This window comes from Stenella coeruleoalba, assembly GCF_951394435.1.
Source record: "Stenella coeruleoalba genome assembly, chromosome: 6".
Classification (NCBI taxonomy): domain Eukaryota; kingdom Metazoa; phylum Chordata; class Mammalia; order Artiodactyla; family Delphinidae; genus Stenella; species Stenella coeruleoalba.
Window position 1 is genome coordinate 37173550 of NC_137151.1, and position 288358 is coordinate 37461907.

General features: G+C 39.2%; 1 protein-coding gene across 1 annotated transcript; it reads right to left on the minus strand.

The window, feature by feature from the left end:
• Window positions 1-9909: 9909 nt before the first annotated feature.
• LOC307188400 (uncharacterized protein) lies at window positions 9910-201976 on the minus strand (the record flags this gene model as incomplete). The annotated part of the gene is made up of 8 exons (XM_079925459.1): window positions 9910-10156; window positions 29485-29611; window positions 30040-30143; window positions 94911-95032; window positions 197912-198056; window positions 198390-199089; window positions 199453-199519; window positions 201945-201976. 4 exons carry the CDS (start codon window positions 201974-201976, stop codon window positions 198043-198045), a joined length of 813 nt encoding a protein of 270 aa, XP_079781585.1. The 3' UTR covers window positions 9910-10156; window positions 29485-29611; window positions 30040-30143; window positions 94911-95032; window positions 197912-198042.
• Window positions 201977-288358: the final 86382 nt, after the last annotated feature.

The following is a 288358-nucleotide window of genomic DNA, read 5'->3' on the forward strand; positions in this document are numbered from 1 at the left end:
GGACAGCAGCTGCTTCTAAACCCTGTTCTCAGTCAATGTGCAGGATAAAGTGCTGGACAGAGAATGAAGGAAACTCAGCGTGAGTCTAGGTTTGCGTGTGATTTGCCCTTGAATTTGGACTATCGGCTAACCTCTTAGCTTTCTGCTTCAAAGTGAGGGGGTTGAATCAGATACATAGCTTTCGACATTTCACCCTTCCCCAGCAGTCCCTCTATCTAAAGCCCAGGATCTCCAATGAAAAAGAAAAGCAGCTCTCTTTATCTGCAAAAGATATATGTTTACAGCATTCTGTATTAGGTTGAATATTTAAAATAGATCCTCAGAGACCTATTAAAAATGTTTGCTATTAGATAAAGGAGAAAGAGGATTTACTATGATAATACATGACAAGATAATTCCTCATGCCGCAAAAGGTCATGGATAAGTTACCCCTGGTAAGTAATATTTTTAATATATAGCACATCATGCTTAATGGAGGTTGAATGAAGATTAGTTTTTGGTAATTGTTATAAAATCCCACCAATCCCCATAGACAACCTCTGCATCCCAACAGCAGCATTCGTACCACTGATGGAGACTAAGTACATAGAGGGATGATGCTCTACTGTCCCAGAGTCCTGAGTGGTGGGATTATGATGGAGAGAGGCCACTCCCATATTGCTGTTAGGACTCTTCCCTGAACTCAGGGCTCGCTCAGGGTAAAATTATGAGCTAGGTGAGGTTTTATCTTTGGAACTGTATCACATGTCCCATGAATAATTCTTCTTGACCACTTTTCATGTGACAGTACTTTCTTCATCTATGAGTATAAGGAACTGATAATACTGTCCCTAGAACAGCACGGTGCACTCCAGTGCACGATTTACAACAAGGGAATGGGAAGTGAATGTAGCATGTTCTTTGAGCTTTGCATCTTATATATCACAAGAATTCTGCCTGCTTGTTACTTTGTAAAAGCGTGGTAGCAGAAAAGAGCCTACCTCTTACATTCAAATGAGAAAGGGAAGGATGTAACAAGTAATTGTGTCTGTTATTGGTCTTGGTGTAACAGAGGACAGGTCCCCAAAGAGGGGAGAAGCATTGTCCACAAGCTTGACGGCAGAAGAATCTCTTTTTGTTTCCTCTCCCTGAAACAGAAGAGACCTTGAATCTGTGCTCTGGCATTTGAAAAATTAAAGGCAAAAGAACTCATTCACACCAAGCTGAGAAACCAATGTGGGTAATATTTAATTATTAATGTCATTTTGAGCAGAAAATAAAAGGAGTTTACTGAAAACCTTTCTGTCTAAAGTTTCCCTTATATTTTCTGAATTCTCCTTATTGTCTTATAAGAAGAAGCAATTAATTCGGAGCCTGAGAAGGAGTTGGGAATCTCCCATAATATCTGCACAAAAAATTCCCTAAAATAGAAACACACCTACAATTTCTCCCTGGGATGGTTTTGTTACTGGATTTCTCATCTACACTGGCTTCCTCCACCCTGTCACAGGGTCACAAAATAGGCCAAGGATTCAATAACCTTAATACTAAACTTGTTAGACTTGACAACATTTATCACGTTTTTCTACATCAGTTGATGGGAGCAAAGTTACATCCCAGGTAACTAGACCCAAGATATTCAGGCAAACAGACAAATGATTCAGGCAAATGCTTCTATGTCTACACTCTCTCTCTAATTCATCTTTCCCTGCCACCCGGCTCTGCCCCGTCCTGGTTACAAACCCTGGTTCCTCTATTTTGTGTTCCCAGTCTCAGCTTGGGCATTTAGCTGATTTTTAGTGTGTCTTAACTTAAAAAAATTAATTCCAGCTCTTCTTGTGAGTTCAGTCTCTTCCCTCCTTCTCTCAAGATCTTTTTCAGAAATCCTTTTCTAATCTCTCTCACCTAAGACCAAGCTACTCCTTACCTACTCCAATGTTCAAAGTGCTCGGTGGCTCTGTATTTAAAATAATGTCTTAGGCAATCCCATACATAATGCAAAGCAATGGGGCAAACGTCGGAATAAATCAGGTATTCTGCTAATACCTGGAGGTGTGGCATCCTCGGAAGGCCAGAATCTCTGCTATATCTTCTTAACCCTCACCCTCTGCCACTGTTCCTCTTAAAGTGTCCAGCATATTCAGCCTTTCCACCTGCTTTACTCAAGGAGGATAGAGATCCGATAACACTGAACACACTACATGGCCGTGGCAGAGGCTTCCTATCAGAAGTCTTTGCTTTGTTAGAAAATGACTTAGTAAGAAATGCTGGAGACGGTGTGGAAAAACGGGAACCTTCCTATGCTGTCGGTGGGAATGTAAGTTGGTACAGCCACTGTGGAAAACAGTATGGAGGTTCCTCAAAAAACTAAAAATAGAATTACCACATGATCCAGCACTCCCACTCCTGGGCATATATCCAGACAAAACTTTAATCAAAAAAGATACATGCACCCCTATGTTCACAGCAGTACTATTCACAATAGCCAAGATGTGTAAACAACCTAAATGTCCATCAACAGATGAATGGATAAGGAAGATGTGGTACATATATACAATGGGATACTACTCAGTCATAAAAAAGAATGAAATAATGCCATTTGCAGCAACATGAATGCAACTAGAGATTATCATGCTAAGTGAAGTAAGTCAGAAAGAGAAAGACAAGTATCATGATATCACTTATATGTGGAATCTAAAATATGACACAAATGAACCTAGCTATGAAACAGACTCACGGACGTAGAGAACAGACTTGTGGTTGCCAAGAGGGAGGGGCTGGGGAAGGGATGGAGTGGGAGGTTGAGGTTAGCAGAAGTAAGCTACTATACATGGAATGGATTAACAACAAGGTCCTACTGTACACAGCACAGAGAACTATATTCAGTATCCTATGATAAATCATAATGGAAAAGAATATAAAAAAAGAATGCATATGTATTTATAACTGAATCACTTTGCACTCTGCTGAATCACAGCAGAAATTAACACAACGTTGTAAATCAACTATACTTCAATAAAAAAATTTTTTAAAAAGAATACTGAGGGCTTCCCTGGTGGCACAGTGGTTGAGAGTCCGCCTGCCGATGCAGGGGATACGGGGTCGTGCCCCGGTCCGGGAAGATCCCACATGCCACGGACCGGCTGGGCCCATGAGCCATGGCCGCTGAGCCTGTGCATCCCGAGCCTGTGCTCCGCAACGGGAGGGGCCACAACAGTGAGAGGCCCGCGTACCGCAAAAAAAAAGAATACTGAAAAAAAAAAAGATTTAGGAAGCTATGCTTAATTAAAAAGGAGTAAGTCCTTAACAGAATAATGCAGATAAAATATCATTGGGGAGGGCAACTTATTTCCTTTACTTATCAAATCAAATCTGCGGGCTTCCCTGGTGGTGCAGTGGTTGAGAGTCCGCCTGCCGATACAGGAGACGCGGGTTCGTGCCGCGGTCCGGGAGGATCCCGAGCGGCCGGAGCCTGTGCTCCGCAACGGGAGAGGCCACAACAGTGAGAGGCCCGCGTACCGCAAAAAAAAAAAAAAAAAAAAAAAACCTCAAATCTGCTTTATTATGAAGCCACCTGATGGTCACCTGGGCTCCCTTTACAGGGAAGCATTCAAGAAACTAGTAGAGGGTGCAGGATGGAGTAGAGGTTTTGAAGGATACATTTGTCAGCCTTTTTATCCTATTTGAAGCCTTTCCCCTTTCTGGGTCTTTTAAAATCAAAACTCCAGGGTAAGTTACCAATACAATGCAGAACTAAGCAGCCTCAAGTGGAAGCCCGGGTAGTGAATTTTGGAGGCAGTGGCAAAACGCTGTAAAGTGGTGACAAGATTCAAAGAAGAGAAATAGTTTGGAAAGTGGGTTGTATTGTTTGGTTTTGAGATTAAAGAAATATTCTCGTTGACAATCTCACTTATTTTTTTTTCTCGCTTTTCTGTTTCTTTAACAAAGGAGTAATGGCTAACAGCTTATTTGATCTTGGATTCAAGTGGTCTTGATCAGCTAGATGGATTGGCAACTTTAGCAAAGGGAAAGAGAGGAAGTTCCTTATCTGTTTATTGCTGCCTACATGCAGAGTGTTCTGGGAATGGAAAAGCCCATCGCCAGGTTGCATGGTCTACTGAAAGCAATCTGGCCTGTTGTATATAAGGAGTAGCTGATCTTCAGGTAATGACATCAAACTGCAGGCTGGAAGTCAGGAAGCAGCAGCACATATGGGATGGAGGATAAGTAAATTCCGAATTAGGATAAAATGGCCAACAGTGTAGGCTACATACATAGGTATATGGGTGATAAGTATAGAAAATCAGCTTAGGAAACTTTTACATATGATTTTTTTTTTTTTTTTTTTTTTTTTTGCAGTACACGGGCCTCTCACTGTTGTGGCCTCCCCCATTGCGGAGGACAGGCTCCGGACACGCAGGATCAGCGGCCATGGCTCACGGGCCCAGCCGCTCCGCGGCATGTGGGATCCTCCTGGACCAGGGCACAAACCCGTGTCCCCTGCATCAGCAGGTAGACTCTCAACCACTGCGCCACCAGGGAAGCTCTACATATGATTTTTAATACGGGAATGATGATGAATCTCTTAGAAGCCTGTTGTGCAACTCTAGAATTCCATTCCATCGCCTGTACCACTGCCATGGTACAAGGTTTTACCATCTTTCTCTGGACCTATAGCTACTTTAACGCTGTCCCCAACTCCAGAGTCCTTACCTTCATGTCCATGCTGTCACCAGAAGGATGTGCATGAAACGCAAACCTGATTATGATGCTCTGCTGCTTAACTTCCTCAATGGCCTGTTGTCACCTACACCCAAACTCCTTTGGAAGGACTCGGCCAACCTCACCTCCCACAAATATCCAACATGAAGATTCTATCAATGTGCTCATCCTCCCATGTGTACATTCTGTTATCTTAAACTTGAGTGTCTTTAAATTTTTTTTTAAATTCTGAACTGTAGACTTACAGAAAAAATGGAAAAGCAGTGCAGAGACTTTCCATATATCCTTCACTCCCCCTAATGTCTTACGTAACAGCAGTCCATTTATCGAGTAAAAGAAATTCACATTGGGACAATATTATTAACAAAGCTAACAGCCTTACTCAAATTTCACCAGTTTTTTCACTAACTTTGTTCCTGTTCCATATCCTAACCAGGATCCCACCTTGCATTCAGTTCTTACTTCTCCTTAGTCTCCTACAGTCTGTAACAGTTCCTCAGTCTTTCCTTATCTTTCATGACCTTGACACCTTCGAAGGGCATTGATCAGTTGTTTTGCTGAATGTCCCTCAGTTTTCTTTTGTCTGATGTCTTCTCATGATTGGACTGAAGTTATGCCTTTTGGGCAAGAACAATACAGAAGTGCTGTGTTCTCCTCAGTGCATCGTATCACTGGGTTCATAATGCTTATGGCTTTTCACTGATGATGCTGATCTCTAGCTACTAGAAGGTGGTTTCTGCTGAATTTTTCTACTGTAAAATTACTCTCTTTGTCTTTGTAGTTAATACATACCTTGGGGGAGATACTTTGAGACTGTGTAAATTTTGTTTACGCAAAAGCTTTTACCCACTAATTTTAGCATCCAACAGTGAGTCTTACGTGCAGCAATTATCACTGGTGCGTGATCTGTTTCTCTTCTGTTTCTCTTTGCCTTAAGTATCTATCCCGCTTTTTCCCCTTGGCCAATTTCTATTCATCTGCACATCCTAATTCAAGAGAGTTATTCCTCTGGGATGCCTTTCCTGACTGCCCCAGCCGGATGAAGAATTTCTTTCTCCACACTTCCTTAGCAGCTAGCTCATACCTAGCTTCACAATACGCACCACCATGTTTATTGCTTTTCTGTTTTTGTTTTTCTGTGAGTCACCCTGCATGAACTTCTTGAGGGAGGCCTGACTGTCTCAGCCTTTGTTTCCTACCAATGCCTCACAGAGTGTCTGTTCTATAATAGCCATTCAATATATGTTTGCAGAATAAATGAATGAATGAATGAATACATCTATTATATTCTTTCCAAATTCATTTCCAGGCTGAATACTTTAGAGTTTTTGTTGGTATAGTTAAAGAATAATGCTCATTTCTGAATACATGATTCTGATTTTCCGCCAAAATCTTACCCCTTTGGGAAATTTACTTCAGCATGTTCCTGGCATCAGCCTTATTTAATCCTCTAAAAAACAAACTAAAATCCTACTTGCTGCTTTTTTTTTCCTTTCTCCTCTCATCATACAATGGCCTACCTTTTCCTCCTCTGCTTGTGATTCAGTTTGCAAGTAAATTTTCAGAGGCAGAAGAAAAGAAACTGCTCCTTAATTCCTTTTGCTAAGCTTCTGTGTGTCTCCTACTCTGATTCTAACGTGAGCTTCCTTAATCCTAGGTGATACTTTTCCTCCTGTGTGTTTGCTTTATTCTGTTAATTCACGGGAGCCTTTCTAAAACTGCCTTTATTCTCCTGAGAAGCAAAACAAACAGTGAAAATTGACTCTTTGGCTAGCAATTCTCATTATTATTATTACATAATCAGTGATTTGAATCATTAATGCAGGAGACCAGGCATGCATGTGGAAGAACAGCCTTCCTGGTCATATGCCCACAGGCATGTCAGTAGTAACTCCAGTGTCATCTAATTACAGATGCTAAAAGGAACTTGTCCTCCACCATCATCATCATTATCATCACCATCATCATCACCTTCATCATTGAAACCTATACCACATTGCGTGAAGTCTGCACAAAACCACACCTACCATTCCAAATACCTAACATCACTCCTTTGAATCTTCTTAGCAATTTGAACCCTCATAATACTTCATTTTGGTAGCAGCTTTAGACTGTATCGTTGCCATTTGGAGTTGTTATCCTTCTTGATTTCCTTTTCCCTACTGACTCTAGACCAGGAATTTCATAAAGGCTGAAAATTGAGGATTATACTCTCTTTATCATTATTGACTACTGCTATGCTGAGAACATAATAGGAGCTCAATAACTATTTGTGGAGTTAAAGTGTTTATCTTCCATCTAAAACAGAAAACAAACTGAAATGTTGGGGAACAGCATGCAAGGAACAATTACAGAAATCTTAACTTGGTTTTTTTCATTGACGGAATATTATTGTTGAGCACATTTTAAGTAGAACAAGGCTGCCAGAAGTTCTGAGAAGTCAGAGAAAGAAATCAACAATTGACATTTTAACAAGAAACAGAGACTCTAGAAGACCTGAAAATACCAAAGATTCATTTGGACTTGATTTATGTAATACTTTTCTAATAGTGGGTGACATTCAACAAAAGAAACAGTCTAAATGCCATTCGTTTTGTCTCCACAGCCACATTAATTTTAAAAATCTACCTCCTCTTAATACCCACTGACAATGTTTTAGTTCTGATCCTCATTATTTTTCATCTGGATAATTGCAATGCCTTTAAATGATTTTCCTGGTCCAGTTTCTTTCCCTTCGATTCATAAAAAATGGCTCCCCATTGATCATAACACCAAGTTCTAATTCCTTTTCATGGTAGAGTAGATGCTTCAATTGTGGCCACCAAACTTTTTTTCTTTTTTTTAAATTTCTCTCTTACCATTCTCCTCATATGAGTTGTAATCTAGCCACACTGAACTTCACAAATCTCCAGGCAAAAGCGGTACACCATGCTTTTTAGCTTTCCACACATTTCCTCATGCTGTTTCTACAACCTGAAATGCCCATCACTTCGATCTGATCTTCCAAGGACAAGGTAAAAAAATATTATTCCCTCAGTGAGATATTCTTTAAGTTTACAAGGCAGAACTGATCTGTCTCCATCATTTGCCAGAGAACTTAGTTTGTACCTTTATTACAACATTTGCCATGTGTTAGAATTCTTTATTTACCAAACTGAAGTTCTCAAAGTCCATCATCTCTACATCACCAATATCTAGAGAGAGACTTAGGTGACTGGGCTTCTATAACAAACTTTGACATCTCTGTGGTCTATCATGATGACAGCTTCAAGTTCACTCATGACAGACCAGTGTGGTGGGGGGAGGGGAGGAGTTTCTGTTCCACACAGTCACTCAGGGACCCAGCCTCCTTATAGCTCATGTTGCCACCATCTTCAAGATGTAGGCAGCAAGTGGGCGATTGCGTGTGGGAGATTTTTATAGGTGAAACCTGGAAGTGGTATACACAATATTAGATCACATTCTATTGCTGTAACTTGGCCACAGACCCTACCCAACTTCAAGGGGCCTGGGAAAGGTAATTTAGCTGTGTGCCCAGAGAAAAGAAGAGAAACTTGGATATGAGCACACCGTCCTCTGCCATCATGAGCAGTAAACATGGGTGCAAAAGGAATACAATGAAAGACTGCTTTCTAATTTGAAGCCATTGTAGTGGATTAGAAGGAACAATGGAAACACTTTTCAAAGGAGAAAGTCTTGGTTTTAGTCTATAGCAATGCAAGCCACTCACCAGCTCTATGGCCACTGCAAATATTTAAAGCTCTCTGAGCTTCAAGTTCCTCATCGGTAAGTGGATTTGCTGTGGGAATTAACTGAGGTAATACACAAGAGCACCTGACACATACAAGGAGCTATTTAATTATTATCCCTTTTTTGGTCAAACTAATATTTTTTAGAATCTTCAATGGGCTAGTGCAGTGTGCTAAGTATCAGGAAAAGAAAGGTCTATTAAAAACATTCCTTACCTTTAGGGAACTCACAGACCAGTTGTGAGAACATAATTATAGACAAGCAAATAGACATTTACATTTACTGTGATAGGCAGGCTCTTCATAATAGAAGACATCGAAACACCCAATAAACATATGAAAAAAGGCTCACACCGTTACTCACCAGAAAAATGCAAATTAAAACCCAAAAGAGTTGTCATTACATACCAGGATGAGTAAAATTAAAATATGAACAATACTAAGTGTTAGTAAGTATATGGAGCAACTGTGAATTTCTTACTTAGCGGGATGAGTGTAAATTGGTCCAGTCACATAGAAAAATGTTTTAAGGTACTTACTAAATCTCAACATACACATACCCCATAACCTAGCGACCTCACTCCTGTACATATGCCCAACAGAAATGAGTGTATCTACTATAATGGACAAGAACATTCATAGTATCCTTATTCACAAAAGCCCTAAACTGGAAAGAAACCAAATGGTCTGGTAAGAAGCCTAACAGAACTTTCTGTAGTGATAGAAATGTTCTATACCTTCATATAGATGCAGATTATACAGGTTATATGGATCTGTTAAAAGTGATAGAACTGTACACTTAAAATTTGTACATTCAATGTATGTAAATTATGTCTTAATCATAATAACAATAATAAAACAATAAAGTCTAAAGCAGTTACAAGAGTCTCTTATCATACCTCAGTTTTAGTTGCTTCTGAGGATGACTCCTATATCTTTTAAGATATGCCACAGCCCCTTATGCATCCAAAGATATTATATTAATGACACAGATTATCTCAATAATTCTCTCCACATTGTTAAAATGATTATTATTAAAAAGTCATCCTCAGTTTTAGCTTCTACACAATCTAGCTCTGGAATAACCATTGTAAGTTCTGAGTGCTACCTAGACTATATTTTAAGGCAGACCACTCAAACACACCCTCCATTTTGGGTAAGAATCCAGACAACCATTTGAATTTCTTGTATATACATATAAACAAGTCTTTCTCATAAAAAAGATAATCTTTCTCACTTTGGTGATAAAAAATATCAAGTAGGAAAGAAAATATTTTGTTGCAAACCTGACCTGAAATAAGAGGCAATAAAACCAATGTTCTCGGAGTCCTCTATTGTATTGTCTTTTAAAAACTATATTCTATTCTATAATTATATATAACATATAAATATAGTAAAAAAAATATTTGGAAATATAATAAAATAAAAGGACAAAATCATCACCCAAACTTCCAATCCCCAAAACAACCACTTCACATTTGAGATTATCTTTGCTGATAGATAGATGCTCTCTTCTTAAAGCTATTTAGATTTTAAAAATTAGAAAGAAATAAATATTGGAAAATATGTCAAAATCACTCACAATTCCACCACTCAAATAAGGTAAACATCATACCTGACATCATAGAAAAACTGCTTATTTCCTTAATCGTCCAGGTCTTGGAATAGAAGAATGGAATACGGAGCATCTTCCCAGCTGGCTCCATCTGCAATATAAATAATTACAATTTTTCTTTGATTTTGACATTAGGTTATTTTCCAATTTTCGTTTCTTTATTCTGAGTTTTCATCTTCTGCTGTTTCCATATTTTTTGCTTCATATATTTACAATCATATTTTAATGAGAACTGAAGAGGCCATCATGCATATTGCTAGCCACTTGCCCTTTGAAATCAGAAATCTAATAGTTGTAGGATGAGGAAGCCCCATGAATTAGATGGCGAGTAATATCCAGCATCAAACATAACAAGAGTTTCTGTAAAGACTGAGTTACTAAGGAAACTAGAGATGAATTTTGGAAAAAGACTTCTAAAGGCAAAGAAAAACATGGAGAAGGGTTTCCCTGGTGGCGCAGTGGTTGAGAGTCCGCCTGCCGCTGCAGGGGACACGGGTTCGTGCCCTGGTCCAGGAAGATCCCACATGCCGCGGAGCGGCTGGGCCCGTGAGCCATGGCCGCTAAGCCTGCACGTCCAGAGCCTGTGCTCCGCAACAGGAGAGGCCACAACAGAGAGAGGCCCGCGTACCGCAAAAAAAAAAAAAAAAAAAAAAAAAAAGTACATGAGGAAATGGAAAAGATTCTGTCTTCTGAACGCGAAACAATGACTAAATATTTACTGTGTATTTTGATCCAGTTGCTCTTCCACAGCCTTAGGACGCCCCACAGAGGGAAGTGGTACTCCGGAAGGATGTGCTCTGTCTCTAGTCCCAGCACCCACAGCAACAAAGCACACATTGTGTGTGCCTCTATTTGGCGTGTGACATACTTTCCTCGTTCTAAATTTAGTGGTCACGTTTTTGCTAAAATGAATGTGAAGTTTGTGAGGGGATATGAGGCACGCTGACGTTCTTTAAAAGCAGTCATTATGCCCCCATTTCATTGCTGCATTCTTTACAAAGGTAAAGACATGGTGGCATCCTAAGCGTTCGTCAGTGGATGAATAGATAAAGAACACATAATATATATATGAGTATTATCCAGCATTATCAAAAAGAAGGAAATCTTGCTATTTGCAACAAATGAGTGGACCTTAAGGGCACCGTAAGTGAAATAAGTCAGAGAAAAACACTGTACGATATTACACGCACATAGAATCTAAACAAAAACAAAGTGAGCTTACAGATATAAAGAACAGATTCTGTGGTTGCCCGAAGCAGGCGGCAGCAGTAAGGGGTGGGCAAAGTGGGTGAAGGAGGTCAAAAGGTAAAAACTCCAATTTATAAAGTAAATAAGACATGAGGATGTAACGTACAGCATGGTGACTATAGTTAATAATACTGTATTATGTATTTAAAAGTTGCTGAGAATAAGAACCTACTATATAGCACAGGGAACTCTATTCAATACTCTGTAATGACCTATATGGGAATAGCATCTGAAAAAAGAGTGCATATATATTAACTGACTCACTTTGCTGTACAGCAGAAACACAACATTGTAAATCGACTACACTCCAATAAAAAAGAATTAATTACAAAAAACATTGCTGAGAGAGTAGATCTTAAAAGTGCTCATCCCAAGAAAAAAACATTGTAACTATGTATGGTGATGGCTGTTAACTATACCTTTTGTGGTGATCATTTTGCAATATATACAAATATCAAATCATTATGTTTTATACCCGAAACTAATATAGTGTTATATGTCAATTACATCTCAATTTCAGAAAACAAAATTAGGGCTTCCCTGGTGGCGCAGTGGTTGAGAGTCCACCTGCCGATGCAGGGGACACGGGTTCGTGCCCCAGTCTGGGAAGATCCCACATGCCGCGGAGCGGCTGGGCCCGTGAGCCATGGCTGCTGAGCCTGTGCGTCCGGAGCCTGTGCTCCGCAATGGGTGAGGCCACAGCAGTGAGAGGCCCGTGTACTGAAAAAAAAAAATTTAAAAATCATTGTAGAGTGCCGTGAATCAGCAAAGAAATCAAGAAACACATGCATCTTAGCCTAGGCCTCCACTGGCTTGAAGACAGTACTCATGTATATTAGAGACTTGGTAACTCTCTGCCTGAAGAAAAGAAGTCTGGAAGACCAAGACTGGAAATGTAGAAGAGGGAATGTTTCCCAATGTGCACTTTTAGAGTCAGAGCTAGAACTGATGAGTGGAAGGTACTGGGAGACAGGTTTAGTTTAATATGTGGAATCATTTTCTAAAAAATATTATTGTTTTCATGCCAATAGTTCTTCTAGGTATGTTTATACATTATTAACTCTGTGTCTTTGTATGTCTCAATGAATGTAATCTTTATAGAAATCTATTTTCCACATCACAGATCTGAAGTACAGGGATGTGATGAAATGTACTTAGCTTCCCAGTAAGGATAGTAGAAATGGTATTTGAACACACAATCTGGCTCTATAGGCTATAGGCTTAACCACAAGGATGTGATACTTCTCTGATGCTTTGAACTGTAATGGGATTCCCTGTTAGCAAGTGATTTTCTTTTTTTTAATTGTTGAACTTGTATAAATAAAAAAATAACTATCCCCTATCTGGTACATAGCAGAGGATATTTCTGCCTTAGTTAGAAGTTGTACTACATCATCGATGTCTCTTTTAACTCTTAGATTCTATCATCAAACAATCTGGATTTTATGGGCTGTCTTCATCTATTGAACTATGGATATTATTGTACTGCTACTCACTTGAGTTTGCCTATAATATAAACGATGATGCAGCAAATCAAGTTTAAACCTGCTGCTGGGATCCAAATTTATAAAGAATATAGACTGATTCCATAATATGGAAAATGATATGGCAGCTCCAGTCTTTACAATGGCTCTAGTCTATCCAAGTTGTCATGTATAATCAGAGAAACAACATTAGGGAAACCTAAAATCGTATTTATAACTAAATTACTTTGTATAATGGAGTCTGGTACCATCAAACACAATTTGACCAACAATGGAGCAATTTAAAAAGTGTAAGTGGAATAGATTTGCCAATTAGATATAGCACTTAATAAATGTGGATAACTGATCCTGAGGAACCAATAAGTATCTGGAGAACTCAATAATCACTTTAAAAAGTAATCAAGCCATGTAATTCCATCTGAGTTATCATATCATGAAGAAAATTGTCTGAATCAAGAGAAAGAACATAGAGATTTCAATTTGTCTTTGATATTACTTAATTAAGTTGGTTACCATGTTGCTATAAATATCGTACCATTTTCTATAGCCTGTTGATTATCATCATTTTGAAATGTAATCCAGGATTAGGTAAGAGATATATGAATAATTTATAGCTTTTTCTTTGAATATAATACAATTTAAGAAAATAACTGCAAATAAGATGGGGAAGTTAAACTTCTTTGCTGTTCTATATTAGGAGTATGGGAGGAGATGATGTGAGTTTGCATGGTCTTTTGTTAGTAACCTTCATCATTACTCAAGAAATCCATCCATAATCCCCACCACAATGACGTTCCTTCTGTAAGGAACGCTACACCAGTGTAAACTAATTAAAACTAAAACTGTCTATGAAAGTAGGAATTTATGGCGAATACTTAACAAAGTGTCAAGCAGTGCTAGTAATATGTCTTGGGGCTGATTCTAGAGTGAAGGGGGGCCACACTTTCAATCCAAATGATTCACAAAGTTCACATAGAATTCAACTTACGAAAACTCATTGATTTTTTGTATTCCTTCACATTTATCTTCTCTAAACTCAGAATTACCTCACAATTCCCCCCCCCCCAGCCCCCGCAGCCAGGGCAAATATTTGTATGCTACTACCACCTTTGAGAGAACTGAATACAAAAATAGGGGTCCTGAAAGAATCCATAGGGACTCATCAGAAAATCATTAAGAGATCCTGTGTGCCAAGGTTTATCTTGAAATCATATCTACTCAAGATTTCTTAAGTCCTTAAATATCAACCTGAAAACAGAAAAATCAGTTTACAGCCAATAATATAATAGTTATTGTCTTTTTTTTTGATCTTTGAACAAGTAGCATTTTGCAATATGCAAAAGATACAAAGTGGTTTTATAAAAGCTGAAGATAGGCAAAGTTAGGTGCATAAACATTGGGAACAATAAATTAGCATACACATATATGACCATATCTTCCCAAATCTGCAGCTATTAGTTTTTAGGATTCTTTTATTTTTCTGAAGTGCATGCTGTGGAACACTAGTCCTTGGAGATGCTACAGTATAAAAGAAATTTTGTGTTAAAATAGGTTCGGAAAGGACAGCAACACATACACCTCTCCTTTACATAAGTATGCATATTAACGTTCAGAGGAAACCTGTCCAGAAAGTGTTTATTACAGCATCTGCAAAATTTATTTGACCACAAACCACGCTCCTTTTTTCTTTCACATCTATTGTCATTCTGTAGAACAAGATTAAGAAGGTTTTTAGTTAAAATAATCATTTTCATCAGTTGTTACTACTTTAATTATATTTGGATAAGTAAGCAGTTCTATTCCAAGGTGGCGTGTTATATTGGAGAATCGGAAAATTTCAAATTTAGCTTCTAGAAATGATGTTAGGCTAGGTTATTTGAAGAATTCCTCCTTCAGAAACTAACTAAAAACCCTGCATAAAATATTTTTATATGCATAGAAGAGACATAAGGGAACACCAAACTTGCCTCTGACCTATATGTACATATCTCCTAAATTGAGTTTGATAGCTTTGGGGACAAATGGGAGAAAGCTTAAAGCCCAGGTCTGGCAGTACTTGGGGAGCCTTAGAGGAAACTCACCTTCCTTAGGGAGTGGTGGCAGAGTTTTCCCTAAATTCAACCCTGTTGACTCTTGAACAATGTGAGGATTAGGGACTTAGATCCTTGGAGCAGTCGAAAATCCACCTACGACTTGACAATCCTCCCACTGTACTCGTGGCGCTGCATCCAGGGGTTCAACCAACAATGGATCATGTAGTACCACAGTACATATTTATTGGAGAAACTCCATGTATAAGTGGACCCAAGCAGTTCAAACCCATATTGTCCAAGGGTCAACTGTACAAGAGAAGGGGACCTCATGGGTCAATTCCAGGACCTCAGTTTCTGTCCCTGACAGCTTAGAGGGTGAAGGAGACTGACAGCCAACTTAGGTCTCTGAAATCTGGTGGACTGAAGCTATCCCTGATGAGCTGCTCTAAAAAGAGAGCACAGTTAGTACAGCATTTTGTGCAGGATCCCAGTTTATCCGGGTCTTGATGCCTGTGTATTTACCAAGATCCATACCTGAGACTCCTGGGAAAGAAAGAACATGACTGCCTGGAAGAATGGGGTGACCAACATAAAGATAATGGACCAGCTTGTTCCCAGGAGCGGAGAAAGGGATACCAGTGTTAAGTCAGAGGAAAGACATTTATGTACTTGCATCAAGGGAAGACAAGTGAGACATCCCAAGATGGGGGTGAGATGTGTCTATGAAAGCAGACAAAAACATCCCTTGAGAGAAAGGTCACCTTTAAATTTCTCTGAAGCCCAGAGAGTGCTAATACCAAACAGCTCATGACAGCATCAATGACTCTTGTTCATTTTGATATCAACCCTGGAAGAACTAGAGTCTGCCTAGTGCATGAGGGAGGAAAAATCGAGGTACTAGGCTAGGATCTGTGGAAGCAGACACTCCCTCTCCCACCACTAATACAGGCAGCCTGCCCAAAGCAGACCCGAGCTGATGGAGGGATGAAGCATTAACCTTATATGGACCTGGATGTTTAGACTATTTGAAATCTTGAATTGAGACCGTTTTGTGGCTTGAAATGACTTGAGAACTGTTCATTTCCTAGGAGGAAGCAGAGAATCATAATTACTACTCTTATTTTCATCCAAGGGGCTGGGGCAGAATTACCTACTGTGATAGTTAATTTTATGTGTCAACTTGGCTAGGCTCTGGTGCCCAGTTGTTTGGCCAAACACCAGTCTGGATGTTGCTGTGAAGGTATTTTTTGATGGGACTAACATTGAAATCAGTGGACTCTGAGTAAAGCAGACTCTCCTTCATCATGTGTGTGGGCCTCATCCAATCAGTTAAAGGCCTTAAGAGCAAAGACAGGTTATCTGAAGAAGGAATTTGGCTCCAATGTTCCAACACAGAAATACTGCCTGTATTTTGAGCCTGTCTGGCCTGTCTGAAGGATTTCAGACTCAGGAGTCTTACCTGAATTCCAGCCTGCTGGCTTGTTCTCGATCTTGGACTTGCCAGCCGGCACAATCATGTGAGTCAGTGCCTTAAAATAAATCCACCTCCCCACCTTCCCCTCCTCCTCCAACTCTTCCTTCTCTCTATATATATATTTTCCCCTTTTTTTCATTCACATTCAGAGGGGTTTAAATGGACAGTGGGAGGAAAAAGAATTAGGCTGCTTTACGATCATACTCTTCATCTTTTAAAATATCTCCATTTTAATATCTTTTTACCCTAAAAAGTGCTTTTGACTATGTGAGTACATTTGGAATCTAGGGGCCATTAGTTTTTGTCTGAAATTTCATGTTTGTTACTCCCCCTGGTTCCTTGTTCTCTCTCTGAAATGAGTCCTGGTCACCAACTCTGCATGTGTTCTTAGCACTCACACATTCACTGACTCATTCGGAGGTCACCTGACACCTGATTCTTTGGAGCTGCCTGGCTCTGAGTTCAGTCTATGTTGGCTCAGGGGAAATAATCTCAGTCGCCTACTATTTAGATTCTTGGTTTTAGTTCACTGGGTGTGTGTGTCTGTGTGTGTGTGTTTGCTTCCAAGATCAAGTTTAATTTTGACCTGCCTCCCAGGGGCGATATGAAGCAGAACTAACCTTGGTAAAATACACATTCCAACAGGGATCATTCTGTAGGTTTACACACGCAAACTTTTTTACAGCCTGGTTGCCAAAAGAATAATGAAGCATGCAGAGCTCAGATACATTCAAAGCCAATTGCATATTAAACTAGGTTAAGTATTCTGTGATTTGAAGTTATTACAGCCAAAGGTCTTGGCTCCCCATAATTTTAGGGAAGAGAGAGAAGTTAGAGGGTAATTTTACAAACACTTGAGCTTCTGTTGGAGATGGAACATAATTTCCATTCTGGTTTCTGCCTCTGACTCTTGGTCTCTGGCAGGGAATGGTCTACTGTTCTTCCCGCACAGTGCCTAGCGCAGTGCGACGTTCAAGGTAGTGTAAGTAACAGCTTTCTGATTGGCAGTTCATTATCACGATGGATATTCTCAGATGGGAAGAATTACATACTCCTAGAGCCAAAGGAAACCTTAAAAGAGACCACTGAGTTTAGTCTCTGACTTGCGAATTACAAGGCTCTTCAGACGGCAGCTCTTATTTCATAAAATATCTGCACAAGTGGAGTCTCATTCCTGTTCCTTGGTGGCCTATTCCAGCATGTCGTTCTTTTATTATTCAACAGACAATGTATTTATACCTACAGTTCTGGGCTCTGTGAAATAACATGATGATCAAAACAGAATCTCTGATCTCACGAAGTTACAGAGTAGTGAAACACTAGAGAATCAAGTGAAAAGAAGGTCATCCCATCTTCTCCGACTCCTTCATTTCATAGGTCAGGAAACTTGACTCAGAAAAGTTCAATATTTGCTCAAGATGTAAAAAGGGGAATTTCTAGTTTCAATTGTTCTTTGTAGTATAAGAAAATGCATTAATTTTCCTACATGGGCATTGTTCCTGTGACCTTACATAATTCATTATTTCTAATAGTTTTTTCGTGTGTAGGTTCATTAGAATTTATATGATAACGTCATATGCAAATAAAGATAGTTTTACCTATTCCTTCCCAATCTAAATACCTTTTATTTTCTCCCCCTTGCCATACTGCCCTGGCTAGAGCCTTCAGTACAATGTTAAATGGAAGTGGCAAGGATAGACATCTTGTCTTACTCCTGACCTTAAGGGCAAAGTCCTCAAAAATTTTCCGTTCTAGTAAGTATTTTTTCATTCTTTTTGTATTATATTTCCATAATATGTTTATTGCATCTTACATGTTCTCTGCTAAGTATCTCACTTCATTAACTCTGAGATGAAATTTTATTTCACATTTTAAGATTTCAAAAATTAAAATGTTTCTCCTAATTGTTGGCATCTGACAATTAGTTGGCAATTTTTTATCAATTGCACAATAAATAATGGTATGACACAAAATGATTGTGTCTTAGATTAGATGAAATATGATCTTTCATTCTCTGATGTTTTTCCTGAAATAAATGACAAATAGGAATTATAGTGGATTAAAAAACGAGAAGAAGGTTGCTAGGCTTCTTTTTAGACCTCCAAATAAAAATTTAAAACATTTAACAAAAAAAAGTCAAAAGTCTTCAGTCTTTCACCCTAGTCTTCCATGTTAGCTGTAGGTTTTTGGGGTAGATACCCTTTATCAGATTGAGGTAATTCTTTTTTTTTTTTTTTAATTTTATTTATTTATTTTTGGCTGTGTTGGGTCTTCATTTCTGTGCGTGGGCTTTCTCTAGCTGCGGCAAGCAGAGGCCACTCTTCATCGTGGTGCGTGGGCGTCTCACTATCGTGGCCTCTCTTGTTGCGGAGCACAGGCTCCAGACGTGCAGGTTCAGTAGTTGTGGCTCACGGGCCTAGTTGCTCCGCAGCATGTGGGATCTTCCCAGACCAGGGCTTGAACCCGTGTCCCCTGCATTAGCAGGCAGACTCTCAACCACTGCACCACCAGGGAAGCCCGAGGTAATTCTCTTATATTCCTAGTTTCCTCAGGTTTCTATAATGTTTGCATGTTAGATTTTATCAAATTCATTTTCTGCATCTATAATTCTCCTTTTTTTGTTGTTGTTAACATGGCCACATAACACTTATTTTTTTTGAATGTTAAACTAACTTTGCGCTCCTGAGATAAACCCACTTGGTCCTGATGTGATGATTTTTATACAACTAGAATTGTTTGAAAGTTTAATATCTAGCATCTCTGGGGGTATGACTGATTGACCCAGTTCTATCTCAGGTATTCTGATAGCATTTTCTGCCGATGTCCTCGGTTCTTCTGATAACTGGGCACCCCTTGGCTCTTGCTGACTGCAGGCCCTTCTGAGTCTCTATAATGTTGATCATATTGCCTACGGTACAGGCAGCCTGTTTCTTTTTTTCTTCTTTGTTATTCTTTATTTTAGATATTTAAAACATTACACATAGAAAACCTATATTCTCACAACTCAGAATCATCAACTATTAATTTTGTCATATTTATTTCAAGCACTTAAAAATTTTTTATTGGATTATAGTTGATTTACAATGTTGTGTTAGTTTCAGGTGTACAGCAAAGTGATTCAGTCATACACAAGGATACAGTCATTCTTTTTCACATTCTTTACCCATATAGGTTATTACAGAATACTGAGTAGAGCTCCCTGCGTAGGCAGCCTGTTTCCTGACTTCAGTGTGAATATCTGCCAGCCTCTCAACTCAGATTTCACACCAAAGGAAACCAATTATCCAGAACTGGAAGACTTTCTTCTTACTTATACATTTAACAGTGCAAGTTCTCTTTTTATATACTCCTTCATCAATTCTATACAATCCCATAACCAGAGTAGACATCTCCTGCTTGATACTTATCTTTCCAGACTTTTGTCAATTTTTAAACATATCTATCTAGCCATTTATCCATCTATCCATCCATCTTTCTATTTATAGTTGCACATATTTGAAGTTATTCTTTGAAATCAGAAATGAGATGGAAAATACACTGTTTAGCAAATTGTTTATTTGTATAATTATTTTTAGTGTAAAATATGCTTTGATTACCTTTCCAAGTGAACTCATAACTTGTTGTTTGTTTTTAGTCTCTCCAATATATCCACTGCCTAGCAGTAATTGCCTGGGTACCTCAAGATTTATTTAGCCCATGTTCTTACTTGTATCAATAGTTTGTTCCTTTTGATTGTCAAGCATTATTTCATTCTACGAATGTACAACAAATGGCTTATCCATTCAGCAGATGATAGACATTTGGGTTCTTTGCATGTTTTGGCTAATATGAATCAAGTTGAAATGAACATTCACATATGTCTCTTTTTGGTGGACATATATTTATGTTTCACTTAGGTAACTGTCTTGGCAAATAATTACTCAGCTGTAGAGTAAGTGTATATTAACTTTATAATAAATTGTTAAGCATTTCACCAAAGCAAGTATACTATTGTATCCAAGTAATCCATGAGAGTTCTTGTCACTCTACATTTTCATCAGTACTTGGTATTGTCAATCTCTTAAATTTTAGCCGTTTTAGTGGGTGTGGAGTATGTTACTGTGACTTTAATTTATTGATACCTCCCCCTGAGGACTCACTATTTTATGGCCATAGACTGTGAATGTATACTGTTTAGAATTTTATCTGAGAGAATTATTGGACACCTTTGGTTTCTTTTTTCTTTTTTTTCAAAAAAGATTTTCATTTGCTTCTGCCAGTTAGCTTGGGGCCCTAATGACTTCAACCGCTTTTAATTTTCCACTTGACGCCTCTCAGATGAAACAGGTAGTGTGAATTTAAGCCATAAAATGATGTGAGCAAATAAAACATCTCAGGGAAGATGTTTTTCTTTTTCCATTAGTACCAATGTCAACTCAGGCACGTTTTCTTGCCGTCTCTTTCTGTGAGGTAAGTTGATTTCTTGATCCCAAGAGATCCATTTAGATTTTCAGCTTTATACAGAGGCCTATTGCATTCCCCACCTTTCACAAGTCTTAGGCACCAAATGCCTTCTTCGGTATCTTGTGTGACCATCAAAACAGAAGCTCAGGGTAACTACTATTCAACAGCTTCCCTTGGAGCAAAAGCTACGTTCAATACTACCAAATTCTATTTTCAGTCTTTTTTGAAGTCTTTCTTCTGATCATTTTTTAAAAACCAGGTTATTCATTTAAAAGCAAACTTTTAGAAAAAATGTTTTAAACAAGATAATCAATCTGATCTACCATATTGCCATAAATGGAAATCTTTTCCCATTTATTAAAGTATATATTGATATCCCTCACTATAATTTGAGTATTTCTTCAATATAGAATTTCTGTACATTAAATGCTGATCTTTTGTCAATGCATTTCAACTACTTTTTTGCTTTAATAATGTATACTTTTCTTTATTATATATATTATATATGTGTATATATATATATATATTTTATATGTAGGAAACCTATTGGCATTTTTGGAAATTAGTGATTATCTTGATGTTATATGTAATGAACTGTATAATCTGTATATAAACTGTATAATCTTAAAATATTCTTATTTTCTCACAAGCATTTACACTTCTCATTTCTTTGTGTCATCTAATCACTTTGGATAGAATTTCTAGATTATTGTGATGACTTTAGTGGGAATGACTCCACTACCGTATCCTAAGGCATGATGCTACTATTACCATTTACTTCTACTTTGAAAGTTTAAAATTATGGTAGGATGTTAACATTTGATAAACACAGTTTTGGCTTCAATTGAGGTACTCAGTATTTTATTGTATCCTTTGAACTAGTAATAGTGCTTTCTTGTATTTGCTTGTATTGAAACGTTCTACTATTAAAACAATTTGGACAAGGACTCTTTTTATACATGTCCTACTTTTATAGTCTCTAAAATTTTCATAAGCATTTATAAAATTATAAATTTCACAAGCATTTATATCATTGTCCTTTCTACTATTATTACTTTAATGTTAGATTATTTTTATCATAATAATTAAAAATATTTCTTCTATCTCTACCAAATTTTACTATCACATAATTCAGTTGTGGAATTAGTATCACCTGAAGGTCTAAAAATTTTAAATGTAAACTTTTCTGAACCCAACATTATGGCAAGAGGCACAGGGAGTGGGCACGTTTCTTCCATGGCTGCTGCTGTGCTAATGTTTTCAAATTTATCTCACTTGTCAAAAATACAAGCTTTGTTGTACCTACATGAGACGATGTAATCATTTCATGATGTATGTAAGTCAAGTCATTATGTTGTACACCTTAAACTTACACATGTGCTGTATGTCAGTTACAGCTCAATAAAACTGGAAATAAATAAATAAAATAAAATTTTAAATACAGGCTTTGCATTTGGGTGTAAAATGAATCTGTTAGAATGACTAATTTCTTTTTCTCAAATAGACCTCTACTAGGAAATCCAAGACAAAATATTTTAAACCTTTCTCTTAAGGAAGTAAATTTATACCACACCTATCGTGGAGAGTTACAAATAAAATGAACTGACAGATATCAAGGTAATCATTACAGTATTAGTATGAACATTACAACAGGGGTGATGTATTAGTTCCCAAGGGCTGCCGTAACAAACCACTACAAAATTAGTGGCTTGAAAAGAAAAAAAAACAATAATTCTCTCACAGTCCTGGAGCTCAGAAGTCCACAGTTAAGGTATTGACAAGGTTGTGCTCCCTCTGAAAGCTGTTAGGAGAAAAACCTTCCCTGTTCCTACAGTTTCTTGTAAGGACACTTGTCATTGAATTTAGGGCAGATAAGCCAGGATGATCTCGCCTCAGAATCTTCAATTTCACTGCACCTGTAAAGACCCTTTTTCCAACTAAGGTCACATAGACAGGTTCTGGGTGTCACAATGAGAACACATCTTTCAGGGGGACTCCATTCAACCCTACACTACAGGTGGCAACATTAAATTTCCTACAATCATCATTTTCAAAACAAATACAATTTATTCTAACAAGAAGGAAAAGAATTACAGTAATGACAGCCCCTCAGTTAAGGATCACATACTAAAGTCATGGCAATAAATTACTTTGAGTTAAAGAGCAGAATATCAAGGCCTTGCTCTTATAATAAACTAAGCTACACAGGAACTCAATCTTTTATTGCCAAGATACGGACTATGTAGAAATATAACTTAAGTAGAATGTTCCCTTTTCTTTTTCAAACACACACTCATTTTTCTCTGTGATTACTGTTGATTTTATGTGTTTATTATATTTATAATAAAAAGTAAAGACTATCCTAGACCTCATATTCTATGAAGCAACTAGGTTAGCTATTTCTTTTCCTTCCTAAGGTTTTTTACTGAATAAAACTGTGACTTCTGTCCTATGGTTTCAATTAATATTTTAATCAAGCTTGAGCAAAATTTTAAGGTTTTACATTTTCTATTTCCACATAAGATCGTTTTTGGTAATTTAAATTCTACTAGACAGCTCCTCTATTTGATCCACACATTCAAGCTTACTTGTTAAAAAAAAAAAAAAAAAAAAAAAAAGAACAAAATAGTAATCTGTGATTCCTTTATTTTCCTCTGTATTTGTGGATATTTTCCCATTATTTCTATGGTGAGGTATTTGTGTTGTTTTTTTCTTTCTTTTTTGCTTTGAATTGGTTAGCCAATAATTCATCTAATTCATTACTCTTCACAAACAACCAGTTTGTTAATTGATGTTATTATTATTGCCTTTTTCTTAACTATTTATTCCTGATTTTGCTTTAATTAGTCTTATTCTCTGAGTTTATTTGGTTTTTCGTTCTAATTAAATTAAATTTAAATAGCTCTGTGTGGCTAGTGGCTACTAGTGTTGCCAGTGCAGCTTAGATGAAAGCAACATTGCTGAGCCATTGACGGCTTGAATCTGGGGGCCTCCAGGGAGTAAGAGCATAATAAACAAATCCATGGTGTTGGAAGGAATGATGATGGTTATTCTGTTGTGGATCCGTAGTGACTAGAAGGTGGCAGGAAGTTTCTGGTGTTTTGTAATTTTTGTTTCCTGATAGGTATACTGTTACATGAATGTTTACTTTGTGAAAACTCAATCAGCTGTGCCTAATAAATTGTTCACTTTTCAATAAAAATTATATTTAAATAGAAAGAATATACCACGACTAAGTGGAAATATTTTTCGGCATGCAAGAGTAGTTCAGTGTTAGTAATACACTGTCTGATTTTGATACCTGGCATTTGACAAGCTGCAACACCCATCTTTGACAAAAACATACAGTAAATAGTAAATGATGGATCCTTTCTTAATATGTACCTCATTTTGAAAGTCAACTAATAGGGAAATAGTAAAGACAGTCCCACTAAATAACAAGTCAAATTTCCCCGTTATCTGCACTACTATGTAATAATGCAGTGAAGATATTAGCTAATGTAATTAGACAAAATAAAATATTTGGAAATTTGAATTGCAATAGAAGAGTAAAAATTCTCTATTATGACTGAATATCTGGAAAAGTCCTAAGAGTCAAAGGAAAACCACTGCAAATAATAAGTGAATTTAGTAAGATGGCAATATATTAAACTAACATTGAAAAATTGGAAACTTCATATATGTAAATAAAAGTTCGAAGACACAAAGGAAGAGAAAATTCCATTAAAATGGAAAAAGATAAAATAAATAATTTAAGCATAAATATACAAAAGTAGACTCGAACAAATTGTAAGACCGACTAAAATCCAAAGTCTTACCATATGCTGTGTTGTGAGAATAGGAAAACAGGCACTCATACATTTCAACAGCTATGGAGTAGAATTTGACAACATTTAGTAAAATTTCACATGCATGTACCCTTTCACCCAGCAATCGTACCTCTAGAAAACCATCCCCAAAGAACTGGTAAATGTATTAAATGACCTATGTGTATAGGTCACCATCTTTTCATAATCCCCCAAAGAGTCTTATTTTCTAACAAAACTAGAATTCTTTCTTGGAGTCAGATCCTTTCTGCGAGTTCATACTAAGCATATTACCTCAATTTGGTATCAGAGGTCCTTAAACAATTTCACCAACTGAAACGAGCCCATATAACACTACAGTCCGTAAGGTGTAGACTGCTGTTCAGGTCCAGATATAGATCCGTAATAGTACCTGCAGGAGCTTTTTAACTTGTTTTTTTATGAAACAACAAAAAGGATCTATTAGAAATGACTGATAATTCATAATGGAAATAAAATTAAATTACCTTAATATGAAAAAATTGTAGATGTTCAAGGTTCTTATACTAATTTTAATTTTCCTATCCTTAAGGAAATGGTAGCAACTTTTAGCTTACAGAGCTCTCTGCTCCTGTGTGCTCTATAATCCTCATCTTTTTTTTTTTTTTCTTCATTTTAACATCTGCTGATTTACTTCTTTGCGTACCATGCTGTCCTTATGCTAGGCTGCTGTTACTTGGACACTAATTCTTTGTGTCAGAGCCCTGTGACTATTTCAAATAGTCTCTCTGTGTGACTGCTCAGTTTACTGAGAATATCCAGAGTATTTCTACAAAGGTTTGCCATCTCCAAAGCTCTGCAAAATGCCTGCTGCTAATAATGTGCGAAGCTGTTAAATTATCTTCCAGCTGATGCACCAGCACGCGATTGACTGAGAATTCTCTAGTAAGGTACTCAACGAAAGCGAGTCAAGAAATCCAGAGAATGAGTTTCACATCTTTTAAAACCTATCACCCACTCTTAGAGGATATTAACACTGGAGAGTGATATGGAAGGGAAAGATTTGAGAAGAGGTTTCTTGGGTGTAGGGTGGTCAGAATTAGCAAGTGAAAATACAGGTTACTCAGTTACCTTTGAATTTCAGATAAAAAACAAATAACTTTTTCATAGAACTATGTCTGAAATACTTCATGGGACATACCTGTACTAAAACAGTATTTGTTGTTTATCTGAAATTCAAATGTAACTGGGCATCCTGTATTTTATCTGGCAATTCCACTTGGGAGAGAGCACGCCCTGTGCTTTAAGTTCTGCCACCTACCCACCCAAAGGGAAGGGAGGTACCACCTACCGTATTTCAAGTTTAAAAAGCAGAGCTTCTGCAGGGCCAAATGGAAAACTTGTTAGAAGAAGGGCAGACAGAGTGGACTGGTTGACAAGTGCCCAGGAAATCTAGGGGTCCTGAGAAACCAGAAAGCTGCTTTGGCAGCAAAGCAGTAGTTGTTTCGAGATCTGTCTCCACCCCCAGAACTTAACAAGCTAAAGGACAAGAGAGTACTTCTGTGAACTTGATGTGGGCCAAATGGGGGAGAAACTAAGACCAGAGTGGTTTTGATTTTTATCCAAGGGATTCACTTGGGAGGTCAATGGGAATCCAACAGAGCAAGTCTTAGAGGGGCTGGGCCAAGGAGGACCAAGACCAAAGGGAAAGAAAGCACTGCCAAGTGACTGAAAGCCCCAGTCAGAGAGGGGTCACTCAGGTGCGCCCCAACAAACCGAGAGAAGCACCCACAAGACAAAGAGGCTAAAACAAATATCTATATACTTGGTTCTCTGTTTCTTTTTTAAATTGCTGGTGTTATTTTTTTATTGTGGTAAAATATATGTAACAAAATTTATCATTTTCACCATTTTTAAATGTACAGGTCAGCAATATAAAAACATTCATATTGCTGTGCGACCATCACCACCACCATCCATCTCCAGAGCTCCTTCCATCTTGCAAAACTGAAACTCTACACCCATTAAATCATAACTCCCCATTTCTCTTTTCCTCCAATTCCTGGAAACCACTGTTCCTTTCTTTTCAACGTGTAATACTTCACAAATCTGCACGCCATGCTTGTGTGGGGCCCATGCTAACCTGCTCCGTGCTGCTCCAATTTCAGTATATGTGCTGCCCAAGCGACAACTGTTGTTTTTAACTTCTTCTTTTTATCTTTTGACCCCCTTCCCCCATATCTCTCACCTCACCTGGGGGCAACCACCAATCTGTTCTCTGTATATGGGAGCTTGGTATTTAGTTTTGTTTTGTTTTTTAATTTAAGAGAGGTCATATCATATTGGTTTTTCTCTGTCTGATTTGTTTCACTTAGCGTAATAATGCCCTTGAGGTCCATCCATGTGGTCTCAAATGGCAACATTTTACTCTTTTTATGGCTGAATAATATTCCTGTATATGTGTTGTGTGTGTGTGTGTGTGTGTGTGTGTGTGTGTGTGTATACCACCTCTTCTTTATCCATTCATCCACTGATGGACACTTACATTGCTTCCATGTGTTGGCGATTATAAATAATGCTGCAGTGAACATAGGGATGCCTATATTTTTTTGAACTAGTGTCTTCATTTTCTTTGGATAAATACATAGTAATGGAATTGATGGATCATGTCATAGTTCTATTTTTAATTTGGGGGGGGACTGCCATACTGTTTTCCATCGTGGCTGTATCAATTTAGATTCCCACCAACAGTGCAGGAGGGTTACCTTTTCTCCACATCCTTGCCAATACTTGCTATTTACTGTCTTTTTGATGCCATTCATTGTGATTTTGATTTGCATTTCCCTGATGATTAGTGGTGTTAAGCATCTTTTCATGTACCTGTTGGCCATCTGTATGTCTTCTTGGTGTGTGTGGGGGAGGTGTCTATTCAGGTCCTGTGCCCATTTTTTAATGGGGTTGCTGCATTTTTTGATATTGAGCTGTATGAGTTCTTTGATACTTTGGATATTAACCACTTCTCAGATATATCATTTGCAAATGAATGAATTGTGACTGTGTCTAATACTTCTACTATTAAAGAGTGATCAGAAAAGGCATGAGGCTTTCCAGAGTCTTCCAGTTGCACAGGTTAAATCTTACCCAACTGCATAAACTGTCAATGGAACATTACAGTCAATAAAAGTATTCTGATTACACACTATGAGTTGTGTTTGCTCAAAATACCAGTTATTACTGTTACTGTTCTTAATCTATAATTAGCTTTTGTTAATGTTTTCCTGACTATGCAGCTTTGTTCTTTCATCAGAGTGCCCACTGTTTTGCATTATGTGGTACTCCAAGATGATGTCGTGGGGAGAACTTATCCGACTCTGTTTTTGATGGGGAGGTTAGAAAACTTCCTGATTTGGCTTTGAGCCTAAAATTGTTCTACTTTCTTCCCACTTACTTCTGACAAAGACTTATTCCTTGATCTAGCCAGGCTCCTCTGAGCCCACTCCTCCACTAGGCCTCAAACTTGGCCTTGAACAAACATGTAAATAAACACAAACACTTGAACAAATACTAATTTAATTTCTAACAGCTCGTGACTGTATCCCTAGGATGATCCCTAGCCCTCCTTGAAATGCTTACCTGAGAAAACTCAACTACTAAACTAATTTACTTTTTGTTCCAGACAATACCTGAAGATAGGGTTCCTGTCTCCCAGTCTCTGTGGTGGGTGGGAGCCCAACTTCAATAAGCACCAGGTAGCAAACCCAGATGGGCTTCTCATGGACCAACCCCTCCCAGCATTTTGTAATTTTTCACTTCTAAACTTCACTGACTGCATGCCCACCCCCTTATTCCCTCATCTCCCCTTTAAAATGCTCGGTCACAGGACTTCCCTGGTGGTCCAGTAGTAAAGAATCTGCCTTACAATAAAGGGGACGTGTGTTCGATCCCTGGTTGGGGAACTAAGATGCCACAGGGCAACTATGCCCACACACCACAACTACTGAGCTTGTACGCCACAACTAGAGAGAAGCCCGCATGCCTCAACGAAGATCCTGCAGGCGGCAACTAAGACTACAATGGAGCCAAAAATAATAAATTAAATAAATAAATAAATAAATAATAAATCTTAAAAAAAATGCTCAGTCACCTCTGTACAAATCAAAGTTGAATTTTGTTCCTGCTGGATCCTTTCTCCTATTGCAAAACTATGTTACTGATTAAAATCTGTCCTTACCACTATAACTAGTGTCCAGCTTTGCTTATCTTTGACACTATCCAACACCAAAAAATATTTTTTCTATTTCCAACAGAACAGAATAGAATTTTACAGTTTGACGCAGCCTGTTCCAAACAAGTGTGATTGAAAAACTCTTCTGGAGAAATGTCACAAATTTTATAGAGAAAAAAAAAAAATCTCTTGTAAAAAAGTTTGTTTAACTATTAAGTAAGCTCTAAACCTTGTTTGTAAATTGAGAAATTTCTCAGGGGATTTTAGTGTTCTAATGGACTTCGTGAATCAAATTTCCAAAGGGAGGATTTAAAATGCAGCATTTTCTTAACATATGTGACCATGGAATGCTTTGTTTTTAGAGCACCAATCCCAGGACATTCCAGAACTAATGTTCTAAGAAAAATATTTTTTTGAAAATCCTGGCTCAAGCATTTCGAACCCACCATCTACTACATCTAATTACACTTACATCTTATTTCTGTGACCTATGAAAACATCAGATGATGGCCAGTTTTTCTCAAAGTGTAGACTTTTTACCATCTTATCAGAACCATCTCAGTATATTTGTTAAAAATGCAAATTACTGGGCCATGCCCCAGACTTGCTGAATTGGTATACCTTGCAAGTCTAATGGGAGGGGGGACCTGGAATCAGAATTTTGATACTGTCCAAAGTTGGATTCTTACCTACACTAAAGCCCGAGAACTCAGATGAGGAATCTTACCTGTGGCTGCCCTTTCAGGATCCATTGCTGAAATCATTCCCCAAAGTTGGCAGGTTTTTTTGGAGTCTACATTTTCCTTTCCAAGCAATAAGCTGAAGGAAGAAGCAGAAAGCTACTTAGGCTCTTTCTATAGAGAAAGAAAAAAATGAATTAAAAAAGTTCAGTGATTAACTTTTCCCACTCAGCAGGTGCTAACTTTCCATTGTGCTCTTAAAGAGGTAGCATTCCTTCCTCCCAAGTTATATTTCCAGGGGTGTTTGCTGGCTGTGTGTTACTTGAAAATTAAAGTGATTCTCTCCAGCCACTTCTCAAAAATTTGTAACAATTACAAACTGACTCTGTAAGCTGTACTAGTAAAAAGTTATTTCTATAAGAATATTTGTTAAAAAAACTCATTTGATCATGCTTTTGAAATCTAGATTTAAATTTATTTTATTCAATTTCTCCAGATTTAGAGAAAAAGCAATTGAACCATTTTAATTTTTAAAATCTAGAGTAAACATTCTGATTCCTTCAATCTTTTCAAGTAAGATGGAAGTGTTTCTCTTTTAATACCTCTTCCTCTTCTTCCTCTTCTCCTTCTTCTCTACCTCCTCTTTCTCCTTCCCCTTCCTTTCATTTCTTCTCCTTCTTTTTTGAAGCCTCTCAAGTTTAATTTTCTGTTCAAAACAGAAAATGAGATATGTATTGTTAACTATGCATACTGTAATGAGGGCTGCTTAAACCTTTGAAATCTTTTATTTCTATACTTTGCAAAATGTTCTCCTCATTAGGGATGTAGGCTATTCAAGAAAATGACTCTTGAGGCTCTAGAACAGAGGCACTTAGGGGCTGAGGCTGAATGAACAATCAATTTGAGGAGAATGGTTTTATGTGTAGCTCTGGGACTTTTAATAACTGTTAAAAGAAGAAGGATTTCCCTGGTGGCGCAGTGGTTAAGAATCCACCTGCCGATGCAGGGGACACGGGTTCGAGCCCTGGTCCGGGAAGATCCCACATGCCACAGAGCAACTAAGCCCGTGTGCCACGACTACTGAAGCCTGTGTGCCTACAGCCCGTGCTCCAGAACAAGAGAAGCCAACGCAATGAGAAGCCTGTGCACTACAATGAAGAGTAGCCCCCGCTCGCCGCAACTAGAGGAAGCCCGCACGCAGCAACAAAGACCCAATGCAGCCACCCCAAAATTAACTAAAAAAAAAAAAAAAAAAGAAGAAAAAAAATTAAGATGAGTGGAGAAGGGCCATCTTCTTTAAGAAAAGGAAAAGAAAAAGAAAAGCTAAGCATGGAATATAATTCAGCGGTTCTCAAACTCCAGTGTGCATCAAAATTCCCTGAAAAGCTTGATAACACAGATTGCTGGGGCCGCCCCCAAGGTTTTCAGCAGGTCTGGGGTGGGGCCTGAGGACTGACAGTTCTAATACGTTTCCAGGTAATGCTATGGGTCCGGAGACCATATACTCTACTTCCAAACACACACATGCTTTCTATCTCTTCTAATCTACCTGGAAGGAAAGAACATCTTTAAGTGAAAGAAGATAAAACCCAAGGGGAAGCATGGAATCAGCATCTTGCAAAAGTTGGCAGTCACACACATAATTTCTAGGAGGTATTATTTATGGTAGCTCATTAAGTGCCAAGTAGCTGGTCCCAATGTAGGACACAGTCTACCAGGATGCATTTTTTTAAATTATAAGTAGGATGCTATAACAAAGTAATAGTTATGGATTGGTGAGGAACGTAACAGAGGTTATTTAAAAGTTGCTCTAAAATATGATTTTAAATGAATTGGTAACATGTTCTTAATCTTAAATAATTGTCTATATTAATAAGGAATGGGAAATACATGTTAGAAGATCTGTGGAACGTTGAATAAAAATACTTACCTGAATTTTATTTCATGTCTTGCAGGATAGTCTCAGGATTAATTTTTTAGAGGATATATCCTATAAATTTTATGACTTCTAACTCTAAGCCCCAAATTACTAAGCAATAATAAACATCAACAAATTATTCAAAAATGTTTTATTACAAGATAATCTATATTTCTTCTAAAATCTTTCCAAAAATTTAATGTAAAGTGATAAAGCCCCCTTACTCCCCTCAACCCAAATGCTATGCTCTTTCCCAATGATAACTACTGAAGCAGTTTTCTGTAAGAAAGGGCTTATCTTACTGACTTCCTCAGTTTGTGGCCAATATAGCACCCTTCTCTTTTCATCTTGTATGTAGGTCTAAGCATTTGAATTATTCATCTTTGAGTCTGAAAAATTTATCTAGGACTTTCAAACGAAAAGAGTTAAATTCTGAACAGTAAAGTATAATGAAAAAGCCTTCAGGATAATTTAAATACATCATTAGCTGGCTAATATGACAAGAAATTCCAATCAACCTTTATCAGTTGCATCTCTCTTCAATGACCCTTCAACCCACTTTCCTTTAAACTACTTTGAGCTGCAGAACTACTTTGCAAATTCTCCTGAGGAATGTAAATGACTTGCATTTTCAGTCACCCCCTGACAATTTTCATTCACTATTTAACAGGTAATTATCTGACCATCCAGAGTTACATATAACTCTCCAGGAGAATGGAGTGTCCTTTGAGTTCAGTGAAGAGGTGAGAGTCCATATGCCAATAATAGCCACAATTTTAGTCCTGTAACTTCTCTTTTCTCCTTCAAGTCTCTTCACCCAACTTTTTCTCCTGATCTTCTGAGTGTGACAAATCTATTAATAACACATCTCCCAAGAAATGGTAAATCATAAATTGTTTAAGAAATGTATTAAATACTGTGTATCTCACTGTTATTACTTAATAAAATTATATATGCTGCACCGTATAACAGTAGAATAAATTTCTTATGCTCTGAAGGATAGCATATTCAGGGTATAAATTACTTTCTAGAAATTTAAGTCAATTAACCAAACATTTACTATGCACCTTTACTTTTCCAGCTCTGTTTTAGAAGCAAGCACCCTACAGAGGTAATAAGATGGAGATTTTAAATGCATTCAATTAAAAGGGAAAATGAGAATATTAATAGCACAATGGTGACAAGATTATAATTGTCATGATGATAGTCTAACAGAGGTTTGGACAATGTACATGGGAGAATAGAGGAGGGGGTACCGGAAAGAAATAATTTCTGAATAGCTTCCTTGTGTTCGATTTAGCTATGGTCAGCCACCACTAAATCTATACATTTTGGCTTATTCTTTCACTTGAAAGTTTTTCGGATGTTGGAATAAGAATGAAAGAAGAAAAACAAGTCAAGTAATCACTAACTTAATTCATCTTCAGTTATATATAGTTATATACATACAGATATATAATCTCTTGAATCCTCAAAAGAGTTCTATAGAATATGTATCATTTCTCTCAACTCCTGTATTTTCTCTATGCCCTCACTTGTCCTATTTGTTCTTCTCTGATTTATTTAAGTGATAAGGATTATAACCTTGCTCTTGTATCCCTATGATGCATACATACCTGTAAACCTATAATAGGAAAGAATCTGGGAACCTAGAGAGAGATTAGTAGATGACAGAGTAATAAGGATATACAAGAACAGAAATTATGTGGAAGGAAGCCTGCTCATTTCTGTTCTTTGTGGTTGTACTTCCAGGAGTCATCTGTTTCTCCCTTCTTTCTTAGCCCATGAATCAGTCAGTCAGTCAATGCTAATCTCCTCTTTTTCTGGTGTGTATACACACATAAACACACACCACCACCATCATCCCCACCATCACTTCAACACCACCTATAGCCGCCCCCCATAGATTGAATCACTACACCTATATAAAACTGTTAAGAAATGTTTTCTGCAAAATTTGAGTTCTAAAACTGGAATGCAGGGACTTCCCTGGTGGTCCAGTGGTTAAGACTTTGCCTTCCAACACAGGGGCTGCGGGTTCAGTCCCTGGTCAGGGAGCTAAGATCCCACATGCCTTTCGGCCAAAAAACCAAAACATAAAACAGAAGCAATATTGTAACAAATTCAATAAAGACTTTAAAAAGTCTTTATTGCATCGGGGCTTCCCCCCGATGCAGGAGACGTGGGTTCGTGCCCCGGTCTGGGGGGGGTCCCGCGTGCCACGGAGAGGCAGGGCCCGTGGGTCGTGGCCGCTGGGCCTGCGTGTCCGGAGCCTGTGCTCTGCGGCGGGAGAGGCCACAGCAGTGAGAGGCCCGCGTACCGCAAAAAAAAAAAAAAAAATCTTAAAAAAGAAATAAAATTGGAATGTAATTACAAATCTTCCTCAATTTACAATGGGATTATATCCTGATAAACCAATCGTTAAGTTGAAAATATCGTAAATCAAAAAAGGCATTTAAGGGACTTCCCTGGTGGCGCAGTGGTTAAGAATCCACTATTATCAAAATGGCAAGAAATAACAAGCATTGGAAAAGGGAACCCTTGTACATCGTTGATGGGAATATAAATTGGTGCAGCCTCTATGGAAAATAGTATGGTGATTCCTTAAAAAAATTAAGAATAGAGCTACCATATTATCCAGCTATTCCACTTCTGGGTATTTATCTGAAGAATATGAAAACACTAATCTGAAAAGATATATGTACTCCTTTCATCACAGCATTGTTTGCAATAGCCAAGATATAGAAACAACCTAAGTGTCCATTGATGGACGAGTAGATAAAGAAGATGTGTTTTATATAGAGAGACAATGGAATACTACTCAGCCATAAAAAGATGGAATCTTGCCATTTGTGATGACATGGATGGACCTTGAGGGTAGTATGTTAAGTGAAACAAGTCACATGAAGAAAGACAAGTACTATATGATTTTACTCATATGTGGAATATTAAAAAAAAAGTAAATGAACAAACCAAACAAAAACAAACACATAGATACAGAGAACAGAGTAGTGGTTACCAGAAAGAAAGAGGTTAGGGGGAGGGCAAACGGGGTCAACTGTATGGTGACAGATAAAAACTAAACTTTTGGTGATGAACACACTGTACTGTACACAGAAGCTGAAATACAATTTTGCACACATGAAACTTTTACAATGTTATAAACCAATGTTACATCAATAAAACTAACTTAATTAATTAATTTAAAAAGTGTCTGGCATATTATTAGTACTTAAAGAGCAGTAGTAGATTTTAGCTCTAAAAAGGGTATGTCTAGGAAAACAACAATAGAGAAGAAAAAAATGAAAAAAAAACATTTCCCTGTATTTTGGTAGTGTGCACACAGCTTCAAATGTGCCATAGGGGAAAACCAAAGGTAAATGTTTTCATAGAGCTTTGGCAGTCGGAAAAGAAGATATTCAACATTAATTTGATACATGATACGGAACATATTAATCGGTGGATGATTCCATTTGGTTATACAATGCTTCCTCTTCACATAAGACATTTTAAAACAAAAAAAGACCTCTACATTCTACTTAAAGTTTTTTGTATTTGTTTCATAACATGCCATCATGCCACCAATTTATGTTTCCTTTATAGCAATCTTCTTACTTAATCACTCCTTAACTGTCATTCTTTCCTCCTAGACCACAAGCTCCATGAGACCGGGGTTATGTTCCTCTTTTCCGTCACTACATCTTCAGTGTCAAGCAGAGTTCCTGGTATGAAGTACTAGGCTCAATAAATGTCAGTTGATTAAATTATTGAACTAATGGTGGTTTGTGAAGGGAGAGGGAATTTTTTTTTTTTTTGCAGTACACGGGCCTCTCACTGTTGTGGCCTCTCCCGTTGCGGAGCACAGGCTCTGGACACGCAGGCTCAGTGGCCATGGCTCACGGGCCCAGCCGCTCCGTGGCATGTGGGATCTTTCTGCACCGGGGCACGCACCCATGTCCCCTGCATCGGCAGGCGGACTCTCCAACCATTGCGCCACCAGGGAAGCCTGGGAATTCATTTTTATTGAATATGTTCCAGGCATTTTATCCCATTTAATCTTTGAAAAAAGTTTTGAAGTAGTTTTCTTATCCCCATTTTATGGTTCAGAAAATTGAGGCTCAGAGAGGTTAATTAACGTGTCCAAGGTCATATGGCATCAAGAGAATTTAATCCCAAGTCTTGATTCAAAACCTGTCATTTCCCCTCTACCAATCAAACTATGGCCTTGCTTGTTTTTGATGAATCAAGTTGGGCTTTACTATCTGAGGGAAATTAGCAATTATCTGTGTCTGCTGAGAAGTTGTACTTTCTGAAAATTTTCAACATTAAGTGAGGAAGTAATAAAATTTATCTTTACAGATATTCCTGCAATGGACATGACAGAACGAAAGAATGTCATGATAGTCTGTTTAACCCTCCCCACCCTGCTCCAACATCCAAAGTTAGCTATTCTGGAAAAACAACTCGACTTCAAAGACAGCTGGCGGGAAGGCATATCAAATATGCAAAATACTCCAGGAGAAAAATGACAGAAAGGAAGGAACACAACATGAAATAAACAAAATCCTAGCCTAGAAGAAAATATCCAAAGGAACAGAAGAAAATTCCTCCCACGAATTTCAATCTATAGATCATCTTACTATGGATGGGGGTCCAGTTTAAAAAAACAAACAACATGAGATTATTAAGGGGGATTGCAGTCAGAAAGAACAAATACTGATGTAGAAAAATTCATTAAAAGAGAAACAGCAAGGAACAAAATAGATGGCAATAAAAGTGAAAATAAATAAGCTCCTCTTTTAAGTATTCTTTTTTTTTTTTTTTTTTGCGGTACACGGGCCTCTCACTGTTGTGGCTTCTCCCGTTGAGGAGCACAGGCTATGGACACGCAGGCTCAGCGGCCATGGCTCACGGGCCCAGCCGCTCCACGGCATGCGGGATGTTCCCGGACCGGGGCACGAACCCGTGTCTCCTGCATCGGCAGGCGGACTCTCAACCACTGCGCCACCAGGGAAGCCCTAAGTATTCTTTTTTATTCATTGCTTTTCTTATTCTCAGAGGCTTATTCCATCATCTTAACTTTAAAATAATTTAATCTAGTTCTCCAAACAAAATGCATTAAGATTCACAGTGGAACTGCATTCCACTTAATATTACCTTATTTTGTATTTGTTTATATTTAATAATTTCCCTTATATAGGCTCTATTAAATGTATTTCTAAACAATGAAGGGGCTAGCAATTATTATTGAGCTGCCCATTTTTCCATTTCTGAGTACTAGTAATAAAGAGAAAAGCTACCGAATTTTCTATATTTATGATATATTAGTAAAATCATGTTTTTAAATCCTTATTTTATACCATATTAATGTGAATTTAAAGCATAATAAGTATCATTTCTCATTCATAAGATTGATAAAAGCCTTAAGTAATGATAACATTCAGTTCTAGGGAGTATTTAAGGAAACAGGCACTATTATATATTGTTGGAAGTATTATGAATTACTCAAGATTGCTCTGGCTTTAGTTATCGAAATTAAAAATTAAATTACGGGATGCTACTCTTATTGTTGTGTTCAAAGTCCAAGCCAGTTCAATAAAGCAAGAAAAAAGTGGCATAAAAGTTGAAAAGAAAAAAATAATCTTCATTTATAGACAGTACTTTTTTACATAGAAAATCTTAAAGAATTTACAAAAATATACTAAAACTAGTAACTATATTCAGCAAGGTCACATGACATACAGAATACACAGAATATTAACTAGCAATTAAGCACTGAAAATGAAATTTGAATTGTTAAATGGCAATACTACCCAAAGCCATCTGTAGATTTAATGCAATCCCTACCCATGACATTTTTCACAGAACTAGAACAAATAATCCTAAAATTTATATGGAACCATAAAAGAGCCAGGATTGCCAAAGCAATCCTGAGGAAAAAGAACAAAGCAGGAGGTATAACCCTCCCACACTTCAGATAATACTACAAAGCTACAATAATCAAAATGGCATGATACTGGCACAAAAACAGACATATGGATCAGTGGAACAGAGTAGACAGCCCAGAAATAAACCCACACACCTATGGTCAATTAATCTCTTTTTCCCCCCACCATTATATATGATATATATATATTTTTTTGGCCTCTCCACATGGCTTGTGGGATCTTAGTTCCCGACCCAGGATTGAACACACTCCCTCGGTCGTGAGAGTGTGGAGTCCTAACCACTGGACCACCAGGGATTTTCCCCCATTAATCTTCAACAAAGGAGGCAAGAATATACAATAGGAAAAAATATACAATAGGAAAAAGATAGTCTCTTCAGCAAGTGGTGCTGGGAAAGTTGGACAGCCACATATAAATCAATGAAGTTAGAACACACCCTCTCACCATACACAAAAATAAACTCAAAATGGCTTAAAGACTTAAACATAAGACATGACACCATAAAACTCCTAGAAGAGATGATAGGCAAAACAGTCTCTGACATAAACAGTACCAATGTCTTCTTAGGTCAGTCTCTCAAGGCAATAGAAATAAAGATAAACAAATGGGACCTGATCAGACTCAAGCTTTTGCACAGCAAAGGACACCATAACCAGAACAAAAAGACAACCTATAGAATGGGAGAAAATATTTGCAAACGATGTGATCGATAAGGGCTTAATTTCCAAAATATACAAATAGCTCATACAACTCAATAACAAGAAAACAAACCCAATCAAAAAATGGGCAGAAGATCTAAACAGATATTTCCCCAAAGAAGACATACAGTTGGCCAATAAGCACATGAAAAGATGCTCAACATCATTGGATGTTGAGAAATGCAAATCAAAACTACAATGAGGTACCACTTCACACCAGTCAGAATGGCCATCAACAAAAAATCTACAAACAATAAATACTGGAGAGGGTGTGGAGAAAACAGAACTCTCCCACACTGTTGGTGAGAACGTAAGTTGGTGCAGCCACTGTGGAAAACAGTATGGAGGTTCCTCAGAAAGCTAAAAATAGAATTACCATATGATCTAGCAATCCCACCCCTGTGCCTATATCTGGACAAAACTATAATTCAAAAAGATATGTGCACCATGTTCATAGCAGCACTATTCACAACAGCCAAGACATGGAAGCAACCTAAATGCCCATCGACAGATGAATGGATAAAGAAGATGTGGTACCTATATACAATGGAATACTACTCAGCCATAAAAAAGAATGAAATAATGCCATTTGCAGCAACAAAGATGCAACTAGAGATTATCATACTAAGTGAAGTAAGTCGGAAAGAAACATACCATATATGATATCACTTATATGTGGAATCTAAAATGTGACACAAATGAACCTAGCTACGAAACAGAAACAGACTCATGGACATAGAGAACAGACTGGTGGTTGCCAAGGGGGAGGGGGTTGGGGGAGGGATGGAGTGGGAGGCTGGGGTTAGCAGATGTAAGATTTTATATATAGAATGGATACACAACAAGGTCCTACTGTATAGCACAGGGAACTATATTCAATATCCCATGATAAACCATAATGGAAAAGAATATTTAAAAAACGCATATATATATACATATATATGTATAATTGAATCACTTTGCTGTACAGCAGAAATTAACACAACAATGTAAATCAACTATACTTCAATTTAAAAAATAAATAAGTAAATAAAGGAAAATTTAAAACTTTTTTACTAGGATAAAAATATTTCAAATGTCAAAGAATGAATCTAACGTGTGACTGCAAGAACTCTACACAGAAAACTACCAAATACTGCCTAGGAAAGTGTAATAGACTTAAATAAATGAAGAGATTCGGCCACTTGTGAACCGGAAAATTCACTATTTTTAAGGTGTCCATTCTCCCCAAATTGATCCATAGATTCAAATGTGGTCCTAGTCAAAACTCAGCAGGCTATTTATAGAAACACACAAATTGATTATGAAATTCATATGGAAATACAAAGGACCTGGAATACACAAAACAACTGGAAAAAGAGTAACAAAGTTGGAGACCTTACATTAGCTGATTTTGAGACTCATTATAAACCTAAGCTGATCAAGCTAGAGCGGTATTGTGGTAAAGGCCAACAAATAATGGAACTAGAGAGTTCACAGGTATACCGACACATACATAATCAACTGACGTTTGACAAAAGCATAAAGATAACTCAATGTGCAAAGGAGAGGCTTTGCAGTAAATGGTCTTGAACAACTTGGTATTGATATGGAAAAAAAAATAATAAACCTCGACCCTTACCTCACATGATACACAAAATTTACTTGGAGTGGGTCGTAGAAGCAAACGTAAAGATACTCTAAAACATCTGGAGGAGAACACAGGAACAGTCTTCACGGCCTTGTGATAGGTGAAGATTTCTTAACTTGGACATAAGAAGCATGCAACAGAAAAGAAAACCTGAAGTCCCCAAATTTGGACATTATCAAAATTAAACATTTTTTTGAAAGCCACCATTACAAAAATAAATACCTAAGCCACAAACTGGGAGAAAATAATTGCAATACATGTATGTGACAAAGGACTTATATCCAGAATATATAAAGGATACACACACATACACAATGCCGGGGGCTGGGGGAGGATTAAATCAAAAGAGCATAATAGAGCTTTCTAGAATAATGGAATGTAAATGTCCTGTATCTTGATTTGGGTGGTATTGTTATATGGTCGTAAAAACTGTCAAAATGTAAAAACCTGAAACTTACAATCTATATACTTTAGATCTGTGCCTTTATTGCATAAGTTATACCTTAATTAAAAATGACAAAAATAACAGGAAAAAAAGCAAACTTGTGTTCCATCTGCACATAAATTTGGAATGTAAGGTTTCTAACTGTCATTTTCCCCTTTGATAGAGAGCTTAGAACTGCGTGATACAGAAATAAGCTTTGCATGCTATCTCAGAGCTGTCTGCAAGGCTCAAACTTTTTTGATTGATCATTTTATTTGCCCTGACTGCGCTTTACTCTCGGTTTCACATTCTGTTAGTTGACCTTGGATTGTAGCAAAGCTCCCAGGTTGAATTAAGTTGAGACGTTTTGAAAACTATTACGGCAGAAATTATGAGGTCTTGATAATTACACTGTTGTAATTTTTTTATTGAACAAACTCTAATGAATAGTTGAGCTTAATCTGCAAACACTGTTGGCTTTACAATTCTCTGCTCACAGGACTCAAGAAATTTCTTTTATCTGACCTCTTGGACAGGGGTTAAGAGAGGAGAATTGGGAAGGTTTGAACCAAATCTATTCCTGAATGAGGGTAGTAGGTGGACTTCAGAGGAAGCTAAATAGCAAGACTCTGTTTAATCCATTCCTTGGCTCCCTGATTTCTTCAAAACAACAATTACATTACTTTGGGGGAAAAGTTTGTGGCTATAAACTACAAAGCTGGATTTACTTTCTTCTCTTCAAAAAGATGGACCATTCTGTAAATCATGATTCAATCTACAGAATTCCAAAGTGAAGTCGTTTGTCACTTCATTTCTGGAATCCCATAGATTGTCATCTGGAGGAACATTGAGAGCAGTAAAAGTGGCTCCTCCTGATTTAGAAATGTAGAGCCTCTAAAATTTATTTCTTGTAACCAGTGTTTCATCCCATTGGCATTCCACTCAGTTGCAGTGTCCCACCGAGCAGTGACTTAGCACAGCCCTGGAGCTGGATTAGATCATACGTTTAGAGTCATCACAGCACAACAATTCTTATGTACTTTTCCCAAATGAAACATTGGGGAAAATCAGTTCAGAAATGAACTGGATAAATCTCTTGAATTGAGATGGATGCCCCAGATCTCAAATGATCCCGGTAACAAATACCTTGGATTCAGCAGTTTGAAACCAGGGGTTTCTAAGAGAGTTGATGGATTGAAGATATTGCTATAGGACTGAATTGTCAGTTTATGCTGGATGACAAATATTCATGATCAATAAAATTGTTTAGGAACACTTTGATGTAAAGAGCAAAAAATCCCAGGATTCTACAATTCCTAACTCTTCAGATGCTCGTGGTAATTGAGATGCATTCTGTAGTGTGTATCCAACAAAACCCATCTGGACCTTATGTCTGGCTCTTTCTTGGCAGTTGTAGGTGTTACAGCTCCCCTCTAATAGGGCTAAACAGACATTAACACTAACAAAATAGAAATGCTTTACAACATCACACTGAGTTCACCAAATCTCCCTTCCTAAGTGAGTATCTGACACAAGAAAATGCACATAGGATTCTCTCGATATAACTGAATAAGTAACTGAAGCAATTAATTCACACTAGATAATTTAGTAGTTAATTGGATACTACATTTTATGATTTTCTAATGATTTCTTATACATTGATTTCATTTGCCAAGGAGGGTTTTAATCTCCTAGAGGCCAATTTTTTTTCATCCATATTTTTTCTGTGGATAGTATAATGCTATGACCATGCTAGGTGCTTAGGAGATGACGGCTGATTAATTACACATTGTTGTCAACATCAAAACATCTTTGAGTAGTTTTACAGCTTGCTTAATCCTTTAGTTGAGCTGCATCGCTAAACATTTAGTTTCTCCTGAACTTAAACTGTGTCATTACTGTTTTTAAATATTCCTTTATCTCTGGTAATGGACTTCCACCATCCCTATTCCTCCCTCTTGAACTTTCCGTCCTGTATTTTAATGTGTTTGTCTGGTTTATTCCTAAGCCTTATTCCTGGGTTTCTCTCTCCCACAACCCAGCCTCTCCCTCACCCACCTTGCAGAACAGAGAGGTAAATTTTATTTCAGTTCAGAGAACCTTTCATCACACACCATCAATATGCCAGGCACTGTGCAAAGCACAGGTGACCCAAAGAAGACACAGCTCCTCTACTCAGAGATTCTGTGTTCTGGCAGAAGACAAACACGATTTTCACAGAGAAATTATAGAAGCCTGTGCAGGCTATTATAAGAACACAGGCTACCTACTCCAGCCTAGTGCAAGGATACGTTCTATGGCAGGAAACCTGGAGCAGCATGTGAGTTCAGCAGCTCTGCAAGAGGAAGGCTAATGGAGTCTCTTCCTCAAAGCTAGAGAGACTGTTCGGATCTACAAACGTGCAGAGGTGAGGGGTAATGACGGGTGCACAGGCCAGAGGAAAAGGACTGAAATATTCGTAGGCCAGAGGAAAAGGTCTGAAAAAGTTGGCAAAGTGAGGAGGAGAATCAGAAGCAGATATAAGATGTACAAATTGAGTCACAGGCAAGATCGTGGAGCAAAAAAATGGAATGGTTACATGTTAGAGAAGTTACTGGGCAAGTTCAAGGTACAGAGACTATGGCCATTGCTGGCTTTCCAAGATGTGAGTGGAAAGGCCAGGTGAGCAGAAAGAACAATGGATAAAATTAGGGTTAGGGTTAGGGTTCTAGGGCTGGGAACTATCTTTAAGAATAGGACTTTGTAACTTTATAGACAGGGTCCTTTCCACTATATAGTATTTGTATTTTTATGCATACATTCATGCTTAGAATACCAGTGGAATAAATTGCCTACGATTTTATTTTAGGGCAAGTTTATACATTTACAATAAACCCTTTGTGTTTTTTTCTGAAAAACTAAGTTCGTTACTTGACTCCCGTACCTGATATTGTCAAAGACAGAAAGAACAGGTAAAGACAATAGAGTTTAGAGGCTAAGGGCAAGGGCTTGGATTTGCCTTCCTCGGCATCAGTTAACTTTTTTTTTTTTTGCTAGTTTCTTTAAATGTAAATGGGGCCAATAATAGTCTCGTGTGGAGCTGTCATCAAAACTAAGTGCGTTTATGTATGTAAAGCTCTAAGAACAGTGGCTCGTTGGAACTAGTCAATGCATGTTCACCATTACTATGATTGCTATTTTCTGTAATGCATGGACACAGGTGACAAGTACAACCGAGAGATTTTGGCATGCAGAGAATGAGACAAAATAGACCATTTCTCTTCAAGAGAGTGATGGTCATGAAGCTTATTTCTTATAGGTGTGTTACCTGTAAGATAAGAGGACAAAATCTAACCAAATAGTTGTTTATATGAAGAACTACCTCAAATAACACAGTAAATTTGGAAAATGAACCAAGGAAATTTATTTTATTGCCTACTATATCGAAATTTATGGGTAATCACATCAGAATTTATATATATATATATATATATATATATATATATATATATATCATGTTATTTTTGTCCCATGAAGAGTTAGAGAATTTGATAACTCTTCATTAAGTTGAGGCTCTTTTGAACTAAATTCTAAAGAAAGATCAACAAAGGGAGGCCTAATGAAATCTCTTAGATCCTATGATGGAAGCAATGTGGAATTTTATAGGCAGGGTCATAGTAAACAACTTGTTTTACTGAGCTGAATTCAAAAGAGAAGAATCTTGAGTGAAAAGAATGTTAACAAAAAGCACAAGAAACGTCGCAGCTCTGAAAAGGTAAAGTGATCCTTTTAATAGATACGAATAGAGCATAGTTTATGCAACTCTGCGAGTACTGGATCAAGGTGGGGAGGAGTGAGGTAGCTCTAGCACAGAATGACTTTTGACACATGCCATGTATTATTTACCAGAAAATTCTACCGCATGCATGAATATGACAGGCATAGTCACTCAATTAACTGAAGCCTATTGGTCACTACATATAGTGAAATTTGCTTCAGATGTTTCCTGGTAGATGTGGAGACAAAAAGACAGTAGAAAACTCAAATAGCTGCCTCCGAACAGAGGAAGTCGCCTGAGTAGAGGTGAGAGTGGGGGTAGGTGGGGAGCGAGAGGTTGAGCTCAAAGTTCTCAAGAACGTGAATCCAAAAGTGGAAGGCCTTGGACCACTCTCACCACTCAGATAACAGTCTATTTCTTAGCAACCTTATATCACTACTTAAGGCTTTTCTTGCCCTACTGATAAAATAAAGGGCTATCTCATCTGTCTCTACCACAGAAAAATTCAGCAATGATAAAAGGAGAGGAGAGAAGGGAAATGCTTTGAGACTTTAAGAAGCAAGAATTCTAGTAAAAGCCTAAGGTGTAATTATTTTTTTGCTTTCTAAGAATGATTTCTTCTCCTTACCTTTTCTGCTCTGGCTTTAGTTCAGACCCATCAACCTTATGGTTTTCTATAAGGACGAGTCAGTGCTTTGTTCTCACCTTGTGAGGCCTCTGGAAGTGGTCTCCATGTCCCCGTCTAAGAAATCAATTTGATTCTCTCCCTTTTCCTGCAGCCTCATGTCTCCCTCCCTGGGACAGCCTACTATACAAACGAAATATGAAACAAGCCTACAGTTTTTACAGTGACAGAGCCAAAGCCTTTTCTGTTATCATTCGTGTGGCCCATAGGGAAATATCAGAATGGGGATTGATTTGGGCCAAGAGATAGTCCACAGAGGTGGTTGAGTTTAATAAATCCTTGCTATAAAAGACTCATATTTAAGTTCCAGCAAGTCTCAGAGCTCATTCCACCAGGGCTATCTAATCTCTTCCCTCCTCAGTTACAAATTAAATTTCCCTTTGTCACTATTTCTTTGGAGTCTGTTTCAAATGAGATAGAAGATGAAGGCGCTCTACCAGTCCATTCCCTGCATTACAGAAAGCTGAGTTTCTTAAGCTAATTACTTTGATATGTGCTCCAGGGGAAGCCATGGTTTGGTAATAAATACTGCTTAGTCTGGGTGATGCTACTTTTCGAGGACCATGGAAGTTTTATCATTGTTTACTCTTCCCAGACTTTTCAAGAGAATTCATTTTGCTCATGGGGTTCAAGGAAGAAGAGATACAAAATTAGGTTAAGCAGCTCTTATTGGCAAATCCAAACTGTAGTTGGTTCTAATATAATACAATTGACTGATGGTTCTGAAAATAATCTGTGAACAATTGTATATCTATAGCTATATGTCTACCTATCTACTCACACATATATATGTACACATACATATACCTGCAAAATCATATGTAAGTATGCATTTCATATTATATATAAGTATATAAATATTCACAAATATATACATGTACACATATATAAGATTAATAACATGATAAATTACCCTATAACATTAAACTCTTTTACCCTTGGTTTTCACAATTTGAAAAAACCAGTTTAGACTAGATAACCATTCCAGGTCTTAAATTTTATAATCAATAACTTCAGGCCAAAAGTTCATTATACAGTGGTTGAGTAAGCTCTCCAACAAACAAATTTGGAGGACACCAAACAGCATAGCAACTCCATCACAAACATTTTCTCTGGAACCTGGAAAGAAAATTAAACAGGCCAATCTGAACTGAGCTTCTGACCTCTCCCACTGCTCCTTGTTTGTTTTGTGTTGTTCTAATTAGCTGTGTAAACACCAGGTGGATTATGATTTACTAGAAGGACAGAATCCAATCTTTTTTATTTGTGAATCCAAAAGTGGGAACTTGCACATAACTGGCATTCAACAGAACTGTGTGGCCAAACTGTTCAACAGCTTAGAAAAGTCCTCAATCATCATTACTTTAGCTTTTATTAACCGCATTGTCACCGGCCGACTTCCAACACCTACACTTACCAACATCCCTCCATATGAGCAGTGCTCTTCTTTTCCACCATGTTAATAATGTGTTGCATGGGCCAGCAGCCCCAGTCTTCTCAAATCAGCTACTGGAATGGATTGATATTTATGGTATACTAACAATGCTCCTGAGGCCGTAGACCTTGTATGTATGCATAATTCAGGCGCATTCAGCATTTTAAACTCTACCTGGGGTTTCCTTTTAAAAGTCACATTGATTTTGATTTAAAATAAGCAGAATAAGCAGAACCAAGCTGCTAGGTTGTTTTTATTCATAATATTTCATTCTTTACCACCAGTTAAGATGGTGAGGACGACAAAGCCCTTGCTAAGCTGTGAGCCCACAGTCTTAATAAAGGCCTCCCTGATAGCTGTGTTCTCAGAGCAATCCATTGGGTTGGAAGTTGAGCCAGACATCTTTTGAATTTCTTTACAATTTGAAAATAAATCGATGTTCTTTCACAGGATTAGCAACTTAGCCCCCCTCACTAATTTGGAAACTCCATCCCAGTGACCAGCCTGACACTCTCAGTGGGTATTAAAACACCTTGAATAATTGCCAGGCAGCACTGTCAGAAAACAGAGAGGCCAGGAACACAATGTCTTCTCCTTCGGTCCCCTAGATTGTTCTTCTCAGAAGCTGGGATGCAGATAAAGATATTGGTATGTTCTGTTCTCACTTTAGAAATATCCAAAAAAGAAACAAAAAGACCTAGGACGGGAGGAGGAAACTGCTCCAAGCATTGCCTAAATATGTCTTTGTTTTGAGCCCATGTCTTCATCTGTGGAAATGAGGATGATCTCAAAAATCCATTTCAACTTCAGTGTTCTTTTTGCACTTGGTTCCTAATTGAGGTAGCAAAGGAGTGGACTGGAGTCAACTCTTAGAAGGGAATTCCTGGGAAATGTTTTTTCAAATGATAAGGAGAAGGCAAGTATTAGACCCACATTTCAGCCCGCAAAGAAAAGCTTGCCAAGGGTAGTTTTACCTTAACCTAATTGCTCTAATTCAGAGCTCTCTGGTTTGCTGAAGGGATCTCCATGTTTAACAAGGACTATGGTGGGGAGTAGCTCTGCTTGGGACTGAGACATATGTAAAGATTCCAAATATCATTAGAGCCTGGCTATTTTCTAGTTTTATTGGTAGTGATGCATGTGTTTGTGCAGTGGCTGGTGGTGGTACCCCAAGCACACACACCTTGTGCTATCCCTAGGTGTTGCCACCCACAAGGAACAGTAAAGGGGGAGTTTTTGTTCTGATTACCATCTATTGCTCGACACTCTTGAATCCAGGTCTACTAGCACCTTTAGATGACATTTTAACTCAACATATCCTGAATAAAACTCCTTTTCTTTCTTCCCACACTTGCTTCTTCCTGTGTGTACCAGTCACATTCAATTGTATTGCTGGCCAATCAGATGCACAAAGTAGAATTCAAGAGATCACCCTTGACACGTTGCCCTCCTTCAGCCCCTGCATCCCATCCTTCAAGTTCCTTTAATTTTCCTCCCTACATGTCTCTCAAATCTGTCACCTTCTTTCCATCTCTGTAGATACCACTCTCACACACCCACTATCAGGTCTCACTTGGATGACTCTTGTGCCCCCCTGGCACCCCACCAGGTTCATTCTTCACTCCGCTTCTAGACTGAGCTTTTTAACAATAAAACTACTCTGATAAAAAGTCATTAAAGACCTTCCATTAATCCCAGGATAAGGAAGACAATGTCTACCATGGCCCACAAGGTCCTGCATGGTTTGGCCTAGGCCAAGCTCTCCAGATTCACCTGACAACACTCTCCTAGAGCCTCTGCTGCAGTGTCCCAGCCACAATGGGACAATTAAGCTTCTTAGTCATTCCTTGCTCCCTTTTGCTTAAGAGCCTCAACCCATGGTTGCCTCCTTGCCACAATTTTCTCTCCCACGTCTTTGCCTGGTTAATTTCCACTTATTTTTCATAAGTGGAACTCCAATGTCACTTCCATGGGGAAGCCTTCTGTTATGGACTGAATGTTTGTGTGTCCCTAAAATTCATATTTGAAGCTCTAACCTTCAACATGTCGGTAGTCAGAGGTGGGGCCTTTGGGAGGTAGTTTGGTTTAGATGAGGACATAAAGGTGAAGCCCCCATGATGGGATTTGTGTTTTTATAAGAAGAAGAAAAGACACCTGAACTTCCTCTCTCAGCCTTGTGGGGACAAAGCCAGAAGGTGGCCATCTGCAAGCCAGGAAGAGAGCTCTCACCAGGAACCAGATGTGCTGCCTCCTTGATTTTGGACTTCCCGGCCTCCAGAACTGTGAGAAATAAATGTCTGCTCTTTAAGCCACCCAGACTATGGGCATTTTGTTACAGCAGACTGAGTTGACTCAGAGCTTCCTTGAGCCCCCAAGTTGGACTAGATGTCCCTCCTCTGTTGTCTCTCGGCTTTTAGTGGATTTTCTTCATAACACCTACCACAGTTGATACTGTGTGTGACTACTCCATCAGTGGTTCCTTTCTGCAAGGTCAAGGCCTGAGGCTGTGCTTGTTCACTGTCACAATGTCTAGCACAATGACCTGTTCACAGTCAATAAATACCTGTTGAATGAATTCAACATTCTAGGTAAATCAGCTGATTCGTTAGATGTTTACAGTGAAAATTTCTGTTTTCATAGATAGTTCTCAAGTTTAGAAAATAAGCCTGCTAACAAACACTTTCAGCACATACAAGAGCCCATTACTGACTACTAGCACATTTTAAGAATCTTCTTTCAAGTAAATGGATGCCCTTTTATCTAAAAAGAGGAGATTTTCCCCCAAATATTCAAGTCAACAGTTCAATTTGGATACAGCCAAAATGCTTCCATAACCTTGGTTTTTCCTTTAATGACATAAAAACATGAAATTTTAAATTTTAACCCATAAGCATATCTCTAAAGTTATTCATGCTTCAAGAGTGAAGGGAGCTAGAAACCATGTCCTCCTGGGAAGTGGCTGAAGGACCTGAGGCGATAGGATCAATCAAAGGTATGGGGCAGTCTTCAAATGCTCATGATGCTCTGGGGTAGAAGAGGCAGTAGTTTTGTTTGACTGAAAGGCAAAACTAGGATGAAGGGGCAAAAATTATATTCATCTAGGTTTCAATCCAATAAAAAAGAGCTTTCTAACATAATGCAACGTATGCTCAGCAGTGAAAGGGGCCATGTCCTGAGTTAAGGAATATCTCGCCCAATCAGAGATACTGAGAATAGATTCCTATGTCAGGCTCTGGGCTGTCTGCAGAAAGGCTCCTCCCTGGCTTGGGATTATAGAAGGGAACAGCCATCTAGGGCTCTGGCTAATACCTCAAAGGTTGTCCTCCTATAATTCCAAATTTGTTTGCATAATTGAAAAAGTTCAGTTTTTATATGGATTGAATCCACATTTGTGGAGATAGATAACTTCTGAATGTATTTGAAAAAAAAGAAAATACAAGTTAAAAAGTCAAAAACAATTTTTTTCAATTCAACTTAAGGAACATTAGTGTATGGTAAAATGCATGACATGTTAGAAAAACTGGCTATTTTACAATTAATTGCCTATACTTCAGACAGGCACTATATTTCCTGTCTAGTTATTTTGCCAATATTTGATTATAGTGAAGCAATTTATAGACAGGTTAGCGTGCTGTTTTTAATGAGCTGGATGCTCTCTAACGGAATTGCTAAATTGGTGTTAAATTGTAGCTTGGGGACTTATTATTGTAAGATTCCATCTTCTTTTTTGCTAGTTTTCTTCTTCATAGAGAAGAGACTTGAATGGCTTCAGATAGAACAGTGAATAGTAATTGTTAGTTTTTGTAGAAATTACCCTATATATCGACTTAGTTTAACCTTTATCAGATATTTAGTCTGTGGAGGATGTAAAGAATCTTTTATTTTGTATTTTCTTAAATTGAAGTATAGTTCATTTACAATGTTTCAGGTGTACAGCAAAGTGATTCAGTTATATATATATATATATATATATATACACACACACACACACACACACACACACATATATATATATTCTTTTTCAGATTCTTTTCCATTATAGGTCATTATACGATGTTGACTATAGTTCCCTATGCTAACTATATAGTAGGTCCTTGTTTATCAATTTTATATACAGTAGTGTGCATCTGTTAATCCCCAATTCCCAATTTAACCATCTGCCCTACTTTGTATTTTCATTGAGACTAAATTATCCTAACATTTTGAATTAAGCTTATGGCCTTTATCACACATGCCTTATCTTTTAGTTTGTGGTAGAACTTAGTTATAAACTCAACATTAATAATAAGATCTATCACATTAAAAAAATTTTCTACATCATATAAGTCTCTTCTGAACCCCCAGCTATCTGCTTGGGGGGATGTTCAAATTTAGTCGAGTTTCGGGTATCCCTCCCCACTTCAATGGGACAGAAAGGAACTTCATGCAGTCTACCTGAAGACCAAAGGAGGAACCTCTTCTGTAGCATACTGGATTGGCAAGGTGCTCCTTAACTCAGGAAACCCACCATGCCACTGAGAATTTGGGGCCTTTTACAGTGCTAGAAAATCAGGAAATAGCCAGATCTTCAGTTCACAGTGGAGGCATCCTTACCACTGCTCTCTGTGTTACCCAGTGCAGCCCTTAATGTGGATCATCCACTGCCCATGCTGCTTGGGACAGATTCAGAGATACCCCTGAGGAAGTTCCAGTCCTCTGGCCATCTACTCATTTGCAGAGATCTTAGCCACTGGTTTTAAGGCCCTTGTACTCACTAACAGCCTCTACGTGCATGGTGAAGAAATCACCCACCTAGTCAATTCTCCAGTTGCAGAAACTATTCCAATACAGATCTCTCTCTTCAGGCTTAGGGAACTTTCAATACATATACCCCTCTCCACGCCTTTGAACCCCTCTTTCTCAAAGCTTTCTGCTCTATCTTGTCCTAATTCTTCCCTAAACAGACTTGAATTTTAAAAGCTCTTTATTTCTCCTCACGTGATGAGGATTAAGACAGCATAAATGGTACCCTCGTTTTCCTGTGTATGGTTAGAGAATCCTATTTTTTAAATAATTTCCCTTATCACAGCTTTTGTTTACATTTTAATAATTCATCCTATTACATTTTCGTATATGTTTATGTCTCATTTATCCATTCATATATGCAAATTAGCCACTAGGTCAGGTACAGTGCTGTGCTTTACTCTACGCTCTTACTGGATTCTAAGTTTCTTAAAAAACAAGGGTTGCCTCTAATGCATCGATGTGTCAGCCCCCAAAGCCAGTACAGGAACTTGCATGTTGTAGACTCAATAAATACTAATTGGATTAATTAATTATCTGTCCATGGGGATCCATGTCTCCTTTCTTCCAGGCGTTAGTTTGACCCCACAGTACTGAATAGAGGGCTAGACTGTCAGTGTAACCAGGAAGGCATGACTGCCTGGGCCAGTGGGATGTGCACGTATGTGAGTGTGTATATGTATGTGTGTCTGTGTTCCAAGTGGTTAAGTGTATGAATGAGTATGCAAAAATCATTACTTATATTTAAAGGATATTAAATGAATTACTAGGATCTCCATGTCCCTTCTATCTTCCACTGACTTGAACTCAATGAGTTACCCAAGTGTTAAATACCTCTGTTGAATTAGGAAAACTTAGTCCAAAAGTTGTAGTGTCCTGGATAAGTGTTGAACAACTGTGCTGGATTAAAATAGGGGAGTTGGAAGTTGGTTCTGTTTACCACCCATCCCCAAATTCAGATGGAAGGGACTTTCTCCCACCAGACTAATTAAAGGTCCTCAGCCTTAGCTCAGCTTTTCTTGTGCTCATTGCTCTTATGGGACATTGTATGTGTGTGTAAGAGTTTATTCAGATGTGTATCTGGCTGTTGGGGAAAGGTCATCTACAAGAAGTCAAATGGAATCCTAGGAGCCTTGATCACTGATTGTCCCAAGTGATGGTCACCACTTGTATTGTGTAGCTCCCTGGAGGCTAACAGGAGAGTTCTGTTCTGGACTGCTATGGGAAGAACGGCCGGTGCTCTTGCATGGAAACCAAGACAGCTGTGCACAGGAACTCAGCTTCCATTGGCAGGAACAATACCTCTTGAACTGCCCCTTTACTGAGTTGTCACTCACTCTGTTTCTCAGGGCCCTCATGCACAGAGGGAGTAGCCAAATCACCCACTTACGTCTGTTTTCGTACACATTCGCTTGGACATTTCCTATTCACCAGATGAAATCCCTTCATCTCTCCCTCTGCATGTTCCTCAGTCCTCAAGCTCTCCTTCAACTTTAAAGCTCAATTCAGAGACCCTGGGCATAATCCCTTTAACTGCCACATTCTTTTGGAAACCAAAGAGAAAATTAAGCAATATTCTGTTTTTTCTTTCTCCTTTTAGCCAACTGTAGGAGCGGGGGAAGCTACTTAGAGTTAATATCTTAAAAATATAACCTTGCCACAGAACATTGGGAATGTACATTTTTCCCATGGTCCACATTACTCTTCAGCAATTCAATCCTTTTTATTGTATAAGTTTCATTATATGTGGAAGTGTATAGTGCCTTCCAGGAAGCCCAAGGCCCCCTTCCCCAAATATTTATATGATCAGAAAGAAGTACTCACAGTCCCATTGGAAGTCATAAAATGCTGGAGGAACAGAAATAAAATGAAATTCATTACAGGTGTTCATGCTATAATCCCACTGTTCACTAGATACACTCCTCTTCTTATGCCCTCATCAACAGTAAGAAAGAGGGGCTGCCACCTGGAGTACCAGTGTTCAAAACCCATGTAGATAGCCACCCGAAGGAGCATAATCAATTCCATGTGTGTGCTTATGGTGACAGAGACTGCTTTTTGATGTACAGGGAAGTGATTCACTGCACTATAGCTTCTAACGCACAAAGGAAAATCAAACTTAGTCAAACAAAGCAACTTTGGAATGTACACTCATATACAGATAGATTTCTCATCTTGAGGAAAAGATGGATAACCTTTTGAGAAGAAGGCAGATGTGGAAGAAACCTATCTGAACCATGGAAAAAGATTTTCCTGGATAATGCTGGGAAAAAGTAGTTACTCAGATGGTAGCTTCTTTCACTATTTTTCCTTCTGTTTTCTTTTGCAGTGATCTCTTCTTCCTTGTCTTTTCTGAATTTACTTCTTTCTTTTTTCTATTATATTCTTATCCTTTTCTCCTTTAGCTTCCACATTCTCCTCTCCCCATTCTGCCTCTGCCTCTCTACCTTCTATTGCCAACCCTTAGCCTAAACACACATCGCTGGGATTCAACTGCAGTGACCACTTGTCAACTTGGTAACTCACCTCTATCCACCCATAGTCTCTAACCTTTTAAATCACTGTCCTGGAATTGATTAATTCTATGAAATCATTGGAAACCTTTTAGATGCTAAAGAATGCATCTATTTCTGAAATATCAAATGTTTTCCAAAGAATGTGACTCATTTTAATCTGTTAAGTGATTACATTATAGTATTTAAAAATACATTTTAGCACACATTTTTATAAGAACAGCAAGATACACAGAACATGTTCAGGGGCACTCACCTGGAAACACCACATTTTATTAATAGCAGGCCTTTGTGAATCTCTACGGATGTTAATCAGATCCATTTGTCTGTCCCATAGCCAATCAGGTGGCCAGTGGCCGAGGCAGCACTCATTATTTGATTTGCATATCAAATGTGCACACAGACAGGCTGGGAACAGAGTATATTACTTCCATCCATCTGGACACATTTCACAAGCGAGTTTCTCAGCCACTTGCAATCACCAAACAAGAAAGAACGTGCTCCTGGTATGTGTCCACTCCAGCAGCTACTGAGGGGCAAACAGTATACAGTCATCACCCCTAGAAGCTTATAGTTGAACTGTCAAAACTAAAATAAATGATTCCTGTAGAAGAGGGAATCACACAGAAACAACACAGTAACCTTAGCTAAAGTGTGTGTTGGGAGATAAATGCTGCCAGCATAGCCTGTGTCCAGACAAAGGAGAGATTTCCTGAAACCCTGACATTTGTCTCTTCTGAAGACAGGGAGAATTTTGGTTTGTCAATTCATTGTAAGCTTTTAATAAGTGTATTTTAACACTGCTATATATAAAATAGATAACTATAAGAACCTATTGTATAGCACAGGGAACTCTACTCAATACTCTATAATGACCTATATGGGAAAGGAATCTAAAAAAGAGTAGATACATGTATATGTATAACTGATTCACTTTGCTATACACCTGAAACTAACACAACACTGTAAACCAACTATACTCCAATAAAAAAAATTTTTTTAAGTATTTTGAAATGGTAAATAGATGAATGGATTTTATATTTCTTAAGTGATAACCTCTTACATTTATATTGTTTGTCATAAAATTTCATATGATCCTCACAATTCCTGGGTTAAAAGGGGAAGCTATTAATTTTCCCCATTCCACAAATAAAGAACAATTGATTGATTTGTCCCAAGATAAGGTTTTACTTGGTAGACAGCCAAACCAAAATCCAGAATATCGGACCCCAAATTCAATATTTTTCCACAATGAAAGCCTGTGAAGTGAGTGTCTTCACTGGGAAAGTGAAGCTATGTGCGTGCATATGCCATGAGCATAGAGTGTGTACAGTGAGATTTAGTTCAATTTAAATTCTTTAAAAAGTTAATATTTAATTAACAGAAGGCAAGTTAATATACAGGAATTACTTAAAAACATTTGCGACCTTCTTCATTCACTAAATATAAAGGTACAATAAGACTGTGTAAGCTTCATCTTTTCAAGCTAAATTTTGACTCATTCACTTGCCAGGAAATGAAAAAAAAAACCTATAAATATGTATATATATAAAATATAGATCTTGATAATCAAAGTAAACAAAAACTTTACCAATAAGAAAATATTTTTGAAAACAGAGATTGTTGACTGCTAATTTAGCATCAATTTTCTGTAATTCTTTGGCTGCATTTCAAAATTTCAACTCATAATACATTAAAAAAAATACGTTGCCATAATAAATGTCATACAACTGTCTTGTATGTGATGAAGATTCTTTGTTTCATTTTTTTCTTTAAAGAAATACATTCCTTATTTTTGTGACCTTTCTGTACTTTAATTTATACAAATTATGACCTTCTGTACTTTAATTTATACATATTAACAGCTTTTAAAGTCAGGCTTTGTTTGTTTTACAGCCCATAAATCAAAGCATAGTTTTATTTTATATAATTTACTCTTCTCCACTTTTATTGTTGTTGCATATGTTAATGTTTTGGCTTCAGAAATAAAGTACCATGTAGGTAAGCAATTAACTTCTTTCTGTCATTTTTCTTCAATATAAAGAATAATTGAGCAATTTTCATTGAGTAAAAAATATAAAGAGAAATGATATTTTTCTTTTGGATGTATAGAAGATATGATGTGATTAATAGCATCATAAACATAATATAATTTACTCTGAAGTACTGGACAGGATATGAGCTCTTAAGCGATGACCCAAATGAACTGTATTTTAGAGGTTTATATCCTCATTTTCACCTGTGGTAAAGATTCAATTGTAAGTCTCACATAGTTGCTTTATAGTCACAGCCGGTAGACAATTAAAGTAGAATCAATGTATTTTGCATGAATAATCATTTCTATCAGGATAAAAGAATGACTGCATATCTGATAGATGAATACATATTTTCACTAAGCAAATCCAATCTATATGGTTCAGGCAGTTAAGAAGCCTTTGCTGTATTAAAAAAAAAAAAAATCTTTGGGGTTTGGATTTGTTTTTTGCTTTAATCTTACAGAGGTAGAGATAAAATTGAATTCGTGTTTTCTAATCTGTTCTATATATTCCAGAGCCAAATATGAGGCTATGTACTCTGGAGCTTATATGATTATTTTCCTCCTGCTTCTCAGCAAACAACAAGTACGCTAAGCCTTTCTATAATGCTACTGAAGATTTACGAGAATGCTTTCAGAATTAGCATTTCTTTCTTTCTTTGGAGGTAAATTTCTAATAATTTGGCACAAAGAAGGTTATGAAGTTCTAGAACTCTTCTATGTCCCTGGCTAACAGTCCCCTTTTATCAGTAGTAGAGGTGTGTGCAAGGAACTATATTTTTGGAACCTGAATTTGATGTGTTTTGCCAGAAAAAGCAATGAAATACTAGTAGTTAGGAGAACTAAGTCTAGCCTTGATGCTCTTATTACTGCTAGAATCTTAATTCTTAGGGTGTAAATTCTTCACCTAAAAAGTACTCCTCTTCTCTGTACTATATAACTCACAGAAAGGTTCTGGAAAAAAATTAGCTCATAAATGTGAAAATTTTTCAAAAGGCTTTAAAATATGCTATAAATATAACATACACACTTTATAAACTTGGATCACTGAGAAAACAAGATGGATTTTCTTGTCCTAGTGGCTGAAATAATTGATCTATAGTCAATTATTAAATAGTTACTGAGTGCCTTGCTAGGGTTATTCAAAGAGGTGTAAGATATAGTCACTTCCCTCCAAGAGGTTACACTGTAGTTGAAGAGGCTAGGCATAAACACACACAAAGTTCAAGAAAAAACATGAATTAAAAATTTTAAATATTAAAAATTACATGCTTTCCTAAAACAGCTCAAGTTTGAGTACCAAATGGAAGAATATATATGCCGAGTTCAGAAAAGGGAGGCGTCTTGGATGACGGATGGGGGAGATCTCTGGATTTCTGCCATGGAGAAAGGTGGAACTGAAATGTGTGAAAAGGCAAAGAAATCAGCATGAGAGGTAAGAAAACAAAGTATGAGATTTATATTGCTAATGATCAATCAGCCTGTTTGCCTAGAGGAGACATTTATGGACAGGAGGATGAATTTATTCTTGAGCAGGGGTTAGGCACTCTGTGTCTACCACACTCTTTCCCCTTGTGTCTAGCTATGAGAGCAATCATAAAATTTTAGAGTCCTCATGGAATCCTCTCATGCCCACTGGATCAATGCTCTTCATCAGTCCCAACTCTCAGCCTTTGTCCTACCTACCAACGGTCCTGCCTTCCGACAGAGAAGTACTAGCAGTTGTTGTCTGACTGGTGACCAGAAAGTCCCTCTCCGAAGATGAAATGAGCAGAGATCCCTTGATCAAATGCTAGGGAGCATGAAAGAAAAAACAGACATTTAACCAACACTTCAATTAATTTTATTGTAAATTATAAATTTACTGGAGAGAATGAAGAGAAAGGCCATCACGAGAACATAGAAAGCAGAGGCTGAAGGAGCAGAAGTAGCTTCCTAGCCACAGTGATTCGAAATGCTGCCAATTTTGCAAATATCTCTGTCGTGCATTTATGGGGTTGGCCAAAAAGTTCGTTCGGTTTTAAGTAAAAATAAGACACGTTTTTCATTTTCACCAAGAACTTTATTGAACAACATATTCATTAACCAAGCAAACTTTCTGCCCAACCCAATATATTTTTTGGAATAATATGAATTTTGAGCTAGAAGGAATTTGGGAGTATCATCTACTTTATTTATTTATTCATTCATTCATTCATTCTTCCTTCCTTCCTTCCATCCATCCATCCATCCATCAATGCATGCATCTATCTCACATATATTTATTTAGTGCCTGTTTCCAAGCACCTCAAAGGTGAATTAGACATTGACTTGTCTCTTTAGGAGTATATATGTTAGTGGAGTAAGAGGGATATATAAATACATGCATATAAAACTAATAATGTTTTAAGTACAATGATGGAGCCATGTAGTTATTTTGTGAGGCCCGGGAAGTATCATATAATCCTTTCTGGATTGAGAGTAGGGAAACTTCTTTTAGGAAGTAATACCAGAAATAGAGCTTCAAATAATAGAAATGAGCCATAAATATGTGGCTAGGGGATGGGGAGAAGTTAGGGAGCATTTCACAGAGAGAACACATGTATAAAGTTATGATGATAGCATGGGGCTTGCTCATCCTTTTTTTCTCTGAATGGAAAATTGAGGTCCAGGAGTTATGAGCTGTCAAGGTTATAACCATTTTGGTGACACACCTAAAGCAGAAACTTGGATTCCTAACTCTAGTTGAGTACATACAGCCCACATGCATGTAATGAGGAGAAGTTTTCTACAACAGCCCCAATAAAGGCAAATATATAATAACTAGGTAGAATTATGATTCTTGTTATGGGTTAAGTACCTAGTTTTCATACAGAGAAAACAAGTTCTAAATAAATAGAACCCAGGACAGATAAGTGGGAAAGAGGAAAAGTTCAGAAAGAAAAAGAGTGCCGTTCTTTTATTTGAAACAAAGAGGATATGATAAGGAAAAGTAGAGAATAACTCTTTTCCTTTTAAAAATTTGGGTAGTTTTCAAGGTGCTAGGGGTTTGAGGACCATTATTTTCCATAAAATAAGGACATATGAAATCTAACTAGATCTCATACACACACATAAGAGTCATTGGGATAAATGCAAGAACGATTCCTAGTAGCATGAATCAGCTTGTGCTATACCTCTTTAGATATATCTTCTTTCATAAAATGAAAAAGACTTTCTTTCTTTAGAGTAGAAGTAATATGGTGTAGATTTTATGTATGTGCATCTGACAATGATATGTGCTATAATTAGATACCTCAAACAACTGGACCAGTAAAGTAAGAGTCTGATGCTTCTCAGATTGTTGAAATATAGTCCTGATGTGGAAGGAACAGACTGTGATAATCACTTTTACTGGGAGACAGAGCACTGTCTAATGTGCAAGAAATATGTATTTCCTTCCTTCAGTCATAGAGAATCCTTCTACCTGTCTACTAGTAGATCCTAATTATTATGGGAACATAATTTTTTCAAAGACTAGCAATTGGGTTAATTTCAAATACTGAAGCCAACTGACTGGAAAAAAACCGTACTCTAATAAAAAGTTATCATTTATTGAACAGTGTCTATATGCAGGAGTAGTACTAGTTGCTTGGCATTTATTAGAGGTAATTCTCACTACTGCCTGTCTGGTCATCTTTGTCTTCCAGTTCTCTTCTCCTTCCATGAACATGGAGGGACTGCACTTTGAAGTGAGGCATGGCCATGTGACTTGCTTTGGCAGAAATGACTCTCAGTTGAACTGATGCAAAAACTGATTTGTGAAGACGGGAAAATGGATGGGATTAAATATGCTTTCAGGCATCTGAGCAGGGAGAGCTCCCTTGACTGGTTTAGCCACTGTCTATAAAATTGTTTCACCTACAGCAGACCCTCAGTAAGATTTCACTGGCTTTAAGTAGACACATGTAAAAAGAATGATGAAATTGGCTTTATAAATTTTACTGAACAAAATCTTAGCAGTTCTAGGCCAAAATACTTCTAGATAGAATAAGAAAGTGCAGATTTACTGATGGAGTCTTTTTACACTTTGCTTTTCAAAGTATCCTTGCTTCAGCACTGACTACCTGTCATGTTCAAAATTCCCATTACCAAAATAAATAATAAAATAACGATCACATTATATTTCCAAGTGTTCAAAATCCAGGAAACAAAATGGTTTCTTCTAGTGGAGGAATTCATAAGTGATGTCATGTAGCAGGGATTTTGCACTTGGCCTTAGGCTGAGGGAAGTGGTCTGGTGTTTGTAGCAAGTGCAGTTAACAGTGCTAGTGAGTGATGGCTGTGCTTAGGCAGTCTGCTGATGCAGGAATACAAAACCGGAGAGGTATCAAGCAGTCTGATTTAGGGCTCAGAGACAGTGGGGAGCAGTGAGATTGATAGCCCAGAAAGGAATCTTCTGGTAGAGGTCCATGGCCTGCATCAGAGCTTTGGGGATTGATAGCACGGTATGCTATCAATCTCAGTACCGTAAATGCGACTACCATTCTCTATGAAAAATGGGTCATATTAAATACTCTGACATTGACTAGATTGAGAATTGCAGAATGACTAAGGAAAAATACATGTTTGCAGGGATACTGCTGTACCATTTTGTTTTGTAGTTTGTTGAAGAAGGGGAATGAAACCCAATACCAGTCACACATATCTGAAAAAAGTGATCATGTAGATTGTACTGTAATTTAAAAACCGGAATTAAAATTAATGAGAGCTTAACATAGCAGTGATTAAGATCTTGGATTCTTTGAAAGGATATTAATGGTAGAATTATAGTCAGTCAGTGATAATTCAGTAAAATGAAAAAAATGAACATATGGCTGGCTGTATTGATAAAGAATAAAAATTAAACCCCAACTGTGAAGTGAATGATTTAAAAGAATGGGTGTAAATAAAAATCCACTGGTGTGTAAACATTTTATAATATTTTACTCATATATCTAGGTACTATTCGGTACCTGATATGCTACCTGCTGTCATGTGGCATATTTTTTGGTGCACAAGAAATAAATGTTCACGTAATTAAATCTGTTGGGAGTGAATAACTAAGCTGGGACTTGGAGAAACTGTATTTTCATTCAAAATAATGCTTTCTTCATTCTCATTTATTTAACATTAAAGTTTACATTCCTTGAATCATAAAACACTAAGTCTAAAAAGGACTTTAAATTTCATACAGTCGAATACCTTAATTTTTAATATACACCTTAAGCTCAAGATACATAAACTTGGTACGCAGTCTAGTAGAAAAAGAAACAAGGGGTAATTAAACCCAAGTTTCCCTGAGAAAAAATGTGAATGAAATGTTTCCTAAAATGAAAGCAGTTTGGTCTAGTAAGATCTGGCATAAAACCTACTCAAATGTAAAACAGAGTTGTGTCAAGTTTTGGTCATTGCCATCTACAATCCCTTGATTGATTACCTCTGCAGTTAGTGTTGCTCAATATCATATAAAATATGACACCACCAATTAAAATTCAAAAACTTAAAATAATACGGATATCATAGTCATCATAGTATTTTGCATTTCATACATTAGGTCACTGGTGAAGTCATTTGAAGAAAACAGGTCAAATGTTATTATGTCCATCTTCTCTGTCAATAGTGTGCACGTTTCTGTCCCCTAAAAGAATTTTGGACAATATGTACTTCCCTTGTACATTTTTAAGGTAACACTTAAAATTTTCTCTCTTGAATTTAAATAATATAATTTTTGGCCTATTGTGTATAATGAAATTTAAAAACAAAGCTTTTACTTTAAGACTTTTACTTTAAAAGTGTCTAAATATGATAACAACTAGATATGCAAATCATCCATCAAAACAGACAAGTTCTTCTATGAGAGCAGAAATGTTAGGTTGTTCCTTTTTCCCTTGAACGTGTATTTTTTTTTTGGTGGTACGCGGGCCTCTCCCGTTGCGGGACGCGCAGGCTCAGCGGCCATGGCTCACGGGCCTAGTCGCTCCGCGGCATGTGGGATCTTCCCGGACCGAGGCACGAACCCGTGTCTCCTGCATCGGCAGGCGGACTCTCAACCACTGCGCCATCAGGGAAGCCCTGAACGTGTATTTTTAACCCACTTCTCTCAGATAATTTTACTGTAATTCAATATATTTTATGCTTGAAAGTTTTTTACTGGTTAACTTCTATGATTCTCTGAAATTAAATGAATTAAAAATTATTACCATTAAAAAAAATTCCCTGGGTTTTTGGGATATCAACATTTAAAATTCTGGATTGAAGTACCATAACAACTGTAATAGGTACACTGCTAATCAAAATAACAAGTATATTTATAATTTTATAAATAGTTATTTAATATAAAAAGTAAACATTTTTAGAAGTGCATATCAGTGTAATGTGTGGGATTCTTTCAATTAGTTAATGTATTCATCAATAAATATTCTTTATTGCTGGAGTTGAATAGAGTTCAGTATAAATTCTATTCCCAGTTTTTACTTTATAGGTGATGAATCCTTTCATTTTAGGTAATGATCAAACTTATTTATATAAACAGTATAAAAGATTGGATATTGTTCATTTAGGAGGCTTCTTTTCCCCCATCGACTGTGAAGACTTATGTTTTATGATTAACTGGTTTTCAGTTACATTTTTAGTGCTTTTAAAAAAGTGTAAAAGATTGACAGAAAAGAGGACACTTAAGAAATATTAAAAATAGATAAGTGATCTTATTTCATTGGTTGAGTGATGTAAAATTTATCATTTATATATTTGGTAGAATTAAAACAATATATTAACATCTGAGCAATCTTAATTAAACTTAAAGTTCAAGATATTATGTCCCCAATTGCATTTTGAGAGTGTTTTGTTCTTAAACTAGACAGAAGATACTGTTTTAAAGACTACAGTTAATTTTCTTTGGAGAAATTATAAGTCAAAAGAAAAGAATGTAAAGAACTAATATTGTTTAAATGGCCATACTACCCAAAGCAATCTACAGATTTACTGCGATTCCTATCAAATTCCCCATGACATTTTTCATAGAACTAGAACAAATAATACTAAAATTTATATGGAACCATAAAAGACCCAGAATTGCCAAAGTAATCCTGAGGAAAAAGAACAAAGCACGAAGCATAACCTGCCAGACTTCAGACAATACTACAAGGCTACAGTAATCAAAACATCCTGGTATTGGCGTAAAGACAGATGTATAGATCACTGGAACAGAATAGAGAGCCCAGAAATAAACCCACACACCTATGATCAATTATTCTTCGACAAAGGAGGCAAGATATATGGTGGGAAAAAGTCTCTTCAGCAAGTGGTGCTGGGAAAGCTGGACAGCTCCAGGTAAATCAATGAAGTTAGAACACACTCTCTCACCATACACAAAAGTAAACTCAAAATGGCTTAAAGACTTAAACATAAGACATGATACCTTAAAACTCCTAGAAGAGATCATAGGCAAAACATTCTCTGACATAAATCGTACCAATGTTTTCTTAGGTCAGTCTCCCAAGGCAAAAGAAATAGAAACAAAAATAAATACATGGGACCTAATCAAACTTACATGCTTTTGCACAGCAAAGGAAACCATAAACAAAATGAAAAGACAACCTACAGAATGGGAGAAAATATTTGCAACTGATGTGACCAGCAAGGGCTTAATTTCCAAAATATACAAACAGCTCACACAATTAAAAAAAAGAACCCAATCAAAAAATGCACAGAAGATCTAAAGAGACATTTCTCTAAAGAAGACACACAGATGGCCAACAGGCACATGAAAAGATGCTCAACATTGCTAATTATTAGAGAAATGCAAATCAAAACTACAATGAGGTATCACCTCACAATGGTCAGAATGGCCATCATTAAAAAAAGTCTACAAATAACAAATGCTGGAGAGGGTGTGGAGAAAAGGGAGCCCTCTTACACTCTTTGTGAGAATGTAAGTTGGTGCAGCCACTATGGAAAACAGTTCCTCAAAAAACTAAAAACAGAATTACCATATGATCTAGCAATCCCACTCCTGGGCGTATGTCCAGACAAAACTATAATTAGAAAAGATACATGCAACCCTATATTCATAGCAGCACTATTGACAACAGCTGAAATATGGAAACAACCTAAATGTCCATTGACAGTTGAATGGATAAAGAAGATGTGGTATGTATATGCAATGGAATACTACTCAGCCATAAAAAAAGAATGATATAATGCCATTTGCAGCAACATGGATGGAACTAGAGATGATCATACTAAGTGAAGTAAGTCAGAAAGAGAAAGACAAATACCATATGATATTACTTATATGTGGAATCTAAAGTATGACACAAATGAACCTATCTACGAAACAGAAATAGACTCACACAGAGGACAGACTTGTGGTTGCCGTCAGGGAGGGATGGCCTGGGAGTTTGGGGTTAGCAGATGCAATCTATTACATATGTAATGGATAACAACAAGGTTTTACTGTGTAACACAGGGAAATATATTCAATATCCTGAGATAAACCATAATGGAAAAGAATATTTTTAAAATGTATATACATGTATAACTGAATCACTTTGCTGTACAGCAGAAATTAGCACAACATTGTAAATTAACTATACTTCAATTTAAAAAAAGAAAAGAATGTGACTGGGCCACTAGTAAGCACAAGCTCATTGATAATGTATTAATGACAATTGTTAAATGCATTATTTAGCATTCAATCCATAATATGACCCCATTAATTTAATATAAACCAAATAACTGCAAGGTGGGGATGAATACATGAGCAGAAAAGTGGATGATGAGTGAGAGAAGGCAGGACACTCATCCCAAGATAAAATACAAACATGTATTTGTAATGTTCAATGATTATTTTGGGAAAACTAACATATTTCTCCTCCAAGGCTGAATATCTGTCCTGGAAAATATCAATCATTTACTTTGACACTGTCCCTTTTATTCAAAGATGTAATGTTGATCTAGTGTAGGTAAACAAACTTTTCACCTCTTCTCTTTGAAATGATGCCAAATGAAATCATAGACTGATACATGGGGGGAAATTGTTCACCAAGCCATTCTCATTATTAAGAATGCTAAAAATGTATAGAGGACTCATTTCTCATTTCATAGAAGATTGATGTTTTTTATTATGCTATTTCTAAATCTTGAATTCTAAACATATAGATAGATAGACAGACAGACAGACAGATGATGAATGAGCCATGGAGTCTTGCTTGGATGAAACAAGGTGCTGCTGCCCTTAGTACCTTTATCTGAGCATCTGTGCTTTGTTCGCCTGAGATCCACCTTCAGGTGTGATGCATTACTTGACAATAGTTAGGTAAGGAAAAGGTAAGGTTGTTAAAAGAATAGTATCATCATTCCCCAAACCCTTCCCTCTCTCCCGCTCTACATATACCTGACTTCAAAATATACCAACACGGACTAATATTTCTAAAGCTATGTTGCCTCTGAAGGAAATACTTTAAATGAGGAAGGATGGGAGATGGGAAACCTCCCTCTGGGTTTGCTTTCCTAAAACTGGGATTTTATATTGAAATTTGGTTCCTCGGGAGGTTTTCTACTTTCAGCATACCAAGATTGGGGGTTGGTGAAATCTGATTCTTCTCTCAGAAAAACTGGAAAACAGCAATGTGAGAGGGAAGATGGAAAGAGAACTTGCATGATGCTTTGAAAGCAGTCACTTTCCTGGGCCTGTTAACCTTAGGAACAGATGCATATGGAAACTGAGGATGAGACATTGCTTTGCTTAAAACCATCCACATTCACATGACTCTTGGAAAGTTTTCACGTACCCCAATACGCAAAGATTACTGCTCTAGATAGAGAAATTGAGGACAGGAAAGTTAAAGGACTTATCCACATTTCTAGTTATTTGTAGAGTAAGGACTATAATCAAGGCTGAAACAGTTTAATTAGGAGGTCTTGCAATTTATAAATTACACATTCCCCATGCAATCTTTTTTCAGATATGAAACTCAAATTCATGAGAAATCAAGATGATCCACATGGTTTCGTTGTGGAAAAGCTCAGGGCTTATGATTATTGTAAAGGTGGTTATACATTATCTCCAGTTTTGTACTATAAAAGCCAGGCATTTGCGAATTATTAGAGTATGAAATGAATATGTATACATAACCAATTCTTCTATCAAAAAACTCTAAGGTGTGTTTACATTTTGTTATTGCTCAAGAATTTTATATTGACATTTTCTGGAATAAGTGCACTAGGGACAGGAGTTTTTACGACTTCCCCTAGAAATATTTCTGTAATAGAGACTCCAGTGTGATGTATATAATGTGCTAATTTTTATAGGGAAGTAGAAATTGTGCAGACACAGACTGAGGTTCTCAAAATATAGAACTATTGAATTAATCGAGTTGACAGTGCAAAAAGAATTTAAATTGATACTCCTGAAAATTATTTGAAATGTTTTCTCTTGTCGTTAGCAAGCTGTGTCCCTGAAAAGCATATTAAAATTTTACCAGTAACTTGTCTTCATGGTAGTTTCGAAAACATGTAAGGAGAAATAGATATGCGTGCAATATTATGTACGTTTCCCCAAATAAACAATGAACTTGTTATAGAGAGAGGGGAAAAGTAAATTTAAGTTGAGGTTATCAAAAGTAAATTCAAATTCACCAGTAAGTCAACAATAGTGAACACTAGAATAAATAACTGAAATAAAAGATAAATGAATGACTATGGAGAACAGTATGGAGGTTCCTTAAAAAACTAGAAATAGAATTACCATATGACCCAGCAATCCCACTACTGGGCATATACCCAGAGAAAACCATAATTCAAAAAGACACATGCACCCCAATGTTCACTGCAGCACTATTTACAACAGCCAGGTCATGGAAGCAACCTAAATGCCCATCGACAGATGAATAGATAAGGAAGATGTGGTACATATACGTACAATGGAATATTACTCAGCCATAAAAAGGAACGAAATTGGGTCATTTGTAGAGATGTGGATGGACCTAGAGACTGTCATACAGAGTGAAGTAAGTCAGAAAGAGAAAAACAAATATATTAACGCATATATATGGAATCTAGAAAAATAGTACAGATGAACCAGTTTGCAAGGCAGAAATAGAGACACAGATGTAAAGAACAAACATATGGACACCAAGGGGGGAAAGCAGGGGGTGGGGTGGTGGTGGGATGAACTGAGAGATTGCGATTGACATTATATATACACTAATATATATAAAATAGATAACTGATAAGAACCTGCTATATAAAGAATAAAATAAAATTCAAAAAAAAAGGATAAATGGAAAAAGAAAGATACCCCAGAGACAATCAATGCAATTTGAGAATTATTAAGTTTTGAAAAGTCTGGAATCTTTACTCATTGTATAATGGCAATTTAAAAAAATCAAAAATCTTAGGCAGGAAATTATAGTCTATAGTTCCAGATGAGAAGTATTATCAAACTCATTCTGGGGACTTCCCTGGTGGCACAGTGGTTAAGAATCTGCCTGTCAATGCCAGGGACAAGGGTTTGAGCCCTGGTCCGGGAAGATCCCACATGCCGTGGAGCAACTAAGCCCGTGTGCCACAACTACTGAGCCTGCACTCTAGAGCCCGTGAGCCACAGCTACTGAGCCTGTATGCCACAACTACTGAAGCCTGCACGCCTAGAGCCCATCTCCGCAACGAGAAGCCCACGCACTGCAACGAAGAGTAGCCCCTGCTCACTGCAACTAGAGAAAGCCCACGTGCAGCAATGAAGACCCAATGCAGCCAAAATAAATTAATTAATTAAAAAAAACCTCTCATTCTGTAGTTTGATAGTTGACAATCTATACCAGTCATAGGTTACTTGAATAATAATATTGTACCGATATTTTAAAAATCAAATTACAGGTATAAATTCTGATGAGATGAATGTGAAACAGGGTTAATTTTTTTCTTAATAGAAAACAAATATGATGACTAAAGATCAAATTATCATTATATGCTTTGAGTGTGTGTGTGTTTGGAGATAGTTAAAAAATATACTAAATTTGAATTCTAGTTGATACCTTAGGTTGCACAGGAAAATTGTAATTGAAAGTTATTATTAAACCAAGAGATTAAAGTAGTTATTAGAAAGTATCAAAAGAGGGGCTTCCCTAGTGGTCCAGTGGTTAAGATTCTGTACTTCTACGGCAGGGGGCATGGGTTCAATCTCTGGTGGGGGAACTAAGATCCTGCAGGCTTCCAAAGAACTATACACAATTTGACATTACCATTTTCAACACATATTCAAGTGGAGAACAGTTAGTCTGGCATGTGATCAAACAGTCAGATAACACCTCCAGAGATTACTCATGAGATTACTGACCACTTCATTGCCTCCCAAAGTACCCTGGTGTTTGTGACTCTATACAGAAGCACTAGGTGAATACAAAACATTCAAGTTCTAAATTCCTCTAGTACTCTCCATGTTTTGGAGCAGAAAGAATGCAAATTACTTGACCTTCAAAAAGACTTTGAGGGACTTCCCTGGTGGCACAGTGGTTAAGAATCTGCCTGTCAATGCAGGGGACACGGGTTCAATCCCTGGTCCAGGAAGATCCCACATGCCACAGAGCCACTAAGCCCATGCGCCACAACTACTAAGCCTGCGCCCTAGAGCCTGCGAGCCACAACTACTGAGCCCGTGCACCGCAGCTACTGAAGCCCGCATGCTCTAGGGCCTGCATGCCGCAACTACTAAGCTTGCATGCTGCAGCTAAGGCCCAACACAGCCAAAAAAATAAATAAATTTTGTAAAAGCCTTTGACCAGCTCCAACAGTCATTTTTAAAAATTAAGTCAGATTTGAAAATAACGTCATCACATATCCCTGTGGACTGAGTTTCCATCCATGAAAAAATGAAAAAGAATAAGCAGGTCTAGATAGAGGAAGTGCAAACTGAGAAATCCTTTAAGGACTGGTCTCGGAGAACATTTTTAGATGTAATCTGGGAGATGGAGTGCACAGTGACATCTCCAAATTTGCTGATGACACCAGCTCTTCCTGATAGTGAAATGCCAGGGTGACATGAATAAATTGCAGGGATATCTTGAGAGACTGGAGGAGTAAGCCAAAAAGTAGTAACTGAGCTTCAGTTTCAGAAAGTGTAAGGAAGTGTGCTAGATTTGGGGAAAATACTCTAAACTTTATTATTGAATGACTCATTTATTCTCCATGCAAACAACCATAATGTTATGGACTGAATGTTTTTGTCCCTCCACACCCTCATTCAATGTTGAAGCCCTAACCTCTAATGTGATGGTATCTGGAGATGGGGCTTTAGGGAGGTGATTAGATTTAGATGAGGTCATGAGGTTGGACCCTCAAGATGGGATTAGTATTCTTAAAAGAAGCGGAAGAGAGACAAGAGCTCACTCCCTCTCTCTGCAATGAGAGGACACAGGGAGAAGGCAGCTGTCTGCAAGACAGAAAAAGAACCCCCATGGGGAACAGACTTGGCAGGCTCCTTGATCTTGGACTTTCTAGCTTCCAGATTTGTGAGAAACAAATGTCTGTTGTTTACGCCACCCAGTCTATGGTATTTTCTTACAGCAGTCTGAGCAGACTAAGGCAGTAAGCTGAAAAACAGTGACTGAGCTTCACTTTCAGAACATGTAAGGTAGTATGTTAGATTTAAGGGCAATCCTCTCAACTTTACGTATTGGATGAGTCATGCATTCTTCATGCAAATATTTGTTGAGCACCTACTGTGTAACCAGGATGGTGCTAGGCTCTGGGGATAGCAAGATAAAGAAAGCATGTTTTTTTTCCTATTGGGGGAGACAGAGCCATATAACTTATTATGTGACAAGAGCTATTTCAGGAACAGTAATAAAGAGCTCTGAGAACACAGAAAATTGATCCTGAGAGAACTAAGGAAGGCTTCTCCAAGTAGGTTACATTTGAGCTGTATCTTAAAGGCCAGGAAGAGGAAGGAGCAGTTTTCCATAAAGGCAAGAAAGGCAGGGAATGCAATGCTTGGTCTAGTCTGTTTGACTTATTTTTTGAAACTTTCCTTTAATTCTAAATAAAACGCTACCCAGAAACCTAACTTGAAAGACAGATTAAAGCAGCCTTTTGGCCTGGGCTTGCTTCAGATTCTTCACCTCTCCACCCGGCCCCCAGACACTGCCACAGATCATGGGGACTCTTGGAATACCCTGTGGAAACAAGTGACATGGCCTGGCAATCAATCAATCAATCAATCAACCAATCGCTACTAAATACAAATATCAGATTGTCAAAAATGTTCTGGAAATGACACCGAGATAAACAAATCAGTCAGGTCTCTCTATTCCAGGTTTTCTCAGTGCCTTTAGTATGCTATCAGGAATCATGACTCTCCAAGTTGGGAGCTATACAATATACCATTTCCCAAACACTGTGCCTTTATTTTTCTTAGGGAATTTCAAAAAGGTTAGCCTCTGTGCCTACACTTCAGGAGACATGGTGATGGCCAAATAAGGCTCATCTCAGACATAAGCAGATTTCACTTAGAATCCAGGTCTTCTGACACTCAGTTCAGTTGCTCTTTTTCCCAAATTATTATGATTATTTTATGGATATAAGACTATGGAGAGTGGCCATTTTCACCCACAAAACACTATTTTTTTACTTTTCTCAGACACAGTCTGGCTGGGGGTGCTAACTGTTGGGTTTTTACAGCACTAAACAAATTTGTTTGTTTGTTTTTAAAAAAAACTTTCATCCAGTTTCATTGTTTTCATGTGTACCAAGCTCATGTTTCTTTCCCAAAGCCCTCAGAGGCTATGACTCAAGTGCTATGTTAATTTTAAAATGTAAAGGAATGAAACATCTGTTATCATGACAGGCCCTCAGGACTTTCATTTTCGAATGAGAAGGGTGAGAAATAGATTTAGAAGCGAAGGAAGATAAAGACCCAGGTGATACTCATTTAGCACAATCTCCAGATACTGGGAAAAACTTCTCAGATAGGGGTCAAGCTCACAGAAATATCTTAATCCTTCTCTCTGTGTTATAAAGTAGCCTCTGGCTCATCTGTGTCTTGCCTTGACTCCCCACTGCTACATCCCCTGCACCAACTGCAATCTTTACTTCTGAGGATATATCTCTGTGCCAAGTGGAAGATGATACTTTGAGCTGGGAAATTAAGTTTTGCTTTGTGGATTTATTTTTTAATCTAAGATCTGGGTCATCATTGTCTAGTTACCTCTTGAAATTTATACTGTAGTTCAGAAAAACAGAATTTGGGGGTAAGCATACAGGAGACAGGAGAACTACTGGGCATCAGTGCGTGAAAGTGACGTCGGTAATCTGAGAAGCAACTTCCTGGAGAGAAATCCACACCAAAGCAAGTCAGAGCATCAAAAGAAGGAGGCATCCCCAAAGGGCACTAGGAATGGAGCAAAAGTCCAAGTGCAAGATAACTGGGGAGAAAACAGGAGAGAATGGGAGGGTTCAAAATGGAAGACGGTGCTTACATTCTGGAAAACGTCCATGAGACCCAAACACAGCCATGGCATATTTTTCAGAGGGTGTGATGGCTCTGACAGGCATAGAGAGACATCCAGTGAGGGTTGTTACCTAGCAGGGAAAATTAGCACCTTTTACACTGTCACCACTTTGAAACTCCATGGAAAGTTTTATTTAATTTGACTGAGTAGACAATTCTGGGAAGAGAGCAAAGGTCACAATCTAATTCTGAAGAGCGTCTGCCAGCATCATTATCTTCATCTTCCAGCTATTGAGCACCTACTACATGTTCTATGAAAAACACTTTATGCCGTGTATCTAATTTAATCTTAATAACAAGCCTGTAGAGTGGCCTCTCTGTCCTCATTTTATTGATGAGGAAACTATATTTCATAGAGTTAAGTAACTTGCCCTAGGTCATACTTGTCTTAGTTGTAAACACAGACTCATACCTTCTGGCTCTAGTGCTATTATACCAAGGAGAGCCACTCCCTGTCTTCTTTCTCCCTGTGCCCATTTCAGACATGACTGATCAGTCACAGATCTCCTTCCCACTGTACAGAGTTTCAGAATCCTTCTCAGCATATTATAGGGATCCACTACCAATCGGTCAGGGAATACTTAAGAGGTAAGACCAGTGTCCTATCCCTGTTCTACACCATTCTGCATCCCTCTCTTATGTAGGCAAGCATGTGTAGACAGAGTAGGCTTGCAAAATGGGACCAAGACCAGAGCCCAGATGACTGAGGAGATGCCTAAGAAAAAGAGAAAAAAAAACTGGCAAAACTTGAGTCCAGGAAAGTCAAATAAAACAGGGAAGTGCTGAAAGTCCTCTCAGTCCTGGCACAGTTAGGGAGTCAAAGAGTGGTACAACTGAGTGGTAGAAAAGGTGAGCTGAGATTTCAGGGATGAGGCTGTTGCACTTGGTTTATGCTACTTCTTGAGTGTGTGCAACATTGGGACTGGATATTTTTACTGTAGTTGTAGGAAAATAAGTAAGGCAGAAGTAAGAGGGCTGAGCTATTCAGGACTGGGCTTGCAAGGTAGGTTTGGTTGGCTTGTAGAAATCTGCAAGTACATGTATCTGACATGGACTGATGAGCCATTCATTAGAAACAACTAGTTCATTGATTTTTTTTCTTTCATTGAATTAACTAAATCCAGCAGTTGAAATTAACATCTTTAGTCAAACAAATATTTGATTCAGGGGGAAAATTCTGTAAAAAAAGAATCTTTTGGAAGGAAAAAAAAGTTGTTATACTTAAGGGTTCACATTTTAACCAAATGGCACACAATATGGCCATGTCAAATTAGCTGGAATTATTTTTAAGGTCCACAAAATCACAGATATTGACATATGTAATACTCTATGCTGATTACTAGAGTTTACAATGAATTTACATTCTAGGAATGTAATGATGGATCACATGGTCACTGCCCCCTGGGATCTTACATCTTATTAGAAGCAAAAGACATGTAAATACATAGATGAAATATATTTTCCTCTTTGTAGTGATACACTTATATAGAGAGATTGAGAAGTATTATGGAAAAAACATACTTCTCTCTGGGGGTAGCTGGAAAAGGCTTCACACAGGCTGAGGAGAAGCACAGGATTTGGTGAGGCAGAAAAGATGGAGAAGTGGGAAATGGAGATGAAGAAGGGATTAGGCAGAGGAAACAGAACTTGCAAAGGGACAGAGGAGAAAAAGAGCTACAGTGAGAGGAACATCACCAGTGGTACAGAATGGCTCTACTGTGAAGTGCAAGGCCATGGGAGATAAGAGGCAGGAGCTGAGGCTGGCCAGACAGACAGAGGCTGGGTTATAAGTGGCTTTGTGCCTCATGCTAAGGAGTCCCGTCCGATGATGAAAGTGTTGGAGCTTTTAGGTAGTTGTGCATTTTGGACAGATCACTGTGTATGTTGAGTGGAGGAAGTATTGGACCATGATGAGACGGGATCCAGAAAGATCTGTGAGCAGAAAAAAGTGATTAAGACATGAACTAAGGTGGAGGCAAAGGAGGTAGAAGGGTAAATTCCTGAGACACTGAACATCAACTAACTCAGCTGTGTGGGTAAGGGGGGCAAAGAAGAGGCATACATTCCAGCATGGCCCTGGGAGCAGGTACATAATGAATCGAGGGCAAAGAAGAAAGGGATTTTAGAAACAGCCAACCTGAAGTTTACAAGTGGGAACAGAGCTACTGAAGTATTATTACATGTAGTTGAAAATATTTCAATAGCACTTTTTATTAAAGGAACAAGAATAATTTTGGTAGAGAAGTTGGAATAAGTGAAAAAGGACAACAATTAAAAGAAAAGTCACTCAGAATCCCACTTCCTAGAGATAAACTATTGGTAACACTTTAGTACACCTGTAGGTGCTTCTGACACTTGAAACCACATCAATTTAAAAAAATATTGTGTCTTGCTTTTCTCACTTAATATAATGTCAAGGAAATATCTCTCATATTATTAAGAATTCTTCAAAAAACATGATGTCTAATGAATATATCACATTTGATCTCATAATGAACTATAGAGTATTTCACTATTCCCATATTTTGGGACACATAGTTCAGTATGATTAGACTGTAAGTACAAGGACGTGTTCCAAGTATCTGGGCATATAACTCTTTTTCTTAGTTTCTAATCATTTCATTAAGATAGGTTAATGCATTTACAAGTTTCCGGTCTACTTTAGGAGGTACAGATGGTTTGGTGTCAGAAGGGCATGAATTTACATGTCTTCTCAGTGTGGCTGAATTCCATCCCTCCCAGGTTCTAGCACTTTCCACATTTTATGCCTGTAATGCTTATCAGCTATTAATATTTTGTAGTTACCCTAAAAATGGTAATTTTTGTCAGAATTCAGTTGCTTATTTTCTAAAAGGTTTGCATGTGTAGGGAATTTACATGTCTGAAATTAAACACTTGAAAATATAATCTGGGGGATTTTTTTTCTTAGTGAACTTAAAGGAATTAAATGGCTTCAATATCCCACATACATAATACAATAATATAAACCAAACTCTTTCAGAATTTTTGACATATCATTTGTGAAGTTTATTTTTTTTCACTTAAAGCATATCTACATGTTTTCACACCTGACAAAAAAGGATTTAATGAACTAATTTAAATTTTAGATGACATGGTGAAAGTGTCACCAATTCCCCATGTTGACCTGCATAAGCAAATAAACTCAGCTAATATATTTGAGATATTATGTCATCGTTGGGCCATTCAGTACCTTGAGAGACCATTTTGGTTTTCTTATATTTAGCTTAAATGACTTACACCTTTTTTACAACACTAAGCAAGTAAAAAATTAAAATTCACTTAACCTTTTTTTATCATTAGATAATGGCCAAATGCTTATCTCAAAGATTATTTCACTGAATGAAATCCACTTTTATTTATTTTTTTTCACTGAAAGTGAAAGAAGATTTTGTATGTATCCCTCCTTAATCATCTTAGGTCCACTGGAATTTATCCTCTTTTGAAATGTTTAGAGGACTAGATTTCATCACTTTCCCTTGCTACTAACCTCTGTATGAAGAATTCACACTTTCAAAGCTAAGAATATCCTTAGATGTTACTAGTTATCTGCATCTAATGGATATGCAAGTGAGTGGCCAGGGTCTCCAGGACAGTTGTGAGATGTATTAAAAATATGTAAATAAAAACTCAAGTATGTGGCATGGTGAAGGGAGGTGCTTAATGGGCCCAAGGACTCCTCACTCTGATTCTTCACCCCTTCTTCCTATGAAGTTCCCTAATAGGTTCATAAAATCTCAGCACCTAATCTGATTAAATCTGGTACTTATCTAGCTAACTCTAAGAAATCAATTTTCTCTTTATACAAATTCTTATTTGATGTTCAACCATCTTCAGTTTTGCTGTGACACGGTCTGTGAGCCCAAAGGATTAAAGATGTAAGCTGCTGTGTGTGTCATTCACATGCAGATAGATCAAGGGCCCTGGCAAGAGTTAGGAAGAGCTGGTAGTGTTGTCACTTACCAGTACAAAAGTTGCTCAAAACGGACAGTGACAGAGTTGAGAGCCATTTACGGTGGTTATAGATCACTCTGCACACCAGAAAGGATAAATCACACAGAAAGAAATTAAGAGAGCAAATTAAAATGTTGTTTCTCCTAGAAAGTCTAAAGAGAGGTGCTTACAGATTAGTTTACCTTTAGTCTTTAGTACCGCCTATGAGGAAAAGATAGGGCACTTTACAAGGTTGGTTGTTTTTTTTTCCTTTTTGCCTAATTTTGATTTTTTTTTTTTTTTTTTTTTTGCGGTACGCGGGCCTCTCACTGTTGTGGTCTCTCCCGTTGCGGAGCACAGGCTCCGGACGCGCAGGTTCAGCGGCCATGGCTCACGGGCCCAGCTGCTCCGCGGCATGTGGGAACCTCTCGGACCGGGGCACGAACCCGTGTCCCCTGCATCGGCAGGCAGACTCTCAACCACTGCGCCACCAGGGAAGCCCCCTAATTTTGATTTTTAAGAGTGACTTTAACTTTTATTTTATCATAATATTCCATCACGAGAAAACAATTTGGCCCACGTTCTATTCCATTTCTCTTCTTTTCTGTTGCTGTTGGTGCTGTTGGCTTTCGTTTCGTTTCTTGCGTTCCTGAGGAAAGATCGGCCCGGCGTGGGTCCTGCTACGGTAGGGAACCCAAAACTCCCCTTGGGGCCCTTCCCTCAGAGAACAGAAAACCAAGAGGAACTAAGCTGCAGGTTAGGAAACATCCTCAAGTTCCCAGTCCCTGAGTCAGGACAGTTTTTTTTAAATTCACTCATATGGTAAACCTTTTATTAGGTTTCTACCAAAATTATAAACCCGTATTCTAATTCCGAATCAAGGGTTAGGGGACGGAGAGGGGCGGAATTCCCTTGGCAGAAGTAGTCTATTAAGGGATCCACCTTCTCCGACACATCATCATCATTCAGTAATGATGACAAAATCAGGCCCTGTCCTCCAAAGCCGTGAGCTTTGTCCTTGTATAACCACATGTAAATTGGAAATGATTACCCTGCCCATAGGTCTGGCATATTCCAGCCAGCAGTCATCATTAGGTTGTGCTCTCAGAGCCAAGCAAACAGGATGGTGAACACTGAAAACACAAACATATAGAAGGAATTTGCAAACAGCAGGTTTCCCATTAAGATGTATCATACCGACCGCACAGAGGAAAATTCTGGCCCTAATTTAGTGCAGGTTTGTATTTGGCACGTGTTACCTGTAGAGCATTTGGGTAAATTACTGATGTCACTTGTATTTCTCTCGGAGACGAGGGAAATAGGTTATTGGCACAATAAAACATCCAGAGGCATTTAAAATGTCAGTCTAATCGCAAGAACCAGTAAGGCTTTTAATTACCTTCTGTGCAATTTTTTTTAATTGCTCCGACGGCTGTAGCGCTTGGTAAGTTCCTGAGAGAGCAGCTGTAACAAACTTAAACATTTTTTTTCTGAAGCTCTCTGAATAAAAAAAATGTAATGTGAGGTGTCAGGGTAAAGTTGGGCGTCTCTTTTGTTGCAGGCTCTCTGCAGGAATTCTTGTTGCTTGGTCACTAATAGAATCCTACCTTCATGCTCATCCAACTACCTGCAGCGCTTTCATTTGCTGATGACATTCTTTGGAAAGAGTATCTGTTTGTCATCACCCTCCCTCTTAGAATATTCTAAACCAGCCGGTCTGCAGAGCTAGGCCATCGCCGAGGCCAATTCCCACATTTTCTTTGGTGCTTGCTTAATTCTAAATTTGAAAAAAGGAGGATTCACAATTCTTTTCTTGCGCTGTGCCTGACACTGTTGTGAGGGAAGCTTCTATTTTCTACAGTTTGCATCCCTTTCAGCTCTACCTTCCATTTTGATAGAGCTCTCCTTTATTTATTTGCAAACACTCTCGTCCTTCAGGCCTCAATGGGGAGAAAGAAGTAGGACCTTGGGCCATATTGACAAAAAAAAAAACAGAAAGAGATGATTAAAAGCAAAGATGCCTGAGAACTCTAACATAGTTCTCCTGGCCTGGTGGTTGGTATTTGTTACCATGTTATTGTAGATATAAGAACGTGCAATGAATGTTGCCCCCTTTCCTACGTACTGCATCTGCATCCTACATTTGCATTCACTAGAATCTCTCTGTTGTGATGCTGTTTGTGTTTGCATGGGCCCAGGGCCCTTTGATCTGAGGATCACCAAGGTCAATCATGTCTTCTTTTTTTTTTTTTTGAGGTATGCGGGCCTCTCACTGTTGTGGCCTCTCCCGATGTGGAGCACAGGCTCCGGACGCGCAGGCTCAGCGGCCATGGCTCACAGGCCCAGCCGCTCCGCGGCATGCGGGATCCCCCCCGGACTGGGGCACGAACCCATGTCCCCTGCATCGGCAGGCGGACTCCCAACCACTGCGCCACCAGGGAAGCCCCCTGTCTTCTTCAGTACAGTCAAATGTGCTGCCTCAATGGAGAGAAAGTTGCAATGGAGTATGGAGTGAGAGGAAGAATGAAGTAAAGCAAAAGGGTCCAAGACAATTTCAGAGCAGGGGCAACACGCGGCAGAGGCTCCCACACAGTGCCCTCCTTTACAGACTCCCGGGGCTGGGAAATAATCCGAGAAACTTCCTTTGGGTTGGATTAACCTTGTTCTGAGGCAGCCACTTCATACTATTGATATACTTGAAATTGTATAACATGGTTTTCCACTATTTAATGTGATTATATACTTGCCAAGCCCATAAAGCCATCCTTTTTTGAGCACTGGAGCTACAGATTGTGTTTAATACAGGAATACGCCAAGTGTGAGTTCGATTTCCTAACTGTAGTCATCTTCTCAGGTCCTGTTTTCTCTTCTTGGACTTGGTTCTCAGTTATATAACCTCCCATGTAATTGATACTTTTGTCACCAAGGTTTTTCCTTGCTTCCTATGTGTGGCTCTCAGTGACAGGCCATGGAGGTATATAACCTCCATGGAAAAGGGGCAGAGCCCTGATGTGTTGAGGAATACCAGGACTGAAAGGAGCTGTCGAAAGAGAATACTGTCCCTTCAAACTTGCCTGTATTCCAGGCTCCTTAGAATAGGAGGTAAACCTACAAGTCGCCTACCCCCTGCTTCTGCATATATACTGCTTCTGTCCCAGCAGTACTGATAGCTACCTTTCACTGATATACTGAGCACTTAAAAATCTCATTTTAAACGTATTGATACATACATGTAAAATAAATAATGCACATAACATCTCTTTATTCTTATAAAAATGCTCCAATATTCTAATTTGACACGTGAAAAATACTCCAAATGGTGACTAATTTGAGATTCAAATTCAAGTACGTAAGACTCAAAAGCCCCAGATATTTTTACTATACTTCATTTTCTTCCTTTTGCTCAGGAAAGAAAAAGGACACCAGGTGAAAACTTTAACTTTTGAAATGCTAGTCAGGAGAAGGAGAGCTTCTTGAGGAGTGATATTTAAGATAAGGGCCACGTCAGAATCTCCTGGAAAATCTCAAACATCTCTCTTTAAGACCCATTAACTCCAAAATACTTCCCCTGCACACCTGAGAAGCACGGGCACAGTGAAAGAGAATTACTCGTGGAAGGATCAACTACCCCTTAGCAGCCAAAAGACTGAGAACTCCTGATCTTGGTATCTCCTTATACAAAACCGTTTCCATGCACAGTGCACGACTCTGTGTGCCTGTGTGCGTGTGCACGAGTGTACCTAATGCAGTGAATGCAGTGCCTTGAAAAAACACTGGAATTATTTAATTAATTCACATATTAATTATAATTAATGCAAATATACATCTTTACGCACAGGTACATGCACACATTCTTATTCCCCTCTCCCCCTAACACACACCCCCATCATACCTATAAGGCCCAAGTGAGGGCATTTCCTCACTTGAAGTGAAGATCCTGGTAGGGAACAGTTGGCACACTCGAAATGGGACTAAATGAGGAGGGATTATTTACGAAGCTGTGGTTAGGAATCCAGTCGAGTATAGGGCAGTACCATAAAGCATAGCATATCACTCCCAAGTACGAAGGAACAAGGGGACTGAGAACTTATTAGCATCCAGAGAGACACTGTATGAAGAGATTATACTAAGTAAAGTAAGTCAGAAAGAGAAAGACAAATGCCATATGATATCACTTATATGTGGAATCTAAAATAGGGCACAAATGAACTTATCTACGAAACAGAAACAGACTCACAGACATAGAGAACAGACTTGTGGTTGCCAAGGGGGAGGGGGGTGGGAGAGGAAAGGACTGGGAGTTTGGGATTAGCAGATGTAAGCTATCATATATAGGATGGATAAACAACAAGGTGCTACTATACAGCACAGGGAACTATATTCAATATCCTGTGATAAGCCATAATGGAAAAGAATATTAAAAAAGAATGTCTACATGTGTATAACTGAATCACTTTGTTATACAGCAGAGATTGACACAACACTGTAAATCAACTATACTTCAATTTAAAAAAGTTAAATTAAAAAAAAAGAGAGTCACCTACCAGTCGTTGTGACCTTTAATAGAGGGATGTGGCCAACCCATGATGACCCAGAAGGGAGGTTATGGGGTGGGAAGAGGGGGTGGATAGATACCATGACCTCAATTTCTCCTGTCTTCTGATTTCCTTCCCCCTGCATCCCATTGGCCAACCCAATGGGACACAAGAGTCCACTAAAGCAGGAGATGTGGGTCAGCTTTTAAGGACACAAAGAAGAGTGAAAAAATGTAGAGGGCGAATCTAGCAGGCCACATAGAAGACGTCTAGTTAGGTATATAGATTGGCGTATCTGAGAATTGTTAGAAGGGCCTTATCAAATTCTAACTTACCTCTGAATCCTCTTGGATTACTATTTAATGAAGGCTTACTGTTTGTGAAGCACTGTGTCAAACTCTTTAAATACACCATAACTTCCTTCATCATCGTAACTCTTATGAGGTAGGTACTGTCATTCCTATTTTACAGGCAAGAAACTGAGTTGTCTAACTCTCAGAAGCTTGTCAAAGGCTGTGGATAACAAGCAGGAGAGCTTATGTTCGAAGTTCAGCCTGGCTGACTCCAAAGCTAGACTCTCCCTCATCTTACAGTTTACTGCAGGCTGAATGAAGCAACAACCTAAGAAAGTGCTTGTGGGAAATCCAGGCCTTGTATATAAGGTTAATACTCAGAGAAAGCAACGGAATTTGAGGCCGGACTGAGTTATACTATTTAGCTAAACCAAAGGAATTTAACATTTTCATCCTTCCAAGTATGAATGCAGTAGATGTTGCCTGGGCTCCCATCCACAGCCCTTAGACTCTACCACTTCAAGGTGCTCTAGCTGATTTTCAGTTCCCAGTGTCTACACCAGAAGTGCAGAAGTCCATGCTGCCCTTGTGTGTGACAAGCCATTAGTACCAGAAAATCAACATCCTTTTGAAAAAAAGCCTTCAATCAATGACTCTTAGGAATCGGTATAACAATGGCCCGGTTCCCCTACCACTCACGTGAGATGATTCTGAGGTGTGTTTTATATTTGTCCCCAAACTTTTCCCACAGGATTAAGACCCAGTTTTCCACTTCTGGTGGCAGGCTCCGTAATGCACCCTTTGGGGCTGCCTTCCTTTCTCTGTATCACTTTCCCATTTTCCTAGTGATGTTCCTTGCACTTCCTCTTACACTTAAATTTTCCTGGGACCAGCCAAATCAGGAGAACTTCTACCAGAAGTTTTTATACCAGTTTTCCTAAGAAGTTCCTTAGGAAGGGATTCTAAAATGGAATCATTTGCTGGCCAGATGCCACAAAGCAACCATTGCTGGTAGAAGTGCCCTGGTGATAACCTTGCAATGCTATAACATCACAGTTATAGCTCAGCTGTAGTGAACTGGGATGGAATGGAGGTAGAAGTGGTTGAGAAATATGGCTGCAGTCATAATTAAAAGGACCACGGATTACGCTGGTGCCGTTAATGCTATGATGACTGAAAATGACTGGCTCCAGTTAGCCAACTACCAATTCAGAAGCATGATATGAAAGCCAGAATGTATCTTTGACTGTGTTTTAAAAGACCCTTATCTCATGCAGCCACAGGGTAGAAACTCCTAGGCTTTGTGAAATCATTAACAGCAAGCAGAAAAAAATCATGATCTGTGTAGAAAGGGAAAGAGGCACAACAGACTGGAAGACAGAATTGTGAAGTCCACGTTTTCCCTAAAATATTGGACTGACTTAGAGTTGAGCAAGCACTTTTCCTGTGTGCAAATTTATCGGGAAAAGATGAAACCTGCAAAGCTATGAGGAAGAGGTACCTCGGCTGAGAAGTTTGGGAGCTACGTTTCGTTCTCTTTTCTTTAATGAGACATTGAATTATTCCAAGCAGCCAGCACTCTCTTCCTGAGAATGGCATAGGAACAGAGCATGCTGTTAGGCCACTTGAGATAAACAATTACTCTGAAAACAGGGACAGTCAATCAATTAAACAAATAAGATACTGTAGGCAAATAGCCATCTGCAAATGAAATGCAGGGTTGGGGGTAAAAGATGCTGAATACATGTGAAATTTAGTCTGTAATTACAATCCAAAACAAACCCTCTAAATATAGGGCCAGAGGTTCCAGGTACTTTGACGGAACTGGAGGACTGGCACAGAGGATCTGAAGGGGAATATTTTCCCTGGAAAAAGAAGCAGATGTGAGAAGGGAGCTGGGGGTCATTCTTAGAGATGGTCATCCTGCTAAGGATTACCTAAATCTGTCCATGCTTTGAATAGGATTGATATTATATGCCTGTCCATGGAGGATGTTTTGGGACTATAAACTGAAGTGAGGAAGATGCCAGTGAAGAAAGCATCGCTCCCCTGATGGAATTATTAGGTGCCCCCTTTCCCAGTGTTGTTGATAATTTCTACTGCTGCCCTAGTCATGCACTATTCACAATACTGTTCATTCCCTCAGAGAATAGGTAGTTTGCTCGCTATTACAATCAGCACGAGTACTGGAATATGGAGTTAAAAGATCTGGCTCTGAGTTCACTGTTCATATCCTACTGTATCAACTAGGTTTCTTCATTTATAAAATTAGCTCGGTAATATTTTCTTGGAGGTGCTATTGTGAGTATATAAGGCACCTTACCAGTGTTAGGTATTATTATTATTAACCCTTTGAATTAAAATTATTAGAATTCAGGCTGAGCCGCATGTGACCCACATTTTGCCATACGACCCAAGGTCTAATTTCAGGATTATGGCGACCAAGAGCACGTGCCTTTCAGATTTCTGACTGCGGGGAATGTGATTGTTTAAGGGCCGTGGCTGCTGCTGTGTCTGATGGAGGCCACGCCTCCTGTGGGCTGCTCCCAGACAGTCATGGAGCGCAAGGGTACACTGAGGCAGCCCTGTGCCTGGGAGACATGGGACTTCTCTGAAGCTGACCTTAGCTTGAGGGATCTTTGAGAGCCTCACCAAACTTTCCTTAGACCCGCACTGCAGCCTGCTGGGCTTTCCCCAGCTTCCTTCCCCTTCTCGCTCTCCTTCACTCAGGGTCAGATTGGATCCCAGTCTGACAGTGCTCCCAGCCTCTCTCAGCTCCCTCCCTCTTCCCTCCCAGGTATCTTCCCTAATACATTTTTTGCATGTCTAATCACATTTTAGCATCTGCTTCTCAAAGGACCCAAATGAACACAAGGATAAAATATTAGAATACTGTGAGGGTATCACTGTTTCTCAGACATGCATAGGTATTGATAGTGTTGTGGCTAAAAAACAATGCCACTTGTTTTTATTTATATTTTTCTATTTAGTACGGTAGATATAAGAACATATACCTTTCCTCTCTGGTACTCAGTGAAGCTATTTTACATTTTAAATGGTGGGAAAATTGCCTTTTTTTGCAATCGCTCCTGCATTGGACATTATAAAAGGCAGGCGGATCAGGACCCCTCTGGCCAATGTCACCAGAATGGGTTCTGCCTCTAAATTTCCCTCGTGTCATTTCAATCCTGGAAATTATTGTCCTTTTCCTTTCATTTAATTTGACTCTGCCCTACCCTCACCAACTCAGGCATCCTCTAGTAAACCTTCTCAGACAATTCCAAAACCACACTGGTTTTTCACTTCTACCATCTGCTTTAATACATTAAAGTGATCACAACTTGGCTTTGTTAAACTGAAATACCTTGGCTGTGTGAAAAAAAAATAATAACTTGATGAGAGAGGCTACAGGGCAGAGGCATTTTCAGAAATTGTGCTTAAAAATACTTCAGAAAATATTTTTCAAGCCCTTTAGCAAGAATTTGCTAACAAATGACCCTTAGCCATTTATTAAAGTAAATTTAGCAGGAATCCTACTGGGGAACATTTTTATGGTCTTGAGTGAGTTTCTGGGTATGGTAAACCAAAGAAACTGCATTTCTTTGGGAACAGTAGCATGCCGTGTATTGGCAGGTACTCAGATATCCACCAATTAGTCCTATTTGCTGTGGGACTCTACATGTTTACGCATGATGAATGTCTTTGAGGCAGATAAAGAAGACAGTGATGAAGCTTTGTAAGAGGACAACTGGGGAGAAATCAAATCTAGACTAGGACCCAGGACCTTTGGTCTAAAAGAAAAACAAGTTTCATGATTCTCTTGGGGGCCATCTGTCCAAAGCCAGCCTGACTTTTTCCCTATTAAACCATAGCCCTTGAAGAGCACGGACCCTATCTAATAAGTGTTTAAGAAACTTATTGAATGGGCCTATGGATGGATGGATAAAAGGAGCCAGCAGGCCACAAGACGGTTTGCACTGCTGTATCTATTTGTACTGCTGTATCTAAGGGATCTCTATCCCCTAGGACTGTCTGCCAACAAAACCATGGTAGTCAGTTCAACATAGTTGTCTTTCAGTGCTGCCTTTCCCGTCTTTCTGCCCCTAGGACACAGACCTGTCTGCCTGAAACTGTTCTATAGAGAGAACAGCCCAGAAGGAGTGTAGTGGGCTGGCCCTGCTTATCTCCTCTGTCCCCACTCTGCCAATGAGATACCATATGCTAATCAGCTAATGTCACTTGTCAGTCACCCAATTTATATTTATGCAGCGACTTCCAGATCAAAAGGCCCCGTGGAATCATTTGGCTCTCTCAAGGTCACAGGAGCAGTTAATACTGGGTAGGTGAAAGCCATGTTTTCTGACACCTGGTTTGTTGCACTTTCTGTTAGAGGAGGCTATTTAATATATGCTATGTTTTGAGTTACTTGGCCCTGTCTTTTCACTTAGAAGATATACATTTTCTATAAGTTATATCTGTCCTTCAATCTTCTACAGTTCCATTGTTATTTTATTTGCAGGACCTGATGAACTCAGTAAAACCACAGTAGGACAGAGCTCTCTTTCCTTGAGGAAAATGTATCCCTCCTTCCTCTTTAGTTAGAGTGTAGCTGGCATCACAGTTAGATGTAGGTGCTTCTGCCCCTGAAGCTCCAGGAGCTTTGGATCTTGAGACAAAGTGCATGGAGCTTAAAGTGGTTTGAGCTGAGATGCATAGTTCAAGGTGTCATTCCATCTAGGAATAGCCGAGTATTCCAGGAGCATTTGGGTTTGGTGGCAAAGGAATCCAGGAGTGAATTTTCAGGCAATGCATCATAATTCGTGATTAAGGTTATCAGTAATATCTAACCTTTAGTAAATGCCAGCTGCATAATGATGGCTAGCACACTTTCTACACATACTGCAGTGAGTTCAGCCAGGCCATAAGAATCTGTTTAATGGAATGCTAATGGGAAATGACCAGGATCTGACTACAGAAGATTAAAAGTGACAATGCTAATTGACTGCGGAGGTATCTACATGAAGAAGGGCCAGAAAAATCATTTAAGTCTAAATGAAATTGGACTGATTTGATACTTGCAAAAAGTATCACCTTCTTGCTGTGTTTGGCACGGTGAATTAACTGCTTCATGTTTCTTAGAGAAGAGTCTTTGTGGAACAATGCGCTACAGTTGTCGGGAAAAGAACTTTTTTCCTCAGCTGGATTAGAAAAAAAGAATTGCAGCTAAAGGTTTCTCTGCTACCGCAATCACAGTGCTTAAACATCAGTGTACAACACTGGTATCTAAGTTTGAAAGGGTCTCAGAATTGTGAAGCGTGGCCCATTCTTTACCCCCACTGAGGTCAGAACAAGAGAGAGATTCAGCTGATGTTGGGAATATAGTTTAATTCTTAATTTTGACTTTTTTAATTTAGGAAGGGTAGGTATAATGACTAATGAAGCTTCAAAGTCAACATTCTCTCTCTTTTCTGACTTGTTCAGTCATTCTTAGAAGCTTCTCTAATTTTTGTAGAACAAATAGATATGCACGGATTTCCCTGGTGACGCAGTGGTTAAGAATCCGCCTGCCACTGCAGGGGACGTGGGTTCGAGCCCTGGTCTGGGAAGATCCCGCATACCGCGGAGCAACTAAGCCCGTGCACCACAGCTACTGAGCCTGCGCTCCAGAGCCCACGAGCCACAACTACTGAGACCACGCCTAGAGCCCATGCTCCGCAACAAGAGAAGCCACCACAATGAGAAGCCCGTGCACGGCATCGAAGAGTAGCCCCCACTCACCTCAACCAGAGAAAGCCCGCGTGCAGCAATGAAGACCCAACACAGCCAAAAGTAAATAAATAAATTAAAAAAAAAAAAAGATATGCACAACTTTCTCATCCATCAACTATGCTGTGTTCCCAACCATATCAGGGGATTTGCTCACACTGTGCTCTCCCTGCTCACAGGTACGTAATACCTACCCAACTCTCAGACCTCAGCTTAAATGTTTTTTAATCTTTTTTTTTTCAGGGACATTTTCCTGAACACCCAGACCAGGTGGATATACACTATATCACTGTAGCTAAGAACACAGACTCTAGAGACAGGACACAGAATCTAGATGAAAACTGACTTGGCCAGTGGCCAGCTCTGTGACCTTCCGCAAGTTAGTAATCCTTCCATTGCCTCAAGTTCTTCAGCTATCCAATGGAAATTATAACTATTGCAATTATACTTTGTAGGGTTGTAGGAAGTAAATATAAGGAGTTTCTATTATTGTTATAAAGCTCTCATAGCCCTGTGTACTTCACTGATCTTTTCGTATTAGTACTTTTAGTACTAATTAGTTTATATGTTGCTATGACTATTTGATAGATATCGTTCTCTCCCACTACAATATAAGTCCCATGATGTTAGGGAGTTTACCACTGGATCTCCAGGACCTAGGACAGTACTAATTCATACTAGACACTAATTAAGTATTTGATTGAATAAATGAATGAATGAATAGTGGCTTCTGTAGGTGGCAGCTTACAACTTCTTATACTGTGGGCAATGACAGCCATTTCTACCCTAACTTTTCACAATTGTTCACTCAGTGCTTCTCATTACCTACACGTCTTAGATATTAGGGTCTCCAAATTACTTCTGAATGACTCTGGGCATGGCTTTCTGGTATACACCTGAGAACAGCAATTCTCAACTCTGGTATGTAGTGCGCTGAAAAGTTTTCTAAGTAATTTGTTACTGATAATGGTAGAAAGACCAAAGTTTGCAAAAGACATGCTATTTTTACTTATTAAGGTAAAGTTTATAAACAGTGAAATGCACACTTCTTGAGATCTCACAAACGCGTACCCGCTTGACTACCACGCGAATAAACAGTATATTTCCATCACCCCAGAAAACTGCCTCTTACCTATATTTGGTCAACCCACAACTCCCACAGACAATCTCTGTTCTGATTTTCTCCCCACCATCACTGAGATATAATTTACATATAACATTAAGTGTGAAGTGTACAACGTGTTGATTTGATACACTTGTATATTGCAAAATGATTATCACCACGGTGTTAGCTAATGCCATCATATCATATAATTACCATTTCTTTTTGTGATACAAATGTTTAAGATCTACTCTCTTAGCAACTTTCAAGTATATAATACAGTATTATTAACTATAATCCCCATATACTTTACATTAGATTCCCCAAACTTATTCAACTTGTAACTGGAAGTTTGCACTCTTTGAACAGCATCTCCCCATTTCCCCCATCCCCCAACCCCTGGTAACCACCATTCTACTTTCTCTTTCTATTATTTGGTTTTTTAAGATTCTACATATAAGTGATATCATCCATCATTTGTCTTTCTCTGCCTGACTTATTTCACTAAGCCTAACGCCACCAAGGTCCATCCATGTTGCCAAAAATGGAAGGATTTCCTTCTTTCTCATGGCTTAATAATATTACAGTGTGTGTGTGTTTATGTGTGTATGCCGCATCTTCTTTATCCATTCATCTACTGATGGACGCTTAGGTTGTTTCCATACCTTGGCTATTCTGAATAATGCTGCAATGAACGTGAGGCTGCAGCTATATTTTTAAGAGCCTATTTTCATTTCCTTTGTGTATCTACTGTAGGTTTTTGCTTTGTAGTTACCAGGCTGTTTACATAAAACATCTCCAGATAAAATACTCTATTTTACACTTGTAACAACTTAACTCTCATCACATACAATAACTCTGTCCTTTGACTCCACCCCCCCATGTGTTTGATTTCACCATTTACCTCTTTTAATATGGTGTATTCATCAATAAATTATTGTAGCCATAGTGATTTTTAATACACTTGTTTTTTTAGCTTTTATACTAGAGTTAAGTGGTCAACACTTCACCATATTACAGTATCAGGGTATTCTGAATTTGACTATATACTTACATTACCAGTGTGCTGTATATTTTCATGATTTCCTGTTGCGAATTAGCATCCTTTCATTTCAGCTGGAAGAACTTCCAGTGTTTCTTGCAAGGCATGTCTAGCACTGATGAATTCCCTCAGCTTTTACTTCCCTCAGCTTTTATTTGTCTGTTTCTTGTGAGGCACGTCTAGCACTGATGAATTCCCTCAGCTTCTATTTGTCTGGGAAAGTCTTTATCTCTCCATTTCTGAAGGACAGTTTTGTCAGATTGAGTGTTCTTGGTTGACAATTTTTTTCTTTCAACGCTGTGAATATATCATCCCTTTCTTTCCTGACCTGCAAAGCTTTGGCTAAGAAATCTGTTGAGAGCCTTATGGGGGGAGGGGGTTCCTTTGTAAGTTACAAGCTTTTTTTTCTCTTACAGATTTTAAGATTCTCTCTTTGTCTTTGATTTTTGACAGTTATATATAACATATAACATATATCATATAACATATCTATGATAATGTATCTTGGAGAGGATCTCTTGAAGCTGATTTTGTTTGGTGACCTATGAGCTTCATAAATTTGGATATCCAAATCTCTCCCCAGATTTGCCATTATTTCTATCATTATTTCTTTAAGTTATATTTCTGTTCCCTCTCCCAACCTTCTCCTTTTGGAACTCTAATTATTCACGCATTGGTTCTTGGGATAGTATCCCATATGTTGCATTGGTTTTCTTCACTCTTTTTTCATTTTAAAAAACGTGTTCTCCTCTGAATGGAAAATTTCAAAGTTCCTGTCTTCTAATGCACAGATTCTGTCTTCTGCTTGATCCATTCTACTCGTGATGCTCTCTATTATATTTTCCATTGTATTCATAGTATTTTTTAGTTCCAGAATTTCTGTTTGGTTCTCTTTTTTAAAATTCTGTCTCTTTGTTAAATTCATTTGGTTTGTGTATTGTTTTCCTGATTTCTTGAATTCTTGTTTTCTGGTAGCTCACTGAGTTTCATTGAAACACCTTTTTAAAATTCTTTATCGGGGAAAGGGCAGATCTGCCTGTCTTTGGGTTTGGTTACTGGGAGATTATTGTGATCCTTTGATGGTATCATGTTATCTTGATTTTTTTCATGTTCCTTGAAGTTTTGTGTTGCTCTCTTCATTTTTAAAGTAGCATTCACCTCCTCTAGGCTTCATAACTGCCTTCCACTCCAACATGTCCAAATTTGTAATTTTTTGAAGAGTGTTGCAAATTCTCCTCTGAAAACCTGGACTTCCACAAAGCCTCTTTCATCTCTGGCGATTACCTAAGACAATGTTTTCCAGGGGATCCTGGCCCATCGCCATGAGGGGCTGGAACTAGTTCATGGGCTATGGCAGTGTCCATTGCTGGGAGGTCTGTCTGCCTATCACACATGTGAGACTCCTCCTGGGTCCCTTGGCGTTTGGGGCTGGATTCCACAGCTGCCTCAATAGCACTTTTGTCTGAGGATGGATGCTGAATTCTTCTTGGCGGTAGGGATAAAATTAGGGCCATTTTATGCTTCCATGATGCTAACATGACTTCAGTTCTCATTTCTAACACCACAGATCGATTTGCCTGTTTTTGAACTGTACAGGAAGTCCCCTACATAGGAACCTTCAAGTTGTGAAATTTCAAAGATGCGAATGTGGAGCTTACAAATGAAGACCTGATGGAACTGGAGGCCCAGAGAAAGGACAAAGAGAGACAAGAGGAAGAAGAAGTAACTGAAGAACCAAAGAGATTCACGACGCAGGAAATGGCAAGGGGATTTTCTTTACTTGAGGAAGCACTGTTAGTTTCTGAGGCACAGGACTCGAACGTAGAATGGTACAGGAAGGTTGCAGCAGCCATTCAGAATGCAATCCAGTGCTACCGTGTCATCTATGATGGGGGAAAAAAAAAACTACCCAGACATCACTGGATCGTTTTTTCAAGAGGGTAGATAGAATTGAATCCAGCAAGGAACCAGAACCCGTGCCATCAGCGTCAGGCGTGAGTGAAATTGCGGCTTGCCCTCCGTCTCCTATCGCTGACGATCCTTCAGCTCTACCATCTCCCACTCCTCTCCCTCCTCCAGTCAGTAACTCTTCTCGCCTGTTTCCTCGATGCCAGCCCCTGTATGCCAGTTGTTGTACTGTACTACTGCACTTTTCAAGGTTCTGTACTGTAAGGTTAAAAATGTTTTATTTTTTTGTGTTTATTTTTTATGTATTATTTGCGTGAAAAGTATTATAAACCTATTACAGTACTATATAGCCGACTGTGTTAGTTGGGTACCTAGGCTAACTTTGTTGGACTTAGGAACAAATCGGAGTTACAAACATGCTTTCGGGATGGAACCCGAACTGTATAAAAGCACAGTGATCTTTGATATATAACTTTAACTCTTCAATGTAAAAATTTTGAGGTTTATCCACATTGAGTGTTTCAGTAGTTTATTCGTTTTTATTGCTGAATAGTATTCCACTATATGAATATAATTCATTTTGTTTACTAATTCTCTTGTAGAGGAACATTGATTGGGTTGTTTTCAATTTGGGGCAACTATGAATTAAGCTTCAATGAACATTATTTATCGAGTATTTTTGTGGACATATGTTTTCATTTCTCTCATATAAATACCTAGGAGTGGGATTTCTGAGTAATAGGGTAAGTACGTGTTTAATATCATTAACAAAGCTGCCAGATATCTGTCCATAGTAATCGTTTTTACGCTCTCATCAACACAGGTGAAAATCTTAGTTGCTCTACAGCCTTGCCAATAATTGGTATTGTCAGTTAGTAGTAGTAGCCATTCTATTGAGTGTGATATGGTATCTCATGTTCTGTTGCTTTAATTTGTGTTTTCCAGATGACTAATAATGTGAGGAATCATTTAATGCCTTTATTGGCTATGGCTACATCTTCTCTTGTGAGGTGTCTCTCTAAGTGTTTTGCCCACGTTTTATCGGGTGTTTGACTTTTAATTGTTGATTTGCATGTTGATGGGAAAATTAATAAAGTAGTCTCGCTCAGGCTTCAGAGGCAGAAGAAGCAGGCCTCTGACCGACGTGTGACTTTGCCTGGACTGCACACCTGCTTACACACCTAACAATTGCTGCTAGCAAGTCAAACGGCGCTTACGAGAAGAAAGGGAGTGGGTCTTGGAATTTCTTGAGCCCTGGGGACCTAGCCGGCTCCCCGGGGTCTGGAAAATCTTGTGACTCACATGATGAAATCAACACCATTGTTGTAATTGAACCAGAGCTGCATTTTTTGGCGCAAACTGATAATATCAGTTTGTGGCCTGGAATTATAAACAGAAGCCCCCAGAACTCCAATCAGAAGTCTCACCTGTGGGTTGGACGCACTGCCCGGGACCCTTCCCAATTTTGATTCCAGATTGCTGTTACTCGGGACTTCACAGCTGCTGTTTGCATCTGGAAGTAGGTGTCGGCCCAATTCGGTGATGTACATACCCTGTTACGTTTTTCTAATATTTGGATTCTTTTCCTTCTAATGATTCTATATTAAAATTAAGTTAAATCACCTTTCATTAAAGAATGATTAAAGCTGTTTATTTGTGTGAGACGAGTGGTTAGTTCACCAGCAAATCCAACAAACCTTAGAACAGAAAGCAGGTTTTCACCAAAACATCTGTGGATACAGAACCTTTGTCAGATATATGTAAAATAATTTTTTTTTCAGTTTATGTCTTGCGCTTATATTTTCCTAATGGGTTTTTTGGCAACAGAAGTTTTTAATTTTGATAAAGTCCAATTAATTATCTTTGTTGTTGGTACTGATTTATGATTAGTGCTTTCTGGGTCAAAAGTAATCTTTTCCTCCCCTAATATGCTTTAATATATGCTCCCATATTTTCTGCTAAATTCTTAAAAGTCTCATGTTTTAATCCTCCAAATTTATATTTTTTAAAGATTCACTATTGTAGAGTTCTGTTTTCCTACAAATTTTAAAATCATGTGGTCAATTTATACAAAATATTTGATGAGCTTTTAATTGGGACTGCATTAAGTCTACAGATTGACTTGAGGAAAATAAGGTATTTTAATACTGTTGAATTTTCATAATGTATAAAAACAGCGTTTCTCTCCATTTCATGAATTTTTCATTACTGATTATTAATTTTTCATTTTCATTAATTTCTCTCAGTAATAATTTGCAGTTTTTAGTTAAGAAGTCTTACACATCTTTCATTAAATTGATTTTAAGCATTTTTTGTTTCTTGATGTTACTAAAATGGAATATTTTTTATAGTTTTTCAATTGCTTGGTAACATTAGAAATACAAAGATTTTATATACTAATACACAAAACATACAAAAATACAACTTTTGTATATTAACCCTTTATACTGTTACAATGCTAAATTGTAACTTATTATTTGTAGTAATTTTTTTGTAGTTTCCCAATCTACGTACAAAATCTTGTTGTCCACAAATAAAGACAGTTCACCTCCTATCTTCCATTTAATTATTATGCCATTTTTTTCCTTACTTTATTGCATTGGCTAGAACGTTCAGTAAAATGTTGAATAGAAGTGGAGAGAGTGTACGTACTTGCTTGTTCACAGTCTTAAGAGAGAAGTATAAAAATTTCACAAATAAGTATTATGCTAGTTATAGAATTTTTTAAATTGTTATTAATAAGATTGAAAAAAATAAATTCTATTTCTACTCTGCCAAGAGCTTTAAAATGATTGAATATTGGATTTTGCCAAATGCTTTTTATTGTTGACACAATCCTCTTCCTTTATAATTTTGTCAATGTTGTGGATCTCACTGATTCAATTTTGAAAAACAACAAAAGTAGCATTCCTGAGATAAACCTTCTTAATAATGTATTGCTATATTTAATTTATTAACTAACTTATTTTGCTAAGTTTTGGTTCTACATTCATCAGAGTCATTGGTGTCTTCCTTTCTTTCAATATTGATGTCAGATTTTGGCATCAGGGTTAGGCTGGCTTCACAAAATGTATTGGGAAGTCTTCCCCTCTCCTCTTATTTTCTGATATATTGTACATGAGATTGGTTTATATGTTCCTTAAATATATGATAAAATTAATCAATGAAACTCTCCGGGATGGATTTTCTTTCTAGAAGATTTTGATTTTAAAATTTAATTATTTCAACAAATATCGGACAATTTAGATTTTATATTTCATCACATTTAAGTATTAGTAAGTTGTGTTTTTAAAGATATTCGAGTAGGTCATTTAAGTTTGTTGAATTTATTTGGATAAATTTGTGTATAATATTCCTTGCAATATCTATAGACTCTCTAGTGATATCCTATCTTTCATTCCTAATTCTGATAATTTTGGTAATTGGTAAGATTTTTTTAATGTTTTTATTTTTGATTATTCTTGCTAGAGTTTACATTTTTTTAAATGCAACTTTTTACTTTGTTATTTATTTTTTTGTTTTTAATTTCATTATTTTCTGCCTTTATCTTTGCTTTTTTCTTCTCATTTACTTACTTTGGTTTTAATTTACTCTTCTCTCACAAGCTTATTAAGTTGGGAGATTAAACCATTCATTTTAAGCCATTTTTTCCTTTTTAATGTATAGCATAGCATGTAAAGCTATACATCTTCTTTTAAGTATTGCTTTAACAGCACTCAACCGATATTGACATATTTTATTTTCCCTAACACCTTAACATTCAGTTTGAAATTCTTTATTTCCTTATGATTCTTCTTTGAGCCATGGTTTATGTAGAAGAATGCTGTTCAATTTCCAAATATTTGAGGATTTTTCATATATATTTTTGTTTTACTTCTAAGAATTCAGTTGTGTTCAGAGAATATATGCTCTATAATTTCCATTTTTTAGAAGGCATTGAGACTTCCGTTTATGGCCCAGCATATTATCCCTCTTAAAGATTCTTCCACATGTACTTGAAAATAAGGTCTTTTCTGCAGTTGTTGGATCTATTGTTTATAAATTTCAATTAGGTCATGTTAGTTATATATTGTTCAAATCTTCTATATTTTTATTTCTTAACTACTGAGAGAAGGGTATTGTTATCTCCAGTTACAATTATGGATCTATGTATTTTTCCCATTAGTTCTGCCAGTTTTTGTATTTTGTAGATACGTAGTAAATGTAGATATACATTTACAACTATTATGTGTTCTTGATTAATTAGCTGTTTTATCATTATGAATTAGTCTTCCCCATTTCTGCTGATACTCCTAGTCTTGAAGATTACTTTGTCTGATAGTAACACACTCCCCGTTGCTTTTATATGTACTATTTGCATGGTAAATCTTTTTTCCATTCTCTTACTTTCTTCTTCTCTGTGTCTTTATCATTAAAACGAATCTTTTGTAGCCAGCAAAGAGTTGGGTTTTCTTTTCCATCCAATCTTATAATCGGAGTGTTCACTCCATATACATGTATCATAATTTTTGACCTAGCTGTGTTTATGTCTACTATTTTGATATTTATGTTCTCATAGTCCCATCTGGCTTTTGTTCCTCTCTTTCTCTTTTTCTGATTTATTTTATGTTAAGTGAATATTCTAACCTTCCACATCAATTCATTTATTAACTTTTTATGCATCCTAATTTATTATAGTCTTCTTATAGTTAATATTTTACATAAAATTAATAGAAGGAATAAAAAGGTAGTCTTTTATTTATCTACATTTTCACCTTTTCCTATGCTTTTCTGTAGAACTGAGTTTCCTTCTGTTGCGAGACGGAGGCTGTTTGTTTTGCTCCTAGTCCCAGGGTGTATCCCTCACTTTAGAATGTGTTCTTTAGTCTAAAGGGCAGTTCTTATTTTAGTGTATGGTCTTTACTCTTAAGGCTCTGCCTGGGACAGAACTCTAGTATCTTACAGTCCTCTGAAACCTTCGGTACTTCTGTTTAGCTCTTTGACCCAAAGCAATGATTCTTGGCTTAGCCTTACAGATCTTGCTTTGTGAATGCACATCTCAGCCCCTGATGAACTACACTGAAGGCTCACACAGACTTTTGTCCTCCTCCCTTACCTCCACACCTGGCTTCCTGTTCTCTGGTAACATCCTTCACAAATTCCAGATGTTTCAGCAACCCCTATCTCCCATGTCTGCACTCTCAGTTCAGTTTCTTCACTACTCTTCTTGGCTTCTACCTCCTTAATGTGGTAGAAAGTGTGAGACAATGTGGGACAAGCCTCACGTGTTTGTTTTTTCTCAAGGATCACGGTCTCCCTCTCCTGTTGTTCAGTTCTAGACATAGTTGTCTTACATATTTTGTTCAATCTTACAGTAATTTACTGTAAGAAGGTGAGTCTAGTAACAGATACTCCACTATAGCTGGAAACACAATTCCCAGTGATTTACTTTTTTAAATTCAAAATTATCCACATAATAAGGTCACTTTTTAAAATGTGAACATGAATTTTCAGTGCATCAGATTCAGTTATAAATGGTATAATACTATGAATAACCATGGACATACCTTCGAGAGTGTGTCCTGCCGATGAGTGTCATCTGTTACATGGGTTATGAAGAGAAGGTTGAGAGCTGTTCCTCCAGAGGGAGCCAGAGTGTTCCCCTTCCCCAGAACACATCCTAAGTTACCTGTAGGAACGTTAGAGATACGCTATTTAATAATAATGTTATTATCCCCCTATTGCAGTTCCAGTGTTTCTTCTGCAATTGCTTATTTTGAGTTCTGTGTAACTTTTCAGGGATTAAGTGCTACCACAATACATGCAACTCGGGAGACAAATTTACATCTTTCCTATTTCATTTACTGCATATCAGAGAAGCTGACTCCTAGGAGACCAATAAACTAAGAACCTGCAAACTCCAGGTCTGCAGACTGGTTTTGTGTGTAGTTGGTTCTTACAGCTCTCATCATGCTTCAGCATGATCATCCTCTGCTCCTGGCTTTCTTCTTTGTTTCTGCTCCACAGAATACCATTTCTGTTTATTCCTGGGTCCACTACCCAATAGTTGATTTCACTGTCATTTTCTTATTTCATGGAGAATGATACTAAATAATTTGTTCATTCAACTAATCATATCATAAGATGGGTATCTTCCAGCCACTCACCTAAATGTTGGAGACTGAGCAGTGAACGCAAAGTCAGATTCCCTTCTGTTCTGGAATTCACAATCTACTGGAATCACCCTAACTCAGAAACCACACCGCTGTGAATTGTATCAAGTGGGAAGACTAATGATGAGTGCTAGAGAGGAATTTCTTCACTGGGGAACCTGCAGCAGAATTATTATTTACTTTCTTGCCTCCTTGAGGTGTAGGCTTCATCAGAAAACCAATGTCGGTGGTAAGTACCTTCCACTCTATGAGTCCTCTTTATGTGTTTTTATTCTAATTAACCACCTTGATAAACACATTCAGCAGCGCTCCTGGCCTGACAGAAACCTCGGTTGTTCTGTGGTCACACAGTACATGTTTTGAAATGTGCGGAGGTGTGTTACATGTCCAGCAGAGTGGACACTTGTATCTACTATTGGTAACACTCCGAGGGGATACTGTGCTCCCTCACACTCTGCTTGAATTTAAAAGTTTGGATGTTACCCAAACTGAAAACTTTCTTAAGACATGTTACGTCTTCACCCTGCTGATCAGAAATACACCTAAAATATTCTAGTGATTTGTGGCATATGTGCACATTAACACCAAAGCAATCTTGTGCTACTTCAAGACAGACAGATAAGTGTTTCATTTTTCTACTATTTTCAGAAATGAAATACTTCTCCATTAGTGTAATTTCCAAATAACTGCTATTTATCAAAATACGGATTGAAAATAATTAACTACTGTTGAAGGATATCTATCAAAATTATATTTGAATAAACAGTGCCATGAATACATCATACTTTACTGACTCATTGATTGTTTCACTGTTTTATATTAAAGATTACAACAAGACCAGCGGTTCATCAGGTATGCTTAGTTGTTGATACTTCTGCTGCCTTCTAACACCTCCTTTTTTCTACCTATAGATATATTAGTTTATAGAAGTTCCTCCCTTGGGAATTCTCTGGTGGTCCAGGGGTTGGGACTCCACTGCAGGGGACACAGGTTCAATCCCTGGTCAGGGAACTAAGATCCTGCAAGCCACGCAGTGCAGCCCAAGAAAAGAATTTCCTTCCCATACCCAACTTGTGAATAATCTCTCGGAGTTTGCTTGGCAACAATATTAGTTTGCTAAGAAAAAAAATGAATAAATACTTTGATTTTATAATCGTACAAAGATAACAGAATAGTGAAGGTACATGAGCTTTGTGACTTTTTTGTTCACTGTACAGTATAACATTTAAAACAATTATTTCTTTTTTTATTGAGGCAACATTGGTTTATAACATTATACGAGTTTCAAGTGTAAACATTATATTTTGACTTTTGTACACACCTCAGTGGGCTCACCACCAAATATTTAGTTTCCATTTGTCACCATACGGTTTATCCCTTTATCCATTTTGCCGTCACTCCTACTCCTTCGCCCCGGTAACCACTACTCTTTTCTCTGTATCTATGTGTTTGTAAAACAATTATTTCTTGATAAAGCATGTTTGTGCTTTGATTGTTTGCTATAATGCTGACCTCCAGACGCATATACTTATATATATGTATTCTATATATTATATGTAAAGAGGTTATAATTACATGACCATTTTGTTTACATCTAAGTGAAAAATAAACTAGAGTTATATTTCTCAAAAAAAAGTTACTTTTTTATAAATAGTAATAAGAATGGCAAAAGGATTAAAGAAAAAGTAGAACAGATGTTAATATACTCATGGTAAGATTGGCATCCTTACTAAAAGGAGGCTGTGGCTGCAGCAGGTAGACCTAGCAAGGGAGAAGTATTAGATGTTGTAGGAGAGGATGCGGGGGGGTCATATTAAGAATTTTGGTGTTTCTCTAAGAGCAATGGGAAGCCATTTGTTTTAGGCACTTAAAACAATATTAAAAAAAAGTGTTTTATCCTTTAAAAAAAAAGATTGGCATCCTTACCACATCATTTTTAGAAGTCTATCTTGAACTATATATTAGGTTCTAGAGAATATTTATAACTTAAATAACATAAAAATAATCATTTTTCTCATTTATGTTGTCTGTGGGGAGCTGGGAGATGGATTACAGTAATTAGTAGGAAACCAAACTTCAGTGCACATTCAAGTTGACAGTGGGTCATCTTAATTTTCACAACTTACCAAATGGAACTTATTTTGGGAAACAAAAATGTTCCTCGCCCAATCTAAGAAAAGTGTAGATTAATTGAGTGTAATTAGGTGGATATTCTCTCCTAGAATGGTGGTGACCTACAGTAAAATAGACCTATGGATGCAGAATCCAAACCTGAAAGCATTTTGGTGTGAGTCACTAGCAGATTTCCACATGGTACAGGTGACAGCATCAGGAACTCCAAAGAACACTGTGTGCTCATGTATCCACCTTACCAACCAGACCAGAAGGTGACATAGGAGTCTTTTGCTCACCAAAGCTTTAGGCATTAGGGGATGCCTTACACTCTGCCCAGCTCCCCTGGACCCCTTTTACTGGTCTTGTGTATCCTCACTGCAGCCTCTTTATGTCACCTGTTAACAGCTCATCCCAGCAACATTCTTCAGAGGATTGCTGTGGACTTCTAGAAACCACTTTCCTGGAAGAACCTTAAAGTTTGCATAGCCCCTGGGAGACTGGTAGCCAATAAGTGACTGAAGACAGGGTATAAGAGCCTTCCCTTGCCTGGAGGAGGAAAATACACTGCAGTCTTTCAACTGTAGAGTTCACGGGATCAGGCTGAGGCTAGGATAACACCTGAAATTGCTCTTTGCTTAGTTTCTTCCTTCTCCCACTCCCTTACCTGTTTCTCCTGGGAGCATTCTCCCAAATCATCTGTATACAAATCCTTGTCTAGGCATCTGCTTCCCGGAACCCTGATCTAAAATAATTGTGGTATATTCATTCCTACTCGTCTAATGCATTCTATTCAAGGATCCAAAAAATAATTTTAAATATCATGCAGGGTGCTAATTGGTATTGTGACTGTCTTCATTGACCATGGGAGGGTCTGAGGACCACTGTCAGAACCAAAAGGTAGGGAAAAGACAAAGGGGGGATGAATTAATAAAGTAGAGAAAAAGTTCAAGCCATGATTCAATAAAAAATTTGGAGTATCATCAATATGTCAGGCTTTCTTCTAGCCATGGGGAATGTGCTTCCTGTCCATGGAGTTTATATTTTACTTGGAAGAGAAAAGCAAGAACTACCAAACCATTGTCAAAGGAAGAAGAAGATATTTGCACCTGGCGGGAGCTTGTTTCCTCCGCTGCTGCTTGTTGCTTGGTCTTCCAAGCACATATTTCATGGTTTGACTCTTGATGAAATGCAGTATAAATGCTGACTATTCTTACTTCATCTAGCAAGGTTTGGATTCAGCCCAATCACAGCAAAGACAACCAACCTCCCATTCTGAATTTTTACTTTTTACACTCCCCTTGGGATACCACAGATACCAGAGTGCTTCCTCTCTTCCTTACTTTTAAAATCTGATCTCAATCACTTACTGCTTTGTATATACTCTTCCTTAGATATATTTCCTAGAGATAATCTCTTTCCTAGATATATTTCCTAGAGATATTTACATATTAAGTTTTCTCTAAAACTAGTCATGCTGTACAGAAGGGATTTCAGGAATTATTTATCCAGTAAGTGGGGACTCCTTTCTTAAATCGGCAGCCTTCTCTTCACTCACTTCAGAGCATATGCTCCGACTTCATGTGACATCGGTTTGTCAGCCAAAGGACCTCCCCTCCACTGACATTTCATAGAAGCCTGTTCCTCCGAGGTGACTGCATCAGAAGGGGCCATTTAGGTAATAATAATAAAAGATTAAATTGAGCTCTTAAAAATGTTACAAATATACTTTAAATAATTTTAAACATTTAACATATAAATGCACATCCATATGGCAATTCTTTGATGTAGGACCAATGCTTTTCTTTGACTGTGGGTCCATTAGAATTCTATTTCTTGCATAAACCATATCCATAATATATTGCCCATAATTTCCAGTTTCATTTTTTTAAAATGAAAAAAAAAACCCTAAAGAAATTTACAAAGCAATCTGATTCCAGAATTCCTTTAATTTTGGTAATTTATTTTTGCCCTATATATTCTAACTCAATTTTTTCTGACTAACAGTTATTGGGTCTGTGCAAAGCATTCAATTTGTTTTTTATAGGCTAACAAAACTCTTTTTTACTCTCATATTTGTATACTATTTCAGATATTTTTCATAGTTTGCATATGATTGAATTAAATTATAAAATTACAATAACAAGTCTAACTGTCATAAAAGGTTTGGGAACAAACAACTAAATTGATAGAAAAAAAATATATTTTGGTCATTTTAGGGATTAGCCAGGGAATTAAGTGTCCCATGGGAATCAGTTTACTTCCCAGGAGGAGTTGAGAGGGTCAGTTATTTTGGAAAATTGCTCATATGGGGATAAGTGAAGAAAGATTCTATGGAATATGCTCTTGCCTTTGGAAGATAATAAGGTGGCTAGCACTAGGAATGGTGCACAGCAGGAAGTAGAGCAGAACTGTTAGGTATAGCATCCTCTTAGAAACAGTGAATAATTACTGGGAACACACAAGCTAAAACACCCAGAAAACCAAAGCTGTGCCAGTTGATCACAAGCTCCAGCTCACACATAAAACATAAGTCCAACACTATTGTTTCTTCATAAGGTTATGGACACCATCGCAGAGAAAGACCTGTCATTTGTATCTTGATATTAAAGTTCTCCCTAAATTGTTTCTTTAAATCCCACAATTACTGACTTATGAATTGTCTTCATTATTTTTCCTCTTGGGTTCTTTTGTTAATTTCTAATTCTCCTGACCACAATAGCATATTAAATTCCTAAGCGCCTAGCCTGAAGGAATTTATCAGATTCCTCTATGAAAAGGGCTCAGACAGTATGAGTATATGGAGTGACTCTGGGGGGCGGGGGGGGGAGTGGCCAATAGGAAAGGAGATCTAGAAAAGGGCTTACAAAAGGTGGAAAACCTGGAGCATAATTTTTTTCTCTTTCCCAATTTTGCTGAGTACTAACTAACTCCCCAGCTATTTAGTCTATGTTTCAGTTAATAAATTACTAGAGGGAGACTGATGACTTTTAGATCGTTCTAATTTCAACCTTCTGTCATGGAGAATATCCAATTAAATAAGAAGTGAAACAAGTCAAGGTAAGCTTTTAAAAAAAAAATCTGTGATTTTGATGAAAAGATACATTTCTCCATTAAAGTCATATTCACTGTTTTTTCAGTTGTCAATATGGTATGTGCCCCATTTATAACCCAACACACGTGGATTACCCGTCATTGCCACCGGATACAAAAATTGCTGCAGTTCTTTTTTTCTTTTCATCAACTTACTACTTTGACATGTAAAGAAGAGTCATTTTGTAAAATTCTAAACTTTTACAAAGGTAAAAATGGTGAAATAATAACATTTGTCTTCTGTCAGGAAATATTGACACAGTATTACTATAGCAAAATTGGTTTGTGTTCTGAAGTGTGTCTCATAGATAAATCAGATTTTAGATTTTTTAAAACAATCTGAATTGTTCTTTGTGTATTAATGTCTATAAAAACATCAGGGCACATAAGCATGTAAAAGGTTCTATAAAGTAGCCATAAAATTTGGATAGGAACCATGAAATTCTTAGAACACTCATCCTCCATATTTGACATTGACACAAGGTCATTTTCAAAGTATAATATGGCATATTTCATATTTCATTAGTGTCTAAATTGTGGACTTTCTGAGCAAACAAAGCCCTTTGTAAATGGCAAAGAAATGTCTGTTTACTCTCTCAAGATTCCATCCAGAGCACTGAGGAAAGAAAGGGTGCACTGTGTGAATGAAAGCATAAGAAATCATACAGCAAATGTGTGAAATGGAAAAGAGCCCAGAAATGACTAACACGTTGGCAGCAAAAGCTCTCCACAGTGAAGGTGAACTATGGTCTACTAGTCAACAATTTCTGAGCTTGGAAATCTATCTTGCTTTCTTGTTTTTTTGTCCACGCTCATCAAGCACATGCCAGAGTCAAACAACCTAGTGCCATCTGTCTCATCCAACAAGGAAGACAACAAGGCATGGAAATGCAGACCAGGATGCCTTTTGTACTTTTAACAGCTTTATTTTGATGTTAAGGAATACAAAATGAGTCAGAGGCCAAATGTGACTTAATTTAATTGGCTTTTAAATTTTTAAGTTGAAAAATAGTAATAGTGCGACTCATGCGTGTTCAAAGTGATAACGGAAAATTCCAGTTCAACTCGTTTATTAAGCACCTACAATATTCATGGCGTGTTGCAGGCAAAATGAAGGAATACAGCTGACTAGCAGAGAAGAAGTAGTATGCGTTGCATGCTCACTGGCTGCTGTGGCTTTGTGGGTTTCTGATACTGGAAGAGCTACTGTCCTAAGAGATAAGGCTGCCAAAGTAAGTAGCGGTCAGTTAAATATACACACAACTATATATAAAATAGATAACTAATAAGGACCTACCGTATAGCACAGGGAACTCTATTCAATACTCTGTAATGACCTATAAGGGAACAGAATCTAAAAAAGAGTGGATATATGTATATGTACAACTGATTCACTTTGCTGTACTCCTGAAACTAACACAACATTGTAAATCAACTATATATCAATAAAAATTAATTAAAAATTAAAAAAAAGAAGACCTTGAATGGCAGCGTAGGCATTTGTTGTCTTTGTGCTGCAGGCAAGGAGACGTTATCAGAGGTTTTCTCATGAGGGAAATGAGCCAAATAGGGAGATTACACTTGATTCAACCTTTATAAGAACAGTTATATACAACACACATCATTTCATTCACATCTTGGTGAGTTAAGGAGGGGAGAGGTAAGAGAAAGAGGAAACAAGAAAGGGACAAAGGCATAGGAGAGAGCACTAGAGAAGTAGGGAGGGAAAAAGCAAGAACAAGATTAAATAGGAAATTTAAGCAAGTTTTGAGTTGAGAATTAGGTGCAGGATATCATGTGCTCTTTCTTGAAGCTGTTAGCTTCTGAGAACTCACCATTTCCTATACTAGGGGTTAACCTGGTAGCCTGCAGTCTATAGACACCTAAAGACTTGGGTTAATCTATTTTAAGTGTCTTCAGGAGGAATCGCCCTGCTGCGATTCACCACTCCTTATTTTCCTACATCTGTGTTTATACACCTGCCTGACTTCTGTAGATGTTGGAAGTTTGTGGTTCCAACTAGAAGACACATTACTAAAGACTTTATCACTGAAAATAAATACAGGTCTTTGCATTTACGTATGCCTTAAAGTTAAAAACAATATGAAAACACACCTGTTCAGACATTTTGAGAGATACATTGCATGCTCCCCTCCAATATTTCCAAAGAGAACAGTGGGCTACTTGGGAAAAATGTATCAGATGCTCTCAAAGTGCCTGTCATGCTTTACCAGCAGCCATTAAAAGAGCATCTGCTACAAACAGCCTCCTCCAGGAGAAAGGCATATATTTATCTATATAAGGTTTAAGGTAGAAAATAACATAAGCAAGTATGATGATTCTGCATTTCACTATTAAGTAGGGCATATCAAACATCTAAGGTCTACAAATGTTATCAAATTTTACAGTTTAAAATGGGTGGATTTTATTGTATGTAAATAATACTTTAATAAAAATATATATTTTTAAAATATAAGGTGTAAGCTGAATAAACATGACAGAGAGCCCATGCATTTATAATATCTCCTTCCACTTTAAATCCTACCAAAGTAAAGAAACAAAAGAAGTTATAAATCAATAAGAGCAAAGCAGTCAGGAGTGGAAAAAACAGTTAACGGAGAATAAATGTCAATAGAATTTAGAATGACAAAATGTAAACTAAATCCTAAATGCCTGCAGAAGGGAGCACAAACAAGTGATCAACTATAGGCCCTCAGAAAAAATGACAGAAGGTCTCAGAAATTGGGGTAACTAGAGTACAGAGCTAAAAATGGAATGATAAAGTCAGGCCAAAAAGGGTCAGCCGGGCTTTGAAGACTGGTAAGAATGACAACTCAGACTTGGTTCAAGATTGCTTTCCCACTGGTATTAATAAATTAGTAAGCATTATCAAGATAATCCCAAAACAAAGATACTGGAGAGTACCCCAGCTGCCAGTGTGTCTGTATTTCTCTCACAACAGCATCCTCAAATAGTAGTAAATTCTTCTTTCATGTGCAAGAAATCCACAAATCAGAAGGTCCTGAAGCCACAGGCTTATGCCTTTTATGCTGTTATAAAAGGTAATAGACCCTATTATTCCTTAAAGATCTGGCTAGTACCCTGAAATGGTTAATTTTAAGTGTCAACTTGACTGGGTTAAGGGATGTCCAGATATTTGGTAAAACATTTCTAGATATGTCTGTGAGGGTATCTCCAAAAGAGATTAGCATTGGAATTAGAGTAAAAAAGATCACCCTCACCAATGTGGCTGGGCATCATTCAATCCACTGAGAAGCTAAATAGACAAAAAGGCAGAGGTAGGATGCATTACTATTTTTCTGCCTGAGCTGGGAAGTCCATCTGCTCCTGAGCGCTGCTGGTTCTTGGGCCTTTGGACTCAGACTGAATTACACCACCAGCTTTCCTGGTTTTCTAGCTTGAAGATGGCAGACTGTGAGACTTCTCAGCCTTCCTAATCACATAAACCATCCTTATAATAAGTGTCTTTATATATATCTCTCTACATCTCCTATTGGTTCTGTTTCTCTGGAGGGCCATAACTAACATATACCTTATGAAGAAATTCTGGCTATGCAACAATTCTATCCTTTTGAGTTCTGTAAGAACGTACGGCAGGCTTAGTCATGACCCAGCTCAGGGTCAAAGTCTGCCCAGGGACAGCTGGACTTCGAGGATCCCAGTCCCACTCCTGAGAGCCCAGGGACTACATCTTCTCCTCCAACAGGAGAACAGAGGTTGATTCTCTGCATAAATCAAATAAACCAGGCTCTGGATATGGGACACTTGACACTGTAGAGAACAAGAGGATAGATCTGGATTAGAAACAGGGGAGTTGAGTAAAAATGTGCAGAAAATATAGAATAGTAAGATCTCAAGCTCTTTCTCAGAGGTCCAACAGCCAGGTCTATACACTGAAGAAGAAACCAAAAGCCCCTTTTCTGAACAGCGTCAGATGTTAACTGAGGCTAACATTTAGGGTTTTACCAATGAAATTGCTGTATTCACACATCATCCACTTACAATGAAGCCCACCCACCCATAAGTCATTTCCAAGCACATGGAGCATACACTTAGTTTCTAGGAGCTTCATCCTTTAATGTGGTTGTTCAGTGTAGGATCTCTAGACATTTAGGAGAACTTCTAGCATCAAAGATAGGGCTCACAGTCAATAAACACTAAAAACTCAGAGAAAACAGACAATTCAGAGAAGAGAAATGTGTGTGTATTTCTTTGTGTGTACAAAAATGTAGTACAGATAGATTGATTGAACCACATGAAGCTGCTATTTTTATAAAAGTTGACTTTTGTGTCCAGTTATTGCCACTGAATAAATATTTAGGAAAGTGATGACAAGCGCTCATTTTTAGGCAACTGAAAGTAGAGGTGTAGGAGGAAAATCCTTACTAGCCTTCTAAATTTATCTATCTTTGATTATAATCTTCCCTAGATTGCCACTCAACTACAAAGATGAGAACGCTATAGACTCTAAGAAAGAGTGGCTTGGAAGAATTGAGGAAATAAATCTGATACAACCTTTAACTAGTCTCAAACCAGTTCTCCAAAGATTGGAAGACTTGCGTCTGAGTTTTCCTGTGGTCAGTCATTATAGGTCTGGGACCTTTCTGTGGTGAAAGGGACTCCCTTCAATATGCATGATGATTGAGCTACTATGTCCTGAGTGTATCCACATTATCAAAGAGCATGAGTGAGATTAAAGGTACAGATTTCAGGAAAAAAAATCTTGCTTTCATAATGCATATTTATAAGAGTACATATATGAACAATAACCAACACTTTATCCATAATAGGACAGTAGTTAAACCATAACATGTAAGTAAGGGAAATAGAGCACAGCTAATGCTAGTGCAGGTGATGTGCTGGTCACATTGTGCATTCAACTTTGTGCCACAAGTTTTCTTAGATTGTTATGACTATGAACTGAGACACGTGTAAGAAAGCTCTTTATAAATAATAAAACTGGTATAGTGGTAATTTATGATTAACTATATGTGGGCTCTATAACTGTGCCATGGGGTCTAATGGTGAATATTCAGAATAGTACACTTCATAATAACTTTAAAGAACTTCAAAAACTTGGTCATAATCTTGACCATTGTAGCATTACTTCTGAGTTTGATTTTGATAATAAAATTTATCAGCAACATATTAAAAATGTAAATGGCTTGTTAAGTAACTCTATTATATGAGCCTTCCCTGTGTGGAAAGACTCTTAAAGGCTATTTAAAATAACAAAAAAAAAATCAGCCATCTGGACTTGATGACTTTATTGCTTTAGAGGAATAGACTGTGCTCCTCTCAAAGTCATCAGACCATGAATGGGAAACTTCCTGCCTGTCTTACAAATACTTCCTAATGAGTTCACAGGTTTTTTTTTGCCCAATCACTACAAAGCTATACAACTCAATATTTTATTACTCACAACCATTTTTCAAAACACTTTGGTACTTTGCTTAGGATTGAAGGGACCCATACTGCTTGTCTTAGTCTGTTTGAACTGCTATAACAAAATATCATAAACTGGGTGGTTTATAAACGAAAATGTATTTCTCATAGTTCTAGAGACTGAGAAGTCCAAGATCAAGTTGTTGGTAGATGCAGTGTCTGGTGAAGGCCCACTTTCTGGTTCATAACTGATGCCTTTTTTTTTTTTCCTTCTGTCCTCATGTGGTGGAAGGAAACCAGAAAGCTCTCTGGGATCCCTTTTATAAGGGCACTAATCCCATCCATGAGGGCTCCAGCCTCATCCCATAATCACCTCCTAAAGGCCTAACATCCTAATACCCTTACCTTGGGGGTTAGTATTTCAATTTATGAATCTGGAGGGAATACAAACATTCAGACCAGAGCACTGCTTGAAAAAATCTAATACAAATAAGAATTAAAACTGTGCACATGGAGATGTCTATCAGAAAGTTGACTGAATCAACATGTGGAATCAAATCTGGCTAAATGAATCATCTTCACCTTTCTCTATCAGCATCCCCTTAAAAAAACTTTACCCTCCCCTGTCACCCTCCACCACACACAAACACAGACAGATGGAAATGAAAGCTAAGAAGATTCATTATTAAACTTAATGCTTGTTCATTTTCAACAGCCATTTGTTGCACAAAGAAGAGATAAGCAGTTTCCAGAATACAGATACCTTTGATTATTACTGACATAAAAATCAATGACAAAAGATAGGAGGGGGAGCACAAAACCTCATATACCTGAATCTTCACTGGCTTTTTTTCTTTTTGGTGGGGTGTGATAGGAGGGAACGTGGGTTCTAGAAGAGGAAGTCAAGGACTTGAAAATATCATAACCTTTTCAGGTGACTGGCTATAAACATGGATTATAATATGTCAGTCTATATTAGTACTTAAAGAAAGCAGAAGTTCCAAGTCCTTACTAGCTAAACAGAAAATAAATAGTCAGGCACTGTGTTTTAACATTTATAAACAAAAACCAGAGCAATTAAAGAAATATTATTACTCATTAATTTCAAGTTATAGTCATTTTCTATTGGATTTGCTTGTAACCAACAAGCTCCAACACTACTGAGTCCTTGATGGTCTTCTGCATTTTATGTATGTTTGAAACACAGAAAAATGCTTTTATTTCACTGGTTTGGAAGGATAGGGCTAATGATAATAAGGCTGATATGGCACCTGGCATTTTACAATTAAAGTCAGTGAAGTTATAGAAAGCACGAGTGACCTACAGTACGTTCAAAACCATGTAATATGAAACTAACTCCTGAACAAAATCTTCTAAACAAGGAAAACCTCGGGTACAATGGCAGGAACATGGTGTGTGAGAGGCACTGATCATGTTGGGAGATGATGAGCATAGAATCTGAGGTCAGAACTGCTTGTTTTAAGTAGAAGCCCTGCCACTGGCTCAGTAACTGAGCAACCCGGGGCACACCTCTTGACACGCTTCTCTAGCTGAAGCCTGGGCATCAGCATGCCTGCCATGCCTTCCCAGAGATCAAATAAGATAACATGTAAAACTATCATGCTTTGTAAAGCATACAAGCATAATGCATTATTTTTTCTTTCATGGATAAAACTGAAAAAAAGCTCAATTATAGGATCATCTGGAAACTTTTAAACTCTAAGCAGGTGTAATAAGATCCTGCTGTGTTAGTCACTATGGAAAAGCAAATTGCATTTACTGTCATTGAACATTTCTTTTATAATGATGTTCTGAATAAGACCCAATCTGATTAGATTTTGTCAATGGCTATGCAGAGATCCAATTTCTAGGAGAACTGACTTTAAGATTCTATCTTCACCCTTTTGGTTTGGTGGCGAGACCAACTTTTAAAGAGTAGAGAAAGACTAAGGCCAAATAGGAGGCATTATATTACACGCATAATAGATATTTCTTCTTATTTAAGATACAATCAGTATTTTTTACACGGCTTTTAAGAATTATGCTGTAAGTACAGATCAAAGACCACCTTTGATCTACAGAGAATTACAGATCTGAGAAATGTTGAAATATCAAACAATCCTAGTTTGGAATTTTCACTGTCATATTTTTCTTGATGGCCTCAGTGTATGTGCTTTAACATAAATAATTATAATCACAAACATCCATCTAGAATTTTAGAATTAATCAAGCAATCTCTATTCCATGACTTCATTTAATATTTACACAACCCAGTGTAGCAAGTTTTACAACAATGATGACGGTACTTGCCTATGGCGCAGATTTCAAGAAAAGAACCTCTGACAGGAAGGCCTGGGACCATAGTCACTGCACCAGGCTGCTTAGCAGTGGAATGAAGGTCCAGACTGCATGCGCCCTACTGGGGCTCAATGTCAAAAACAACATTCCAGCAACCTGAGCTCCCATGTCTAACCACAGACTGATAACCCAGTTGGACACATTGGCCCAGACAGTTTCATAATCCCTTTCAAACCTCTAGTGTTATGCCTTGCCTTACATTGTAAATGGCTCCAGTTTAGAGATGATGAATTTTCTAAGAATGTACAAGGCTATCCATATAATAAGAAATTCTTTTCTACACACCGTATTACCTTAAGTCAGTAATTTGGGCCTCAGGTTCCTCATTGGAAAAATTTCTATTGAGTCCTTCCTATCTCATAAATCTATTATGTGAAGGTAGGAGTATTCTACAAATAGTAGGTAGTCTTAGTAAATTCAGTGTTAGAACTCCAGCCTCCTGACTCTCACCTGCACTCTTCTTTCAGGTAATGCTGTCTGACATAGTATTATTTCAAAGCATTCTGAGCACCCTGACATTTCATGAGATGGGCAATAGGCCCTGGACAACACATTCCTTTCCAACAGTCATTCCTTTCCAACAGTTGCACCTCATTCCCGAGGAGGGCTGTGAATCAGTTTATATTCAGACATCGTTCCACATGGTGAAGGACTTCACCTCTCTTAGCCCCTCACTGGGGACTAGTATAGGAGCCCCTCTAAGTGAGGCTGTCTTTAGATGAGAAAGAAAACAAGCAAAAGAGCTTATTCCCTCCTCTAGGTTTTCAGGGAACCATGGTGCCAACGTACCCACAGACATAATTCAAGAGTCATTATTATCTACGGTCATAATATATGAGTATATGAATATTATTAGTTGGTTCTCTCCTGAAGGAAGGCCTGAGGGTGCTCTGCCGTGTCTGCCACTGACGTTTCAGATGATCTCCAAATTCCTTTCAGGATTCTTAGCCAGGTCCTGGAATACCAGCAGAGGAAGCTGGCAAGCCCACAGGACGGTTGAAATAGTACAACCAAACTAAAAGAAAGGGAGAGGTTTTCCTTAGGCTTTCAAGTTATTGCATTCAGCTACTGGGGCCTGGGCCGCAAAGAATGGCTGAATCTCTCTTGACTGAATGCTTCGCTGGGCACCTGTCAGCAGTTGAGTTGTGCCAGAGACCCAGGTCTAATTCAGCTGCATCTGCAGACACACACATACACGTGTGCACACACACATGAAGAATAAGGCACAGGCAGTAACTGAGATTTGACAATCACTAAATATATTTTGACTGATGTGAAATACCTCATTGGACCTTACACTTATTAAAGGTATGCTCTTTAGACTCTATATCTTCTGTAATCAAAGAATATAAGATCTACTGTTTTCGTTGGACAATATTCCTGTGCTGTCTCTATGTTTATCCTTTATACATGTGTCTTCATCTCATGTTAAGATCTTTACAGTAATAATGACGTAAACTTTCATGAAGTATCTGACTACTCTGTTAATAATTTGAGAGCTAATTCAGGCCTAAATTTAGATTTTTTAAAGATCTGAATATGGATATAAACAAACATTCTTCAAATAAACAATAACAAAAGTTAACCAAGAAGAGCATGCAAGAGTTTGTTTGTTTGTTTGAAGGAACTAAAGACTGTGTAGGCAAATATATCTAAATTACTTAGGCTCCTAATAGTTTTAATAGTTTGTCCACAAGCATTATCCTATGAGTGTCATCACTTACAGCTTGTGCTATTATCAATTAAATACTCAGATCAGAAATGGATCCAATCAAACTCTACATATACTTGCTCTTGACATCACGGGAGTTACATATATAACACTGAAAGCAACTCATTCCATGCTGTCTATGAAATAAAGAATATTTTCAGTGAAATAGATGCAAAGGCTTTGGGAAGCTTCAGGAAAAAAAATGTTTTTGTGCATCACAGGAGATATGTTTTTTTCTTCTATTACCTTTTGTTGATACCATTTTCATCAATAAACGTCTTCATCTAGTTGCAAAAGGTACAAAGAAAACCCTTTTTAAATCTTGGTGAGAACAACCTTGATGTAGTTCCCCTGGCTTTGAATTATAATGTATGTCATCAGTAATGTAAGTTGTTATTATTTACTTCTGACATTAAGATGTTGCTTTAGGGCATATTGTTGCAAATGTATCCTATTCAGTTTCTTGCCTTCTAAATGCCCTTCATGTTTCAGTAAAACAATCCAATCAAAACTAAAGACCAAAAACACTGTAAAACAAATCAAGCATATAAACAGTTCCTAAGCATTCCTGTTACATTTAGCCCTTTAGCCAGAGGCTCTTAAATTTCATAAGCTGTATATAGTAGTTTAACTTAGCAAACTGACCACAGAAAATGTCATCAGTGCATATTATTTTCAGTCAGGTTCTTAAGGACTACACCCTGGAAAGACCTGGAGGGCTGTGGAATCATTTGGAACACCAGAAGTCACCCAGGTAGAGCTCTCACTGAGCATATCCAAGATCAATTAACCATGCTCCTCCCTCTTGCCAGCTTGGGGCAGGACCCTTGAGACTGTGGCCTCACCCTAGAGCCAGCCAACAACAGGCCCACTGCACCTTCTCTACTGAGATGCTCCCAACAGGATAGAGAGGGATCGCTTTGGCAGGATGTGGGTTGCTCATGGTTAGTGGCTGAAGAATTAATGTTGTCAAGGAGTCTCCCACCTGTAGAGTCTCTGGAATAAGGATCTTTATTATTATTGCTAATGGGGATAAACTGAAATTCTGCAGCAGGATGTTAATTTGCTGTAGGAGAACATTGCCAAATGCCCACTGCAAAATATCAGGGCACTAACGGGAGAAGCAGTGAAGAGGTTGTTTCTGTAGTGATGCTTTCCTTCCAGGGTCCAAGGGGGATTTTAATATCATCAAACAGGATAGTTTGAAAGTAATTCTTAAATTCCCTACTTTCAGACAATTGAGAGAATATGTATGTATATACGTATGTACGTAGGTATGTATAGATTTTCACATTACAAAATGACCTTAGAGCCTGAGTGCTTTTAAGTAACTTCTCAAACTTCTGATTATTCTATGTATTTCATAATACAAATCAAGTGCCTACTTAGTGTGAAGCATGGCACTATATCAGATACGGCTGATATACCAGTGAATGAAATAGACATGGTCCCTGGCCTCATGGAGCTAAACTTCTACTTGGGGTAGCAGATAATACATAAGTAAAGAGAAATAAATATACCTTCTGATGGTGATAAACAGTATGAAGAAAATGACAAGCTGATGTAATTCAGAGTGACTGATCTTGAATGTTGTTGCTTTACAGCATCAGAAAGACTTCTCTAGAGAAGTACTGAGATGCAAATAGTCAAAGAAATTTGTTCGGATTAAGTGCAAAGGCAGAGGGAGGGAACGACTTTGGCTGATTTGAGAAATAGGGGAAAGAGGCTATGGGAGCTGAGTTCCTGGGAACAAAAGGAAGATGATGCAATAGGTAGGCAGGGACTGACAGCTTGTGCGCTGCGTGAAAAAGTGTGGATGCTGCTCTGAAAGCAACGGGACATTGCTGATAATTTAAAAGAGGTTAATAGCATTGTCTTATGTACGTTTTTGAAAGGTCACTTTGTCTAGTCTTGGATAATGGTACAGAGAGGCAAAAGTGCAAGAAAGATCATAAAACTATTAGAACAAAGGAAAGAGATGGCAGTGTCATGGCTAGGATGGTGGCAGGGGAAATGGAGAGAAGAGGCCAGATTTGGGTGTATATTAGAAGTAGAACTCTTAGAAATTGCTGATGGTTTGTGGCAGACAGAATTCTAAGATGACCCGTAAGATTCCGCCCCCTGGTGTACATGCCCTGTATAATCTCCTTCCCTTGAGTGTGAACAGGACCTGTGAATATAATGGGATAGTCACTCCCATGATTATATTATGTTGATTGAGATTTCCTCACGGCACGCTGGAGTGAAATTTTTCTGCTGGCTTTGAAGAAGTAAGCTGCCATGCTGGGAGAGGGCCAGGTGGCTAGGGCCTGAGAGCAGCCTCTGGGTACTGAAAGTGACCCCCCAACTGACAGGGGATGTTAGCCCCACAACCACAAGGATCTGAATTCTATCAACAACCTGATAAGCTTGGAAGAGGACCCCAAGCCTTGGATGACATCACAGCCCGGCTGACACTTTGATTACAGCCTGTGAGTCCCTGAGTGGCTAACCAGTCCCTGGACTCCTGATCCATGGAAACTTAGGGAAAAATACATTGTGTTGTTTTAATCCACTAAGTTTATTGTAATTTGTTATGCAGCAATGCAAAACAAATACATGGTTTATAATGGAGAGGACAAAAGAAAGGTGTAAAACAAGAAGTTCAACATTTTTGGCTTGTTTTCCAAATACCATCCTCCACTAAAAGAACAGATTCCCTTAGAAAAATAGCTGATTCTGGGGCTAAATCAAGGAACAAACAAAAGGAGCCACAAGTATGTTTTTCTGCCAGAAAGGAAGGAAGTACTCAAAGAATGAAAGGGATGTGTCAAAAGGGACTTGGAGGACCCACCTCCTAGAGTAATGAAAATTAAAACAAAAATAAACAAATGGGACCTAATGAAACTTAAAAGCTTTTGTACAGCAAAGGAAACCATAAACAAAACAAAAAGACAACCCTCAGAATGGGAGAAAATATTTGCAAATGAAGCAACCAACAAAGGATTAACCTCCAAAATATACAACAGCTCATGCAGCTCAGTATCAAAAAAATAACCCAATCAAAAAATGGGGGGGGGAGATCTAAATGTCTATCTGACATGCAGATGGCCAAGAAACACATAAAAAGATGCTCAACATCACTAATTATTATAGAAATGCAAATCAAAACTACAATGAGGTATCACCTCACACTGGTTAGAATGGGCATCATCAGAAAATCTACAAACAACAAATGCTGGAGAGGGTGTGGAGAAAAGGGAACCCTCTTGTACTGTTGGTGGGAATGTAAATTGGTACAGCCACTATGGAGAACAGTATGGAGGTTCCTTAAAAAACTAAAAATAGAACTACCAGCAATCCCACTCCTGGGCATATATCTGGAGAAAACCATAATTCAAAAAGAAACATTCACCCCAATGTTCATTGCAGCACTATTTACAATAGCCAGGACATGGAAGCAACTTATGTCCATCAACAGAGGAATGGATAAAGAAGATGTGGTACATATATGCAATGGACTATTACTCAGTCATAAAAAGGAATGAAATACGGCCATTTGCAGAACATGGATAGACGTAGAGACTGTTATAGAGTGAAGTAAGTCAGAAAGAGAAAAACAAATATCATATAATATCGCTTATCTGTAGAATCTAGAAAAATGGTATAGATGAACTTATTTGCAAAGCAGAAATAAAGACACAGATGGAGAGAACTTACGAATACCAACGGGAAAGGGGGGATGGGATGAACTGGGAGATTGGGATTGCCATATATACACTACTATGTATAAAATGACTAATGAGAACCTACTGTATAGCACAGGGAACTCTACTCAATGCTCTGTGGTGACTTAAATGGGAAGGAAATCTAAAAATGAAGGAATATATGTATATGTATAACTGACTCACTTTGCTATACAGCCAAAAATAACACACTGTTGTAAAGCAATTGTACTCCAATAAACAATAAACAAACATCACTATCAATAGAAAAAAAAAAGCAGAACCATTAATCATTAGAGAAATGCAAATCAAAACTACAATGAGATATCATCTCACACCAGTCAGAATGGCCATCATCAAAAAATCTACAAACAATAAATGCTGGAGAGGGTGTGGAGAAAAAGGGAACCCTCTTGCACTGTTGGTGGGAATGTAAACTGATACAGCCACTGTGGAGAACAGTATGGAGGTTCCTTAAAAAACTAAAAATAGAACTACCATATGACCCAGCAATCCCACTACTGGGCATATACCCCGAGAAAACCATAATTCAAAAAGAGTCATGTACCACAATGTTCATTGCAGCTCTATTTACAATAGCCAGGACGTGGAAGCAACCTAAGTGTCCATCGACAGATGAATGGATAAAGAAGATGTGGCACATATACACAATGGAATATCACTCAGCCATAAAAATAAACAAAATTGAGTTATTTGTAGTGAGGTGGATGGACCCAGAGACTGTCATACAGAGTGAAGTAAGTCAGAAACAGAAAAACAAATACCGCATGCTAATACATATATATGGAATCTAAAAAAAGAAAAAAAAGGTCAGGAAGAACCTAGAGGCAGGATAGGAATAAAGACGCAGACCTACTAGAGAATGGACTTGAGGACACGGGGAGGGGGAAGGGTAAGCTGGGAGAAAGTGAGAGAGTGGCATGGACATATATACATTATCAAATGAAAATAGATAGCTAGTGGGAAGCAGCCGCATAGCACAGGGAGATCAGCTCGGTGCTTTGTGACCACCTAGAGGGGTGGGATAGAAGGGTGGGAGGGAGACGCAAGAGGGAAGAGATATGGGGATATATGTATATGTATAGATGATTCACTTTGTTATAAAGCAGAAACTAGCACACCACTGTAAAGCAATCACACTCCAATAAAGATTAAAAAAAAGAAAAAAAAAAAAAAGCAGGGCTGGGGACATGGGACCAGATTAAAGAGGATTCCCAGTGGCCAACTCTAAGACCCCCTGAGCATCCAAATGAATGATGAAGTAATGGTTTACAACCCATTAAAAGAAATAACAATTCATAGGTCCATGACATAAAAATAAATGAAGAGGTAAATCAGGGAGAAGGAAAAGTTCTTCCTTAGAGCATAATGCTAACTAATAAATCTAGGAGGAATTATGGATATATAAACTCAGCTCAGCATTTGATAAACATCATAATCATGATTGATTCAACTGGGAGGTATGAAAGGATGCTAAGGCTGCTGGCTGGAGGAGAACAGCTCAATCAGAATCCAGGCAGAGATTTTATATGGATATGATTTATAGATATATGATTTATATATCATTTTAATATATAATAGTTTATAATTATTCCATTATATATGATAATATATTTTATATTGTATATTTATTTACACAATAATTTATAATTAGTGTAATTATAAGAAATAATGTTGAGATACACTCTATATAAATCATACCCTTGCAGAAGAATTTGGCCTTCTGCAGTTGTGGAAGTCAGTTAAACAGGTTAAGTGGGCTGCTGTCTCAGTGTGATGCTGAAGCTTTAAGTCCAAAAAGCAGGCAGTAAGCAAGGGAAAAATGGATGGAAAATAGTTGGGGGCTGGGGGGAAGCAAGAATGAGCTGCAACACAAGCAAAAGCTGCAGACATGAAGATGGACTGAAACCTGGGTCCATTCTTATTGCTTCTGATGTTGATGATGTGTGACCTGCAGATGTCAGTGCCCTTCGACCTGGCCCAGGAGTCACAGAAGGTGAAAAGGGAACCAGAGAGAGGGGAACAATTGCAGATCTGGCCCCGCGTACCAGTGAGGTAAGCCGATAGGTAAGTGACCAGGTGTGAGACTATAGGATGGCCACTGCTTCACTTCCACCATCAAAATGGCCCATAGTGAATCTTGTGTGGCCCAGCCTAACCAGAAACATTCTGGAAAGAGTAATTCAGCCCAGCCAGACTGACACACTCCAAAGACAGTGGGATATAGGTTTAGACTTGGTGTGTCATGCCACAAAATACTCATCATTTACAAAGGGGAAAACGAAAAATCTGGCAGACACCAACTTCAAGAAGGTTGATATCACCTCTTCAGAGAAGGACCCAGCATCACTTCTCTGGTATTCCTACCAAGAACGCATGAGCCCTGTCTAGACCCAAGGAAACCAGGCTGAGTAACATCCTACAGAATGAAAGATCTGTACTCTTTAAAAATACCAAGAACATAGAAGGCTGGGAAAGGCTGAAGAACTGTTCCAGATTTAAAGAGACGTAAGAACCAAATGTAAAGCAAAATCCTGGATGGCATCTTGGACCAGAAGGGAAGAGACCTAACTGAGGTAGTCAGAAAATGTGAATGGATTTCAGGTTTAGTTGTAGTGCTCTATCAATGTAGATTTCCTGTTTGGGATGATTATACGGCAGTTGTGTTGGAGAGTGTCCTAGTTTTGGAAAACCACACTGGAGTATTTAAAGAGGAAGGGACACCATACCTGCAAGTTGCCCGTAAGTCATCCAGAAATATAATAATGATAATGGGATACATATTATAAGTATTCTCCGGGAGATGGAACAAATGTGGTAAAATATGAACAATTGGGGAAGCTAGGTGAAGGAGATTTGGGAGTTCTTTGGACTGCTTTTGCAAAATTTTTATTAGTTTAAAATTGCTTCAAAGTAAATTATAAAAGAAAGAAGGGGCTTCCCTGGTGGCACAGTGGTTGAGAGTCCGCCTGCCGATGCAAGGGACACTGGTTCGTGCCCCGGTCTGGGAGGATCCCACATGCCGCGGAGTGGCTGGGTGCGTGAGCCGTGGCCGCTGAGCCTGTGAGCCATGGCCGCTGAGCCGGCGCTTCCGGAGCCTGTGCTCCACAACGGGAGAGGCCACACAGTGAGAGGCCCGCATACCGCAAAAAAAAAAAAAAAGAAAAAAAAGAAAAAAAAAGAAGAAGGAATAGGAAATAAGTGAAGACAATAAATAAATAAATATTGACCATGATCTTTTCAACTTGTGCTACAAATTAGGGACTGAGAAATGGAGCAAGGACCAATAGAGATATTTGGTCTCAAGGAAAGATTTTTAAAAGCTGGTTGATAGAATTTGTTTGTATCTTGATGAGAACAGTACCAGTGACTAAGAAGGACAAAGAGAGAGAAAGGAACAAAACCCTTGAACAGCACCAAAGGGATGCTGTCCATGTGAAAAGATGGGGTGGTGTCTGCGAGAAGCAAAGACTTTTGCTCTTCAAAACAGAGAGAAAGCAATGAATTTAGATTCAGATTCCAGTCGGATTTACTAAATATACAATACTTAAAAGCAGAAATGTCCCTGGCCTTGATGATTAGTAATTAATGGGGGAAAAAAAGTAAAGCGAAATGAATTACATTATTTTTTTTAATGAAAAGAAGCTTATGCCAGCTCTGGGGAAATGTGTGTGATCCTACATGGTCGAACACCCAAAGATTTGCTGACTGAGGCGGCTGGCTCCACTCTGGATTTTTCAGTAAAGGTAAAAACCAATTTCCATTTGAAGCAGACAAAGGTTCTGGTTAGGCAGGGAATGTGTGACTATCCGGTTGAAAAGATAATTGAGGAGTTACACTTCAGTGTCTTTTGTACCAAATTCTTCAGGCTTTATTGTGATTTGTCACTAAATCATTATTTTTTTCACAAATACCTTAAAATTTTAGCATTTTAAAACTCTGGTACATTGGAATTAGCTGTTTTCACTTATTCATCAAAGCATGTTTTTTTAAATGTAAGTCCACAAAATTATCCTTCCAGAGTATTGATGAATTTGCCAATGTTCTTTCCCTGCTGTGTACATTTTCTCTGTTTATGTTTTAGCTTCAACATAGATGATTATTATCTATTTTATAAATATTCTGTTTCTAGACTCTTTTCCAACAAAGGAAATTTTATCTTTTTGAAATGTGTACACAATGCTACCTCCATTGGCCTTGTAAATTGCACATTGGTCATCCCAACTCCATCACTTACTACCTTCTTGACCTTGGAAAATGTACTTATCCTCTCCAGCTTTAATTTCCTCAAACATTAAATACAGGAATCTGTTGTGATTCATTTGAGTGTGCTACTTCAATAACTCATCCTTCCCCTGGGGTTACTCTAAATATTTTAATTCTTCTCTTGGGATTTCACTATATGTAATTAGTTTAAATCACATATATTAAGGTCATTGGGATTTAACGGTAAGAGAGAAAGATGTAAACTCTTTAGGAAAGCAGGGACTCTAGGAATTATCTATCCATCCCACATTTGTCTCTAGGGGTTTTCTAGTTACATTAATGATACTTACTAAATAGTTAAGGGTCAATTTTAGGACCTAGTTCTGTATAAGGTGGTCCTTGCCTGTGGAACCTACATCATTGGGATGCTGTGCTGATTAAATGAGGGTGTGCACGTGTAGCATCTAGTGAAGTTTCTGGCACATAGAATGTCCTCAGTAAATACTAAGGCTATCATTATTGGTGGTGGTGGTTATTCCTGATCCTCCCTTTTACTAAAAACCATGCTGTTCTTGAGAGCAGACAAATAATACACTTCACTTGGACAAGTGAGTTTGGAAACCGGAAAAGGTACAAAATACCATTCCTTGAATAACCTTCACAAGGACGGACACAAGGACTCCAAACAAGGAAATGTCACTGGCAACACCAAAACCCAATTCTTCTAATTTCCTTTCTAGTCCTCTCTAGTACTTTTTTTTAGTAGAAATACTTTGCTCTGTTTCCACACTGCTTCCAATCTGGTCTTTATAACAGCCTCTCACTACCTTAGCTCAATTGGTGATAAGCCTATCACATGGCTCAGATTACTGCACAGAATATCACTCAACTGACAATTCATTTGTTTCCTACTTCTTCCACTCAGTTCCATCCTCTCACTAACAGAGATGCATGTGCATTTCCTGTCCTTACCATTTCTTTCTCCAAAGAGGTTAGAAATTCTCATTTCTGTTGTTTCTATCCAGTGTTAAACACAGTTCCATTTTTGCTTTGCTAAGTTTTTTCTCATTTAATGGTGAAGTACTTTTGCTTTTAACCCATTGATTTGATTAGCTCTTCTATGCATTTCTAGAGAGGCCCTAGGAACTTTGTATGTTGTGAAAGCCTATGTTTTCACCCAGGGTTAAAGAAATCTCATTGCTATATCCAATATGGACAAAGGCATTTGTCTATGTTAGAGATCACCATGTAGATTTATGTTATTATGACTTCTGTATTAATCGCTAGAGGATATCCAGGGCTTTTAGCTACACAGACATTATGGGCCTCCTTAGAAAAGAAGTCTAAACACAGATGATTGTCAATAGCTAGCTGTTTAAACTCTATTAGGAACCATGCTAATAATGGGCAATTTAAGCACAATGAGCTCTGACGCCATTCTTTACTTAAAACCATTTGCCCAGCTTCTTAAAAACCTTAAAAAGTAAAAATCACTAAAATGACCAGGGAGGTACAGGATTCTAACACAAACAAATAGAAAGCAGGTTTGGAAAATCATTCTTGATGTTATCCTATCATAGTGTTAAATTATTAGATGAACGGAATGGGAGGTTTCACAAATACTTCATCATCCACTCAGTACCAGTCTTCTACTTCTGCTGCTGATTTGCCAACTCTTGCCATGTGAGACCAATTAGCAATTTGGGACACTGCCTCCTCAGCTTTTCCTCAAGTACCTGAGCTACACTTGGTCATTTAAAGTTGGAGGAGATTTGACAAGATTTCTGACTGGGAACAATGCCTTTAACCTTTGGGGGATCGAGAGGAGGAGGAACGAGGTACATCTTCTGTCTAGAGTGGCCACTGGACCATGGGATGATTTATGATTTCTAGGAGAAAGGGGTCAAGAACTGATTGGTTTTCCTCAGCCTCTCTTCAGATCTTCATGTTTGAATTAAACACACACAGGAGATGGGATATTGTGGGAACCAAAGGTATAGGGTGGTTTATGTGAAGCCAGAAGGCCTCAGTTCTGCATTCAGCTGTCTTTACAGGTCACCAGTGTTGAGTAGAAAAAATTCCCTTCTTCCCTTCTAAGTTCTTTGGATGGCTAATAATTAAATTGACATAAGACATTAACAGGAGAAAACCAAATTTAATTTCCTATGTAAGAGAGCCCCATAAAAACATGAGACTCAAGAAAGTGACCGAAGAAAGCAGCTTTTACACCTTTTAGGCAAAGAAACAATAAATTTTTGAAGAATTGACAAGATCAAGGCGTTTCGCCTTGGGGTAGTAAATTGGTGAAGCAACAAGGTTTGTTTATAGAGCCTCCTTGGCCCTAAATTTCCTATCTTTGGTGATAAGGATGCCTTCTACCCTCCTGGTACAGGGAGGGTACCTTTCACATGGGCGACTTACCTCCTGTTTTCAGGGAACAAAGGAGGGTCAGAGTGTACTTCTCACACTGGATGTTCTGAAGTACCTTTAATTCAAAATAATCAATATAACAAAGTGGCATATTTTAGAGTGGCATATTCTACTCCCTTTCACTAGCGGAGCTTTTTGTATGGACTTTCTATAAGTGACCAGCTATCATCAAGGCCAAGTGCATCCACAACTTACATGTATGCTGAAACTGAGTAGTTTCTTTCTAGATTTTCCAGCTTTTGTAAAAGTCTGTAAGATTTTGCTGAAGCAGAACTTTTCTCACAGTCCTGATGGCCCTACTTTGCTGATTCCCTGTACCATGTTTAATCTCCCTTCTTTTAACCTGTTGGTCAGTTTAACAACTTGCTATTTCTTCATTCATTTGTATGCATTCATTTATCATAGTATGTGAGTTTATTTTGTTTACATAATATGTTAGGAGCTATGGAAACACTGAGGATATAGCCATGAATGATAACCTATGTCTACACTCAACAAGCTAACAATTTAGTAGATGACAGTTTAAACTCAGTCTTTCATGAGCCACGGCAAACAAAGTGTGGGGAGGCATGGCAGCACAAAAGAAGAAGAAGTCATTTAACTTTAGCTTGGGAGGTCCGGAAGGCTTCTCAGTGGAGACGGCTATCTAAACCAAGATCTAAAAGCTTAGTAGGAGAATTGAGGAAAGAGCACAGAATCTTCACAATTATTTCATATTCATTTCTCTCCCCCATTCATGTTTATTGGCTAGATTGAATTACCATATTCATTCATTTATATTGGGAGATGGGTAAGCAGAGCTGATCTGCTCACCATATATTAAGGAATTTCTGAAATTGAAGAGTGAGTCAAGAGAAGAAAAATGAGTGCCAGCTTAGATGCCAGAAACTTAAAGCCTGTTCCTAGGCCATTAGCTTCAGGTCTGTGATTTTTAGGTTCCGTTTCTTACAGCAGCCAGGGTTCAGAGATGGCTTGAAATGATCAAACTGGCTTAAAAGAGACACTCAGGGGATTCACCAGCATGAAACATCACACGCGGTTATCTATACTGGTCCTTTTCATTCTGCTCCCTAATAACAGGGCTGAAAGAGCCCTGATTCCTTCAACTGGGAGCAATATATTTGATTAAGACAATCAACCTTGAGCAAATAATTTAAACCCATAGGCATCATTTCCTCTATTCATAATATGCCAAAAAGTACTCCTACTTATTGGATTATTTTAAGAAACATTTATACTTATACTAATTCTAAAGGACAGAGTAATGCATATAGTAAGTGCTCATTTATATAATTATTTTTATGTAATTACAATTTATGTAATACTATTAGCAGTATTATATAGAAAGCAATCTCAACTCACACTGCAGCAGTCTATCGACAAGTGCTCTCCAAATATTTTTGATTATACCACCAGCCGTTAAAAAAGAAAGTAAAATTTAACATACACATTAAATTTATGTACATATTACATCTATTTTTATATTAACATATTTTAATTTTATAACATACACTAAAATATATTAAAATCTAAATTAAAATGTATCCAATTAAAAAAAAGAAATGAGGGGCTTCCCTGGTGGTGCAGTGGTTAAGAGTCCACCTGCCGATGCGGGGGACACGGGTTTGTGCCCTGGTCGGGGAACTGGGCCCGTGAGCCATGGCCACTGAGCCTGAGCGTCTGGAGCCTGTGCTCTGCAACGGGAGAGGCCACAACAGTGAGAGGCCCGCGAACCACAAAAAAAAAAAAAAAAAAAAAAATCTGGGAAAAAAAAGAAATGAGGGACTTCCCTGGTGGTTCAGTGGTTAAGACTCTGCGCTTCCAATGCAGGGGGTGCAGGTTCGCTCCCTGGTCGGGGAACTAAGATCCCACATGCCCCACAGCATGGCTCCGCCAAAAAAAAAGAAATGAAAATTCTAATGTTTTCACTCTGCATACTGTATTCCTTGATGACATCCACTGAAGGGGGCTTAATTCATTTGTAGTCCTTTCAGAGAATCCAGCATATTGCTTAATATACAGTTCCTAGTTATCTAAAAATTACTCGATATTACATAGTTAATAGTCTATAAATATTTGTGAAATGCATAAATGATGCAATGAAAAATTACATCTTTCAAAGGGTTGTTGGCTCCTAGACTATACACATAAGTAAACAGATAGATACTTTTAGGTCTCATTTGTAACATATTGCAACGGTGTAGTAGGGTATTTGAAGTTATAGGGTAGCCCTTCCTTGGACTAGATTGTATTTTAATTCTTTTAATCAAATACGTGTGAATTTTAGGACACCAGATGGCAAAGGACACCAGAGACTGGCCATGGGGCTTCACAGGCTCTTTCTTCACTATGCTACGTCTGAAAGATATTTGTACGCTACCGACACTGCGGTCATTTATCTGCCTGGTGGTGGTAAACTTTAATGCATCTGAAGGATGCTGGGCTCCAGAAATGACAGTAGTCTTTGGTATTTGGACCCTGATGATGACACATTGGTTGTTCCTGCTCTAAGTTTCTCCAGGTCCCTCCAGACTGCTGATGTTGTATACCGTTTTATTCCAACCCTCTGGCAAGACTGTATCCTAGGTATAACTGGTAGTAAAAACCCAGTAGACTTCTGCCCATGTTAAGAAGTACTATGATTTTTCCTTTGTTATTTGGAAATGAAAGGGCACACACAGATGTGCAAGTGTAATTCATTCTTCTTGGAACAAAAGTGAACATATCTTAAAGGAAAAGTCACAGTGGCCTTGATCACCATACTTTGCTTACCAAAATGTCACAATATATTACTTTTCTCTATTTTCCTAAGAAAGAAGAAAAGATTGCTAAAGGGTAGCTGGGAGGATGCTCAAGTTCCATCGGAAGAGTTTCCTTAGGATCCCTGAAACACACAATAGAGTGACAGACTAGCCTTTTCCACCTTCTGTAGTGGGTGATGTGCACTCCTCTCTGTGAGAGCCAGATGTGGCTTCTCATGGTTTCAGTGATCTCTGAATTTTTAAAAAGTTATCTTCCCATAACACATCCTACACACAATGGGGGACAAGGACTAGAATAATCATAATAAGACCTGCTCCTCAGGACAAGAGAGAATGGGAATTACCCAGCAGTCACTAATCAGTAGCAAACATCGACTCCTGCTGTATGGGAACAGTAGATGCCCTGCTCTGACTGCAGAGTCAACTGGTTGGTTAGTCAATACGGTAGCTCTCTGGGAAGATCTCCTTCTTTGTCCATCGCACTCATGCTTATAAATTTGCTCTCTGGGGGGGATCATCTCGATGTTTAAATTCAGATTGATGTCCCTCCTAGGGTATGCATGACTTTTACAGCCTACCCTATTTCACTGTGAGTCTGAAGGTGCAGGATGAGGGGTGTGTGTGTGTGTGTGTGTGTGTGTGTGTGTGTGTGTGAGAGAGATAGCCTTAGATTTGAACAAAAGCTATTGTTGGCCATGTCAGGTCTAGGTCTTTGGACGTCGAGTTTCCTCAGAAACTAGGTAGGTATCCATCTATTTACTTCCAGTGAATTCCTTGAGCAAGTAACCAGAGTCAAAGATCTCACCTATACCTCACCTGTAGATTCTCATCATTTACTTTCTGGCCCATATACCCTAGCTATTCTCTAAACTTTGATTACTGACAGCTACTTAAAAGAATTTAAACCACTAGGCTTCACTAGAAAAACCACATTCCTAGCCTGCTCTTAGTCCTCTCATTTTTCTGGACACTAAGGCGGCAACTTTGCCACAGCCCATTGTAATTGCTTAATCTGGGGGAAGAGAAACTGTTGTTCTTCTAATTCTACAAAGGGACAAGTTATGTGACCTTAGGTCAACTTAATTAGAGGGTTTCACCCTTAGAAACTCCTACTCTTAGTTTAAGCAATTACACATACAGCAATCTATCCTTAAGAAAAATGTGCATACTTCCTATTTGAGTTTGGATAAAATTTGGTTATTAACACATTTCTAGAAGACAGAAAATACTTATTTTTTTAATAAAGGAGACCTGAGAAAGCCTTCAGTGGAAGTAGAGGCCAATGTACTGGGAGAGCCCTGGAGGGACTCCAAACTCAAGTAGGAAACATAGCATTTGGAGTGCACAGACAGGCATTTATCTTCTGAAGAACTGTGCCAGGTGTCCTGACTTATCCCCATGCATGTAGGTCAATGTCTTGAATTTAGCCTTAATGGCAGGGATTAAGCAGGACGGTTTTTCAAAGAAATGGAAAGATCTGCTTAAGGATAATTAGGGCTTCTAGTGGGAATATTAATGTACCAGGACAAGGTCCCATATTCTAATCTCTTCTGGAGGAGTATCATAGAATTCTAAGATTGCCCTCATGACTTCTGCCTCCTAGTGTTATGCCCATAATTAGGTTACATTATATGACAAAAGAGATTTTGCAGATGTAATTATGGTTAATCAGTTGCTTTGGAGTTAATAAAAAGAGATTATTCAGGTGGGCTTGACCTAATCACTTGAGGTGCTTAAATCTTTGTCTAAAACTCAGAGCAAGAGAAGTTAGAGAGATTCAAAGTATGAGAAGCATTTGATGTGAGAGGGATTCTCCATTTCTGGATGGATATACACACTAAGGAATGCAGGCAGCCTTTAGGAGCTGAAAGCAGCCCTAGCTGACATTGTGGAAGGAAACAGGGACCTCAGTCCTACAGCCACAAGGAACTGAATTCAACCAACAACCTGAAAGAACTCGAAAGTGGATTTTTCCTCAAAGCCTCTAAACAAGAGCTCAGTCTGGCCAATCCCTTGATTTTGGCCTGTGAGTCCTACAGCAGAGACCCCAGTCATGTCAGGACTGACTCTGATCCATGGAAACTATGAGATAATAAATTTGTGTTGCTTCAAACCGCTAAATCTGTAGTAATTTGCCATGTAGCAGTAGCAAACTAGTACAAGTATGGAAGTTTGATCTGCCATTTTCCTCGCCTATGCACCCTAGAGAGAATCCTGCCAAGCACACAGAGCTCTAAGTAACTTCCTCATTCAGTGTGGAGGCCTCTCCAAAAATGTACCCAATGTTTAAGGACAGTTCACAATCAATGGCAAAGGAAATTCATATCAGCTTCCAATAATAATCCAACTTTATGACACTAATAATGTCATTAATATTAGCAATGTTCAGATGGCCAAGGTTCAGCAGACATTTGAGGAAAACTAATGGTATAAACTAAAAGGTCTGAGATGAGCAGACACTGGCTCAAGAAGAAATATATATAATTTAGAGAATAGAGGTAACTTTCAAAAATTTCAAACTAGAAAATTCAGAGGGATTTAAAAGGAGAAAAGGCTGGTATATAAAGACAGAAAACAGGGCTTCCCTGGTGGCGCAGTGGTTGAGAGTCCGCCTGCCGATGCAGGGGACACGGGTTCGTGCTCTGGTCTGGGAAGATCCCACGGAGCGGCTAGGCCCGTGAGCCTGCATGTCCGGAGCCTGTGCTCCGCGATGGGAGAGGCCACAACAGTGAGAGGCCCGCGTACTGCGAAAAAAAAAAAAAAAAAAAAAAAAAGACAGAAAACAAAGAACAGAATGTAGTCCTTGAAAAGTAAAAATGTGATTGCTGAAATTTTTTAAAAAATCAATAGAAAAAGTAAAAATAAAACAGAGTTAAGGAACTCTCTCAGGATTTAATGAAAAAGAAATATAAAGAGACTGAAATATAAAGCATGTGGCAGGATTTTCCACTTGATGGAGTGGTTATAAAAGTTAAGTCTTTGATTTTGACAGTTGAAACATTATTCTTTGAGTACCCCCAGGTTAGGATAGATTTATATTTCCTATATAAATTTCCTATATTTCCTTCTCTACTTGTTCAATCATGCTACCAAATTTCACATAAGCACTATTGACAAAGTCACAATAATGCAAATTTGATAATTTGTCCTTTTAATTTTTAGAATCATTCTTAAAAGCACAGAAGACTTCAGTTAGAGAAGATAATGTAAGTGCTAACCATTCAGCTTTCTCATACTGGGATTAAATTTTTTCTCTCACACTCTACGTTCTTCTGATGTATGGTTCCCCTGAGAACCGCTCCTCCTCTAAAATCATAACTTCCAGTGTCTCATTCTCTGACCACATCCTTCCATATTACAGTCTTTAGTATCCTCAACACTCTGTACCAAAATTTCAAAACCACTGACTCTAGTTCATTTCTCACTGTCCCCCACAGCTGTATTCCTACCATCCATAAGCAGCTCGGCTTCCAAAGTCCATTGTCATCTTCCCCTGATGATACCTTTTTACTCTCTACTCCTCTTTCCTTCCACTGTACTCGCCTAGCAAACTCTCAGTCTTAGTAGTGATACTCAACCGTGTGCCATTTCCTGTCCTACAACCAAGAAGCTGGGAACAGAACTGTCAAACAATACTGACTCGGTTAGCAATTAAAATTCTGGGAAATCCTACTGCATTTCTCTAGTTTGTTTGCTGTCACACTCTCCAAAATGACTTCCTCATAACTTATTTCTCCTCAAATTATCAACTCGCCCCCATGACCACTTTCTCTCAACTGATGGCCTTGCTCAATACTTCTGTGATAAATGAATATAATCAGAGAGTAGCTACTTTATCATCCCTCCTCCAAATCTACTAATTTATATGCATACGTGCCCATATGTTCTGCCTTTCCTCCACTGCCATGAATAAAGGCCCTTACCTTACCTGTGCGCTCCAGGCCATTCCTGTACTTTTGTTCTGCATCTCATCCCCTCTTGTCATATCAGGTGTAAGAGCTACTTGAGTTTTGTCCTCTCTACCCTACATCCTCATTTTCTCCCCCTCCACTGAATCATTTCCCAAAAGATGCAAATATGTTCTAATATCACCTCTCCAGCGAGTATGTTACTTCTTCACTCTTCTTCCCAGCTAAACCTCCTAAAGTTGTTCTCTATAGTTCCTGTTTCCATTTACTTCCATCCCTTCTCCAGCCCACTCGGAGACAACTCCTATTTCTCACTTCTCTGAGAATGCACTTGTGAGTATTGTCAGTGACCTGAACATGGCCAGGCCAGTAGTCCCTTTTCTCACTTGACTTCTCAGCAGCTTTGGGTACTGTTCACCATATACACTTTTTCCTGAAACACTTTCTCCTTGGGTTCCCTTGTGCTCCCCCCGGGTTTTCCTCCCTTCTTATCGGCCACTTCTCGGAATCTGTTGCTGGCTCGTTCTCAGCTTGAAATCGAAATGTAAGAGCATGCCAAGCCTCCTTCTTAAATCATTTCTCTTCTTCATCCACCCAGTCTCTCCTTAGATGACCTCATTCAGTCTCAGTGCTTTACATGCAAACTATTTATGACTAATTTATAAACGTGTATCTCAGGTATGACGCCTTCTGGACTATCTTACCGCCTCCTGCATATTTTACTGCCTGCTTACCGGCAGCAGTTAGATGCCTCTTGGCATCACCATCATGCTACCACTGATTATCTCAATTTTCGTCTAAACTGGCTTCCACTGAGCTTTCCCGTCTCAGTAAAGAGCACCACCCACTGTCCAGCTTATAGGACTTATCTGTATTCTGTTATTTACATCTGGCATCCAATTCATCTGCAAGTACTGTGAGCTCTATCTTTAAAACATATCCCAAATTGGTCTAATCATCATGATTTTTCACTTTAGAGCAAAAATCTCCCAACTGGTCTCTGATGCAACGCCTGCCCCTCCCACCCCTGCCATCCATTCTCCACACAGTTGAAATCAACTCCTAGAACTGTGCATCAGACCATGTTCCTGTACATCCACACCATGCCCAAAGCCTTCCAAAGCCTTCCCATTATGCTTAGAATAAAATCTGAACTCTTTACCCTGCTTAAAATACCTGCATTATAGTCTCACTCCTGCCCACCATACTGACCTCACCTCTTATCACCCTCTCTTTCCTGTTTGCCTGTCCCTTCCTTTCTCACTCTCACCTTTGGGTCATGACACTAATCATTTCCTCTTAACTTAAAAGTCATCTCCTCAGAGGGGTCTTCCCTGACACTCGACTAGTCTGTCACTTCAGGCTTTTTTTTTTTTTTATCTGCACCACTGTTTTTTCTGAGTTTTTAAATTGTTGTTTATTTTTTGATCTTACAAGACCAAAATTCTAAACTGCAAGCTTTGTCAGTCCAGGGATCTCATCTACTCGTACCTATAATTATTCTATCCATGGATCCTGGGGAAATTCTGGGAAGAAGTACACGCTCAAAAAGTTATCAAATCAATAACTGAATGAAAGTTGAGTTGTAGAAAGCAGGGAGAGCAGAATGGAGGGAAATGAGACATGCCGGTTTCTGGAATTTAAAAGTAGAGTTTTAAGAGTGGAGGCTAACAGAAAGTGCACCCCAAGATATGCTTCTTTGGCATAAGGATTATTTTCGAGCTGATTAGACCGAGAAAAAGCAGAGACTAGAGAAGCTCTGGAAACAGTAGAAGTTACCCTTTTGTACCTTCTTTGAAGCCCCAGACCCCTATCTCTCTTCTTAGGTCTGGATAGTATATGTCTCAATTGGCTAACTGTCTTTTGAGTCTCATATCTTTGTGGGGCTCCTGTACATATATATGTACATAATCAATTGTTTTCTGTTAATCTGTCTCTTATTACAGGGGGGGTCTTAGCTGAGAACCAAGAAATGTAGAGGGAAAATTATTTTTCCTCCCTTACAAGAGATATAGTGATGATTGAAAACAATATAGTTTCTGAGTTGTGTTATTTAAAGTAAAAAATTTACCAATAAGATACTAAAAATATAATAAAACTAATATGCATTAAGACGAGGGGGAGGGTAATAGAGTACAGTGCATGCAAGCTAATTTTTTTTCTTCACAGGGACAGACAATAGATACTCTCTAAATTTGATAAATTAATTAATAAAGCTATAAGCATATTATTTAGAAATATGAAAGAAATAACCAGAAGAATTAAAAGCAGAAAAAAAATTTAAATGAACGTACCCATGATTATATAAGCTGTTAACATTAGGGGAAGCTCAGTGAAGGGTACATGAGAACTCTCTATACTACCTTTGCAACGTTTCTGTAAATATACATTTAGTCCAAATTTTTTAAATTATGTAAATAAAAAGCAGAAGTTGATGAAAGCACTAGTATCTCGGGAAGTATGGTGATAAGGTGACTGGTGATAAGGCAGGTTAATAGTTTTTATTTTATGCTTTTCTTACCATTTGATTTTTTTCATGTGTGCATGTGTTTAACTGACGGTGATGACGTCAACAAAGAGGACAATGGTGCTGATGATAACAGTGAAAGCTTTTAAAAAATAACATTTAATAACATTAAATAACATTTAAAAAATATTTTATAAGTACTACTTGTTAAGATGTTTGAGAAAAGGGCATCATCATGAGGAAGGAAGGGAAGAAGAGAGGGGGAGGAGGGGGGAGGAGGGGGAAGGGGAGGGGGGAGGAGGGGAGGAGGGGGGAGGAGGGGAGGAAGAGGGAGGGGGAGGAGGGGAGGAGGGGGGAGGAAGGAAGGAAGGGAGGGAGGGAGGGAGGGAGGGAGGGAGGAATATTTGATGAGTAGGACTAGGTCCTGGTCATGCCTGATGTTCAAATGTGTCTTACATGGTGAAACGAGAACTGTAGCAGGAATGAATCTTCAGGACTGGTTGCAGCATATGACTCATTGGAGCTGTACACCAGCTGGCTGCTGCTTTCACTGGAATAGAGTCTAGAGCCCAAATAAAAGCTACTAAGAGGCAGGCACATTGTCAGGACCTCAGTCTAAAGAGCTGGGGACAAGAGCCCAGTCCCAGGTCCAATGTGCACACAGGCACATTCAGCAGAGATACCGAAAAAGCAAAGTCATAGATCAAACACAGTAAGAACTGGGCGAACGTGCCAAGTTAATTAATAGGTTCCCTCCTGTATTTGTTTTCTATGCTGCTACAACACATACCACAAACTGAGGGTCTTAAAACAACATCCAAATTTAATATCTTACAAATTTGTGGGTCAAAAGTCTAACAAGGTCTCACTTGGCTGAAGTCAAAGTGTGGGCAAGACCACATTTGCTCCTGGAGGCTCTAGGAGAGAATCCACTTCCTCATTTTCCCAGCATCTAGAGGCTGCCCACATTCCTTTGCTCATGACCCTTCCCATCTTCAAAGCCAACGACAGCCGGCTGAGTCCTCCTCATGTTGCCATCTCTCTGGTTCTCTTCCAAGGTCACAGCAATCTCTCTGATGAGCTACAGCTGGGAAAGGTCCTCTGCTTTTATGGACCCCTGTGATTAGATTGGGCCCACATGGATAATCCAGGCTACTCTCTCTGTGGTCCATAACCTTACATCTGCAAAGTGCCTTTCGTCATGTAAGGTAGCATATTTACAGGTACCAGATGAGTAGAGTGTGGACATCTTTGGGGGCAATCATTTAGCCTACCATACCTCCCAGCCTCTGGAACTTTCTCCAGAAACCCAAGTACATATTCTTTGGGATCCTATTCCTGTACTGACCCAGATGGTTTTAGGGTCTGGGTAGATGTCCCTATAGTTATTCTGCCTCAATGCTGCAAATGAGCGTGTTGAGAAAGGTGGGTGGGCTGACACAGAACAAGCATGGTGATTAAAATGATCGTTTGCAACGTTATTCCTCTTTTATCATTTAAAAAATATAATATTTAGAAAAATCAGCTGCTACCTTTAAATTAGGTGGTTTTTTATATCTAATTCTCAAAGCAACCTGGTAATTATGAAGATGAGAAACACACAATGAAATTTAATTTCACCAGGATAATAACAAGATAAAAAAATTCTTTTCTTTAATTTCCAAGGAAGATTGGAAATTACTCCTTCCCATCTTCCTGTGCAGTTTCTAGGCTATGCTCTCATAATGGATTTTTATCTGTTTTATAAGTAATTTCCTTAATATTTCAATGGTCACAGATAGTGAGGATTGCATGTCTCTTCAGGAAACATATACTTCATCAGTGCTGTCACAGTCTAGAGTCCCAGAGCTTGTAGACTGATGTTTTTGCCCATTTTTGCTATCAGACACATAGCACAGAAATAAATGTGTTTGTCTGTTGGAAACTTTAATGAAATTGAAAACGTAATAACATTTTTCAATGTCAATAAGCTCATTTTCTTGTTTAGATGCCGGTTTTTCCTGAGGATTCCATTCTCTAATTGTGAGTCTTGACTTTTTTTCCTAGGTTCAAACACTATTTCTGAGAAGGGCATGAATTATGCCACGTGGTTTTCAGCCCCAGATAGAACTAGATATTTTTATTCGCCTCAGAATGACGGCACGGGGCAAGGGGATGAGAGTGGAAGAGTAAATGGAGCCCTCCAGCTTTACTAAAAAGTGTTCACCTTGACTTTGAGGGCTTACAAGGTGCCAGACACAGTGTTAGGTGCTGAGCACACTCTATCTGTGGTGCAAGTTTGCTGGTACTATCATTCTTTCCATTTTACTGACGAGGAAATGAACTTGAAGAGGCAAGTAATTTGCCTAAGTTTCTACAGTAAGCATGTCAGGCAGAGTTAGGGTCTCATCCACATCTGACTCCAAAGCTCTGCCTGTTTCTGCCAGCACTCAACCCTACATACTACCGCCTATACCCATCCCCCGACCAGGCCCTGGGATGAAGCACGAGGGAGGGAAAGCCTTTCTGTCGCTCACTCTCTTCCATCTCTGGTTGTTTCTATATCAAATTTGAATTCTACAGTCTGACGATCCCACAACACTTTTCACTAGGCTCAGACTAGTTTCTCTTTCCCCCCACGGTGTCAAAGGTTTGCTTTGTTTTGTTCTGGTTTGTTTTGCTTTTAAAGCCATGATACCAGATCTTGGTGAATTCATGCTCTTTGGGGCCCCTCTGCCACTCATTTTTTCCTTCCTTCCTCTCCTCCCTTGCTTATCCCTGTTACAAACATCTGTTTTATTACTGATTATTGCTGTTGCCTAACATCTTTCGAACGCCTCCCCTTTCTGAGGGACATTCCCTTCCTTATGAGTCCTGGCTGCCAGAGGGAGAACCTGAACTCTTTTCCTTCAAACTCCTTGGATCCCGGGATCGAGGCAAGGGATCTGGGCTACACATCAGACATACCCATGAAAAACTGCTTTTGAATTTGGAAAATGAGATAGAAGATTACTTTTCTCTTATGCAAAAGTGAAAAATCGACCATCCTGGACTGGTCTGATGGCTCTACTCTAAGAAGCCCACAGGACACAGGCTCCTTTCGGCTGATTACTTAACCAACCCCAGGGAGTGGCTCATCTTCTCTGTCAGAAGCTGCTAAACAGTACTTCTGACTATCGCTGCTATACGATACTTCTATCTCCCATTGGCCAAAACTTAGTCACAGGGCCACATTCAGCTTCAAAAGAGGCTGAGAAATGTAGTTTTTACTCTGAGCAGCTGGCTATGTGACTGACTAAACGTTCTATCACAATGGGAGAAGAACAGAGTATATACTGGGGTCCAAACGGCAGTGTCTCCTACAGAAGGCAGCAATGTGACGACATACATACTCACTGAGCCCATCTTCTGGCACCCGGTGGTTCCCAGCGGCTCCCAGCGCTTGGCCCCTCAGAGACATCTAACGTCCTATCTTAAGCTCGGCAGGCGCGAGCTACGGTATTTTGATGACTGAGGTGTAGGCGCCACGTACTGACAGCGGGGGCTTCTTACGAGCGATCATCACGCGCTGAGCATTGTCCCTGGCTGCGGCTCACTGGACCTCCTGATAATCCTGTGAACTACCTAACAGCCCTGGATAAATTCCACTTCTACCAAAACTAACTAGAGTGAAGTCTATGATTTTCAGCTAAGAACCATCTCCTTAGCGATTTCCTCAGAAGGACAGTTACAATCTTTTGTACTTTTCTCAAACGCAGCTAGCCAACGACCTCCTCTTCTACTTTTTGGAGTAACAGTCAATACATAACGGCTTAAGTCGTGCTTTCCATACCTTAAGATTTCTTATTTTCATCAGCCTTCCCTTCTCTGTTCTTCCGTCCTGAGGATGAAGTGTCTGCGCTCCTTCTCAGGGATAAGTTCTTCAGCCCTGAGGTGGAACTGTCTCCCTCAGAACATGATCTATAAGCGTCTCCCCACGACCCCACACACCTTATATCTTAGGTCTCTTCCTTTCCCCTGGATCTTTCTTCTCAGCACACAGACTGGCTTGAATTCCTTCTCCTAATACTCCTGTGACTCAACACAGCTACTTCTCTAAGCTGCCATTCCATTATTTCTTCCACAGTTTCTTCATTTCTTCACTCACTTCCTCCTAAGCTTCTTATCATCTGGTCTCTGCACACACCAATTTACTACAACTGCTTCCACGAAAGTCACTCACAGACCCCCATATCTCAATCTGAACATGGTTTCCTCCTCCGTATTCTCATATTCGTTGCCACACTGGCACTGATGAACATCTCCTCTTTCTTAAAACTAGGTCTTTCCCCTATACTGGTGAATAAGCACTACACTGATTCTCTTTGCCCCTAATGGCTATTTGTCCACTTCCTTTAATTTTTTTTTAACATTACCTTTAAATTCTCATCACCAACCCTCTAGACCTGCGCCACATCTTTGCTCCCAATGGCATCACCCTTCAGTGATGTGCCCAAGTCCATTAGCTGAGTGTCCTCCGTGTCTCCCTCTTCTTTAACCCAGCTGCGTAATCAGTCACCAAGTGTTGCCTGTTCTATGCCATGGATGTTTCTCAGTCCTCCTTAAAATCCCTCGATGGTTTCTCCTTGTTCTTAATTAAAATCCAACATCCATAACATGACTTATGGTCTGGCCCCATTTACCTTTCTCAGTTTGTCTTTTAAAAGCAGTCATCCCTCTACACCGGCGGTCCCCAACATTTTTGGCACCAGGGACCAGTTTCGTGGAAGACAATTTTTCCACTGAAGGGGGTGGGGTGGGGGGATGGTTCAGGAAGTAATGTGAGCGATGGGGAGCCACGGGGAGCGGCAGATGAAGCTTCACTGGCTCGCCTGCCGCTCACCTCCTGCTGCACGGCCTGGTTCCTAACAGTCCGTGGACCGGTACCAGTCCTTGGCCCGGGGTTTGGGGACCCCTGCTCTACATAGACTCATCATCTTTTCTCCTGTCCTTGAGAATCTGAAACATTCCATCCACTCTACCTGAATGATATATTTCTTACTCTTGACTTGAGTCATTCTTACTCCTCCTTTATGTACTCAGCTTAGGTGTTGCTTTCTCTGAAATCTTTCTTGTCCTCTCCCCACTTTGTCCCGTATATTTCCATATTATAACCCTTAACGTTATGTGTTAGAATCGCCTCTTACTACCTCTGTATTTCTAACCAATGGTAACCTCTCAGAGGGAAGTGACTGTATTATTTTCATTTGCCGCCACATTCACAGGACTCAGAAAATAGCTGTTAAATTAATGAACCCATTGCTTTTTTCTGTCTCATAAATGTAGGAGTTACTCAGAGACCTAGCCTTGGTTCCATGCATAACTGAATCTTAAAAACCAGTGATATCATGAGCTTTATCATCCTTTATATTTAGTGTACAAGATAGCTGCCAGAAGCTCCAGATACCCTTTCTACCTGCGTAGCCCCTTCAAACTATTTACCCCTCAGACTTACATTGTCCTTTGTACTCCATCCAGTCCCGCCTTACAACATTCCTTGTAATCTACCAAATGACCGTATCTTCCTGTTTTTAAGTTTTTGAGCATGTTATTGCCTCCACCTACAATAACGTGGATAATTCCTACTCAAACTTCATCTCTGACAAAACTTCCTTGAGTCGTCCAGACCAGTTCCAGTCCCCCTTCTAAATCACCCTGTAATAGGTGCGTATTCCTTTCAGAAACAGATCATCTTGTATTGTAATTACCTTGTTAAGTTTCCCCAGGTTGATTTTCTTCACCATCTTTCCCTAGAATGTAGCAAAGTGCCTGACACATTATAAATATTCAAAAACATATATATTTTTTGACTAATTTATTCAGTGAAGTCTTATATTTGAGGACTTCAATGTCAATATTCTTAAACATTAAACTCAGAAACTATCGCAGTCAGCTTTCTCCATAATAATGCTGCTTAACAAACCACACCAAAACTAAGTGGCTTCAAACATCAAGACCTTATTTCTCCTCGATCAGTTGGCTGGTCAGCTTCAGCTCAGCTTGGCTAGGTTGGACTCTAGGATCCAGGGTGGGTTCTGATGTTCTACACGTAATTTTCACACTCTTTGGGCCAGTGGCCACCTGGCCATTTTCTTCTCCTGATGAATGCCAGGAGTCCAAAAGCCAATCCAAACCACACAAGCAGAATTAAGGACTCTGCTTGTGTCACATCTACTAAGTTTCCAAGCCCAACATCAACAAGGCAAGGAAGTTGACTCTCCCCACAGCAGGAGTGGCAAGGGATTTAATATTTATTTGCTGAACAATAATCTAAACCATCACAAATCCTGCTAAAGAACACTGGCAAGAATAGATACTGAGCTTTCTCTACTGTAAAAATAGACAAAATCCAATGTCCCTGATATAGTAACGCTCTTGGCATTGTTTCAGTTCTCAATTTCCAGTTTTTTCATGGGGGACTACTTGGCATGCTAGTGAAGTGATGAAAAGAGAGATTTTTCTCAGAGCACACAGAGACTTAAAAAATCAAACATGTTACCTGGGTCTTCATATAATTGTGTGATCTGAAATAACATCATATATTTATTCTTTGTAGGCATGTGTTTGATCTATCTAATCAGAATATAGAAAGGAGATTAAAAAAATCAGTACTAGATTACAAAATATCAAGCCTGAACATGAACCAAAAAACCTAAATCCATCTCCTCTCACAGACTCCCCTTTGTACATATTTGTCACCTTCATGTAGCTGAATTTGTTTCTGCCCTTCTCTGTGATGAGGGTGAGTGGTAGCAGGGATGGTTTTTAATGGCTAAAAAATAAGCAGATATTATCATTGTACATGCATTCACGGTAGCTTCTGATTCAAAAGATATCTGAATATCACAGTTGGAATCCATTCTATTTGTTGATAATCATAAGATATCCATTTAGACCAATAAAATTACTCTACCCTTTGCCAAGTACTTATCAGGGTATAGAAATGAAGGAAATATTTTAAACACTATATTTAGAAAAGGTGTTGATTTTTAACTGTGCTGGTCTATGAGGAAAATATCCACATAACACACTTGCTAATTTTTAGAATAGGAATCTGTATTCGCTAAGAAAACCTATTAAGAGCACTGACTAGTCAGTTGTCGACCATGAAGAGCAGTTCCAGGCCAAGATAAATCTAACACATCAGAAGGTCAATTCTGGGACTTCCCTGGTGGTCCAGTGGCTAACATTCTGCATTCCCAATGCAGAGGAGCCAGGTTCGATCCCTGGTCAGGGAACTAGATCCCACATGCCGCATCTAAGAGTTTGCATGCTGTAACTATGAGTTTGCATGCCTCGACTAAAGACCCCACATGCCTCAACTAAAGATCCCACGTGCCGCAACGAAGACCCGGCGCAGCCAAAAAGTAAATATTTTTTTTAAAAAAGGTCAATTCTGGGCTTCCCTGATGGCGCAGTGGTTGAGAGTCCGCCTGCCGATGCAGGGGACACGGGTTCGTGCCCCGGTCCGGTAAGATCCCACATGTCGCAGAGCGGCTGGGCCCATGAGCCATGGCTGCTGAGCCTGCGCGTCCAGAGCCTGTGCTCTGCAACAGGAGAGGCCACAACAGTGAGAGGCCCGTGTACCACCAAAAAAAAAAAAAAAAGGTCAATTCTGACAAAGCAGCATTGGAATTAAAAAGAGCTTGGAGGGGATTCAAGAGGGTGGAAGAGTGAGGCGTGGAGATCACCCTCCTCCCCACAAATACATCAGAAATACATCTACATGGAACAACACCTACAGAACACATACTGAATGCTGGCAAAAGACCTCAGACCTCCCAAAAGGCAAGAAACTCCCCACATACCTGGGTAGGGCAAAAGAAAAAAGAAACAACGGACAAAAGAATAGGGACGGGACCCATACCAGTGGGAGGGAGCTGTGAAGGAGGAAAGGTTTCCACACACTAGGAAGCCCCTTCGGGGGTGGACACTGCGGGTGGCGGAGGCGGGGAGCTTCGGAGGCGCGGAGGAGAGCATAGCCACAGGGGTGCGGAGGGCAAAGCGGAGAGATTCCCGCACAGAGGATTGGTGCCGGCCAGCACTCACCAGCCCGAAAGGCTTGTCTGCTCACACGCCGGGGCGGGCAGGGCTGGGAGCTGAGGCTCGGGCTTCGGTCAGATCCCAGGGAGAGGACTGGGGTTGGCAGCGTGAACACAGCCTAAAGGGGGCTAGTGCACCACGGCTAGATGGGAGGGAGTCCGGGAAAAAGTCTGGAGCTACTGAAGAGGCAAGAGACTTTTTCTTCCCTCTTTGTTTCCTGGTGCGCGAGGAGAGAGGATTAAGAGCGCCGCTTAAAGGAGTTCCAGAAACGGGCACGAGCCACGGCTAAAAGCGTGGACCCCAGAGATGGGCATGAGACGCTAAGGCTGCTGCTGCCACCACCAGGAAGCCTGTGTGCAAGCACAGGTCACTCTCCACACCTCCCCTCCCGGGAGCCTGTGCACCCCGCCACTGCCACGGTCCCATGATCCAGGGACAAATTCCCCGGGAGAACACACGGTGCGCCTCAGGCTGGTGCAACGTCACGCCAGCCTCTGCAGCCGCAGGCTCGCCCTGCACTCCGTGCCCCTCCCTCCCCCCAGCCTGAGTGAGCCAGAGTCCCCGAAGCAGCTGCTCCTTTAACCCCATCCTGTCTGAGCTAAGAAAAGACGCCCTCAGGCGACCTACACGCAGAGGCGGAGCCAAATCCAAAGCTGAGCCCCTGGAAGCTGTGAGAACAAAGAAGAGAAAGGGAAATCTCTTCCAGCAGCCTCAGGAGCAGCGGATTAAATCTCCACAATCAACGTGATGTACCCTGCATCTGTGGAATACCTGAATAGACAACGAATCAAACCAAATTGAGGAGGTGGACCTTGGGAGCAACGATATATATATATATTTTTTCCCTTTTTCTCTTTTTGTGAGTGTGTATGTGTATGCTTCTGTGTGTGATTTTATCCGTAGAGCTTTGCTTCTCTCATTTGTCCTAGGGTACTGGTCTGTTCATTTTGGGTTTTGTTTTTTTTTTTTTTTAGTATAGTTTTTAGCGCTTGTTATCATTGGTGGATTTGTTTTTTCGTTTGGTTGCTCACTTCTTTCCTTCTTTCTTTTTTAAATTACTTTTTAAATTTTTTCAATAATTATTTTTTATTTTAATAACTTTATTTTATTTTATCTTTTTCTTTCTTTCTTTCTTTCTCCCTTGTATTCTGAGCCGTGTGGATAACAGCCTCTTGTTGCTCGGCCAGGCGTCAGCACTGTGCCTCTGAGGTGGGAGAGCCAACTTCAGGACACTGGTCCACCAGAGACCTCCCAGCTCCACGTAATACCAAATGGCGAAAATCTCCCAGAGATCTCCATCTCAACGCCAAGACCCAGCTCCACTCAATGACCAGCAACTACAGTGCTTGACACCCTATGCCAAACAACTAGCAAGACAGAAACACAACCCCACCCATTAGCAGAGAGGCTGCTTTAAATCATAATAAGGTCACTGCAAAACACACCACCGGACGCAGACCTGACCACCAGAAAGACAAGATCTAGCCTGATCCACCAGAACACAGGCACTAGTCCCCTCCACCAGGAAGCCTACACAACCCACTGAACCAACCTTAGCGACTTGGGGCAGACACGAAAAACAACGGGAACTACGAATCTGCAGCCTGTTAAAAGGAGACCCCAAACACAGTAAGATAAGCAAAATGAGAAGACGGAAAAACACACAGCAGATGAAGGAACAAGATAAAAACCCACCAGACCTAACAAATGAAGAGGAAATAGGCAGTCTACCTGAAAAAGAATTAAGAGTAATGATAGTAAAGATGATCCAAAATCTTGGAAATAGAATAGAGAAAATACAAGAAACGTTTAACAAGGACTGAGAAGAACTAAAGAGGAAACAAACACTGATTAACAACAAAATAAATGAAATTAAAAATTCTCTAGAAGGGATCAATAGCAGAATAACTGAGGCAGAAGAATGGATAAGTGACCTGGAAGATAAAACAGTGGAAATAACTACCGCACAGCAGAATAAAGAAACAAGAATGAAAAGAATTGAGGACAGTCTCAGAGACCTCTGGGACAACATTAAATGCACTAAAATTCAAATTATAGGGGTCCCAGGAGAAGCAGAGAAAAAGAAAGGGACTGAGAAAATATTTGAAGAGATTATAGTTGAAAACTTCCCTAATATGGGAAAGGAAATAGTTAATCAAGTCCAGGAAGCACACAGAGTCCCATACAGGATAAATCCAAGTAGAAACATGCCAAGACACATATTAATCAAAGTATCAAAAATTAAATACAAAGAAAAAATATTAAAAGCAGCAAGGGAAAAATAACATACAAGGAATCCCCATAAGGTTAACAGCTGATCTTTCAGCAGAACCTCTGCAAGCCAGAAGGGAGTGGCAGGACATATTTAAAGTGATGAAAGGGAAAAACCTACAACCAAGATTACTCTACCCAGCAAGGATCTCATTCAGATTTGATAGAGAAATTAAAGCCTTTACAGACAAGCAAAAGCTAAGAGAATTCAGCACCATGAAATCAGCTTTACAACAAATGCTAAAGGAACTTCTCTAGGCAGGAAACATAAGAGAAGGAAAAGACCTACAATAACAAACACAAAACAATTAAGAACACAGTAATAGGAACATACATATCGATAACTACCTTAAATGTAAATGGATTAAATGCTCCAATCAAAACACATAGACTGGCTGAATGGATACAAAAACAAGATCCATATATATGCTGTCTACAAGAGACCCACTTCAGACCTAGGGACACACACAGACTGAAAGTGAAGGGATGGAAAAAGATATTCCATGCAAATGGAAATCAAAACAAAGCTGGAGTAGCAATTCTCATATCACACAAAATAGACTTTAAAATAAGGACTATTACAAGAGACAAAGAAGGACACTACATAATGATCAAGGGATCGATCCAAGAAGAAGATATAACAATTGTAAATATTTATGCACACAACAGAGGAGCACCTCAATACATAAGGCAAATACTAACAGCCATAAAAGGGGAAATCGACAGTAACACAATCATAGTAGGGGACTTTAACACCCCACTTTCACCAATGGACAGATCATCCAAAATGAAAATGAATAAGGAAATACAAGCTTGAAATGATACATTAAACAAGATGGACTTAACTGATATTTACAGGACATTCCATCCAAAAACAACAGAATAGACTTTCTTCTCAAGTGCTCATGGATCATTCTCCAGGATAGATCATATCTTGGGTCACAAGTCAAGACAAGCCTTGGTAAATTTAAGAAAACTGAAATCATATGAAGTACCTTTTCTGACCACAATGCTATGACACTAGATATCAATTACAGGAAAAAATCTGTAAAAAATACAAACACATAGAGGCTAAACAATATACTACTTAATAACCAAGAGATCACTGAAGAAATCAAAGAGGAAATCAAAAACTACCTAGAAAAAAATGAAAATGAAAACACGATGACCCAACCTATGGGATGCAGCAAAAGCAGTTCTAAGAGGGAAGTTTATAGCAGTAAAATCCTACCTTAAGAAACCAGAAACATCTCAAATAAACAACCTAACCTTACACCTAAAACAATTAGTGAAAAGAGAACAAAAATCCCCAAAGTTAGCAGAAGGAAAGAAATCATAAATATCAGATCAGAAATAAATGAAAAAGAAATGAGGGAAGCAAGAGCAAAGATCAATAAAACTAAAAGCTGGTTCCTTGAGAAGATAAACAAAATTGATAAACCGTTAGGCAGACTCATCAAGAGAAAAAGGGAGAAGACTCAAATCAATAGAATTAGAAATGAAAAAGAAGTAACAACTGACACTGCAGAAATACAAAGGACCATGAGAGATTACTACAAGCAAATCTATGCCAATAAAATGGACAACCTGGAAGAAGCAGACAAATTCTTAGAAAAGTACAACCTTCCGAGACTGAACCAGGAAGAAATAGAAAATATGAACAGACAAATCACAGCACTGTAATTGAAACTGCGATTAAAAATCTTCCAATAAACAAAAGCCCAGGACCAGATGGCTTCACAGGCGAATTCTATCAAACATTTAGAGAAGAGCTAACACCTTATCCTTCTCAAACTCTTCCAAAATATAGCAGATGGTGGAACACTTCCAAACTCATTGTATGAGGCCACCATCACCCTGATACCAAAACTAGACAAAGATGTCACAAAGAAAGAAAACTAGAGGACAATGTCACTGATAAACATAGATACAAAAATCCTCAACAAAATACTAGCAAACAGAATCCAACAGCACATTAAAAGGATCATACACCATGTTCAAGTGGGGTCTATGCTAGGAATGCAAGGATTGATAAATATATGCAAATCAATCAATGTGATACACCATATTAACAAACTGAAGGAGAAAAACCATATGATCATTTCAATAGATGCAGAGGAAGTTTTCAACAAAATTCAACACCCGTTTATGATAAAAACCCTCCAGAAAGTAGGCATAGAGGGAGCTTAGCTCAACATAATAAAGACCATGTATGACAAGTCCACAACCAGCATCATCTTCAATGGTGAAAACCTGAAACCATTTCCATTAAGATCAGGAACAAGACAAGGTTGCCCACTCTCACCACTATTATTCAACATAGTTTTGGAAGTTTTAGCCACAGCAATCAGAGAAGAAATAAAAAGAATCCAACTCGGAAAAGAAGAAGTAAAGCTGTCACTGTTTGCAGATGACATGATACTATACATAGAGAATCCTAAAGATGCTACCAGAAAACTACTAGAGCTAATCAATGAATTTGGTAAAGTAGCAGGATACAAAATTAATGCATAGAAATCTCTTGCATTCCTATACATTAATGATGAAAGATCAGAAAGAGAAATTAAGGGAACACTCCCATTCACCACTGCCACAAAAGAATAAAATATGTAGCAATAAACCTACCTAATGAGACAAAAGACCTGTATGCAAAAAATTATAAGACACTGATGAAAGAAATTAAAGACGATACAAACAGATGGAGAGATATATCATGTTCTTGGATTGGAAGAATCAACATTGTGAAAATGACTATACTACCCAAAGCAATCTACAGATTCAGTGCAATCCCTATCAAACTACCAATGGCATTCTTCACAGAACTAAACGCAAAAATTTCACAATCTGTATGGAAACACAAAAGACCCCGAATAGCCAAAGCAATCTTGAGAAAGAAAAACAGAGCTGGAGGAATCAGGCTCCCTGACTTCTGACTATACTACAAAGCTATAGTAATCAAGACAGTATGTTACTGGCACAAAAACAGAAATATAGATCAATGGAACAGGATAGAAAGCCCAGAGATAAACCCACACACATATGGTCACCTTATCTTTGATAAAGGAAACAAGAATACAGTGGAGAAAAGACAGTCTCTTCACTAAATGGTGCTGGGGAAACTGGACAGCTACATGTAAAAGAATGAAATTAGAACACCCCCTAACACCATACACAAAAATAAACTCAAAATGGATTAAAGACCTAAATGTAAGGCCAGAAACTATCAAACTCTTAGAGGAAAACATAGGCAGAACACTCTATGACATAAATCACAGCAAGATCCTTTTTGACCCATCTCCTAGAGAAATGGAAATAAAAATAAACAAATGGGACCTAATGAAACTTCAAAGCTTTTGCATAGCAAACGAAACCATAAAGAAGACAAAAAGACAACCCTCAGAATGGGAGAAAATATTTGCAAATGAAGCAACTGACAAAGGATTAATCTCCAAAATTTACAAGCAGCTCATGCAGCTCAATATCAACAAAACAAACAACCCAATCCAAAAATGGGCAGAAGACCTAAATAGACATTTCTCCAAAGAAGATACAAATTGCCAGCAAACACATGAAAGGATGCTCAACATCATTAATCATTAGAGAAATGCAAATCAAAACTACAATGAGATTTCATCTCACACAGGTCAGAATGGCCAGCATCAAAAAGTCTACAAACAGGAAATGCTGGAGAGGGTGTGGAGAAAAGGGAACCCTCTTGCACTGTTGGTGGGAATGTAAATTGGTACAGCCACTATGGAGAACAGTATGGAGGTTCCTTAAAGAACTAAAAATAGAACTACCATATGACCCAGCAATCCCACTACTGGGCATATACGCTGAGAAAACCATAATTCAAAAAGAGTCATGTACCACAATGTTCAATGCAGCTCTACTTACAATAGCCAGGGCATGGAAGCAACCTAGTGCCCATTGACAGATGAATGGATAAAGAAGATGTGACACACATATACAATGGAATATTACTCAGCCATAAAAAGAAACAAAATTGAGTTATTTGTAGTGAGGTGGATGGACCTAGAGTCTGTCATACAGAGTGAGGTCAGTCAGAAAGAGAAAAACAAATATTGTATGCCAACACATATATATAGAATCAAAAAAAAAGGTCATGAGGAACCTAGGGGCAAGACAGGAAAAAAGATGCAGACCTATTAGCAAACGGACTTGAGGACACAGGGAGGGGGAAGGGTAAACTGTGACAAAGTGAGAGAGTGGCATGGACATATATACACTATCAAATGTAAAGTAGCTAGCTAGTGGGAAGCAGCTGCATAGCACAGGGAGACCAGCTGGTGCTTTGTGACTGCCTGGAGGGGTGAGATAGGGAGGGTGGGAGGGAGGGAGACGCAAGAGTGAAGAGATACGGGGATATATGTATATGTATAGCTGATTCACTTTGTTACAAAGCAGAAACTAACACACCATTGTAAAGCAATTATATGCCAATAAAGATGTTAAAAAAAAAGCTTAATTTCTTTAGTGATTAGAGACAGGCAAATTAAAATCACAATGAGATACCAAGTGCTATCAAAGATATGGAGTAACTGGAGTTTCCATAAATAGCTAGTATGAAGATCAATTTGGTATAACCACCTTTGAAAAGGAATTGGCAGTACCAGCTAAAGTTAACATATACACACCCTGTGACTCAGCTATTAATACTGCACATCACAGACCTAACAAAAATAAATACTTATGAGTACCAGAAACCATGTACAAAAATGTTTATAGCAACATGATTTTTACTATCCTCATGGTGAAAACAATTCATTTATCAATCAAGAGAAGAACAGATTGATCATGGTATAAAGTGGGAAGTACACAGCAGTAACACCAAAACACAAAGTATTGTTACATGCCAATAACACTGACATATCTCAGAAATATAATGTGAAATGAAAAGCAAAACACAAAAGAATGCATACGACATGACTATATGGATATAATGTTTGAAAACAGACCAAACAAATCCGGTGGATTGTCACTGAAGGGAGCCTGAAGAGACCTTCTGGGGTGCTGGTTATCTATTTCTTCACCTGAGTAGTGGTAACAGGTACCCTCACTTTATGCTAGCTCATCAACTGTGCCTTTATGATGCATGCATCTTTCTGGATGATTGTTTTACTTGAATAAAAGTGCCAATTTAGAAACAGAATAAACAAAAACAATCCCAAAATACGTACTGTGCTGGGTGCTTTCCCAGTTTCCATACCTTTTCATTCTCATATCTAATCTATGAAGCAGGTATCATTATTTCCAGGGTGTAGAATATGAATCTGACGCTCAGAGATGTTCTGAGAATGCCAAGGTTAGACAATACCTTGCCACTCTCATAAAATCTCCCCGGTAGAGGTGCCTGGATCCTCTCAGTTTTCCCTTCATGATCTGTTCAGAAAATGATTTGATAAAGCTGTAACACAATACTAAATTGTCAATGGAAAGCTCATAGTTGAAGAAGATGCCATAAAGAATGGATACAGACATTTGTTTGATGAAGAATGTTGTAAAATTGGAAATACCCGGTAAGGAAAGAGTGGGAATCCCAGGGTCCTCCAGGGAAAGAAAATAATTCCCTCTCCCCTTTGTAAAACAGTTAATATTCAGAAATATGCGGGGAGATGAGGGCTAAAACTATGCTGGATAGATGCAGGTACAGCTGGGAAACTCATGGTCTAACAGACATAAATGCAAGCCACAGATGCAATTCAAAACTTTCTAGTAGCTACACTGAAAAATAGTAAAATTAAGGTGAAATTGACTTCAAGACTATATTTTATGCAATCTCACATATCCAAAATACTATGATTTTAACATGCAAACAACTTCAAAAGTGATTAGTGAAATAGTTTGCATTCTTTTTCATGCTAAGCCTCAAAAGCCAGTGTGTCCTTTACACTTAGAACACATCTCAATTACAGTTTTTCATCCTTTAAATCTACATTTTGATCTTTATTTAGATTTCATAAAATTTACAGTAGAAAAAGTAGTTTCACATTCCTAACTTGTTCCAAATATTCTTAAAAATTTTCCCATAACTGAGTCTTTATAGTTTTATTTCAATTAACTAAAATTGAGCATACTTAAAAGTTCAGTCACTCGGTCACATTAGCTGCATTTCAAAGTTCAGTAGCTACGTGTGACTAGACGTACCATATTGGACAGCATGGGTATCGAAGAATGGGGAGCAGAGCCACCCTGGGGAGTTGTAGTGAAATTAGGAAGTGATCTACTGCATTGAAGAAGCCTAACTGGAAAACCTCCTTTACCTCATCCAGCATCAGACAGGTGAGAGATACTCCCAAAATCAAAACTTTGGTAGCATGATGAAACATGGATTATTCATTTACCTGCTACCAAATTATTGTTATTTTAAGTCTTCTCATAACTTCTAAGTTCTAAGTAAGACTATATATAAAAAAAATACCAAAATTATTTATTCAAAGTCTTTGACTTTAAATTGAAGAACACACTTTAAAGCCAAAGAATGCAAAGAAATGCAAAAATCCACTAAAGTAAACTTGTTTAGTAGAGTTGCAAACATTAAGTAGACAGAGACACATACTAAAAGCCTAACTTTCTTTAAGTACTGACTCTGCCATTATAAACTACAAATAATGCTCAGGATGTCTCGATAAGGTCTACAGTAAGAATATACTAATTGTATGTTCTACCTATATATATGTGATTAACACATACTGTGTTAAATTTATGAACAAAAGCCCTGTTATTTTCCAGTCTCAATTGGTTGAGAAACTATTCCCCAAAACTGACTGGCATGATACACATATTTTCTTACAAAAACATTTAGAATCAAGCAAGGGCTATTCAAAGAATCAAACTTATGGCATTTTTAAGCTAAATAATCAGAGCACATTTGGAATTTTATATATGTATAATGTTCAAGAGAACTTGGCCTACTGAATAACAAGTGAAATTTGTAATTTCAATATAAAATATATATTTGAATAACAGATTTAGACTTAGAATTTTAAGTTTAAATATTCCTCAATCTATAAACAATATTGAGATATATTAGGGAATCTAAGTATAACTACGTGTTTTATTGACTTGCTATATTAAAAATTACATAAGCATATGTCAGAGAGTTGAAGTACTCAAAGGAGAAACTAAAAATATTAAACTTATAAATGTGGTTTAAAATGTTTGAAGAAGTTAAACTATATTATAATTGGGACCAAAAAATAATCAAAGGCACCCTCAACAGTGATGATAAATAATTGCTATGTCTGCAGAAGGAATATTAAGTTTAGTAAATTGAACTTAAAAGCTAAAGAAAAGCTGATTTGGAGATTTACAACTTTAACAAATTTAAAATTATTCTTAAAACAATTTTTTTTCTTCTTAAACTCTCTTATCTTTATATAATTTTCCTTATACATATGTATATCTCCAGATATACATATCTGGAGAAAACTCTAATTAGAAAAGATACATGCACCCCAATGTTCACAGTAGCACTATTTACAATAGCCAAGACATGGAAGCAACCTAAATGTCCATCAACAGAGGAACGAATAAAGAAGATGTGGTACATATATATATATATATATATGGAATATTACTCAGCCATAAAAAAAGAATGAAATAATGTCATTTGCAGCAGCCTGGATGGACCTGGAGATTATCATACTAAGTGAAGTAACTGGGACCCAGAAAGACAAATATCATATGATAGCACTTATATGTGGAATCTAAAAACATGATACAAATGAACTTATTTACAAAACAGAAATAGAGTCACAGATGTAGAAATCAAACTATGGTCACCAGGGAAGAAAGGAGGTGGGAGGGATAAATTGGGAGATTGGGATTGACATATACACACTACTATATATAAAATAGATAACTAATAAGGACCTACTGTATAGCACAGCAAACTCTACTCAGTACTCTATAATGACCTATATGGGAAAAGAATCGAAAAAAGAATGGATATATGTACATGTATAACTGATTCACTTTGCTGTACACCTGAAACTAACACAACATTGTTAACCAACTATACTCCAATACAAATTAAAAACAACAAAAAAGAAAGTACCTCTCTGCTGTGATGGGAAGTCCATAGGGGGCCAGGAAAGAAGTGGAGATAGCAGGTAGGAAGGGATTTTGGTAATCCAAGTGAGACCTAATGGTGGATCTGCCCAAGGTCACTCCAGAGGACATGGTGAAAAGTGGTCTTATTCTAGATATATTTAAAATAGAGGCTAAAAAGTTTGCCCATGGATTGTCTAGTAGATATGGAAAGTGTAATAGAGAGGGATCAGGGATGACTCCAAGTTGGGGGTAGACCAGATCATACCTAAGATCTCTCCTCAACATAATCTTTTATGATTCTCTGATTATAGAGGATGCATCCTAATTGTTTGTGATCCTCAAAACTTGGTGTTTGGGATAAAATAGGTAAAGCAGTTTTCACCCTGGGTTTCAGAATTTACTGCTGCAGAGTTTTTCTCCCTTTGGAAAAGCAGAGGCCAAGGCCAGCATTGTGGGAACGTACATTGGCTCAAAATGTATGATCAACAAATATTATTGTACTAGGCATCAGACAAAGTCAGAAGCAATGCTAAGCTATTAGCCTTGCCTCACTTGGGATAATACAATATTTTAGTCAAAACTTATTAAACCATAAGCCTTTGCTTTTTAAGAAGGAATGAAGAACCACTGGAGGGAAAACGGTTCTTTCTAGTGTTATAGGCAAAAGGAATGGAGATTCTGTCTGCCATTGGAGTCTGGAAACTCTCTGAGGAGAAGTGTTGTGTCCATGTCCTTAGATGCTCTGAAACCAAATCTTCCTTCACCAGTTTTCCTCTGAAATACTGTGACCCCAAAAAGCTGAGCCACAGTCCAGGAGCAACCATTAGCATCAAGCCACCAGCTACAGCTATGCATAGAGAAAATGTTCCCAGCGGCTCATAGATCATTATTCCACACTGGGCCAGAAGAAGAGATGGGCTATAACATTCTTTCTATTTCTTTCTGGCCTTGTCCACAGTAAGTGGGCTTCTTTTATTTTTAACATTTTCACCATTAAATGTTTTATATTCAGATCAAATATGTAAAATTGCTGAAGAGAATTAGAATTTACTCTAAATTATTCAAATGAACCCACAGATATTCTACGTTGTCCTTATTTACTCTGTTTTTAAATAGATAAGTGGTCAAAAGCAGTAGGTAACACACCTGTTGGCACATTGGAAACTACCAGGAAATTCTTTTTTTTTTTTTAACATCTTTATAGGAGTATAATTGCTTTACAATGGTGTTAGTTTCTGCTTTATAACAAAGTGAATCAGTTATACATATACATATGTTTCCATATCTCTTCCCTCTTGTGTCTCCCTCCCTCCCACCCTCCCTATCCCACCCCTCTAGGTGGTCACAAAGCACGAGCTGATCTCCCTATGCTATGCGGCTGCTTCCCACTAGCTGTCTATTTTACGTTTGGTAGTGTATATATGTCCATGCCACTTTCTCACTTCGTCCCAGCTTACCCCTCCCCCTCCCCATATCCTCAAGTCCATTCTCTAGTAGGTCTGTGTCTTTATTCCTGTCTTACCCCTAGGTTCTTCATGACATTTTTTTTTCTTAGATTCCATATATATGTGTTAGCATACGGTATTTGTCTTTCTCTTTCTGACTTACTTCACTCTGTATGACAGACTCTAGGTCCATGCACCTCACTACAAATAACTCAATTTCGTTTCTTTTTATGGCTGAGTAATATTCCATTGTATATATGTGCCACATCTTCTTTATCCATTCATCCGATGATGGACACTTAGGTTGCTTCCATCTCCTGGCTATTGTAAATAGAGCTGCAATGGACATTTTGGTACATGACTCTTTTTGAATTATGGTTTTCTCAGGGTATATGCCCAGCAGTGGGATTGCTGGGTCATATGGTAGTTCTATTTGTAGTTTTCTAAGGAACCTCCATACTGTTCTCCATAGTGGCTGTACCAATTCACATTTCCACCAGCAGTGCAAGAGTGTTCCCTTTTCTCCACACCCTCTCCAGCATTTATTGTTTATAGATTTTTTGATGATGGCCATTCTGACTGGTGTGAGATGATATCTCATTGTAGTTTTGATTTGCATTTCTCTAATAATTAATGATGTTGAGGATTCTTTCATGTGTGTGTTGGCAATCTGTATATCTTCTTTGGAGAAATGTCTATTTAGGTCTTCTGCCCATTTTTGGATTGGGTTTTTTTTTGTTATTGAGCTGCATGAGCTGCTTGTAAATTTTGGAGATTAATCCTTTGTCAGTTGCTTCATTTGCAAATATTTTCTCTCATTCTGAGGGTTGTCTTTTGTTCTTGTTTATGGTTTCCTTTGCTGTGCAAAAGCTTTGAAGTTTCATTAGGTCCCATTTGTTTATTTTTGTTTTTATTTCCATTTCTCTAGGAGGTGGGTCAAAAAGGATCTTACTGTGATTTATGTCATAGAGTGTTCTGCCTATGTTTTCTTCTAAGAGTTTGATAGTTTCTGGCCTTACATTTAGGTCTTTAATCCATTTTGAGCTTATTTTTGTGTATGGTGTTAGGGAGTGTTCTAATCTCATACTTTCACATGTAGCTGTCCAGTTTTCCCAGCACCACTTATTGAAGAGGCTGGCCTTTCTCCACTGTACATTCCTGCCTCCTTTATCAAAGATAAGGTGACCATATGTGCGTGGGTTTATCTCTGGGCTTTCTATCCTGTTCTATTGATCTATATTTCTGTTTTTGTGCCAGTACCATACTGTCTTGATTACTGCAGTTTTGTAGTATAGTCTGAAGTCAGAGAGCCTGATTCCTCCAGCTCCATTTTTTGTTCTCAAGATTCCTTTGGCCACTCGGGGTCTTTTGTGTTTCCATACAAATTGTGAAATTTTTTGTTCTAGTTCTGTGAAAAATGCCACTGGTAGTTTAATAGGGATTGCACTGAATCTGTAGATTGCTTTGATACACAGATTCCCAGGTGTCACACCAGCACTACCAAATCAGGCAGCTGGGGGTTGTGTTTGGGAATTGTGTTTTTATTTTGTTTTGTTTTGTTTACTTTCCCCAGAAGATTTTGATGCAATTGACCTGGATCAGATTTCCCAGAATGGGGCTTTGGGTATTCCCACAATTGCTGTGAACATAATATTTAGAAGTGATTCCAAAGCAGTTGTCACAGAGGAGCTGAAGGCTCTAAGAAGTTACAGCCCAGATGTGATTTGGGGCAGATTTGTCATTCACGGTGAACCTGAGATGTGACCATTCGAAATAATGAGCTGAGGTCAGGGGACTTCTCCACGGGTCACTCTGAAACTATCACCTACAGCTTTGTCTCTTTAACTTTTGATTACCAAATGATCAGCTTTGCAACCTTCTTGGAGAATGTAATGTTGTTTGTTACGTTACTTTCATCATCAGCAAATTGCTGATCCCTGCCGAAGTTCGGTGAAACCGCCAACCATACAGTCTTCAAAATAATTCACATTAATAACACGAGTTTGAAAGCCCTCTCATTCCTTTCTCGGCATCTACAAACTGCTGACTCACACACCTTTCCCTGTTGAGTGTGTTTAACTTCATATTGCAGCTTAATAGTTTCATTCCAAAACAAAGACTGGAATTAGAAAGTTCAGGGAGAGAGTGCAGTAGGTGAAATGAAAGTTTCAGTATTTGTTACCATATACAGGAATCTTAAATTACCTCTAAATAATACACAAGCTATGACATGAGGCTGAAATGCATCTGTGACAGAATGCCTTATCCAGACTCAACATCCCTTCTCCTAGAAAAGATAGAACAAACTGTTCTGTGGAATGTTTTCAAATTCAGGCATTTCCATTTCAAATTCAAATTTGTCACATAAGCTTCTGGATGATCCAGTGACAAGAGCTGGCTCACCCACTGTTTCAGCCAAAATCCAGGCTTTTTATTAGTGGAGCATGAGGTTATTAAATCAGTTGCTTTTCCCAGAACGAATTTCAATATGTTACAATTTATGGCCCTGGTTTGTCGAGCATCAACAAATTAGCAAGTTAAAGAAAAGTGCAAGTCCGTTTCTGGCAACTATACAGTGAAAGTCCCCCACCTCCACCCCTACTCTGGGGCAAGACTATAAAGTCAGTAAGTGAAGTTAAGGTAAAATCACATGCATTGTGATTTTCTAAAAATGGTGAGCAATTCTTTGTAAAGTTCTGACAAAAACATAAACAATTTTTTCCCTGGACTTATTTGGGAGTCACGTTTCTGAAAATTCAGTAACAATTAAAACCATGTAACTTATTTTGTGTGTAGATGCAAAATTGAGTTTTCTTAACTTGGATAATTATACAAAAGTTTTTTACCCACATGATATCCACTGGGCTCTCAGCATCACTTGTGATGCTAGAATTCTTTACTGTGTGAGAACGTAATATGAGACTTTTACAGAATCTTTGGACCCCACCCACTAAATGCCAGTAGGGACTCATCATTGTGACAACCAAAACCCACTCCCTATAGATTTCCAAATGCATCCAAAGAAGTGGCACCATTTCCCTTAAGGACCACTGATCCAGCTGATGAGGAAACAAACAGCCTTCCCACTAATTTAATGACAGCAATCCACCCAGAGCTGCAAAGCAGGGCATTACAACCTAAACTGACCTCTGTATTTTGAGAGAATTCTCAGTCCTTTGTGACAGAGTGGTGAAGTGAAGGAAGATATACATTTGGAGTGAAACGATCCAAGCTTCAATCTTGGTTCTGCCTTGAATTCAGTACCTATGTGACCCTGGGCAAATCACTCCTCCATTCTGAGTCTAATAAAACTGAGGTAAAAATAGTAACTGTCTTGCCTACCTCACAGGATTGCCAAGAAAATCAAAATCAACATGTGATTTGATTTTGTCCTCTAGTTGGTTGTTAGAACTATGCAGTAATTCTTTTTTTTTTTTTAACATCTTTATTGGAGTATAACTGCTTTACAATGGTGTGTTAGTTTCTGCTGTATAACAAACTGAATCAGCTATACATATACATATATCCCCATATCCCCTCCCTCTTGCGTCTCCCTCCCACCCTCTGTATCCCACCCCTCTAGGTGCTGACAAAGCACTGAGCTGATCTCCCTGTACTATGCAGCTGCTTCCCACCAGCTATCCTATCCACCCTACATTTGCTAGTGTATATATGTCCATGCCACTCTCTCACTTCGTCCCAGCTTACCCTTCCCCCTCCCCATGTCCCCAAGTCCACTCTCCACGGCCACGTCCCCATTCCCATCCTATGCAGTAATTCTTGATGCTCACAGAAGCCATGAGAAGGTGGGAAGGTAGATTGTGTGGACTCTAAGGATATTTACAAGCCTAGGTGCTCCAGCTGTATGAACTAAGTGTGACTTCACCAGGTCCAGTAAGTGCTGCTCCTATCAATGGTTTACAACCAGGAGTCTAGGTTAGATTCACTCCTGTTTGCCTCCTGAGTGCATTTTCTATGTGGCCCTAGGGCACAGATTCTCTCTTTTATTCAATCTCTCCCCACCTCTCAACTGACACTTCCCCTATTAAGCTCTCACCTTCCCCACTTATTTTCTCTGCCTTGAACCTATTCTCCCTCACATCTGCCCTTCTCTCTCCAATACTATTTCCACTGAAATCTAAGAAAATATAGCAGTAGCTCTTTACCTTGACTGTACACTGAAACCACCCATTTGATTATTCCCACCATGCTAGTTTACAAGGCAATAATTCCCTGAGCAGTACTACTCATTTTTTAAAAATCTCTGGTGACATTTAGAGAGGCTGTGGGAGACCTTTGGAGTTAAGAAATTGGCTCAGGCAGGTAAGAGGCAACTGGTAACGAAGTATCCAGAGGCCTGAGAAGATTTCATATGGGAGTCAGATGTCCAAACAACAGAAGGAAAACCACAAGAAGGTCAATTAAATTTGAGGAGAGAAGCTGGACTTGGTGCAGAAGTCCAGGGTCAGTGGGTGAGCAAAGATTAACTTTGCAATGAGTATAGTGGACACTTCTGGGAAGGTGCTTCTCATGAAGTCTTAGACTTGTCCAAGGCTATTGCCTGCCACATGGAAACAGAACCCTAGTGCTGGTTTGAACAGTGGCATTGAGCAATTCCTATATTCACCAGGAAATATCTGCAATGCAGAAATCTGAGACAAAATTTGTTAAAACTCATGAGTACACCATAACATTCAAAGTTTTCCTAGGTTGACCTTTTGTGAAAGACCAAGCTAGAGCTAGGGGTTAGATTCAGCTCCTGAGAGGAGGATAAGACCACTAGATATTATCCAATGGAGCTCAGGAGCCAGAACTGACCCAGGTCTTCTCTTAGGTCAAGGTATCACGAGAATCAAAGTAATGGTTTTCATGGTTTTATGTGGTGAAGAGGTCTATTCTATTTAAGTAGATCCTAACCAATATCTGGGAGGGCTGGAAAAGGACAAGTTCTGGGGCAAAGGACATAGGAAGTCCTGGGCAGGAAACCAGCCAATTGGATTACAGTCACTAGCAATGTTCTCTTCTTCAGAGAAGTCATACCAATCGGGAAAATTAAACTGAAGAACAGTTATTCAGGCTGAGCAATGCAGCTGAGGTGAGAGGAACTTCTACACTTTGTGGCATGCTTGTTCCGGGAATAGCAGTCAGCTGCTCTGATTGCACAGCTCAGCCCAGACTCGCCTGTTTATGCTGGTCAAAACTGGCTCAAAAATTGGTTGGGCTGGAGTCTGCAAGTTAAAGCATGTTTTTGTTTATTGGTTGGTTGGTTGGTTTGGGAGTTTTGGTTAGTTTGTTTTTTAGTTGGTTGGGGCTGGCCTGTGTGTCTTTGGGGAATAAATGCGTCAATGGGCCTTGGATCTGTTTGGTCCCAAGGGCTCCCACCCCAACCTTTCCCTACAAAGAGCTGCTCTGCTCTGGTCCAAAGCTGGAGGCATGTCCACAATACTCAGTGGAACCTGCTGCCTCCCTGTAAACAGAGGCTTGGCCAGAGGTGTGTCCTCCTATGCTGTTGAACTTTGGCCACTTTCCCCCACTCACTCAGAGTTCACAATCAGCTCCTTGACTAGAGAGATCACTCCTCACTCGAGTTTTTGGATTCGTCCTCCAGGGTCTCTATGAGAGTCTGTGAGCTTGCCCAGCACCCTGAGCTGGCTCTGGCAGCCCCACCTGGGAAAGCAGTGCTGGTATCTGCAGGATTCCTGCCCAAATTCATGCTTTCTCTTTGGTTCCTGAGGACCACATTCTGTGTGTTTTCTCTCCTTTTTCTGGCTTCTGTTATGGACAGACAGCAGGAATTTGCATTTCCACTGATGACACAATAAGGCTTTGGTGTAATCGACAGTAAACTGGGATTCAGAAGGCTTGGGTTTAAGCAGGCTCTGCCATTATCAGTGTAAATTTAGATGAGCATTAAACTTCCCTGGGCATCAATTTCTTCTTCCGTAAAACGGAAACTGATACCTAGCTTATTTAGTCCTTGAGTTGCAATAAAACACCAAATGAAGCTCTAAATACAAACTATAAAAAGTACAGATAAGAACTATTAATCCAGAAATAATCATTCTGACAAATATAAGTTACAATTCTGACAAAGGCAATAAAGACATACATGGTTTATATGATATGGGGGATCTAACCTCCTTATGGTGTCACTTAACTGAACTACATAGAATGAAAAGAATTTAACCAGGTAGAGGATAAGCAAGAGAATCTCAGTGACTAAAAACAGCTTAACTCAGGAGAGAGCATGACAGATATAAAGGACCACCAACAAGCCAGCATGGCTGCAATGGAGAGAAGGACGAGGTAGTGGAAGATGAGGTTTGGAAGGCAGGGATGCACCAGATCACACGTTGCTTTGTTGATCATGATAAGGAGTCTGGCTTTAATCTTAAGAGCAGTGAAGTTTTAGGTGAGATGAGAGAGGGAGGGAGGAATGACGTATGATCAGATTTGCATTTTGAGACCTTCCCTCTTTTTAAAAAAAATTTTATTGATATATAGTTGATTTACAATGTTGTGTTAACTTCTGTTCTACAGCAAAGTGATTCAGTTATACATATATACATTCTTTTTCATATTCTCTTCCATTATGGTTTACCACAAGATATTGGGTATAGTTCCCTGTGCTATACAGAAGGACCTTGTTGTTTATCCATTCTATATATAATAGTTTACCTCTGCTAATCCCAAGCTCCCAATCCTTCCCTCCCACACTGACCTCCCCTTGGCAACCACAAGTCTGTTCTCTATATCTGTGAGACATAGATATGTTCATTTTTGTCATACTTTAGATTCCACATATAAGTGATATCATATGGTATTTGTCATTCTCTTTCTGACTTACTTCACTTAGTATGATAATCTCTAGTTCCATCCATGTTGCTGCAAATGGTATTATCTCATTCGTTTTTATGGTTGAGTAGTATTCCATTAGGTATATATACCACATCTTCCTTATCCATTCATCTGTCAGTGGACATTTAGGCTGCTTCCGTGTCTTGGCTATTGTAAATAGTGCTGCTATGAACAATGGGGCGCATGTATCTTTTTGAATTGTAGTTTTGTCCAGGCATATGCCCAGGAGTGGGAGTGCTGGATCATATGGCTACTCTATTTTTAGTTATCTAAGGAACCTCCATACTGTTTTCCATAGTGGCTGCACCAACTTACATTCTCACCAACAGTGTAGAACTGTTCCCTTTTCTCCACACCCTCTCCAGCATTTGTTATTTGTAGACTTTTTAATGATGGCCATTCTGACCAGTGTGAAGCAGTACCTCATTGTAGTTTTGATTTGCATTTCTCTAATAATTAGTGATGATGAGCATCTTTTCATGTGCCTATTGGCCATCTGGATGTCCTCTTTGGAGAAATGTCTATTTAGGTCTTCTGCCCATTTTTCGATTGGGTTGTTTCTTTGTTATTGAGTTGTATATTTTGGAAATTAAGCCCTTGTCGGTCACATCATTCACAAATATTTTCTCATAGTCTGTAGGTTGTCTTTTCATTTTGTTTGTGGTTTCCTTTGCTGGGCAAAAGCTTATAAGTTTGATTAGGTCCCATCTGTTTAGTTTTGCTTTTATTTCTATTGTCTTGGGAGACTGACCTAAGAAAACATTGGTACAATTTATGTCAGAGAATGTTTTGCCTATGATCTCTTCTAGGAGTTTTATGGTATCATGTCTTATATTTAAGTCTTTAAGCCATTTTGAGTTTATGTTTGTGTATGGTGAGAGAGCATGTTCTAACCTCATTGATTTGCATGTGGCTGAGACCATCCCTCTTATAGATATTTGACTGAATTTCTTCTTTTTTTAATTTTTATTCCTTGATTTTATCTTTCATGGCTCTCACCTCAAATCCTTCTGTATACTCTGGTGGGATGACTAATATCCTTGGAACTTAAAATATTTGGCATATTTAAACTTAAATTCAAATTCCCCCATTTCCAAATTGCATAATCTTGCAGAAGGTATTTACCCTTCTCTAAGTCTCCATTTTCTAATCTATAAAATGATGATGATAATTCGTTTCTCATAGAGTTCCTATGAATAAATGAGATATCATTTCTGGCTTTTAATTCAATAAATGCTAGTATCGATCGATCGTTTACCCTGTGATAACTTACTCCTCTTGGAATCACACTATTTGGATAGGATACATTTTTAGCTTTTTCTTCTTTTTAATAAGAAGGTGACATTATTGATCTGCTATCAGTGGAAGATTCTATTTCATTTATTTCCTAAAGAAGGGAGAAGGGATGGATTTGCATCAAGTCATTTACATTTGCGTCTCAGGACCTCTACAAATAGCGCCCATGCTCTCCAATACTTTATCCAGCAACAGTTTACCTGACATCAGCAATTAATATAATTAACCTTTTAGGATTTTGCCAAATTGAATAGATAGAATGATTCCAGACACCAAGAAAAGGGTTAAGCATGAGTAAATTTAGGTTGCATTGGTACCACCATCAGTAGCATCCAGTCAGTCCAGACAATCTTTTACTGAAGATTGTCTTCACTTAGCTTTTTCAAGTGGATACAGTGGCCTTGTCTAAAGCAGGTACAGTTAGCTTAACAGTAGTGAAAAATTGTTCACCCTACCCAATAAGCTGTAGAGTGTGTGGTGATTTCAAGTTCCAGGAACTACTTTAAATGAAAATGCCTCCTTTTGAGTAAGACACAATGGGAGATATTAGGTGGGGTTTGACCTACAAAGGGTTAAAACATCAAAATTAATTTTGGAGGAAAATTAAGATTCTCCTCACAGTCTCAAAGCTTTCTTCTCTAACCACAGTGCAGACACTATCAGTGAGCAGAGAATCTCTGTATTCTTTCCAAGTTTCTCCCATTGTCAGTCACTGTGACAAAGTGCTGGCCAATTTGACACGATGATGAATCACTCCAGACACTGAGTTTTCATATGGCTCTTGAAGCTTCTCAGGAGACTCCGGTGTCTGGAAATGCCACAGACCAGCACTGGGTGCTCTGCTCAGGAACAAAGCTGGGACTTGGCAAAAATTAAACCGACGCATTTTAGAGAAAAGAGATAGGTAATAAATATTTACTGTCTAATTTTTACCATGCCTTCAGGTAGTAATTGTTTTAAATGCCTATTAAGCAAATCCTCACTTTGCAAATCTCTTCTTGTCTATGCTCTATTGAAATGAATTAGATTTAAGAGTACATTGAAAAGTTTAAATACTAAACGAATATTTTTGTTTCTTGTGTCCGGTTCTAAAATAACTGGCCTCTCCTTGTCCTTCATCCTTGAAGTTTTAACAAACAACATGATTCTTTGCTAATAAATTTTTACTGACTAGATCTTACAAACCCAATGCTGTTGGAATTTATGATGGATTGATGCACAGCCCAATGCAAATGTACTTGTAATGTCTACCTTAGGTTTCCATTGGAGAGTTTGTCAATACACCAGTGCCTCAAATCCATTTTCTCGGTAAAAATGTTGCAGTTTTCTATTATTCACAAAGGCACCTTCCTGAGTTATTTCTGCTCCTGCACAATATTCATGATAGCAATTTGATACCTTAGCAGTTTCAAGGTTATCAGGTGATTGAAAATCCTACTGCTTACTTCAAGGTGTAACATATACAACTGTGCTGTCATCCATTATAGCAGTATAATAGTTTTTCGTAATGCCTTTCATGAACTGCTGATTTAGAAGTGTAAGCCTAACTTCTGAAGGCGCTTATCAGTCTCAGGCTGGGGAAGTATTGCTTAACTGGTAAAAATCAGTCTGGGACTCTTTGTGCTATTTAGAAAAAAGAAACCAAGTTTCATTTCTCTTTTAGATGATGCTAGCAGCCCTGCCCTGTGAAGTCTTTAAAGTACATTTGCAAGAAGAAACAAACAAACAAACAAAAAACATGATCTATCCGGTCCTCGGGAGGGCTCATGTTAATCACAATGAACCTAAGACAGAAGCACTGGATTTTGCAGACTGTGGAGATTAAGTCAGAAGCAAGGAATTACTGAGAGAGATGATGGAGATTTTGCTAAATTGAAAACAAAAGTCAAAGCAAATTCATAAAAAAGCTGGGAAGTAAAATCAATCATTATTCAAAGTCCTCCTTTTAAGCTCTATCCGCACATTGAATTTTGGTTTAGGGGTCTCTGGTTGGAGCAGAGGGTTGCTTGAGTGAGTTTAGAAGGTGGCATCTGTTTAAGTAACAGATGTCTGTGTCACTGAGGTGCTATGTTCTCACTTTTTATATATGGGGAAACTGCTGCTGAAAGAGTTTTATTGCCTTTATGCAAATTTAAATACCATATTCTTCTCCTTAAAGAGTTCCTCTCCCTGATGTGAATACACAACAACCATAAACGACCTCAACCTCATCAATTTTTTTAAAAAATATTTTGGAATACGATCGTTTCTTATGAACTATCAATGATGCATGAAATGAGGTCCGGAACTGCAGACATGCGTACTCTTATTTAAAGAGGGCTCACTGGGTTGAAGCAAACTGAGTAGGGTGAGTGATGGTGCTGACCCCTTACCGGCCGTGGCACCAACAGAGATCAAACCTGGAGAGGCACTTGTACCCACGCAGCTACTCTAAGGGTTGCAGGGAGGGATTGCCTTATGGAATGATTTTAACATCGTTCATTTGGTTGTCAGTTTATAGAAACCTCTTTGCTTTTCTTACTTTTCAGGAGAGATGAGGAAGAGTGAAGTCATCCAAAAACACCCTCCAAGTTGACACACAGAATTAACCATCACAAATAACATGGGAAGTATGCATAAAAAACTGCATTTCTGCCACGCCCTGAAGGACGGTGGTTATCCTGAAACAAAGCACTTGTGCAACTGTTTGAGTTGCAAGCTGAACTACTCATTTCATTCATGAATGCCATTTTTACTTGGAAGTATGAAAGAAAGACAAACTATGGTTATTCAGATCTGGGTATTTGGGAAACATCATGAAAATGAATTAAACCTATCACTGCAAGGATATTTTTTGCCAGTGATAAAATTCAGGCTTTCAAGTGAAAATCTGAATTTTGGAAAACCTGTATCCATCTCCATGAGCTTGCCAGCTTCCAAATATTTTTCTAATGAGTTTGGTGGTATTACAAATAAACGTCATTTTTTGATACTGTATGATGAAATTCGTGAACATTTGAAAGATCTGTGTAACTCAGTGAACCAATATTTTCCAAGTTATCAATACCTGATGTTACAGAATGATGCATAGTGAAAAGATCCATTCAAAGTACGAGATGATGAGAAAGGAAAATGGAGCTGTAGGAATCAGGCTCCCTGACTTGACTATACTACAAAGCTACAGTCATCAAAGTGCAAGATGAGTTAATGGATTGTAACAGAAGAGAATAAGAAAAGTCCATTGATATGGATTCAGCTTCCACACACAGCTAGCCTTTAAGAAACTACTACTTGTTGAGTTTTGGTGTACCATCAAAAAAAAAGAGTACGTTTTACAATAATCTAGAAAGGCAGAATTCTCCTTACTTTTCCAACTATATGTCTGTCTGAGCACAGAATTTCTTCATATATTTCTGCAAAAACAACATAAAACAGATTGAATGCAGAAGCAGATATGGAAATCCAGCCATCCTCTATGAAGCCAAACATCAACAAGATTTATACTCACAGAGATAGGTCTTCAGATAGTATTGAGTTGATTGGCTTATTAAAATAAACCTGCAAGACCTTTTGTCCAAATTATCTTCTTATGGACAATTACAGAAATTAAAGTGACTTCACCGGCTCATGGGAGTCTCATATTTTCTAAGAACAATTGATCCTACACCCACAGAAATCATGTAGCTGTGGTAAATCAAATATTCCCAGGTATCAGCAACCTAGTCCTAGGGAGGACAAATGAACTTTAAGGCACTACCAGGTTCATTTAGCCTCTCTTGCCTACTTCAGAACCTCAGCATACCTTCTTCTGGTCCTGCACTTCTCCCACCCTACCAGTGTTTCTGAAACCATCAAAGCGTTTTTCACAAATGTATGTGAATCAGTTAGTCCACTGGGAGCCTCTTGCCCTGCTCTGTGTAGCTCAAGCCAGAGCCAATATTCTGTATGCTTTCCCTCAGGCTACTTAAAATGAGAGGGGTTTAATATGTTGATGTCATCAAGTTGCATTTGTCAGCACTGCTGTGAGAAAGCTGAGAGGATGTCCTTTTTCTAGAAGATGGGAATGTAGTGAGCATCCCAACAGGGACCATGAGCTATGAAATAGGAAGAGAACTGCTGCCTATAAAGGCCATGGGGAAAAAAAGAGATGGCGTAAAAGTAGCTTCCAAGGAAAACTGGACGCTGGCGGAGACCAGGGGTGGGGTCTAGCTTAGCACTTGGTGGCAAATGAAGGATGTTAGGGGGGTGATGAGTTAAGGAGCTGAGCTGCCACAAAGGCCATAGCTACGTTAGAAGTCTAGTTTGTGAAAATGTTCTGGTAGCATAAAACTGGTCAAAGAAAAAGGTGACTCCCATGACTTCAAGACGTCCCCAAAGTGTCTATAAAGCCACTCCAGCTAGAGGGGAGGATGTGACCCAAAGGCCTAATGCTTCTGTCTTATTCAAGATCTCCAAGGCATGAGCATTCCCTCCCATCCTGCTTTACATCAAAAGATAATAAAACAATAACTGTTTCATGAGTGACTTCTCTCAGCAAGAAGAAGAGACTTGTCTTAACTCAGTGGGGTACACTTAAAGTTGGAAATTTAAGAGGCAGATTTGAGGTGGGCAAGAATTTCAGAATTCCTCACAGCTGAGAACAGCCACTAACCCCACTCACTCTGAGGCAACTGCCTGATCTGAAGGTTGAACCATTTTCCTCAATTTGGGAAGGGTAAGCTGGTACAAAGTGAGAGAGTGGCATGGACATATATACACTATCAAATGTAAGATAGTTAGCTAGTGGGAAGCAGCTGCATAGCACAGGGAGATCAGTTCAGTGCTCTGTGACCACCTAGAGGGGTGGGATAGGGAGGGTGGGAGGGAGATGCAAGAGGGAAGAGATATGGGAACATACGTATATGTATAGCTGATTCACTTTGTTATAAAGCAGAAGCTAACACACCATTGTAAAGCAATTATACTCCAATAAAGATGTTAAAAATAAAATAAAAATCACGTTTGGAAGAAAGAAGCCTCTGAAGAATGAGAATCTCAGAAAACACCTCTCAAGCTCCAGAAACACAACACTCATTATGAAGATAAGTATGACTGAAAGGTTTTATAATTAAAATAATTTTTAATCATAAATCATAAATGTTGAAATTTATCTACATGACTGTAGACAAGTATGATTCGATGGCCCTCAGAAATGAGTTTTCAGAGACTGTTACCAAACTTCAGTGATATTGTTTGAATTGAAGGAGGTAGAATGCACCAGAAAGCTTCATAAAAAGTATGCCGAAGTCAGTATTACAGCTACATTTGATATGAAAGCAGGCGTGGGAGCTTTGTCTAAAAATGATGAAGCTCAAGCGTCATCTCTGTAGTGCCTTAGCAATCTATTTGTGGGAAAATTACTTATAGGTATCATTATAATGGTCATCATTAGCCCAGTGATTTCCCAGATAACCTACAAATGAGAAAGGGGCATCATAGCAGCTGAACAGAACGCCAGTGGAGGCATCTGGAGACTCTGTTGCAGACCTCAATGAACAGAATGGAACATCTCGAGATACACTGTACATCTGAGGGTAGACAGAGATGGAGAGAAAACCTGTACCATCTCCCTCATCATCATCTTCAACTCCATTCCAGCCACATCCTCCACAAAGCAGCCCCCTGGGATCTTGCCTGGATAGTAAGGAGGCAGGAGGTAACAGGGTAGAATAGAAAGCAAAGTTAAGTGGATACGATGGTGAGAGAAATGTATTTGTAGAAGCTCATCGTGGGGCAATCATGGTGAGGGGTGTGACGGTACCTGGAGTACGAGCAGGGAGCTCAGGTTGAGGGGGCAGGTGCTTGCTAACTTAAATCAAAAGCCCAGATCACATTTCCTCCCACCGGACTTCACAGGCAGGTGTTTCAGGTCACTCCAGATCACCGATAGCAAGTAGATTCTCCTGGTATGCTGTCACCAGGAGACGGTTAATGTAGCCGACATTCTGAGTTGAGATAGATTTCGAGGCTAAATTTGGGTTGTGGGGGGAGAAGGTCTTCATTCGTTTACACTGTCGGTCATGGGCATGACAAGGGAGACTGCAACACGTGTGTGACACGCTGACCACCCCTGCTCCACATGCTTCCAAGTAGCCTGCTAAATGTGTGACTAGCTCTTCCTTCCACATTCTCAGGATCTAAGGTCACCTTGATGCTTGGTGGCATTGCCTGCTGTAAGAGAGAGTGGCATGTGTATGACAATACCTGGCAGAGTGTTTCTATCTTTTCCTGTCTTTCCATTTCTAGAAGACATGAGGAATTCGAGTCTCCATGTTCATTATTCTCACAATCCTCTTCACAGGTCCTGTTCCCAGAATAATTTCTCTAAGACTGACAGAAATGCCTTGTATCTCAGTATTCTCCCAAATGAGTGACATAGACAAAAACTAAACTGTCTGTAAGACAGAGAGGTCTCTGTGGGACTATTTCCCCAGGCCACTTAGATCCCTGTAATAGTTCAAATGAAATGACAGCCAAATAACCTCTGTTTGTTCCCTCCCCTTGACTAGCCACCAGAATGTGAACAGTTTTTTAATAAACCCAAGTTAAAAATTGCCTATTCCCTCTATTTATATTGCGTTTTAATGTCATTGGTTGCTTTCCCCCATTCGTTTCAGGGTGGTGACACAGCTCTGGGGGCCTGGCGATGATGACGTGGACAAAGAAGAAGAGAGAAAGAGAGCACAACACATGAAAAACGCCACCAGCAATACTTTCTCTTACTTATAGTGACAACACCAAGCAAAATATAAAAATATGTTTAGGGAGATGACAGCTTTGTGGCTTCTTGATCACAAACCAGCACTCAGAAGTTCACGTCTGTGAGCAGATAAAAAGGGCTGCATCTTGGTAAACCACAGTGAGGAAAAAGGAGAGAGGGAAATCATGTGATGGGCAATCTGTCTCAGACAAAACCAGTACAAGGACCAATGGAGCAGTAAGCTAAATAGGAGGGAGATTCTCAGGTTAATGTTCATGGGTACCTTGGACTGGAGGTGGATGAAGACCTCTTCCCATCCACAAATTAGAATGTCAGCAAGGCAAGAAGTCTTTAGACTTGCCTTCCAGTACTACAATTTATATTTGATAAATAAAACACTCAGTCTTCAATTTACCTCACATCAAAATAAGAGAGAAGGGAAAAGGGTGCATGAAAATGTTTGAGGCATTACTTATTCCTGTATTAAGTAGATGCAGTTTGCAACTTACAATGGGCCCATGTTTGAACAATTCAACATTAGTGTGCTCTGTGCTAAGCCCCAGGGATGCAATGATGAAGACACAGACCCTGCTCTCAAGAAACTTGCTGCAGTGGAAACCAGTTTATTTGGAAGTTGGTTTGAAATTTATAATGCCTTCTCCATAGAGATTATGTTCAATATAGCAGTTGGTTTTCAGTTCCCAATTGCTTTGTTCTTGGCATATTATTCCAACAGGGTTATTTCAACTCTTCTTTCACTAGCAGTTTTTTTTTTTTTTTCCTATGGTGGGAAACATATTTTGAGCATCAGTCTAGGATATAAGAAATACTTTTCTGAAAGAATCCATTCAAATACCTGACTTTCCTGGTGCTAAGTCATCTGAAAAGGGAGAAGAGCCCGGGAGAGTTAGAGGGCAGAAGGCTCCCTTCCCGCAGAGATGTTAAAAGTGACCCCTCACTGCTTGCATGAGCACCTGACAATGCCAGCTCGGACTCTGTCTGATGACATCTCACCGCCACTGCTATGGACAGTTTCTTTGTTCTGTCCACGCCCTACTGGTTCACCCACCCTGACCAGTTTTGAGAGCACATGGAATTTTACATAGATGTCATTTTCCATGTGGGACCACGCCCCACTCCCTCCAGCCCAGCCTGGTTTCTACACTTGACTCACCTCCCCTTGCTGTCTCAGCTCTTCCTCTCTGGCTGACTCTTACTCAGAACACCCAGTTGCTATGAACCTGCTTTTACTCACCTTAGTTTACCCTGGCTGAGGCATTTTCTTTGATATGTCCTGCCTGACAGTAATTATCCACCAACTACCCTCCTTGACGCCCATATGCACTCCTTGGTAACAAAAGTGAAGAGAAAATACTCCAATGCATAATATGAAGATGAGAAAAGGGAGCTATTTATCAACTCCAGTTAACTTTTATTAGCTCTACAATTAAGAAAGTTACCCGAGTCAGACCACCCACCCTCCCCTACCAACTCAGCCAGCTGATTTGAAATGGGATACTTTGGCTGATACTGGGATCACTGAATCCCCAGCTACCTTTCTGAATGAAGCATTTATCATCAGAGAATTAATTAGTGGGTTCGCAAACCTTGCTCCATTAGAATCATCTTGGAGCTTTCAAAAATCCCAAAGTCCAGGTTGCCTGTCACACCAATTAAATCCAAATTTCAAGGAGTAAGACTCAAGCATCAGTATTTTTAAAGCTTCCCAGATGATTTCAGGATGCAACCAAGTTTGAGGACCAGTGGCTGAGTTAAAGAAGCAGCAGAAACAAAGCAGGTTATGGAAAGGGAATTAGGTGGCCTGTCAGAGGGACTGCATTCAGGATCTCTGTACCTCACTAGCTTTGTCACTACATCTCTCACAACCTCGTTTTTATTAATTATAAATTGGAGTTAATTATAACTTCCCAGACAAGCCCTCAGGATTCTGAGGAAAATTTAGGAGACCATGGATGGGTGGTTTGGGGTGCATTTTGTAGACTATAACATACAATTTGTATGTGAAGTGTTTTTTTTGTTTTTGTTTTGCGGTATGCGGTCCTCTCACTGTTGTGGCCTCTCCCCTTGCAGAGCACAGGCTCCGGACGCACAGGCTCAGCAGCCATGGCTCACGGGCCCAGCTGCTCCACGGCATGTGGGATCTTCCCGGACTGGGGCATGAACCCGTGTCCCCTGCATCGGCAGGCGGACTCTCAACCACTGCGCCACCAGGGAAGCCCGTGAAGTGTTATTAATAGAACATCATATGATGACAGGGCAGATTTTCAGAATCTCTAATCTCTCATCTCATTCAACCACCACTGGCAAACTTGTAAGCTACACGAATATGGTGACTAGCACATTCTCCTCAACTACATTTTTGGCCACTCTCTCCTCTCTCAGTATTTATGAATTGATTTTTACTGTCTCCATGATGTTCACCAACTGTCCAGGACTGCAGCCATGGCAGCCATCTTGCTCTGCTTTCAGCATTTTCAGTTGGTGAAAGGAAAAAGGTGACTTGGGCATCCAAGGGCTAAGCTTTGAGCCAGGATTTGCTGAATAGAAAAGTATACCATGATTAACTAGGATTTCAAGGAACCAAATACGGTTATTTGGGGGAGATAAGATGTTTCCTTTCACGAGGAAACACCAAAATCACAACGAACTGCTGAAAAACTATCAACTACAAAACACAAGAACCTACCAAAAAAGATACCCTACATCCAAAGACAAAGAAGAAGCCATAACAAGATGGTAGGAGGGGCACAACTGCAATAAAATCAAATCCCATACCCACTAGGTGGGCAACCCACAAACTGAAAAATAGTTACATCGCAGAGGTTCACCCACAAGAGTGAAAGTTCTGAGTCCCATGTCAGGCTCCCCATCCTGGGATTCTGGCAATGGGAGGAGGAGCCCCCAGAGCATCTGGCTTTGAAGGCCAGCAGGGTTTGATCACAGGACTTCCACAGGACTGGGGGAAACAGAAAATCCACACTTGGAGGCCGCACACAGGGTCTTATGCATACCAGGACCCAAGGGAAAAAGCAGTGACCTCATGAGAGCCAGGTCCAGACCTACCGGCTGGCATTGGAGGGTCTCCAGTGGTGGGAGGGGGCAACTGTAGCTCATAGCAGGGACAAAAACACTGGTGGTGGTAGTTCTGGGTTCACTGGCATGAGCCCTCCTCAAGGCCACCATTTTCTCACCAAGACCTGGCTTCACCCAACAGCTTGTAGTCTCCAGTGTTGGGATACCTCAGGCCAAACAACCAAAAGGGTGGAAACACAGCCCCACCCATCTGCAGACAGGTTGTCTGAAGTCTTCGTAAGCTCACAGCTGCCTGCTAAACACACCCCTTGACACGGCCCTGCCCACCTGAGAGACAAGACCCAGCACCACCCACCAGTGGGCAGAAACCAGTCCCTCCCACCAGGAAGCCTGCACAAGCGTCTTAGACCAGCCTCATCCACCAGGGGGCAGACAGCAAAAGAAAGAAGAACTACAATCCTGCAGCCTGCAAAATGGAAACCACAACCACAGAAAGTTAGATAAAGAGAGATGGCAGAGGACTATGTCCCAGACAAAGGAACAAGATAAAACCCCAGAAGAACAACTAAGTGAGGTGGAGATAGGCAATCTACCTGAAAAAGAATTCATAGTATGATAGTAAGGATGATCCAAGATCTCAGGAAAAAAATGGAGGCACAGATCAAGAAGATACAGGAAATGTTTAACAAAGAGCCAGAGGATCTAAAGAACAAACAAACAGAGATGAACAATACAATAACTGAAATGAAAAATACACTAGAAGCAATCAATAGCAGAATAACTGAAGCAGAAGAACACATAAGTTAGCTAGAAGACAGAATGGTGGAAATCACTTCTGCGGAACAGAATAAAGAAAAAAGAATGAAAAGAAATGAAAAGTCTAAGAGGCCACTGGGACAACATTAAACACACCAACATTCACATTATAGGCATCCCAGAAGGAGAAGAGAGAGAGAAAGGACCTGAGAAAATATTTGAAGAGATTATAGCTGAAAACTTCCCTCACATGGGAAAGGAAACAGTTATCCAAGTCCAGGAAGTGCAGAGAGTCCCAGGCAGGATAAACTCAAGGAGGAACAGGCCGAGACACATAGTTATCAAAATGACAAAATTAAAGACAGAAAAAACATTAAAAGCAACAAGAAAAAAAGCAACCAATAACATACAAGGGAATTCCCATAAGGTTATCAGCTAATTCTTTAGCAGAAACTCTGCAGGCCAGAAGGGAGTGGCACGATATAGTTAAAGTGATGAAAGCGAAGAAGCTACAACCAAGAATACTCTACACAGCAATGCTCTCATTCAGATTTGACAGAGAAATCAAAGGCTTTACAGATTAGCAAAAGCTAAGAGAATTCAGCACCACCAAACCAGCTTTGAAACAAATGCTAAAGGACGTTCTCTAGGTGGAAAAGAAAAGGCCAAAACTAGATACAAGAAAACTACAAAAGGAAAAACTCACCAGTAAAGGCAAACATACAGTGAAGGTAGGAGATCATCCACACACAAATATAATATCAAAACCAGCAATCATGTGAACAGGAGAGTACAAATGCAGGATATTGGGAATGCATTTGAAATTAGAAGCCCAGAAACTTAAAACAATCTTGTGTATATATAGACTGCTATATCAAAACCTCATGGTAACTACAAACCAAACATCTACAATAGATACACAGGCAAAAAAGGAAAAGCAATCCAAACACAACACTGAAATTAGTCATCAAATCACAAGAGACGAGAACAAAAGAGGAAGGGAAGAAAAAAAGACTTACAAAAACAAATCCAAAACAATTAACAAGATGGAAATAAGAACATACATATCCATAATTACCTTAAATGTAAACGAATTAAATGCTCCAACCAAAAGACACAAACTAGCTGAATGGATACAAAGAAAAGACCCAAATATATGCTGTCTACAAGAGACCCACTTCAGATCTAGGGATACATACAGACTGAAAGTGAGGGGGTGGAAAAAGGTATTCCATGCAAATGGAAATCAAAACAAAGCTGGGGTAGCAATACTCATATCAGACAAAATAGACATTAAAATTAAGACTGTTACAAGAGACAAAGAAAGACACTACATAATATCAGGGGTCAATCCAAGAAGATATAACAATTGTAAATATATATGCACCCAACATAGGACCACCTCAATATATAAGGCAAATATTAACCATAAAAGGAGAAATAGACAGTAACACAATAGTGGGGGACTTGAACACCCCACTTTCGTCAATGGACAGATGATCCAGACCGAAAATCAAAAGGGAAACACAGGCCTTAAATGACACATTGGGCCACAGGCACATAACTGACATTTATAGAGCATTCCATCCAAAAGTAGCAGAATACACATTCTTCTCAAGTGCACGTGGAACATTCTCCAGGACTGATCACATGCTGGGCCACAAAGCAAGCCTCAGTTAAATTTAAGAAAATTGAAATCATATCAAGCATCTTTTCTGACCACAACGCTATGAGATTAGAAATCAACTATAAGGAAACAAAATGATAAAAAACACAAAAATGTGGAGGTTAAACAGCATGTTACTAAACAACCAATGGATCACTGAAGAAATCAAAAGATACCTAGAAATAAATGAAAACAAAAGCATGACAATCCAAAATCTATGGGATGCAGCAAAAGCAGTTCTAAGAGGGAAGATTATAGCAATACACTCCTACCTCAAGAAACAAGAAAAATCCCAAATAAACAACCTAACCTTACACCTAAAGCAACTAGAGAAAGAAGAATGAACAAAACACAAAGTTAGTAGAAGGAAAGAAATCATAAAGATCAGCTCAGAAATAAATGAAATAGAGACGAAGAAAACAATAGAAAACATCAATGAAACTAAAATCTGGTTCTCTGAAAAGATAAACAAGATTGATAAACCTTTGGCCAGACTCATCAAGAAAAAAGGGAGAGGGCTCAAATCAGTGAAATTAAAAATAAAAAAGGAGAAGTTACAAAGGACACCACAGAAAAACAAAGGATCATAAAAGACTACTACAAGCAACTATCTGCCAATGAATTTGACAACCAGGTAGAAATGGACAAATTCTCAGAAAGGTAAAATCTCCCAGGACTAGACCAGGAAGAAATAGAAAATATGAACAGACCAATCACAAGTAATGAAATTGAAACTGTGATTAAAAAACTCCCAACAAACAAAAGTCCAGGACCAGATGGGTTCACAGGAGAATTCTATCAAACATTTAGAGAAGAGTTAACACCTATCCTTCTGAAACTCTTCCAAAAAATTGCAGAGGAAGGAACACTCCCAAACTCATTCTATGAGGCCACCATCACCCTGATACCAAAACCAGAGAAAGGAAAGAAAGGAAAGAAAGAAAGGAAGAAAGGAAGAAAGGAAGAAAGGAAGAAAGAAAGAAAGAAAGAAAGAAAGGAAAGAAAGAAAGGAAGAAAGGAAGAAAGGAAGAAAGGAAGAAAGGAAGAAAGAAAGAAAGGAAAGAAAGGAAAGAAAGAAAGAAAGAAAGAAAGAAAAAAGAAAGGCAAGAAAGAAAAAAAAGAGAGGAAAAGAAAAGAAAAGAAAGAAGGAAGGAAGGAAGGAAAGAAAGAAAGAAAGAAAGAAAGAGAAAGAGAAATAAAGGAAGGAAGGAAGGAAGGAAGGAAGAAAAGTACAGGTCAATATCACTGATGAATATACATGCAAAAATCCTCAACAAAATACCAGCAAACCAAATGCAGGAATTATACACCATGATTAAGTGGGAGTTACCCCACAGATGCAAGGATTTTTCAATATTTGCAAATCAGTGTGATATACCACATTAACAAATTGAAGGATAAAAACCATATGATCATCTCAATAGATGTAGAAAAAGCTCTTGACAAAATTCAAAACCCATTTATGATTAAAAACAACTCCAGAAAGTGGGCAAAAAGGGAACATACCTCAAAATAATAAAGGCCATATATGACAAACCTACAGCTAACATCATACTCAAAGGTGAAAAGCTGAAACCATTTCTTCTAAGATCAGGAACAAGACGAGGATGTCCACTCTCACCACTTTTATTCAACACAGTTTTGTAAGTCCTAGCCACGCAATCAGAGAAGAAAAAGAAATAAAAAGAATACAAATTGGAAAGAAGAAGTAAAACTGTCACTGTCTGCAGATGACATGATACTATACATAGAAAGTCCTAAAGGTGCTACCAGAAAACTACTAGAGTTCATCAACATATTTGGTAAAGTTGCAGGATACAAAATTAATACACAGAAATCTGTTGCCTAGTATACACTAACAATGAAAGAGCAGAAAGAGAAATTAAAGAAACAATCCCATTTACGGCTACATCAAAAAGAATAAAATACCTAGGAATAAACCTACCTAAGGAGACAAAAGACCTGTACTCCAAAAACTATAAGAAGCTCATGAAAGAAATAGAAGATGACACAAACAGATGGAAAGATAAACCATGTTCTTGGATTAGAAGAATCAATATTGTCAAAATGACTACACCATCCAAGGCAATCTACAAATTGAATGCAACCCCTATCAAATTACAAATGACATTTTTCACAGAACTAGAACAAAAATTTTTTTTAATTTGTATGGAGACACAAAAGACGCTGAATAGCCAAAGCAATCTTGAGAAAGAAGACCGGAGCTGGAGGAACCAGGCTCCCTGACTTCAGACTATACTACAAAGCACAATAATCAAAATAGTATGGCACTGGCACAAAAACAGAAATATACATCAATGGAACAGGATAGAAAGCCCAGAGATAAACCCACACACCTCTGGTTACCTATTCTATGACAAAGGAGGCAAGAATACAAATGGAGAAAAGATAGTCTCTTTAATAATTGGTGCTGGGAAAACGGGACAGCTACACGTAAATGAATGAAATTAGAACACTCCCTAACGCCATACACAAAAATAAACTCAAAATAGATTAAAGACCTAAGTGTTAGACTGGATACTTTAAAACTCTTAGAGGAAAACACAGGCAGAACACTCTCTGACATAAATTGCAGCACTATCTTTTTCAATCCATTTCCCAGAGTAATGGAAGTAAAAAAAAAAATAAACAAATGGGACCTAATGAAACTCAAAAGCTTTTGCACAGCAAAGGAAACCATAAACAAAAACAAAAGACAACTCACAGAATGGGAGAAAATACTTGCAAATTATTCAAGTGACAAGGGGTTAATCTCCAAAATTTACAAATAGCTCATGCAGCTATATATATATATATATATATATATATATATATATATATATATATATATATATATATATAAACAATCAAAAAATGGGCAGAAAACCTAAATAGACATTTCTCCAAAGAAGACATGGCCAAGAGGCAAATGAACAGTTGCTCAACGTTGCTAATTATTAGAGAAACACAAATCAAAACTCACACCAGTCAGAATGGCCATCATCAAAAAGTCTACAAACAATAAATGCTGGAGAGGGTGTGGAGAAAAGGGAACCCTCTTGCACTGTTGATGGAAATGTAAATTGGTACAGCTGCTATGGAGAACAGTATGGAGATTCTTTAAAAACCTAAAAATAGAGCTACCATATAATTCAGCAATCCCACTCCTGGGCCTATATCTGGAGAAAAACATGGTTTGAATGGATAGGTGCAGCCCAATGTTCACTGCAGCGCTGTTTACAGTAGCCAAGACATGGAAGCAACCTAAATGTCCATCAACAGATGAATGCATAGAGAAGATGTGGTACATATATACAATGGAATATTACTCAGCCATTAAAAAGAATGAAATAATGCCATTTGCAGCAACATGGATGGACCTAGAGATTATCATACTAAGTCAGACAGAGAAAGACAAACATCATATGATATCACTTATATGAAGAATCTAAAGGAAGGGTACAAATCAACTTATTTACAAGACAGAAACAGACTTGCAGACTTAGAAAACAAACTTATGGTTATTAAAGGGGAAAGGTGGGGGGAGGGAGGGATAAACTGGGAGATTGAGATTGACATATACACACTACTATACTTAAAATAGATAACCAACAAGGACCTACTGCATAGCACAGGGAACTTTGCTCAGTAATCTGTAATAACCTAAATGGAAAAAGAATTTGAAAAAGAATAGATAAATGCACAACTGAATCACCTTGCTGTACACCTGAAACTAACACAACACTGTAAATCAACTGTACTCCAGTATAAAATAAAAAAATTTTAAAAAACAAATACTATTATTTTTCTGGGACTACTCTGTTATTTCTAGTATAGTACTTTCTTATTTTCTGACTGAAGCCTAACCTTTATGCTACCTTATCACCCCCTTTCTCTGTCTTAGATTCTTTGAAATTGCCTTAATACCTTGAATCAAGTCTTCCATGCTTGAATTCCTCTGTTTAGCCCTTTCACCCAGAAACTAATGACTACATTTCTACCTCTGGGGCCCTAGCTTCTATTTCTGACAACTATTTTGCTGGCATGTTGGTTTTGGACACACACTACTTGTAAAGCATGATCAGCACAGGGGTTATATTCATTAGCACCAGCTTGATCCTCTTCCTCTACCATATCTACATTATTTCTGCTCTGATATTGCTCAACCATTATCAACTCTTATTTTTGCTCCTTTACCTACTAAAATATTTAATGGTCTGGTACTGGAGGATAATAATGGTGTGCATTTTTACAATAAACTCCTGTATATATACTTTAAATCAAAGGAATGACTGTCTAAAAGTGAAAAATCAGGCACGATGGGAACCAAGTCAAAACTACAAACTACACGAGGAAATGGCTCCTCACCTGAATCCTCTGTCCTCTCTTTCCAATTCTTATTTCCTGGACTTGTTTCCCCTCAGCTCTTCTCTCAATGTATGAGACAAACTGAGGACACACATGAGCAACATTTACTTCCTTGGAAATATTATAATAACACTAAAGCTACCTAAATAAGAACTGAAATCAAATATACAATATTTAGTTATAATCTTAATGAAAACCTTAAGAGACCTATAAGAAAACTAGAAATCTTCACTGTAGAGCCTGAAACAATTCTTGAAATAAATGGAAAAGAACAGAGTCTTAATGCTGGGACATAACCCTGAAATTGTAAAAATATAAAATAAAATTCTACTAAATTAATTTGTACGCTTGGTATAATTCCAACAAAATATGTAAGTTTGAGTTTTCATAACTTAAAGAGTCTAAATTTTACACAGAATGGTGTCAGTGCAAAATTCAACCAATAGATCAGAACAGAACAAAGTGAACACTGACTGACATATATTATAGGGACTGATAACATGAATGAACAATGCTTGGTTACACACGGGCATGGGGAACAAGTAAAATCCCCATTTAGGTACCCCCAAATTCCAGGTGGATTAGGAGTTCAAGTAAATAATGAAATTCTATCAGAACCAGGAAAAAAAAAGAATATCAATAATTATCTGACCTAAAATTAAGGAAAAACTTTCTAAGCATGAAAGTGATGAAAGAGCTTCCCAGGTGGTACAGTGGTTAAGAATCCACCTGCCACTGCAGGGGACATGGTTTGATCCCTGGTGTCGGAAGATCCCACAGCCCGGGGAGCAACTAAGCCCGTGTACCACGACTACTGAGCCTGTGCTCTAGAGCCTGCAAGCCACAACTACTGAGCCCATGTACCACAACTACTGAAGCCTAGAGCCCGTGCTCTGCAACAAGAGAAGCCACAGCAATGTGAAGCCCGCGCACTGCAAAACGAAGAATAGCCCCCGTTTGCCACAACTAGAGAAAGCCCACGCACAGCAACGAAGACCCAACGCAGCCAAAATTAAATAACTACTTTTTTTTTAAAAAAGTGCTGAAAGAAATCATAGCCAGAAGAACTGTCAATAAATCTGACTACCTGAAAATGAAAAGTTCTGTGTCATATATAAATTTAAGACAAAGGACACATTGGGAAAAATATTTTAAACATTCATGATAAATGACAGGAGCCATCAATCTATAATATGCTGATACAAATTGATTAAATGAAAAAAATCCTTAAATTCAATAGGAAAATGGTCAAAATAACAGCAAGCAATTCTGAGAAAAAGAAATACAAATGTCCAGTATATATACAAAAATGCTCAGCTTCACCAATAACGCAATAAATATGCATTAAACAGTAGAAAACCCATGAGTGCTGGAAGTAAAAAAAAATTCTCATTCAATACTTGGAAGATGTTAAGTGTGAAAACTGGTACAATCTCTAATGGAAAACAAACTGCCATTATTCTCACAGTGCCACAAAAATTCCTTTCTTTGGCTCTATTAATTCTATGTCTGAAGTCCCATCCTGAAACTATAATCAGATATAGATTTACTATGGCATATCACAGTGTAAGTTTAATATAAATAAAAAACTCTCAAAGTCCAGCAATCAGGAGATTTACAGTTATTATACATCCGCACGAAGCATCATATAGTGTCACTAAATCATGTTTGCAAAGAATGTTTGATAACATGCAAAAGTGCTCATAAAGTGTCAAAGGGAAATCAAACACGATACAAAGTGGGATAACAAGGTATCGTAATAGTTATAGAATAGTTTAATGTTAAGCTATTATATTATGAAACTATTAAAATATATAGCTATTATATAATAGTATAAACCACAGTTTGTGTACTCAGGGCACTTCCATGTACATCACCCATTTGGTTCTTATTTGGTTGGAAGGAAGGGGAAGCATTACTTGCTTTCTTGGGTTGATGAAGATATAGATTCAAAGCTGAGGTTTTATCATCGTAGCCTGTGTTCTTACAATACTTAAAGTAATTATAGGATATTTCAATTTTCTGAAACTGTGCTTGAGTTCCTCATACCATTAAATAAGAGGTAGTATATTTTTTGAGTAGCTAATATGAGCCAGGCTTTTCCCTGGGCACAGAGATACACTGGTGAACAATAATGAGAGGTTTGCTTCTCTTGTAATGTAAAACCAAGTAAAGGAATAGGAAGACCAAAAACCACATACACATATAAGTATCATTCCAGACCTCAAAGTCATAAGAAGAAAATAAACAGAGTGTCTTGATGGAAAATCAGAGTTTGTGGAGTGATGGGAGCAGGGGTTTTATTCGAGTGTTCAGGGAAGACTTCCAGGGGGAGGTAACAACTTAAGCAGAGACCTGAATGACGAAAATTAGCCATGGAAAGATCGGCGGAAAGGAAGTTCCTGGCAAAGGGAACAGCACATAGGAGGGCCCTGAGGCAGGAAAGAGCTTAATGAGAAACCCAGTGTATTGATATGGGTTCTCCAGAGAAACAAACCAATAGGATGGATACACACACACACACACATATATCTGTATATATATTATACTTTATAAGGAACTGGCTCATGTACTTATGGGAGCTGAGAAGTCCCAAGATGTGCAGTTGGCAAGCTGGAAACCCAGGAGAGTCAGATATTAATCTCATCCAGGAACACCCTCACAGATACACCCAGAATAATGTTTGACCAAATGCCTGGGCACCCTGTGGCCCAGTCAAGTTGATGATGCATGAAATTAACCATCAGACCCAGTGAGGCTGCAGTATGATGAGCAAGGGGGAGATGGTGTGAGATAAGTTTGAAAAAGAATGCTTGGGTCAGATGATTCTGGGCTGTATAGGAACAGCATAGAATAGACCATAAATAACATGGAAACCGTGTCCCTCCACTGGAAGGCATTCAGAGGAAGCAGAACTAAAACTGACTGACTGCTTAGAATATGTAGGATTTATTAGCAAGGTGGGGAAGGGCATAGTATCAACTAGAACAATAAGATCATGGTGTAAAGCAGATTTATATTATGATTGTCTGATATGAAAGGCCTGTCATTCCTTCAGTTATTGCATTCATTGGAGAGGAAGTGGGGCTGAACTAACTTTTGCCAATAGTGCTTGTATTTTAATTAACATTTTAAGAAAGTTTAGATATAATCAATGTTAAGCTCATTTTTAGAATCCATGTTTTTCCTTTATTATACTACCTTATGTTTTATGGTATGAAGAACTCAGGAACAGTTCCAGATAATGGACACACCATCTAAATAAAAAGTATCAAAAATTGTTCACACTTTGTATAGGTTATTAAAATTAACAATCAAAAGTTTAACAATAAAAGGCAAATGGGCAATACTGTCCAATCGTATCAGTCATGTGAGGCTATGATGAATGCAACTGATCATAAGTGTAAGAAAAATAAAATATTTATTGTGAAAGAGTAAACGCACATCTTAAACCTCAGCACTGCAACATAAATGAACAAAAAAATCTGTTAGATTTCAATACTTGGTCAATTTAATTTTAGTGCAGCTAAACTCATCTCTTCCCCGTGAGCAGATTGGAACATAAACAGATATTTGTGACATTTTATAACTATTCATAGTTCAGTGTAAAGAAAACATCTGAAAATGCTTTTTATTTATTTATTTTGAGATAGGTAAAGCTGAATAACCTGCAGAAGAAAAAAGACAGGCTCTCTGTTGTGCCTTTCTTGGGTTTTGCTTTTTTGCTTTCTCTTAATGTCTCTTTATATAAGGCTGGAGGGAGAAAAAACTTTGGGAAGTTTGGAATCAGTTATTTCCTATTCAACTCACATATGTCCCACATTCAACCATCACAGCTCTTTCTACCTCTTTTCCCCTTAACATCTGGATTGACCACCTTGCAGAAATCCAGTGCTGGACCAGCTCAGTAGTTGCTCTCTCTGCATCTCTCCCAGTCTGCTATTTAAAGATACCCCAAGTAACACAAATTCAGCATCTTCAACCTCTGATACGCTTCCAGTGCTGCCCATAAACCTGAATTTCCCTCATCAGCCTCTTGCCTTTCCCATGCCTTCACTATTCCCCTCAAGACACCTGCTCAACATTCTGCCTCACACTTAGTAAACACCTTTCAACGCTACTCTGCCTTTGTCACAGAAAACAGGTGTCTTCCTAACGGTTTCCTTAATATTCTAAAAATTTCCCCTTACCTAGTCTGGTCTTGTCATTAAATTATCCCCACAGCCTCCCATTCCTGCCACACCCCAAACCCCAGTGTAGAAGGGGTTCTGGTCTCATGTGAACTGCTCTCCCCACCTCGGCCCTTGCACCTGTTACCTGCCTGCCTAGCTAGGTCTAAGCAGATGTGCTTTCCTGGTTATCTCCTTTTTCTCTTTTTCTTCAACCACTTCCCTGAACATATTTAAATCTCCTTTACTTAAGAAAAACTAGACACCACCAACAAAAACCCAAATATATACCTTCCCTCAACATTAACCAACTAAATCTCTCTTCTTCACAGCCACACTTCTTAGAAGAGAAACCCATGTTGATTATCTCCATTGCCTCTCTTTGCAGACTTCAGGCTTGTTCTACGTACTGTTGTCTGGAATTTTCCTCAAAATTTCATGAAAATTGCTCCTGCCAGGGTCATCAATGCTATCTCATTGAACAGGTCCCAATTCATTTTTAAATAAAATAAAAAAAACACCATTTTGCAGCCATGGATCCTATTGCTCGTGTTCTCTTTGCTGACACATTTTCCCCCTTGAGTTTTACATAATACTGTTCCATGGCTTGCCTCCTACCCCGGGAGATCTTTCTCTACACCTTTATAGGCTCATATTCCTCCTTAACTCTTTAAATGTCCATATATCTCAGATGTCTGCCTTTAGCCCCCTTCTCTTTACATTTTACAAACTCTCTGGGTGACTCTCTGCTTTCATGTAGCACTTGGCCTGTTCCTTCCAATTACTATTCACAGTCCTGCTGCCCTCTTCAGTTCTAGACCCTTACAACTAGGGTGATCATGGGATTTCATGCCCTGATCTGGGCTATTTTGAGAGTGAAAAGGAGCACTAACTAAAACTTCACCATGATAGCAGGCAGAGACTGGGATTCACCTTGGCAGACCAAAGTACATGGTCATGCTACTAAAAATCAACTGACATTCTTAAAAAATGACACAGAGATATATCATAGGACCCAACAATGCCACTCCCAGGTATACACCCAAGAGAATTAAAAACATACCTTCACATAAAAATTTACAGCAGCATTTTTCATAATAGTCCAAGAGTGGAAACAACCCACTTTGATGTGCATCAACTGATGAGTGAATAAACAAAATGTGGTATCCTGCAACTTTATCATAAAGTTGTAGGATACAAAATTAATACACAAAAATCTCTTGCATTTCTGTACACTAACAACCAAAGATCAGAAGAGAAATTAAGGAAACAATCCCATTTACCATCGCATCAAAAAGAGTAAAATACCTAGGAATAAACCTACCTACAGAGACAAAAGACCTATACCCTGAAAACTGTAAGACACTGATGAAAAAAATCAAAGATGACACAAACAAGTGGAAAGATATACCATGCTCTTGGATTGGAGGAATCAATATCATCAAAATAACTATACTACCCAAGGTAATCTACAGATTCAACATAATCCCTATCAAATTACCAGTGGCATTTTTCACAGAACTAGAACAAAAAATTTTTAAATTTGTATGGAGACACAAAAGACCCCAAGTAGCCAAAGCAATCCTGAGAAAGAAAAACAGAGCTGGAGGAATCAGGCTCCCCGACTTCAGACTGTACTACAAAGCTACAGTCATCAAAACAGTATGGTATTGGCAAAAAAACAGAAATATAGACCAATGGAATAGGACAGAAAGCCCAGAAATAAATCCACACACCTATGGTCAATTAGTCTATGACAAAGAAGGCAAGAATATACAATGGAGAAAAGACAGCCTCTTCAATAAGTGGTGCTGGGAAAACTGGACACCTACATGTAAAAGAATGAAATTAGAACACCCCCTAACACCATACACAAAAATAAACTCAAAATGGATTAAAGACCTATATGTAAGACCAGATACTATAAACCTCTTAGAGGAAAACATAGGCAGAATGCTCTTTGACATAAATTGCAGCAATATCTTTTTTAATCTGTCTCCTAAGTAATGGAAATAAAAACAAAACCCAACAAACGGGACCTAATTAAACTCAAAAACTTTTGCATAGTAAAGGAAACCATAAACAAAATGAAAACACAACTCACAGAAATGGGAGAAAATATTTGCAAACAATGCTACCAACAAGGGAGTAATCTCCAAAATATACAAACAGTTCATGCAGCTAAATATCAAAAACAAAAAGACCCAGTCAAAAAATGCGCAGAAGACCTAAACAGACATTTCTCCAAAGAAGACATACAGATGACCAATAGGCACATGAAAAGATGCTCAACATTGCTAATTATTAAAGAAATGCAAATCAAAACTACAATGAGATATCACCTCACACCAGTCAGAATGGCCATCATCAGAAAGTCCACAAACAATAAATGCTGCAGAGGGTGTGGAGAAAAGGGAACCCTCCTAAACTCTTGGTAGGAATGTAAATTGGTACAGCCACTATGGAGAACAGTATGGAGGTTCCTTAAAAAACTAAAAATAGAACTACCATATGATCTAGCAATCCCACTCCTGAACATATACCTGAAGAAAACCATAGTTCAAAAAGTTACTTGCACACCAATGTTCATCGTAGCATGGAAGCAACCTACATATCCATCAACAGAGGAATGGATAAAGAAGATGTGGTACATACATTCAATGGAATATTACTCAGCCATAAAAAAGAATGAAATAATGCCATTTGCAGCAACATGGATAGACCTAGAGATTATCACACTAAGCAAAGTAAGTCAGAAAGAGAAAGACAAATACCGTATGATATCAGTTATATGAGGAATCTAAGAAAATGAGACAAATGAACTTATTTACAAAACAGAGACAGACTCATAGACTTTGTGGGGGAAGGGATAAATTAGGAGTTTGGGATTAACATATACACACTACTATATATAAAACAGATAATCAACAAGAACCCACTGTATAGCACAGGGAACTCTACTCAATATTTTGTAGTAACCTACATGGGGAAAAAATTTGAATAAGAATGGATACGTGTATATGTTTAACTGAATCACTTTGCTGTATACCTGAAACTAACCCAACATTGTAAATCAACTATACTCCAATATAAAATAAAAATTAAAAAAAATAAAAAGCAATGTCTGAAAAAAATGTCGTATATTCAGACAATGGGATATTATTCAGCCATAAAAAGTAATGAAGTACTGATATATGCTGCAATATGGATGAACCTTGAAAACATTATACCAAGTGAAAGAAGCCATACACAAAGGCTATGTAATATATGATTCTATTTATTTTAAATATCCACAGTAACCGAATTCATAGAGACTGGGAGTCTATTAGTTGTTTTCCAGGGGCTCCAGGTAGGGAGGAATGGGGAGTGACTGCTAATATGTCTGAGATTTCTCTGTGGAACAACGAAAATCTTCTGGAATTGGGTGGTGGCAGTGGTTACACAGCTTTGTGAATATACTAAAAACTACTGAATTGTACACTTTAAAAGGATCAAGTTTATTAAATGGGCATTATATCTTAATAAATTTAAAAGAAAAAACCTTGACAAACAGAACTTTCTACCGTGGTGTCCCACATCCAGGTACCAAACTGAATTCCCATTTCTTATCTCACTGAATGGTACCACTCTCCACAGAGACACCTGAGCCTAAAATCTGGGAATCATCTTTTACTCGTTTCTTCTACCCCTGAATTCAAAGAGCTCTCTTTTACCTTCTTAATCTCTTGTATCTCTTCTCTTTGCTCCATAGACATTGTCTCACTTGGGTGCACATTTTTCAGTTCTTTCTTAACACATTGCTATTCATTCACTCAGCAAGTATTCATCAAATGCCTATGATAGGACAGACTCTGTTCTAGGTACATGTGATACATAACGGAACAAAACGTACAAAGATCTGGTCTGGAGAAGCCTACATTCTGGCAAGCAGAGTATGACACAAACATAAAAGATAATAAGTAAGCATATTATTAGATGGTAAATTAAAAGGTAGTGATTGCTACAGAATAAAACAGGGTAAGGAAGATCAAGAATGCTGGAGGGGTAGGGGCGTGCTATTTAAAATAGGGTGCTCAGGACTTCCCTGGTGGCCCAGTTGGTTAAGACTTCGCCTTCCAATGCAGGGGGTACGGGTTCGATCCCTGGTCGGGGAGCTAAGATCCCACATACCTCGCGGCCAAAAAACCAAAGCATAAAACAGAAGCAATATTGTGACAAACTCAATAAAGACTTTAAAAATGGTCCACATCAAAAAAATCTTTTAAAAATTAAATAAAATAGGGTGCGCACGGTGGGCCTTGTAAAAGGGTTCCATTTGGACAAAGATTTAAACGAGGTGAGGGTGTATCTAGAGCAAACCATGGGAATATCTAGAGGAAAAACATTCTCAGAAAGAGAAACAGAATTCTTTAAGAGGAAGAACGTCTGGAGAATTTAAGGACTGATCAGGAAAGAGGTCAAAATGACTGGAAGAGAGTGAGCAAAGGAGAGAAAGCATGTGAGGTTAGAGAGGTGATGGGGAGGACAAGTTATGTAGCACATTTTAGGGACTTTAGGTTCCCTGGCTGTTACTCAGGGTTTTGAGCAAAGAGTGATAAGTTTAAAGAGAACTGTTCTAGTGCTGAATGCAGACTTCTTAAAGGGCAAGAGTAAAAGCAGAGAGACCCATTAGGAGGCTTCTGAAACAGGAGATGATGACTCTGATCAAGTGGTAGCAGTGAAGCTGGCCAGAAGCGATAAGATTCTAGCCGCATCATGACCGTAGAGCTATAGGATCTACTTATGTATTGGATGCAGGGTGTGAAAGACACAGAAGCCAGGTGGTCCTCAAGATTTTTGGCCTGAACAACTAGAAACATGGAGATGCTTCCCCCTGAAAAGGAGCAGGCTTTGTAGGGGAGAATCAGTAGTTCCATTTTGGACATGCTGAGTCTGAGTGTCTATCAGTTGTCCTAGTGGAGGTCTTGAGAAGGCAGATGCATATGTGAGCCTAAAGTGTGGAGGAATGAGCTGAGGTTTATACATATTAGTGAGATGTCAGCATATAGGTGGTAAGAGTATAAAGTAAATAGAAAAGAGGATCGGGACTTCCCTGGTGGCGCAGTGGTTAAGAATCCGTCTGCCAATGCAGGGGACACAGGTTTGAGCCCCGGTCCGGGAAGATCCCACATGCCGTGGAGCAAGTAAGCCCGTGTGCCACAACTACGGGGCCTGCGCTCAAGAGCCTGCAAGCCACAACTGAGCCCACGTGTCACAACTACTGGAGCCCTTGCGCCTAGAGCCCGTGCTCCGCAACAAGAGAAGCCACCGCAATGAGAAGCCTGCGCACTGCGACGAAGAGTAGCCCCCGCTCACCGCAACTAGAGAAAGCCCGCACACAGCAACGAAGACCCAACGCTGCCAAAAATAAAATAAATAAATTTATTAAAAAAGAAAAGAGGATCAGGAGTGGTGTTCCAGGGCACCCTAACATAAACAGCTGGGGAGAAGAGGTGGAATCAGCAAAAGATACCAAAAAGTAGTGCCGGTGAAAGAGAAACCAAGAAAATGTGTGCCCTGGAGGAAAGGTTAACAGAGGAGATCTAAGAAGAGGATTTATGCCCCTGTATCAGTACCAGTGCCACTTGGGATGAGGACTGAGAACTGGATTTAGCAAAATAATTTCTGTGGAGTGGTGGGGCTTAAAGCCCAATCATAGTAGGTTTACAGAAAGAAACTGGAAGGAGAGGAATTGGGTCAGTGAGTAGAGACGACTCTTCTGAGTTGTGCTATGAACAGAAGCAGAGAAACATGGCAGTAGTTGGTGGGGAAAGTGGGCAAAAGAATTTTAAGATGGGAAGAATAACAGCATATTGTATGCTGATGGAATGATCCATGGGTGGGGGGAAAAAATGTCTTTGGAGAGCAAAAGAATTGCTTCGGGTAGGCCAGAGGGAATGGGATCTGGGAATGGGAGGGACTGGTTTTAGATGGGAGTCCAGGGACTCTGTGTGGTGCCAGGCAGGAGGTGTCAGGATGCACAGACGCCAAAGGCGGGTAGATGTGGTGTTGAGCGTCTACTGGATGGTCTCTTCTGGCGGCTTGCATCTTCTCACTGAGTGGGAAGCAAGGTCCACAATGAAGTATGAGTTTCTGGGAGGAAGTAGCAGTTTGAGGGAAGAGAAGTGATGAAATAGTGTCTAGGGAAGTGGAGGAGTGAATGGACTTAAAGCATGATTGCTGGGCAGCACAAAGGACCCAGAGGAGGTTGCTGGTCATGAATATAAAATGAGATCTATGGGTGAAACTTGGTGTCTCTCTCACTAGCCTATTGCTCCACGTTTGCCTTGTTCACAATTGGAGCCCGGGTGACTAGGACAGCGCCTGGCACGCAGCAGGGATCCCACCCCACTCTGCCAGCCCTCTAGCCTCTCCTCCCTCCCATTCATTCTCCATTTAGCTGTCGGAGAGATTACTCTAAAAACAATGTCATTCCTCTGCTTACATTTTCACACCATGGCATCCCACAGAACTCAGAGTAAGGTCTTAGCTTTTTACCACAGTGCAGAAGCTCTTCATAGTCTGGTCTCCGCTTAGATTTCAACCTCATCTGTTGTGTTTACTCTCATGGGCCACATGCTAGGGCCAGCCACAACAGATACCTGGCTGTTCCCATAATGGTCCCCTGCTAGCACTTTTGGATTATAGCCTTAAGCTGATTACCTCCTACTAAGGTTTTAGGGACTCAGTTCAGAAATCACCTCCTTCAAGGAGCATTTTCTGAAATCCTAACAGTGCCTCCTCTCAGGCTGTGTTCTATGCCCCTGTGTCCCTCAATCACAGCACTTCCCACACTGTATTGTAATTGTTTCTTCTCTTTGTTCTCAAAGTATTGTATGTAAATCTAGGACAGAGCATGATATTTATCCGTATCCTGAGCTACTACCACAGTGTCTGCCATACAACAGGTGCTCAAAAAGTGTCTGTGGAATGAAAGAAGGAAAAATTAGAGTCAATAATGGTTGCCTATCGTCTATACAGGCAGGGGCCAGTGAATGTTAACATATAATATAGATCAGGAAGCTTCAAGGCAGCCATTGTTATCCTTTTTGGATTATTTGCTTAATTCTTTGACTCTTCGCTACTCCTAAATGTACTTTATGGTATTTACAAGAAAAATTTTACAAGTAAAACAGCTGTAATTTATTTCAGATTTGATTTGCAGACAGGCCATCAACAGAACACACTCTCTGAACAGCTTTTCAGATCCTAGAGTTAGGCGGCTCTGGGTCACGCTCTCTCTTACCTACCATTACCATGGTGGAAAGGAGGGGAGAGGCACTCACTCTGGAGGCCGTTAGATCAGGCTGGATACGCACTCCCTCTCTTTACCTCTTTGAGTCTCCATTTCCTCACTTGCAATAAGCTTACCTGGAGCAATCCTGTAAGGATGGCATTTTGTAACTGAACAATAAATACCAGGTAGCTATTATCATTGGGACCTGGGACTCTCATTGTTGAGGCAGCTGCCCTGAATCAGGCGTGGTTAGAGCTGAACCAAACCAACCGTTCCACGTGACAAACGACCTCTTCCCCTACGCTCTGAAATCTGCTGCTTCTCCCCCTGAGGGTCTTAGTCTAAACGTCCTCACCTTCTCCGCTTACTCCATCTAGATGAGTTCTCGCTACACCTGCCCCACTCTCCCTCTCCAGCTCCTCTGTCATCATAATTCTCCAGTTCCTTCATGGTACTGACCACCATTTGTAACCCTGGAGTACAAGTCTTATAATTGGCTTGTTCAGAGGTATACCTCCAGTGCCTTGCCCAGAGTGTAGAGCATAATTGATAAGTAATCAATAAATATCTGATGAATGGATAAATCACACTATATTCTGATCATACTGGCCAACCAATGTGTATAGGATCTTTGGGGAGTTAACGTCAGTGAGATGCCTAGAAACTGTGTCTCTGCCTACCTAATGTGAGGAGATCATGCTTGTCATCAAATGCGGTCAGCTCCAGGTGCTAGGGGTCATGGTTTCTGAGACATCATCCCCTCTGTCTCCCCACTGGCAAAGGCTTCACCACTGAAGAATGCTGGCAGTTATGTCAAAGGCGGTTCTGTGCTTGCAGAACAATTTGTAAGCCTTCAAACGTTCTTAGCAATGGATAGACACAGAGAATATCCAGAAAAATAGGTTGTTTCTCAAATGAAGCCTCTGTCAAAGAAAGAAATGTAATGAATATAAAATCTACTGGCCATGCCTTAAGATAAGAATCGCAACTCAGGGGCTTCCCTGGTGGCGCAGTGGTTGAGAATCTGCCCGCTAATGCAGGGGACACGGGTTCGAGCCCTGGTCTGGGAAGATCCCACATGCCGTGGAGCAACTAGGCCCGTGAGCCACAACTACTGAGCCTGCACATCTGGAGCCTGTGCTCCGCAATAAGAGAGGCTGCGACAGTGAGAGGCCCGCTCGCCACAACTAGAGAAAGCCCTCACACAGAAACGAAGACCCAACACAGCCAAAAATAAATAAATAAACAAAAGTGGGTTTAAAAAAAAAAAAAAAAAGAATCGCAACCCAGCTCCCCACATTTGCTCAGAGCTGAGGGAGCGTGCCAGAATGTGTTAAAACACTGATCATGCCCTGCAGTCACTTACAAGCTGGCTGGAGAAGTCGAGACTGACATCCTTGAAATCTAGTGAGAATACAAGTTGATATAAATCATGGACTAAACTGTGCTTTACAGAGGAGTACTACTAAAGTATCGTAACTTTATTACAGAATGCCCGAGGAGAGGGAAGATCTGTGAAGGCTGAAAGCTTCCCAAAGGGGACGTGGCTTGAGGAAAGATTTGAAGTGTCGGGAACAAGGGAGCTGTGGCCAAGAGAAGGGGGTCTTATCGAAGAGTAGCACCCCCTGCTGGTGGAAGGCTTGCCCTTCGCATAAAGGGAGTACGGCAATGATGGGAAGGAGGCACTGGAAGTGGGCAGTTACTGCAGTCCCGGGACCCTGAGCCAGCCAGCCACAGTCTGGCTAACTGCACTGTATATTGAACGGCCTACCTGCAAATGTTGTGGCTTTCTAGCTACTTCTCTGCTGCTTCCTGCCTTCCCTGGAACGATGCAAAACTAAACCAACACCACCACAATAACTGCAACAAACGAAACAAAAAACTCTCTACCCCCAGGGCTGGCAGCAGGTGGAAACTGCAGGCTCCTGCCAAAGGAACCATAAGGACAAGCATTTATGAAAATGCATCTGACTAAACGGTTGTTATTTCCCATAAAGGATGAAAGATTGAAAACAAATGACAGCAGGACACACAGCATGCCTCTGTGTGTGTGTGTGTGTGTGCACCGTGTGGAGTGTTCTTGCATGATGTGTGTGGTGGATGTGACTGAGTGTGCATGTGTACGGCATATGTCCATATTGTGTGTACTACGTGTGTACGTGAGTACAGGGTGTGGTGTGTGTGCTGGTGCGTGCGTGTGTGTGTGTATGTGTGTGTGTGTGTGTGTGTGTGTAGGGCACACGTTTCCTTCCCTCCCTTGGCACCTGCTCAGTCCTCAGTTCCTGGCTCCCTAAAAGCCAGAAGGAGGTTTGGGGTGCAGTCCCCTGCTCCTTTTTCTACTTCCAGGCACACCTGGCATCGCCCTTGCGCCCACTGGCCATCTGCGGGACCCTCCCACCGGCTTCCTCCTCAGTGGCAGGAGGGGGCTCGCTCCCCTGGGAAGGCAGAGGAAGTGACTTTGATGGATCGTATTGCTCGGGGAGGCCCCAGGCTTGCAGATTAGAGTGGGAGACGGCTCCCGCACGCGCCTCCACCCGGGGATTGTTCTGATGAGATAATTTTTCTCATTAACCTTGATAACTCTCTGCTGATAAACGGATCTCTCTGCACTAACATAGAACTTTTCTTTTTCCTTCAAATCCTTCCAGTCTTCTACACTTTCCAGGGAGGAGCACTTGGAGCCTGGTGGTGGCCGGCTGCAACCTAGCTGTTTAGCAGTTTTGCCAGCTTCTGGGTGCCCAGACAGACCTGGAGGGAGCAGCTCACCAGTCCCTGTCTTCCGAATCCTGAATTTTTTAGGCAAAAAGCTCTCAACAGACCTAGACCAAATGATTTAGAGATTTAAAGAACGCCTGAGGGCAGGAGATGGGGCCCACCTGCCCACACTCCCCTTAAACTGCCTTTAGCCCACAGCAAAACCCAGAGAGTTGCTTTAGCTCTTTATAATCACACTCTTATTTCAGACACTCTAGCCTCTGCCCCAGTCGTTCCTGTGCTGGGAAGTAGTATAGCACATTCATAACCATTACTGGGGGTGTCTTCCCCAGAACACTTTCTCTTCTCCCCAGTTAAAAGGAATTTTTGTATCATGTACGTACTTCCCTCACAGTGTTTTGTGTGATGAATTGTACCCATGATTCAAGATTTTTCCCTCAGTAGGCTGCAAGCATTTTGAGAACACTGGCTGTTCTTTTCATCTTTGCGTCCTCAGTATTAATACAGTATCTGGCACACAGTAAGCACTTGATAAATGTTTGTTGACTTTTGATATAAATTAGGTAAGATATGAAATTAGGGAGTACTTTGAATGCTTCACGGAGTTCAATGTTAAGGGGAAGTTATTAGCATAGGTTGCATTGTATCCATTTGGGGCCTCATGTTAGACCCTCCTAACACCTCATCTAGACACTGAGTATCTTCCCAGAGCTTCTCATAAGGGAGAGAGAGGTCAGGGCAAGTTGATATATTGAGGCTCTTAGGCCATTATCCTGAATAATTGCAAGACTAGGGCACAAGAATTTAATATAGTGACAAATTACTTTTATGAAAACCCAATGCAACACAATTATGTTGTCTATAAGGTTAAGTACAGCATTTGTTTATAAAATAATTCACAATACACTACAGAAAGTCTTGATATAATCCAGATATGGACCACAAGTGAAATAATGACTATTTTTCAAGTGCGCCGCTGTGAGGTTACACGTAATTCAATTTAGAAATTACAACAAGAGTCTAAGTTCAAGCCCTTTCATGGGTATGATGCGCAGGCAGAAGCTCTTCTTGACTGCCAGTCCCTGATCTGATCCTCAACCACACACATACACATACAACTAACACTTTCCTTTCCTCCCTCAGCCAGGAAGAAGCCATTTTATAGCCTTTGCTCATAAACTGAAACTCAGTTTTGGAAGGATGCCATGTGTTTCTAAGGAAAGTGAAATTATCCTCGTAACTCATTAATGAAGCCAACAAAGATGTTATGTTGGGTCATCAGGGCAGGGGGAGTGGAATTTGAAGAACCCTAGCTGGTTTGCAACCTCAGGGGTTGCCCAGGTGAAATCTGAAAGTGGCCTCCCCGCCCCCCATACAGGGGTAAGAAGAGACAGAAGAAAGGGGCAGACCACTCCAGATAGGTAGGTGGCAGGATTAATATGCCAGGGAACTTACATATGAGGCATGTCTTGGGCAGCTGTGAGACCAGGAGATCTCCATACCTGCCTGCCAGAAATTTAAAAGCTGATATAGAGGCCTTAAGTGGGTTCCGCCATGTATGCCATCCATGGTCTCAACATCCATTGCTCTCTCAAGGCTCCTTCCAAATGTGGGGATGGTGGGCAGAACGTGCCTTCTAAGGACAGGAGAGGGGATGAGGAACCTCTGATTGCCCGGGTCCAGCTCGCAGGTCAACTGGAGGTCACGTCCCCTCCATAACCTCCTCCAGCCACTCTCCAGGCTGTCTCCCCTCTGCAGAACGCAGGGAGGTGTCAGCGGGCAGGTGCTGTGGAGTCGGAGCCAGCGTTGGATGTTTGAGGAAAGACTCAGACTAGATGGAGAGGGGTGCTGGTCCCCCTTTCAGCAGGGGTGGTTCTGAGACTCAGTGGACCAGTTGTTGCTGATGTTTCTGGTCTGAAGAGCCACTGCACTATAGGAACCTGATCCCAGAAAAATGCCAGGTTACCCCAAAATTATTAGAACTGGGACAGGAACCAGGGGGTGTTATTTGAATCATAGAGAAGTTAACGATGTGAAGGATCTTATAGAGCATCTAGTCCATACCTTCATTTTATAAACAAAGAAACAACAGGGATCCAGTGAGGTGGAGTGACATCATTTTAAAAATAGATGGCTCGATGTTATACCCAGAGAGATACATAATTGGTCATAAGGCCAACTGAGACCACCTAAGTGGTTGTCTCAGCTATTAAAGATGACACAAAGATCAAAGTAACATGCACGATGGTGTTAAGAGGTAAACACTTGTTCTTTATCTAAAGATTCTGGTTGCTGAATTCAATGGAAGGAAAACTATGTTCAAGTTGTGCTCCATAAAATGATCTGACTCCAGTGTTCGAGGCCCTCTGCCAGGTCCTCAGAATGGAGCTCCCAGTCCAGTGGCAGACACATATTTTTGACAATATGGTTACAGTTGGCCAAAGACAAGCTCTCAGAAAAGCCTGGCCTCCAACTTGTTATGAGGACATCAGACCTGCAGGTTATGGACGAGTAGCATAAGTGACATGGTTGCAAAGAAGTGAGCTCCAGCCTTTTGCAAATGTAGAGGTGGACCCCAGTCAATGAAACCTGTCAGCTATTGACTCATGCTTCGAGGAAGCAAATTCCAGTCACAGCTAGTGGTTCTCGTTTTCTGCTTTCATCACATGGCTTCAACCTCACTCAACCTCAGTTTCTTGTCTAGCTAATGAGGTGAAGATTTAATAAAACGAGATGATGAGGGACTTCCCGAGTGGTGCAGAGGTTAAGAATCCACTTGCCAATGCAGGGGACACAGGTTCGAGCCCTGGTCTGGGAAGATCCCACATGCTGCAGAGCAACTAAGCCCGTGTGCCACAACTACTGAGCCTGTGCTCTAGAGCCCATGCTCTGCAACAAGAGAAGCCACTGCAATGAGAAGCCCGCGCACGGCGACGAAGAGTAGCCCCTGCTCACCGCAACTAAAGAAAGCCCACGCGCAGCAACAGACCCAACACAGCCAAAATTAAATAATTAATTTAAAAAAAAAGAGATGATGGAGTACTGTACATCACACAGGGCCTGACATGTGGAAGACAATCAAGTTGTAGCTTATGCCAAAGTGAGAGAAAGAATATTTAGGCTAATTCCAGATACACTTTAATTTTTTTATGCTTTACCTCCATTCTATAAAATGGGTAACACTATTATCCCCATTTTGCTAATAAAAAACTAAGGTTCAGATATTTGGAGAAGCTTGATTAAGGTCATGCAGTTAGCATGTATAGATTATGAATTCAAACCCAAGACTGTCTAAAACTAAATTTTTCTTAACAATGCATTCTTAATGATACTTTAGCCTGTGGCAAGGAAAAAGTCTTAAAAGGGCTGTTTGTTACCTGATCCAAGGAAGGAGCTGACCTATAGGAGCTGACCTTTTCTTTTGATGCTGTGGTACATTATCACTGCAGTTTTCTTAACATTGTTTCATTATGAAACAGAATTAAACATTGGATCTGTGGCAAATCGCTACAGTCCTCACCCCCTTTTCTCTTACATTATTCTGCTTCTTTCATTTATATTACCTATTTCCTCCCTTTGGCATTTAAACTTTGGCCCTTGAATATATCTTTAATATCTCTCCTTGCAGAAGAGCTCTGATATATCCACACAAAGTCTGTACAGGTGAGTTTATAGCAGCTTTACTTGAGTAGCAAAACAAAACAGAAAAAACAGAAACAACCCATATGTCCCTTAACAAGTGAACGTGTAAAAACATTGTGGTAGATCCATAAGATGGAAATTAGTAGCACTAAAATGAACTACCAATACATGCAAGAATGTGGATGAATCTTTAAAACAATATGATGAGTGAAAGAAGCCTGACACAAAAGAACACAGTGTGTGTGGTTCAATTTGTATAATAGTCTAGAACTGTAGTTTTATAGCCAAACTAATCTATAGAGACAGAGAGTAGATCAACGGCTGCCTGAGGGCAGGATGTGGAGTGGTTGGGGAACTGACCTTAAGAGACACAGGGAGATTTTGGGGGTGATGAAAATGTTCTACATCTTGATTGTAGTGGTGAATGTTATACAAATGTATATGTTTGTCAAAATGCTTTAGACCATATACTTGATTTTTTAAATTGGCTTTGCTTTGGCCAACAAAAGGATGAATAACAGCATGAAGGCTTTGAGAAAGCAAAGTACTGGATAAAGGGATAAGGTGAAATTAGGTCCACTTTGAAAAATGCGCTGAGGGCTTGACGGTTGCAAGATTCCTCGTTTTCCCTGAACATATCAGCTATGGGATAGTTGACAAGACCCAAACCTGAAGAATTCCAATCACAGCATTCTGGATTTGTTTCTCTAAGACAGTACAAGAAAGCAACATAAGAAACGTAAAAATCTCACATCATGGTGGAAAACATTGAAAGTGACTCTCCAAAAAGACTTTAGCATGCCATAATTCTAAGGATTTTATCATGAACTTAGGTCAGTCGTGGCAAAGGACTGGATGCAGAAGTGATAGAAAAACATGAAAGAACGGACTGATTCTGAAAAGTAGCTGGTATAAATGGACAGAAAATCATATTACTCTTCACTTGAAATAAAGAAAGAAAATTCCCAATATTTTTGAATGAAGAGTTGAGATTGGGTTAAGGAATCTAGTCCACTAAACAAGCCAGAACACCACAAAAAACACCCAAACACCACAAAAGAACCCCACTAAAACCAAAATGTAAAATGGGATACTCCACCTGGGAACTTTCATTCGCGATATTTGATCTGGAACTTGACATCTCATCAACATGCAAATAATGGAGGAAACTTGAAGATTAGCTAATGTAGGCAGCTTGTGTATAAATCTGGAATTCACCAAAAATGCTTTATTTTCTTGATAATGCACACAGATCTCTCAGTGTGTTACCTGGCACAGAGTGAGAGCTAAGTAAATCTTTGCTAGAAAGAAGAGGGGGAAAGAGAGGGAAGGGAGGACCGTATTTTAAGTTTTAGCAGGATGTATTTATCTAAAGACAAAAAGAAACGTATTTGATCAAAAGTTCAATAAGTAAAAGACATTGACATTTTTCATTTACTTTACACTCTCTAACTCCCCCCAAGTAACCTATTGATTAGTGAGTTAAAATGTTTATTAAGAGTAACTTCAGAAGTCCATAATTACAAATGGCATAAATTGGGATGGCTGCTTGGAATGGATTTCTATGTCTCTATTCTTCTCTCAGCAAACTCTGGGCGAGGAAGGAGGAAACATACATAGACTCCTCAGTGCACGGCATGCTGTCACATCTAAGCATTTGACTTCAGGAGTAGGAAATGGGCCATGGTTATTGAGTAGCCATGGCAGTTCAGCTGAAGGATGATCAATGAACTTCAGCGCAGACACATAGTTTGAGTGACAGAAGATAATTCTCATTCAAGGTAATGGCGAACTTGAATTAGATTCATGGTGTTAGAAAATGAGAAAAGAGTAAGGCTTCCTAAATGAGGAAAAGAGAATCTCTTTGGTGAGCCCATCCTTTTAGCCGGAGTTCCTTTGATAGTCCATGATATTGAAGTTTGCATTTTCAAAAGATTTTTTTCAGTTTAGATTCTTATCACTGTTCTTTGTTGGTATTATTTAGTATATTTTCTCAGAAAGAGGCTAGAAATTTGCCTTCTTTCCTCCGGGAGAGAGTAACTGAGCATTGTAAAGGTTTTCTGCCAAGAGCATGGAGCCTCCGATAAGTAATCGCATCCTTCACCCATGATAAATAAGCTATTAAAAATCAAGAAAGAAAAAAGGTAACAGCTGTCATGTCTGAAATGCACAGTGTTGTGGAAACCTCATTTATAAGAGTCTTCCCCATTGTTTAGCCACAATGCTAGGGTCTTCTCTATTTATATTTTTGTTTGGGGATTTTTTTTCTTCCCCAGGCTGAAGTGCTTTGTGCATGAGACTGAAAAGCTGCTAGGACTGGTCCATCTGGCTGACCAAATGGATTGCGCTCACTGAAGCATTGCCAGATGTATATCAGTAGAAAGTTTAATTTCTGGACCGTCTAAGGCCCCAGTTCTTTTCTTAGTTTAATGGAAGCCACGTTTCTATTTTCCAGAAACTCCTTCAATTGGCCTGAGTGTCATCACCTGGTGTTGCCTCCTATAATCCTGGTCCCAGTCTCTAGAGATCACCCGGCTCAAGACTGCAACCTCTCCTCTCCAGCCCAAAGCAATGAAATGAGTTTGACGAAAACGTCTGTGCCAAGCAGAAAATCATTGTGTTACATTTGATGACATGTGTCTGACCTTGAACAACCTTAGGAGCCAGAGTAGTCACTGCAGTTAAGTAATTTAGTCTAACCTGCTTAATTAAGAAATAAAATTTCATGGAATTCCCTAGATTAATTTGCACTTATACTGAAGAGCATCAACATTTATAATCAATTTAAAGAGGAAATAGGCCTACCGTATTTCATAGTTTGCAGTGAAACCTAATTGGATTCATTTGAGCTGAAATAGGAGCTAGAGAGAGATCTGATATATTTTTAATTCCCCACAACTTAAGGGCAATAAGGGGCATTTAATCTTTGTGAGACACCGAGTTTTAGACTTAAAATTACACAAACTGTGGGTTTTGAAGATAAACTGCTTGATACCCCCATGTTCTTACCTTACAGGGAAGGCATTTGGCAGGGCTAGATTGTAACAGGCACTCAGACAGGGCTGGCCTACATACAAGTCATGAGTAGGAGACGGGCAACAGAGGAGGGGGCCTGGGACCAGCAAGGGCCTTGTCAGCCTCTGTATGTGCTTTACGTGCTTTCTACCCAAACCTTTCACTTTGTTTTTGGCCACGCCATGCGGTTTGCAGGGATCCTAGTTCTCTGACCAGGGATTAAAGCCACGCCCTCGGCAGTGAAAGTGTGGAGTCCTAACCACTGGGCTGACACGGAACTCCCTCACTCCTCATTTTTTAAATGAGAGTGTCAGGATTAGAGTGTTTAGGAAGAGTCCGTCTGAGATCTAGGGAAGGGATTTGAGGAGGAACAGACTCAGAGTTAGAACATTTTTGAGCTCCTGTCTCTATGCTAGTCAGAGATCCTGAGATATCTGGAATTAAGACAGCAGTATTAGAAATAGAAGAGATATATTCTGGGTAATATCAAAAGAACTTGATCATCTACTCGGAGAAGATAAGGGGGAAGGGAGGGACGAGGGAGTGAGAGAAGACAAGAATGACATATGTTTCTGCCTGGGGTGACAGCTAGGCATCAATACATCCATGCATCCATACACCCAAGTTTGCCTGGGGATGTGCTGGTTAATGCCTGTAGTACCATCCTTTATTCTCCATTGTGTCCTAGTTTGGCAGATAGATTTATATGATCACTCTAGCAGAAGAATGAATGGCAACCACACTGAGAATTCTAGGGAAGAGACTTGTTCAGTGGAGTTTTGGACGTATTATATTTGAGATGCCTTTCGTAAACTGTATTTATTCACTTACCTTCTTCAAACCTGTTTAAATCGCTCTTTTTCAATGAGGTTCACCTGACCACCTAATTTAATTCTTCAACCCGCTCCTTGACCCACCCCTGATCCCTCCTACCCTGGTCTACTTTTTCTTTAATCTAACTACTTAACATCATCCGTCATACTGTATAATTTATTTAGCATTTATTTGTCATTGCCAGTAATCTGCTATGATGGAATCTCCTTGCAGACAAAGACCTTGGTCTCTTCTGTTCGCTGATGTATTCCAACCACCTACAACAGTGTCTGCTATTTAGTAGGTGATCAACAAATATTGCTGAATGAATGAGTGTTCTGAATGAGCTCAACAAATATGTATTGAGTGCCTATTGCTTTTTGAGCTCATGCATCTATCTTAGTCAGAGATGTTCAATAAATTCCAGGATGTTCAATAGAAAGTGAACACACATGATTCCAAACCTCAAGAGAGGGTCTGGACTAGAGTTGTAAAAGGATGCGTCAGTAGTAAGCATATCATGTTTGAGCTATGGCATGATTAATACCCCTTAGTGAAATCATTTTAAGTGAGGTAAGAAGAGGGTTCAGGACAAAGCCTAGAGATTAAGAACAATTAGGGGAAGATGTGGGAAGAAGAATTTGGATGGAAACCAAGGTAGGTGTGGCCAATAAAATAAATGCAATAGGCAGAAACAAGAAAGAGTAGTGTCATGGAAAATAAGGGAGATTAAGCAAAAATCTTTTTAAGGAGGGAACTGTCAAAAGCATGAAGTAAACCACATTATTCAAGTAAAGCCAGAATTGCCATCAAGTTTACTAGAAAGATAGTTGTTACGAAATGCTGTGGGCCTAAGATTCATGCATCAAAGGCCTAACCCCTGACGTGACTGTATTTGGAGAAAGGACCTTTACAGAGGTAACCTAGGTTAAATAAGCTCGTGGCGGTGGGGGGAGCTAATTCAATAGGACTGGTGTCCCCGTAAAAAGAGAGAGAGACACCAAGGTTGCAACCTTACAGAGGAAAAGCCACGGGAGGACACAGAGAGAAGGCAGCCATCCTCAAGCCAAGGAGAGAGGCCTCAGGAGAAACCAACCCTGCTGACACTTTGATCTTGGACTTCCAGCCTCCAGAATTGTGAGAAATAAATTTCTGTTGTTTGAGCCACCCAGACTGTGGCATTTTGCTATGACAGCCGTACCAGATGAATGCAGTGGTCATTACTGGCACTGGAATAACAACATTTTCAGAAGTAGTAAAGGCTGATACCATAGAGCAGGAGGGTTGAGAGTGAAATGAGGTATGGAGGGTGAGTACAGTCCCATTTGTATAGAATTGTAGCTATGTGGGAGGAGAGAAATAGCCCAGGAGCCAGAGGGGCTCTCTCGAAACCCCAGGACAGCACTACTAAAATGTGGTTACCACAACTTTCCAAGAGACAAGCTGATCATCTTCATACTATAATACAGTACAGAATATAATATGTAAAATTATGCATATTGATGAGAGCATATTTTTTTGTTTTGTAACTGAAGGAAGTCTTGGGAGAGTTTTTAATTTGAAGCAGGCAGGAGAACCTTACAAGAACATTACCAATGAAGTCTGCACTCTTTTGGTGTGATTTTAGGTTCTCTAAATCAGCTGGACCTCCTAACCTAAATTATATGGTGTTGGTGCTATGCCTCTCAAGCTGTAGAAAGCTTAAGTCATCGCTCAGCTTTTTTAATGCACTTCTATGGGGGTTTTTTCCCCCTTAGCGTTTATCATTGACAATTTAAAGTCAGAACTGAGTTTTTCTTTCTAGAGGACACAGTTTACTAATAGAACTTCCCTGAATTAGTACTTTACGCTTTTCAGAGTGAGTCTGCGTTCACTGTGTCCTAATTCCTCTCTCCCTCTTGAGGAATTTGCTCCTGCAGTCACTCCACATCTTCCCTGCTTCACCAATTTCCCATCATAATACCAATGCATTGTTAGTCTCCAAGATTAAAAAATAATAAAACACACCGTTTACTCACATTACTCAAGGGTTCAGTCCTTTGACTTCTTAAGTTCTCTACGAAACCCACTTCTTAGAAGGTCTCGTGGTGATTTCGCGGAGATACACATCATCTCTAAGGTGATGACTCCTAAATCTTTCCCCTGGGCTTCAGTCTGGTAAACCTAGGCATTGACAATTAACATGTCAAAAAAAAGGAAACCTCTCGATTCTCGTCTCTAACCCAGCTGTTACCACTAATATTCTACTTAGCAATAAACAGCTTAATTCACTCAGGTGAGCAGGCCAAAACTTAGCACTCAGCCTTGAAACTTCTCTTTCCCAATCCATCACCGAAATTGTGTTTGCTTAAGCTTAAAATGAGATACAATTAAAACAAAACAAAACCAACACGGTGAGAGAGTCAACTCTGAAGGCGAATTCTCTCCCATCTTTGCCTTAAACTCCCTCCCTCTCCAAAGGGCTCAAGTTCGTCCCCACAGTTGATGTCGGCTCACCGCTTGGCCGTCTGGAGGCTTCCCGGATGGCCCCAGAGAAGTGCACCAAAGGGGTGAAAAGTCTTCGGTTACAAATTAAAAGGGAGCCAGGCCTCTCAGCTACCCAGGGACGGCTCCCGAGAGGCCGGGGGCTCGGGCCAGGCAGAGCACCCCCGGACGGCTTTTCACGCACCACGGGGTCCGCCCTTGTCCTGCCAAGACCGCCGCAGTACCCCACGCGGCCCACTGTCCTTCCGTGGACATCACTCTGGCTGCGGCCACCGAGGTGCGTCCCCACGCTTCGCAGGAGGGGCTCTGTGGCCAAAGTCTTCCCCGCATCCAGAGCCGGCCTCAGTGCCGGGCCGGGAGCGGTCCCCCAGCGCGAGCCCTCTGGAAAGGAGCGTGGCCTGGATGGGGGGCGGGGATAGGGCGTGCTCGGGGCGGGGCCGGGTCGGCTCGGACGTTTTGGAGGCTGCCGCCCTTGCTGCCGCCGTCCCCGTTCCCACTGGCCCGCGAGTAGGCGCGCCCGTGCGTCATGAACGCCGCTGGCCACGGAGAAGGACTCGGCGAGGCTTTTGATGGCGGCGGGCCGCGGGAGCTGGTCAAGGCGGTGCGCAGGGATGCGGGAGGCGGTGGCCTGGCGGCAGAAGTACTGCGGGCTGAACACTCGGTGGGGCCTCCAGCGCTTCTCCACGTGGTGCGTGAGCGCGATGCGGGACAGCTGGTGAAGGACTCAGCGCTGAGCTCGCAGCGCCCTCTGACCTCGAAGGTATGCCTTTTGGTGGGTGCGTGGCTCCTACGGCTTGTTGTGGCCAGTAGGGTGTAAGCAAAAATTACAGCTGCATCGAGTTGGAGCATGTAATTGCTGTTACAAGACCCTCCCGAGTATACTCTTCCCACTGCCACAGGGACTGGTAAGATCCAGACAGTGGTGAATCCATCAGCCTGGGTCCTTCTGTGAGGATAAGCATGGTCAACAGAAAGAGCAGGTAGAATACTACTTCTGAGAACTTTCCAGACTAATTTTGCCCTCCTCAGTAAAGTGAAATGGGGCCTCTCTCCTAAGTACTCGAAGATGAAATACTTGCTCTGTCTTGCAGGTACTCCATCCAGGCAGGGCCTCGTCCTGAGAAGGGGCCTGATCTTCCCATCTGTGTAAAAATGTTGGTTAAAATTGTTTAAGCCACAAGAGAACGTTACTTCAGCAAGTACTTATATGGTTTGCCAAACTTCAGAAAATCTCCAGGGCTTCCCTGGTGGCACAGTGGTTGAGAATCCACCTGCCAATGCACGGGACGCGGGTTTGAGCCCTGGTCGGGGAAGATCCCACATGCCACAGAGCAACTAAGCCCATGCGCCACAACTACAGAGCCCATGTGCCACAACTACTGAAGCCCACGCGCCTAGAGCCCGTGCTCTGCAACAAGAGAAGCCACTGCAATGAGAAGCCCGTGCACTGCAACGAAGAGTAGCCCCCGCTCACCGCAACTAGAGAAAGCCCACGCGCGGCAATGAAGACCCAACACAGCCAAAAATAAATAAATAAAATAAATAAATTTATAAAAAAAAAAAAAGAAAGAAAATCTCCAGAATCTGGGCCCCAGAATACTACCCCTCCAGTCACTGAATAGAAAATAAAATCTTCATCTAAGAGACACCTCTTCTTTACGAAATCTAATTGTACAAAGTGATATTTAGAGATGATCATATTAAAAGCGTGTACTCTATATTCTAAGTATTTGGACCCTCATACTCCACTTTCTCCATGGACTTTCAAGCAAGCTTTGTTCACAGAGGCTTACTTATGCTTTTTCTTTCCTCAGCAAGTGCTACCATATGAGACCACCCCGATGTACACCCTACCATCTGAATCAGAGCTACTAAATTGCACTTTGTTATCAAAGGTCTCTGTAAGCACTGTCATACGATTCTTCTGCATTTGATGTGACATAGGGGCTGAGAATTTTTACTTTTAGACCATATATGTCCCCTTTTCAATGCAGGAAATCTCTTCCCAAGTTTGATAGGAAGAAAAACTTTGTCTCCTTGAGGAACAAAATATATTAAGATCTCACCATATTTTCCTCTGCATATTGGCACCTGAGAAAGTTTGTGAGTTTTATGTTTAATTCCAGAAGCTGCGCTGATCCTTATTGTTGGAGTATTGCTTTCATCCTCTTAACTCAAACCTCTCTATGCCACCATACATTCAGACCGGGTCAACTGCATCCTCATCCCCAATGTTTATCGGTGGCCACGTGAAAGAGAACAGAGGAGAGAGAGAGTGTGTGCTGGGGCAGGGCAAACAGATGGAAGGAGGCACACCAGGAGCCAATGAAACCACATGGCATCAGACAGATTGTGGCTCAAATCCCATGTCTGCCATCTGATTGTCACAACTTACATTTACATTACATTTACAATTTACATCCTCTGTAAGCTTAGGTTTCCTCATCTGTAAATTGGTAAATGAAAATACCCACTTCCAAGAGTTATTGGGAGGATCAGTAAAAACACTGAAACAATTAGTATGATGTCTGGTTCTCAGTAAAAGCTTAATAAATGGTAGCTCTCATTGTTCTTATTATTGTTATTGAAGAAGAAAGATGAGGGGGAAATTCCAGCAAATAAGTCAACAGACTCAAAATGGAACTATTAGTGAGTTGTCTTTAATGCACTTTCTCTATGATGTGTGCAAAGCCTCAGACCTCCAAGAAAACTATGACATGGTAATGTTTTTCCTCTAAGAATTCTATTTTTTTTTCTCTTTTTGTTTCTTTTCCTTCTTCCAGGATTCATGACTAATTATGGCCACTGCTTTGCTCAAGTGTGTTTATTCGTTCATTGTTTTATTCATCCACCGTTCATTCATTCAAAAAGATATGTACCGTGAATCTGCTTTGTGCCAGATACTGAGCTAGGTGCTAGGAAATAATAGAGGCACAGCCCTACGTTTATGGAGAGTACAGCCTAGAGAAGGAAGCAGACTAAAGGCTACTACAAAAGGTAATTATGTGCCTCCTTTTGTCACAAGCAACAGTGACCCCATGAGCTATTTCACACAAAGGTCTTAATGAATCCTCCTAGGATTATTCATCCGTAATGAAAAACTCCTAAAAAGGTGAAAGCTCAATCCACGTAAGTGAATCTCTAATGGCAGAAGTTCTCTTGTGGCACCGAGAGTAAAACAGATATTTAACTCAAAAGCCAGGCGAAGAACCCCTCAAATCCCAGCACACGGTTAACTCCTATTCTGCCCGAAACCGAGACTTTGATATTCTTTGCACGTGGTAACTGTGAAACAGGGATGTTCTCAACCCCATGCTCCAAAGTGGCACTCTTCCTCCTTTCTTATAAGCTCAAGACAACTAGAGTCTGTTTTATATTTTAAAGATAAGGACTTCTTGACTAGATGAGCAAAGAAAGAACCACAACTGGAGGAGCAATAGACTTTTTTCATTCAAAGCTGAGACATTTAAACATACATAGATGGGAAATGTAATTAAATTATGAAATGGAATGTGATGATTCAAGTTGAGTGGAACTAAGTATAAGCCTGCTGCACATTAGAATCACCTGGGGACCTCTTCAAACATTCCAATGACCATGCTCCAACCTGGACCAAGGAAATAAGCGTGCTTGGGATCTGGACATGGGCATTTGTTTTTCCATTTAAATCTCCCAGGAGATTCTGTTACACAGCCAGGGGTGAGAACTACTGGAGCAGAGGAAGAGAGTCCCAGGGACTGAAGATGAACCCTGAAGCCTTGCCCCGATTTCCATACATGGGAGGAGTAAAAATGGCAACCTGGCTTGAGACTGGTGTGAGAACAAACAGCTGAACTTGAGAATGGCCCCAGATTGGGCTGTGAGGAGAGGGCCTGACCTAAGCTAGTGCCTCCTTGTTGGGAAGGTAGAGGTAGAGGCTGGGGCTGGTTTGGGAGTATAGGAATTCCTCCACCACAAACACCCTTCCTTTAAGTTCTGCTTTAGTTCATGAAGGTTTCTTTGGATAGCTTTTGGGGAACAATGAATATTTTAATTTCAGTGAGTTTTGAAGTAATTCTTTTGGTGATATCTAGAAATAAGGGAAACAGGGGATTCGGAAATTGAAAATAAAAGACAAAGTTTTGGCCAAGAGGTGTTTTTTATGTTTGTTTGTTTTCCTCACGGGTCTCTCCTAAAGGAGAGAAAGCACTAACGTAATTAAATGAGGTACGAAACCTAGGGTTACCATTCAATGCATACAGAGGCCAGGTAGGTAGCACAAGTGGTAAAACTACTTATTGGGCATGGGAAGGCCCAGAGGCTCCCCTTATGTAGGGCCCTTACCTCAGAAGCTCTGTTGGCCAAAGTGCTGACTTCCAAAAAGTACCCTATGAGAAAGTGATAGTAAGTGAAAGATTGTATGTTTCTTTTTCTGTACTTTTTTTTTTTTTTACCTAATTTAAGTAGCTTGATCATAATATACCATAATGGGTATTCTCTTTGTTGTTTCATCTGTATTGTTTTGTTTCAAAGAATATGAAAATATTTATAAGTCCTTCTATAGTTTCACTTGCATAATGTTAATGTCCCACCCTAATTTCCATAAAGGCTGGTAAATTCCCCAACCCTGAATTCTACCAAAATGAGGTCTCCAGAATCCTAAATCAAGGAATTAGAAAGAGACACGTGTATTGTTAGAAGCCGTTCCAGGTAGTATTTGCAAAAAACCTAATAGTAGTCAAGGCTACTACCCATCCTGGTTCTTTGCATTGCCAAGTTTAAAGACTCTGCTATGTAAGCATAAAAGCAGAGCTCAGTTAAGAGTACGGTCTTTTACTTGGGAGCTGATCTGTTAGACTCTGATATAATATCATTGGGAATGACAGGAAATTGAAGAGAGTTACAGGAAATTGAATTTACCAAAATTCATCTTAAGATGACGATTACTTGTAGTTAAAGAAATATTGTCATGTCTATTTGGGGATGAGAAGGCATGGAGAGCATAACTGAGTGACAACAGACGGTCAGGAGACCACCTTGTAAAGAAGATGCTGGCAGCTCAATGCAAGAATTGATGTTAATGAGTGAGTTTCCAAACTAGACTGTTGTCTTCGACATTCTTTTATCTCTTTCCCCTCCTCACAGCTCTTTATTTCTTCTCTCTATAAACACGGAGTAAATGTTTTTAAAACACGAGCTTAGAAATGTGTCAAATGTTAGTCTTCCTGGGCTGGCGACACTTTCATTTCCATCTCTGCCTTGAATCTTACCTTCTTGAAGCATGTGGGTTGCCCCTGAATGCTCCTTTAGCCCATTCCCAAGATTTTGCCTTCTTTACCTGCTGTGTTGGACAGATTCTAAGGTGGGTTCATCCTGCCATGCTTCCTGTCTCCTGGTTTTTATGCTCTTGTATAATCCCTTCTCTTGTGTGTGGGTGGGACCTGTGACTTACTTCTAACCAATACAATATGGCAAAAGTAAAGGATGTCACCCCCATGATTACATTGTTAATGCAATAACATTCACATGTAATAAGACTATGACTTGGTAGCAGACCTACTCTAGAGACTTGCCTTGCTAAACTGAGCAGCCATGTTGGGAAGTCCACATGGCGAGGAACTGCAGGAAGTGTGTAGGAGCTGAGGGCAGCCTCCAGCCTCTAACCAGTAAGAAGTTGGGGCTCTCAGCCCTACAACCACAAAGAAGTGAATTCTGCCAACCATCAGAGTGAGTTTGGAAGTGAAAGGTTTCCCAATAAAGCCTTCAGCTGAGAACTCAGCCTAGCTAACATTTTGATTGAAGCCTTGTGAGACCCTAAGCAAAGGACCCAGTAAAGAGGTGCCCAAACTAAAACTATGAGATAGTAAACGTGTGTTGTTTTAAGCTCCTAGATTTGTGATCATTTGTTACACAGCAAGAGAAAACTATTACATCTATCCAGAAACACAAATCAGAATGACGATAAAGATGAGTCAAGTTGGGACTAGGTGTAAGTTGTAACACTCCATCTTATCTGTAGCATTTGCTCTGTGGTCGGGGCTTATGGCTTTCAGCAAGTCATTTATAAAAGGTTTGGTCTGTGGGAGTTATCACTAACTTATAAGAGCCCCTCCAAGCTGAAAAACAAGTGGGATTCAGGCAATATGACGGCACCTCTAAAGAGTAAACATACTTTACTTCATTCAAGAAAAATGGGTCAGTGGAATTCATCACCTGTTCACCAGCATGAGAGAGGGTAGCTTCACCCTGTGGATGTTGGTTTGTTACTGTAGTTACTATAGTCAATATGAGACAGCATGAAAATTCAAGTGTTGGAGCCGGACTAGTTCATGTCTTTTGAAGGCAATTTTAAAATAGATTGATCGCCTGAAAAAAACAAGTGAAAAATGCCAGTTAGTCAACTCAAAATAATATCTATCATCTATGCACACTGATTAATCCCATCTAAATTTTGTTACCTACCTTTTAAATAAAGGATCAAGAGAGTCCTTGTATGTGCACACATCTTTGAAATGATGATACTGAGTCTAGCTGCGTGAGTTCCCTTTGTAGGGAATAAGTGGCAGTCCTGGATGACAGATGACATTGCTTAATAGAAATCAAATACGGGGTGTAGAAAAGAGAACTCTTAGAAAACTCACCAAATGCAAGAAGGTGTGATACTTTTACCTAGTATTCTCTATGTAGAGAACTTTAGGAACATTAACTTTTCTTCAGATAGTACTTTCTAGGACAGTCCAGAGTTGAACATAATTCATAGCCAAGGAAAGCTGGAGACATTGTGATTTAGAGTTAAATATCTGCAGTGATGATTACATAGCTAGCAATAATAACTGATGCTTATATATAGTTTTATAAGTGTGTTTGTGTTAATGACCTTTGACATGTAAGGCTAAGATATTACATTATTTTCATTTGGAGAGAGGGAGAGAAAGAGAAATAGAGAGAGAGAGAGAAGCAGGGGAGGAGAGAGAGAGAAAGAGAGAGAAAGCCAAGATGACAAGATGAAAGTGGAGGCTTTACACTTTCTTCCCTAAGGATTTATCATCATCTTGCCCCATTTTATTAACACCTGTACATATGTGGAGACCGAACTTTTGCCCATCCACCACCCACCCAGGAACACCAAGGAGAAGGAGATTCATCAGCTTTTGTTGAGAAAATCCTGATTCTTTACATCTGTCCTCCTTCCCTAAGTAAAGTATAAGCACTAAGTTTTGAATCTTGGAGCACTAGAATTGATTCTTTGAGGAAGAAACCAGGGCCCCAAAAGGTAACGCATCTTGTCCAATAAGAATGAGTTGGCCAGTGGTAGAAGCTACCTACCATTCCTGAGGTTTCACTCTCTTCTAGCCACATCACACATATCATCTTTAATGCTTCTGAGAAGCTTTATGCATTTAAGGAAACCAAAGCTCAGAGAGTTTAAGGTATTTGCTCATAGCTGCACCATTAATAAATGGAATATGAGGGATTTAAAGCCAGGTCTGTTTAACTCTAAAGCCCATAGTCCTTCCATTAAACTAGGCCACTTCTTGAGAATCCAGGATTATTTTTAAATTCCCAGTTATAGCAACTTTCTTATCAAGGAGTCTGAGCCTAGATTTCTAAGTCAAAGGGAAAGTCAAAATTGGTCTTTATCTTATGAGGATTTATCTAGAGATTGTTTCTCTTACATAGCTAGAGCTTGGGCTTGTGAGAAGATAAGACAGCTGCTCTCTTGTGGAGGAGTCTGTGTGTGTGTGTGTGTGTGTGTGTGTGCACACGCATGTGCGCCTATACTCACATGTGAACACATGGTCCTACTATAATAGGTGCAGCAAAAGTTGTATGCTCTCTCTGATGTTTCTGCATAGTGATGTATTTTTATTTTTTGGCATTTATATGAAGTTCAGCTTTTCGTTGTCTCTACATGCAGGCTTTCACAAGCAGCGTTAAAGATGCCTGTTGGAAAGTTACAGTGACCACACAATGGCAAGCGTGAGACGTTTCAGTCCTGGCTGGGCTGCTTCATTAGGGCATCAGTCTGTCATGGAGCCTCAGCTTCCTTGCTGTTTCCCCTCAGGAAAGGCAGTGGAAGTTCACAGGCACTGAAGAACCCCATCAAAGACACCAGACTTTGGGTGGAGCCAGAGTATAACGGGGCATGGTTCAATGTGACAAATGGACGCTTTCCTTGGGATTTCAAGAACAGAAGGTGCAGATAGACACAATAGTCTCTCAGCCATGCTTTATTGAGCCAGGGCCCTCGGCTGGGGATGCTCAGTAGCAGGACGTCTGTGCAGTGAGAATACCAGCAAAGGATGCTCGGGCTTTGCTTGGGCAGGTGTCTCCAAAGGGAGGGGAACATGACTCATGACACTTGAGCTAAGTTGACACTGCTGCCATCACCCTTGGAAAGCAATTTGTGGGCAAAGATCTAGGCTGTTTATAAAAAATTACATGAGCAGCAGCTTTAACCTCAGGAGGCTTCATAGGGATAGATAAAAAGGAGGATTACAGAAGCTAAAGCTTTTGTTTAAAGAGAGATTACAAAGCATTTAGTTCGGATCAAGCCGGCCTAAAGCTTAACTGCTAAAATGTGCCCCTTTTCTCTGCTCTGTCATGAGTTTTGCTCTTAAATTTAGTGCTCAAATGTGAAGATGAAGCTCAGACTTTATTTGGAATGACTGCAGATTAGGTTGTTGGTCTCTCTCCTTTCGGTTAATATGAATTCAGGAAACATGAGGATTAGAAGAGATTCTAATCACTTGCCCAACATTAGTTTTTCTAGTAACAAGGGCAAGAGATTTCTAAGTACTTGAATGTGAAAAGGAAATCACGCAGCAGATTTTCATAAAGTTATGGTTTCTGTGTTCGAAATTGTCCCAAGTATCGACTGCCCGAGTTAGGAAAGTAAAAACTATAGGTTTAAAAACAATCTATTTCCTCCTTCTGAGACTGAATTGGATTGACTGCACGGCTGATCCAGTGATTGCAAAAGCCTACACGTTCAGGAGGTGACTTTAAAAAATGAGTTGACTAAAACTCAGACAATTTGTCAACTATTTGTAGAATTGGCCTTTGTTCAGCTAGAGATCATTCCCGATCTTCTCTATGTCAGGGAGCTTTTCTGCTTCAGTGAATCTTTCCCTTCCTTTGGGAATTAAAATCTAAAGAAAAGTGATAGAATTCCAATGGAGTCATATACAAAATTAGCACCTGGTGAGTCTTCAGGAGGTTCAGCTGAAAAATTGAAAGCAGATGGCCCTACAGGAGGGGATTCTGTTGCTTCTGCTTTCAAAGCACCTTGAATGGAAGCCTAAACAGTCAACACACCTGTGTGTCATGCTGATTTCATTACCATACCTTAGTGGCTGAGAAAAAAAAAAAAAGCTTTCCTAGAAAGTGACTCCAGATGCTCTAGATTCCACAGTAGCAGAAATCCCTAAGTCAATGTTATTTTTTGAGTTTCTTTGGAAAGCATTATCCTTAACAGGCTGGATGAAATGTCCAACATTCCATAAGTGTTTTCACTATGAATAAGATGGGGCTTGGTGATCACTTTTTATTCAAACCATATTTGTTCATGCCATCTACATACTAGGCACTGGTGGTGCATGGAGAATATAAAAGCACAATACCTCTTCCCATGAAGCTCATGAAATGATAAAGGAGTAGTTCTCAAAGGATGGGGGAGGGGGTAGTTCCTGGCCCAATATCTAAGAGCATCTCATAGGAATTTGTTAGAAATGCCATTTCTCGGTCCTGACCCCAGACCTACTGAACCAGGAACTATAGTAGATGGGCACACCAGTATGGCCTTAAAAGGCTCCAGGTCATCGGATGCAGATGCCACTGAAACGGAGAAACCAGGTATTGAATTAAAATTACAATGTTGGGAATGTAACAAGCAAGAAGAAAAACCTACTGTGGGAACTTAGAAAAAGTAGAGTTAACTTACAGACAGCATATTATGCATGCTAATTTTAAAGGCATGAGGTCACTGGTAGTTGGAAGTAGAACCGATATCTTCCATAGCAGCAAAACTTCCCCATCATGTGCATTTTCTACTCTGTAAGTATAATCCGTGAATCTTATGGTCCTTCAATGCTATATGGCATTTCCTTCCACTCCGGGTTCAAGTCAAAGCTCCAGAATCACTGATAGGGATGATCCTTCTTACTGGGAAGCGATGAGGTGTTGATCCTGTCCCAGGGCCTGGTGAAAAGCTATCCTGACAGCTCTATTCCAGATTAGGGAAGTGGAACACGGGTGGAGCCCTCCTCGAGGCCCTTGTGAGAAGCAGAAGCCCTGCTACACTTACTGTCGCGTTCTGAAGCCCAAGTCCTGGGCTCTCTATGTTACACAGTCTGGGCTTTGCTAATAAATGATTTTAGAAAGATCACATGATATGAGGTGATGGAAGTACTTGCCTTTACGTCTAAAACACTGGTTCTCAGCCATGGCTCTACAAATAAAGATCACTCAGGGAGCTTTAAAAACGTACCTAAGCCAGGGATTGAATTCCAGAGATTCAGCTAATCTGAGGAAGAGCCCAGGCATCATTATTTTTAAGGAGATCTTCAGGCAAATCTCACATGCAGCTGGGTTTGAAAAGCACTCAGCCTTGCAACTCAAATTGTGGCTCATGGACCAGATGCATCACGTCATCAGGAAGTTTGTTAGAACTACAGAATCTCAGGCCCCAACCCAAGCTTGCTGAACCACAATCAGCATTTTAACAAGACCCGCAGCTGATTGCTAAGTGCATTAAAGCGTGAAGTGCTGGTCTGAAGGGTTTGTGATTGATTCCTCTCTTGTGAGGTGTCTGTTCTCCTAATGTGAAATCATAGCACATACATTATCCAGCACAGCCTGAGTGTGATTTGGTATGCCTCAGGTATCTGTAGTTTGTCCTGAAACATGTACTTTTATGTGGATTAATGCCCGAGAAGAGTTCTTTGAGCATACGGAAACATTCACATCAGAAGATGCTTGTTTGGTTTAGGGGGCATATACTGATATGGTCTCATGGCCATTCTGGGGGTGATTTTAAGAGCAAATTGGAAGTTTTCTTTACAGACCTCACACGCAACTTGTAATTCGAGGAACACTATACCTGGTAGTATGCTCTGTTGTATAAGCAACAAGGTACTGTCTAAGGTTAAGTTATTGATTTTAATGACTCTTACAGTCATGTTTATCTTTACAATAACTATGTAAGTAAAGTATTATTATGACCATTTTTGCAGAAGGCAACTGAAGTCCAGAAGGGTTAAATCGCCTAAAGTCACTCAACTAATAAACGGCTAAGTGATAATTCAAACCAAGCCACGGAGACAGCGAAAATGAAGATCTTTTCATTATTCCAATTTGATTTCTTTAATCCTGAAAGCTTTAGTAAAGCATCATTCTTCTCCTTTATACAGCGTCTCGAATGTACAAATCATTCACTTCTCTTAGTATGAATATCTTTTCAAAACTGTCCATCACCTGCCGAAATGCCAAATCATCTGTATTTAGTCCCAACATGGCCTTCATCTAATCAAAGTGCTTCTTTTGGGAGCAGGCACTTTTGAATGTTAATAAACTATAGGCAAATTTGATGGGATTTGGCATATTTTGGAATTAGATAAAAAGCACCTGTATGCCATTTCTGGTTCTTTCCTTAGTGCTACCAAATTAATTCAGTGATAGCCTTTGTCAGGCAGCAGAACACTGAACTGTGGGTGCATGCATCTTTTTATAAATTAAAGGTACGATTTTAGAGTCTGCTCACTACTCTGGACTCGATGTATACATGAAGAAAGCAGCAAAATTAAAGTAATAAAGCCTGTCTTAAAAAGGCATTTAGTCACCGTAGTTCTCTTTGGTGGAAATGACCTTGGCTGCATCTTTCATGCACCCTTGCATTCGGTTTAGGATGCATAATTCATACAGCAATCAATTAGCTGACTGTAGAGCCTGCAACAAGAGGGAATATTTCATATAAATCACTGCTTGCTAAATTGCTGGGACAATTAACGAAGTAGGAAATCTGTGGACATCAGTTTGGAGGCAACACAGGTTCATCAAAAGCAAATCAGTTTCCTCCACCTCTTGGAAAGGAATTGCACACAAAGAAAACACCAGATATCATTCAATCACTATTTCTTAGGAAGGGCTTGATGAAGATAATATTATTTGCTGTTTTTATGAATGTGAACAAGTGCCTAACATAAGTGGCTCATTTATTTGGCTCAGGGTACTCAATCAACAATGCCATTCTATGAATTAAAATACAGCAATCAAGTAAGTACTCCTGCAAGTGAAGCATCTATAATCTAGCACAGGGGGCCTCAAAATGAGACTTCTGGTAGGTCGTGTGGGTCCATAAGGTGGCCTGTAGACTCTTTTAAAATGCAGATCATCTCAGCATTCATTAGAGCTTCAAATGCTATTTTCATTCATTATTTCCATGTGTGTCACGTGTACTCTAGAGCACTTCAATTTGCCTGTGTCTCTTACAAGTAAAGCAAGCCTGCTTTTGGCATGTGTGCTAGATAAGGCTATCCTTTTTTGTTTTTTAAATATATATTGTTCAAAATAATTTGAAACGATGCCAAGAGTACAGAAACACCTTTTTTATATCTATTACAGATTTTTGGTTTGCAGTTACCTTGAGGTTTTTGTATAGCAGTCTATATGCATACGTGATTGTTTTAAGTTGCTGATCTCTTAATTTCAAACGCATTTTAAATACCCTGCATCTGTACTCTCCTCCCCTCGTGGTTACTGTTTTTGATATCATATTTTACATCTAATTGTTTGTTTCGTGTATCCCCTAACTGCTTATTGTGGATATAGATGATTTTTACTACTTTTGTCTTTTAACCTACTAGCTTTGTTTGTGGATGATTACCTACTTTTGCTATATGTTTGCCTTTTCTGCTTTTTCATTCTGCAATTTTCTTAATTCTAGTTGTGGTCTTTTCTTTGTTGCCTAGAGAAGTTCCTTTAACATTTCTTGCAAAGAAGGTTTGGTGGTGCTGAATTCTTTTAGCTTTTGCTTGTCTGTAAAGCTTTTGATTTCTCCATTAAATCTGAATGAGAGTCTCGCTGGGTAGAGTATTTTTGGTTGTAGCTTTTTCCCTTTCATCACTTTAGATATGTTGTGCCACTCCCTTCTGGCCTGCAGAGTTTCTGCTGAGAAATCAACTGATAGTCTCATGGGAGTTCCCTTGTACGTTATTTGTTGTTTTCACTTGCTGCTTTTAGTATTTCTTCTTTAATTTTTGTCATTTTGATTACAGCGTGTCTTGGTGTGTTCCTCTTTGGGTTGAGCCTGTATGGGACTCTCCCTGCTTCCCAGACTCGGGTGATTATTTCCTTTCTCAGGTTAGGGAGGTTTACAGCTATCGTCTCTTCAAATATTTTTCTCGGGCCCTTTCTCTCTCTTTTTCTGGGACCCTTATAATGCAAGTATTAGTGCACTTGATGTCGTCCCAGAGGTCTCATGCTGTCCTCATTTCTTTTCATTCTTTTTTCTGTTCTGCAGCAGTGATTTCCACTACTCTGTCTTCCTGCTCACTGATCCATTCTTCTGAATCATTTAGTCTACTATTTATTCCTTCCAGAGTATTTTTTATTTCAGTTATTGTATTCTTCATTTCTGTTAGGCTGTTCTTTATATCTTCTCTTTATTCAAAACTTCTAACTTCTCGCTCTGTATCCATTCTCCTCCCACTTTCCTTGATCATCTTTATGACCAGCACTCTGAACTCTTTCTCTGGTAGACTGCTTCTCTCCACTTCACTGAGTTCTTCTGAGGTTTTATCTTGTTCCTTTGGCTGAAACATATTCCTCTGAGGCCTCATTCTGTCTAGATTTCTATCTGTATTTTTAGGTATGTGGTAGGTCAGTTACGTTTCTCCACCTTGGAGGAGTGGCCCTCTGGAGGAGGCATCCTCTGCATCCCAGCAGTGCACTCCCCTTTCGTTCCCCAAGTTACATGCTCTGGGGGTTCCCCCTAAGAGAGCTACGTGGGTCCTTCTGTTGTAGCGGGCTAACTGGTCAGGCTGGTAAGCCCCTGGCCTGGTTGGCTGCCAGGCCCTGACTTGTACGGATGCTTCTGGCTGATGTTTAGTGGGGCCTGGTCACGAGGTGGCTGGTTGCAGAATCCTAGGGGACCCAGGGGCCGGTGCCGGCTCACTGGTGAGCAGAGTCAGGGCCCCGAAGAGTCTGGGGCTGTCGCCCACTCACTAGCTGGTGAAGGCAGATCCTGGGGTTAGTGGAGACTGCTGGTTCCTAGAGTCTGGCTGCAGGGCCCAGGGATCCAGAGCTCACTTCAGCTTGTTGCAGGGGGGATGGGGGGAGGGGCCGGTTCCTGATATAGCTGGGTCTGGGGTCTGGGGTGTCCCACAGGCTGCCTTGGCCTGTTAGTGGGCTGGGCCAGGGCCCAACTGGTCCTAGGCTAGGGTCTGGCCTGCATTGTGGGATTGTAGTTTTCTTGCTTCTGGTGTCTGCTCCCTGGTGGATGAGGCTGGTCTAGAGTCTGGCTTCCTGGTGGGAGGGGCCGGTGCCTGTCTACTGGTGAGTGGAGCTGGGTCTTGGCCCTCTGGTGGGCTGGGCTGTGTCTGGGGTAGAGCCCAGAGGTGGTTACGGGGTCTTTAGTCTTTAGGCAGCCTGTCTGCTGATGGGTGGGGCTGTGTCCCTGCCCAGGTAGTTGTTGGGCCTGAGGCGTCCCAGCACTATCATTTGCAGGCTGTTGGGTAGGGCCAGGTCTTGGAGCTAACGATCCAAGATGTCAGCAGCAGTGTTCACGTGGCTGAATACTCCCCAATATGTCCAACACCAGTGTCTTCATCCCCAGAGTGAGCTGCAGCCTCCCTCACCCCCTCACCTTCCCAGGAGACCCTCCAAGACCAGCAGGTAGGCCCAGCCCAGGCTCCCATCAAATTACTCCTTTTGCCCTGGGTCCCAGTGCACGTGAGATTTTGTGTGCACCCTTTAAGAGTGAAGTCTCTGTTCTTCCCAGGCCTGTGGGGCTCCTGCAGTTAAGCCCTGCTGGCCTTCAAAGCCACGTGCTCTGGGGGCTCCTCTTCCTGGTGCTGTGCCCCCAGGCTGGAGAGCCTGACGTGGGGCTCAGAACTTGCGCTCCTGTGGGAGAAATTCTGCAATAGAATTTTTCTCCCATTTGTGGGTCAGCCACCTGGAGGGGTATGGGATTTGAGGATATCACGAGTCTACCCCTCCTACCTGTCTCATTTTGGTTCCTTCTTTATGTCTTTAGCTGTAGAAGATCTCTTCTGGTATGTTCCAGTCTTTTTCATCAACGGCCGTTCTGCAGATAGTTGTGCTTTTGGTGTGCTCATGAGAGGAGGTGCGCTCTCTTGGCTGCAGTCTCCAGAAACACCTATTTTAATGACTGTGCAGACAAGAGTCACATACATGTTACTTTTATTAAATGATAAATGACATCAAACGTGGTAGCCTTAATACATAGGTCCACGGGTATAATTTGGCTTCACCTCATAATCACCTGAAGAATTTTTTTAAAAATATTTTATGCCTACGGCCCGTCTCCTGAAGGTACTGATCCAATTAATCTAGTCTAAGGCCTTGCAACAGCATTTTTAAAAACTCCTGAATTGAGTGGAATGTTCAGGCAAGTTTGGGAACACATTTATTGATAGTATTGTATGTGGCAGTGTGCCTCAAACTTGAAGGTGCATACAAATCACCTGGTGCATCTTATTCACGCTCAGATTTTGATTCCATAGGTCTGGGGTTGGGACTCAGATGTTATACATCTAACAGGCTCATAGGTGATGCCGATTTTACTGGTCCTTGGACAACCATTTGAGTTGCAAGAGGTGGGCAGCAGTTCTCACACCTGGCTGCCCATTGGGATCAACTGGAGATTTTTTAAAATCCTGCTGCCTAGGACCCACCCCAAAAATTCTAAACTAATTTTTGTGGTGTGCAGTGTGTGCATCTGTTTTGTTATTGCTGTTGTTGTTTCGTTGCTTTTTTAAAAGCTTTTCAGATGATTCTAATGTATGCAAAGTTTGAGAGTTACTGGTACAGAGGAGTGATTCTCAAGCTTGTTCAAACATTAGACATTGCAAGGGAGTTTTAAAAATATACTAATACTCCAGACCCAGACTAGGCTAATCAAATCAGAACTTCAAGGGAGTGGGACTAGGTATAAAGGTATTTTAAAAGCATGCCTTATGATTTTTATGAAGAGTCAAGTTTGAGAAACCCCAGTATAGACGAGGCTGGGAAGTATGTTAGAGCCCAGGCTTTGAAGAAAAGTCAAAGCAAGGTTCTGTCTCCTTCTATGCCATATTCTGGCATGTTCACAATAGCAATGAAAGTATAAAATAAACAAAAAGAAATAGAGGGTCTTATACAGCCAAACAAGACATGAAAGGAGATTACAATAAATAGAGAAAACTCACAATACTTCTGGATTATTAATTTCCTTGTTTGACCAAATAATCTTTGATTTCAAAGACAGTATAGCATGACTTTTTAAATAATGGAAATACATAACTATGCAACTAATGGAAATAAGCAAGACCAAATAAATTTTTTGAAAAAGGAAAATGTGGGGAATAATCTTTCAGATGTCAAAATATGTCATAAGACCATAATAATTCAAAATATTCCAGGCAATTCCCTGGTGGTTAGGACTGGTGGTTAGTGGTTAGGACTCCGCATTTACACTGCAAGGGCCCGGGTTTGATCCCTGGTTGGGAAACAAACATCCTGCAAGATGTGGCGAGGCCAAAAAAAAAAAAAAAAAAAAAAAAATCCAATTTGGGCAGAAGAAGAGAAAGTGAAAGAGAAAAAGCAAAAACTGGATCTGTAAACTGTATAAAAATTTTCTAAAGGTAAAGATGTCATTATATATCAGTTGGGAAATTATTAGCTGCTTGAAAAACAGAATTGAGACATTTTGAAAATAATAAAATTGGATTCTACCTCATTTCATAGACGAAAATAAGCTCCAGAAGGAGTAAAAGCTTAAGAAAAGAGTTGTTTTAACCTCGATATAAGGAAGCCCTTCTCAAAAAAAATTCAGAAACATATTGAAAAAAATGGACAGATTCGGATGCACACACACACTTTTGTTCCCTGAAAGACAACAAAAACAAGGATTTTAAAAACAAGCAAGGTTCCAAATAGTCAGGAGATTGAATACATACATATATAAATGCACTATCTCCTGAAACGTCAACAGAGTACCATAAAGATATATTTTAACATGTTTAATTTCATAAGGATGAGGAGGGTGACAGAGAAGGGGAACTGGCAATACACGTCTTCAGTCTAGAAATCAGAAGAATGAGCGTGAGAACGGAAGCAGAAAACAAACATGCCAAAACAAAAAACTGGTTGCTAAATTTGAAAGCTAAAAATTAAGGCAATGTTTTAAATGACACGACCTCCAAAGTCTCAGGAATTAGTGGCATCAGGTACTTCCAATTGTGGAAGTGAATGAGCGGGAACTAAAATAAGGAGAACTGTTCCAAAATTCCATAAGAAGCAGAAGCTGATCCCCTCTTCCACTTGGCCTCATCCCTACCCCGGCAGAGGGCTGGAAGTTTGCTTTTGCCTTGAACAGAGGGTCTCTGTGTCACCATGCATTCTAAGGTAGAGTACTGGAAACGGATATTAAAGGGATGAATTTTTACTGAAGGCTGACATCCCCTTAGCTCTCTTCTTTTTTCATCAGCTCCTGGAACGTTGGCAGCCATGACTTTATCCTGTAGGCAGGAGACTGGATGGATCTTCCCTGGGGAATGTGACCAGCACAAGAAAAAAGTCCTAAAGAGATGAATATAAGGGGCTCCTCAATACAGTAGCCAAACCATGGGGAATTCCCTGGCGGTCCAGTGGTTAGGACTTCGCACTTCCACTGCAGAGGGCATAGGTTTGATCCCTGGTCGGGAAACTAACATCCTGCCTGCCGGACGGCAGGGCCAAAAAAAAAAAAAAAAAAAGAAAGCAGCCAAACCACATTCTCCTGTAGCGAGAGACAATCAAGGGTTACAAAACAGTGGAGGAAGACTTTGAGAGGAAAAAGAAAGACTGAAATGAAAGAACTGAACAAAAACAAGTTGGAAGCAGTAGACCATGCAAAGAACTAAAAATGTAAACAAACACATACTACTATCAATATTCTCAGAGATGGATACAACATCAAAAGCACAGGCAACGAACGCAAAAATATGTAAGTGGGGCTATATCAAACTTTGCTGTGTGGCAAAGGCAACAATCGAACAGAGAGAAAAGACAGCCTATGGAATGGGAGAAAAATTTTGCAAACCATACATCTGATAAGGGGTTGTTATCCTTATTTATAAGGAACTCCTACAACTCAATAGTAAAAAAAAAAAAAAAATAACCCATTTAAAAAATGGGCAAAGGATCTGAATAGACATTTCTCCAAAAAAGGCAAACCAATACGTGGCCTATACGCATTTGAAAGGATGCTCAACATCACTAATCATACGGGAAATGCAAATCAAAACTACAGTGAGATGCAGTGTTCCACAATAAGAATCAGAATGAATGAAAGGTCCACCTTCTTTTGTTTGTTTGTAAAGCAAAAGAGTGACTGTGAAAGTGAGAATGGAGGGGGGAAGCAGCTGGACGCCTCACCTGCAGATGTTCTTGAGGCAGATGGTTCATAGGAGAAAAATACATGTGGATGTTGTGGACCTGGAAACCGACTCTTTTAAAACTACCAGTGTGGGGTCTTCCCTGGGGGCCCAGTGGTTAAGAATCCGCCTGCCAGTGCAGGGGACACGGGTTCGAGCCCTGGTCCGGGAAGATCCCACATGCAATGGAGTAACTAAGCCCATGTGCCACAACTACTGAGCCTGCGCTCTAGAGCCCACGAGCCACAACTACTGAGCCTGCGTGCCACAACTACTGAAGCCCACGTGCCTAGAGCCCATGCTCCGCAACAAGAGAAGCCACTGCGGTGAGAAGCCCGCGCACCACAGCGAAGAGTAGCCCCCGCTCGCCACAACTAGAGAAAGCCCGCGTGCAGCAACAAAGACCCAATGCAGCCAAAATTAAAAATAAATAAAATAAATACATTTATTTAAAAAATAAAAATAAAAAATAAAACTACCATTGTGCATGGTACACCTTCATGCACATCCAAGGTTGCATGAATTTCAACTGAAGTACTGCTGGCAGGGGGGAAGTTCCTAATTTTGAAAAATAATAATAAAGGCTTTCAGATCCTAGAAATGTAGAAGAGGACTGGAGACTGCAGAGAGCCAGGGGAGATGCAGCTGAGAGTCGGCTGTTTCAAAGCCAACTCAGTGCTTGTGGGCCCTACTGAGAATGTTGGTCTCCGTTCTAAGATCAGTGGGAATTCCTTGAAGTAAATATAGGTAGAACAAGGTCAGATTTACATTTTGAAACATTATGGAAAATGAATTTGCTTTAGAAATGTAGATGCAGGGAGAATAAGATATGTTTCCATCGTTCCAGGCAGAGTAGTACAAGTGGTAACAGAGAAAAGCAGACAGATTTAATGGATACTAGAAGATAAAAATTGATAGAAGTTAGTGATTTGGGGATGGGGGGAAGATGGAGGTAAAGGTATCCAAGAATGACTTCTAGGTTTCTAGTTTGCAGATCTAGAATTTTTTTTCATTATTTTCTCAATAAAAAGGTTTTTCTGAAAAAAAAAAGATATAATGGGAAATTTTAAAATAAACCTTTTAAAAGAGGGAACATAAATCTTCAAAAGTAGACAGTTTAGGGTTTTGTTTTTTTTAGGGGATCTGGAATTTAAAATCATGTTTACAATGTGAACATAGGTAAGATAGCAAAAGGATTTTTTTAAAAGAAGACGACTAATATTTAATAACCTGTAAAATGTGTTTTTAAAAAATGAGATGTTGCACCCCCAGTATCTTGCCTCTGAAATATAACATTGGCCATTTCTCCAAAGTCACCAAAGCCAATACATTTCCATTGCAATCCTCAAAGCAAAACCATTTCTCCTGTGGACAATAGGGCTCCTATCTTAAAAAGTCAGCTCTGAACACCACAGAGAAAGTAATTGAATTCAACACCAGTGTTATTTTTTGCCCTGTGCATCTCCTACCATATGAAAACTGAAAGTAATACTGTATCATCAAATTCTCCACTTTCTCACATAGTTCATCTGGTCAAAGAGAATCAAATACCACATCGCTGAAGCACCATCAATTCTCCTGTGGTTATTTTACAAATAAATTTCTTTTTCTCTACTTTTATATAGCACATAAAATTTTCATATAGTTGAAATGAACTGTGCAGAGAAAAAGGTAAATGCCAGCAGGCATCTAAATATTGTAGCATCTGTTATATTTTACACTCTGTAATCACAAATCTTATAAAGCTTCATTGCATTTGACGCTAGATTTTTCACAAATTATTGAAGATTGATAGCTATAGTAATTGTTATTACACTTTTATTTTTATTATATTGAATTATACAAACTCTCTTCTATCTTTTTTCTTTGTTGTAATGTCTTTTTCTGAAATACAATTTCCAATGTCTGCTTTATATTTTGTTGTAAAAGTCTAAAGTTTATATGATAGAAATTACCATTTTAAAATTCAGTATCCAAAATCTATAGGGGGTGTGTGTGCACTTATTTGTGTGTGTGCATGCATACACATGTGTGTAGCATTGCTAATAAAGTCTTTGCTAAAGCACTTAGAAAAAATGGGTTGGAACAGAAATAGTGAAATGAATTACTTTGAAAGAATTTTAAAACTGAGATGGAAAGCACCACCAACTCTCTGATTTAGTTTTGCTGTTTGTCATGATACATAAGCAGGGCTACTTTTAAATATTTGAAGGTTTCAAACTTCTGATAATATGCATATATCCATTCTGTGTCACCTGCCCTCTTAAGGCCTGCATTCAGTACAAGGAGCAAACCTCAGGTGCCACATAAAGGCTTAGGCCGCCTTTCCAGACTGATTTCATTTTTCCTTTCTTTTAAGTTGTAGACCCTAAGTGAATATCATCTTTTCCCCTCTTTTAATCAACTTGTCAGATTTCATCTCATTTACCTACTTTCAGGGCTAAGTTATTAAGCACTTACCATGTGCTTGGTACTATGTTAAGTGCTGTTATGGAAATAAACCCTTGTAAAACCCCATCTTCACAAAAGAACCACATCTGGTAGGTAAAATCATCTGCAGTTTATAGACAAGGAAACGAAGGTGCAAAGAGAGTCAAGAATTTTGCCCAACACTATTTAATCAAGTCTCCAACATTATTCTACCACAAGGCCACTGTGTATGGTGAGCCATGGTGTATACTGCACAACTCCAGGAATGCCATTCACAGAGCCTATTATATGAATGGTACCCCTTGGAGCTATCCAGTGCCACAGCCCTGTATCTAGCTCAAAAGTCTAATCTCTCTTTACTGCGCTGTATTTCCATCTCACTAACTCATTCATATTAAAATAACAAGATTAAACAGGAGTTGGGGAAAGAAAAAACAGTGAGAGTTGAGTTTTGCACTGCACTTCTTGAAAACACCACTAATATTTCTACAGAATTATTTTAAGTAATTTGATCCTTAAAGCAACAACTCTTTCATATTTCCATTCTTACAGAAAAAGTAATTTATGATCATTTGTAAATAACCTAAGTACAAGCTAAACTATCATTATGGGCTGCCTTTGTAAACATTATACTGTGTAATTTTTTATTATCACTGCATGAACTAACTAGGGAGCCTGAAATGATCTTTTGACACTCAGAATTAATCATATGTTGATGTGCAGGTTGGCACTCATTTGAAGGGGAAGTATGTCTCTTTAGCATTTTAATCTACTTATAAACTTCTCCATTTATTCAGAATTGTACATCTCTAATTGATTACACAAATAGTGCACTTTCCAAATAAAAGACATATTAAAATAGTGAACATCTGCAGAGACATGGTTAAATGAACAAAGACAATTCAAAGGCATTTCCTGTCCTAATTTCTTGCAAGTTGACAGACAATGCCTCAAAACTCTCTATCAGATCCAGAATGAACTAATAAACTAATCAGAGCATAACAAGTCTTTGCCAATTGTCTTCATAAGAGAACTATAAGTACGTTTAAGCAGCACTCAGGGGTATTTCTTGTTAAACACGTGAACTTGCTTTGAGAAATATTGTTAAATATTGATAAATTCATGGAATATACTATTTTCACCAGTGATTAGGGCTCCGGGAACAGTGAAATGAAGAGATATATTCATTTCCCCTTGGAACTGCAAACTCTCAGACAATAAAGCCCTCACTGAGTCTGCTCAGAACTTCTTACCCTTAAGTTGTACCACTGAGATTCCCATTTACCTAGTTATTGACAGAAACTCTTTGGGGTCTTTGATCACGTACCGTGTGCTCATGCTTCTGTTAGGCTGTTGTAAGTTCTCTTCTCAGGAAAATCCTTTCCTTCAGTTCATGACTTTGTAGAATGCCAAGTTGCTAAGGTAAATCCAGAAAACGGTAAGAATAGTAAAATTTGTTAACCAAAGTCATTACCTCATGCCTAAGGGAGCACCTAAACCATAAAGCTGTAAGGATTAATGACGATTGGTAAACAGAGAATTACGCTCATAAATAAATATCGATAATTAAGAAATAGAAGCAGCGTTTTTCAAACTGTTCCACTTGTGACTGTGTAAGCGTTCGTTAAGTTACTTCCACCCCATTTAATATGAGGGTACTTTTTTCTTTTATGGTAATTATTAGCTATACCAACATAATGTCTAAATATGGAAAAGAAAGCCTTCTAGATCATATTAACAATAATTGATATGGTGTACGCAAAATCAGGATAAATTGTGCCTGTTTCTCTAAACAAACAAACAAAAAGTCTTCAAAAGAATTTTTAAAATCTATCAAAATATTCCCCTTTCCCTTTTCTCCTCTTCCTCTTCTGTTTCTTCTTTTTTCATTTTAAATTCAAGTTATAAACCAAAAGAAATAAAAATATTTCTACTTCTCTGTAATCACATAGAACTTGATTTCGTGGCTCTATTCTATTTTTTATTATTCAATACTCAAAATGGTATAAGGTATGAAGACATTTTGCTATTAGTAAATTATTAAATATTACAGTTTTCAAATTTTTCCTTGATGTTTATGCTTCCTTACTTGAGGGAAGAAGAAAAGAAGTAGATTGTATCACGTGAGCATATAAAAAACCCAAGACCTCTTCCTCAACATAAAAATTTTCTTTAACAGCTAGAAAAATCTCTCAGAAGTATATTCAAGCAGTCACATTCAGAGCTGTGTCCACTTCCATCCACAGGTACTTTGTTCAATGTGTCTCTTTAAATTCTCTGAAGTGATTATAATTTTATTATTTCTCAATGTTCTGTCTTTGAATCGTCACAGAGTATTTTCATCTAAACTTTTCTGAGTCCAAGTATTTAGAGAGTACATTCATTTTAAACCTATGGATATCAGTTTTCATGCTGCAAATCATCCAAAGTATGTCCAAGTTAATTCATTTTCCTGTTCCCAACGCAAGGTAGGGCAAAGGCACGCTGCCCATCTCTGTGAAGAAACCTGGCTAAGAGCCAATTTACAGAGTATAGGCTGCAAACAGCTAATACTGCCTTTGTGCTTTGTCTCTTTCCAAAGGATAGAAGAATCTAAAAAAATAACCCACCCTGGAGGCAAGACACACTTTACAGAAGAAAGATATATCTCAGTAATGATAAGAAAAATCACATCAAAAACCTGCAACTTTGTTCTATCTGGTAAAACAACCTCATATTCTTTTCCACAAGCCAGAGGTCGCATTGCTACAAACTCAGGAAGGGTATTTTTAACGGATGTGATAAACCTTCTCCTCACTATTTACACTTCTCTCCCTTATCCCAAGAGACACCTAGGGAAGGTTTGCTTAACCTACACATATACATAAATAAATACGTCCATGTATTTTGCAGGGAGAATGAGGCAATTTGTATGTACATGAAATGTAGACATCAAATCCAGCATGCCCCAAACTAACGTACATTAAAATAACTCATCACATCCCCATCACTGCATCAGCCTCCCATCCTGAACCTTCTCTGGCAAAAGTATCACTGTGTTATCAACCAGACAGTGAGTTAAATGGGGAGCAGGTAACATATTTATTCACCATTCTAATCCCAGCCCTTAGCACAGTGCCCATTGCTCAACATGTAGATGATCTTAAACAAAATACTGAATGGCAGACCCATTTTCTCAATACCTGGAAACATGTGTGACTCATGGTTTGGTGGCAAGACTATTGGCCTTAGTGCCTAAAGGTTTGGTCTCTATTCAAAGTTTGTCACTATGTAGATGTGTGACCTTGGGCAAATCGCTTATTCTCAACGGGCCTACAAATTGGGAGGTGGGAGGGTGGGAGAGGAATGGGCAACTAGATAGTTTATTGGGAGAAATAATTCTTTAAAATGTGAACTCTGGGCTTCCCTGGTGGCACAGTGGTTAAGAATCCACCTGCCAATGCAGGGGACAGGGGTTTGAGCCGTGGTCTGGGAAGATCCCACATGCCGTGGAGCAATTAAGACTGTGTGCCACAACTACTGAGCCCGCGTGCCACAACTACTGAAGCCCACGTGCCTAGAGCCTGTGCTCCAAAACGAGAGAAGCCACTGCAATGAGAAGCCCACGCACCACAACAAAGAGTAGTCCCCGCTTGCCACAACTAGAGAAAACCCGTGCACAGCAACAAAGATGCAACGCAGCCAAAAATAAAATTAATTAATTTAGAAAATGTGAAATCTAAGATTTATTCTCTTCCTAAACTCCCTATATCTAGACAATAAAGTTTATATAATTTACCTTCAAGATGTTCTTCGGGTCCATACTTTCTTCCCTGTTCCCACTGCCACTCCCCTTAGAGCTGGCTTTCACCATCTAAGTTTTGCGGGCCTCTCACTGTTTTGGCCTCCCCCGTTGCGGAGCACAGGCTCCGGACGCGCAGGCTCAGCGGCCATGGCTCACGGGCCCAGCCGCTCCGCAGCATGTGGGATCTTCCCGGACCGGGGCACGAACCCGTGTCCCCTGCATCGGCAGGCGGACTCTCAACCACTGCGCCACCAGGGAAGCCCATCACCATCTAAGTTTTGAATTAATAAACTGCAGTAGGAAGAGGGGTAAATTGGGAGTCTGGGATTAACATATACACACTACTATGTATAAAATAGATAACCAACAAGGACCTAATGTATAGCACAGCGACTATATTCAATATCTGGTAATAGCCTATAAGGGAAAAGAATCAGAAAAAGAACAGATATATATATATATAACTAAATCACATTGCTGTACACCTGAAACACAGCTTTGTAATCAACTATACTTCAATTTTTTTAAAATGTGAAAAAAAATTTTAAAAATAAAACCACAGTACCTGTTCTTAACTTCACTTTCTTGACCCTCTTTTCCTTTCTCCACAGTGCAGCAGGACAGTCTTCCTTAGCCCTTATGCACAATGGTTTTCCAACACTAGTGTGCACAAGAACTCGGCAGCTTGTTACAGAAAAACTCCCAAGACACACCTTCACACACTGCTGCGGCATGCCCTAGGACCTCCATTCGGCACCAGGTGGTCTGTAGGCCACATACTGACACACTGCCTCACTGCAGTGATTTCCAAACTCTTTTAATTTTACAACCGGAGAGGTAAAATATGCTTAAGGAGACACCTTCAAAAATATGAATATTTATAATTGAAACATGTCTATATACATATAGATATATTTCACTTTATTATTTTATTATTGAATCATAACTGATTGATCTTTCGTCCTCTTTGGTGCAAGGCCATCACAGGATTCAGGACCCACAACCCATAATCTAGAAGTTCACTTAAAAACTTCAAGGCACAACAGGGAGGCTGTCCTTAAACTGCCTGTGTATGGAGTGTTCACCACTTCGACTCCTCTGTGCTCCGGGGGAATATTGTTCACACCTTTATCCAGGTGTGGTAAGGTAGTGTTTGTAAATAGTAACCCTTCTTAAAAACAACTTTGTAGTTCTATATTCTTCCTGTTCCTTTCCTCTCTATTCAAGCAGATGTTGGTCTCTGTGCCCACAGCCTCAGCAGAGGAGTGTAATGGGGGGAAAACAGTGTAGCGGCGGGGGGGCAGGGAGCAGTCTTATGGAATTTTCTTTTCAAAGCCCCTGGGGTGGGAGAATCTGGTGCACAACAAATTGTCAGCCAGTGGGAAAGAATAGGGTTTAGTTCTGCCCATAACACTCAGGGAGCCCAGGACAGAGTAGAAATGGAAGCCTCCATACCATACGTAGAAATATACAAACATTATAACTAAAGCTATCAAACTGTTCAACAAACATTTTATTGTCCTGCTTTGAAAATGTACCTTTACGATGACAACTGTGTGTAAAGTCATCTTTTTTTTTTTTTTTTGGCCACACTGCACAGTATGAGAGTTCCCCGACCAGGGATCGAACCTGTATCCCCTGCATTGGAAGCTCGCAGTCTTAACCACTGGACCACCAGGGAACTCCCTAAAGTTATCATTTTTAAGTGACTGAATATTTGCAAAATATCAAAGACAATTGCATAGTTTTTGTGCACATCTGGTTGTTCTATTCATGTACCACTGATATTTGGATTAATAATAAAATACGGGTTCACATAACTTATAAACTATTACATATTTTTTCATAAAATTTATTTTACTTGCCTTTAGTTTAGTAAAATCATTAATTATTTTAATCAAGACTTTTCACAAACACTCTGTTCTGTTGACAGTAATTTAAAAGTGAAATGTAACTGTATTCAGTCTATAAAATTTAAATATATTTTCATAAAAATGTAAATTTAAGTAACTGTGGAAAATGAAAAAATAAATTATTTTTATTAAAAAAATGGCCAAAAGACCTGAATAGTCACCTCATCAAAGAAGATATACAGATGGCAAGAAAGCATGTGAACAGTTGTTCATCAGCACATGTCATTAGGGAATTGAAAATTGGAGGGGGTGAAATTTTTTTATTGAAGTGTAGTTGATTTACACTGTCATGTTAGTTTCTGTTGTACAGCAAAGTGATTCAGTTATATATATATATTCTTTTTCATATTCTTTTCCATTATGGTTTATCACAGGATACTGAATATAGTTCCCTGTGCTATACAGTAGGACCTTGTTGTGTATCCATTCTATATATAATAGTTTGCATCTGCTAATCCCAAACTCTCAATCCAACCCTTCCCCACCCCCTCCCACTGGGCACCACAAGTCTGTTCTCTGTGTCTGTGAGTCTGTTTGTTTCATAGATATGTTCATTTATGTCACATTTTAGATTCCACATATAAGTGATATCATATGGTATTTGTCTTTCTCTTTCTGACTTACTTCACTTAGTATGATAATCTCTAGGTCCATACATGTAACTGCAAATGGCATTATTTCATTCTTTTTAGGCTGAGTAATATTCCATTGCTTATATATACTACATCTTCTTTATCCATTCATCTGTTGAGGGACATTTAGGTTATTTCCATGTCTTGACTATTGTAAACAGTGCTACTATGAACATATGAGTGAATGTATCTTTTCAAATTATAGTTCTGTCCAGATATATGCCCAGGAGTGGAATTGCTGGATCATATGACAACTCTATTTTTAGTTTTTTGAGGAACCTCCATACTGTTGTCCATTGTGGCTGCACCAATTTACATTCTTACCAAAAGTGTAGGAGGGTTCCCTTTTCTCCACACCCTTTCCAGCATTTGTTATTTATAGAATTTTTATTTTTTAAAATATTTATTTATTTATTTTGGCTGCACCGGGTCTTAGTTGCAGCATGCGGGATCTTTAGTTGAGGCATGCAGCCTTCTTAGTTGTGGCATACAGTCTTCTTAGTTGTTGCATGCAGACTTCTTAGTTGTGGCATGCATATGGGACCTAGTTCCCTGACCAGGGATCAAGCCTGGGCCCCCTGCATTGGGAGCATGGAGTCTTACCCACTGGACTACCAGGGAAGTCCCTATAGATTTTTTAATGATGGGCATTCTGACTGGTGTGAGGTGATCCCTCCTTGTAGTTTTGATTTGCATTTCTCTAATAATTAGCAATGTTGAGCATTTTTCATGTGCCTATTGGCCATCTGTATGTCTTCTTTGGAGAAATGTCTATTTAGGTCTTCTTCCATTTTTTGATTGGGTTGTTTGTTTTTTGAGAGTGAGTTGTATGAGTTATTTGTATATTTTGGAAATTAATCCCTTATTTGTCACATTGTTTTCAAATATTTTCTCCCATTCTGTAGGTTGTCTTTTCACTTTGTTTATGGTTTTCTTTGCTGTGCAAAAGCTTTTGAGTTTAATTAGGTCCCATTTGCTTATCTTTTTATATTCATTACTCTAGCAGGTGGATCCAAAAAGACATTCCTGTGATTTATGTCAAAGAGTGTTCTGCCTATGTTTTCCCCTAAGAGTTTTATAGTATTCTGTCTTACATTTAGGTCTTTAATCCATTTTGAGTTTATTTTTGTATATGGTGTTAGAGAATGTTCTAGTTTCTTTTACATGTAGCTGTCCAGTTTCCCCAGCACCACGTACTGAAGAGACTATCTTTTCTCCATTGTATATTCTTGCCTCCTTTGCTGTCGATTAGTTGACCACAGGTGTGTGGTTTTATTTCTGAGCTTTCTATCATGTTCCATTGATCTATATATTTGTTTTTGTGCCAGTACTATACTGTCTTGATTACTGCAGCTTTGTAGTATAGTCTAAAGTCAGGGAGCCTGATTCCTCCAGCTCTGTTTTTCTCTCTCAATTGCTTTGGCTATTCAGGGTCTTTTGTGTTTCCATACAAATTTAAAATTTTTTGTTCTAGTTCTGTGAAAAATGCCATTGATAATTTGATAGGGATTGCATTGAATCTGTAGATTGCCTTGGGTAGTATAGTCATTCTAACAGTATTGATTCTTCCAGTCCAAGAACACAGTATATCTTTCCATCTGTTTGTGTCATCTTCAATTTCTTTCATCAGCGTCTTATAGTTTTTGTAGTACAGGTCTTTTGCCTCCTTAGGTAGGTTTATTCCTAGGTATTTTATTCTTTTTGATATGATGGTAAATGGAATTGTGGGAATTGCAAATTAAAACAACAATGAGATACCACTACACATCTATTAGGATGGTGAAAATCAGAAACACGGAAAGCTGGTGAGGATTAGAGGAATAGGAACTCTCATTCATCGCTCCCTTTGGAAGACAGTTTGGTAGTTTCTTACAAAATCAAGCATACTCTTACCATATAATTCAGCAGTTGTGCTCTTTGGTATTTATCCAATTGAATGGAAAACTTATGTCTACACAAAAACCTGCATAATAGTAATTATAGGTGGTTTATTCATAGTTGCCAAAACCTGAAAGCAACCAAGATGTCCTCCAATAAGTGAATAGATAAATTAACTTTGGCACATTCAGACAAGGGAATATTATTTATCTCTAAGAAAAAATGAGCTATCAAGCCATGACAACACATGGAGGAATCTTAAATGCATATTACAAAGTGAAAGAAGCCATTCTAAAAAGTCTATATACTGTGTGATTCCAAGTATATGACATTCTGGAAAAGACAAAACTATGGAGAGAGTAAGAAGGTCAGTTGTTGCTAGTGGTTAGGAAGGAGAAAGGGATGAATATGTCTTGTTGAGGGAGCAATTTTTCTTTCTTGTTTTTCATGTCTCACTTTTTCTTAAAGATTTTTTTTGATGTGGACCATTTTTAAAGTGTTTATTGCTACAATATTGCTTCTGTTTTATGGGGTGTTTTTTGGTTTTTTTGGCCATTAGGCATGTGGGATCTTAGCTCCCTGACCAGGGATTGAACCCGCACCCCCAGCATTGGAAGGCAAAGTCTTAACCACTGGACCACCAGGGAAGCCCCTTCATGTCTCTTTAAGGACTGAATTAAAGGCAAAGGCAAAGTAATGTTGGCGGTGGTGATGTTAGTTTTAATTACACTTGCTTTACTTCTAAATAGCAGAAACCAACACACATTTCGAGTTCATTTTCCAATGGGGCTTCGGTCAGCCATTCCCGGACAGAAGGAAGGCTCAATATCCTGCATAGAGCATCTCTCTAGCTTCTGGCCTGTTGCAGACCCTGACAACACAAGCAGCGCTGGGCAAGGACCATTTCAAGGAGGAGATGAGGTCCCTAGGTACATTCTGTTAAATAGCTCTTTAAACAAGAGCCTCAACTTCATTTCCTTTTCTCATATGAACTCTGCACAAGCTAAATCCAGGAGCCTCCACCATGAAGAACAACTTCCTCCTCAACTGAGAATTTTCTCATGTGCCTGCTGTCAATAGCGGTTCTCTCCTCTGTGATTCATCTGTCAATATGGTTCTACACACCTTCTGTCTTCCAAAAGTTTATCAAAATCTTTGGTATACTTTGTCACTACCTCCCTTTAGTTTCAGCATTTTTATGAGTGAGTTTCTCATTCTCTCTCTGCCATTTTGAACAGAAATTGTACCGAGAGCTTTCACTATTTTATTTAGCTCAGGAGACACTGTAGTACATCCTAAAGATAAATTCTGTTTTCAGCTTTGTTTTACTACCCACTAAAGTGCCCAACTATATCATCATCCTCTCCAAAAGCCTCACCTTACTTTCAAACTTACTTCAGAAATCTGAGTAAAAATTACAGATTGAGGTATCAATAATGGGGCAAGTCTCAAGGCATGGTATGACTTTATAATTGGATAAGCTGGGGATTAGGGTAAGTCTGTCTGCTTATTTTTAAAATATTTTTAAACTAATGATTTCTTTGGGAGAGGACACTAAATACGTGAGACTATCAACTTTTTCATAGTGTTAAAATGGGTACATCAAAAAGTTGAGCTGCCATAAATTCAATAAAGACTTTAAAAATGGTCCACATCAAAAAAAAATCTTAAAAATAAAGTTGACCCACAGAGTGTAAACTTTCCACATTAACATTATTATTTAATTCCCACAAAAACTATATCAACAAAATGTCATTTTCTTTACATTAGAAGTGATAACGCTGAGCTGGAGAAGCTAAATGACTTGCCCAAGGTCACACAGCTAATAACTGGCTCAGGCAGGATTTGACTCTGTGCAAGCCCGGCTGCCTAACTTTTCTGCTTCATTACATGGCACCAACTACTCGAATGACCACTGCTGGAACAGAGAGAGGAAGCACAGAAGTAAAACATGCAGGACATAGTAGAAAAATGAAAGTCAGAGTGTGTGGGGGGGTGACGGATAAGAGGTCTGTGAGAGAAACAGTCCACAATTTTTTTTCTCATGTTCCAAAAATAATTGAAACTCTTATTATGAGAAAATTTACTAGAGCCTAAATGTATCACTACACAACAAAGCTGCAGAAGTGCTACAAAACACCTAGCACAGGAAATATCCTCTCGCCAGCAAAATGCAAAATAAACTGGCAACAACATATAAGGGGGTGAGAATATTTATTTTATAAGGATGATAGCAGATACAGCAGTTTCAACACATCTGGGGCAATCGCTTAAGGATGGATCCAAGGAAGCCATATTCTGCAGAATTCCAACTTTTTGGTTCTATTAATCAAAAGAGTGAAATATTACTGAGTGCCTAATATTTGCAACATTATGGGTCAAGCGTCATGGAGAAAGTTGAACCAGAGAATCTACCTTGCGGGAGTTTATTAGCTGAAGAAGGTGTTAGAAAAAATCACTGCATACTTTAATGGTAAGCAATATACAAAAATACACAGCACTGTGTCGTGATCTACAACAGCACTGGATTGATTTGGGTCGCTCTTGGTCATAGTTCACGCTCTCTCTTTCCCACATGAACCCTAAGGTACTGATTTATTGTGGTTTCTTCAATTAATTTTTAAAATATATATAAGATTAATCATATTTTTCAATTCATCATACTTTTATCATCATGTTAAAGATCATTTTTGGTTCTATTTCATATCATTCTTATTTTATTTTCCCTTTTATCACTCCTTCCCCTTTTCCATCCTTCCAACCTTCCATCCAAGTGGTTATTTAGATACATTGCATCCTTGGAAATTGAAGAATGTTTTTCACATGTGCTATTTTCTTTTTTTTAATTGGAGTAAAATTGCTTTACAGTGTTGTGTTAGTTTCTGCTGTACAATGAAGTGAGTCAGCTATATGTATACCTATATCCCCTCCCTCTTGGACCTCCCTCCCCCGCCATATCCCACCCATCTAGGTCATCACAGAGCACCAAGCTGAGCTCCCTGTGCTATACAGCAGGTTCCCACTAGCTAGCTATTTTACACATGGTAGTGTATTTATGTCAAACCTAATCTCCCAATTCGTCCCACCCTCCCCTTCCCCCCCCATGTCCACATGTCCATTCTCTACATCTACGTCTTTATTCCTACCCTGCAAATAGGTCATCTGTACCATTTTTCTGGATTCCACATGTATGTGAAATGTTTTTCTCTTTCTGGCTTACTTCACTCTGTATGACAGACTCTAGGTCCATCCACATCTCTACAAATGACCCAATTTCATTCCTTTTTATGGCTAAGTAATATTCCATTGTATATATGTACCACCTCTTCTTTATCCATTCGTCTATCATTGGACATTTAGGTTGTTTCCATGTCCTGGCTATTGTAAATAGTGCTGCAATGAACATTGGGATACATGTGTCCTTTTGAATTACGGTTTTAGTGGGATCGCTGGGTCATATGGTAGTTCTATTTTTAGTTTTTTAAGGAACCTCCATACTGTTCTCCATAGTGGCTGTATCAATTTATATTCCTACCAACAGTGCAAGAGGGTTCCCTTTTCTCCACATGCTCTCCAGCATTTGTTGTTTGTAGATTTTTTGATGATGGGCCATTCTGACCGGTATGAGGCGATACCTCATTGTAGTTTTGATTTGCATTTCTCTAATAACACGTGCTTTTAATTTGCATAAATACTGTTGTTACATATCACATTTCTTGCCATTTTCTTCTCACTATTTGTGAGATCATTCCATGTAGTCCAGTGTAAATCTAGCTCATGGTTGCTGACTGTTTTCCCACATATGCATAAGCCTCATTTTACTTGGCTATTTTCTCAGGTTGCCTATCATTCCCTGTTAATACAGCAGTGATGCTATGAAACTACTCCACCATGCCTTGTGATTTTCATAAGCTGGGCCATAGGGTCCAGTAACACTTATTTCACTAGGTACTATCAGCTTCTCTCCAGTATTGGAACATTTCACCTTCCCATTAGCTGTCCATGCAGAAAGATGTCTCTACCACCTATCCTCACCTCTACCTGCCTTCTAACTTGGGCTAATTTGGTGATTATAAAGTAGTATTTTATTGTTGTTTTAATTTTCATTTCTGTAATTAGTAGTGGGTTTGAGAATCAATTCACATGTTTATTATACACTTATGTGAACTGTTCTTTCAAATACTATATTCGTCTTCATAGTTGTCACTTATTTTGCTGAATAGCTTGTATTTTTTTAAATGTTTTAAATATTAAAGTTCTCACTGTTGTAAATTCCATATGCTAAAATTTCCTATAATATGTCTAACTGAGCATAAAACTTTTATTTTGATTGTAGCTAAAAATTCTAGTTTTTGTTATTTTGTTTCTCTGTTGCTGTTGTTCTTATTATTTTTATGCCTGTCCTTTTATGGATTTTTAAAAATAGATATCTTTCCCTAAATCAAGATAGAACATGACATTCTCCTACATTCCTTCATCTTCATCTTTCTCCTTTTTTTTTTAATATCCAAACTTGTTAAGTATCTGTTTTACCAAACAAGGACAATTAAAAATTCAACTTCATCACTGACTGTCACCATTGCATAAATAAATAGGTATTTTAACACCAAATTACAAAGAGGTAATTTCACAATAATGAATAGTCACTTACAATTGAATAAACTTAGCACTTTGAAAAACTTCCCACCTGTCTGATTTTTTTTTTTCCTCATTTCATAGCACACTAGTTCATGGACCAAGAGTTGGGACCCACTGAATTAGAACATTACCCATTTTATAGCAGAGACGTGGGTGAAGGGAGAAACTGCCCCAAAATTAATGGAAACCTAACAGCTTTGGTCAAGCTCATCTCTGGTGTCCCACTGTACCATCAGGGGTTGGCTCAGAGTAAGCCCCAGACAACCAATGATGTGCTCTCTGACACTGCAAATTAGGTTTGTCTCTTCTAGAGTTTCATATAAATGGAAACACACTCTGTATACTCTGTAGCGTTTGGCTTCTTCTGCACAGGATATTTTAGAGACATCCGTGTTGCTGTGTGTATCAGTAGTTTGTTTTTTATCACTGAGTAGTGTATCACTGAATGAATACACCGTAGCGATCATCAACTCACCCACTGACAAGCATTCAGATTTCTTCCCCTCTGGGGGCTTTAACAGATAAAGCTGCCATGAGCATTTGTGTACGAGTTTTGGTTTTCGTTTTCCTTGGGTAAATACCTCAAAGTAGACTTTCTGGATTACATGGTTAAAGGTATATTTTACCTTTTAAGAATCTGCCAGTTTTGGGTTTCCCTGGTGGCGCAGTGGTTAAGAATCCACCTGCCAATGCAGGGGACACGGGTTCAAGCCCTGGTCCGGAAAGATCCCACATGCCATGGAGCAACTAAGCCCGTGCGCCACAACTACTGAGCCTGTGCTCTAGAGCCCGCGAGCCAGAACTACTGAGCCCACGTGCCACAACTACTGAAGCCCATGTGCCTAGAGCCCGTGCTCTGCAACAAGACAAGCCACCACAATGAGAAGACCACACACCGCAACGAAGAGTAGCCCTCGCTCACCACAACTAGAGAAAGCACGTGTGCAGCAAGAAAGACCCAATGCAGCCAAAAATAAATAAATTAAAAAAAAAAAAAAGAATCTGCCAGTTTTACAAAGTGCTCTTACCATTTTATGTTCTAACCAGTGATGCATCCATGGTCCAGCTGCTGGGCGTTCTTGCCAGCACTTGAGATTTCAAATATTTTTAACTTTAGTTAAAAATAACTAGTTACTTCACTATGGTTTTACCTTGCACTTTCCTAAGGACCAATCATGTGACACGTTTTCACATGCGTATTGGCTATTTGTGTGTCTTTTGGAAAGTTTTTGTTCGGATCTTTTGACCATGTTTTTAACTGAGTTGCTTGTCTTTTTACTGAGTTTTAAGAGTTCTTTATAACCTGGTTACAAATCTTTCTGAGACAGATGCATGGAGAGTATTTTCTTTTCCAATCAGTGGTTTGACTTTTCAAATTCTTAATTGTGTCTTTGGAAGAACAGGCTTTTTATATTTTGATGAAGTCCGATTTATCATTTTTTTCTTTTAGAGCCGAAGTTTTTAAAAATTATAATTGACATCCATATTATATTAGTTTCAGGTGTAAACTGTAGATTCAATATTTTTATACAGCAGAAATGATTACCACAATAAGTCTACTTACCATCTGTCTCCATACAAACATATTACAGTATTATTGACTATCTTCCTAGGCTGTACAGGATGGTTGCTGCCACAGCAGCCATTTAGAGTACGATATAGAACTCCCTTATATGGCCACTCCTAGCTGCAAGAGAGGTTGGTAGGGTGAATATTTTGCTTTGCCGAATTCTGTAATATATATAGTTTGCTACTGACAAGAGGGAGGAAAGGGATAAATTTAGCCAATCAAAACACGTGCCAAGAGTACTTCCTCCAAATATTTCACTATGATGTGTCCAGATTTGTTTTTTCTTGGTGTCTCAATAAGCCCCTTCAATAAGCTCTTACATCTCTTGATGATTTAAGGAAAAGTTCAGGCATTCTTTCCTTTTAACTACTTTTTCTTCATTCTGGGGCTTTTTTAGAAAGATAGTGACACATTTCACTCCTTTGTATCTCCTCCCTCTCATTTTTTCCAAATCTTTATTTCTTCCCTGTATCTTCCAGGAGAGATACCGAACTTGATATTCCAATTTGCTATATCTTTCAGCTGTATTTGATCTAGGATTCAATCCATGCACTGACTTCTTTATTTTAATAATTATAGGTTTTATACCCATTTTCTCCTAATGGTTCCTCTTCACAAAATCTTCATACTCTTTCTCTTTACAATAATCATCAGTTTTTTCTCCCTGAGAAGAGTCTTGTTTGCTCTGGCTTACTAGTTCTGTGCTCTCCTGCATAGATTAATATCTTGTTTTCTTCTTCTCATAGTTTGTACCCTCTTCATTATTGTCCTCAAGAGTTTATAGACAAAGGGGTTACAAGCTAGTTTTGCTTTACATGATGAAGAAGGGCAAAGTCTAGGCCCCAGTTAATGCTCTTCTAGGTGAATTTATGGCGTCAGGCGTGGTGTTGTGCCTGTCAGAGAGCCTCTTTTTTTTTTTGGCCATGCCCCGCAGCATGTAGGATCTTAGTTCCCTGACCGGGGATCGAACCTGTGTCCCCTGCTTTGGAAGTGGGGAGTCTTAACCACTGGACCGCCAGGGAAGTCCCAGAGAGAGCCTCTTATGTTACAGTCTTGGGTGAGTCTTCATTTGCCCAATACTTCAGATGACCTTGACCCTTAAGGCACCTCCCAATACCTCTGCCCTGGAACCGCTCATTTTGAAGAGTTCCTACCTGTGTCATATTCACTGGCTCAAAGAATTGATGGGGGGGAGAAGAGGCAGCCCCGAGGCCCATCCAGCCCACCACCATTTGCTGTGATGGGCTCCGCATTTAACCTAGGTTCCAGGATTGCTCTGCTGCTCTACGACACCTCTGATGCTGTAGGCACTGCCCTTTTCATGCCCTTCCAGAGTGGTAGGGCTGACGATGTTGTACTTGGGATAGTACGGAGAAAGTAGGGGGCCATAACTAGAAAGCTCTCCCACCCCCAACCTACCTCCTATCTGTGGTGTCTGCCTTTCTCCCATTCTAAATTAAGCATTTATTCTTCATCAGGACTGTAATAAGCTGAATTGTGTCCTCTAAAAGATAATGTCCACCCAGGGCATTAGAATATGAACTTATTGGGAAACAGATTCTTTGCAGAGGGCCTTAATTTAATGAGTAAGTTAATATGAAATCATATGGAATAGGATGGGTGACTGGTGTCCACCAAGTGGACACCAATCCTTTGTCCTTTTATAAGGACACCAATCCAATGACTGGTATCCTTATAAAAGAGGAAAGAACAGAGCAACACAGAGTCACAGGAGACACAGGGAAGAAGGCCATGTGAAGACCCAGGCAGAGATTAGAGTGACGCAGCTACAAGCCAAACACATGCCAAGGACAGCTGGGTGCTATCAAGCTAGAAAGAGGTAAGAAAGAATTCTTTCCTAGAGCCTTTCAGTGGGAGCACGGTCCTTCCCATACCAGTTTCCAGAACACTGAGAGAATGAATATCTGTTGTTTTAAGCCACCAAGTTTGTGGAAATTTTTTATGGCAGCCCTAACACAGGTACCCAGCCCCTTTTCTTTTGTTAAAGTCTAAAATTCTTCAACTCCTTTAGTATCTCCAGAGTTATATTTGGAGGAGATAACCAGAAACTTGTATTGACTGAATATACTATCTTCCACTCTGGCATAACAGTTAGCGGCAAGCTACTGAATCCTTACTTAGTTTTCTCATGTAACATGAAGCATTGCGGGCTTCCCTGGTGGCACAGTGATTGAGAGTCCGCCGGCCGATGCAGGGGACACGGGTTCGTGCCCCGGTCTGGGAAGATCCCACATGCCGCGGAGCGGCTGGGCCCGTGAGCCATGGCCGCTGAGCCTGCGCGTCCGGAGCCTGTGCTCTGCAACGGGAGAGGCCACAACAGTGAGAGGCCCGCGTACCACAAAAACAAAACAAAAACAAAAACAAAAACATGAAGCATTGCAGTTGGTAGTTCAAGGCTGGGACAGAGGTTTCACAACGCTGCTAACGATCTAAATCTCTATCACTCTGTACTGTAATTCTCGGCATGTGGCTTTTGTCACCATGCGTACAGTATGTCTGCTCTACCTCTAGGTAATATCTGAATTTCAAGTAGTAAGAGGTATAAAGTACAAATCACAAAAAGAATATTCGAGGTGAATTCATCCCTGTGGAAAATAATTGCTTTCCCAGACATTCCAACTAGTATACATCCACTTAGAGCACACTGGGGAAAATGTGCCAGGCGGCCACCCCTAGCTACAAGTGAGCCTAGGGAATCATATATTATTAACTTGGCATATTTACTTCCTCTAGTAAAACAGAAAGAGAGAACAGATATTGAAGAAGCAACTAACACTGTCCGCCACAGATGGAAATTTCGACAAAACTTCATTTTGGTGAGAAACCTTCCCTAGCTAAGAGTTAATTTGCAAAAGCAATGCAAATACAAAACCAAATTTCTAGGATCTGCTTATATAACAAACCCTCACCTGGTCTCCTTAATGGGGTGCACAGGAAAGAGCAAAGGATTTAGTGTGTGACTGTCCTGGCTCCAATCCTTATTTCTCTAACTCAACTGGAGATACTGGTTTCTTCTCTTGTCTACAAAAATGGTGCTTAAGCTACCTCTTGACATCGTGATATTTGTATAAGCACCTGCTACACAGAAGGAAACCTACTAGTTTCTTGTTCTTCCACCCAACCAAAACCCTACCCAAATCAAATATTATCTCTTCACGGAAGACTTCCCCTATCGTTCCAATCTTCACTGTCTCCTCCTACCTGAGAAATCTTGGATATTTCAGAACGTATTTTTATGAAATCAAAAAATATTACAACTTGAAAATATCTTAGAAATCTGTTAGGCGTCACATATTTTAGTAACATCCACGGTCACTGAATAAGTCAAGACAGAGTAGGAATGGAACCCAAGTATTAGCTCAGTCCACCACACTATGCATAATTCACTACTAAATTGCATTCTCTCTTCTCTAAAGACTGCTGCTCTTTTTCATTTGTGTTGTCTCCACAACGAGGGTATGATTCATCCATTTGTTCACTCACTAACTTATCCATCAATTAGTTACTGATCATGTACATAAATCAGGCACTATTCTGGATTCTGGGTATACAAAAACCAAGAACAAATGGAGTAGCTAGCTATCACGTTTTACACATACCCAATTACAGCACTAATTACATACTGAGCACGTAATTATGCAATAAATACTTGTTTGACTGATTGACCTTTAGAAACAATTTTATCTAGCACTAATTAAATAAGCAATGATTTATAATTTGGGTTTCAAAGTGGAAAAACAGCCAGTCCTTTCCCCCAGTGTCTAGTACTTTTGTCCCTGAATCATGCTACTTTCTTTTTTTTTCAGGATAAATTTTCTCCCAGGAAACATCTTCAAGATTTAAGCAAATAATATGATTTGTACTTCTCAACCTATTTGCAAGACATGTGCAGACATCTAAATCCCAGAAATGTGTATAAGTTGGGCTAAAGCTTGGGATCCTTGATAAGAAAAACAGAAAAGTGGGCTTCCCTGGTGGCGCAGCGGTTGGGAGTCCGCCTGCCGATGCAGGGGACACGGGTTCGTGTCCCGGTCCGGGAGGATCCCACGTGCCGCGGAGCGGCTGGGCCCGTGGGCCATGGCCGCTGGGCCTGCGCGTCCGGAGCCTGTGCTCCGCGGCGGGAGGGGCCACGGCAGTGAGAGGCCCGCGTACCGCAAAAAAAAAAAAAAAAATAAAGAAAAAAAGAAAAACAGAGAAGTACTTTAAAAAGGGAAGAATATGTAAAAGGGGTTCCATACCTCATATCATATGAGAAATATACTGAAAGTGATTAATATTATTCAGTAAAAATTATTATAACCAAAAATGCTCTTAGGCACACTGACTTTTTATTGTATTTGTTTTAGACAAATTAGCTTGGGTTATATGAATCTCTAGAGAATTGACCTGGTAGAGGCAGTAAGAAGCTTCTCATTGAAAGGATCCCCACTGAACTCCTAATATTTGGGAAACTGAAGTAGCAGGAAAATCCAGTGTTTGTGTCCTGCATAAGTGAAAAGTTTCTGGTAAGAAACCTGCATGCCCTCTAAGATCAAAGTAATCTGATCCTCATTGCCCCATTCCCCTGCTCTCATGCACTTGACAGCAGAACAATCTACCAAATTCTGAGGACCATAAAACCAACTACTTTTTTAACCTGCAGGGAAGAAAAGAGAGACAGAGTGCTATGGCAGAAAGATCCAAGGACTGGAAGCACACAGGCACACGTGTACATCCATTGTGTGGTATCTCCAGAGGCCGTCTAATTCCTGGTTTTCCCATCTGATATTTAATGTCTTCGCCTGTAAAATGTGGTGTGTGGCTCAACATAGAGGCTCAGTAACTGACAGCTACTACTGCTATCACCACCATCATCACCAACATCACCATCACCCACCACCAGTGAAGATGAGCTTACAGTGTGGAGCTACTGAGAATCGTGGCTACGTGATTAACAATCATCTTGCACAGCTGAAGAGGTATGCGTCGCTGCAAGAATACGTCCCACTTACTTCAAAATAACTTGGTGTAGCCATCTGGCTAATGTTTAGCTGGTTAACACCCTCCCTCCAAATTCTGCCCTTTGACTTATTTAAGGTAGGTGTCAGCTACCCAAGGACCTGATACAACTTCAATGGCGTTGATATTTCTCTTTTTGTTTCTGTCCTTTCCTCCCCATAGCTCTCCTCTCACTTCCTCCTTCTACCTTGCTTTGCCTCTCTCTAGGTTTGTTTCTTTTTTCCTACAGCATTTAACTGAGGCTGGAAATGTCCACTGAAACACAGCTGAGACAGTAAAACTAGATCCCCTTCTCTGGGGTGATCATCATGATAATGATGACGGTTGTGATAATAAAAGGAATTCACATTTTGAGCACTTAAGATATGCTGGTCACTTTTTTTGAAAGTTTCTTTTTCCTAGTCACGTTTAAGCACATTTCAAACATGATAGAATTTATTCCTCACAACAACCCTATGAGATGGCTACTGATAGTTTCCCTTTTTTACAGATGGGAAAACAAGGCTCAGAGAGGTTAAGGTACTTACTCAAGATAAAAAGTTATCAATTATCAAAACCAAAATTCTCTAGGTCCAGAGTTCACACTCTGGAAGGAAATTTGTGCCTCTTTTTCTGGAGCACATAGTATAGGAGTTCTGGAATGTGTTGGTACGGGTTCCTGACATTACAGCATCCTACAGTGAAATACTGCAGCCCAAGCATCTTACTACTTTCTGAGCAGAAGCTTACTTGAATACAGCAGCAGCTAAACTTACAGTTGCTCACAGGGAAGATTGGAACACAGATAGCTGGCAATGTTTATTTTGTGTTCATATCACTTACCAAGAGGAACCATGCTCAGTTGTCCCAAAAGAAGATGGTGACAACAAGTTCTTACACTCAGCATTTAATGAATAAATCCATAGTCTATGTGAATCCCATTGTCTCAGAAGTGAAGGAAATAAAACCACCAAGGGCCTCATTGACTTCAGAATTATGGGAAGTTCCTGACTATATTACAGGCTATTTATCCAAATAAATTCCCAGTCATTCCACAGTGTGTCAATTCTAAGTGCCTACACACACGCTTCAGTTGCTCCTTGGGGGCCATTTTTCTCTACAGAAATGTTCCTGGAAAATACGATATGTGACAAGGGAGCCCTGCCAAGCTGAGCACGATGGGGTTTGCAGGTGAGCAGTTATTCTTTAGGCATTCAGGAAATTCTGAGCATAGACTCTGAGCTACTTAAAAATGACAGTCAATAATACAAGCCTGGCTGTCGGTGGGGGCCTGGTACGGGTAGAATTCCACAGCAGCCCTGAGGAAACAAGGAATGAGATGTGAGCATCTTCATTTAAACATTAGAGGCACCTCAGACCAAGTGGGTTAAATGGTGATTATTGCTTTGCTAGGAAATGATTTTAACTGAGCAACTGTGTTCTTATTTATTTTTTAAAAATTTATTTATTTATTTTTGGCTGCATTGGGTCTTCGTTGCTGCGCATGGGCTTTCTCTAATTGCGGCAAGTGGGAGCTACTCTTCGTTGTGGTGCGCGGGCTTCGTATTGCGGTGGCTTCTCTTGTTGCGGAGCACGGGCTCTAGGTGTGCAGGCTTCAGTAGTTGTGGCATGCGGGCTCAGTAGTTGTGGTTCACGGGCTCTAGAGCACAGGCTCAGTAGTTGTGGTGCACAGGCTTTGTTGCTCCATTTCATGTGGATCTTCCCGGACCAGGGCTCGAACCCATGTCCCTTGCATTGGCAGGTGGATTCTTAACCACTGCACCACCAGGGAAGTCCCTGGTTTTATTACTAAAAGAAAAAAAAAATCTTGGGCTTCCCTGGTGGCGCAGTGGTTGAGAGTCCGCCTGCCGATGCAGGGGACATGAGTTCGTGCCCCGGTCCGGGAAGATCCCACATGCCACGGAGCGGCTAGGCCCGTGAGCCATGGCCGCTGAGCCTGCGCGTCCAGAGCCTGTGCTCCGCAACAGGAGAGGCCACAACAGTGAGAGGCCCGCGTACCGCAAAAAAAAAAAAAAAAAATCTTATTACAAAGCTTACGTGCGTTTATTTTATAAAAGAAATATAAAAAACAAACAAAGAAAAACATGATCTGTCACACCACCAATCAATCAGTGTTACCATTTTGCCGTATGTACTTCCAGATTTGTTTCAATGTATTCATTCAATGTTATTTAAATATTGCCTATAAGCTAAGTATAGATCTAAGCTGGGAATACACATTGTATTTGTAGTTTGTTTGACCTGAGGTCAAAGTATGCTTCTTTTTGCCTTTTAGCTATTTTCCAATTTACTCCATTAAAAATACCCTGATGAATATCTGTGTGATACTATTTGTTCACATTACACTGGGTAAATAATCAAATATAAGTTTTAGGTATCAACAGAATGGGTCAAAAACACGTCAGGCAGGGTTTTAAGGTTTTAGACAGGCTCCTAATTTCCATACAAAAATATTTTCCAAGCTGCATAATTCCTAGGATAAATACGAAAGTGCCTGTTTCACCTCAGTCTTGACAATCTTGGATAACAATAAAAAATTCTTTTGACAAATGTTATGAAAAGATACTATCTGGTTTGGTTATATTTTACCTTTCTTTGCTTATTAATTGAATTAAATAGTTTCCTAAGTATATTCACTATTTGTATTTTTTTTTTCTATTTGCTAATGATTTTCTCTATGTTCTCATGTAAATTGTTAGTGGCCACTTCTTAGGAAACTTTTAGTTGTTTCCATCAGAATGCTTCAGATAGGGACTTCCCTGGTGGTCCAATGGTTAAGACTCCATGCTTCCAATGCAGGGGGTGCGGGTTCGATCCCTGGTGGGGGAACTAAGTAAGATTCCCACATGCTGCACGGCGTGGCCAAAAAAAAAAAAAAAAAAAATGCTTCAGATAAGGAATTGAAAATTATTTCCTTTGAGAAACTAGTACCTGATCGGGGAATTAAAAAATCACTGTAGAGTTTAAGAAACAAACATGCAAACAAAGCAAAGATTACTCATACCCAAGTTAATACTGTAAACGTTCAGGACATACATAAGTTGACATACAGCTGAAGTGCATTGAGTGCTGAGGCAGTTCACTGGGCATGGAGAGGGAGGGACTGGATACACTGGAACATGGTGAGACTGGTAGACAAGCAACCAGGCTCCTTCATGTACCAGGCTCATTAGCATTAAGCAAGCCAGTGAAGGTGTCTGGAACTCCATCTTCTCATTTCTAATACAAAGGTAGACAAGATGGTAACTTTCATCTCTGCAGTTCTATGCAGCTGTATTTAGAAGAGTTGAAAAACATATGGAAGAAAGGGGTGCAGTGTCAGAGTTGGAGAAATTAGAATGATGGTAAATGTTGAGCCCATGGCTTCTACACTTAAATGTCTTGATACTGAATAGTGTTTCCTAACACGTGTTCCATAGGACAGTCTTTCCACAAAATGTTGAAGAAAGTTATGAAACACAAGAGTCCTGTGGTCATGTAAGTCTAGGAAATTATTAGTTAAGCAAAGTTAAATGCACTTCTGCATTGCATGACTTTTCAGATACTTTAAGATGTTTTTGTGCATGTGGAGCCTTAAGAGGGAGACAGAGTTTGTGGCATTTGTCAAGTTTATGAACAAGTTTATATACTTTTTTTGAAGTATAATGTAGGACTAGGATTCAACAGAATATACTTAGGGAAACAGGCATAAAGAAATGTCAGACTGAACAGGATGGGCAGATAGCCCTTTGGCTTATCTAAACTTTCACCTTGGTTAAGCAACAACTAGTCCTACTCATGTAGTCATGTCTCCTTCATGGGCCAAGACACAGTGTCAGTGAGCACATCACCTAACTGTCTTTAATGGCAAACCTCTCTGCTAGGTTCATTCAATGTTATTTAAATATTGCTTATAAGCTAAGTACAGATCTAGGCTGGGAATACACATGAGATTTTTATCCATATATGTAGATATATATATATATTTTTTTAACAAAAATTGGAGTCATAGGGTACATACATTTTAACCTTGTTTTCAGTCAACAATGTGTTATTAACATCTTTCCTTGTAAGTAAATAATCTTACGTATGTAATTTTAATGGCTATTAATCATTACACTGGCCATGCAATGGCCATTTTAGCACAAGATGATAAGAGCTATAATTGAGATATGGAAACGTTGTTATGGGAACCCAAAATAAGAATCATCTAGCCTAGACCACAGATGCTTATGTAAGCCTCACGGAGAAGGCAAGATGGATGAGTAGAAGATCACCAAATAGACAACGTAGGGGGAGGCATTCCACATAGAGAGATAGCATGTCAACCAGATAGAAATGAGAACGAGATTAGGACATAGCAAAAAGTTGGGTGTTAGCTGAACCGAGTTTTTTGCTGAGGTGTAGTAGGAGATGAGACTGGAGAAAAGCAGGATCAGATCATAAAGGACCAAATGCAGACGATAAAGGTTTGGGCTCTCTTCTGAGATTATGGGAGAATTATTGAAGAGTTTTAAGTGAATGAGTCATAGGAACAGATTTGAGTTTTATTTTTAAAACAACAACTTTGGCAGTGATAAAGGATCTGATTGGAAGTTTGGATGAAGAGCCCCAAAGGCAGAAGCTGTTTTTTCCAAATTTAGTTAAGAAATAATTAGGGCCTGAGCAAGGCAGTGGCATGACCTGCAAATCATTACCAAGACAAAGGCTTCCCTCTAAGTGAACTTTTCCAGAAGGATGATGTTAGTAACAATAATCGACCAAAACTTTAATAGATATGTTAATTCCTTAAAGTTGCCATTGATCACAATTAACAAAGTGTGATAACAGTTCATTTTAGTTATATGCTCAACAAATTTTATTTAAGCTAACCATAGCTGAGATTATCGGGGGCAGTATTTTTAACTGTCATATTTTGGGGTATTTTCACAGTACATAAGGTACTAATTTGAGTGCTATATAAACACTGACTACTGTGAAGTTCTTCCAATCAAGATCACTGTCTCTGGTTCTGGAAGAAACTGAGTTAAGAAGAAAGATTAATATGGTGGGAAGAATCTGAGTATTCCTCTAACCCAGGGTCCAGAGTCCACGGAAACCTTAAGGGAAAACAAAACCTGTGCTCACCTCTTATTAGCAGACATGGCTCCTAAGAGGTCTTGGTGGGTGAAAACTCTTTTTCCCTCTAGACATTGGAGCAGATCCACACTCTTTTTGGGTCCAGAGGGTCAAATGTCTGAGCTATGACTAGTTGCCTTTGGCCTATTTCTAAAAAAGGCCCACGGGGAGTCATTGCCGGTGCTGGCTTGGAGTTGGCTCGAAAATCTTCCCTGAATTCTCTGCCTTCACACTTGACTTCCTGACCAAGCTTTCTTCTTAGATTATGCCTGTGGAGAGATTACTTTGATCCTATCTTCCAATAAAGTCATGAAAAAAGAGTCCCAAACAATCTCAGTAATAATAAGCAGTTAATGTAATTTAACTAATTTAGGCATCACTACCACCTATGAAGTGGGTACTATTATTATCCTCATTTTACAGATGAGAAAACTGAGGTCCAAAGAAGCTCATTCAGTTGCTTAAGGCAACACATCTAATAAATAGCAAAACATGGGTGTGAGCCCACGAAGTCTGGTTCCACAGCCTGTGTGCTTAAACGTGCGTCCTCCACCCACTAAGCACTAAGCACCCACTATTGCTGTTCTGCCATGCAGAGAGAGGATGGTCCATTTCAAATGGTCCATAACTATCAGCTCAACATTTCAGTTCAACTGATAATTTAAAAACAGGAATCTGCCGAGATGAATTGTAAAATACTATTTCAGAAGTGGTAACTTTCAACTTCCCAGAATATTCATGGCCCAGATGGTCTCAGGTGCCCAACAAACTATGGAAAGACCTTTTCTGAGAACTCAAGAGCACTGACCTTCTCAGGGATACTGGCTTTCAAGAAAGGGAGCAGTGCTTATCTTTGTAAGGAGATCTTGAATCCAGATATATATTAGATTTTATTCTAAATGGAATAATTGTATAATGTTCTAAGACACACGACTTTTCCATTGATTTAAGCATTAAGACAACAGTTATTTACTGAGCTCCACCGGATAAAAGTCTGTTTGCTTTTATATTTTTTTCTCAAGCGTGTTAAAACCAATAAAGGCACAAAATCAGAACTCAGAAAAGAATTGTGAGTCAGACAAGTATTGGGGGAAGGATCTTTATGGTCAGGGGAAGGAAGAAAGCCTTTAACATACACATACACTCCTCAGGACTTTCTGGTGAGACACAGTATTCTGTCACACATAACACCTAAGATACACACACACACACACACACACACACACACTTCTAGCAGTACAATAACCCATCTGCCTGTCACCCATGAGGACAACTGAACTCTTCCACTGCAGCTTATTATGGTAGAACAGGTCTAAAAGACAACCCTAAATATAAAAACTTACACAACATGTGGGTTCAGTGACTATTGAATGTTTACTTCAGGATGTGAATAAGACATGGAATCTGTGAAAAATAAAAGTACTGTGATTACAAGAATGATGGTATATGGGATATAAAAAAAGGCAAAAAGTTTCTTTTGATGAACCATTTCTAGTGTATATACAGCTTTCACAGAGAGGAACTATTTGCTCAAAAAGTGGTAATTTCCATTGTAAATGCATCTGAGATTTCAACTATTTTTAGTGGCATAAAATTTTTACAACCTTTGACTTGGTACCTCCTACTAAACACATCCTTTCAAAAGCATGAAATGTTGAAGGTCTGTCTGTATTATTCAAACCAGCAATTAGAACCAGATGTTACTGCTCTTTATATTTAGACACTACATTTCAATATCTAAAAAAGAAAGAATGCTCATGAAGTACAGAGAGAATAATTTATAAACGCAATTAAAGCATATTGTTTAGATTCCTTCTCACTAATTTACCTGATTGCAAAGTAAAATTAAATGAATTCATATTTAAATGCAGAATTGGGCCAATGAGTAATGAAATTTTTTAAACTGTGTGTATAAGAAGATACTACTGTTGCATCAGATGTATTTCTTTATCAATTTTATACCTTTACTATAAAGTCTTCCATCTTCTTTATGATGCATTCGAATTACAGGTAGCATAATGTCTAAATTTATGTTAACTTTAAAGGAAATATATGGACCGGTTAGAAAAGAGCAACTTGAAACTAACTGTATGCTCTATATAGTAGCAAAGCTTTTCATAGGAATCTATAAATATTGCAGATATCACATGCTTTCCCTGAAGTTTGGCATGTTCTTCACTTAGGGAAATAATAGAATGGAAATCATATGTCCCTTTCAACACTACTTGAAAAAGTATGTCATACATATGGAGTATAAACATAGGCAGAGCTAACAAAATAGAACTCATTCTTAAAGTTTGGCTGACCCCAAATTATTGGTGCTTGGAAAGATATAGGATGGCTAAGCAGCCTTTTCCTCAATTATTGAATAATCCAGTAAGTACTTCTTTTAATTCAGTACACTATGGCATTTTCTTGGAGGTGGGCTTTCTTCCTAACCGTGGTCTTTGTTTGGGTAATATTAAATAGATTGGTCTTTTCTGAGTGTATGCCAATGGCTGGCGGCACATGGATAGCCTGCCATACATGCCAGTAGCAGAGGAGCCTGCAATGGGTTAATAGCCTGATGCTGTGACAGATGCAGAGGACTGAGAACTGAAAGCAGTGACCCTCTGGAGAAGTTGATGAACTAGAGAGTGGTGAATGACTATTGAGTCCTGGGGCTGTATACCAAAAGGACACTATTGTATCTAGATGTCACCAGAACACAAGGTTAATAATCCTCTTTAATCTCTAATTGCTTTGCTCATAATTCAAGGGTGAATGAAAGCTGCAGTGTTCTTAAGGTCACTTTTCAGGTTATTATAGTATGTGAACTTAAAGGTAAATAGAAATAGTTCACTCATTCATTCAAAATATCAATTAAGCACCCACTTTTTACCAGGCACTATTTATATGTACCAAACATTTGCATTCACTAGTATTAGCTTATTCTGTGATCTCAAAACTGTGAAAATAATGGTGGCTCAAATAATAATAACAGTTATTATGTATATAGTGCAATCCATGTGCCAGACACTGTTCTAAGCATTTTATATACACTATTTCATTGAATTCTTATAGCAATCTTATGGGTTAAGTGTTATCAGTAGCCCATTTTATAAATGAGGATATAGAGGCACAATTCATTCCTTTAATTTGCTCAAAGTCACATAGCTAGTAAAAAATAGACCCAAAACTCAATCAAACCCAATCTGGTCTCTCAGCCTTTATTCTTTACCATGATGCTAAATTTCCCTCAACTAAATAAGAGTGTAGTCTGTTCCACGTACAATTCCAGGTATGTAGGACCAGCCAAACTGACATGTGAATACACAATTACCAAGTCCAAAGATTCCTTTGTCTTGTTGTTCCACTATTTTCTATATACAACTTCTAATCATATTCCAAAATGGCTGCTTTAGCACCAACCACTCCGGTCAGCCAGAAGATGGGAAAAAAAAAAAAAGGAGACAAGCTCTTTTCTTTGAAGGACTCTTCTCAGAAGCTTCACAAGTAACTCTGCATATACCCCACTGGCCAGAACTTAGTCACATGATCATAATGGAGTCTGGGATGTGTAGACTTTATTCTTTATTCCCATGTCCCCTGTTACTTGAGAATCTAAATACTAAGGAAAAAGGAAAGAGCAGCATTCTTTATCAAAATATTTAAAAACCAGCCCTGAAACAACTGTACCTTTCAGAATATTCCTGCTGTTGTCCCTAATGTTTCTTTCTTCCCAAGTCAGTCTTTCTGAATCCAGATGCTTTGGGGCCATTGGTGGACCTGGATTCTGCTGGCTCTCCCTCACGCGATATCTGATAAGCAGACGGAACCTGTCTCTAAGTCATATTGGTAAACTGGAAACTAGCAACAGTCCCCAAGCTGCAGATCACCAGTACTTCCCTCTATCCTTTGGTAAAAAAAACTGATTAAATTAATTTTCATCAGGATAAAGTACTTCCATCAGATTGGGGAAAATGGTTTGTGTGTTGACTAATATATATGTAAACATTTTTATTTCTGGGATATGACATAAGAATAACAGAGTCATTGATTAAGAATTCAGAAAAAATATACCTATAGGATTCATGATAAAAAATATTCAGGGTACCATACAACACATAAAAAAATGCTATTGGCTTGGAATATTATGGAGTTTAAGACTCTTCCCCCTCTAAAAACGTATCCTCATCAGTGGTCTGGAGTGCCTCTTCATTTCAGATCACACCAGGGAGACATTCACTAGTGAACGTAATTTCTCTCTCTCTTTTTTTTTTTTCTATTTTCTCAAAGTCCCTAAATCATGTTCTCCTTGAAGTTGAAAAGTAATGAGTAGGAGTTATTGATACCACAAAACAGGATGCCAAGTCTCATAATTCCAAGTCACTGGAAATGGTTTAAGGTAATAGCAGGAAGCAGTGTTCCCCCTTCTTTCCAAGAACATTAAGAAAGGAGTTACCCTCAAAGGATCCTGGAAATATGTGGATTAACTTGGAAACAGCAAATACTGATGTGGAGACAACACCAACCTTAGTTACATACACGAAATGGGCCAGTTTGGTTTGGGGTAGTCCTCATTTGATTTTCGGAACCCTTCCACATGCCTGCTGTCTTCTACTTCCTTAATCTCTCACAAGCTCTTTTATGCATTCTCACTCCCGTCAGACAGAAAGCACCAGAAGCCACCAATACCTTATGCCCTAGTTTCACGTATTCACAAAGTCGAGATCCTTGTAAAAGCCATTTTTAAAGGGAAGAATCCAAATGAGTAGCTGTTCCCCCCAAAAAAAATTTTTAGAGTTCTAGAACTTACAAATGGAAGGCATTTTGAGTGACTATATACTCCTAGTATCATCTTCAAATTTCTTCATGAACCAGGTACTTCACACGTGGCTTCCACGAGCATCACTTGGAAGATTTCTAAACAGTGATTCTCTGGCTCCACCTAAGACCCACCAAATCAAAATCCTTAGCAGTAAAACCCAGGAATCTGTATTTTCAAGAATTTTTCAGCCTTTTAAAACCTATGATCCATTTGAGTGATTCTGCTTTAAAGCCAGATTTGGAAACCACTAACATCAGGTAGCATAAAGCCTGTGAAAAATAAGGTGTCCTTACTTGTACAATGACTAGATTTGATGGAAGATTTTTTAATTTATTTTATTTTATTTTTTATTTTATTTACTTATTTATTTTTTTGCCACACCGTGGGGCTTGTGGAATTTTAGTTCCCCGACCAGGGATTGAACCCGTGCCCTTGGCAGTGAAAGCGCAGAATCCTAATCACTGGACTGCCAGGGAATTCTCTAAATCTGATGGAAGATTTGAATGTTCTCTGAATCTACAGAAGAACATAACACTCAATTTTGTCATACCCAACTCTATGTATTGTCTGTTATTAATTATCCAAAGAACAGGAACACTAAAATGAATAGAATTCCTTTGTTCAATACCATTTAATGATAACTGAGGTTTACAATAATAACCTTAAGGTACTACAAGTACCTCTGGCATTATCAAAGAAAGATTAAACTCATTCAGTACTATTTTATGTTCTAAATGTATTCTAGTTTTTGGAAGTTGGTATTTTACATGTACTGTGGGGACTTTATTACTCATCAGTTGTGTCAACTCAAGCAAGCTACTCAACCTCTCTAAGTCAGATTCCTATCTGAAAAGTGTGAATATACACTTATCTCAGGGTGAAATTTCAGATATAATATTTGCAAGGTGCTTGATACGCAGTTAACATTCAATGCCTGGCAAATATGACTATTTGGGGGAGACATAAATAGAAAACCAGAAGCTGCAGGACACACTGCAGAGACCTGATCTTGGGGTCATCACCTGGACTTTTTTTTTTTTGGCGGTACGTGGGCCTCTCACTGCTGTGGCCTCCCCCGCCGCGGAACACAGGCTCCGGACGCGCAGGCTCAGTGGCCACGGTCCACGGGCCCAGCTGCTCCGCGGCCCGAGGGATCCTCCCGGACCAGGGCACGAACCCATGTCCCCTGCATCGGCAGGCGGACTCTCAACCACTGCACCACCAGGGAAGCCCACCTGGACTTTTTAAAAATACCAAGTCCTCTCCTAGTACCAGAACTCTGAAGCAGGAGATCTAGGATGGGGCCCAAAAAGCTGAATATTTAACATGCATTTCAGGTTTTTCATGAGTATTGCCAGCAAACCCTCACTTGCAGATGCTCAGCCTTCAAGACCCCAGTCCCGGTGGTTAGAAGGCTGCTGTATGTGAGTTTCCATGCTCCTAAACAGTCCCCACTTTGAAGAAAGTCTTTCTACCACTCTCCCAACCCCCAGCAACTAAGCGCTACTTTATTTCCTATGCTTAGCCAGAACACCATGAAAATTTAGCTTGAGAAAGGGCAGTTTGTTCCTTCCATTTTAAACCAATGAGAAATAACATTGGCAGACCTGTTATATTTTGGAACACAACTGTGTGCATCTTAAAGGGTTCTGAGGGACCAAATAATGCAACTGCTTCACAGGATCCTCAAATTCTCCACTTTCCTCCAATAAAGTTTGTAATTCCTACTTGCAAAGACATGTTAGCATATGAATCAGCAGGCACTGCTGACTCTGTAAGATTGAGGAGAAGGGAGGATGGAATAAAAAGACTAAGGAACCATGAAATTTACAAATCTAGTTAACAAGGTTGGAAGCAAAGCGCAATAGTAAATATCATCTCTAAAGTCTCAGGTTACATTTTCTACCCTATGAAAGGGGCAATCAAGACTATGGATAAAGAGAAAAGCTCCTCATCTTGCAAATCAAGAAAGCAAGGGCAGCTGATATAAAAGGACGAGGAAAAACTTCCGTTCTCCATGGAGGAAGCACCTTCCTGAGAAGGAAGCTGCCTGCAGTTCTTCTGCACCTCATATGCAGGGCTGGCCTCCCATATACACAGGATATGATGGGCAATGTGGAGATAATAATGAAGCTTCTAAATGACTACAAATAGCTGTCTAGAGTAAATAATGGGAACTCTTCATTTATCCCCAAACCACAGTCCTCCCAAACTTAGTAAATGATAATACTACCTTCCAGTAGCTCAGTCCAAAAGCCTCAGTCATCCTTGATTCCTATTATTTTCTCACATCTCATATCTGATATATCAACAAGCCCTCCCTGCAGGCTCTAGCTTGGAAACATAATCAGAACCACATCACTTCACACTCACTCAGCTGCTGCCACACTAGCCAAGCCGCCATCCTTTCTCAGCTGGATTATTGCGAGAGCTGCTTACCTGATCTCTCTGCCAAGATTCTCACCTCCTTACAGTTTATCCTCCACTCAGCACACAAAATCATGGGCTGCTGGAGAAGGTTTCTCTTCCCACTCTACGCTCAGCCTTCAGCCATCCCTGCCTGTACCTCAGAGAGTGTCTCTCTCCACATTGCTCCTCTCTCCCTGTGGTGCACAGAGGCTGATTTTTACCTGGGGACAGAGGCCCAGGAGGCTCACTGTTGTCCTGGTCCAGCCTCAGTCTCAGGTAAGTCCTGTGTCACTGGGTCTTGGTGGTGGGGCTTAGTGATACTATCTCTTACCTATAGCAGCTAAACTCTGCCCTGTGTCTCAGGCTGTCCTTCTGCAGAACAGTGTTTCCTGCCCTCCCCCAGTAGAAGGAGGTCTCAAATGTCCTTGGCCCAGCAAAGTTTTCTGTCCTTCCCCCAGGGACAGGCTTTTCTTTTACATTCCTCCAAGCAGCAGTGGGTCTTCTCCTATCCAGGATAGCAAGGTTTGCTGCCTTTCCCCCAGTGGCCTCAGGCTTTTGTTCCATGGGAGACAAAGGTCTCATCCAGGATTCAACCCTTTCCTGGGAGTCTTTCCCAGATCTCTCATCTTTCTTCCAATCTTTCTCTAGAGCACCCCATGGAGAGTCACGGAGAAGAGCCTACAAGTGAGGGCCAGCACCCCTGTGTCTGTAGCTCAGAGGGGTCTATTTAGCAATTCCTTAAAATTTTAGCTGAATGCTTCTTACTCACTTGTATGGCAGCCCCAATTCTGCCCACACTTTGCCACAGGTAAGCCAATGCTCACTTTCCAGCTTCTTGGAGACACCTGTATTTTCTTAGATTTCAGACTAATTAGCTACCCTGTGAACTCACCACTCTGATGGCATTAACAAATTTAAGATCTTGTAGTCTGTCTGGCTTTTTCTTGTTGTTAAGCTGGGAGATACTCTTTTTGCCTCATAACTAGATTTTTGCAATTGTCTTACTAATTAGTTTCCTTGTCGTCTTCCTCTCTCCCATCTCAGTCTATTTTTTCCAATGCCTATTTCATTATGCCCTCCTCCAAAATAGTCAATGGTTCTGTATTTCATAACCAGTCAATTCTTATGCTATAAGCTGACAATTCAGAGAAGCATACTTTTTAGGGCTAGGAAGGACCTTCAGAGCTGTTTAGAGTCTAATTCCAATTACCTTTACAACCTTCTCTCTTTTCACCCTTCAACTCAAACCCCTTCTCCTTTAGGCACAATTCCTCAATGTCTCAACCCACAAACATTCATTGGATACCTGATTATTACGCATTACATCAGGTACTTTGTATTCAGAAATAAAATACAGACCTTTCTCTCGTGAAGCTACATACAGCTGAACGCACATTTTGCTCATTTACTTTCATCTTTGCTCATTCTGTGCCATCCTGCAACGGCCTTCCATATCCATGTCTCTGTCCTCCATACAAACATTTGACCAGGCATCACGATCTCCATGATGTCTTCTTTAACCATTGCAGACTTCTCCTTTTTTCCTTCCTTGTGTTTTACAGTACTTCATTTGTATCTCTCCAAATCTCTAATTAAATTATAAGTATCATAAAAGAATAGATCCATAAAAGAATAGATACAAAGTTAGCAAAACTTTGTATCATACCATAGTAGTATCTGGCATTTGAGGTGCCTGATACTTACTTACTAAATGAGGTTATATACCATAGTCATTAGAAACATGAGCTTGAGTCAGACAGACTTGAGTTTAAATTCTGACTTTGTCATCGTGTGATGTGAGGCAAGCTTTGTAACCACAACCTTATTTTCCTCATTTGCACAATGAAGAATACAGCATTGCTGTAAGGGTAAATGAGATGTTGTATATAACACACCTTATATGTCGTAAGGATACAGTAAATAGGAAACTACCATATTAGTCCTAAATTACAGTGCAGTAAGCACTCATATGCAGTCATAGGCTGGATTTATCCTGGTACAAAGGATAGCTCACCCAAAGGAGTCTGAACTTACAACCATCATGGCTTCATTAGCAATTGGTTTAAAAAATATTGCTGAGCCTCTGTCTGTCTCTTGGTAAGAGGGAATAGGACGAAGGCAGTCAAAAGATATAAATTCTCAGTTATAAGATAAATAAGTACTTAGGGATGTAATGTACAATCGATAAATATCATTAACATTGTTATATGTTATATATGAAAGTTAGTAAGAGAATAAATCCTAAGAGTCCTCATCACAAGAAAATAATTTGTTTCTATTTCTTTAATTTTGTATCTATGTGAGATGATGAATGTTCACTAAAATTATTTTGATAATCATTTCATGATGTATGTAACTCAAATCATTATGTTGTACATCTTAAACTTATACAGTGCTATATGTCAATTATATTTTAATAAAACTGGAAGAATAAATAAATAACTTCCATCTTCAAAAACTCAGGTCCAGAATGAACCAAAAGTAAACATTTTGATCAGAAACCTGAAACAGAAATCTTAAGTCCATTTAGATGAGAGGAGAGGGGGAACTTAATTGCAAAAGATGTAGGGTTTTTTCTTTTTTAAGATAGATTTTAGAGCTGCATGTGACATATCAGTAGATTGCCACTAAACGTAACAAAGTTCAACATTGATATTAATTGGAAGAGGACTGAACCCCTAAATTGATGGCCTTCTTCTCTCTCTTCAAGAATATTCTAAACTATAAGAAGAAAAGAAACAAAGCCCAGATGGGTTCACTGATGAATTTTACCAAACATTCAAGGAAAAATTATACCAATTCTCTGCCATCTCCTCCAGAAGATAGAAGGAGAGGACATACTTCTTAAGTCATTCTGTAAAGCCAACACTGTCCTAACACCAAAACCTTACAAAGATATTACAAGAAAGGAAACTACAGATCAATCTCTCTCATGAACATACATGCAAAAATCCTCGACAAAGTATTAGCAAATTGAATCCAACATATATAAAAAGAATTTTACACTATGATCAAATGAAATTTATTCCAGGTATGCCAGCCTGGTTCAACATTCAAAAATCAAATAATATAATTCATCACATCTACAAGTTAAAGCAGAAAAATCACATGATCTTGTCAATAGATGCAGAGAAACCATTTGGCAAAATCTAACATCTATTCATGATAAAAACTCTCAGCAGGGCTTCCCTGGTGGCGCAGTGGTTGAGAGTCCGCCTGCCGATGCAGGGGATGCGGGTTCGTGTCCCGGTCCGGGAAGATCCCACATGCCGCGGAGCGGCTGGGCCCGTGAGCCATGGCCGCTGAGCCTGTGCGTCCGGAGCCTGTGCTCCACAACGGGAGAGGCCACAACAGTGAGAGGCGCGCGTACCGCAACAACAACAACAACAACAACAACAAACCTCTCAGCAAACTATAAAAAGAGGGGAACTTCCCTGACCTGATAAAGAATATCTACAAAAAACTAACAGCTAACATCTCATTGTACATGATAAGAAATTAGATGCTTTCCTACTAAGGTCAGATCAAGGCAAGGCTGTCCCCACACCACTCCTATTCAACATTGTATTGGAAATCCAAGCTGAAGCAGTAAGACAAGAAAGGGAAATAAAAGGTATACAGATTTGGAAGAAGGAAATAAAATTGGCTTTGTTTGCAGATGACATGATTATCTATGTAGAAAATTTCAAAGAACAACAACAACCGAAAACTCTCCAGAAACTAATAAGCAATTCTAGCAAGGTTGCAGGATACCAAGCTAATATGCAAATTAATTGCTTTCCTATATACCAGCAATGAACAATTGAAATTTGAAATTAAAATAACAATATCATTTACATTAGAGAGAAAAAAAAATACTTGGGTATAAATTTAACAAAATATATATACAAGATCTAGATGAGGAAAACTACCAAACTCTAATAAAATAAATCAAAGAAGAACTTTAAAAATGGAGATATATTCTATGTTCATGGAAAGGAAGTTTCAATATTGTTAGGATATCAGTTCTTCCCAAATTGATATAAGCGTTCAACGTAACCTCAATAAAAATCCCAGACGGTTATTTTGGGATTGATTGACAAACTGATTCTAAAGTGTTTTTTTTCTTTTTTGGCCTCACTGTGTGGCTTGTGGGATCTCAGTTTCCTGACCAGGGAAACTGGGCCCTGGCAGTGAAAGCCTGGAATCCTAACCCATAGGCCACTAGGGTGCTCCCTGATTCTAAAGTTTACATTGAGAGACAAAAGACCCAGAATAGTCAACAAAATATTGAAGGAAAAGAACGAAGCTGAGGCACTATACTACCCAACTTCAAAATTTACTGTAAAGCTACGGTAATCAAAGACAGTGGGGTACTGGTAAAGGATAAATAAACAGATCAATGGAACAGCATAAACAGCCCAAAAATAGACCACGCAAATATAGTCAACTGATTTTGACAAAGGATCAAAAGCAATTCAATGGAGAAAGGACAGTCTTTTCAATAAATACTGGTGGAACAACTCAACATCCACATACCAAAAAAGAAAAAAACGGATATAGACACAGACGTTACACCATTCACCCTTCACAAAAATTAACTCAAAATGGGTCACAGCCTTAAATGTAAATCACAAAACTATAAAACTCCCAGAAAATAACATAAAAGAAAATCTAGATGACCTTAGGTTTGGCAAAGACTTTTTAGATAGTACACAAAAGTCTTAATCCATGAAAGAAAAAATTGTCAAGTTGTACATCATTAAAATTAAAAACTTCCATTTTGTGAAAGACACTGTTAAGAGAATGAGAAGACACAACACAGACTGGGAAAAAAAATTTGCAGAAGACATATTTGATAAAGAAATGTTATTCAAAATATACAATAAACTCAAAACTCAACAGTAAGAAAATGAACAACCTAGTTTAATAATGGGCAAAAGTTCTGAACAGTCACCTCAACCAAGATGAAGTACAGATGACAAATAAACATATGAAAAAATGTTCAACATCATAGTTCATTAAGGAATTGCACATTAAAATAACAATAGCTAAAATCCAAGCCGCAGACAACACCAAATGCTAGTGAGGATATGAAGTAACAGGAACTCTCATTCATTGTTGGTGGGAGTGCAAAATGATACAGCCACTTTGCAAGAAAGTTTGGCGGTTCCTTACCAAACCAAACCTATTCTTAACACACAGTCCAGCAATTGTGCTCCTTGGTATCTACCCAAATTGAGTTGAAAAATTATATCCACAAAAACCTGAACAGGAACGTTTATAGCAGCTTTATTCATAATTGTCAGAACTTGGAAGCACCCAAAGTGTCCCTCAGTAGGTGAATGGATAAAGAAACTGTGGTACACTCAGACAATGGACTGTTATTCAGCACTAAAAAGAAATGAGCTATCAAGGCATGAAAAGACATGACAGCACAGGGAGATCAGCTCGGTGCTGTGTGACCGCCTGGAGGGGTGGGATAGGGAGGGTGGGAGGGAGGGTCACGCAAGCGGGAAGAGATATGGGAACATATGTATATATATAACTGATTCATTTTGTTGTGAAGCTGAAACTAACATACCATTGTAAAGCAATTATGCTCCAATAAAGATGTTTAAAAAAAAAAAAAAAAAAGACATGACAGAACCTAAAATGTATACTACTGAGTGAAAGAACGCAATCTGAAAGTACTACATACTGTATGATTTCAATTATAAGACATTCTAGAAAAGGCAAAACTATGGAAAGAGTAAAAAGTTGAGTAATTGCCAGGGGGTAGGGGTAGGGAAGGATGAATAGGTGGGGAACAGGGAATTTTTAGGGAAGTGAAACTACTCTGTAGGATACTAAAATAGTAGGTATATGTATTACACACTTGTCAACATCCGTACAATGAACAACAGCAAGAATGAACCCTAATGTAAACTATGGGCATTGTTTGATAATGTTGTATATGTGCTGTTTCATGGATGGTAATAAATGTACCACACTGATCTGGAATATTGGTGGTGGGGATGATGGGGGGGTGTTGGAACTCTCTCTACTTTTCCCTCAATTTTTTGTGAACCTAGAATCGCTCTAAAAAATAAATCTTGGGGACTTCCCTGGTGGTACAGTGGTTAAGACTATGTGCTCCCAATGCAGGGTGCCGGGGTTCGATCCCTGGTCAGGGAACTAGATCCCACACGCATTATGCAACTAAGAATTCGCATGCCACAACTAAGGAGCCCACTGCTGCAACTAAGATCCGGTGCAATCAGATAAATAAATAAATAAATATTTTAAATAAATAAATAAATCTTACTAATTAAAAAAAAAAAAGTCAAATCAATCAATCAAAGAGAACCAGAGAGTCCACATCAGGAGATCTGTGGTTCCTTCTGTAAAGTCAAGTGGAAAGTTAAAGAGAGAAAATTTCTAAGAAATCCAGTAGTCAGAAGCATGAGAAGCACCAAATAGGCCAGACACAGTGATATAGATAAGGCCAAACAGATAGCACGGTCATTCATGTAGAAAGCTCTGTAGCATTGCTGCCTACTACAAGAATGACAGGGAAACCATATGACTCAGCTATTCCACTTCTGGGTATTTGAAAAAGAAATCTGAAAAACACAAAACACTAATTCGTAAAGATATATACACCCCTATGTTCATTTCAGTTTTATTGATAATAGCCAAGATATGGAAACAACCTAAGTGTCCATTGATGGACGAAAGGATAAGGAAGATGTGGTACACACAACGGAGTACTACTCAGCCATAAAAGAGAATGAAATCCTGCCATTTGTGACAACGTGGATGGACCTTAAAGGTAGTATGCTAAGTGAAATAAGTCAAATGGAGAAAGACAAATATTATATTATATCACTCATAGGTGGAATCTAAAACAAACAAAACAAAGAAACAAACAAAATAAAACAATAACAAACTCATAGATAGAGGGAACAGACTAGTGGTTACCAGAGGGTATAGGGGTTGGGGGTGGGTGAAATGGGTGAAGGAGTCAGTTGTATGGTGATGGATGGAAACTACACTTGTGATGGTGATCATTTCATAGTGTATACAGATGTCAAATTATGATGCTATACACTTGAAACTTATATAATACAAAAATTAAGAAATAAAAATAAGTGTAAATAGTTACCCTTGCGGGGGGGAGAAAAAGAATGACAGGTAAGACCTCTGACTTCTAGGAAGAAAACCAGACTGAGTGGAATTTAAGTAGCAATTTAAAATAAGTATATGGAAATGAGTGTGTTTATCTAGGCCAAGTTGTAGTACTCAATTAAAAATCCCTTTCTAAGCATGTGAATATAGGTAATTAGTGGTCAATATGTATCTAGTTTTTTAATAGTTATAAATATATGACTTTAAAAAAAATACTGTAATTTGAAAGCTTTACTCTCTGTTTATCTCCTGGACTTCTGCTAACCTAACAAGGGTCATTCAGAAGAATCTTACTAAAGTTTCAGGCAGGCATTTTGTTTGAGATGCTCTAACTAATTTCTTGGAGCTAGCCCTATCATATTTAAGTTAAGTGCTTTTTATCCTATCTATCATTTATTCACCAGAGAAGCATTGAGGACCTAGTTTCCAAGCTCTGTGACCCGCAAGCTAATCTTCTGCCTGTCCTGCTAACAGCCGACTCACTCTATCTTGCTGTCAAATGATAGCTTAATTTTATATATGTATCATGAGATTGGGGGTGGCTATCTGCAAGAAGATTAGACCAGCTGTCTGATCTTGACTCCAACTCCTGCCTCACATGAAATATAAGATAGGTTCTGATGCTAGCAATATGAGTCTCAGTTAAGTCTATTCACATGGCATATGTGTGTGTGCGTGTATACACATGAGTTTTTATGTATTTTCTACAATGTGCAGACACATAGGCCATTCTCCCATGATCAGCATCACAAGCCTGAGAAGATGAAAGAGACCAGCCTCATCCTGGTAGGATAAGGTGAGATGGTGAAAGCTGAGAGTGAATTAGGAGGCTTGGGCCCAAAGGACTGGCTTAGAGCTCTAATGGGATGGCAAGGCCTTGGGAGAGATGGCGGATTGACTGGGAAGACAAAAGACTGTGGAAACTTACTGTATATTGGAAAGAGAATTTGAGGACATCACAACATCAGGTTTTATCCAAATTCTGTGAGATCACACATCCCAGTGAAATCTCTCAACATCATTAATAGGAGGCAACAAAATCTAAGGACCAACATCGGCAGTAAGATGTTGCAGGTTGAAGGGCTGATACCACCGGGGAACCAGAGATGATTAGAAAAGAATAATGGCAGAATCCTCACACAAGGATGGAGTGATTGCTAGGAAGTACTTGCAGGACCATGCGTGGGGGAGGTCAGAAATTGGTGGAAACTCTTTAAGGAAACTGGAGGTCTTGGTCTGCTATTTAACATTAGCTGTGACTTAGAAGAGGTGCTAGGAAAGCATCTCTGAAAGCAAGGCTTAGGAGACTTCCTTTGCAAGTCAAAGTTTGTATTTACACAAGAGAACAAGCAATTCAAACACAGGAAAGGCTATCGATGTCTCACTAGGTGGTGCCTCTTGCTTTCTGTACCTACACTTTGTCTAAAGTCTGGGAGAGTCAGAACAAAAAGTCTAACAATGTAAAAGACAGTAGTTGGACAATTAGCAAAATTTGAATAAGATCCATAGATTAGATAATAATATTGTATCAAAGTTAATTTTCCAATTTTGATAATTGCACTATGGGTATGTAAGAGAATGTTCTTGTTCTTAAGGAATGTGCACTGAAATATTTAGGATAAAGAGGCATCATATTTTGCAAATTTCAAATGGCCCAGAAAAATTTACATAGAAATATAGGTATATGTAAAGAAATATGAAGAGATGGGGAAGAGAGAGAGAGAGAGAGAGAAGGAATGATAAAACAAATGCAACAAAATACTAAAAATCAGGGTTTCCCTGGTGGCGCAGTGGTTAAGAATCCACCTGCCAACTCAGGGGACACGGGTTCAAGCCCTGGTCCAGGAAGATCCCACATGTGCAGAGCAACTAAGCCCGCATGCCACAACTACCAAGCCTGCACTCTAGAGTCCGCGAGCCACAACAACCAAGCCTGCGCTCTAGAGCCCGCGAGCCACATCTACTGAGCCCACATGCCACAACTGCTGAAGCCCACACGCCTAGAGCCTGTGCTCCGCAACAAGAGAAGCCACCACAGTGAGAAGCCCCTGCTCGCCACAACGAGAAAAATACCCGCGCACAGCAACAAAGACTGAGCACAGCCAAAAATAAATAAATAAAATAAATTTATAAAATAAAGTTAACAATCAAAGCATATGGGTAAACGTTATACAGCAGTTCTCTATATTATTTTAAAATTTTCTCTAAGTTTGAGGTTATTTCAAAATAAAAAGTTATTCTAAAAAGACTGCCAACAACGGAAAGGCTAACACAAACTAGAGCTATTCTTAAATGTAGACAAGGCTTTGTAAGCAATGAGATCTGAGCCATGTTGAAAATGTGGCATGCTCATTGCAAAATACACCTTACTTCTCCACCCAACATATTTAATTTTATGGCAAACATTCCTAGGGATTAAAACACATTTCAGAAATCTGAGAAGAAATGAAGTGTCTTAGTTGAAGGGGTAATGACTTAATCTCTGTTCATTATTCCAGCGGAAGAAAGCAGGATCCTAAGGATTCTTCCTCTCTGGTTTTTGTTGTACTTACCCGACCAATAGCTTTGCCCCCCTATTTCATAAATATAGGTTTCACTTTCATTAGTCATGTAAAATCACATTAAATTCCCTGTGGGAGAACCATAACATTTAATGTGAAAATAATTTCTTTTGATTGATATACCGTGCTTCTAGAATAAAGTTGCAAGAAAGGGTTGTTTGTGCTTCTTACAATCACCAGACAATAATACTAATGGCTTGGTCTATTATCCACAATCATTTTTGTGCTAAGTCCACTAAGGATGTGGTATTGAATTCTCACTTAAGTGATAGTCATTATGCTGAATTTTGGGGAATCGTTTGCTGCATGTTTCACATTTTAATGTATTACATTTATGAAGCTTTTATCCAATGGTAAAACTTTCTTAGATCAAAAAATGTTACACATATTTCACAGGTGTTTGGAGAGGGACCCTTTCATTTGTGCCTCAGCATCTCAGCCTGCACCCAGAAAATATAAGCATCTACCCACCTGATAATTTCTACTCATTCCTGAAGGGAAGATTGATAGATATCTCATTAGTGGAACTGAAAAGCAGTTGGGTATGCTCACCTTTCTCCTATCTCTGGGGTAACTAGCATTCTTCTCTGTTCTTGTTTCAGGGGGCAATCATGAAGGGGTCAGACCAAGACCTATTTTCTAGAAGCAATTCTGAAGGTCCATCTCATTCCCTATCTGGGGACTCAAAAGTATAAAGCAATAGTCCTCAGGGAGTATGTCTGTTTTGGAAAGACCATTCCAGGCTTTCCAACAATAAAAATAATATTTCATTCTCTGTCTTTCTCTTTTGCCTATTTACATAAATTTATTCAAAACTCAAGAGAGGACGCAAAGAGTGCTATTTAAAGACCCCCTAAAATGTCACCAGTCTTATTGCCTGGTTTTTCTGCTTCCAGATTTGTGGACTTTCTTTTGGTAAATTCATATTACACTGAGGTTTAAATACACCTTTGATTCCTACTAGGGATGGATAATTACCAAAGCCTCTATTTACATTTCAAAACAAAATGGTTATTCACTTACTTCATTGCCTGATGGGTTATGTTTCCATTACAAACCATTAGTGACCATTAGGAATTGCAGTTCTTTTCATTTCCTAAGGCTTTGTTTGAACTTCACAAATCACATGACAAGCTCTGTCAACACCTTCAAAGAGAAGCATCATTCTGACGAAGTCAATAAGCAGAAAAACTGGACCAGGACAGGATGGAGCCTGGCTCTATGGGCTGGACAGAAAGTGGAGCAATCTGGGACTGGTAGAGGTTTCATCAACGAAGTGGGCAGAGCCAGAGGACCTGACCCAGCATTGAGACTGGCCACCTCCAGGAGGCTGCTAGCTGTTGGGAAAGTAAATTTTTTCTCCTTTTGGAATGTATTATGATCAACTGAGACTAAGACTGAGAATGATGTCAATCCAGAGGGTACATGACAAACAAGCAATCAACCCAGCGAGATGAAGTCTGGTAACACTGTGGGACCTCCAAATCAGTCTACAGTCCTTGGTCTTTTAGTTATGAGAGCCATTAAATGTACGATTTTGCCTTAAGGAAGTTTTGGTTGGTTTTCTCCATCTTGTGATTGAATGGATATTAACTAGTACAGAAGGTCTACTTACACTTTTCAGTTTATTTTATGCAAAAGTTAAGTACGATAATGGCATATCATTGAGCTTAAAGCAGGAAAATTTAAAAATGACACTAAGTATTGAAAACAGTGGAAGCAATACAGGGAATTGTTTCCCAGGTGATGAAAGAGCTGAAAGACAAACAGGGAGGGGAGGGTGTGGCAACCTGATGATTAGCAGCAAGGGGCCTAGAGGAGGAAGGTTACTGAAGCCCAACAGCCAGCATTACCTGGAGGAACTTAAAACCATGGGAGAGCTATACATTGAGAACGAGAGGGGTGGAAGAGACTCAGTCACTGACAGAGCCATGTTGCCTGAGTCAGAGAGATGGGGAGAAGTACCCTGGCCTTTCCCCTTCACCCTTCCTCTGACCTCCTGTCAGTGCCTCTCAGTGGCCAAGCCCAAGTGGGAATCAGCTGACACAAGAGCCTGGGAAGCACAGCCTGCACAGATTGCTCCCCCCTCCCACCCCCGCATCCAGTGACATTAAGTAAAGCATGAATGCATCTGAACACAAACGAGCCCAACACAAACAATATTTACAAATCAGCAAATATCTTATCTCAAAGTGTCAAATGCTTTCTAACCAGAAAAATGGAGTGCACAAGAAGTACTTGTTCACCACTACTATTCTTTTCCTCATTTCTCCTTCTCAAATGATAAGGGATAGAAAAAATGGATATTACACTTTTAAAAGTTCCCGTAAGCAATTCAGATTATGTTTATATCACCCTTCCCCCTTCATCCCCCTTACCTGAAGACACTGCTCGACCTCATGCCAAAATTCAAAATTTGAGCAATGGTGTGCTTAAATGCTGAGATTCTTGATGATTTTCCCTTCTTTCCTACTTTAAAATTAGGAGGGGAAAAAAAAACCCTAACAAATGAAGAAATCCAAGGAAATGGTTTTCTATGCTAGGGACTCCAAGACCATAAAACCAATATTATTTCTTAATTATACCAGAGCTTCATACCAGAGAGTTTATAAAACTGGGAGGAAACAGTGTTTAAAGGAAACACCGCGGCTTTCTGTAGCACTTCAAAACAAACCTCTTTTTAAGTGTGGTTTTAAGATATAAATTGATTTGTATGTTTCAGAAGGGAAAAGAGACACTCCCTGACCTCTCAAGTATGTGACTGGACACCTTGGCGCCATCTATAATGATTTGGCCCCAATCTCACCTGTAATAGGAAAAAGTAGAGAGGCATCAGAACCTGGGTCGGAAACTAGGGGACAATTAGTTCCATCCATTAGTGAAAATTTTATGAGTTCAGTAAAGGAGGAGTTTCTAGCTGAGTGCTTAGGAGGAAAAGGGGAATTTGGTGCAGTAAAGTCATAATATACTACTTATGAGGAACTTTCTCAGGCATCTAAAGGTCATCTGCCTCCCAGTCCCAAAGAAATACAGCCCTGCAGAAATCTCCTTGGCCATTTACCACCTGCCTGGCTAAGCCTTCCCTTGGGGCCTGAAGGACTGACCTATCTGCTGACTCAGGCAGACAGACTATCCTGAGGTCTGTTCTAAATCCTCATATCCAGCCTCACCTGTCCTACACAGGCTATGAGGCTAACATAGTATCCATGGATGTGCCCAGGCTGCAGTCTTCAGATCGAGCCCCTATTCCGGGAGGTGGTATTTGGGCAAGTAATTAAAGAGTGAATAATGGGGCTCTTCAGATGACCGCAAGAGTCACCTCCGTGAGAATTCAGAAACCTAAAGTCCAGCGTGATGAGACACAATCACAGACAGGGGAGGGATTCAGCTATTATGTGGTTCTGACAAAACTTTTCAACACCTTTCCTTTCGACCTGGAAAGTGTTACCTAGGATGCCTAATTCTGATGTCAGCTAGTCCCTTGGGGATATGCAAGTGATTTCAGAATGCACTGGGGACCACCCAGTGGGCAGCTAAAACTATCCCGAATATCTTTATCTCTTTCTTATATTAATGCTATCCACCTATTTATTCATTTATTCCTTTGGCATTGCCTTTCCTTCCTCTCCACATTCACATTAGAACAGGTTTGAACCACAAATGAACAAAATGAAGACATATTTTCCAGTTTAACAAAGTTCTCTCCCCACAGGATTTTATCTTTCATGGGGTGTTTGTTGCTTTTTAATAATGATAAAACCCTCTTGCCAGCTGCAAAGTCATTTATAACCTAATCATTTGTCTTAATTTACTTTATCCCTAATTTTTAAATTAAATTGTTTAATTTATTCTTATTTATTAATCTGTAATTAATTGATAACCTCACCCTGTTCAAAATTGATGAAATTTGCTTTATAAGAACATGCATATTTTATTAAAATAATATAAATTAGTGTGTTAGAAAGAAGAAAGCAAAATAAGTATGACATAAAATGGTGCTGGAATGTAAAGCTGATGCCAAAACACACACACACACACACACACACACACACACACACACACACACCCCACACAAAGGAATACTAGTCAGTCATAAAAATGATAAAATCTTGCCATTTGCAACATGAATGGATGAATGGACTTTGACGGTATTATGCTAAGTGAAATAAGATTTCAGACAGAGAAAGACAAATTCCATATGATTTCACTCATATGTGGAATATAAAAACAAACAAAAATAAAATAAATGAACAAACCAAACAAAAACAAACATAGATACAGAGAACAGACTGGTGGTTACCAGAGGAGAAGGGGCAGGGAGAGGGTGAAATGGGTAAAGGGGATCAACTGTATGGTGACAGCCGGAAACTAAATTTTTGGTGGTTGAGCATGCTGTAGTGTGTACAGAAACAGAAATATAATGCTGTACACATGAAACTTATATAATGTTACAAACCAATGTTACCTCAATAAAAATAGAAAAGTAAGAATATCAAGGGGGTTTTAGTTTAGGCAAAGTAATGACTAGATGAATTTATAAGTAGGACAACTGGCTTTGTTTAAGGTAGAATTCTTCCAAAAGCAAAAATGCAGAGCAGATAAAAAGGAAGCAGAGATTCACTACAGCAACTAATAAATTCAAACCCATATTACATCGTTTCAAGCAGCAACATAAAAGATCTTTAGCAAGTGAGACTGGAAGGAAAATACCACTAGCTAACCTGTATTGACATACTGAGCACTTTGTTCTAGTCATTTTCTATGTGCTCATTTAATCTTCACAACAATCCTCTGGGATCAGCACTATTATTATCTCCATTTTATAGACTAGGAAACCGAGTCACAAAGACTCAGAAAAACTTGTTCAAAGTTATCAGCTAATAAGTCGTTAAACTGAGGCTTGAACTCAGGTATCCTGGCTCCAAAGCCACTATGATATCATTAATATTATTAAAAATATTTTAAAATCACACTTAAGATGAAAAGTAGAGGCATCATTAGGAAATTAGTTAGAAAACAATGATGTCTATCATATCATGTACCATTTGCAAATATGGAAATGAAGGAAGGAATGTTGGAAAGGAAAAGGAAAAGAAGGTAAGAAAAGTATTTGAAATAGAGAAAAAAATGCATAAGCTTATCTACACAGAAAAATCTTTGGTGTGCAGATAATCTCAGTAACTGAAAATCATTTTTAGTAGTTTTTGGAATGCACACACACATACACACACATATCTTTATATCTCGTAGATATATTACATATACATATATGCATGTACTATATATGCAATACATTATGTATACACAGATATGTATGTCATACATATAATACATTGCATTATATGTGTACATACATATATATTTATGCATGTATCAACACATAATAAATGTTTTGATAGTATTCGTTGAATGAATGAATGAAATATATACATATATGCTTTTGAAAGCTACACAAGCACTGTTCAAAAAAGCCTTCAATACAAAGCCTGGGTTTGAGGGATGAAGGCTTTTACTTTCACTTTATATTTCTTGGTATTGTTTGCATTTTTTCCCAGTATTCATATATTGCTTATTTTTCCATGTCAACCATAATTATCCAGAAAACAGTATTATAGGACATACTTGCTTTACATTCTTACATTAAAATATTAATAAATATTAAGAAACACATTATCTATTGACTACTTTTTCTATAATGTTAGAAATCAAAGGAAAAACACACATGCCTTGAAGTTTACTTGAACCAACCCAGAGCAATACAATAGATGTTATCCAAAGAATGGCGTTTGGGGATTTGTTTTTTGTCTGTTTGTTCTGTTTTTGTTTGTTTTCGGTCAAAAGGCTCATCCCATGAATGTCCAGTTCCCCAGGTAAAATAGGTGAAAAACCTGAGGGGAGAGCATCACCACAGTCAGGTGATAAACATGACTGCCTGTATTTCTTACTTTTAAACTTCAGTTGTTATCTTCTACTAATCTCTCATTTTTCCTGTAGATCTCTGGCTCAACAATCATGTAGCCATAATTTAACTAAGTATTAAAACTAAAATCCTCTTAGAAATAATCTTCCTCCCTACTCTTCTTTTTGCCTTTAAGTAATTATTGTACTAGTGGGCAGGTGGTACAAAGGCTATGAAGTATTTTAATAGATTTTTTGGTTTCATGATTAACTGATACAAACCTGAAGTGTTACCACTCTTAAATGTAATCAAGTAAAGATTATAGTTTTGATTAGCCATTGAATAGGTCCAGAATCATAATCAGATACTTGCCTATTTTGTCAACCTCTGATTTAGAGTCTTTATTGCAATTGAATGGCCTTAATCTACTAACAAATAAGATATCTTATTTAAGCAGACAAAGAAGAAAATGGTTTTGCTATGAAAAATTTCCTTCTCTCTTACTCAAAGAGATGGGCTAAAATCTTCCTAATGGTCTATTAAAAGACTATAAGGATTTGATATGGAAGGTAAGATGACTTTCAGTATTCTGATGTAAGGTAGAATCTTTAGTTTATCATCTCTTTTTCTCAAATCAATCAAAAATATTTATTGGACTTTTACGATATAAAGCATCAGAGAAAGAAGAATCATAATCCCTATCGAGAAATGTTCACCTTATTAGACAAATAAGATAAAACTAGGTAAGAAATAGTAGAAAATTAAACTTTCTACTGAAGTATAAAATTGTGCCATACAGACAATAGATCTTCATTTTCTTTCTTTCTATTTTTGTCACTCAAGTTTTGTTTTTAATAGTTCCTCTACCTTCTAATATGGGATATCTTTAGGCTCATTTTTCCACCTGCTTCTCTACACATTTCTTCTCTCATCCTTTCTCATGGCTATGAAACCATATACAAATTCTGGTGCTTCCTGAATGTATATGTCCAGTACAGACCTCAGACGCGGTAGCCTGCTGCCTATTCTATACATCTGCTCAAATATCTCAAATGTTCCTAAAATTCAGCAGCTCCAAAATTGAACTCTTGATCATCCTTCTCCCACACCAAATCTGTTCCATCGCTAGTCTTTCAAACCTCAACTGGTAAAGCCATAAATCTGAGAATCATCCTTAATATTTTATCACTTGTCCTTAACTCCTATATCTAGTCCGCTATAAAATCCAATCAATTCAACTTCCAAAACATTACCTGAATCCACCTACATCTCTCTTTTCACTCTAATTGCTTACCTGGTCTCCCTGCTTTTGCCCTTTTTTGCCCTCCTCCCTCCATCCATCCTCCACAGAGCAGCCAAAATGATCAATTTAAAGTGAAAATTACGTGATATTCTTTTTCTTAAAAGCCTTCAAAGACTTGATACTGTATTTAAGATAAAGTATGAGTACAATTTGAATCATATCCCTTGCCACCTTTACATCTCAAATAAAGTCATTGTTTTTGCACAAATCATTATAATTTGTTAATATATTTTATATGAGTGGCCTCCATTTCTGCTTTGGTTTTATTGGTTTGCTGTTTATCCACCCTTACTAGACTTTAAGCTGCATATATCAGGGACCATGTCTCCTTATGCACATGATCTCATTCAATACTCAGAACATCCCTATTTTATTTATTATTCCCTATTTTACAGATGAGAAAAATATGACTTAAGAGAAGATGAGTCTTTCCTGAGGACACATACCTGATATGATGAAAAACTAGATATAAACCAAGGTCTCTTGGAAGCAGAGAGCTATATTGTTATTTACGATACTGTATCATTCCCTCCACAAACATTCCCCACTGGAGATGTCCAAAATCACAGCCATACAAGGGAACTTGCCCTTGAAAATTATTAATGAGCTAAAATCAACATGAAAGGAAGTCCCAAAAATGTCAACTAATTTTTTAATTGCATGATTTTGAGGAAGGTAGGGTAAGAAACCGGTGGCCTGATTTTTCAGTGGGTGCACAGGATATTTTTATGTATAGAAACCTCAAGTGGTAAGAGCCTTCATGAAAAACCCAAATCCCAGTTCCTCTATTTCAGTTTCTTAATAGGTAAATGGTTTTAGGATTTAAGCGTTAAATGAGGTAAAGTATATGAAACACTTAGCATAGTCTTGTATTCAAATATTACTTATTATTATACTAATTAGTCTTTTTTTTTTTCCATCACAGCTGCACAACCAGGTAGCGAGAGAAGAGGCACTAGAGAGTGTGTTCTCTGTTTTCAGTCTGAGGGTGCTTAGTCCAGGAGAAGTGAATATGGAGTGGCTGCAGTCCTGCAAAATGGAATCCCCTAAGGCTTAGGATCCGGAATGCACTCCAGTTCCCTGTACTTGATGACGAGTCCTCTAAAACTGATGGAAACGTTTACAGATGAGTTCAGTTCATGGTTCTTTCAACCCCTGACTTTATCATTCCGTTGTAATTATCAAGATCCTTTCCCCTTTACTTTGTACACTTGAATCTCTGCTTTAGTATCCTTCAAGGACTGGCTCCTGCCTTGGTCTTACCAGCTCACCTCACAGACTATAGTTTTGATACCTGCATCCTTAGTTCCCCTTCTTGGAGCCAGCTCTCCCCTTCTCTACCTGCCTGGACCAAGACATACCATGTAAGGGAATACTGGATTCCCTGTTGCTGTGCTCTGCGGACCTGATGAGAAACCTCTCATGAGTGGTAGTGATCTTGCCAATGACAACAAGTTGTCAGTAATCAAGTTTTGGGGCACCCTGTTTTGCTGCTAATACTCCTTCTCCCTCCTCTCTATCCACAAAATAGGCCGGTAGGTTCTGATGTCCACCATTCTACCAAGTGTGGATGTAGTAATGAAATCATATGCAATCCCTTTATTCCAGAATGTAATGTAATTCATTTCTTTGCTAACTAACCCTTGTCAAAAGGTTAAAACTCTAAAGACCCAAGACAAACACAATGTACACTTACAGAAGATAAGAAATACAGAAGATACACAAATAGATAAGATAAGAAATAATTGGGAGTGGGGAGAATTTCTAACATCCCTTCAGAATACAGATAAATATATTCAAAAGTAGTTGATTAACAGCATAGTTTTTTAAAACCACAGGGAAACTGTCATTTCCTTAGAACTCATATTAAAATTTAACTAATTATAAATTATAAGCATTCCACAAAACATACTTGTGGAAACAGTTTCAAAATGCTCATACATATTACTGACCTTGGGGAAAACCAAGGAAGGAAATCACCTAGGAGTCCTCCCAATTTTCCTGTCAGTCTTATTCTCTCATTTCTGGTGACCCTGGTCACGTTCATGAATGCTATCCCTTTTTTTGTGATGCATAATCACCACCCAGCAGGGATACTTCTCCAGTCCATTGTCTGTATCCATCATGTCTCATCGCCCCTGTCACAGACCTTTCCTTCCCTGGCCACACCACTTCCTGCTGCCTGCTGTTTCCTAGTCCCTTGCTCTAACTCCTGTGGAATTCTCTTTCTACCTCTAGTGTCACAGGGCACAGACTGAATCCAGGGCTTAGACTCTGCTCACCCATGAAGTTCTATCATGCCTTTCCCAATAGACTCACGTGCATTCATTTTATAGTTGGATGCTGCCAGGCTAGCAAATTGCCGCTTTCTTTGTAACTATTTGTGAAATCAAATGAATAAGGGACAAGTAAGGTTTATGAGAAAAAGGGGGCTGAATCCATGAGTCCATGACTCCTCTCCATTGACATTCAAAGATATTAAAATAAGTCAGTGAGCTGATAAGGGTCTGGCCCAAGGCAGATTCTAAGAGTAACGGGATGCCTGGGACGGAGCTTACCACAGAACAGCAGTCCCCAACCTTTTTGGCACCAGGAACCGGTTTCGTGGAAGACAATTCTTCCACGGACGGACGGGGGCAGGGGTGGGGGAGTGGAGATATGGTTTCGGGATGATTCAAGCACATCACATTTATTGTGCACTTTATTTCTATTATTATTACATTGTAATATATAATGAAATAATTATACAACTCACCATAATGCAGAATCAGTGGGAGCCCTGAGCTTGTTTTCACTTGCTACTCGCTGATAGGGTTTTGATATGAGTCTGCAAGCAATTGATTTATTATGGTTTCTGGTCAGGCAAACCTCTCTGCTAATGATAATCTGCATTTGCAGCCGCTCCCCAGCACTAGCATCACTGCCTCAGCTTCACCTCAGATCATCAGGCATTAGATTCTCATAAGGAGCATGCAACCTAGATCCCTCACATGCACAGTTCACAGTAGGGTTCACGCTCCTATGAGAATCTAATGCCTCCGCTGATCTGACAGGAGGCGGAGCTCAGGAGGTAATGCAAGCGATGGGGAGCGGCTGTAAATACAGATGAAGCTTTGCTCGCTCACCTGCCACTCACCTCCTGCTGTGCAGCCTGGCAGAGGTGGGGGGGTGGCGGTTGGGGACCCCTGCCATAGAAGATAGAAGGAGTTTGGAAGCATGAATATGTCTGTCTATCAAAGCTATGGGTGAGGTGAGAGTACTAATTCCGCCCACATACACCACTGAAAACTAAATTACTACTAGCACAATTAATTTTGGTAATATGAGTGTATTTCATGGGCCACGGCAGAGTGAGAGGCTCTGAATTGAAAGAGATTTTACCACTCATGAAGATATTGTTGTTGCAATAAATCAACTGGCACCCATGAAAGGAAGGAATACAGAGCCATCAAGGTGGATTTCTGGATCCCCTGATGGTGGTAATGGAGGACCAGAAAGGATGGTCATCATGGTGTTCATCCTCAAGAACATCAGTTTCTGCTCCCCTAGCAGGAAGAGCATGAGAGATGGTAAGAAATGGTTCATGAATATTTTTATACTACCCGAGGGCCCTCAGAGATATTTAGGGAGAGAAACTCCTGGAAATATTAGGAAGCTTTACAGTAAAGTGGACAGGGAACTCAAATTCTTATAATTTGGGATAATGGCTAACTGTGCTTTTTTGTCTTTTATTTACAAAATGCTAAAATTTCCTTATACCCTTACTCTTTTCTATGAATGCTTGAACTTCAGTGAAATCCTGATCTCCCCAATATCATTGTTTGGGTGTAGAAGAGATAGTAATATCTCTTTAATAGTAATTTAAGTTTTTACTGGATACATGGTTTCTCTGAATAAATATTACATTTCTCAGTCTTCCTTACAGGAGTGTAAGGTCATGTGACTAACTTCTGATCAATAAGATATGATTACATATAATTTTGGTATAGGAATCTACCACAACTTTGCAGGAACCTACCTTAAGAGTCAGCTGACATATACCCTTTGTTTCTTTTTCCTTCCTTCCCCCATCCTCCTGCCAGGAACATCATACCACTACCTTGGACCATAAGGATGAGGGCAACACCCTAAGGACAGTAGGGCAGTGAGGCAAGGATGTTGGGTTCTTGATGATTCATGGATCAGAGCCACCATACCAACCCTGGAAAATACAAGATGGCATTTTTACTCTCATGTCCAGTACTTAGACAGAGAGGGTTAGAAAAGCTGGGGGATTTACAGTCATCTCTCTCTTTGCAGCCTTTCTATGGAAGCTAGCTTAGCCAAACTGTCTCCTGGTTTCCCTTCTATCCTTGCTGATTGTTCTTTCTCAGTCATCTTAAATGGATTCCTTTCCTCAGGCCTGTGACCACTCCCCAAAGTCCTGCCCTCTGCTCACTGTCTTCTTCCTGTATACTCTCTCCCCACGTAACCTCCCGAGGCTGCTGAGTGACCAAGTGCTGCCTCAAATGATATAAAAAACTTTTGCAGTATTCCTCCAAGAATGTCGTTCTCCACACATCGAAATCCCCCAGCTTTTACTTGGGCTTTCCTGCCTCTTGAATAACCTCCTTTCGATCATATGTGACAGTGTGTGCCTAGTGTCAACACAGTCAGCCCACAATAAATACTAGTTTCAAAACAGAAACAAAGTTCATATGTCATTTTTTTCTGAGATCATGTGAAATATCCCCAGGAAGAACTAACCATTGTCTCTTCCCTGCTTCCACAGCAGTTAATCTTATACTTGTATTTATTGTAACACACACCACATTGTACTGTATTAGAGTTAGTGGCTTGACTGTTCAGCCCATGCCCCTCTGTCAAAGGTTGCAAAGGGTCATCCCAGGGGTCAAAAATCATGCCACTGACTCATTTGTTTGGCCAGCGCAATACTGGTAAACAAATGAATTTGAAGGATTTGGCAGGCATCTTTCACTTTCTCAAACCCCAACTCTCTCTAGGGTCTTATTCCTGCTTTATACATATCACAGATCAGTTCCTGCCCCATCCTTCCCTGGAAGATGAGACACCAAGTCTTAGTAATCTCATTTCCTAGCACATCACACCACACTGGGTTCACCATAGGCATTCGGTATGTACTAAAGGGAAGTGAGGGACAACCTTCCTTGCTGTTTAGGCCCTACCTAGAGCCTAGGCTCAAAAAAAGACTTAGAGATTGTTCTTAAAATACTTGCATGTTCACAGGAGATCTCAACACTGTAAACCCTTCAACGCTTCCTCCAAAGTAAGTCTTTAAGGGTAGAGCTCTTTTAAGGTACACCATACTAGATACTGAAATAGTTCAAGTGCTTTCCTGAGTTCTACATTGCATCCTGGGAATGAGCAGAAGGTCAGGAAACAGGGAACAGGATGTGATTCTGTCCAGTTTGACAAAGGAGTAAGGATCCCTACTGCCTCCCCAGCAAGCTAGGGCCACCCCCAGTCAAATCATCACCTATATCCTCCTCTTCTTCTTTAAACCAGTCACAGTGGCCCTGAGAGGTCTCTCAAAACACAGAATTGCATTTGCTCGCTTTTTTAACATTAACATAGAAGATGAGCTTCCTTCCAACCTACATTTGAAAGTGGAGAGTTTTACCTAACCCAAATAAACTCGGTGCATCTCATTATAGAAAAAAAAAAGAGAGAGAGAGAAAGAAAAACACACCACCTAGGAATATGAATACATTTTTATCATTGCTTCAAGATTCAGGGCGTGAATTTTTTAATACTTAATATCCTAAGTTGTTTTCTTCATTTCCACAGAAATAACTCTGCAAGTTCAGATTTTATTTTTTTAAACTTCTCTTTTTCCCAAATCAGTGGGAAAAAATTACCATATCTTTCAGCTATATAAAATAGTTTTACAGTTTAGCGCTTGAGAAACAACCCCCATCAATCACTAGCAGTAACTGAGGCACTTCTTGTACCAAACAACTTAAGCTGAAATTGAAACATCACTGATTGGCAAAACAATTTTGCCTTTCTAGTTTCTGGCCTGTCCTCTCATCAGTAGGTGTTAAGTCTAAGGGAAAGTCCATCTTATGGCCCTATTTACAATATTTCTAGTATCCTGGGGGTGGGTGGAGGAAAATCCTATCCCATTACTAAAAGGTATGATGCAACTACATATGTTTGCCTGCAAATAATTACTGCCTGAAGAAAATTCCTTAAGGACATTATTATCTTTCTAACACCTTATTAGAAGAAATATTTAGTGATCTGATTAAATACAGGTTGAATTTGCCAAGTAATAAAACCACATTTTGGAAGGAAATAAAATTGTTTATTCTTTGCAAATTGCATTATATTAATATCTAAACCAGTTATCGTCTATTCTCTCCCCATTCCCCCAAAAGAGAAAAGTCTTGCTTTTCTCTTGCATGTTATTTTCTGCCAAAACGTTTCATTTCTGTCCAGTAGTTAGGGGAAAAGTTATCTTTGTGGGAAAACATGCTGGGACAGCATTCTAGAACTATATTATGAACAGATAACCAGTCTACAGTGTAATAAAAATTAACTCTACATGAAGAAATTTAATTTTCAATCTAAGTTATAGTGTGTATATTATGTATTTATTAACACACATTTTAGATCTCCCCATATGATGAAAGGAATCATATTAAGGCACTTTTCTAAAGCCATTGAACAATTTCCTTCTACTTCTCCTGATGGGAGAGCAACCAATTTCATAGCCAACAACACTGGAGAAATACCAGGACAGAGAAAGAAGAGGGTTAAGTAGCAGAGCCTCAACCTGTTTATTCTTTCATTCAACACATATTTGTTACTCATCTCCTCTGCGCCAGGCAGTGTGCTAGCCACTGACACATTGTGATGTAGAAAACTTACAGTCTAAGCAATAGTTTGTGATTCAAGGAAGCTAAGTGGTAACTTAAGAAGACCGATCCCCCCAACTCCACCTAGACCTGAAAAGATTCTCCAACATGTGAAATAAGTTCCACTTCCTCTCTCTCTCTGTGATTTCTTCAATATAATATACTTACCAGTTCTTTTCCAACAAAAAAGTGAACCAGGTATATAGACTACAGTGAACCATGATCCAAGTGCGGAGCTTCTTGTAAGCAGTAGTTTTTCCTTAGATTTTGTAATAAATTATAGGGGTGGTGTTAAAAATTGAATAGTTTACAAATGTGAGCCCTCATTAGTATATATTAAATACTATTATTTATTAGAATAGTAATAGTTTATTAGTTTTTAAAAATTAATCATCAAATCTAATTGATGATTAGTCTAATTAACACAGAGGGATTTCAGAGGGAGGATGTCCTAAAATCTCTTTATTTATTTATTTTTATTAAGGAAAAAGCATAATTCAAAGTTGTTACATGACCCTTAGGCACAGCTCAATTACTGAGCAAGGAGGAAGTTTTGTATAACAGCATTTTCATCATGTGGGCACTAGGATCATTTGGGGCTCAGAAAATAAAGTGCTTCTCAGGGTAATCAAATTGTAAGGTGAGAAACCTAAGGGTTCCTAGAGTGGTTGTCTGTTAGTTTGGGAGAAGCTCCACAGGTAACTCTAACAGTCCTTCCCTCTTCCACACTGATGAGTTGAGATCTGCTACACTGGGCCCTAAGCTTCTTAAGGACAGGGTGATGTCTAATTCATCTCTGCATGCTACCGTTCATAAGAGTACCTGACACAGAGTACTATGTACTCAATGTTTGTGGCCCCCCAGAATTCACATGTGGAAGCCCTATTCCCCAGAGTTGCTGTATTTGGAGTAAAGAAGTAACTAAAGTTAAATGAGATAAGGGTGGGGACCTGACCCAACAGGGTTAGTGTCCTTATAAGAAGAGACACCTTGTTCTCTCTCTGTGCATGCACCAAGGAAAGGCCATAGGAGGACATAGTGAGAAGATAGCTGTATGCAAGCCAGGAAGAAAGCTCTCACCAGAAACTGAACTGGTCAGCACCTTGATCTTGGACTTCCCAGCTTCCAGACTATGAGAACGGACATTTCTGTTATTTAAGTCACCCAGTCTATGGTATGTTGTTATAGCAGCCTGAGTGAACTCATACACAAAACAACCACTCTGATTAGTTGTCAGATGAACAAATAATTTCTTCAAAAAATTCCAGGCTTTCTGGTTCAAACATTTTTTGAACACTTGCTGTGGCAGGAACTGTGGCAGTCAAAGTGTTATGAAATGAAAAGAGAAGTGCAGTTATCTGTTTTTGCATCTATGGAATGGGAACAATGGTAATACTTTCTTAGCGGTATGAGGAATAAATGAGATAGATACCTTAGCTCAGGGCTAAGGAACTATTCCATCATTTGTTATCATTATGTCTCAGGGTGTGGTACCACAGATGAAACTGTAGATTTTTCTTCTCTTTCTGTTGACAAAGGGCCCAGGAATGTTGCTCATCCCACCTGCCATTTTCATGGGTGTAGTCCTTATATTACCTTGGGCACAGGGTTGAAACTTGGGTGAGGCAATAAGAGACATTTACCCAAAATTTAAGGAGGCACCCACTCTCAGGGTCGTGTAAATACAACCCTGTACTTGAAAGACACAGAGAATGAGCACCTCCTTAAATTTTGTACTCTAGTTTCCTTCTTACCTCCCAGGTCTGTCGGGGAATCTTCTTCATGAGGATGAGTCACCTTAGAACTACTAAGAGTAACCTTCCTTAGGAGTGTGGGAAATGATCCCCATATTGTGAGGAAAGAGGCATAATAAGACTGTTTGGATTTTGAACATTTAAGAGAAAACTGTTTTTCTGAGTTGAATAGTATCTCCCCAGATTCATGTCCACTAAGAGCCTGTAAATGTGACCTTATTTGGAAATAAGGTCTTTGCAGATGTAATCAAGTTAAGATGAGGTCATAATGGATTAAGATATGCCCTAAATTCCATAGGACTAGTATCTTTATAAGAAGAGGGAAATTTGGACACAAAGACACAGACACACAGGGCAGAAAGCAATGTGAAGATGGTGGCAGAGACTAGAATAAAGCATCTATAAGCCAAGAAAGGCCAAGCATAGCCAGCAACAACCAGAACCTCCCAGAGGCAAGGAAGCATTCTTCTCTAGAGCCTTAACCGGGAGCACAGCGCTGCCAACACCTTGGTTTCAGACTTCCATCTTTCACAACTGTGAGAGAATACATTTCTCTTTTTTAAGCCACTCATTTTGTGCTCATTTGTTATAGCAGCACTGGGAAACTAATATACTGCTCAAGTGTTAGGTATGAATCTCTGGGAAAGAAGAGAAAAGGGTAGCCTGGATCTGTGGGGTGTAGGACAAGAATCAGTCAGGACCCAGTGTTTCTGGGGCCTCCTGTTTCCCTGGGAGGGAACTATCCATGTGAACTGAAAGGCTGAGCACGAAGATCTGAAACCCTGGGAGCCAAGAATGGGGCAGCTGTGACTGAGCTTAGCACTGGTGCTGGTGGTGTCATCTTCTTCAAAGACACATGGAAGTCCCTGGAGGAATCTCACCATCATTGTCAGGAGAGTAGAAGAGCATCTTCTGACATATCTGGAGGGCCAGTGCTCATCAGGAACAAGTACAAGCAAGGGCCAGTGGAAACAGCAGTTGTCTTTCCGTGTAAGTATGGAAGCTCGTCTGGCCATCTTCTCGTCTTTGGGTTACCTATATATACTCTCAGAACTCCTGGGCAGTTTGAATATGGGTAGGCTTAAGACAAGGTGAAGCATGAGAAGGAGGACACCTCTGGCAAAGAGGTGACACACACACTGAAGGACAAATAGGAGTCAGTCAAGAGGTGAATGAATGGGGGAGATTTTAAGTAGAGGGGCTAGCAAAAATGAGGGTCTTGACTTGATAGAAAGATGGCACACTGAACACCTGAAAGAACTGAGAAAGATTAAACGTAGGAGTTCCAAGGCATGAGATGAAGACGTACATGTCTCTATGTGGTAAGCCAAGGAAGCGGTGGAGTTGGTGGGGATGGAGGAAAAATATTAGCTCCTAAAACCAGGGCCACAATGGAGGTAACTGAAACTCCGAACACATTTCCAAATGTAAATGATTGCTGGTTTCATCAGTACAATTATATCACGCTACAATCGCATTGTAAGCTCCATAGATGTTGGAGGGCTAGCCTAGGAATTATGCCCGTATTCTTACTAATGCTTTGTATAGATTATTATCCTCCTGAATTCCAAACAACCAACTTACAAAGAAGCCCAATTCAGTTCTAAAAGGCAAACTAGCTATACTAGTGATTTGCCACACCCTGAAATGGCCTTGAAACTTGGGAGCAGATACAATTCAGCATAAATTGTCCTCTGCTACCAATATGTTCTGAATGGCTGATAAGCAAATTCAACACTTTTCTTTAATGTTTGCAGGCTCCTTTTTTTAAAATTGAGATAGCTAGAAATGCCATAATAGATCTGGATAAAATTGAGCCGGAGAACAGAACCGAAGCACAGTTAGAAACACCCCTCTCCCCTCATACCTCCCACTGAGCTGTTAGTAGAGCCAGGAGGGAACTACACAGAGAATCTGTTCTACTCCTCTGATCGAAACCTGGCCATCCTTGAGCAAACTCCAGAGACAGCTGTATTTTCATAGGAAAACCCACCTTTTTGGTTTTAGTGCAAGGGAAACTGCAAGTCTGTACTCCTAGACTAACCTAAAATGCAATGGAGATTAAATAAGGGTGACAGCAGCTTCCTTGAATTCTCTTCCGGTCCATGAATTAAATCCTCTTAGAGATGAGACTCTCATCACCACAGAGCCCGGGGAAAGGACATGACTGATTGAGTTCATATTATAATGCCTTGTACCTCTCCTGCCTTGGGGAAGGAAACATAAAATAAAGATGCCTGTACCATAAAATACTCAAATATGTTCTTCAGAATTCAAGGACTTAAATTATTCATTGACTGGAGCATTTCTTTTTTTTTTGAATGAGAATAAAAGAGGAAAAAAAATACCCTAATCTTTCTGTCACTAAATAAAATATCAGTCCTAATGTTCCAATTCACCCTCGAAACACAGCGTAATCCCACATTATAACCAATTTTGTAAAAAGTGAAAGTGTATGCAAAAGAAGATAAACAAAAGGAAAAGAAAGCAACCGGGTACAAGAAAATAGCTCACAGCAAATGACATTTGGAATGAAAGACAGAAAACCCACACTATTTTGTTCTCTACTTAAATAGACAGAGAGCAGAAATGCACTGGAGACATTTGATAATCAATAAAACATTACCCCGAGGGCGCTATATACAACTATAATCTTTAAAACAAAACTCAAGGAAATGGAACATTTAAATTAGAAGGACTTTTAAAAAACAACATGGCAAAAAAAGAAAAAGAGGCTTAATGTCCTTTTCTATCAGGGAATTCTTAACTTAAGGGTTATTTTTCACAGCCAGTTTTTAACCAAGGAACATGAGGAGAGATAAAAAATATCTTAAGCCTTTCCTGTCACTGTAGCCTTCATAATCACCACAATTCAACATGACACCATGACTTGTAACAAATTCTCCCCGGCATCCATTTAAGTGGACACTAATTGGAAAGTTCAGTGAACAGAAAAAGGCTGTGAACACTATATATTTCAACATGCTGTACCCAATCCTGACCTTAAATGACAAGGAGGAAAAAAAATGCCTCAACGCAGCCTCTGTACCTCAGCTCTGTATTGTGAAACCACGATGCGAGTTAGCTCTGGGAAAATCCCCAGGCTTGTGATAAGACTGAAAGCAAACCTGGAAACTCCAGGAGAATCAATCTGCTCCAGACACATGGTTCTATAAGGGAGCATCTGGGTGCCCAGAACTGAAGGCAGGAACTCCACAAGCAAGGAGGTAATGGTAAGGAGTCATTGAAAACGAGGGCTCTTGTTAGATGAACAAGGATTTCAACTTTGGATCCACTGTATCCTAGATGTATAACACCTTGGTCAGAGAGCTCCACCTCTTAGATATGTCATCTGTAAAATGGGGATAGTAATAATGCTATCATGAGCCATTGTGAGGAACAACTCAGATGATATAAATATAGCACAGTACCGGTTGTCACATTGTAATTGTTGCCCTATTAATAGCTAGCATGTACTGAGGGCTTACAACCTACTATTAAAAAACTTTTGTCTCTCCTACCACATGTAAAACCGGTAAGTAGTGGGAAGCAGCCACATGGCACAGGGAGATCAGCTTGGTGCTTTGTGACCACCTAGAGGGGTGGGGTAGGGAGGGTGGGAGGGAGACGCAAGAGGGAGGGGATATGGGGATATATGTATATGTATAGCTGATTCAGTTTGTTATACAGCAGAAACTAACACACCATTGTAAAGCAATTATACTCCAATAAAGATGTTAAAAAACACACAAACACTTTTGTCTCTCAAAATAACGCTGTGAGCTAGATATTATGATTCTCCTCATTTTACAGAGAAAAAGACTGAGGCACGGAAAGGATAAGTAACTTGCCTAAGGTCACACAGGTGTAGTGGTAAAATGGCACTTAACCCTGGCACTCTGGTTCCAGTCTACACATACTGTTTCTAATTTAGTTTTAGTGAATGAATGAATGAATGGTAGTTATTTTTTATTCTTGAAGATTTGATAATCTTATTGAACAGTGATAGGCAGAAACACTGTAATCATAAAATAAGATCCTATAAAATCAATAGCTATCTTTAAACCTCCAGAGAACCAAGCCCTACAAAACAAGAAACGGAGACAGAAAGGGTTTAAGAAGCTTACAGAAGATCTGCTTACAGAAGATCCCAGGCAACCTGGGGTTCAGGGGAGCTGCCCCCATCCTGACTTTTGGTAGTCTCAACGCTCTGCTAATCCTTCTCCTTCCTGGCTGGCATAGGGGAATTCACCTTTATTTTACACTCTGGATCCCAAGATTCCCAACTGACTGGTTTTCTGTGTCTAGATCTACACTTAGCACTAAACTTATCCTTGGGAGTTGCAGTCCCATGATCCTAGAGACGCTGAATGGTTATGCCTCAGAAAGGTTAAGCCTGGTGATTGGGGACCAAGGGTAAGGAAACTTAATACATCGCATTTGCGTAATCTTTTTAACTTACAGTTCTTCATCCATGCAAAAATCCTTCACAAATGAGAGGACTCAGGTCCCAATATACATAACTTGCACAAGGTCACAGAGTAGAAATAAGAACCGGGATCCCAGGTCTTTCTTGCCGTGCTCAGCATCTTCTTTGTCCTAGTCCCTTATAGCTACATGACATGGAAATCCATCCCCAAGTTGGAATTATGCCTTAAGGTTAGTTCTGAGAATTCCAAGAATTTTAGAAGGCTATTGATAAGATATTATTTGGTGGTCTGTCCCATTAGTACCCTGATTGCTAGATCTTCTGACCCAGCAAAGAGAACTCTAGGAGATTATGAAATCTATTGTTTGATTGCCCTTCACCTTTTGTGAGCCCTGCCTTCTGTTAACAAATTCTACCTCAGCGCCATTGGATTCAGCCTATGATCCAGACTTGATCAATTACAAAATCCATTTCCCTCAACACAGTGATTAACTCAGAGATGGGCACATCTCTGATTAGCTACCCAAGGGAAGCTAATCAGAATCCTTTCCTGGATTTGCTGCACAGGTACTAAGAGAAAGAAGTTCTCTATCAAGTGAGATTTCTAAAATAAGAAGATGTGAACCTGAGGTCTTCAATCTTCCAGGTTTTCAGCAGGTTCCTAGCTGATAGCAGGGGAAATCCAAGTGCTTGAGACCTCTGTGGGTGCAGCTCTTCCTTCAATTTTTTTTTTAATTTTTGGCTGTCTGGGGCTTCATTTCTGCATGCGGGCTTTCTCTAGTTGGGGCTGGTCTTCGTTGCAATGAACGGGCTTCTCATTGCAGTGGCTTCTCTTGTTGCGGAACACAGGCTTTAAGCGCGCAGGCTTCAGTAGTTGCAGCACGTGGGCTCAGTAGTTGTGGTGCATGGTCTTAGTTGCTCTGCGGCACGTGGGATCTTCCTGGACCAGGGCTTGAACCTGTGTCCCCTGCATTGGCAGGCGGATTATTATCCACTGCGCCACTGGGGAAGTCCTCCTTCAATTTTTTGAGCCCTCCCCAGTAGTGTTTTTGGTCAAATGAGCTAATGTATTTCTTTCTTGCCTAAGCTAGTTTGCCACTGACACATCCTTAAATTCTTCTCCATTTAAGGCTTTCATGAAACCTAAGCCCATTGGAACTTTTGTTGACTTATTTATCTAGTCATCATTTGTGTCCACCACCATTCCCTGCACTGCAATGTAAGCTCTACAGAGAAAGCGGACATCTGGTGTGTCTTATTCACTGCTCTACCTGCAGCATCTAGAAGAGAGTCCTGCACATAGGAGGCACTCAGTAAAAAGTGGGGAATGTGTGAGTGGATGGAAGAATGAATGGGTGAATAAGGCAGAGCCAAAAGTCCAAGACCCCGAAGCTCTCTCCGGAGAGGCGTTCCATGAACACCCACCAGCTCTGAAGCTGATGAGACAGGAGAAAGCTCACTGGGGGGTCCATGCACAATGAGACTCTTTAGAGACTCACAGAGGCAAACCTCCTGTTGCTCTGGTGGGAGGACAGTGAGCAAGGTTTTCTCCAGCCACTAGGAGACCTCAGGCAGACACCTATTGACTAGGCAAGGGGTCTTCATTAATGGGCCTTCTTCCTCAGAGAACCAGAAGATAATCAGAAGTTTTTTTGAGGTCTGTGCAACGTGTTTAAATGACAATACATTGAGGTATTGGGATCTCCTAGCTCTTCAACACCATGAAATTCAGCTCAGCCCCTTCTTGAGCACGCACCACGTACAAACTATAGTCCTCCCTGGGTACCTGTGGGGGACTGGTTCCAAGAATGTTCAAGTCCCATGTATAAAATGCTGTAGTATTTGAATAACCTATGTACATCCCCCCCATACTTTAGATCATCTCTAAGTTACTTATTATACCTAATACGATATAAATGCTGTGTAAATAATTTACTGCAAGTAAATGCTGTGTAAATAGTTGCTGGGCGAAAGCAAATTCACGTTTTGCTTTTGGGAACTTTCTGGAAAATTTTTTTTTAGTATTTTCAATCTGCAGTTGACTAAACGTATGGATATGGAGTCCACAGATACAAAGGGCTGAATGTATAGAGTTAGGAATTGTAGGGAATACTAAGTAGAAGATGTCTTCACCCTCTGTGATGGAGCCTTAGAGAGATAAGGCACTAAAGAAAGACCTCACGTACTAAGCAGTAAATGATAATGGGTTGTGGTTTTCCTAGGGAGAAAAGAAGGGAAAGGTGGAAGAATAACACCCAAAGATTTTATTTCCAAAGCTATTTTTGTATCATTAATATTCTCAAGACAAAGTCATCTTAATTCATTTGAGATTTTATGTGTCTATTGTTTGATTTGTTAGGTGTTCCAAGACATTCTTTTTGAGGAGAGGCACGGGAAAAGAATAAAACTCAAACAAATGACAATAGGATACTGGTACTTTTAAAGGGGTGTTATAAAAGGGAACAAGACTGTTTCAAGTTTGAATGTTAAAAGCCTAGATTTCATACAAGTGTTTGTTGAAATTGGCCACATACAACGACTTACAGGGCTCTTCCACGAGACGTGAAATCATGACAGATGTAATCCCATCACAGCTACCCTGTTCTCAAGGTGTTTGCCTCCCAGAGAAGGGAGAATCAAAACTAACCTTTGTTGTATGCATATGTTGCCTGCCACTGTGTAAATGTGTTACCTTATTTGACCGCCACAGCAGACGATGAGAAAAGTGGTGGTATTACAACCATTTTACAGAGAAGCTAGTCAACCTGCCAAAGTTCACACAGTTAGAAAGGGACAGAGCCGGGCTTTGAAAGAAGTCAGTCTCCAGTACCCTTGCTCTTACCCACGAGGTCCTTTCCATATGAGGATGCCTAGAGAGGGATGGTTGGCAACAATGTGACAAACAAAAGCAATAGCCAAAGAAAGCGTAAAATATTTTTCTTACCAAACTTAACAGTCCATGTTAGTTGAAGAACAGGTGTAAACTGAAGGAGGCCGGGCTGCTGAGGCTCACTACCTTGCCTTGTATACGAACCCCGTATCAGCACATGGTGAACAATCCTCCCCTCCCCCAAAACCTACACTTGAGCCATGCAGACTTTACTGATGGTTTTCTGAGAAGGTAGAAAGAGCTAGATGGCAAGACAGCAGAAGTCTCCAAAAGCTACTCCTCTCTTTCCCAGAGAAAAGAAAAAAATTCTCTCCAGAATAAGCATATCTCCTCTCTATCTTCCCACCAACTACCCTGAGCCCTGGTTTCCTGCCACACATGCCTCTTAATATCCCCTCACTGAAATAAAATCCTGCTGGCTGGCTGAGGAGTATCAGTGAGGAAAAATAAATAACAAAGCCAAACCAACCTGGGGAATGAGAGCCTTCAATCGCTCTTCCAAAAGCAAGTGATGAGATGGAATACATTTAAGCATATACTATGTACCAGGCATTGTTCTTGGATCCAGCGATACAACCATGAACAAGACAGCCTAGAGCTTACATTCTAGAGAGAAGATCCAGACATTAAACATCAAGCACATATGTCAGTCTGATGCTATGATAACAACGATGCGGACTGGTGGGAGAAAGCTGCTTTATAGTTAATGGGAGGCAAAGGCTTCTCCGAGGAAAATACTTTTGATCTGAATAATAACAGAAAGGGAATAGCCACGCAAAGATGTGCATTCTAGATGGAGAAATTACCAAATGTAAAAGCCATGAATCAATCTTAAGAGGGTCAGGAAAGCTGGGGCAAAATGAGTGAGGAGGAGAGAGAGATGAGGACAGAGAGGTGTGCAGGGTTCAGAGTAAGAAGTCTGGATTTCATTCTCCATAGAGTGGGAATCCCCTGTAGGAACTGAGAGGGAGTGACAAACATTTTGTAAAGGGTAATCTGACTGCTGGCTGGGGAATGACTGTGGAGGGTCATGGAGGAAGGGTGACTGGAAGCTCCCCTCCCCTCCACACCAGGCTGTTTGGTGTTGGCTTTCATTTTGCTTATAGCATTTTGCTGCTTACTAGATGAGGTGCCTATTGTAGAAGCTCAGGTACCATGGGGCTTACATTAGAGTGATCAAGTTCTAGGTGAAAGTGGATGCATTTGTGAAAGTAAGGCAACCAAACCTGCTGTCAGGAGTTGAAAAAGTGGTGTAAGATGAATCTCAGGTTTTGAAATGGATCAGTATTAGAGAAGGATAAATTGGTTTGTGGGGAGGGGACTGAGGGATGAGAAATCGAGAGTTGAGACAAAATTTTTTTTAACTTTATTTTAGCCTAAGGAATTTTAACTTTATTTGCTCATCAGTGAAGAAGCCAGCAAAGGATATTTATTTGTTCACTTTGCTTTTAATAAACTTTGTATTGAAGTATGATTAACATGAAGGGCTGGTTTCATGGGAATGCCCCTCATTCAGAAGGGCCATGCCTAGTTTATTGCTCTACAGTTAAATTCTTAATAATTTTAGCTTTGAACTTGTGTTTTGTCAGTGAGTCCAACAGAACAATGGAGCATGTGTGTAAGCAGAGGAGACTGACAAAATATGTGTGTCTAGTGTTCCTTACCACCCCATTTGCATACAGTGTTCGTGATGCCCTAAGAGCAAGGAATTCCACTGGGCTCACCATGCATAGGAGTTCAGGGAGATGCAAAGTGAGTACAAACAATGTATAGTATGGAAGCCAACGGTTTCCAAAATGTGTCGGTAGAATGTATGCATATCAAGGAGTAAAACAAAATGTATTTATTACTCTACTATTGATGGACATGGAGGTGGTCTTCCAGTTTGGAACTGTTATGAATAGTGCTGCTATAAATAATTTTGTACACATCTTGAAATGCACTCATTACCCATTTCTGCTGGGTATTTATGTACAAGTGGAATTGCTGGATCAGAGGGTATGCATACACTCAGCTTTAGTTGATAACTACCAAATAGTCTTTCAAAGCAATTATATAAATTCTGCATTTCTGCCAGGGATTATAAAAGTTCTACCTGTTCCACATCCCTCCCAGCACTGGTATTGTACACATTTAAAAACGTTAGCCATCCTGGTGGATATGCAGTGGTATTTCACTGAGGTTTTAGTTTGCAGTTCCTAGTGTCTAATAAGATTTAGCACCTTTTCATATGTTTATTGGCCATGTATAGATCCTCTTTTGTTAAGTACCTGTTAAAGTCTTTTGTGCATTTCTCTATTAGGCTACTTGCTTTTGTCTTATTATTTCGTAGGAGTTTGTTATGTATTCTATACTACTCCTTTGTCAGCTGTACTGCCAACATCTTCTACTCTGTGGCAAGCATTTTCACTTCTTTATGTTTCTTAATTTTAATGCAGTCTGATTAGTACTTTCCTTTTTAGCTAATGATTTTGTGTGTGTGTCCCTTTGGTTATTTTAGCTTCCAAGTTTAGCTCCATGCCCCATTGTTTTTTACATATATGAGAGAGGGGTCAACATTCATTTTTTTCTATATGAATATACAATTAACCCAGCACCACTTATTGAAAAGACCATCCTTTCCCACTGCACTCTAGCATTATCTTTCTCATTAATCAAGGAGCTATATATGTGTGAGTTCATTTCTGGAATCTCTGTTATGTCTACAGTTATTGAAAGAGTTCTTTCATCATACCAGACTTCACTGCTTTGCAGTTTTTTTCATCTATTCCAAGTCCATTTGTCTCTTCTTGCTCAAGTACCATACTGTCTGAATTACGTTTGATATCTTATAGTATAAATCGCTTCTAATCCATACTGATATGTAGTATTATATGTACTCAACTTGGTTTTCATCTCTCTGATTGGCTTACAATTCCAGGTCCTAATGTAAGGTTTTTGGTAAGGAGATGAAATGCTCATTGTGGTATGTTGGAATCCTGTGGTATCATAGATATCTTGACATGGTGTGAAGCATGGATTGGTAAGGACCAGAAAAAGGAAGTGAAAACCAATTTAGATGAATGATGACAAGGGTCTACTACTTAATATTAGAAATAAAAATGAAAAGACAGATTTAAAGATGTAACAAAAGTAGAGTCAGGAGGACTCATGTCTAATTGGACATAGGAAGAAAAGGCAAAGAAGTCCAAGATTACTGCAAGGATTGAGGCTTAGATAACTGAAAGGTTGGTGAGGATATTCACTGAAATAGGAAAGAGAGGATCAAAAGCTGGGTTGAGGAATGAGGGGAAGATGAGTTCAACATAAAACAAGTGGAATCTATAGGATTTAAATGACCATAGCTGCCAGTGTCCAGTGGGCAGCAGGTAATAGTGGATTGGAGGTGAAAAGAGATCAGGGCTAGAGATGGAGAACTGGGATTATGTCTACACTAATGTGTCAGAGATTATCTGTGCTCTCAAAGGGAGAGTGATGGAGAGGGGATGGGGGAAGAGGGATAGTAGAAGACCAAGATAGGAAAGGAGACCAAAAGTAGAAAGAGACAGACGAGGAATGAACAGAGAAAAGAAAGAGGAAGAAGGGAAAGCACGAGGAGGGAGGAAAAGAAAGAAAAAGATTTTTGATTTCAGTTAATAGAGAGGGCTAACCGTATCTTTATTCTAAGGTCAAATCCATGTATTGTTCAAGCATTCCAGTAGAAAATTATCTTGGTGGGACATTCCTGTGCAGAGTCTTTGAGACTCTATCTCCCTTCCAGATGTGCTCTTCTGTGCCCACTGCTGTCTCCTTCCCAGGAGAAGACCTATGGGCTGATGGGGAATATTTTGGGGCCCCTAGATTTCCTGTCAATGCGTGTGCATTTGAAGTGACAGTAGGTGGGTGAGTACTAATTCCTTATATTATTAGAATGCTTTTCTAAAGAGGAATTAATGCAGAAACCAATCAACTTGGGGATCAAGGAAAAGCGTATTGCATATTATAATAAAATCATGAAAATAATACCTTGCTTCCTAACTGCATTCAAGAATTTTTATTACGTTGCTTTTATCACAGTTACTCAAATTTTGGAAAGTTGATGATTCACAAATAAAGATAATTAAATGTTCCTGATGGCCTGTAGACAAGGTTAATTTACACCCTGGAAGCCAGATGAGGTGTTAACTATATTCAGGTTGCACTTCAGTGGTTTGAAAGGTAATTGTTTTACGTTCCCAGAGCTTAAAAGGGACTTCCATGGGCTTCCCTGGTGGCGCAGTGGTTGAGAGTCCGCCTGCCGATGCAGGGGACACGGGTTCGTGCCCCAGTCCGGGAAGATCCC